Below are 288,358 nucleotides of genomic sequence, written 5' to 3'. Positions count from 1 at the left end.
TCATATGTGATCCTCAAGAAACAGATGGAGAGTAATTATGTGGTTCTTGTCCTGCTGACTCTTTTAAAGCAAATAAATGTTACTCTTTATTTTCTAAGTTTTGATTCTTAAACAATGATCACTTAGAATGAGTAAGGTGCACCTGCAGAAAGGTATGATTATCATCAATATAAAATGATGTTGAGAGATTAAACCCATTTGGCTCTGTTCCACAAATCTTGGTGGAAATAGTTAGACCACGGCCTAGTGTATAGTGAAGTATCTGAGATATCCAAAAGTTTTTGTATAAAGTTGAATTCTTTAGATGATTCAGTCTCCCATGTGTTTAGGGAAGTTTTGTTGAGTTCTCTATATTTATGAGATGCTGGGAGTATAAAGAGAAGGAAGATGTAGCAGAGATCCTATCATTCAGGAGGAACACATAAAAGAGGTGGCTCTCATTACCCCTCAGGTATTTTGCCACGGATGGCACAGCTTCAGCCAAGCTTCTAAGAACAAAGGCACGATAGGTGACTATGGCACAGAAGTTACGGTGAGTCTCTTCCGGAGGGTTAACAAAGTTAATAGAAATTCATGACTTTTGCCCTTTGACATTTAACCTCTTGGTCCTCTTACTCTTTAGTCATATTTTGGCCTTCTCTCCCCTTCTCCTACGCAGACTTCTTTCTTATTCTAATAGTTTATTACACTGGGCATAAATCTTTCTTCCCCCTCATCTCTCTCTCACACTGTTTTAGTGGATTTGAATCTTAGTCCCCCAAATAAGGTGAATAGGGAACATCACATTGTTTAATTAATTTAAGCAAGATACCTAACTGGAGTTTTATCTTCCTGTGTTGTTTGGAGATGCAGACTCAGTCGTTTTGTGAGCAACCGCTCCCTTTCCTGAGGCTTTCCTGAGAATCCCGTGGTTTATGTGGTTGACTAAAATGGAAAAGGACTCCTTTGTGCTCAGCCTATCACAGTTGCTGCAGATAATTCTCATTACCTAACCCCAAATGAGTACATGAAAGGCAGCAACCTTTCTGTCATGCTTGGGACTCCAAGAGTGTCATTGGTTCCAAAATCTCAGAGCCAAGTGTTCAGTTTTCTAGGGTCTGCCAAGCATTTTTTTTTTTTTTTTTAAGATCTTGTCACTTCCTTCAGGCACTGCAAGCGAGTGGGTTGAACAAGACTGAGAATCCCTACTAATCCCATGAACTTTTAATCTCATATTTTAATCTATGAGTTAGACCATAAGGAGTAGTCGTCTTCAGAAAGGTGAACTATGCTCCTCTTAGGGCAAGGGAGCCCAAAGGCCCTGGATAACTTCTTAGATCTAGGGAGGGGATAGGAAATTATAAAAAAACAACATGTAAGACAATATTTCATAATGATTTTGTTTCTCTCTAAGAACGTACCCCTCTGCTTCTTCTGGTTTCTTTTTCTTTCTTTTAACACAAGAATTGAATGCTTGCTAGGGGCCAGCCTCACAGAAATGCTGAGAGGTCAATATTATTAATCCCATGTGAGAGTTGAAGAAACTGAAGGGGAGAAAAGATAAATGCAATACCAGAGCTACAGTTTGTGCTGCTTGCCAGTTTCAAGGGGAGTGTTGTGTAAATGGAGGGAAATGTCCACTGAGGGACTAGAACTCCTGCAGTGTCACCCAAGGGTCTACAAAGTGGGCGATCTTTACAAAGTTGCTCAGCCTCTTAGATCCCTTGTTTCTTACCCAGAAATTGAGCTACTTGATACTTGGATATTAAATGAAATGATGGACAATCAACCAGATGGCAACACAGTGCAGATATAAGATACTTAGAGCATTCTACGACATTATGGGTCCAAAAGGTCCACATCCAAGGTGATCAGTGGTTGTGGTGATTAGTTAGCCCGTGAGATGTTGAGATATCCAGGAAATCAGTAAAGGAGAATCTTTATATAGAATGGGAATCTGATGCTAAGTGGGGAAGAGACTAGGTTGACACAGAAGGAAGTAATAGGCTCCCTTGGAAGATCAAAATTGAGGGTAATTCTTAGCAAAGTGAGCAGAGCATTAAAAATCATATTCAGGGGCTCCTGGGTGGCTCAGTCGGTTAAACATCCGACTTTAGCTCAGGTCATGATCTCACGGTTTGTGAGTTCAAGCCCCATGTCGGGCTCTGTGCTGACAGCGCGGAGCCTGGAGCCTGCTTTGGATTCTGCGTTGCCCTCTCTCTCTACCCCTCTCCTGCTTGTGTTCTGTCTCTTTCTCAAAAATAAATGAACATTAAAAATTTTTTAAAAAAATATTTAGTGATCCCCAGCTACTAAAGACGCAAGAGACAGTCTCTAAGCATGGCTGAATGTCAATTAATAAATAAACAGAGACCAAGTGAAGAGGCATCTATGAAGAACCTATGTTCATTAAATTCAAATTTGGACATCTAAGCATCTTGACAGAGCAAGTTATAGACTACAAATGAGAATAGAATGGAAGTGTATGCTATGGCTAAAGACAAAACAAAACACAAACAAAAACTTAAGGCCCAAAATTAAGGAAATAACTTGAAAACCTATAACATTTTCTTTTTTTTTTAATTTTGTATCATTTCTTGTGCTCGCTTCGGCAGCACATATATTAAATTTTTTATCATTTCTAGCATGCTCCAGGCACAGTGCCAGTACACTTGAAGGTAAGTGTTAGATGGTCATTAATGTGCCTCTAGTTCTTTTGCATTCAGTCCAATTGAGAAATTATAGACAGAAGTCAAAAACAGACTAAACTATTAGTTTAGTTAGAGGTTTTATTGTTTTTTTAGTAGTAATAAGAATTGTTCATTTTCATTGAGCATTTACTAAGTGCTTTACAGGAATTAATTAAATTAATCTGCTATTAATGCTTTGAGGTATGCTCTTCTTTTTTTATTTAAAAAGATTTTTTTAATGTTACTTTTTGAGAGAGAGAGAGAGACAAAGTGCAAGTGGAGGAAGGACAGAGAGAGAGGGAGACACAGAATCGAAAGTAGGCTCCAGGCTCTGAGCTGTCAGCACAGAGCCCGACTCAGGGCTCAAACTCACAGACTGAGAGATCATGACCTGAGCAGGAGTCAGACGCTTAACCGACTGAACCACCCAGGGGTCCCAAGGTATGCTCTTTTAATATCCTCATTTCATGGATGAGGAAACAGAGAGAGAGAGAAAGAGAGAGAGATGAACAGAGAAAGGTAATGAAACCTAATGGAAGAGAGACATGTAGTAAGTGGCAGGCCAGTATTTGAAACTAAGTCCAGCGTCAGAATGTGGCAACCAGTTCACTCTGCAGCTAGACTGGAAAATTTAACTTAGCCCGGAACCCAGAGAGGACTCCTAATATAACAGCCCCAGTGTGGATCTCTAGATCCAAACTTGATAAGCTTGAGCTTACAGAACATTATATGGGGAATTTTTGCCTGCCACAAACTCTGTCAAGCACAGAGAGACCAAAAGGCCAAAAACCAGAGAAACTACTAGATTTTCCCCCAACTCTTCGATATGTGCCATTTTATTATTATTATTTTAGACAGAGAGAGAGAGCACATGTGGGAGATGGGCAGAGGGAGAGAGAGAAATCTTAAGCAGGCTCCACGCTCAGCATGGAGCCCAAAGCAGGGCTCGATCCCACAGATCATGACTTGAACCGAAATTAAGAGTCGGATGGTCAACCAACTGAGCCGCCCGGGGGCTCCTGATGAGTGCCATTTGGAAACAAGATTTTTAAAAATAGGTTTTGTCCCTACACACTGTCTTTGCCTTTTTTCTAGTGGGATGCAGATAACTCCAAGCTAGGAGACGGCAGAACCACAGATGAAATGATTTCAGTCTCTGAATGATGGGTGGAGAAAAGCCATTCACCAACCAGGAAATACATGACTTGGACTGTACCCGAGAGACAAATCTTTACTATAACTGAGCCATAATACGTATTCAGGGCTCTTTGTTGTTGTGTTTAGTCTTATTCGAACTTAAATAGAGGTGTAGAGAGAGAAAAGTCATATGCATACCCCAAGCTTTAACACATTATCTTGGCCCCGTAGAGAAACATAGAGTAATACATGTGACACTCTCTTCATTTTACCAGTTGTATAAATTGCTACTCATCCTGTGGGGACAGCCAGTGAGGAGGGTGAAAAGAAAAAGAGCAGAAAAGCTTTAATTCAATGTCTCTAAAGTTTCTATTTTGAGGTAGAAAAGTGAGGAGAATATGAAAATTGTTTTCCCCATTCTGCAGGTATTATTGTCCTTGTTTGAGAGATGAGAAAATCGGGGTGCAAAGAGGTTAAGTAATTTGTCTACATTTGCTTCTATTTATACTTTTATTTGTAAGACATAATTTGATTACATGACAGCTAAACAAAAGGTCTGAAAAGTAAAATGTGTCAAATGTGAACATAATTATAGAGATGTGAACATACATTCATTTACTTAAGACCAAAATTAGGGGAGAACCTTTTGAAACAAAATGCCTTTGACAATAAAAGGATAAACCCCCAAAACAATAGATTTGCCAGTCATACTTCCCGATTCTAAACATGAATCCCTGTGAAGTGTTTAACTGTGAACTGCTTTTCTCACAAAAAGAACATCGAGAGAACACAATAAGAAACTAAGGCTTGACCTCTTGGTTTTGAAAAAAAAAAAAAAAAAAGTCACGTAACAGTGCAGTCCAGGTGTTTTACAAGTTTGGAATCCCTCCCTTAAGTGGGGTCTTCACTGCCAGGCAGTTATTAACTCAGATCATGTTGATACCCTAGAATTTCACATAATGCTTATTCCCAACCATTTGTATCTTCCTTAAGGTCTAGATGTCTCCAGAATCTCTACATAACAAGACCTTACGTTTAGCTCCACAGAGATTGAATGTTGGGATATAAAAATAAGTACTATGGGGGCTGGAAGTGGGTCTGTAAGAGGGACTCTCGCTGGATGTACCCTCTGAATGTCACAAAGGCTCTGAGACTGTCTCCTGTGGGGTTCTGAGAGACTGACTCGCCATTTCTGAAACGCACAGAGGTGAGATGACGGCAGAATGGCAAGTATTAAAGTACAAAATTCACATGACCTGCACATTCTCTCCTCGTGCCCACCTATACATGAGAATCTACAGTATTATCAGAAACAGCCATGAATTTATCGTGTGAAAGTGCAGGTGCAAAAATGGGGACACTTGACATCCCCAGGATGACCATTCTTCTTGTAGTCACATCACTTCTAATCTGATGGTTTCTTGAAGGCAAGACGTAGAGATGGGGGTTTGGAATAAATGCTGAACCTTCTCCAGCTTTCCTCCCTGGCACTTTACTTCTCACTCTATATCCTTTCTCCAGGCTGTCTCACCCACACACAGTGACATCACTGAGATGAAGCAGATGAGTCACAAATCTCTAGTTCCCGGTCTCAACCTCTTCTCTGAGTTCCAATCCATATAACTAACTTGCTACTTGACATTTCCACTTGAACATCTCAAAGGCATCTTAAAATAAGCCTATCTCCCAAACCAACTCATGAGCTCCCCTGTCCTACTGTTCTGTCCTAGTGAATGGCACAGCATTCATCTGGCTGGATAAAACAGAATCCCTAGAGTCAATCTTGATAGTGCCTTCTCCCTTACCACCCTCAAAACAAATACATTTCCAAATCCTATTGATTCTGGCTTCTAAAAAATATCTCACTACACTTCAACCCATCAGCATCAACAAATTGGGTTCAAATTACCCGCATCTCTCACTTGGCCAACTATAATAGCCTCCAACGGATCTCCATGTTTCCATTCTCCAGCTTATGCTACATATTGTAACTATGGTTTATTTAAAACATTTACCCCTACCCTTGGCCCTTACTAGCAGTGACCTCCCACTGCTATTAGGATAAATAAGTACAAATCTCTTTAATGCCTCTTCAGGTTCTGCATGGTCTCTGTGGCCCTCTCAATTTCATCTTCCTCCACATCCCTCTGCCCCCACAACTCCAACCACACTGGTGTTTCAGTCTCTCAGGATTGCTGCACATCCCCTACCCGTGGCAGTTTAGCATCTGATGTTCCTTCTGTCTAGCACTCTTTAATACCCGTCCCTTCATGGAGTTGGCTGCTGTGCATCTTTTCAATCCTGGTTCAAATGGCATGTCCTGAATGAACCCCACACTGGCCTCATTGACTCGGACAAATAGCCTTGGTCTATTTTATAGCCTCATTTGCCTCCAGCATAGCGTTTATCACTGCTGCTATTTTATATTTATAAGCTCTGTGATAGAAAGAATGGTGTCTGTTTTTACTTGTGATTTTGTACCCTGATGCTTTGCACAGTTTTGCATAAAATGGATAGTCAATAGTATTGGACAAAGAAGTGAATAAAAAATGAAGAGTGGAGTATATACTGGCGGCACCAGGGTGAGACTGTCTGATGCGTCTCTCACACAAACACTGGGCACGCATTAAAAACAGAACACTTGCAGTCAGATATCATTGCTCCTTGTCTCAGGAGGCCCTGACAGTATCTGCATGGGCCTGGAGCCACACTGTCTGGATTAGAACTCATACCATACCAATTGGTTGTGTGCCCAGGAAAGTTATTTAATTGTCTTAAGCCTCAGTCTTCTCATCCATGATATAGGAATAATTGGTACTTAAATAGATATGTATCGACTACACAGTACCCTGGCTGGATACACTAAGTTCTCAGTATGTGGTAGCTATTAAGGTGTTAAAATTATAGGTTTCTGTCTTTTTCTGTTCTTACGAGTCTGATCAATGGCTTCATAGCCTGCCCGTCTTTTGGAGTTATGTTAGTATTTAAAATCACTAACCCTAAGTCATTTCAAAGAAGGCTTGTGGGACCAAAACCAGGAGTGCTTGATGCTGTGACCAAATATCATAGATCTTTTAGGATGTGATAGCGCTCTGTTTTCCTGAGGGAATATAAGACTTAGCCACTCGTATCCATGATTGGTGATGTGGGAAAGTAAATAAATGTCTCCCAAGTTAAAAAAAAAAAAAAAAAGTAAATAAAGTCACTATCCTGTCTTCTGAGAGATGCAGGCTAGTATCTGGTATAATGTGAAAAGATAAAGAGACCCCTCCCTCCCCCGAAAAAGGCAAACCCATGTTTCTTACCTACAGGCGTACAGACCTGTGATCTATGTAACTTACAATCTGATCATCTTTACTACCTCTCCTCTGAAGGGACAGTCCTCCTGCAGAGGGCCATCCAGACTTTCCAAATCTTCTCCAACTGAATGACCTCAGTTCTTATCCATAGAAAACCATTTCTTTTTTTTTTTTATTATTTCTTTTTTTTTCTTCTTCTTCTTCTTCTTTTTTTTATGTTTTATTTATTTTTGAGAGAGAGAGACAGAGTGCTAGCAGGGAGAGGGACAGAGAGAGAGGGAGACACAGAATACAAAGCAGGCTCCAGGCTCTGAGCTGTCAACACAGAGCCCAATGTGGGGCTCAAACTCACAAACCATGAGATCATGACCCGAGTCGAAGTTTTATACTTAACCCACTGAACCACCCAGGCGCCCCCATCGAATACCATTTCTAAAATTCTCATAACCCCATTCACATCCTAGTTCAATCCCATCTCCTCTTGTGGATGATGTATTCAGAATTGAGTACAATGCATGAAATATGATCTAATGAAGTGTCTGGCTCACCATTTGGGTAGTAATAAATAACGTGTGAGTATGTTTATTGGTATACCTCCACAAATGCAGCCTACTTTAAACTGAGAATTTGTAATGGTGTAATGGGCTGAATAGTGTCCCCACCAAAATTCACGTCCTTCCCAGAACCTCAGAATGTGACCTTATTTGGAAATAGGGTCATTGCCTTATGAGAAGAGACAGACGTGGAGAGGAGAATGCCATGTGAAGACAGAGGCACAGAAGAAAGATGGCCATGTGACAATGGGAAAAGACATTGGAATTATGCAGCTGTAAGTCAAGGAATGCCAAGCATCACCAGCAACCACCAGACGCTAGGAGAGAGGTATGATATGGGGTCTCCCTCTGCACCCCCAAGAAGGAACCAATCTTGCCAACACCTTGAATTTGAACTGGCTTCTGGAACTGTGAGAAAATAAGTTTCTGTTGTTTTAAGCCTAAAAAAAAAGTCAGTATGCCCTGCAAATATCCCTCATTCCCTCTTTCCCACCACTCCATGTCTCTCTCACAAAGCAGGAGACTGCTTTTCGGGGACTTGGCATATCTATTCTTTAATCTACCCTGTGTTGGTCTCAAAATTCCCCAGAATTCAACTTCTTGGTACCACCTTGCCATAGCCCTCAGATCTAACCACGCTGACAAACATTGCTGGATCTGTATTGGATTCTCGCCACAGGTATTTGCATTAATACTGCACTTGTCTTGATGACAAATCCAAAGGCTTTTAAAAAAAATGAAACATTTAAAAAAAATGTTTAAAACAATGTTTATGCTCCTCTTGTATTATTCCAAAAACATGTATTTAAGGAAAACTGAAAGTATGGAGAGATTTGATAAGCTTCTACCTTTTCTTCCTTTAGGGTTATCATATTTAGATGGCAAATTTAAAATCTGGCACATTTTTTGCATGTGGCCAAGAGTACAAAACTCAGCTTACCGTGTTTTCTCCTCTGTGTGAATCACTATCTCCGTTGCTGTTGTTATGAGCTCTCTGCTTGCCAACTCTGATAGCCTCTGCCCTACTCTTTGCACAGGATGAGGCTTGTAAATATTGCAGTCCTCATTTTCATTTCAAATACAAGCCTATTTCTCTGAGGAAATGTTTCTACAACACACGCCAGTCTCACCAACCTGATGCTTTTCAGAGCGCTGCCCTTCAGACTGCGTGAGAACAGAGCTGAGGCTATGATTCTGAGTTAGATTTTCTACCATCACTAAGTCACATCTGGCTTGGTTAGGGGCAGCAATGACTTCCTGCAGGCTTGCTGTGTGCCAGGCGTGGGTCATGGTAATAGAATTCTCCTTTACTCAGTCAGGGCCTGGGATGAGTGGTCTGAACAGGACTAATTCTGAATAAAGCAATTCTGACTACATGCATATCTTGAAGAATCTTCTACATCTACAGTAATATTGCAGCCAGAAAGCTAACATACATTCATTAAATAAATATATGCATTATATTTTATAATATAATTTTATAATATATAAAATTGGATGCCAAAATCTAAAACCCACAACAAAAACCAGTGGCTTTGCCGTCTCAGTAAGGGACTGTCAGAAGGAAGAATTATTGCTATTAAAAAATTATGGGAAAAGCAGAGACATTAATTTTGCATGTCTTATATTACTGTGTTTATAATCTGTTATGTTTTAGATAAAGGTCTAGAAAAGATTCCTCATACTTTGTGTGCAGCTTATTTTTGGTATACTCCTCCAGGAGAAGATAATAAGGAAAAATCAAATAAATATGTTTGTGTGTAAGGAAAAAATAATTTGGTTGCCAAAGGGAAAAGTTATCAGGTTGAAAGCTACTCTCTAGAGAGAGTTTTTTTGTAAAATTTTTGCTTTTTTTCTCCTTTAAAACGTCTTTGATCTTCCATTTTGTCATGTGTGGAGAAACTCAATGTCATGAAAAGTATCAAAATATGTAATCATTAAATGCCATGAGTCCTGAAACAAAACATATGTAAAATATCAGGAATTCAAGTCCTTAAAAAATACCTAATGTATCCCAAATCAAAGCAGTCTGTTATATCATTAAAATTAAGACAAAAATAGCAAAACACTCTTTCTGTGTTCCTTTAGAGCAGGAGGATTTGATCTGCTATCTCTAGGGAGTCTATGGTTGGATGACAGACTTCAGGGGTTCCTTGGGGCTCGTGAATTTAATGACAACGTTTTAAATGTGGGCTTATTCATCTTCTTCCCAGACAAGGGTCCATTATTTGAACAGATTCTCGGGGGGTCTCAAAATTAAGACCCATTGCAAAGGAAGCAAAGTTTTTAAAATAAAAATTTAGGGGTGCCTGGGCGGCTCAGTTGGTTAAGGTTTTGACTTCGGCTCAGGTCATGATTTCACGGTTCCTGAGTTCAAGCCCTGCATTGGGCTCTCTGCTGTCAGCATGGAGCCTGCTTTGGATCCTCCTCTGTCCCCCCTTCTCTCCCTGCCCCTCTCCCACTCACACTTTCTCTCTCAAAAATAAAAATAAACATTTAAAAAATAATAAAAATATAAATCTGATCTTAATTACTAAATGATAGTTAAATACTGGAAATTTTAAATATTTATTTTCTTTAGAATATGAAAAAAATCCGGGGTTTTATTTTTTGGCTTGTTTTCTTTCAACAAGGAACAGAAGAAGAAAAACAAGAGTATTGCTTCTTAGAAAAGGGTAGTATAGCTACAATTTAGATAAAGGAATAAAAGGCAGAGAGTCAAAGAATCCTTAAACCTTCAGTAAATTTTCATAAAGCATATGACATATTTCTTTCAATCCCTCCTGGATTAATCACAGTGCCCACTTTTCCTAAATTCTAAACTTCTTGGGCACTTGGGTGACTCAGTCAGTTGAGCGTTGGACTTCAGCTGAAGTCATGATCTCACAATCTATGAGTTTGAGCCATGAGTTGGGCTCTGTACTGACAGCTAGGAGCTTGGAGCCTGTTTTGGGTTCTGTGTCTCCCTCTCTCTCTCTGCCCCTCCCCCACTCACGCCTCTGTCTCTCTGTCTCTTTCTCAAAAGTAAATAAACATTAAAAAAACCCAAAAACCATTGGGGCGCCTGGATGGCTCAGTTAGCTAAGCGTCCACTTTTGGCTCAGGTCATGATCTCACGGTTTGTGAGCTGGAGCCCCACATCGGGCTCTAAGCTGACAGCTCAGAGCCTGGAGCCTGCTTCAGATTCTATCTGTCTGTCTGTCTCTCTCTCTCTCCTTCAAAAATAAATAAACAGTAAAAAATTTTTAAAAAAGTAAAATAAAAATAAAAAACATTAAAAAAATTTCTAAACTTCTTGACAATTATCTTCTATCCTCTTTCTATTCTCTCTCTTCCTTACTGAGGATGTCCACCACTATCTGTCTTCTAATGGTCCTCATATTTCTTCCTCACAGATCTCTCTTCAGAGAGGCAAGAACTGTGCGCATCTCTACTTCACAATTCATCTGGTTTGGTGTCTAGTCTGAAAGTCATATTCTTCTGCAAGTGGATGTCCAGTTTCCCCCACACCATTTGTCAGAGACACTGTCCTTTCCCCACATGCATTCTTGCCTCACTTGTTGAAAATCAAGTATATATACGTGGGTTTATTTCTGGGCTCTGTATTCTGTTCCATTGATCCATATATCTGTTTTTATGCCAGTACCTTACTATTTTTGATTACTATAACCTATCTTGAGATCAGGAAGATTCATGCTTCCAGCTCTGTTCTTTCTCAGGACTGCTTTGGCTATTCATGGTGTTAGTTCCACGTGAATTTTAGGATTTTTATTTTCTGTACATCATAGTGCATATAGTTAACAATACTGTATTGGACAGTTAAAAATTTATTGAATGTCGACCTCATAATCGGTGTTCTTACCACAATTAAAAAATAAAATAAAATAAAATAAAATAAAATAAAATAAAATAAAATAAAATAAAATATCAAAGCAGTATGTCCTAAACTAAATATACACTACTCTTCCCTCTAAATCTGGATTTCTTCCAGTGGTTCCAGTCTCATTAAAGGCCTCATCCAATTGCACAAACTGAAATTTGGGGACCCACTCGACACTTCCCCATATCCTCATCTGTATTTTTTTTTTTTTTTTACAAATTCTCACCAATTTTAAACATTTTTCAAAATGGTAGCTCTTTCTCTATTTCTAGTCTCTCCATCCTGGTTCAGGCTACACTCATCACTTGCCTGAGTAAGAAATATTCCATCTTCCTAGCTCTATTTCTTGTTGCTTCTTTACAAACTGTCCTCTCTGTGGCAACCAGAGTTATTATTAAGAAACACAAGTCTTGTCATCACTCATCTGCTTAAAACCATGAAATAGCCCCTAATAGTTCTTAAGGTGATAAGCAAAATGTTTAACATGGATGCAAAATTCTGAGTAAGGTGGCCATTGACTTGTGCCCCATGTATTGTTTTATCATCCGCCTTGTTTTCCGTAATCCAGTTTCACTGGTTTCTAGATTTTGCAAAACTGTCAAGTTCTATGGCTGCTTGAGGTCTTTGTGCCTTCTGGGATTTATCTGAGATTTTTGTACAACCACACTACATGCTTTCCTTATCCCCACTTCCTCTCTGAGTTATCACTCCCTTCCTTCAAACCTCAGCATACACATCATCTTATGAGGAAGCTCCCCCACTCTCACCAGGTGAGTTAGCTCCCCTACTTCCTTGCTCAATGGTCCTTTCTATTTTTTTCTTTTATTACAGGTAAGACAGCTTGTAATTTTATATTTGTGTGATTATTTGAGAACTGTCCCCAACCACCTTCCCCTCCTTTGCTATAAGCTCCAATATTGTCTTTTTTTCACATCAGTGTCATTAAACCACTCTTTTGTTCCAAGTAAATGTTGAATAATGAATGAATGGTAGTTTTGATCTCTATAAGGAAAGTATACATTATGAGGTTAAGTCCTGAAACACATAAAGAGAGAGAGTGTGAAGGAAGACCACTGGTTACCTTCTTTCATTTCTTCTTGGCCATTTTCACATATCATCAAAGAGAACGTTTAGCTCCATCGAGCTGAAGATCTATTTGTTTTACCATTAAAATCAGATACAAATGTTCTTTTAGGATAATTTGTTTGGGGATATTGTGTCAGAGTTCCAGCAGAAAACAGGATTCATTTCAAATGAAGGAACTTATTGAAAATCTTCTTATAGAAATATGGGACCATGAAAGGAACATACAAGGGATGATGAGGATCCAGAGACCACTATCAGTGGGAAACTATCACTACCCTTACTACCAAAGGGGAAAAGGGAAGTAATAGTGATACCAAGGCTCAGTGAGAGCTGGAGTTTTTAGACCAGGGACCTCCCAGTGGAAGTTATGGTGAAGGAGAAATGTGGAATTGGCCCTATGTAAATATAGTTGACCCTTGAACAATTTGGGGTTAGGGCTGCTGAATCTCACATAGTCAAAAATCCATGTATAACTTTTGACTTCCCCCAAACTTAACTTCTAATACCCTGCTGTTGACTGAAACCTCACTGATAACATAAACAGCCAATTAACACAAAGTTTGTATGTTATATGTATTATGTACTATATTCTTATAATAAGCTAGAGAAAAAATATTGAGAAAAACATAAGGAAGAACAAATTTATTTATAGTACGGTATTTATCCAAAAAAAAAAAAAATCTGCATACAAGTGGACCCTTGCAATTCAAACCTATGTTGTTCAGCCATATAGTGTCAAAGTAGGGAGGGTGTAAAGGAGAAATACTCCATGCCCACTCCCTTTTTGCCCTTGTCTCCCATTGGTTGATCCCATTTAGAAGCCAGATGTAAGCAAGCCTGGGATTTGTCACAGGTGTCAGCCTCTTGTGCCAATAGTGAATGACAGACAAGAGTGGATCTGTGGCAGAGTGTGGACACAGGCACATATTTTCTATTTATGCCATGGAGGGGGGAGAAAGCATCTCCATTAGAGATGGGGACTTTTACTTTACTATGAAAACGGGATGTTTAAAAGTCTAAAAGTCTAGAGAAATCTTGTTGACAGCATCCGTGCACTAATCAAATATGGGTCACAAAGATGGGTTAGCTACACAGAAATGTTGTAATAAAAACTCAAATTAAAAAAAAAAGTGAAGTCTTCACCAAAAACACAAGCTTTATCTTAGCTGTAAGAAATACGAGAACAAATTTAATCAGCAATGAAGAGCTAAAAGATAGATAACAAAGACACAAAGATAGTCATGGAATCACTCCCAACTGGTACTCCCAACTTGTTATCTGTAAGCCTCAGTTTCTGTGGTAGACAGAATAATGGCCCCTCTAAACATGTCCAAGTCCCAGTCCTCAGAACCTATAGATACATTAGGTTGCATGGCCCAGGAGAACTGATTTTTCAAATGGAATTAAATTTGCTAATCAGTACACCTCAGAATAGAAGAGACTGTCCTGGATTATCAGCTTGGGTCCAATGCAATCACAAGCTTCCTTAGATATGGAAGAGGGAGGCAGAGGAGGTCAGAGTGACAGCTGTGTGAGAAGGACTTGAAAGCTGCTCTTACTGGCTTTGAAAATGGAGAAAAAGAGTGATAAGATGAGGAATGTGAGCAGCTTCTGGAAACTGGAAAAGGAAAGGAAACGGATTCTCTCCTAGAGCCCTTAGAAGGAAACATAGGCCTTAGACACCTCGGTTTAGCCCGGTGAAACCCAGGTCAGACTTAAGACCTACAGAATTGTAAGATCAGAAATTTCTGCTGTCATAAGCCACCAAGTAGGTGGCAATTTTTTTTTTTTTCAGTACCAACAGAAAACGAATATTGTCTTTTCATGGGTGAAATTTGGGCTAATAATACTGCTATTGAGATAAAATTTAAAATATGACTGAGCTCCACCCCCCTCCCCAATTTTTTTTTTAATTTTTTTTTAAATGTTTATTTATTTTTGAGACAGAGAGAGACAGAGCATGAACGGGGGAGGGTCAGAGAGAGGGAGACACAGAATCTGAAACAGGCTCCAGGCTCTGAGCTGTCAGCACAGAGCCCGACACGGGGCTCGAACTCACGGACCGCAAGATCATGACCTGAGCCGAAGTCGGCCGCTTAACCGACTGAGCCACCCAGGCGCCCCCCCCTCCCCAATTTTTAAGGGTAAGAATGGAGGCTGATGAAATGGTAGACTTCTTTGTAAAGACACTTCCCTCTTTTTTAAAAAGTATTTTGTTTTTAAGTAATCTCTATGTCCAATGTGGGGTTCAAACTCCCAACCCCGAGATCAAGAGTCACATGCTCCGAAGCCTGAGCCAGCCAGGGTCCCCCAAAACACTTCCTCATTTCTAGTGCAGAAGATTTCTCTAAAAGCCTAGCTGGCTGAATTACAGAGATGTCAGTTAAAACATTTCTTCCCTACTTGTAGGGCTCAACTGCTTTAAATCAATCAGTCAGCCATACATGACCCAATTTTTAAAATTAATTAACTATTGCTAGCAATGAGGATATATACTGCATATGTGTATAAAATTAATTATAAAATATAAAGTAATTCTCTAATGTGTTCTAATGAGTTAAGGTAGAGTAGCCTGTAGTAACAAATAGATTTTGAAATCTTGTGTTTTGGTCCAAGACTGCTACTTGAGTGGTCAGAGTAATTCTCCTCTGGGCTCAGTCCTTCTCTGGTCTGGTCTCCCTTCCCCAGTTCCTTGTCACTGTCTGCATTCAACCAGTGGAAGTTGAAAGAGTTTGGAGCAGTACATGGGGGGAAGGTTTGTGGGTAGGGTCCGGAAGATGCAGATATCCTTTGCCATGGCTTAGAACTCAATCACTTAACTACACTTTGCAGAAAGGATAGCCAGAAATGTTGTCTAGCTGCATGTGAGTCCACAAAGAGAGACCAGAAGTGGTGTATAGCCAGAGATCTTCACCTGATGCATCATGTAACAAAAGCTAAAAACCTGGCACTGTCTCTATGCAAAAATCACGTCTCATTGGTTCAACTCTGAGACTTCAACAATATTACTTTAGGTTTTAGTATTCAAGCTATGGTCTAACAATCAATTACCAATGGGAACTAGTTACTTTCCAGCTTCACTCTAAGACTTAACTCACAGTTGTTTGAGGATTAAAAGTAGTTACATGCATGTCACTGATCATAAAGCTTGGCACGTAGTAAGCATTCTGCTAAAGTTAGATCTAACGTATTATTAAACTTACTGCAACAGTTAAAATTATCATCATTTAATTTCTGATTGAAAAGGGAACTATTAGTAAATTGAAATGAAAAGAGATATTTAAAAAAGAACAAGTAATAATGACAAAAAGAAACTGCCCCAGTAACACCAGATTAGTAACAAGGCTAGAAATGAGAAGCCAATGCAGGCTGAACAGAAAGCTGTTCCTCCCAAGATTTTCTAAGTGGGTCTTATGGGAAAAGTCTCTTTTCCTCTCTGCTCATGGCACCTGAAGGATGTGACCCCAAAGTTGCTTTCATGTCCTTTCTCTAGGGGGAAAGCCTGAAATTAAAAGGCCAAAATCCAGAAAAAAGCAAAAAGAGAGACATGCTATTGGAGGGGCTTCATTTCTTCTCCCCAGTGACCCTGGAGCTACCCTGTTTGTTTTAATTATTTTTATTTTGGGGAATTCTTCAATATTCTTTCAATAAATCAACCTGTACACCTTAATTAGCTCAAGCTGAGTTTTGTTTCTTACAACTAAAATGTCCAAACAAATATAAGAGAGATGCCATTATTTTTTTTTGGAGATCTTGGTAAAAAGTTTAAGAGAAATACGAAAAAGCTTTGCTACACAAGAATGAAGAACTACTTTGCTGAAAGAGGGGAAGAATGGGAGATACATAACTGCATAAGCATATCAATAGAGAATTACTTAGAAAGGAACCAGAAAATGGGAAATTGCCTCTGGATAATTCTAAACTTCTGGGCTGCTTATCAGTGTTCAGATAGCTCTTGATTCCTCCTGCTAATGATGTGGAGGCATTTCAGAGAAACTTACTTTAGCCATTGGTTTCACTTTTCACTTTATAAGGATTCCTAATAAGCAACGTTCATTTTCCCCTCACCTCCCGGTAGATCTGTAAAAGCATTAATGAATTACTAAAGTGACAAAGGACACAACGCAGAAGAAAAATATAAAAAGAATGGATAATTCTCAATTTGGCAAATCCATTTCAGGTAACCAAGAAATGACTGATAGTGGACAGAGGGAATTATTTAGTCTGGAGAGGTATAGTCTGGAGACAAAAAAAAAAAAAAAAAAAAAAAGAAAGAAAAGAAAAGGAGAAGTTGAGGCTAACATTTTGGGCATAATCAGATATAAGGAGGAAAAAGTTTTCCTTGATCTTCTTAGGGTCCCTGACTGCATCTAAAAATGAAACTGACAAACACAGACTAACAAGAGAATGGCATATAAATTTACATAAGTTTTACATGACACAGGAACATTCATAAGAAATGAAGACTTGAAGAAGTGGGGCACCTGGGTGGCTCAGTCGGTTGAGCCTCCGACTTCAGCTCAGGTCATGCTCTTGCAGTTTGTGAGTTCAAGCCCCTTGCCCAGTCTCTGTGCTAACAAACAGCTCAGAGCCTGGAGGCTGCTTCAGATTCTGTATCTCTCTCTCTCTCTCTTCCCCTCCCCTGCTCACGCTCTGTCTCTCAAAAATAAATAAATGTTAAAAAAAAAAAAAAAGACCTGAAAAAGCAGTTAGACCCGAGTATTTTTGTGCTAGATTTAATGAAGAGTACAGAGTCATGAAGAAATATAGATTGAAGAGTAAGAGGTAGGTATAATAAACTGGGGAAACTTCACAGGGCCTGTTCAGATTCTTCTCGGAGTCCCTCTGTCTTCAGAGATAAAGATGTTTCTTTTCTCAGGAGATAGGGAGAACACCTCTCACATGAGGATTTTATGACCTATTTCACTCTGACCTTCCTGCTTCTTTTGTTTCTTCAAATACTTTCAGCTTAAAATTTTCAATATGCCAGGGTGCCATGTTTTGGGGTAGCATGTCCTGAACCCCACCTCAGGTAGTGGAACATGCAATTAAAGCAACAATGAAGAACTTTCTAGAACCTTCCAGAATTATGTCCATGGTCTGTATAAGTGAAAAGGGTACTTCATTTTTATTTTATTTTTTAAGTTTATCTATCTATTTTGAGAGAGAGAGAGAGAGAGAGAGAGAGAGAGAGAGAGCATGAGTTGCGGGGTGGGAGTGGGGGAGGGTGGAGAGGCAGACAGAGAGGGGGAGAGAATCCCAAGCAGGCTCGACGCTGTCAGCACAGAGCCCACCATAGGACTCAGTGTCACAAACCATGAGTGGAAATCAAGAATCAAATGCTGAACGGACTGAGCCACCCAGGTGCCCCTTTGGTACCTCATTTTAAAATGTTACTTAGTTATAAAGACTACCAACGTAATTTGTTGCCAACATAAGGTTTTTGAAGCCAACTTCAGAATAAAACTTCCCCTTCCATCACTGCTTACAAATATGTCATGATTGAGGAAGTTGCTGCCATAGGCTGGTCTTCTATTTGAAATGTAGGTCTGCATGCCAGATGACAGAATTACACAGCTGAGCACAGTTACCTGTACAAGTGTTCAGGGCTGGATTAAATGCCAGGTCAGAAAACTCACATCAAATCTGTTCACCTACCTTTTCTTCTATGAAGATATACAGTTGTGTAAACTACAGTGAATTCTCCACCATGCTGTTAAATATACCAGAAATATATTCTAATATTTACTTTAGGTTTGGGCTGTTTCAAGGAAAGGGAACAATCGTATGTATAGCAAGTTATTACATTCTGAAATAAACAGATTGTGTTATTAAATTCCAAATTAAAATGACTCTGGCTGAAACAGGACTTTAATATTTTTTTTTTTTTAACTGAGTGAGATTAGGAAAAAAATGTGGACGTGTTACATATTTTTGTCTTCTAAATTTCGGACACTTGTATTTACCTTTGACGCAGACCACCCATTTATTTTTTGGAGAAAAAAAAAAAAAACCACACACCACAATGGGCTTTTTAGTGATGAAACTGTAAAACTAGATCCCGCACATTACCCTAAAGAAAGACAGGGAAATTACTTGAATGCAGATGTTTCAGGTCTGAGAAGTCATTTGTTCTGTTTGGAAATGTAAATTGAGTACCTTTTAGCAGAATGTGGCCTCTGTGGATTTGGTTGTCTCTGGGAGAAATGTTAATTTTTAAAAACTTCCCAGTGTTATAGATTATTGCTCAGTCCCAAAGAGTTGCGGGTGTTCTCCTTCAGGCAACTGTTTACAGGAAATCTGTAACTGAGATCACAGGGAGTGCTAGAAACACCAGCGGGCACAGAGCTCACTCTGGAGGACACTCTGACAGAGAAATTTGATGCCTCATTTGTGGTTTATCCAAGATTGAATCACTTGACTGCAGGGACAGTGGACTATTTTGTCCTGCTGAGTCATAGGACCACACCCTTGAGGGTGGAGTGTCCTTAATAATTCCGTAATTAATGTTTCCAGTGTCCTTCACACAAAGGTTAGACTGGGGACAGGAAATGAGGCAAAGCTTAGTGTGAAATTATGTCTGAGAAAAGCATTTCTCTCTGGGGCCTATTGGCAGTTTGGTCCAGATTCCTGAAGTGTGGAAGGAAGTCTTTTGCTTCAAAGTTCAGAACAAAATGTTGGAGTCCAAAGAATCTTGATCTGCTACTTGGAACAAGTTGCTGAACAGTGTTGTTCAAAGTTCAGTCTGCATCAGAGCTGGTCCAAGAAGGGTATGTTATCAGTTAGTGATGAGAAAGTACAGAAATGTAGAATCAGAAACTTAGAGCAGATTGCTAGAGCAATTTTATGTCTATTCAATCTAATAATAATTGGCATTTGTATTTTTATAGCTTTTTTCATGTCATACTTTTAGTTAGTTATTTATATGATATTTTATAAAAGTTTGGGTCAGTAAAGGATTGTAAATAAAAATAAAATGGTCTTTTACCACAGACAGGTTAAGGGAACTTGCATTAAACTCTTTATTGAATTTTCTTATCTAGGAAATATCACACATTTATTGTAAACAGTAAATGAGATGATGTTTGAAATGTGCTTAGCTTCACACCTGGCCCCTAGTAGCCATTCGGTAGACAGGAGCCAATTTTAACATATATATAATTTGCCGCTATTTAAGTCAGGACTTAAAGAATGAGGAGGAACTTATCAAGTGAAGGAGTTTAAAGGTGAAGATTAGTGAGCAGGACCAGGAAATAGAAAGTAGGAATTTATGAAAGGCTAGGTCAACCTGGCTGAAAGTTCAATGTGCAGGTCAAAGCCCTCAAACTAAAATATATGTATGGCCACCGCATGTCCTGGGGTTTGATGAATAGTCTCGATCAATAGGCAGGCCTATTCTCCTTAAAAATTATTTTCAAGGTCCTCAAAATTCAAATATTTATGACTCTTATATTTGTCCTAATTGTAGTTCTAGAAATATGGCCGCTCAAAATATTGGTGTTGTTTGACAATCTCATATTGGTGAGATTCCAAATTATGGAACACAGACATTGGAGTTTATGTTTATAGGATGGTCAATGTATCCAAATGCAAAACTAGATTTGTTAAAAGATTATAAAGGAAATATTTTATGCATTTAAGAAGATTAAATTTTTATAAGCACTCTGGTACTTTTCACATAATCAATACTCTTAATTACAAACACTCCTAAATTATAGTCCCTGTATAACCTCTGCTTGGCAGAACTTTGTTATTCATTACATTAAGTGAGAATGTGCCCTTGAAAGTAATAAATCTATGTCTTTACAGATATCCCTTAATTACTTTTCATTAATTGAACCATTCAGAGTTATCGAGGTGAAAATGCAGATGTTCTCATGTTTTAGGAAGTGGCTCAATAACATTCTACTTCTCATTATTTATGTGTCACAACACACCTATGTTGTAGGAAATATGCTACAATTTGCAGCATTCATAATGCTGTCGAATGAGAAGCACAAACATTAATGAGTTAATAGCAGAAACTGCAATAAGACTTTGAGTCTTCATTCTTTGTTGTTTTCCTTTTTCCTGCTGAGACAGCTTGCCTAAAATTTTTGAAGGCAGGTTTTTGTTGTTATTTGCATTTCCCCCCTCCCCTTCTAATTCAGATTTTTAGCTCTTTGGAAACACATTCTCATTTTATTTTTAACTAAAAACAAATGAGTCTCTCATTCTTGTTAATGTGTTATGGTTTCCGGCTTTAATGTTAGAAAGTGATCTTCCTTAAGAAAAATTCTAACAGCAGCGCGAAGTATCTAATAGCAATTATTGGAAGTATGGTCTCCCTTCCGTGACTGTCACAGTTACGTCGTTTGATGTTGCGGAATTGGCATTGTTTTCCTGACAAAATGCATACTGCAGATGGTGGACGGCCAAATCTTGTTGAAATGGGCAATTGTAAGATAGACCGAGTCCTGAAAAGCCCTCAGCCAGTGAAGTGAACTGGTTATATTATTTTACTGGGGGGAAAAGAAAAAGATTGTGATTTGGATCCTGAATGACTTGAATGATAAATCAGAAGCTTCCTCTCATCCGCACACTCCATTTGATAGGGAGATTTTGCTGGACACAAAATTCCAAATTGTCTGCCGAATTAAAGGGTCTGAAAATTAAAGTGGTCAGTTAAATGCGACGTGATAGCTACTAACTGACCTGGTAGGCAAGTCAGGCTTTGATGATTATAGCAGTCATTTCCCTTTTTATTCAAAATGGAATTCAAACAGACATCATAAACAATCATTTTTGCGGGGAACCAGCCAGCTCCCTGTTGGCCCTTATATCCGCCGTTCCCCTGCCTGAAGCAAGTTCTTTTGTAGTTCGGCATGGTCAGCTCCTTCTGGATGTTCTAGTTTCTGCCCCAATGTCTCCTCCTCTCCACCTTATCCAAAACAGCATCCTCTATCCAATATTTCATGCCTTATTTTAGTCCAGTCCCACCACCACGTGATATTATCTCACTGATAAATTTGATTACTTGCTATTTTCTGTCTCCTCTGGATAGAACATGTATTTATGAGTAGGAACCACATTTGTATTTTCATTGACTCCAATCCCTGGCTCAGTAAGGACTCAATAAATTTGTGTGAATAAATGAAAGAAAATTTTTAAATGGGGTGTGTGTTATCTCTTTAAAACAAAAACTACCTCATGTGATTTTTAACCAGGCACAAGAGAAGCCATTGATTATTTTATAAAGCTTTTTCTTAGAACCATAGTTCTAAGGTCATGCCCTCTTTCTACTGGTTTTTGAAATGCAAAGAAATATGGATATTTCTTTATAGGAATTTGGTTTAAAAGGATTATTGTCAAAAGAAAAAAAAAAGAGCCTTCCTTAAACAGGCACACAGAAATAAACCCATTAACCATAATGCATAACCATAGAGCTGTTTTTCATCAGTTGTTTTCTTCCAGTTGGAAATGCAAGCATAGGGTAGCATCATTAATGTCAAACTATGGAAAGATTTGGGGACAACGCTATCATATCATAGCACTTTCTATATATTTCTTTTTCCAGCAGTCAATATTCGTTGTGAGTTAAATCCCATTAATCAATCTATTTAGCCTGTACTTAATCTTTATTGATCCTTTTTTCATATAAGAGAGGAAAATCAATTTTCTATTATGTTTGTTAAACAGGTAGAGTAAGATTGCAGTGGGCATGGCAAACAAAGCAATGGAGAATTATTTGCCAAGATGTTCAACTTAATATATTAAAGTGAAACTACAAATAAGATAATAAATCACAACTTGATCTCTGTTAGTACTTGTTTTATCCTGAACATCCCAAAACTTGTGGATTCGAATGTTAAAAATTTTAAAGTAATTTTTTAGAAAGGAGACAAACATCTTTAAAAATATTTATAATTTAGGGGAGCCTGTGTGGCTCAGTGGGTTAAGCATCTGATTTTGCATCAAGCCATGATCTCACAGTTCATAGGTTCGAGCCCCATGTCAGGCTCTGTGTTGACAGCTCAGAGCCTGGAGCCTGCTTCAGATTCCATGTCTCCCTCTCTCTCTGCCCCTTCCCTGCTCATGCTCTGTCTGTCTCTCTCTGTCTCTCAAAAAATAAATAAACATTAATTTTTTTTTAATTTACAATTTAAATTTCTAATTTTAATGTGTCTCCAGTGTACATGATCGGGAAAACAAAATGAGTGTAGGCACTAAAAGATTAAATTAGCCCTAGGAATCTGGCATGCAAACCAAGGTTAACAACTTCTGCCCTCCATTTAAATAAAGCACTTCCAAGGCAGCTATGTTTAAAGTTCTGTCATTCTTATGCTTTTGGCTTATTTAGAAGCTGAAACTTACATAATTTTAGTGTTCAAGGATTTATACTGTCCATTACTTCTAAATTCTGGAAAATGACATAATGCAGAAAAGGATCTGTTACATAGTCTTGCCATTCTATAACCAGACTTTCCTTTTTTTCTAACAGAGAAAAATTGCTCATCTACAAGAGGAAATTAGGCAGAGGACATTTGCATGTATTTATTTTATGCACCTGTTAAACATCCATTATGGGTAGATTACTATATAGTCACTTGAATACGAAGAGATGAAAACCAGATCACTGTGCTCAGAGCTTAAAGTCAAATGGGATGATGACATATCTATGAACCCTTTGATGACATACACAACAATAGAAAAAGGCCCTAAAGCCTTTCTCACAGGAGAGGAAACTTTATGAGAATGTGGTGTTTTTATAAGAAAGTGATCTATACGGGCATGTAAGTGTCTGCGAGGATTAAATAGAACAGGTCAAGAGTGTGCACTTGGGAGCCATTTTAAAGCAACAGTAAATTTTGTTTATAATGTTATCCTGCCTATTATTAAAACATGGGCAGCATTTAATACAATTACTTCTAAAATCTACTACTAACACAGGCTACGGCTATTATTGTCATTGTCCTCTGCCTATTAAATAAGATATACCGTGTCTTCTCAGTAACTTTACTCACAAGAGCTGGAGGTAAATGAAGGCCATTGAAAGTTGTACATAGTTCAGAAATTTAAGATCGAGCTTTGTCAGGGGAAGGTAGAAAACATAAACCTCTGGTGTCTTGCTCAGTGCTGGCCCTACCACAAAGCACGCCTAGGAGACAGACCTGATCATTTTTAACTCTGGTACCTCTTGCCAGAAAGCAAGCCAGTAGGAGAAAATAAGAAGGCTCTGTTGTCTTCAGTCAGCCCCCAAACAATACTATGGCTGGTGTTCTTTACTTGGCTGTAGTTGGAAATTCCTGGAGCACTGGTTAAAAATGTTGATGCCTGAGCTCCATCCCAAAGATTCTGAATTAATTTAATTGCTCTGAGGTAGAACCCCAGGATATTGATTGGCACCATCTTCCCCAGGTGATGCTAATATGCAGGTCAAGGGTTAATCCCAGTTCTAGGCATAGAAGCGAGACTGACCCTCCTAAGCAAAGAGGTGGGGTCAAGCTTTGTTCTTTTAAAAATACTTTCAAGCTATCATTTCATGACTTTCCCCTCTGAATTCTATCCTTGATATTTATTTTCATGTGATTTCCTATAAGTAAACGTGTTCAGGAAACTGGAGAAGAGGCAGAAGAGTATGAGTGTGCCATTCACACTGGACTTCGCAATCTAATGGGAAATCTACCTTTGACCAAGGTGCCCAACTTGGAACAAATCAGAACATAAGTTATTTAATGTTGGATAGTGATAAAGAATATAAAAATGTATTTCAGGGATTGCAAATTTTCATTTTTATGAAATAAATGAATAACCAGCAAGAAGTCTTGATGTACACATTTATTTTGGTCTGTCAGAGGAAAAGAATGTTTTTATTATCAGACAGCCTTGGTGTTAAGTGGCTTGGAGTCTGTGGGACTGTTCTAGATATTAGAAGTCTTCAGTAAAATCATAAATAAGAAACACATTGTAACACAGAGTCTGGACGTTCCAAGCACATGTGCCTATAATCTTGACCAAATCCTTGGAAAGGAAAAGCTGCAACTAGATTTTCAAGATGCCTAGAATTGGGGGTCTGGAAAGTATTAGTAGACACGGGAAGGAACAAGAGTTGTGATGTGTAGTAACAGCCGGAGCTCACTCCTGCCTATCCAGCCACCATAGGTCAGTTTCACCGCTGCATGTTGTGTTGTCTCTTTTGATTCTTTACTTGCAAAGGTGCATTAGCCAGGTGCACACATTCTAAATTTGAGGATCACCAGCAAGTCTTTATCTTTGCCTTACTGTAGTGCTGAAAATCCCCAGCAATATACACAGAAGGGATTGGATTAGAAGACATAGACTTGGATCCAAGATCTGCTACCAACCAACTGAAGAAACCTGAGCAAGTTAAATTCTGAGTGTCAGATTTCCTCAAATGTAAGATAAAGTTAATTGAAAAAAAAAAAAAGTATTGCCACACCTAACTCCCAAGTTTATTATAAGAAAGAACATAATTTATTTCAAAGACATTTAGTGTGGAACTTGCAAAGTACTATGAGAAGCGGGATATCAGCATTATTAATGTTTATATATTTTTGAGAGAGAGAATGCGAGCAGGGGAGGGGCAGAGAGAGAGACAGAATCTGAAGCAGATTCTGCTGACAGCGCAGAGACTGACATGGGGTTTGAGCCCACAAACTGTGAGAATATGACCTGAGCCAAAGTCAGATGCTTAACCAACTGAGCCACCCAGGCACCCTGAGGATATCAGCATTATTAAAACATCAGCTTTACAAACATCCCTTTGAAGAACTATCATGAAAATAGCAACTGTCACCAGTTATCTAATGCTGCATAACAACTTACTCCCAAACTGTAGTATTCTTATAAAATCTCAAGATCAGGAATTTGGAAAGGGCTCGCCCAGGCACCTCTTGCTTATGATTTCTCATGATTGCAATCAGACTTCTGCTGGAACTTCTTCAGTCATCCAAAAGCATGACTGGGGTTGGAGAATTTACTGTCAAAGTGACTCATTCCATGGCTGTCAAGTTGGTGCTGGCGGTTGGCCTCTGCCCCTCTCCATATGGGCTACAGGGTTGCTTGAGTGTCTTGACAGTTTGACAAGTTGGCATCCACCATAGCAAGCAATCCAAGAGACCACCATGAAGTTGCATAGCCATTTATGATCTAACCTTGGAATTCACGCACACACAATCACTTCCACTTTGAGCTCTGCATCAAAGGACTACACAAGAGTGTGAATCCTAGTAGGTGAGATTCACTGGGGATCATCAAGGACGCTCACTACCAACATTTAACTATTTATATTTTTCTACCAGCTAGATTATCAAGTGCTCTCAGATGGAGATTGATAGAGAATTGAGAAAGAAAACTGTGAAATCAGACCAAAGTAAGAGATACTTGTATGTGCTGTCACAGCAAGTAACCCCAGACAAGAACATAACTAAAGGAGAGAGCAAACCAAATTGTTTCTTGAAAAAGATGATGGAAGAATAGTAGAAATAATCAATAGCATATTGCACGATATTTTGAGACTAGCTTAGCTCACAAAAAGCTCAAAAATGGTCCATGTTTGGGGTGCCTGGCTGGCTCAGTCAGAGAGGCATACAACCCTTGATCTTGGGATTGTGAGTTCAAGCCCCACATTGGGTATAGAGATTACTTAAAAAAAACAAAACAAAACAAAAGTTGCTCATGTTCCAAAGGTCTTATAATCAAATTGAGCTTCTAACTGAAGATCAAATATTTGTAAACTAAACAATTAGCTACCATTTGAAGATAAGTTACGCAGTAAATTTTTTATTAAGTAGGCATTGCTGATAATTTGACAATTTGTTCCCAGATGCATTATTCACCATTCCTTTCTTTTGCTCTGTATTGCAGGTAACTGAATTCTGCCAACTGTATTTCTTGGACTCTCTTTTTAACTGTTTCTGGCTGTTTTCAACCAATGGGAGGCATTGGCTAGAGACTGGAGTATGGGGCAAAGGAGCCAGGGGATTTTTTTCCCTTTCCTCTCTAGGTAAAGTCTCCAACAATAACTGCATCTTCTCCATATGTCTAACATCCACCAGACAACTGTTTTCTCTGGACTCCTGGTTCCTCTAGGAGAGGCTCTCTCAAGGTGTGGTTCTCATGAGGAGACACTGGCTCTTGGGCTTGTTACCTTATCTTCTGCCGTGGGTTTCAGGTTATTGCTATTTTCTGTCTTCTCTATCTCCTGTAGATTTTTTAGCTCTCCCAATATGCACTATTAAACTATCTGATGTAGGCTCTGTTTTCCTGACTAATCTTGATTAATAATGGTAAAGATTCATTATAAATGGCCCCAAATTTTTGCTCAAACAATGTACAAAATGTCAATCTAATTAAAATTATGTAGAATAATTAGGTAATCTGGGATCTAAACTGGTATATAAACATAATGATATACCTACCAAAAAAAAAAAAGGGACACCCCTATTAAGTCTCAAAGATCATGCATACATGGGGTTTGTTGGATGTTTGGGAGGATAGGTAGGAGAGAAGAGTGATAGGCTGTATATAAACAAAGGTAACTTATTTAGAAAGTGTCTAAACAAGTGGCTATATGATCTTAGAGGAAGAATACACATTAGTCTCAGGAACCTGAATGGTGGACATAGAGTAGGGAATATTGAATGGCACCTTGATGGATGAGTAGATCTTGAAAATTTAAGTACAGGGATAACATTGTTCCAGAAATAAGGAGGAACAGATACAAAATTCTGCAGAAAAAAAAAGATGAGAAATTTACTATTTATAATGAAATGTCTAGTTTGCCTGGAATATTAGAACAAAACAGGAATAGTAGGCTGGGTCCAATTGAAGGGCTTAAGTGATGTTTTAAGAGTCTCAGTTCCGAGTTTTCATATACCCATGGCTTCAAACTAGTATATGAGTGACACTTCTCGCTTATTCGCCACAATATGGTAGCGGGGATTTTGTTTTGTAGCCTATCCAATCTGATGTACCTAATAACGTGCTTGGCATAGCAGGTGCTCAATAAATATTTGCTGAATGAATTAATAAGGCACAGTCTTCTTATCATAGTTCACAGGAACTGTAAAACCATTTACTCATTCATATAAGGAACAGGCCCACACTAAGTGAAGGGCCTTATTTAAATGTCTTCCCCAAACATTTCACAGAACAAAGCACAGCATTAAGAAACCATTCTAACTACATTATCAAGTTAACTGCCAACACCTCTCAAAATGTGAGCTTCGAAGCACACGAGTCTGCGAGACCTCGGAGATTATTTAGCACATTTTTTTTTTTTTTTTTTTTTTTTTTTTTTAGCACAAGCTGGGCTTGGGTTCAACAGGATTCAACACTTATTTATCCCTTAAAATATGTTCGTACTAAACTGTGGCCCTTAGCAGGGGTTAATGGATCTTCAAAATGGAACGTCTTTCCAAACTTGCACAGCTGCTATGAGTAAAAACACCAGACTCCCAGATGCCAGGCCTGTGTGACAGAGCTCTGGCACCAGCTGAGTTTGCTATTCATTATTCCATTGTCTCACAACGCCCCCGGAAAACAAAGCCCTATAGATGGAGGGTCGTTTTCCTGGCTTGTGAAAAGCAAGGCCCAAAGGGCAGTGCTTGGAAGAAATCCACCTGTGGGTAGGGACTCTTAATTGAAATCTCAAATACGTTTTAGCACTCTGGAATGCCACTTCTTGGAGTTATTGCCGTTCTTCCCCACTGGGCACATCTTTACTCTGACTCTTGTAAGGATGGGAAGCCATTCCATATATGCAGCAGCCTGGTAAGTGTGGCTCCAGTGAAACATTAACAAATCCTGCCTTTGGGAAAGCTGTTTCTGACCATGGATGCTTGCTCTGGGCCCATTCACGTCAATTAGTTTTGTCTTCTTTCATTTCGAACTTGGCCTCTTTTTAACAAGCATCTAAAATCCCCATAACCATGAATACAAAAAAAAAAAAAAAAAAAAAAAAGGTTTGTATTCTTTTTTTGCAGTGGAAATGTCTGTTTATCAAATGTTGTTTCAAAGCTGTATGTGTGTGTATTTTAGCAGAAAATTTCATCGTAAAGGGAATTTGATCCTTAGCACTTGACATTCTGGAAAGAGTGAAAGAGGGAAAAATTTTACATTGGTTATTGTGTCTGTGAAGGTAGGGAGAAAGAAAATTTGTATGGTGGTTCCTTACTAAACTATTGCTGGAGCTCTGGTATCATAGCCCCTGGAAAACAAAGTTTTTTTTTTTTTATATTAATAAGTAGATATCATAGATGGAAAATAGTAACACTCTATGAGTAGAATTGAGGAAATATTTTTATTTCTTACACTTATCTAAGACCAAAGGATTTTATTTGCCAACGGCAATGTTCAGTTTAGCAGTGAAGAAAGCACTCAGAAGATGTCACCCTGAGGATGTCCTGGTGGGATTGAAACTAGAGCACCTGGCTAAAATTCTGGAAATCCAGGAAATTATGGAAGGTATGATTATGGCCCTGAGGTTCCTCTACCCATCAGTTATCACCTATGATCCTAATTAAAACTTTAAACATCTGAGATTTGTCTGAGAAAAACTATTACATTACATCATTCCGATATCTGTTTCTGTTCAACTTATTTCCATTCTATGTGGATATAAGTAGAGTCTCAAAAATTATTGCCTGTTCAAAATAACAGACACTCCCAAGCACACTGGGTAGAATGTATGCATTTATCAACCTGAGTCCTCTCAAAGCATGGGCAAAATTCGATTTATAAATAGAAGAAAGAAGATGTACTTTGTCAAAATTTAAAATTTAAAAATCCATGGCAACACTGTATGATTATCTTATACCTTGGTAAATTGTTTCAGTATATGCAATTTTTCAAAGCACCTTTATTTATTCATTTCTACAGGGAAACTAACATGAGATAAAAATATTGGGAAGAACTTACAACCATATTGAAGTTTCCAGTTGTCTAACAATAAAAAATAAATACAGCTGAATTCTGATTTCAAATCTATTGCTAATTTTTACAATATATTCATCCCTTATCTCCCTTGTCCCATTACATTATCAATACTATATTTGTTTATTATTCTTGCTTTATGATGATTTCAATTTTTGGTAAACATTATGCTCGTTCATCCTTTTGGAAAAATTGAAGCAATATGGACAAGTCCAAAACAAAAGTTTAAAAACAATCTCACTATCGAGGTGCCTGGGTGGCTTAGTGGGTTAAGTGTCCAACTCTTTATCTCAGCTCAGGTGTTGATCTCAGGGTCATGAGTTCAATCACCGCATCAGACTCCAGGTTGGGTGTAGAGCCTACTTAAAAAGATCTCACTATCTAGTTGTTGGAGCCCCTGGCTGGCTCGGTCAGTGGAACATGCAACTCTGGATCTTGGGGTTGTAGTTCAAGCCCCATGTTGGGTTAGAGATTACTTAAAAACAAAATCTTGAGGCACCTGGGTGGCTCAGTCAGTCGAGTGTCTGACTCTTGATTTTGGTTCAGGTCATGATCTCACAGTTTGTGAGATCGAGCCCCACATCCAGCTCTGTGCTTACAGTGTAGAGCCTGCTTGGAATTCTCTCTCCCTCTCTTTCTGCCCTCCCCACTCACACTCACTCTCTCTGTCTCTCTCTCTCTCCCTCAAAATAAAGAAGTAAACTTTAAAAAATAAAGTTATAAAAAATAAAATAAAATCTTCAAAAAATAAAAAAATCAAAAATCCTACTAACATTAAAATAGACAATACTGAAACGGACATAAATCCTCTCATGCTTTGTATGTGACCAAGCAAGATAAACACATGAACTTGTTATTTCTAATTACAGGTGTCCAAGATTGGGGTGCCTGGAATCAGATGCTAAGATGGAGTTTGGGGAGCAACATATCTATGAGAGATCAACACAGGTGCAGGGAAGCAGCACCGGGCAGAGGGAGAACTCAGTCTATGATGCAGGCTGGCCAACCCAGCGGGGAATGGGGGTGCTAGGGCAAGTTGGGCCTGTGGAGGCTCTTACGTGGAACCTTTGTGTACCCACTTGGTCAGGGAAGGCAGACTGCTCCCAGCAGAGTGTGGAACTGGCAAGGTGTCTCCACGCAGCTTGTCCTTGAAGGAGCGGGTGGGCTTAGGCTGTCTGCTGATCTCACTCCCTTCAGCAGCCGGCGAAGGGCAGCAAGGCCTTTCTGGCAGGGGCATCAGGGCAGCACACCTCCGTGCCCCCTACAGCAGGGGGGGAATTTTTAGTCTTTATTTGATGAAATGTGGCCAAGAAACCAGTTCCTCTGGCACTGTTATCAAGTCCAGGAATTAAAACATTGCACAGAAGTAGCTTATATAACATCCAGCCAAGTAAATTTAGACTTGCTCTCACATCTTTTCTCTAGTTAAAATAATTGCCTTAATAACTTGATTGCCTTGTAGTTTTAGAAATGAATCCCTGTCGCCGTGGCATATGGAAGTTGTTTTTTTTTATTAATCATCTGCTAATTCCTTGCTTATGTTACATAAAAGCGTAGATCCAAACTTGGAAAGGACCCATATTTTCATCTTGTCTAAATCCTGCATTTTACATCTGAAAACACTGGCTTATAGAGATAAAGTCCCTCATCCAGGTTGACCCAGTGGTAGAACCAGAGCAACAATTTGTTCCTTAACTACTAATATAATTGCTGTTTTATAAAAGGTCAACTTTTTTTTAAAGGATAAATTTAAAAAAGGATAAATGATGAAAATACACCCCTAAATCTTAATCTCAAAACATGTACCCCCAAGTGTATGATATTTCAGAGTTTATCATGACAGTTTTCATTCTAAGTACTAGCATTTGAATAGGTGACTATCAAAGAAGTAAACTATCTTAGATGTGATCTTTTATGAAAGAGATGAGCTGTCAGGTTGCTCTAAGACATTTAGCAACATCTAAACCCTATAGAAACTCAACATTCTCACAAATGATATTTCATATACAGTTCAGGGTATCACTTTTGGAAAATTTTAGAAAATGGAATAAAATTGCATCTGTCTTTTGGTCTTTTAAATCAGAGTTCTGTAGCTAGCAAAATCTTGGGAAAGAAAAAACCCTGATAGCCTGGTCTTATTGCTTACATATCATGCTTTGTCATGGTTACAAAGTGGAGGGAAAAAACCCTGAAGACTATGTGTGGCAAACTAAAGGGTTGAGGCAATACTAATGTTTGACACCCATCACTGAGTATTAGCACAGACACAAGGTCACATTTGTCTGTCACCCCTTTTATGAGAATGCTGCCCCTTTCAAGTCCTTGAGCAACATAAAGAAACCAAGACCAGTGTATCTCAGAGACTCTTCGGAGGTTCTCTCAATGCCGTGATGTTTACAGGACTCAGCTCTGAGTTAGATATGTCTCCCACCCAGTTCAGATTATATATGAAAGTGTTTCAGAATCTCTCTGAGTATCTGTGCCCTTCCATTGCCATGACAACCAAGGATATTTTCAGAGAAGTCAGCCAGTCACTCAGCAAATGCTGAGGCATGGGATTCAGAAGATTCACTTTTTTCTCATGAATTTTTGGAATTTTGTGACGGCTGACATTAACCCTAAGCACTGACATCTTGTTATCAATGTATAGTCAAGATTTTGGTTCCATGTGTCAAAAATCCAACCTAAACCAGAATAAGGCAAAGAAAGGGGGATTTGTTGGCTCCTATAACTGAAAAGTTTAAGCAATGGTGACTTTAGGCATTGATAAATTCAAGTTCAAATACATCTTCATTAAACTACTCTCTTTCTCCACCTATCTCTAAGTTCTACTTTTCTCTGTGTTGGCCTCAATCTCATATAGACACTGAGTGACCCAAAAATAGTCACTGGCAGTTTTAGATTTACATAGACTTATAATTAACAATGCCAGAAAATAGAGTGATCCTTTCTCCAGATAATTCTAGTAAAAGTCTCAGGGAAATCTCTAAGTGACTTGGTCCGAGTCATGTGTCTCACATACCTGGAAATTGGGGTATAGTCAGTACCACTCAAACCAACTGGACTAAAAATGAAGGAAGAATGATTCCACAAGAAGACATTGGGCATTAATAAAATGTTCACTGAACAAGCATACAGTTTGGGTAATCTCCCATGAATAGCATAGCATCAAAACACATATGCAGATGTTGCATGACCAGAGGAAAGAAGAAACATTCTAATCCAAAAGAGAGCAGGCTGAATGACAGAAGGTTGAACATTCTATAACCCTGAAAAATCACAGAAACGCAATACTGTCTGGAGTGGCTGTGACTGCATGCAGCTTGTGAAGACACATGATTGTTCACTAGAATTGTACCACATTTTAATTTCTATTAGTCGGATCACTTTCTAGTTTAAGTTTAATTAACTGATTTAAAAGTTGCTGGGGCGTCTGGGTGGCTCAGTCGGTTAAGCGTCCGACTTCGGCTCAGGTCACGATCTCGCAGTACGTGAGTTCGAGCCCCGCATCGGGCTCTGTGCTGACAGCTCAGAGCCTGGAGCCTGCTTCCGATTCTGTGTCTCCCTCTCTCTCTGCCCCTACCCCGTTCATGCTCTGTCTCTCTCTGTCTCAAAAATAAATAAAACATTAAAAAAAAAATTTTTTTAAAGTTGCTTAAGCAGGGGTGCCCGGGTGGCTCAGTCAGTTAAGCGTCCAACTCTTGATTTTGGCTCGGGTCATGAACTCACGATTGGTGGGTTTGAGCCCTGTGTCGGGCTCTTTGCTGACAGTGCAGAGCCTGCTTGGGGTTCTTTCTCTGCCTCTCCCCTGCACATACTCTCTCTCTCTCTCTCTCTCTCTCTCTCAAAAACAAACAAACAAACAAACAAACAAACAAACAAACAAAACGTCCTGAGGCAGAAGCTTATCTTCTCTGATTCGCACAACTTGGGTCATATACCATCCTTGAACCAATCACTGGACCAGAGGGATATGGTACTTTGATCATTCAGACTTGAGTTATGGGCTCATCCTAGAAACCAGAAGCTGAAGTCAATTTTGTTCAGACCACACCTATCAGGGGTTGGGGATTATGCAAGGAAAAATTAGGATGCAATGTCAAAACGATAAAAAGAAGATATCCCCTATATAAGGATCCTCCTCACATTTTACAGCACACATGATATAGAATCCTGGAAGCCACAGAAGAGGATGAGATCAAGGTTTAGATAAAAAAAAAAAATTGTAAGACTTAAACAACTTCTCAGTCACACTAGAAATAAGGACAGGAACTTTTAAAAATCAAAAAGGGTGAAGCAACAACCTCTGGGTCACCAATGACAAAAAAAGCTTTCAGCACAATTTATACTTGGGATCTTTGATCCCTGTGGCTGCTCTGACTAAATCCATTTCCATCCTTGATTTTTAATGTCTTCTCACTTGGCTGCAAATCCAGCTACTGCAGCTCTGTTCTCGTTCCATGGCCTCAGGTTTGATGCCTCTCTTGGTCTCCCAAAGCCTAGCCTGGGTTTTGAGATTGATCCTTGTTTTTAGGTATCCTGTCATCCACACCTGTCCCTCCAGCTGTCCTCCTTTGATATCTCAGCCCTCACACCCAACAGTTATTCATTCCCAGTCCTCTCTAGCATCTGTGTCTTGCCTCCATCTGCCCATGGGTAGCAGGAATCATTCTTCCTCCAGGAATCTATATGTCAGTATCTCTTTAAAATCACAAAGATCTTGAAGTTTTAGGATTTTGGCAGGACTATCCTCAGGAACTTCTTTTTCCTGCATGTGAGGTGCAGAGACAGTACAATGATGCAGGGAAACGTTGAGGTGGGGAAGAGGCTGGGAACACTCATATGTACATCTTCCATCTTCACGGCCACATAGGAGAGAGAAACAGATGCTCGGAGAGATGGAGGACGGTCTGCAGAAACAGCTGTGGAGACGTGGTAGGTAATCCGTTAGATGACTGAAGACATTTCTCAGCTGCTGTGAGGTCCCAGCTGAGGACATACAGCATGAAAATATGTTGTAGGAGGAAATGCATTGTATTTTCCTTCTCTTGATTATTCGAAGATTTTTTAAAAAATATTGGTATGTTTGTGCGTAAATTTCATTAATACTTATATCAGTTGAATGGCATAATTACTTGCCTTCTAGGTTGGTAAAATCATCAATGAGTCGAGGATAAAATGAGTCTAAAAGACAGTTTGTGATCCTCAAACACCGTTAATAAAAAAGCTGTGTCAGAAAACGAGAAACCTGTAGGCCGGTTTTTGTTTTTAAGTTTTAGAGCCTGTAAACTTATAATCCTTTACCAATGATCCTTCAACCTTTGTGTTCCCGAAAAAAAAATCCTGACTTAGTAGATCAGTATTGGAGATTCTGAATGTATATTATTACAACATCCTATGATTCTAGAACTTGGTCGATATGAAGGCACAGGCATAGCATCTGTCAGTCTGTACAGTCTATGTAGTGGAACTGGCCCATTGAGTCATCTTTCTCACCAATTTTATCCTGATTCTGAAAGGTCAAATGTACTCTTATTTCCATTTCAGCGAAGTATGATATGTTTCACCAGTTTGCAGGAATGGGATATGGTTCCCAATAATTAGCAAAGCAGTTCAAATGGCAAACTGTATTTACAAAGGAATCAAAAGATGATAATGAGCAAAGCTAAAAGCCTTAGGCATCACATTTTAATGGTTGGATGACAGCAGACTCTGCTAACTGATTGCATTTTATAACCACAGTCTAATAAGGAAATTCATCTTGAAGGATTGCCCAAATTCCTACACATGAATTTTCCAGAAGTAATAAAGCAGTAGTAGAGATAATGGCACATTTTACATACTGGAGCTTATTATGATATACCTGACTCATAATAGGAAGCTGGGGACTCTGAGCTATAACTTACCAATGTAAAAAGGGGGAAAGCTACAACTGTGATGAAATATTTGTTATGAACTTAGAATAGTTGCTCAGATCATCTGTCCCATGTCTCTAGCTGAAAGAAATGTAACCTGGATCAGGGGAACCTTTGATATTTTAGTTTTTGGAGCATAGAACAATCTATGGAGAGCTGTGCACATTCCCTGCAGCCAGAAAGTCATAGAATTTATTTTAACTTTTTTTTTTTTTTAACATTTATTTATTTTTGAGAGACAGAGACAGAGAGAGCGTGAGCGGGAGAGGGGAAGAGAGAGAGGGAGACACAGAATCCGAAGCAGGCTCCAGGCTCCGAGCTGTCATCACAGAGACCAATGCAGGGCTCAAACTCACCAGCTGTGAGATCATGACCTGAGCTGAAGTCAGACGCTTAACCGACTAAGCCATCCAGGCGCCCCTTAAACTTTTTTTTTTTTTAATCATTTATTTATTTTAAGAAAGTCATGGAACTTAGATTTCAGGGAGGAGGAAGAGAAAAAAACATGACCTGGTTCCTTTAAAGGGATGGACAACATTCATTTCACTTCATTTCTGAGCATGTGCAGCTCTGCAGCGTTCCTCTTGGATACACCTAAAACACAAGCGAAGCTATACGGCAGAAATGAGTACAAGGATGATGGAGTGATGGAGACAAGTGACGGGATGGAGTTAGAGATGGGATGGAGTCAAGATGGAAATAATCAGTGTGTATGGAGACGCTGTTCTTCCCCTAATGTCCTAATTCAAACAATTAAACCCACTAGGAATTTCCTGTTATCACTCATTCATTCAATTACTTACTCTACAATCTTAAGTGAACTCATGCTATGTGCTGAGGTTTGTTAAGGTCCTGTCTCAGGAGGTACATCCTTCCCTTCACATTTTACAAATAAAAAAATAGAAATGCAGACAATCAGGGCACCTGGGTGGCCCAGTTGGTTAAGTGTCCAACTCTTGGTTTGGGCTCAGGTCATGATCTCATGGCTTCGTGGGTTTGAGCCCCGCCATCAGGCTGTGTGCTGGCAGTGCAGAGCCTGCTTGGGATTCTCTTTCTTTCCCTCTCTCTCTGCCCCTCCCCCACTTGTACTGTCTCTGTCTCTCTCAAAATAAATAAATAAACTTAAAAAAAAAAAAAAGAAATGCAGACAAGAGTACAAAATCCTATTCTTAACACCAGTAACGAGAGAGAGAGAGAATACAATCTTAGCATGAAATATATCTAACTTATCTTTTTAAAGCTTATGGGGTGTTGAAGACTTGAATAGTTTAGCTGAACAGTCTATGACCTATCAACTAAAAAGAATATTATTCAACCATTTAAAAAGGATGAAAAGCATAGATAACGTGAAAAATGCTTATATTATAATAGAAAATTTAAAAAACAAGATGTAACATAAATTACAATATATATTAAAAATACTAAATATAAAGGCAAAGAAATTAATCTAAATGTTAGCTTTGGCTGTGGTTAGATTGACAGGGCTATAAACATCCTCCTTTTCTATCTTCTTCTTCCTGTTTTTATATATTTCCAGATTTCCTTTTATGAAAATAAACATCATATAAAAGAAAAATATATATAATCTGCTAGATAATGTCTAAATTTGGCTAATATTTTAAGTGTACATCATTGCATGTTCCTTTTGAACTTTTGTTACTGATATTTATAAAGACAAGTTTTAGGGGCGCCTGGGTGGCTCGGTCGGTTAAGCGTCCGACTTCGGCTCAGGTCATGATCTCACGGTCGGTGAGTTTGAGCCCCGCGTCGGGCTCTGTGCTGACAGCTCAGAGCCTGGAGCATGTTTCCGATTCTGTGTCTCCCTCTCTCTGCCCCTCCCCTGTTCATGCTCTGTCTCTCTCTGTCTCAAAAATAAATAAACATTAAAAAAAAAAAAAAAAAAAGACAAGTTTTATATTATAGCTTTGGGTTTCCTTTAGCCTTTGAGCCCGAGTGTACAAAATGTATCTATCTTTTTATTGCTTGTACACTTGTATGTCAATGAATTGTCCTCTGATGATTATTACCTAATAGGAAAGAGAGCCACAGATCAGAAGAGGTTATGAGATTGTGGAACAGTAAACTTGGCTTTTTCTCTCTGATGCTACCCTATTTTATTTTGAAACTGTAATTTTTAATAAGACTACCAAAGAGCCCAACAAAAATACTTGCAGTGGTTCTGGGTTTCTAGAATTAGTCAGTATCCATTGTGTGTTAATGTGTGAGTTTCGTGACATGAATGAAATATGCAGAAAAAATGTTTCTAATAAATATTTGAGAAATTTGACATCATGATAGAAATTGAAGATAACTATATTTGACTCAAGGCCCCACTGATTCTCAGTCCTTCGTTCACTATTGTGTGCACTAGTTTTAACATATTCAATCAGTGAAAACTCATTTATATATTCGAGGTTGAGAATTTGTGGTCATTAAAACAATGACTTGAGCTACCTAACAATAAAAATATGTAAATGGCAGAGAGATATTTTTCCATAAATTTAATAGAATAAACATTCCAAATATTTGAGAAACAGTTATTTATGTATATTTTAGGGACTCTATTTTTATCACCATCCCACCACAACTGAGGCCTGGTAAAATATCTTTGAGGTAGGCTTAAATCAATTTACACTGCCCTAAGCTTAATAAGTCCAAACCAGCAGGGTTTTATCAACATAGCAAAATAAAAATTAGTCAGGATAAAGGTATTTATACTCTACTGTATATGCATAGATGGGTGGGAGTATGAATGTGACTATGTGTTTGAGAATGTATGTGTACCTTTCCTTGATGTAGGCACTGATGGCGCCAAGGGTGGTGTGAGAGAGCTTGGCTTCCCTTCCCCATTTCCATCAACCTCATTTCTATATTGTTTATATGCATGATAGATGCTTCCTAATCTTCTGAGAAATACTATGTAAATGCAGCTTCAAGATCCATCTCACATCTTTCTCTAACTAGATGGTCAACCCTAAGACTCCTAAGCATCATATAAATAAAAACTCTGGAACAGCCCTCCCAGGGAGATTAAGGGGCTCTGGTGACTCTTCTTGCAGAGAGCCCTTGCATCTATCACCTTCTCCTGGACACCAGGTCAAATTTAGTCTCCCACAGATCTAGTTTTGCGTGGGTAGGCGTCTCACTTCCAACCTGTAGCTGTGAAAAAAATGAAATTAAATCTTACTCAACCTCTGTCTTGCCAGAATGATAGGAAATGCAGTATGTCGCTATTAATTTTTTTTTTTGAGGGAGAGTAGGTCTTGTCATTCCTAGAGTCCCACAAAAATTAAAGAAACTTATATAGTGCCTCCAAAATGAAAAGGTCCACTTCAGTTCATAATGTTCTTCACTGAATGTCATTCATTCATTCATTCATTCTTTCATTCACCAAACACTGAGAACTTCCTAATGGGCATGCACTGTTCTAGGCACTAGAATCAATGAGCTACACATCACCATCCAGGCCCACTTGGACCTTTGATGGCAGGCAGCTCTGTGGCTCCAAAGCTAAGTGTGACCACTGGTGGGTTTGCTGATGCCGACTGGCCTGAGCTAAAGCTCCAGCTTCTCTAAGTCGGCTCCTAAACCCTTCCCCATAGGGGACTCACTTCTTCCAGACACTACTGCCACTCTCCCTCTAGCTGTCTCTGCCCATCTTTACTCTCTTCCGTCTCCCCACTCAATACAAAACACACTCTCCTCTTCTCCTTTCCTCCAATGTTTCCCTTCAGAGCATTAAAGCCCAGAAAGCAGGTTATCTGTAAGTAACTTTTGCTTTTTGTGCTCTAACACAAACCTCCTCTCTGGTGAGTGGACACAAAGGTCTGCTTGGAAGAAAGGGCATTGGGGAAAGTTTACAGAAGAATGAAACCTAAGTTTGTCTGACAATAAGAAACCTTGAGGGAAGTGAGGTGAGGTCCCGGAGAGCCTTTGCTTTCCTCAAGCCCGTTCACCTTTGGCTTCCCAGGGATTTTTTTTTTTTTACAAGCTCAGTCTAACCTGTTATGAAATTGAATTTAGGTTGATTTTTTAATACGCCAAAGGACTTAAGGTCAGATCTCATGAACTTTATCTTGGCTCTAACATTTGAGTGATTCTGGGTCCTATGTCTATAATCTTATCCAAAATAAAAATAGATAAAACAGAAATATTCTAGGCTTTCAAGAGTCTATTTTTCCTATTTAATCATCCCTATATCCTTTAATCTTTGCTAATTCTCTCTAGCCTGGACACATTTAGTACAATTATCTGGGGATCAAAGCAATTGAATGTAAAAAAATAACATTTATAGTTACTCCCACCAAAAAAAACCCCAAAAAACCCAAAAACAAACAAACAAAAAAAAAACATGTCTACTTCATTTATATCTCAGGTAGGAAAACAACATTCAGTCACTGAGCTAAAGCAAAATCAAACAAATCACAGGGAATTTTAGGAATGTGTGATACTCAAGGCATTCCGTGACAGTTTAGCTCTTGTAGAATCAAAAGCTAAACTTTGGGGTTTTGAAGTCAGCACTTATTTGAGAGTCTAGACATCAATGAGCTGATATGAGAAGGAATATAATTTGGTTTTAGAATGAAATATAAATCTTACTGTGAATAAATGAGGGGTACAAACTCTGTAATTTGCCCAATTTTCTAAATCATCTTCACAGCTAATCTTATGGAACATAGCATTTAACTTTGACTTTGGACAGCTTTGGCATTTCTGTACTTGAGGGTGGCTATGAATCACTTGAATCTTAAACCATATATACTCTTTTTTCTTTTTTTTTTTTTAATTTTTTTTTTAACGTTTATTTATTTTTGAGACAGAGAGAGACAGAGGATGAACGGGGGAGGGTCAGAGAGAGAGGGACACACAGAATCTGAAACAGGCTCCAGGCTCTGAGCTGTCAGCACAGAGCCTGACGCGGGGCTCGAACTCACGGACCGCGAGATCATGACCTGAGCCGAAGTAGGACGCTTAACCGACTGAGCCACCCAGGCGCCCCTACTCTTTTTTCTATTTCTCTTTTTTCCTGTTTCTGGCTCAGAAACAACAACAACAACAACAACAACAACAACAACAACAACTCAGAGATGGGGTAGAGATCCCTTTCTGGTAAACAATATATTCTTTCCCCTTATCCAGTCCCGGCCATCCTTACCCCAAACACTTCTTTGTCTTGTTACCTGTATGTGCCCCACACAGTCCCCTTTCCTACAATCCTTGGTAGGAATCCAGTTTTTATTTCAAGTCTTAGACATTGCAAGGGTAATATATGAAAACAAAACAAAAATGCCTTTAATGCATGCTGGTGAAGAGCTTTGGTAAGTTTAAAGATTTATTACTCTCAAAGACAAATGTTTAAGAGGTCTCTTTTAAAATGGAGTTTCTATGGAAATCTTATATTTGCTTTGGAATTATTTGTATATTAATCATTTGCATATAGCTGGATGTGTGCATAAGAAGAAAATCCACAACTCCATCTCTGCCATGGTGACAGTAGGAAAAGGTGGGGTCGAATCAATGATTTGGTCTTCTATAAATATAGGAGTAGGCGAGATCAGTAGTGGTAATCTAACTACCAGGGAAGTATTTTCAAGAGTCAATTTTTGCTGGAATCTGTCCTACAGAGTGTATAAGTTTTAGTAATATTACTTCAAGTGTATTACATTTCTAAACAATTTAACTAATATTTTACTGTACCTTTTTATGTGCCAGGACTTTTTCTAATCCTTTGTAGAAAGGAAGGAAGAGGGAAGAAGGGGATGACAGGAGAGAAAGAGAGGAATAAATGTGATTAAATGTATACAGCACAATGGATTTTTCTAAGTATTTTCATAAGGCACCAATGCATAGATCTCTATAATTGAGAGTTAGATTTACGATATTACTTATATTTTTATAAACTTATTTTGAATCTGAGAGCCTAAAATTTCAAACAAGAACCTGAAATATTAATTTACATGCATAAGCACATTAATCAGCCTCAATGTCAAAATGACCTAGAGTGAATAGATACTATGAAGCTGAAATGGATCAGACTTTTCTTTTCAAATCATTCTTAATAATTAAAAAATCCACCTCTCAAAATAAACAAGAAACCCAATTCCTTACAAAAATTTAAATGCATGCCATAAGTTTTTTACATCTAACACATAAAGAAGAAAGGTTTTCTCTTCTTATTAAAAACAAATAAAGCTATGAATGGAGTTCTTTCTATACACCCGAGATTATGCTAAGGTCTGTAGCATAATCTTCTCTTCATTGTTACATCCTGAGATACAGTTTTCTTCACTTTACCAAGAGGAATCTAGGTCTCTAAGGTCTTGTGGATATGATGTGTAGTTCAGGATTCCAGCCTTGGATTACCCAACTCCAAAGTTCACACTCTCACTTCTTATAGTTCAGGTATCTTATAGCTTTGATATGAATATAGATTGAAACCAGAAATGAAAGAATAATGTTTGAAGGAGAAAGCATCTAGAGCCTATGTCAATAAGATTAAATTTGCCACAGATCAAATTCAAGCAAAGGGAGCATTTAGGAGCTGGTCAGCTCACTAAGACCACACGAAACCACCGAAAGCAAATACATGGTGAAGTGATGGCAGTGAGGGAAAGTAACTTGAGGTGATGGGACCTTTATATCTGACTGCTAAGCCAGTAAATAACATAAGAAAATTAAAATTAATTAATTTCAAAAACATCTATTGAGTGTATCCTATATGCCAGGAAGAGACACAAAGCCAGGGTTACAAAGACAAGTCTTACAGGGAAAAGCAGACAGTATGTCAGTTAGGACTCCTTGAGTTCAAGTGATGGAATACCTGATCCAAACTGGTTAAAGCAAAAAGAGGTGACACTGAGACCTTAACTGAGGTTATTGAGATGTTCCAGTGGCTATGTGGTTTCAGGCATGGCTTGACTGGGGCCCAAATAACGTCACTACATGTCCCCCTACGCTCAGCCCTCAGCAATTTTGGGCTTATGTTTACCTTTACTTTGTCCTACAGGTGAGAGTTTGAGAGAAATCAAATAACCTCATAGAAGGACAAAAGTCCTAGAATTGAATATTATTGACTCTGATTGCCTTGCTTGAGCATATTCATCCATGAAGCAATCACTGTGGCTAAGGGAATGAGAGGCACCCATTGGCTTAGCCTAAAGTAGGTGCTCTGGTTCTAGAGCTTACAGGTGGTGGAATTAGTACAGGAGGGAAGGCAGTGAAGACTAGACAAACCAAAACTCTTATCTTAAAGTCATAAGAAGAAGGAATGGACTTTAGGTAACTGAGTAAATGTTTGCCACCTGTACGCAAACAATTATTTCAATACAATGAGCCAAGGGGTGAAATCAGAGAGTAGGAAGTTTCTAACGTGGTGAAATGTGACATTTATGCTGAGTCTTGAGGATAAATGGAAATTGGTCAGGCAAATGGAGGAAAAAGAAAAAGTTACAGCAGTGGAAAAAATAGGATAGTTTTGGGGAATGGTAAGGAGTATTAGCCTGTAGAACTGGATGCTGACACTGTGAGAGACAGAGGGAAGGCGGGGGTGGGGGTACTGTCATAGGAAAGATCATGAATTCAGATTTCATTTACTGAGTGGTTCACTGAAGTTTCAAACAGTGCCCTAAGACGAGTTGGGAAACTTTTTCAGTAGAGGGCCAGTTGGTAAATATATGAGGTTTTGAAGGCCATATGGTCTCTACTAATTACTCTGCCTCTGTAGTGTGAAAACAGCCATAGACAATACATAAATGAATGGGCATGGCTGTATTCCAATCAAACTCTATTTACGAACACTGAAATTTGAATTTCATATAATTCTTACATCTCAAAAAATGTTATTCCTAATTTTTTTCAACCATTGAAAAAGTGTAAAAACTATTTTTAGCTTAAGGATGGTAAAAAAAAATTTTTTTTCTAATTAAAAAGAAGAGGTAGGCCAGGTTTGGCCTGTGCACCTGGTCATAGTATGCCGACTCCTGTTCCAAATTGATCAGTTTTATATTTTTGGATTGCCTAAAGCAAAGACAAAAGGGACAATAGAATAAATAGAGTTTAGGGCAAGAAGAGATCTTAGGAGATCATAGCACTGATCCAGGTTGAAGTTGGCTCATTATAGATGAGAAACTGAGTCTTGATTAAGAAAGACAAATTGTGAACCAGCTGACGAGGTTGCCTCTGTTCCAGGGTTAGGCCCATCAAATAATCAACTGGGAGTTATTAGAAAGAGAGCAGGATAGAGGTTGGTCGTTCAGGTGGCAGAGAAGGGAATAATATAATCTTCAGAGGTAGACTGCATTTCCCAAGACTTGACAGATGTGTCAGGGACCTGGGTCAGTTTTGTGGGGAAGTACAGGAGGTGCTGGGACCCCAGGGTGAGGACAGGTTGTGGATAGTTCCATAGACGCTTGGGGTCAGTGGATGAGGTTAATGGTACCCAAGGAAAGAATGCCATCAAGGGAGGGGATGGCTTTCAACTGCTTTTCAGTGGGTTGGAAAAGAATCTCAGTGGTGATCATTGTGGACTAAAATACGAAAACTCTTCCCTCTTCTGGATTTTACAAGCCCTCATGTTCTTTAATGATTCCAAGAGAAGAAGACATTGTCTTATGGAAACAGACTGAGTTGGACTTTCCATTATCCAGGTGGCTAGATCCTGAGCCAGATTAAATTTCAGGAATGTGATAGTTTCTGAACTCTCTCACATGGTGGGAAAATTCACACCAATGACCGATAGGAAATTTGAATTTTTACTACAGGTATTTTAGCTGAGAGTTTGCACTGAATTTCTGTTTACTGATTCTAGTTAGTCGGGATATACTATGGAACAAGCGGATTTCATCCTAATCAAGTCAAAAATTCCAATTATGTAATAGCAAAGAAGCATTTCTGCCATCCTGAAAATTTAGTCACTCTGTATACGGTGAGAAAGTGAAGATTTCTTGACAAAAACATGACCCGCCCTGGAGAAAAAAAACTCCAAGCATGGGTCCTTCACCCTATGAATCAAAACAAACCCATCCACGTGAAGTATTAGTCTGTAACTGAAGCATTTATATATAAAGCACAGCATAGTGCTACAATGAATGCAGAGTTTCTTTGTAAGACGATTTATCAAGTAGAAAGGAATTTATAGACATCATATAAGAGAACACTTGCCGTAGTACATTTGGAACTTTTATTCAATTTGTAGTATTCATTATATTAAAGTTAAATTCAATAGGCTTTATATGAATAAATTCTTTCTGAGATTTTTTTTTTCCAAAGGGCCTATTCAATGAAGTATTGCTAATGGCCACTTAATCATCCAACTAAGGCACAGATATAGTACTGTGGAAAGTAAAATGGTTTGCTCAAGGCCACTCCACTCATGTAAGCACTGGAAAGCAAATGGAAGTCTTAAGATTCCTAACTTAGCTCTCGTTTCTACCATTATTATTGTCCCTGTTTTTTCTTCTACAATTTATACTAATGCATGCACCTTTATCATTTTGAGTAATTTCTGATGAAGGGGAGAAACAAAATCATTCTGCTTAATATATTTATTTCCCCTGTCCTTGGAATGTTTCCATTCTTTCATTCTTCTATTTGAAAATAGTTAACGAGTACCTCTTCAGTAACAGACATTGGACTAGATGCTTGGGAAACAAAGGCAAATAATAAGTAAGCCCAAATCTTACTCTGAAACCGTGGTGTTCACAGTACAGCCAACCATAGGCTTTGGCTTCAACCTGTTGGCTTCAGCCCAGAAGTTGTTAGAAGTGCAAAACCAGACCCCCAATATCAGCCAACAACTTGTGTTTTAACAACTCCAATTGATCCTGTTCTACTCAAAGGTACGAGAACCACTGGTCTAAGGAAAGTAAGACAAGCAAATAGATTCACAAAACATTTCAATAAAATAACAGTTATGTATAAATTTCCATTGGAGCAGAGAGAAGGAAGCTTCCAATCTCTTCTACATTTGCGTAGAAAATACATGCCCTATCTAAAATGAGTGGATGTCCTTGGCAGCCTCCCTTGCATAAAACATTTCACTGTTCCCTATTGTTTTCAGGATAAACTCCAAGAATCCTGGCACGCCATTTAAGGGGTTCCAGGATTTGGTTCACCTTCTTTCCAGTTTCATCTCTTGCCACTCCATCATCATACAACTTGTAGCACAAACACATGCATACTATTTTCACCTCCCCTGTGCCCAGAATGCCTCTCTCATGCCTCCCCCCAACCCTGGACAGCATTACGACTCCCTCAGTAGAAATTCCCTAAGAGAAGTCTCCTTTCTTACAGCTTTCACGACTCTAGCTGTGTATTACTCTACCACTTGGTTTATCACACTGTATTGTTTCTCAGTTTTTCTGTCCATCTCTGTCACCTATTAGCTCCTGCAAACAAGAATGTTCAGTATTCATTTTTGTGTTCTTAATGCTGACGCATTTTGTGTTCTTAATGCCTGGCACCAAATGGAAGGACAAAAAGTGTTTAATTAATGCATTTTAAGGAAGGAATATATTTCTTTCATAACAGGTTTCTGTATTATATGGTTATCCTTTCCAATAGGTTTATTCTCACTCTTCAACTCCTGAATTATTAGGGCAGTACATGGATTGGAAAGTTCCTACGGCTTCAAACGTTTTGAATTATAAAGGTTGTTGGAAAATTAATGGAGAATATTTAAAATAAGAATGTTAAATATTCTCATTGGTATAAATGGCAAGAGTGCTTGTAGTTTTCTTTGGAAATTTTTTCTGTGGATATCTGATAAAATGCTTCCCTCTCATTTGTCAGAACACAATGGCCAGACTAGAGGATCATCCTTATCTGAAAGGACATTGTTAATTCATTTCCTCCCCATCTTGTCATGTTATACCAATTTTAGGGTTCTTTGCAAATCAACACTTTGTCTCTGTCATCTTTACTTAATATTTATCCAAAGATTTAATGGGTACCATTATGTGTTAGTTCTAGAGGTAAAAATTGAAGAGCTACAATATAAATACCATGTATTGGGAAGCATGTGACAGGCATTGGGAATACTATATACATACTATGGATGTTAATGCTACCCATAATCCACAAGGCAGGGACCGTAATATCCTTGTTAATAGAGAGATTAAATAATTTGCTTAAGGTCATATGCCTAGTAAGTTACAGAGCCCCAGACATGAGCTCAGGTTGCTCTGATTGTCTTATGTTCTAATAACTGTATATTGTTCTTATGGACCTCCTTCTTGGTTTCATGCTGTTAGTTAGACATATTTAATTCCATTTTCATAGATGCCTCTGTCATCATGTACAAAATTTTGGAATGCCTAGCAATTAGATTTCACTTTAGCATATATACCTTTATTTTTGTTTATTATATGAAATTTATTGTCAAATTAGTTTCCATACAACACCCAGTGCTCATCCCAAAAGATGCCATCTTCAATGTCCATCACCTACCCTCCCCTCCCTCCCACCCCCCATCAACCCTCAGTTTGTTCTCAGTTTTTAAGAGTCTCTTATGCTTTGGCTCTCTCTCCCACTCTAACCTTTTTTTTTCTTTTTTCTCTTTCCTTCCCCTCCCCCATGGGTTTCTGTTAAGTTTCTCAGGATCCACATAAGAGTGAAAACATATGGTACCTGTCTTTCTCTGTATGGCTTATTTCACTTAGCATCACACTCTCCAGTTCCATCCACGTTGCTACAAAGGGCCATATTTCATTCTTTCTCATTGCCATGTAGTACTCCATTGTGTATATAAACCACAATTTCTTTATCCATTCATCAGTTGATTGACATTTAGGCTTTTTCCACAATTTGGCTATTGTTGAGAGTGCTGCTATAAACATTGGGGTACAAGTGCCCCTAGCATATATACCTTTAGAGGTAGACATCATTCATTCCTAAGTCCCTTGTACGAAGAATCTGTTACTCTCCTCTGTCATGCATTAACAGTGACCTTAAAAAATTATTTAGATGATTAGACACTATAAATGGCTTCAACTCAATTTTCATGCCATTAATTCATTCCACAAATATTGATTAAAGCATGAACAGGATATGTCTATGTCCTGGAGCTATGAAGGGAAGGAGATAGTGTTTCTCAGAGAGAGATTGTATCCAAAGACAGATAAACAGGTAATTACTACAGAGAGTGTCTTGGGAACAATAGCACAGAGAGCTATAAATACAATAATGGAAGGACACATGCTCTACAATTGGGACTGGAGGAAGAGTTGCAAATGTATTCCTAGAAAAATAATCCAGTTGATACCTTCCACTGAAAGACAAGTGGAAATCGTGCTAAAGGAAGAGATTATTTCTGTATAGATCTGCAGGCCAAAATTCACATTCATAGTGCCTGTGAGAAGAGGCAAGGTAGAAGGGTGTGCTGGAGCTCTTTTGTTTTATGAGTTTAGAAAAATGGGAACTCGTTGAAGGGATTTAACCAGAAGAATGGCATATTGAGTTTTATAAAAGTTTCTTTGGTTTCTGTATGGAAAAGAGAAGAGATAAAATAAATGCAGGGAGCAAATAAATCCATTAAGTGGTTGTGGCCATCATCCAAGGGCCTATGATGGTGACCTAGTGTAGGGGCATTGGTGTTTAAAGAAGTGGGTGGACTGAAAAGATATTTACGAGTTAGAATTGACAGCACCTGATGGGGGGTTGTCAGTGGGGGAGGAACTGGAGAGTGGGATTGGAGATAACATCCAGGTTTGTGACTTGGGACAGCTTTTACTAGGCTATGAACTCAGAGGAAGATGATGAGTCCTGCTTTTGAAAGGTTGAGTCTGTGAAGTCAGTAAAACATCTTACTGTGGATTTGGACCATGCTGTTCACAAAGACATTTACAGAAGCCTTAAAGGACATAAGTATTAGGAAATGTCTATAGTGTGTCAAATGCTTTCTTAAAGCCAAAGTATTATCAGAAATTACCTCTTTTTGAGCTTAGGTTAAGCCTGAAGTCCAACATTTCCTTATAACCCTTAAAAATTTTAAATGTATACTTTGATATGATGCTTAGTATCCACTTAAGCCTAGTTTTGATGGGCATGATTCCAGCAATTAAAATTATATAATCAAAAATAGATATTCCCCACATGTCTCAACAAATTAGCCATCCCACAGGCACCACTGAACAGATATTTTCTTAATGTTCAAATTTTAACTTTCATTGGAAATCCGATTACTGAAATTAATCCTAGAATAGCCTAAATTTGAGAAGCTTTTTTAGTATTTTCATTGATTGAAATGTGTTTGTGAAGAGCCTCCACCAGCTCCTGTGGTGAATCAGCAAACCCTAGCACCCAGAGTCAGCCATTGTTAGTGTTGATCAAGGTTTCTATGGCCATACAAAAGCCCTCCTAGAGAAGGCATCAGCATGCATCATATCAAATATTGAAACATGAACAATCTCAAATAATCTCTGTCATAAATACAATTGGTCTGATGAAAGTGACTTGATTCAAATCCCTGAACAAAGACTATGCATATTCTTTGCAAGTCTCAAATATAATTTCATTCCCCCAACAGTAAAAAATAACACTTGCGAGACTTTTATGTTCATCAGGCATAGTCATTCAGATGAAAGCAACCAAAAGTGAAAAGCACAGCACCTAGCAAGTGCTGTTGAATTTAAAATCTTTCTGGGTTTGATCAGAATCTTTCAAAGTCCTTTTTCAGGGCTTTATCAACCTGATACTAAAAAATGCAGCAAAGAAAGTAACATAATCAGAGAGGGTATTATAAGGTCTGTTAACAAAGTAGCTCAGACACGTCAGTTGAAGAGAAACAGCTGTGGATGCTGAAACCCTTAATAAATTAACCCTCCTGTTGCTATTTACAAGAACTCTCTGTCATCATGACTGTTGTGTCTGTCATTTGCACCTGGTATGAGAGTCTTTTGGAGCAACCACATATCATTTATACACAGTCAAGAGCCATTACATTGTGGAAACGTTATTTCTAAATGCTGACTCCTTTGAATTTTAACAAAGAAAATGCTTGGATGCCTATTGGAATAAATAACGCATTACACTGGAATTTATTAACTAGAAGATACGCATGATCTTATTTTTTAAAAAAAATTTTAGTTCCTGTGTTTTCTGACTGGTGATGCTTAATTAATCCTAGTTATTGTCATATCTAACTGTGATTTAGGATGTCACTCAAATGTATGCCTCTGCTCTGAATGAATACTGTCACTCCTATACATATAATTATAAAAATGCATATATATATATATGTATATATATATAGTATGCATATAAAGTTTTCTTTTCTTTTTTTACTTTTCTCCATGATGTCTTAGTTTACTCAAAAAAAGTAAGATTCTTCTGTTCTTTTTTCAGAGACTCCCCTTTAGCAAAGCAGTTACCTGGTCAAAAAGTTACAACACCCTTTGGACAACAGGGAACCTTTCAACTCAACTGCAGATATTTATAAGGAATCGACCCTGATAGAACATACACTTTTGCACCTGATTATCCAAATTTCTGAAGCAAGAAGAAGATGATGAAAGAGGATTCTGGGAGAAAAAGATGATGAGAGCTAGGGAGGCAGGGAAATCCCTAACATATGCCAACAGTACCTTCCGTGTTCATGGTTCACTTAGATATGTTTTTTTCGGCTGGACTCCTAAAGACATTTATTGCTTTCCAATTATCCTCCAACTCCGCCCCTGTTTGGCAGCCTTAAAGCTACCCCCACAAAGGCCTCTTCACTTCCCATTACATTCCTCTAGTCTACAAATAAAAAACATGGCTCATCATGAGGCTTCTGACTTCTGAATCAGGTTTCTGCTCTTGGCAACAAGCCTCTAGGGACCTTCTGCCTCTGGAAACTTAATCTCATAAAGATCTGATGCTACATCCTTGAAACATAAATTTCTCTTTAATTTGAAATCCTGCTGGATAACACTATCTGCTCAGGAGAGCAGCATGCATGTATGTTGTAGATAAGTCCACTTTAATCAGTAAAAGTGGCCAAGATATTCATGCCAAGGAAACCAAATAAATGGTTTTCAGTGACCTGATTTACATTCTCATTGAGTTTCTATTTCTCATTGGTGAGTGTCTGTGGTTACTGGGGAATATATGATTGGTTCCCAGAAGACCCTGAGCTCTACCCGGCTCCTAACTTTGAATCTAACACACCCTAAGCTCAACCAAGCATTAAGGGAGAAAGAGCATCACAAAAGGAGAATTCACCTCCCAGCATTCCCCACAACTTGTGAACACATACTAATTAACACAGTGCAAAAAATTTATCTTAGCATGTGCTTAGAGTGAGCATCTCGAATGCATCTGTCCCAGGTAAATGAGGATGACCAGTCACCCTGTTTGTGTCTTCTCTTCTCAGGTGCTCTGTCTTTTCTCTCTTCCCTCCCTAACAGCTTTTATGTATTAGAAATCCACCACAGCCGAGTTTTTCCATAGCCACTAGACTTTTTACACAGCAAACACCTGTCACCTTTGTCTCCGAATGAGCATGGCTCCCCTGGGCAGTGATCTGTTCCTTTCTTCTTTTCCTAGAGGACCAAATAGCCCAGCCCAGCCTGGACTGCCTCGCTCCTCCTTGAGGCACAAATGGCACAAAATACCAACCCCAAAGCAGAAATAAGTGAAGACAGGCATAAAGCTTACTTTTGGTAACATGGCAACCACTGCCAGCTGCTTTTGAAGCTGCTTGTCAGTGTGAACATTATTTTGCATAAAGTTATGTGTTAACTGGACTAGAGACTTCTAGCTCCCTGTAAGTCTTACTTCCTCACAGATTATTTTCCTCCTTAGAAACCTTTATGACCCAAAAGAGATTTGGAGATATCACACAAATGATAGGAAATATCCACCAACACTCTTCCAGATGGTTGACAGTGTCTCTGCATCCTCAGCCTAAATTCCTCTGGGTTATTTCTTATTCCTTTGACCACTAAATGGTAGAGCACAAAAGTGTACTCTGTATTCTTTTCCTCCAATTGAAGATAATAGCTCACTCTCCATATCCTTCAATCAGGTATATGCATCACAGTGATGACTGAAAATTACTGGGGGAAATTGGTGATTCCCCCACCCATTCTCACCCCCAACAAAGAAAAAAATAACTGGTCTTAACAAGTTACAATCCACCCTTAATTTCCTTGTACAGTTTTATTTCTAACTACTCTCCAATCGATTTTACACTTTTACCAGGTAATCTCTCTGATCTAGAAAGAAATACCCATCATCATTTCCTAATTCTCAGTCTATCTACCCTGTTGCTACTGTTGGACAACTAACTCTCTTCTCTTTGCTGATAGCCACACGGCAGCTCGGGAAATTACTCCTATGACTACTGTCAGTGCTACTATGACCGCTGTAACTCCTCTCACTACTACTCCCACTACTAAGGCTATGACTACAACAACAACTACTTCTACTCTTACCTCAACATCATTAGTAAGTGACTTAGATGAGCCTGACTCTGTAATGAGCACTTGGCAATAACTGTCTTATTTGAGTCTTCACCATAACTCAGCGAGGGACTATTACTTCTGTTTTGTGGGTGAGAAAATTGAGACATGAGATACGGAACTGTGTCCAAAGTCACAAAGACAATTGGTAGGAATTGATTTGATCCCAGGTCTTTTTGGCTTTAAAACTCACATGCTTAGATGGATCTAGAGAGTATAATGCTCAGTGAAGTCAGTCAGTCAGAGAAGGACAAATACCATATGATTTCACTCATATGTGGAATTCACGAAACAAAACAAATGAGCAAAGAAAAGAAACAAACCAAAAAAAACCAGACTCTTAACTATGAGGACAAACAGAGGTTGCCAGAAGGGAGGTGGGGGGGGGGGAGGGTGAAATAGGTGAAGGGGATTAAGCTTACACTTATCATGATGAGCATTGAGTAATGTATAGAATTCTTAAATCACTCTATTATCCACCTGAAAATATTATAACACTGTATGTCAACTACACTGGAATTAAAACAAAAAATAGAAGCCACCTTAATTTTTAGACATTTGGTTGAATAATTTTAATAAAATTTAATTGGGGGAAAAAAACAAACAAAACCTCACGTGCTTAAAAACTCCCAAGTGTTGCTCTGCCTCGGGAGATCTTTCTTGATAATTTCAGTCTACATTGATTCTCTATCCTCAATGGCTTTTATTTTCTATATCATTCATATAAGCAGTAATAATATGTTGTTTAAATATTATTTTACCCAGTGCCACGCATATATATTTTCTCTCGTTGAAATGTTTGTTTTCCTACTTTTGGGCCAATGATAAGCACATAATTGAAGCTTAGTAAATACCTCTTGAATTACTTTAATTATGAAACCTCTATGGCTGCCTTAACAAAGCAACCAAATTATTTCTAACATTGTCTTTGAATTCAAAAGACATAAGACGTGGTTTCCAATAAATGAAAAGACAGCGACCTACTATAATTAATATATAATATTTTATGGGCTTAATGAAATACTTATAATTGATATAATTATGGAGTAAAATCTCAGTATTTTACAAATAATATAAATTTGAAGGCACATGACAATAAAACATTAAGGATACATGACCCCCCCCTATAATCATCTCCCTGTTGGTCAACTCCTTTGGGATTATCTGTTTCCTTTTTTTTAAGTTCTCTAGAAATTATTCAATACAACCCTCTTTGAATTTGCAAGTCTGATATTGGAGCATGAGGTCCCCACCATTGCCTCTGCAACCCCACTCCTTATTACTGCAGGATGAGCTAACTGACCATTTCCCTAGCGCACTTGTCTCCTACAAAAACGGGCCCCCAGGTTATCTCAGATAAACTGGGCCATTGTCCTTAGCAAATGACTGCAGGTCTTCTCCTTTCTATTGCTACCCTTCAGTGGGACTCTGTTTGATGCTCGTTAGAGTGCTTCTTTGTGTAAGGCATTTTACAACTTAACTTCTGCCAGTCTAGAAAGGGAGACTGAGACCCGGAACTAAATTAGAATAAGGGCATGAGATGAGGGAAGTAGTGGTTTTTCACTTATTGGTCATTATGGAAACAGAACAAAGGCATCACGTGTTTTTTTTTTATTTTTTTATGATACTTGAAAAAAAATACACTAGTTTCAAAATACAAAAACACAACTGCAAAACCCAAATCAGTACATCTTTATTTGATACTTAGAGAACACACTTTTATGTTACTACTGTTTAGGGATAAGTTCATGTGTTTTGCCCTGGGTTTAACTCCTGATTCTATTATGTACTAGTTTCGTGACCCTAGACAACTCATTTCATCACTTTTCCCTGTAGGGGGAATATGGGTCATCATAACACTTTTAAGATCATTGTGACAATTAAATAGGCATAAAGTCTTCTGAGTGTGCCTGTCAATATGTAGGTGCCCCAGAAAGGTAGCTATTATTAAATCATGCCAGTTTTTCAGGATGTGGCTGTGTTTCAATGCTGGATATATCGTAGGGTGGGACCACCAAACAGAAGCCTGCCCACGGCCTTGAGAGTCTCGGATGGTCTGTGATGGTTGTAGAGGTAACTTCCACAGGGAGATGGGGATGTGGTTTCTGCTTAGGCAGGTCAGGGGAGGACTGGAAGAGAAGGAGGAATTTTTTGATACTTGTGTGATTCCGTGTTTCCAGGTCAGAAAAATAAAAAATAAGGAAAGGGTGCTGGATGAACTATTGCTTTTCTCTGTTTTTCAGCGAGATAAATATGCCTTCCTACCATGCTTTTAGAACAGTGCCTGACTTTTCTTTTTGGCTTTTTTCCCAGGCTTTTTTTTGAGAGTGTCCCCCTCCCACTCAGGCCTTTGCCATAGTGTTTCGTCTCCTTGGGTTCCTTCTGAGAACAGAGGTTAGTAGCAATAATTTCTTCTTCTTCTCTCTTTTTTTTTCTTACAAAAATAAGTTAGTCTTTAAACTTTACAATTTGCTCACACACACAAAAATTCTTGTTCTTCCTTAAACAATTCAGTAAAATTGAATTGGAAAACTTCCTACACAAGGGCAAACAAGTTTATCATGTAGCTAGAGGTAGCTATGGTTATCGTTAGAATTCAATTTATTTTCTTTCTATGGCGTGAAAAGCACAAGGTCATACAATGACATTAATTCTTAAGTGATTCTTAACACATAAAAGCATTTTCAGTAAAGTATCTTGCATTCATTGCCTCTTGTTAATGGCAGTGTGAAAGCTTGACAGCTAGAAATGAGCTGTATAAACTAGGATTTTGGTTGTCTAAAAATATTAAGAATTTTGGAGATGTCATTTCTGTGCTCAGGCTCTTTGCTCATTCTAAAGACCGAAAACTTCCCTTACGTGCTTCACTGGCATGAGTGAGTGGCATTATTTTTAGAACCTGAAAATAATTATATAGTGTGTTAAGCCCAGAATCCTGCATATGGAAACAACCCCATGCAATGGGAGTCTCAGCTTTGTTAAAGGCTTAGTTGATATTGCAATTTGAGGATGGAGAAAGGAAAAAGATGCTTTCCTTTGTAATGAATCCAATTGGGACTTCTTTTTCTTCTTCTTCTTCTTCTTCTTTTTTTTTTTTTTTGGAGGGAAAAAGTCATACTAATACCTGTTTAAAGTCCCTATGTAAGATATAATAAAGTTTTGGAAATATAGGTTTTAGAGTCAATATTAATTTCAATTCATTGTTTTATCTCTTATTAAACTTTAAAATATCTTCCGGTGTAAGTTCCTGCGTTTGTAAAATTGATAGTATACAGTTTAATTGTAAAGGTTAAAGGAGAAACTCGTGAAACACTTAATATTATTCTTGAAGCATATTAGACCAGGAAATGATTGTGACTTTCCTCCCCTCTTTCTGAGTTTATTTCCTTAATTCAGAAATTTTGACTATTCATTGATTATCAAATGTTTGTATCTTATTTTAAAATTGGTGATAGAGAAAGGGATAGGAAGAACGTGAGAGCCTAAATAGCACATGATGTCTTTCCACACATCACCCTCATTCTTGAGGTCACGAAGAAGACAAGGCCATGCTCACGACTGCCCCTTACCACTCTGAGGCTTTGGCCCTAAACCACAGCACAGTTCCAAGGGGTGACCTAAACTGAGCCGTGTGGGTGACTCTTTTTCATAGCCCAGGGGTATAGGTAGTGCCTCCTTTGCTTCTTTTCTAACACTTATGTGAATCTTGTCTTCCTTTTGGCCTTGATCACATGGTAGAGGAAGTCCTGAATAAGGATAATATTCTGCTAGAAGGGAATGCTTCTTCCCCACTCCTAAAGAATGCGTCTGGCAGAACCCTTCTGCCTCTCTCCACCATTTAACTCCCTCTTCCCCAAGGGGGTTGGGGACAAAGGATTGACCTTGCACAGCTCCGTCAGCTACTTCCTTTTTCGGAGCCAGTTGCCTACTGGAAGCACATACCCCCTTCGTTCCTCCACGTTGACTGTTTTGTACGAGCAGGGCCCAGTGGAAGTTCAGTGCTGGCCTAGCCTCGCCTGTGATTAATTAAGTCTGTCCAAATCTGAGGTTCAACATAAGAAAGAATATTGCTGCCATGCGCCTAAGCCATATTTTCCAATATCACCTTTATATTAATAAGGTGGTATTCTCTCCGCCCCCCGCCCCGGCCATTTGCCACTTTATCTTCCTTTGGGTTCAGAAATCTGATGGTGGATTGGCTGCTTCTTGCGGTAGCGTCATGTCCTTCTGGTCTACCTTTCACTGTACCCGTGACATAACAGCCCGTTTTCCGTACGTGCACCCTGATAGCAGTTCGTCTCAGCTAGATTTATCTCTCACTCCCTGCCCAGTTGCTGCTCAGACTCCATAGCTCTGGATGCCTACGGAAACTTCCCTGGCACTCAAGTTTGAGCAGCCTGCATGTATTCCTGGCACTCATGTACGTACACCCTGGAAGTGCAAGGGAATTGTCACTCCTTGACCAGTGTGGGGACAGGAGCTTCTCTCCAGTGCACAGTTTCGGGGTGTGCACTCCCTGGATCTACAAAAGGTCACATTGACATCAACTCCCATTTGCTTAGTCGTAGACGTCTCAAAAATGGACTGCAGTAGCAGCTTTTTTTTCTGTCATGGTTTCAGTTCCCATCCTTTACCACCATCCCCTGGAATCACTTCCTAGAAATGAATTATCTACCTGCAAGCCCACATTTCAGTCTCTTCTGTTAGGAAGCCACCGAGACTGAGAGAAGCTGGAAAGCAGAGAAGGAACTATTCACGCCTTTCCTCCACCACAACGTTTCTGATAACCAAGGAGCTTGAGAAACAGAATTTAGTCGAATTTGAGGATCAAAATAATACCAAAAATGAGAATCTTGGTGAGGATTTTTCTCCCACCTTGACCGATCACTGAACTTTGGTCGTTTTATCCATTACCAAAGGCATTTTTGATAGTGGCCAAGCCTTAAGGGAGCACTCTCAAGTTTTGGGCTACTTTGGATTAAATATGCAGGTACAGATTTTCCTAAGCTGGTGTGGCCTGAGAGTTTCGATGAAGAACTTTTGAAGAACTTTTGGATAACAGAGGCCAAAGAAATATTTTCTACTTAACCATGTCATTAAAAAATTAGGTAAGCTAGAGCTTTAAACAGTAACTAAATTTTCTCTGAACTACAAGAATTCTATTGTGTAAGCTTCCAGCTTCAAGGCATTTGTGCCAGACTTGGGTAGAGAGAAAAAATGTGCTGTCCTAGATTCTGTGCCATTTTCTCCTGCTTTCAACTGTATTTAGGACCCAGGAAGGAAATTACAAAGGATAGAGGCAGATTTATCCTGAAGCTAATTAAGTATTTGCTTTAGGGCCCTCCATTTGCATGGGTCCTTACAATATGCTCACATGGTTATGTTATCAGGGAATGTGAGAATTAAGATATTTTCTTCTTTTTTTTTAATGTTTATTTTTGAGAGAGAGAGACAGAGTGTGAGTGGGGGGAGGGGCAGGGAGAGAGGGAGACACAGAATCTGAAGAAGGCTCCAGGCTCTGAGCTGTCAGCCCAGAGCCCGACACAGGGCTCAAGCCCACGAATCGTGAGATCAACCTGAACTGAAGTCAGATGCTGTACCAACTGAGCCACCCAGGTGCCCCAAGAATGAAGATATTTTCACTACAGTTGCTTAAAGAAATGTTTCTTTTAACAAATGGCTCCAGGCTGTTTTGGAATCTGGCTTAAGGTAACTGATTTGGAGATACATTGGAGTTCTGGTAGAAAATACTGTAACAAGATCCATCTTTGTGGCCCACAACTCCATAGCTGTATGATGAATAGTAAATATATCTATGTGTGTGAAGTAAAAAATTTGATGGGCCCTGACTATTAATAATAGTAAAAGATCGGTCAACCTAAAGAAAAGGCTGAATTACCTTCCTATATTCCTATATTCTCTATAAAAAAATCCTTGTGTGAAGAGGTGATCAAAGAGAATGCGTAGAAAAATGCAAGAGAAAATTATTACCAAGGTGTTTTAAACAATTAATATAATATATCATTATCTCTTTGAATTTGGTGATGTTTATAGATCTTAAAGTTTGTAATTTACTGTTTTTCTTCCTTATTCTATGTAGCTACCTATTTTCCTTATCTAGTTTTGTATTCAAAATTTTGTGTTCTTTTTCTTAAAGGGTGGCCCAGAAAATTATATTAAGCGTTAAACCTGTAAAACCCGATTCCAGCCTCAGTTTGGTGGGCCGATTCTTAGCATTCAAGCCATTTGTTTGCAGACTCAAGAGTCTCTCCAGTTATGCGGAGACACAAGTCTTAGATTTTGGAGATGCAAAGTGTTAATTTACATGGGGAGGGGTACTCTGTGTCCTTAACTCTATGAATGAATAAAAGGGAACAGCAGCTTCTCTCAGAAAGAGGTCATCTTCTTGTGTTGAAGTACAGAACTGAATAAAATGACTGATGCAACAAAGCGTCGTGGGCCTGGAAATTTCTCGTTCTAGGAATTCATTTCATTCAGGAAATCGAGAAACCAGAGTAGTTTGAAATACATCCTTCAGTCTTAGTGTCAGAAGAGGAGCAGCAGGATAAGAACAAAGAATTAAGCTAGAGGGAGAATTCCTCTTTCCTTAGGAGGAAGCTGAACTTTCAGTGGGAGACTAGAGAGACAGGAATGGAGAAATGAGTTCACATAGGCTAGGATAGAGGAAGATAAAAGGATAAAGGAGATAAATCTGCTTCTAACTGTTCTTGAAATGTGTTTTAGAATAGGGCTGATATTTTACTCACTGTTTGAGCCCAGTGTGCTGGGCTCTTAAAGAATCTAGCAGAGGGGCACCTGGGTGGCTCAGTTGGTTAAACATCTGACTCTTGTTCTCTGCCCAGGTCATGATCTCATGGTTTGTGGGTTCAAGCCCTACACTGGGCTCTGTGATGACAGCACAGAGCCTGCTTGGGATTCTCCCTCCCTCTTTCTTCTGCCAGGACCCTGTTCTCACTCTCTCTCCCAAAATACATGAATAAACTTAAAAAAAAAAAAAAGAATCTGGTAGAGAAAGAGAGACAAGGTCTCACAAAGCTTCCTGGAATAAACTTCCCTAGAGGGATAGAGATCCAGGAAAAGACAATACAGAAGGAAACTTTGTCAGAGCTACAAGTAACATCCATAGTAAGATTTATGTGGAAATTACCCCTTAAAGAACGTGACAGCTATTAAAAGTGGTTAAAGTAAATTGGACTGGTCTGCAAAAGGAAGACCAGAGGAGCATCATAAAATATTCAAAGCATTACAGAGGATCAAAGTGAAATGGGGCTCTTACCAGGGAAGCAACAGCTATTGCCTGTGTCCTGGGGGTCCCTGATTAAGAAATTTATGTAATTGAGATTCCACGAGAAGGTGCAACAAAGTTATTCAAGGAGAGCTGAGCTGGCGAATAATAGATCAAGTTCAGACCTTGGACAGATGTTGGTCTGATGGGAGAATTCCTCCTGAGTAAGAATATCCAATTCATAGACATGGAGGTAGCCAAGATTTATTTGAAAAATAGTTGCTCTGGCAAGTCCAGAGCTCACTCATTTCCTATTTCTTATTATGAAAAATTGTTAGACAAATAAATGTCTGTCCAAAAAGCAAAGTAAAAGTGAAAGAAAACAAGACCTTGAGATTCTATAAATGGTACTAATTTTACATTGGTTAGAGAAGGAAAGGATCCATTTAAGAAGCAGATTTAACTTTATGAAAAGAATTGAGACATGGTTGAGGCAGAAAGAGATATAATAACAAGAGAAATGCTGTTCGTGTCCAGCACATTAAAAATGTGAGAAATTTCCATGTCTTAAGAGCACATAGCCTGGGTATTAGTCTAGCCTAGACCCCCGGAGGTACATACTAAAGAAGCCTCAAAAGAAGCTTCAGTGTTTGAATGTATTGAGGATGACTTTTCTGCTGAGACAAATGTGGAAATAAAGGAGAAATTTTCCCAAGAGGCAGGTTTCTTTGACTTAAGCTATTCCACAGCAAAAGGCATTGTCAAAGGCTTCTGTGGCAAGATGGAAAATACTGGAACATAATATATAGTGGAGTCTATGTCAGTAGGTATAGCTTATACTCATTTCAGTATTGGAGGGCCAGACACACCAGAATCAATAAGCAAATGGAAATTAAGGAGTACTAAACATGCAGAAAAGATACCTCGATTTAATACCTGATAACTAGGGCTGCCTACCACAAAAAATTTCTAAACTTTGTAAAAGGCAGTGATGTCAAAAATGTCACTGTCTGAGAGAGAAAACCATGTGTATAGGTGGATCTTTCCTGCCAGTTATGGTATATTTGTAGTGCCAAAATTAATTTCTTGATGAGAAATTTCTTCCATCTATGGGTAAGGACCTTAGGTGTAGACCCTGGACAGCTGCCCATAGGCTGGCTAACAGCCCTGTGAGGCTGAAAGTCACAAGGTGTTCTCTCTCATAAGACATTGTGTTTCTGCTATGGTCTTTGAAAATACTGAAGACTGGATTTGGGGAACTGCATCGAGACTAAGTATTGGCTTATTTTATAAATTTGGGGGATCAAGAAGTATTGGATCATTTGGTGTCCTATTGACTTTTTTGGACTCTTTCTTCTGAGGCCCTGAAGGAACTTTTTCATTTCTATTCAGAGAATACATCAGCCTTGACTGCTAAACAATCACAATGAAACCTTACTGGCTGAGATTGAGTAGAAAAGGAAGACGGGAAGGATGACTCTCATCTTTAATTCATTTGAATTTTACTTCATAGGGACAAAACATCTCATTTTAAATTTTAACTCCTTTGGACTTTAACTTATGGCTTTTGTACTTTATAATTTCTTTGAAAATTTAGCCCACAAGGGCAAAACGATTTGATTTCTGAATTTATGTCTTTAGACTAAAACTTTCAGTGGGATTAAATTTTGAAACTTAATTTTACCCCAGGAAATTCCTAATAGGAGAGGTTTATATAGAAATTCTGGTCATCTCTATGTTGTTAGCAATTTTATGTTATGCTGTCTCTTTATCTCATTGTAGAACCTTGGTTAGTTGATTAGAAAACATATTTTGACAAAATTTGGGACAGACTATTGAGTAGACAATGGCATTAGAGTTATTGTATACTGTGCTGACAAATTTCAGAACATCAAAGGGCCAAGTATACTCTGACCATTCAAGAATTTACAATAAAACAATTAAAGTCACCTCCTAAATTGAAGGGACTCCAAAGTTTAGATAAGTTTCTTAATGTGAATTTCAGATGTTATAAACCTGAATCCTCTAAATCTGTAGGGTAATCAAGACGAAATGATATTAACATTAAACCATAGCCTGAAACTATAGCAACCAAAACAACTTGAAATGATTGATATTATGTAAGAAGTAGTACAAACAAATGAATTAATGAGTATATTGGAATAAAAAAACAACTTGATCTTGGTTTTTGTTAGTGACATAAATGGTAATGTAGATGGTCCCCAAGTTTGTATTATTCCAATTAGAAGTATTCCATAATACATTAAGAACTACTCTCATGTTTTGTTAAAACTCATGATTCTAATAAAGAAAACCTAGGGCACCTGGGTGGCTCAGTCAGTTAAGCGTCTGACTTCAGCTCAGGTCATAATCTCACAGCTCGTGGGTTCGAGCCCCATGTCAGACTCTGTGCTGACAGCTCAGAGCCTGGAGCCTGCTTCAGATTCTATGTCTCCCTCTCTCTCTGCACTCCCACCCCCTGCTCACACTCCATCTCTCTCTCTCTCTCAAAAATAAATAAACATTAAAAAAAAGAAAGAAAGAAAAGGAAAACCTGTGGTTATCAATGAGGACAACATGGAAAAGAACTCAGTTTCACATAGTAACACACTTGGAGAATTGGAAAACAAATTACAGCCAAGAATTTTTATAGGAGTGTCAATAAGCAAATAAAAAAATCTTTAAAAAGTGCCATAAGAAATTTTAACACTATCTGATAGCTGGAAAAATCAAGCATTTTCAGATACATATTATTTAATAGAACTTAAAGAAAAGAATAATATCAATATGTACATAAGATTGTACACTGGATATATTGTTCTTCTGGGTCAAAACATTTATCTACAGTAATGAGACAATACTTTTCAGGTATCTTAAATATCAAGGCAATAAATTTTCAAAATTTTAAGTTATTAACAAAGCACCAAGTGTTTCACATTAAAAAGTTTTAATAATTTACTTAAAATCTGAAGTTTATGATTTAAAATATAGGTTAGTACTTTTGTTTATCCAGAACTAGAAAGAACAATGGCCAAAATAACATCTAATTTTATTGCTTGAGAAAAATAGTTTCAGTGAGATAAATTATGAAAACCCAATTGAACTTTGCACAGAAGATGTTAGAGGAATGCTATGGGAGAAAGTTGAGAGTCCCAAAGAAAATTTAAGAAAATTTCCCAGATATTTTAATGCACCAAATCAGTCACTGTACTCATTTATCACTGGATGATGTGAATCACTTTAAATATTTTCTCAATAACTTTGATTTACTCCCATATAGCCAAATAAACTTTGAAGAGAGTCAACATATCAGAACATGTTGGAGTATGGAGCGCCTGGGTGGCTCAGCCAGTCGTTTAAGCGTCCGACTTCAGCTCAGGCAACCATCTCATGGTTCGTGAGTTCAAGCCCCACATCAGGCTCTTTGCTGACAGCTCAGAGCATGGAGCCTGCTTCGGATGCTGTGTCTCCCTCTCTCTCCGACCCTCCTCCACTCGCACTCTGTCTCTCTCCCTTTCTCTCAAAAATAAACACTAAAAGAATTAAAAAAAACAAAAAACAGGACTTGTTGGAGTAAAAGAATAAAAATTGGAAAACTATTTGGACTTTAATAGTGTGTATGATGCCCCAATTGCAAAAACCTGATTACTACATTTAATAAAAATTGTGAAATGGGGGTACTTAAGTATTTGTAAAATGAACTATTTATAGAGATTTAGCTTTAATAAGTGAGAGTCTAGCAGAGAGTCAGTATGGTCTTGAGCTGTATAAGAAAACAACACATCTCAGTTACAAAAACTGACAGCAATAAACAAATAATGAGAATGGTTGAAACATAAAATTAAGGGAAACTATGAAAGTAAAAAAAAAAACCACATTATAGTCACGTCAAAAAACTGTATCATTTGAAATAAAACAAAGTTTTATCTCAGTAAAAATTAGTAACCTGTTTGGTATATGAAAATCATTGTTGTTTTGATAACAAGAAAAAAAAAGATTTCTAATTTATCGAATCCTGAAAAGTGTCTAAAAATCTTATAAAACTTTGTTCACTGAAGTAGGAAAAAATCGATGAAATTAAGCCTATTAAATAAATACTTCAAGAAATTATCTAGTGACTTAGTCAATAATAGAAATATTGAATATATAAAAGTTTCAGAAGAATTTAGGTAATGAAGGGGATATATTTTAACATTGGTTTATATATAAATTTGTATTACTGTACAGATTGCTTAAAATTTTTCACTGTATTAAAAAGCTTAATATTTTTAAATGTTTAATTGGTATTATTTAAACAAAGGTATAATCTGAGAGAGTAGTACCATGAACTACATAATAGACATTAAGAGATATTCTCTACTTATTAAGTTACATATCACCAGCAGCTAAAACTTTAAGTGGGAAGTCAAAAACGTTGATGCGGTTCAAGGTCATGACTTTGATATGAGTGTTACTTAGCTGTTTACAACTTTGTCAAACAAAAGATTATATCAACAATTTATAAAAATCAACAAATGACTTAATTGTTAGAATTATTTGATCAATATTTGCATTGCAAGTTATCATGATTGTGTACTTTATAACATATTCTGTATTTAGATAATAAGGAACTAGATTTTAAATATTGAATCTGTATTTTACTTTGTATTAGCATAGAGAGTATTAAATATTTTGTAATTTTTTAGTTTATTTATTTGGGAGAGACAGAGACAGCATGAGTAGGGGAGGGAAAGAGAGAGGAAGAGAGACAGAATCCCAAGCAAGCTTCGTGCTGCCAGTGCAGAGCCCAACGTGGGGCTTGAATTCCCAAAACTGTGAGATCTTGACCTGAGCTGAAAGCAAGAGTCAGACTCAACTGACTGAGCCAACCAAGCCCATGAAAGTATTAAATATTTTGAATATGACCCCTGAACGAAGGGGATATTTTTGCTATCTGCCAATTCTTCATTTCTTAATAGGTTCATAATTTGGGTGGACAAGAAGAAGACTCACATCTTTGCACATTCCAGCTATCAGGAAGAAAAAGGGCAAGAGGATATGCCCCAAGGCCTAGCGTCTTCAAGGTCTGGGCAACCCACCTCAGGACTTTTTAGGAGGGAGTAAGCTCTGGTCCCATTCCTCTTTTGTCAGGCACGTGGGCGAGACTCAGTCAGAGTGAACTGAAGGAAGAGGTCCGAAGTGGGAGCAGAGAGAGGGCACTTGGCCTTAACCGCAGCAGGTAGAACCTCACACACAATCTGTAGGAGGAGACAGTCCCACAAAAGAAAGTGCTGAGCGACAAGACCCTGGGCTCGGTTCCGTGATCTAATAAAACATCCTTGAAGCTGGCTATATTCGGTTTCTACTGTTGCTATAACGAATTGCCACCAAGTTAGAGAGGCTTAAAATTTCACCCATTTATTAGCTCACAGTTCTGTAGGTCAGAAGTCAGAGTAGACCTACCTGGGTTCTCTGCTTAGGGTCTCACAGGTCAAAATCAAGGTGTGGGCCAGGACGGACTCTTATGTGGAGGCTCTGGAGAAGAATATGCTCCCAGTCTCATTCAGATCATTGGCAGAATTCAGGTCCTTGCATTAATAGGACTGAGGTCCCCATCTCTTTCCTGGATGTTAGCCAGAGATCACGCTCCTGTCTTTCTATATGGCCCCCTTCATCTTTAAAGCCAGAAACAGCACACCAAATCCTTGTGCTTCAAATGTCTCTGACCTCCCATAGCACCACCAACTAGAATAAAGTCTTTATGCAAAAAAACAAAAAAAAACAACAACAAAAAAAACCCTCTTTGATTAAATTAGGCCCACCTAGACAATCTCTCTATAGTCAACTGAGTAGTAGCCTTAAATGCATCTGTATAAACTCTTGTGCCATGTAATCTAACATAATTACAGTCATGGTATGTCATCATATTCACAATCCTGGAAATTAGGATGGGATATCATAGGGTACCATCATTGAATTCTGCCTACTACATGGGCCAATCCTTGCTAACATTACTTTTCTTTTTACAGTACAAGAGGGGAATGTGGCAGGAATCTTGATAGCATTGGTCATTGATAGCATTGGTATAACATATAACAACCTGTGCCCAAATGTGGGGTGGGGGCGGTGGGGAAGGCATGATTTCTTCATAAGATCAGTTCTGTGTGTGATGTTCATCCTAGCTTCTGAATCTGGTTCTCAGTCTTCCTGGAGACTGTGTGAAGAACTCAATATCCTCTAAAAAATTTATTTTCTGATCAAATTATTCAGTGTTTGTGATGCTTTCAATTTAAAATCTACACTAAACTAATGGATTAATCATATTTTCTTCTTTTCAGCTTCCAAAGCTTTGTTCACATAGTTTTTTTTTCTGGCTAGAACACTCTCTTTATCATATCTGTCTACTGGAGATGCCATTTATTTGCCCATAGGTCTTCTCGCATTTTCTCAGAAAGTGTGCTTACCCCTTTATGTTGGACCCAGAATTTTTTTTCTTTTTCCTTTTTAAAAAATATTTACTTTTTTAAAATGCTTATTTTTTATTTTTGAGAGAGAGCATGAGTGGGGGATGGGTCAAGAGAGAGGGGGACAGAGGATCCAAAGTGGGCTCTGTACTTACAGCAGCAAGCTCGATGCAGGGCTCAAACTCACAAACCCCGAGATCATGACCTGAGCCAAAATCGGATGTTCAACCAACTGAGTCACCAAAGTGCCCCTTTTCTCTTTCTTTTTTTAAATGTTATTTGGAACTTATCACAATTGACCTTGATTTTTAGTTATATATTGTATCATCCCTGGAATCTACTCTAGAGCTTGAATAGTCTTTAAGGATAGGGTAGTGAATTGAATGGTGGCCCCCATTCCCTGCAAAAGATAAGTCCATGTTGGGGCACCTGGGTGGCTCAGCTGGTTAAATGTCTGTCTGACTCTTAATTTTGGCTCAGGTCATGATCTCACTGTCAAGGGATGGAGCCCCTAATTGTCAACTCAGCATGGAGCATGGAGCCTGCTTGGGATTCAATCTCTTTCTTCTCTCTGCCTCTCCCCGGCTCATGATCTCGATCTCTCTCTCTCTCTCTCTCTCTCTCTCTCTCTCTCTCTCTCTCTCAAAATACATAAATAAACTTAAAAGAAAAAAGAAAAGAAAAAAGGTAAGTCCATGTTGTAATCCCTGACCCATGAATGTCACCTCATTTAGAGAAAGAGACTTCTAACATAATTAAGTTAAGGATCTCAGATGAGATCATTTTCAGAATTGGGTTTGTCCTACCTAGATCCAATAACAAGTGTTCCTGCAAGGGAAAAGCAAAGGGAGATTTGAAATAGAGATGTACCAAAACACAAAGAAGGCCACGTGAAGATTGAGCCGGAGACTGGAGTTACGTATCCCAAGCCAAGGAATGCCTGGAGCCACTAGAAGCTGGTCTAAGAGGCAAAGAAGGATCCTACCGTAGAGCCTTTATGAAAGTAGAGCTCAGCATACATTTTGATTTCAGGCTTTTAGCCTCCAGAATTGTGAGAGGGTAATTTTCCGTTATTTTAAACAACTCAGTTTGTAGTCTTTTGTTATGGCAGCCCTGGGAAGCCAATACAGATATCATCATAGAATCCCCAACGGCAAGCTTTCTGTAACTGGCTGTGGTCAATTAATTGTAAATACCACTGCACTTGGACTAGCCAATGGCAGTCTTTCTAGACATGTGGTTTTCATTACCACATCTGAGTTACCTGGGTTCTGTGATGAACAACTGTGGTTTTGTCTTCCTATCATCAAGTCTTCTTTCTTCTAGTAATAGCCCCTACTTTTATTTTGGGGATCTACTTTTCCCCTTTAATGGAACTGCCAATCAATGTATCTTGGCTTCCTCTGGCCAACTGGAGGACATAAGACCAAAACTCAGTCTATCAAATGCTCTTGTCTTGGAGTCTGAATCTTCAGAAAATTGAGGCAGAGACTGAATAAGAGTGTAATTCTCTCTTTTCTTTTCTTTTCTTTCTTTCCTTCCTTCCATCTTTCTTTTTCTTTCTTTCTTTCTTTCTTTCTTTCTTTCTTTCTTTCTTTCTTTCTTTCTTTCTTTCTTTCTTCCTCTCTTGAAAAGAGAAACTGTTTACCAATTACTGTTACTGAGATCAACTGAGCTTCCTAATGCCTCTTTGCAAAGCCTGGTCCTTCAATTTATGGTTGAATGCTATGAACTATCTCAAATCTAAGACCATTTTTGTGCCTGGATGTGTAGAGTTGGTTCTTTTCATTGCAAGATTACTACCTAAGAAAGCTACTTGTTGATACGAACATTCCCAAGACTCAACCTAGGCCAGAATCAGAATCTGAATCATTTGAGGATGAATTTCTTCTTTTTTCCTTTATTTCTTTCTTTTAAAAAATGACTAATATTTGTTGTATCTATTATCAAACTGCACTTATCTTGGACTCAGACAAAAATACTTATAATGGACAATGCTGAATTTCACTTTGGACCTATTCCAGTCTTTAAGTGCCAATGGAAATATCAAAATTATATGGCAAAAACTGTTGCCCCAACATGTATTTATGGATCATATATATTTATATTAAAAGAATATAGGACCTAGTTTATCCCAAAGACAAATTAAGTACTTATTACCCATGTACTCTGGTGATTCTCAGACTCTACTTTTTTTTGTAAGTAGACCTCAGGCTAGAAAATGGGACAAGGAATACTTAGCCTCTAAATCTTAAATCCTATGATCCCTGCTCCTAATCCTAAACTGAACCAGAAATTTCTAGTGGGAAGAATTTATAGAAACTATTTAAAAAAATCTTAGGTGTGAAAAAGGTAACTTTTAATGTTTGTCTATATACAACATAATGGAACTTTGTTCATAAGGCCCGGGCCTGCTAAAGGTACGTAATAAAATGTTTCCAATTCAGGAGAACTCACACTTTGTTTCTAATCCCCTTCTCTTTCTCCTGACCTCTGTAGAGACACTATGAGTGCCTGAGCCATGCCAGTATTGGCACGTTGGAACCTCTAATCCAACTACCATGTTCTGTTGTCCCTGGCCTTTGCTGGGGGGTAATTCACTAAGTCTGGGAATAGGCAGCTGGTCTTTGTTGCTTTCACTGCCAGAGGCCCCAGTGCTGCAATAACCTCTGATTGTTATGAATGTAAATCCCACATCCTTCCCCCCCCCCCCCCCGCCCCATTAGGCTTCTTGCAGTCCATGGGCCTCAGCATGTCCTCTCCTGGGGGGGTCCAAGACCCACGCACTGGTACACCCTTCTCAGTCATTCTGCTTTATTGCTTAGGGACCATGTTGGAAACTTGCAGGGATACCTTGTAAAAATGTGTAGCCTTTTATATTGTGGGAGACTCTCAAGTATGGTTGGGCTTCTATCACAGTCATTGTGCTGCTATATACTACCCCCAATTCCAGCAATGTGGAACCTTTGAGCATCTTTCAGGGTAGCACATTCTAAGTTCTAGCCATTTCCTTACTGATTTTCCCTTATTACCCATTAGTCTCATTTTTCTATCTTTTTGAGATAGGAAATTGTTCTTACATTGTCACATATCCTCCTCATCCTCTGATTTACCCATGAACACTGTGCTCTGAGAACTGCAAGGATCTTAGTCTTTAGAGATCATCAAAATCTTTTATTACTCAAAAAAGCCTAGCTTCTATAAGAGAAACACTTGCTTTCAAGACTATAGCTTATACGACAGACTTTTTAAAAAGCCTAATTTGAAACTTGAAGATGAACAATGCCTTCTTCCCAGTTATATTCTCACTGGCCCAGAAGGCATTCATAAGCCAAGCTCTTGTAGCTGCCTGGATGGTGGAAGGATAATTGGTATAAGCAATCATGAGGGGAAAAAACCTGAAGTTAGCTTGTATCAGTGTTAACCATAGTACTTTACACAAGGAATCAGTAAAAAGGAAGTACTATTAAGGATTTTTATATATTATACTTTTTCTACTATCTTGAAAATTGTAGTGAGAACCAACCCCTAGTAAAACACCTATCCATGTGACAAATGGCCAAAATCCAACATGAGTCAGCTTATGTGTAACAGAGAGAGAGAGAGAGGGAGAGAGAGGGAGAGAGAGAGACAGAGAGAGAGAGAGGCTTACTTTAAAAGCACTGAGTAGGGGCGCCTGGGTGGCTCAGTCGGTTAAGCGTCCGACTTCGGCTCAGGTCATGATCTCATGGTCCGTGGGTTCGAGCCCCGCGTCGGGCTCTGTGCTGACAGCTCAGAGCCTGGAGCCTGTTTCAGATTCTGTGTCTCCCTCTCTCTGACCCTCCCCTGTTCATGCTCTATCTCTCCTGTCTCAAAAATAAATAAATGTTAAAAAAAAATTTTAAAGCTCTGAGTTATCTCAAGTAATTCAAGGACAAGAAAGGGATTGCTGGTTTAAGAGACAACTGAAACAAGGCATGTTTAAACCATCAGGCCCACTCAGAACCAGCCTTTCCAGCTAACCAGGGTCAATTATTAAATTCAGGAGTTTTGAAAGCTCATTGTAAAACATAGCCATTATTAAAAATTGAAAAAAAAATACAGTTAAGTAAACTTAATCAGATCTCATCATTTCCTAATTTTTTTTGCTGTTATTGGTTTTAATATTACCTATTTGATATTTTATTATCATCTGTGCTCTTGAAATTATACACATTAATTGTATCTCTGTGTTGGAAATACTATATAATGGTGTGCTACTAGGAATCTCTTTCAAACTTACATTCAGTGACATCCCATTAGTAGTTTGAAATCAGCTATAATAGGAGAATTTACACCACAGTCATTGGCAAATGCTACAATTAGGCCTTTAAAATTTTTATTTATTATCATTATTTATATATATTTATTATTATATATTATATATATATTATATATTATATATATTATATATAATATATATTATATATACATTATTTATATATATCATTATTTATATATATATTATTTATATCTATATATAAATATATATAGATATATCTATATATATATATAGATATATATAGATATATCTTTCTTGTTTTAGAGAAAGAGATAGTGTGAGCGAGGGAGAGGGGCAGAGGGAGAAAGAGAGAGAATCTTAAGCAGGCTCCATGCTCAGTGTGGAGCCCCAAACAGGGCTTGATCTCACGACCCTGGGATCATGACCTGAGCCAAGATCAAGAGTTGGACACTTGACTGACTGAGCTACCCAGGCACCCCAATCAGGCCTTTAAAAAAAATTTTTTTTAATGGGGTACTAGTTGTTAAACATCTCCTAGCATACCAATGTTTGGGACTCTATTTCTCATGTCTTTTTTTCTCATCATTTTGTGCCTCTGCTTCATTATTCCTTTCTCCTTATTGGCCAGCTATCTCTGTGCTTTCATACGTGTGGCAAGAAACATGGATCCAGAGGTCTTAAGATTCACTATTTATAAGCAAAACACCCAAAGATAGTACTATTGCAATAGCTCCTTTGGGGACCAAGGAGATGGACTGAGATCAGAAGAAATTCTCTAAATAGGGATGTGAGGGAGATAATCTCAAAATCATCCACTGTATTATCACAGTCACATCCCCTATTCGGAGCTCTCCTTTGAAAGAGTCTCTCATATAGTTGCTCAGGGTATCTCCAGGAAGTCCATTTCTTGGTGTCCTAATTGTCTTCTCTTCAATCTAGCTTCTTGCCACTGTCCTCAATGCAAGTTAAAGAGTCCTTTTGCCAGTCTCAACTGGCCTTTTGCCAGTCTCAACAGTCCTCTGAAAGTGGGATTTTGACACAAGTTTAAGTAAGGAAGGAGTCTTTCAATCTTCCCATAGGGGACAATAAGACAGAAAGATTCCTTTTGAAAGCAAGTTAAACTCTCATTGACCTCAAGAAGTTCAGAGCACCTATTTTCCCAAACTCTCATAACTCTAGTTAATTTGTTGAAAAATGTATTCTATGAAATATGAAGGGTTCTTTTTCAAAATTATTTCAAAGACTATGAAGTCTCCTGAGCTTTCTTCCCAGCCAAGATGATTAAAAAATGCTTACTGGACACAATGATGCAACTAAAGTCCCTCTACAGAAGAGATATATTATTCCAATTACATGACAAACTTGCATATAATCTTTGTTTGACAAGGAGTCTGCAGGACTCCTTGTTGGACTCTGTCATATGAGGATGAAATTCCAGAGGTTCCATTCTTCTTCTTTCCAAATTTTAAAAATCAGCTGACTCTCTTAGAAGTTCATTTGTGACTAATGACACTATATATATTGTTCTTCTTTCATACCAAAACAATTTTTTGTTCTTTTTTTTTTTTACTTCTCTGTAAGTGAAGTACCTGCTAACCAATTTAAAAAATGTTCAGGAGTGCCTCAGTTAAATATCTGACTCTTGATTTCGGCTCAGGTCGTGGTCTCATGGTTCATGAAGTCCAGCCCGGGTCTGCATTCTCTCTCCCTCTCTCTCTGCCCCTCCCTACCTCTCTCTCTCAAAATAAATAAACTTTTTTTTTTTTTTTTTAAAGTTCATGTTAAAATGCTAAATGTTAGGGGCGCCTGGGTGGCTCAGTCGGTTGAGCATCCGACTTCAGCTCAGGTCACGATCTTGCGGTCCGTGAGTTCGAGCCCCACGTCAGGATGATGGCCCAGAGCCTGGAGCCTGCTTCCGATTCTGTGTCTCCCTCTCTCTCTGCCCCTCCCCTGTTCATGCTGTGTCTCTCTCTGTCTCAAAAATAAATAAATGTTAAAAAAAAAAATTTTAAATGCTAAATGTTATTTGAATTTTTTATTGCACCAATTCTATATAAACTAGATTTTCAGATCAAAGAAGCCATGAACAAATTGAGAATAAAGCAATTTTTTATGCTTTATGCTTTATGATTCAATGCCAAAAATATATATTTTAATTTCCCAAACTAAAACTCTTACCATTCTAATTAACATGGCCCTGAATCATGTCTAATATCTACTTTACTGCTATCAGATATTTAGATAACTAGGTCAGAGCTCTTCCTACCACTCCCTTCCAAATACCTCTTCATGGTTAATTTATCCTCAGGTGCCTGGGTGGCTCAGTCAGTTAAGCGTCTGACTTCAGCTCAGGTCATAATCTCATGGTTCATGGGTTCGAGCCCCACATCAGGCTCTGTGCTGACAGCTCAGAGCCTGCAGCCTGCTCCAGAGTCTGTGTCTCCCTCTCTTTAGGCCCCTCCCCTGCTCATGCTCTGTCTCTTTCTCTCTCTCTCTCTCTCTCAAAAATAAATAAACATTAAAAAAAAAAAAAGAATGGAATCCTAGCTTTTGAGGGAACGGTGATCAAATCCAGGAAGGAGACTCTAATGTGCATCTCTGAATCAATAGCTCTTACTGCAGTGCTAGACCTACAGTAGATGGCTAATAAATCTTGATTGAATAAGTAAATTAATGAAGGTCAGATACCCTTCTTGAGATCACTTTGGACTTTAATGATAATGTATTTGTAATCTTTAAGAATAATAATTATACAGTGTCCATGTAGTTCAGACTAATGGTTTTTCTCACAGGAAGAAACAAACAAATATGGAATAGCTGAATGAGGTGAGTCATGTCATAATGCTGTTAATGAGTGTTTCTTTAAATGCTTTCTATAAAACTGGTACTTAGAACTAGATGCTCAATTAAATTAATGTTGTTGTTGTTTTCAAAAACCTTTTCCTTTTGCAATAATATGGCCTGAATGGGGCTATGTACTTCCTATAGCATCACATTAGAAGAAGGGGCATCAGGTCTGGTTGATCCACTTTGAGTGATAGGAAGATTAATCAGTGGGTTCAAAGAATATCAGTCTAATCAATTTATCACAAAGCTCCCCACCAACATTTACCTAATGGTTTTAGCAACTACTGATGATCTTTGACTGGATTGCTATGTCACTAGGATTGCAAAATGTTGACTTTCTTAGTTTTCCTACATCTTTGAATGATCTATTCTACTATAAAGAATTTTTCCATATTAGCTATTTGTTACCTTGAATATAGATTGTATAGAAAAGGCAAGATACGTGATCAATGTATTTCCTTTATTTACTGGTTTTCAAAACAATAGAATGGTGCCCTAACAAACAAATGTGGTTGCTTTTGGTTTTTTTTAGTATTATGAAAAATTCAGGGATTTTAAAGTATTTGATCTGTTTTATACAGTGTAGTCAGTATCTTTGCTGCTAATTTTTCCATTTTACTCCAGTGAGAACTTCTCAAGTTGACTCCTGAGATCTTTTTTTTTAAGTTTATTAATTTATTCTGAGAGAGAGAGAGAGAGAGAGAGAGAGCGAGCGAGCATGTGAGTAGGGAAGAGGCAGAGAGAGAAGACAGAGAATCCCAAGCAGACTCTGTGATATCAGTGGGCTCATGACTTCAGCCAAAATACTCGGATGTTTAACCAAATGAGCCAGCCAGGCACCCTGGCTCCTGAGACTCTAGCAGTCTTGGACAGCTTCTGTGCTTTTAGTCCAACAAGATATTGCGGGTGCCAAGAAGAACCTGACCATGTGCCTGACTGAATGGCTTTACTGGACTTGAAGAGGGTTCAGAACTTGCCCAGAAAGAGAGATAACACAATCTAGAGATGCTGTGATGTGGGGTAAATTTTAACAAGAGGCCTGGGACAGGTCTGGAACAGGAAGAGGCTAGCCGAATAATTCTTTTCTTTCCTGGTTATGGACTGTTTCTGGGACATAGTAGGTCATATGGCCAAGAAACCAGTTGCTGAAGTTAAAAATTTTTGCCCAGCTCAGTGATGTACCACTTTAATTTTCCACTCCTCCTTCCTTACTTTGCTTCCTCTGTCTTTCATTTTTGCTTTCATGGAATTGAACTTCCTAATAAAATATTGGTACCTTACCTTTATTGCTATGGGTTTATTCCCATTGTCATTCTACATTTCTGTAATTTTTCATCAGTGATGTAAAATTAGAGGGCTCCAGAGGGACAATAGACAAATTCTGTACTGAGTTTGTCATTCTAAGCAGCATGACTGATGTCACAATTTTAGAAACCGTGAGTACCACGCTGGGCAAGTATATGCATTTGGGGCCAAAGCAAGAGTAATTTTCATTCATGCATTTATTCAACAGCGTTTATTTGTGACAGATGCTAAATGCATGGATTCAGAAATAAAGGATATATTCTCATTTTCAAAGAGATTATTTCCAATGGCAATCCATATATTTTCTGAACAAATACTCGTAATTTCTCAGTCATGGCATGCCTTTCCTGCACTTTAATTTTTGTCAAAACTCTTCCCAGAGCCTCTGTTCTGTCCTTATTTCTAGGAGCTGCATAACCCGGAGGCTGGCCTTTGAAGCTAGTAGAAGAGCCACAATCTCCTTTTCTTTAGCTGTTTTTTTTTTTTTTTAACTTCTCTCTCTGCCATGGCTGAGAAATGGCTGTTCATAACAAAGGCTGAAAACGATGCCAAAGGGAAAGTTACATTTTCCTCTTGATCTTTTTTCTCAATTTACTAAGCTATTGCATCCATTTTCTTATGTGTTTCTCACGACTCAGGAGGCAAGCAGAGCGGGTGTTGTTTCTTCATTGTGCAGAAGAGGAAAGTGAGGCCCGGCGAGAAGGACTGTTGGACTGTCGGGCTCAGGGCTCCTAAATGCAAAATCATGTCAAGAATCCCAGTGTCCTCTCCCTGACCATTGATTTCCCCCCAGTGACATTTTAATAGAATTGCAAGGCCCAGGTAAGAGATTGAAAAACCGTGGAGTCATCTTATTGTGCCTGCTGTTCTTAGTGCTACCTGTGGGGTCAGCTGTGCCCTATATTCAGGGATCAATTTCAGAATTTCCAGAACCGAAGGGAGAATGAAAGAACCAGGCTCAGAAGTAAGAATGAGGTGGCTCCAGGGAGCACATAGTTCAGTCTTCTTGCAGATCATGTTCTGACAGCTTTCTCTCCCAATCTATTAGTCCTTGCTCTTGGGTGCTACTTTCTCTGCTTCCGGCTGCCCAGCTTGCCTGTTAGGTCTCTGGCATGTGTTGTGGGCTCTCTTCCATTCATTTGGATGCCCACTGGCTGCTATCTCACTCCTGCCTGACACAGTATAGATACCTAATAAAAATGCATTATATCGGTACGTGGATGAATAGGTGTATACCCCTAATCTGAAATTCCGCTTCAGTCTTGTTTGTAAAACTTCGGTTCTGTCATTTCCTTTCTTCTTTTAACTGTTTCTTTAATTTCTGATCTCATGTTCTGACATGTTTGTATTCTTAGAAGCAGAGCTGGCATTAAAGTTTTTTGGATGTAAGCAAAAGAAATGGGCTCTGTTGTGTTAAGCAAAACGATAAAAAAAATGTATATTAAATATATGTAAAAATATATAAAATATATATAAAATATAATATATAAAATATATAAAATATATAATATATATAAAATATAAAATATATAATTTATATTATATTATATTATATTATATTATATTATATTATATTATATTATATATTATATATATAATAACAAAATGAATAAGTGTGTGTAACATGAGATAATTCAAAAATGGAAGGAAAAGTGAAATAACAACAACACGAAAAACCAGGCTCACGAGGAGCAAGAGTGAGGAGGCTCCGGGGATTCACGCAGCTGAATGTAATTGACAGACTTGCCTGCTTGCCTGCTGTGATGATTCAGCTCCATCCGTTTTTCCTGTCCTAGAATTAGTGGATTCAGGATTCAAAGCCCCAGAGAGAGGAGCTCTCATTTGTCTAGCTTTTGGTCATACACTCAGGCCTTAGCTGGGAGACAACTTGAGCACCAATCCCCCCCGCAAGACTGCAGACAACTGGCAGGAGTGAATTTCCCCAAAAGGATTTTGAACACTACGACCAAAATAAGGGGAAATGGACTGTCATCATCCAATTTGCAGAATATTTTGGCAGGGGCAATGAACTGGAATTAGAACACCTGGATTCAAATTTCAGTGTTTCTGTTCCTTAGCTGTGTGGCCTCAAAATGCGGTTTCATCTTTCTGGAGTTCAGTTTGCTCATCTACAAAATCAAAAGCTTGGGTAGATGACAACCAATGCTTCTCTTGTTTGTTGGCCCTTAAACTGTGGTTTTCAATTTCAGTGGGTTCTCTCCAGGTAAGTAAATCCATGCCAACAAGTGTGTACCTTAATGGTTTCATGGATCTGATTCATCCCCCTGCTTCTATACAGTGTCGTTAATGGGCGAGCAGACCTCCTGCCATCCACCTCTGCAATTTTCTTCCTTCTCATCTCTGCCCACCTTTCTGTGCTGACTCCAATACACGTCCTGAATCCTGGCCTTCCTCCTTTGTGCAGTCCATTCTCCTCTGATACATGATATTCTGTCCCTTTAATACTGTTCACAAAGTGCTTTCTTCATTTCTTTTTCACTAATAAACGATAAGGAAGCTATCTGCTTCTTTCTTCATTTCTTTTACTAAGGAACTTAACTGTCAAACTGACAGCAACATTTTGAACCTTATTTTTCCCACCCAGATTAATTAAATTCTTAAAATTTTTTAAGATGTTTGTAACGTTTATGTATTTATTTTTAAGAGAGAGAGAGAACTAACAGAGGAGGGGAAGTGAGGGAGGTGGACAGAGGATCCGAAACAGTCTCTGAGCTGACAGCAGAGAGCCTGATGTGGGGCTCAAACTCATGAACCATGAAATCATGACCTGAGCTGAAGTCGGAAGCTTAACTGACTGAGCCACCCAGGCGCCCCTTAACTTTTTTTAATGTTTATTTATTTATTTTTGATAGAGACAGAGTGAGTTGGGGAGGGGCAGAGAGAGAGAGAGAGGGAGACAGAGAATCCCAAGCAGTCTCCACGCTGTCAGGGTAGAGCCCTCACAAAGGGCTCGAACTCGCAAACTGTGAGATCTTGACCTGAGCCGGTACCAAGAATCGGACGCTCAACCACCTGAACCACCCAGAAGCCCCTTAGATTTTTTTTAACAGTTCTATTTTATTTTATCCAGAATAGATATCGAGTTGGTCCTGAATAAAAAGTTGGGACAACCTTTATTCTCACCTTTTTTATACTCCACTAATACCAATACCAACAATCATTTATTTTTTAAAATTCTTTCAACACTTCTGTGGACGGTAGCTGGATTGATTCTACGTATTGCCACTGAGCAAAATACACTCTTATTCTTTCATCTTCATACAATATTCATTTTTTATTGGCCACCGAGTTACACTCTGTTACAGAGGCAAAGACATACAAGATAGAATCCCGACCCTGAAGGATCTTCTATCTTAAGACTTTTGAGGGGAGATGAAACACAACAGATTCCTAAAATGCCATAAACAGTAGCACACAGTGTGACCAATATAAAGAAGAGACCAATATAAAGGCTTTGTGGGGCAAGGGAGTGTTGGAACCAGGATCCAGGTAAAGAGACAACCATCTTGCACTCTTGCTCCACAGCAAACTCTTCCTCAAACAGGAACAGTGGCTAACACGTTGACTGCTTCCTGACTCCTTTCTGCCCAACCCTCCAGTGACTCCTCATTTGGCTGGGAATAAAGCCCCCACCTCTTCCTGTGGCTAACGAGGCCCTACATGATCTGGTCTTTTCTCCTGCCATTCGTAAACTCATCTATCATTTTCCAGCCATGCCAAGAAAGTCTTTCTAAGTCTTGGGTACAGGAAAACACATATGCTGTAAAACACTCATGCTTGCTGTTTTTTGCCTGGGACTCTGCGTCCCCAGATCTTGTCATTTAGATCTCACCCCCAGCATCACAGATTCAGCGAGGCTCCCTGAAACTCAGTCCAAATGAATGCAGCCACACATTTCTATTGCATCACGCCACCTTGCTTCTTTCAAACTACCTGAACTTTTCTTGCTTATTTACTTGTTTACTTTGTAAATTTCTGCTTCCTCTGGCTAGAATTTTATTAGTAACGTTTATTGAATGATGGGCTTTAGTGTGGGAAAGTAATAGTCACTAATATTTGACTTTATTATTAAACAATTTATTAATCTCATGATTTTATTAAAACCACTTTTTAAAATTCCTCTAAATATCACAGACATGAATAAAACAAATTTTTTTTGAGTTTAGCAAAGTAAATTTCCCCCAATTTTTAAATATTGTTTACCAAAAAAATCCTTCTAAATTCTTTATATTCTAGGTTACTTTCAATGCTTTAAACCCCTTTAGGGGTGCCTGGCTGACTCAGTTGGTAGAGCATGTGACTCTTGATCCCAGGGCTGTGAGTTCAAGCCCCACATTGGGTGTAGAGATAACTCAAAAATAATGTCTTAAGGGGCGTCTGGGTGGCTCAGTCGGTTGAGCGCCGACTTCGGCTCAGGTCACGATCTCGCAGTCCGTGAGTTTGAGCCCCGCATCGGGCCCCTGTGCTGACAGCTCAGAGCCCGGAGCCTGTTTCAGATTCTGTGTCTCCCTCTCTCTGACCCTCCCCCATTCATGCTCTGTCTCTCTCTGTCTCAAAAATAAATAAACGTTAAAAAAAAAAATTAAAAAAAAATAATAATGTCTTAAAAAATAAAAATTAAAAAAAAATACACACCTTTGAAAATGGGCAACACTCTATTACAATGATTACAAATCCTATATTATTTTTATCCTTATTTTTATTATTTCTTGTCTTATCTTCCTAGGTTTCCATTAAACCCCTTTCATGGCATTTCAGTAATACTGCCAGATCTTTAACGAAATAGAATCATTTCAGGCTAGCCAGGTTTTGGATATGGGTTATAAAAAGTTTAATTCTTGGTTGAGACATGGCTCTAGTTAAGTAGTGTAAGGTAATTTCTAGGCTGCTTAATCAATAGTAAATTCCTTTTTATAGTAAAATTTGAATTATTACAACTTGAGACTTCTAATTTTTTTCTTTATAAAAGTTTTAATTTTTGGAGACTTGCTAGCTTTCCAAGAAGTAAGAAATTCTTTCAACGTTTATCCTATCCATTGCCCTGTCATGTTGATGTATTCGTGTATTTGTTAGTACTATTAAAATCTTATATATTTCTTATTAGCATTTTATTATAATTAGTTGGACCATCAAGAATTGTCAGCTCCTAGGAGATGAGGGACTGTGTCTGCATGGTCCGCTTTATTCTTTTGTACATTTGGTTAATTTATCATTTTAGAACACCCTGTTGAATCCTCCTTTTACTTGATTATTGTGTGTGACCACTGAAGCTGATTAGCTGTGGACACCCTTTGAATCTGATTAATTATATTGCCGATCAGGTCTTCCTTTTCTTGCTATTGACTCTGCTTTTGCTGGGATAACTTGGCTTTCTTATGTATTCTGTGTTGATCAGAGTATATATCTCAATTTTATAGACATATTTAATTCTTTTGTATATTAACAATTCTTCATATTTATATATTAACAATTCCTATATATTTAATTCAATAAAATAGTAAACATATTCTACTATATTTGTTTTTCTTGTGGATTTTAATACTCTGGTAATTAAAAAAAAATTCCTTGTATATTATTAGGAATTTAACTTAAATACTTTCTTAGATGAAGTCTGTTCAGTGTCTTATAATTATCATAATGGTTATCACTAATCTTATTTTAATAATCAAACTGCATAAATTTGATGAAGAAGGACCCCTTATTTGTCTCCCTTTTTGGTTCTTTCTTATGTATATAAATAATTTGTCTCTCTTTATTTCAGCACTTTTGCTGACATTTTTGAAAGTATGCTTGTGTCTAGCAACACTCTTTGGAGTTCAATTTCCTCATCTATAAAATCAGTAGCAACAAATAAAACTAGGCCCATACAAATTTTTTTCTGCCTTAAAATTTGGAATCATCTATCTTTAAAGGAGTGTTCATCCTCAGGCACGCACCTATGTGCATGTAGATTATAAACCCAAATACGGATGTTAGAAGATTGTAATGAGATTTGGGTCACTTACAATAGTTACAAAGTTGGAATGAATTTACACTGTTTTTGTTTTTTTTTTTTCTGCTCAAGATGTCACAGAGCTGTACTGACACACACACAGACACACACACATATAATGTGAATATATACAACTGTATATGATAAATTATATACATAAGAAAGAACAAACATACATAAAAGCATAAAACCAAGATTTTCAAACATTTTTAATGTCTGCAAATCTTCTCATATAATCAGGTACCAGAACTAGGATAGCAAAAGCTAACCACATGGGCAACCTCTTCCATTAAAATCTAAAACTGGATTAACTTTAAGCCCTAAAACAGAGCAGGTGAAGACCAACCATCTCCACCACCAAGAGAACCACATGGTGTCAGCAACAATGTGAAAGAGAACACAGGAAAGACAAAGAAGGCTCTGATAGCCCCGGAGCTGAAAAATACCCAAATTACCAGCCAGTACTCACTGGTAAACTCATCAGAAAAATTTGAGGCCAGCAGCTAAAACTGGGAAGGAAATGGACAGACCTCAGTTCACAGTGTGAGCTGTGGGCCCATGGTGTGCATGATGGTGCTGGAAAGATCTGGGCTTCAGAAACACTTGCCAGTAATCAGGTACAATTCCCTTCCAGTATCAAATCCTGCAACAAGTAAAAAAGTACCAGGAGTAGAACTCCAATAGGAAGAAAGGAAAGAAAAGGTTCAGAGAAGATACTGAGGAGAAAGAACCAGAGTTAGCAGATTTCAAGAAAATATCAATTTTTCTTTTTGAATACATTTTGAAAATTACAGAAGGAGATCTTGAGCCATGAAGCTAGGGAAACTTTCCTGATTTCTCCCTTTCTAGCACAGAAAATGTGTAACATATGACAATCATAACAGAAAAGGATTTTTATAATAAGAAAGAAAAAATGGAGCAAAATAATATCCTTAAAGATAATGGTGGCCAGTATGATATACATACAAAAACAGATGAAAACTGTGACCATGTTTTAAAAAATTGAGATAAAATTATTCAAGCAAACATTCATAACTATGAAACAGCAGAAGTCTTGACTCTAAAAAATTCTAAAAATTGGAGAAGAGAGAAATGAATATGAAAATTTGGAATATGAGCCCATAGAATGTAAAATATTATTAATAAAATAAAAAGTCATTTTAGAATTGGAGAATAAACTGGAAAGAACACAAAAGGGAATCAATAAAGATAATGAATGCCTTAGGATAAATAGAAAGGAAAAAGTAAAAAAATCAAAAAGAAATAAAATGTTAAAAAAGTATTTGAGAGACAGTGAGAGTTACAGGCAAAGAAGATGCAAAAAATAGATAAAAGTAGATGCTAAAGACAGAAACTAAAGCCATGGATGAGAATGCATGCTGGAAAATAGAAACCAAGAGAATTTTCCTGAAACAAAAGATCGCTTGAAACTACATGTTGAAAGAGCAACTGTATTCCCACTTATGAAACCGCTAATTCTAGTCTATTTCTTGTAATACTTTGCCAAATGCAGTCAATAGAAACTAGCACTTGTGACTAACATTTTGTCTTTCAACTTCTTGCCCTGAAGGCTTCAATTCTAATAGGTACATTCGCTGCCTTTTCATTTTGTTTCTGGTGACAATTTTACTGTATGTTTTGCTACTACACGATATGGATCCTTGTTCTTACAGCTTTCTCACAGACCAGTTTTCTCTCTGATCACAACCCTACCCCTAACCTAAAGCCAATATTCTTTACTGTAGCATCCAATTCTGGTACTAATTTCACATTAGCCAGGGCAGACTAGGTTATGCCCTGATTACGAACAATATTATAACCTTCGTGGTTTTAAACAATAAGGCTTTTTTTTTTTTTTTCATGCTGTGTCTATTAGAGGGGGCCTGGAGGCTCTGATTCATGCTTTTCTTCTTCTAGGACCCAGACTGCCATCTGGATCACTGCCAGTAGCCATGACAAAGGGAAAGAGAGTTACTGAGGACCTTGGATCAACAATTAACTGTTAGAATTCAAAAGTGACTCATGTCTTATTGGTAACTCATTACAAGAACTAGTAATGTGGCCCTGTCTAAACACAAAGGGGCCAGGAAATGTATTCTTATCCTGCAACCGGAGGAGGATGAAACAGAAGTATTTATGAAACAGCACTAATGACTTTCAGCACAAATGGGAACAGATGCAATTTACACTTTTCTCTCATCATCTAATAGTATTTTTTTTTTAGTATGTCTATGTGTATGTATGTATGTATTTATGTACTCTCTACATCCAACGTGGGGCTTGAACTCACGCCCCCTAGTTCAAGAGTCTCATGCTCTTCTGACTGAGCCAGCTCTTCTGACTGAGCTCTTCTGACTGAGCCAACCTGTGTTGGAATTCTTCCTGTCAACACATGTTTGCATCATTTTTCACAGAGACATAATAATCCATTGTACAACTGTAATCATAATTTACTTAGTCTTTTTGCCACTGGTGAATCTTTAGAATATTTTGCTATAGATATTGCTATATTGACTATCTTTGTACATAAATCTCTTTGCATAACTGGAAGTAGATCATTAGGATGTGAGAAAGAAAAGGGCAGCCCCTGACATCACTCACAGAATAAAATTTGTCAGCACAAGACCACTTCATAATTTTGTCCAAGCACAGACAAAACAAGGTCACTATACAAACATGCAAAATAGCAAACATCCCTTCTTCCATTTAATAAGAGTGACTGCTGGTTTTGGTTTGTTTGTTTGTTTTTTGTAAACTATAGCTTTGGCCCCATTCTAGTCTGACCTCTCACTAGATAAGACTGATTGAGACACTCAATCATATATTGTCCTGAATTTGTGACAGCACCCAATCCAGACCTAAGTCCCACTTCCTTGGACTCTCCCCCAGATCATCCAATCAAAGCCCAAATCCCATAATAAGGTGTTAGAAATGAGACCCTCTTACTGAGGCACCTCATGGTTCTCTGTGGTCTGTGTTCTGTCTTGATGTGATGAGTAATCCAACAAATTCAACCATAGTTGCATTCCTGGTACTCTTTGACTGAGGGACATTGACAGATACAGTCCTTGGAGTCAAATGGCATAGCCAAGGGGTAGTATGTTTTCATTCTGAGTGATACCTTCCAATTGTCCTTCAAAAAGATTGCACCAATTTATATTCCCATCAAAGATGCAAGAAAAGGTCTGTTTCTTCACAGCTTTGCCATATTGTATAACACTGACTTTTTTGAGCCGTGGTAATCTAGTATGTGAAAAATAATGTCTGCTTCTTTTGATTTACATTTAACTACAACTAAAGTTGTGCATTTTTTCATTTTTAAGCCATTTTTTCCTATTAATAACTTTTGCTCAGTTTCTTATTGGGTTTATCTTTCCTTTTGATTTGTAAGAGCTCTTTATATATATATTTTTAAGTTTTTAAAATTTATTTTGAGAAAGAGACAGAGCGAGTGGGGGAGGGGCAGAGAGAAAGGGAGAGAGAGAGAATTCCAACCAGGCTCTGCACTGCCAGCATAGAGTCAGATGCAGGTCTTGAACTCACAAACCACGAGATCATGACCTGAGCTAAAACCAAGAGTCAGACGCTTAACTGACTGAACAACCCAGGAGCCCTTGTAACAGCTCTTTAAACATTTATGATGTTATTTCTTTGTGCATCACAAAGATGAGTTGCAAATAGGTTACCAATTTGTTATTTGGCTTATTTTTATTAAAATTATGGTATTGTAGACAAGTTGCATTTTAAGGTTTCAGGTAGTCAAATTTATCTAACTTCTCCTTTATGGCTTCTGGGTTTTGTATGTTAACTAGAAAGAACTTGCTAACTTTAAAATTACAAAAATAAAAATCCTTCCATGTTTTCTTCTAGTACTTTCACAGTGGATATTTTTTGTCCTTGTATTTTAGGTCCCTGCATCAATTGTCTTTGATCTCCACACCTTCTATATTGAAAATTTCACATTTATTAGCGTGTTCTTTTCTTACTTTTTTTCCCCCCTACTAATTCGGTGTTTTATTTTCAGTTTCTTTAATAGTTTCCCCCAATCTGATGGATAACTATTGCTTGTGACTCTGAGTCCATTTCTCTTTCTCTACAGCAGTAATCCCTAAAGAAAATACTTGAAACAACCCTTTGTCATTCTTAGCTATGTGTTATTGGATAGGGCTGTTCTAGGGGAGCCCCTGAAACTCTAAATGGCTTAAGTTATATGGTGATTCCATCTCCTTGTCATAGTGGTCCAAGGTAGGAACCACACCTCATAGGAAGTAGTTTCATACAAAGAAACCCTTCCCCCACACCCCCCCACCCCCCCACCCCCCTGTTTGGAAAGAGACATTTACTTTATCTTCTGTAGGAGCTAAAGAACTTCTTTTTCTCTTAGTCATATGGTGTGGAGGTATGACATCTTGAACATGGCAGCTACTTTTCAATTCTAATAAATAAGCCTGAATGTACTGAGGGTCACCATGGAGAACTTGAGGATAAAGCAGAAAACTTGGAAGGCCAAGGGAAGAAATGGAGAGAAATGATGTTGACAGCATTGAATTGTTAGATCCAGCCCTGCCTGAAGCAACTTTTACATCTGGATTTTTCACTCAAAATATCCCCCCCCCCCCCCCACACACACACTTTAAAAAGTCAATTGGAGTCAATTCTACTCAAATAAAAAAGTTTATAAAATAAAAATAAAGAGCCAGTTGGAGTTGAATTTTCTGTCACTTGCAACCAAAGTTCTTACACTTTTTTTTGTTTGTTTGTTGCTTGCTGTTTCTAACAATTCTGTCTTCTAATTTCATTTCACCCTAAGCCAAATGTTGCACCTGGTGGGCTATGTATGACACAGCACTGACTTACAGAATGTATCCGTCCCTTTAATTTGAATTAGTTGCCAACATTTAAAAAGTGAAAAGAATTTCCTGAAAATAAATATGCAGGCTTTGTTAGCCTTGGGCCTACAATTCCAATTAGCTAGAGGTAAAGAACAACCGTGATACTGAGATGAATCACACTAGCTCCACCTTTCATAGCGTCCATACCTCTGGTGCCTTCCACCCAGCACATGGCCCTTGTTTATTTACCTGTCCAGTCTTGACTTTTGAGCTCACTCTCTTGATCTACAGTGTGGTTGATAATAGGGATGAAAATAAGGGGGCATCCAGGCTTGTTTTCCATGTAGAATAAGAAAACGACAATCCCTATAGGACATCTTCACTACTTTGGCTAATCTCTAGTTGTTTTTCCTCAAAGTACTCAGTGAATTGCCATCCTTACAGTGAGCACTTAATAAAAAAATAATTGAAAAATTAAGAATTACTTTTCCAAAACTGATGAAATGGAAAGGCAGTTAAAATAAGAAGGCTTAACGTTATTTTCTTCTGCTTAATTTGATATATTATATATGCATAAAAACCCATCTCATAATTGAATGCTACTTCAATGAATGTGCTAATGGTGGTGTAAAGCTTTTTAAATTTAAAAAGATCTAAAAATATCAATCCATTCTTCTCTCTAACACATTCTACTTCGTATAAATCCAGTCTGACTGAGTCTAAATGACACTCAGTGGCACACTTTAGTTCTTCGTAAAAGGCTGTACCAACAAGCAAACATAATTGCAAGATGTTATCAGTCCTTCCAAGCAAGAGAATGAAATCAGTCCTAGGTAGGTGACATGTCTGGGAGGATTATTTGCCCTAAGTCAAAGGGGATGGATATTTTCTAAGAGAACCTGGATTCTGCCCTGGTAAACAACCAGACACCTGGACTCCTGGTGGATTATAACCAGCAGTTTTAAGGAGAAGCATTATACAGATAAGAGGTTTCTTTCTTTTGTTTTTAAATAAAAATCTATCACACTTAAAACTTTGTTTTTTTTCCTTCCCCTCATGGTCTTCTGTTAAGTTTCTCAGGATCCACATAAGAGTGAAAACATATGGTCTTTCTCTGTATGGCTTATTTCACTTAGCATAACATTCTCCAGTTCCATCCACGTTGCTACAAAGGGCCATATTTCATTCTTTCTCATTGCCACATAGTACTCCATTGTGTATATAAACCACAATTTCTTTATCCATTCATCAGTTGATGGACATTTAGGCGCTTTCCATAATTTGGCTATTGTTGAAAGTGCTGCTATAAACATTGGGGTACAAGTGCCCCTATGCATCAGCACTCCTGTATCCCTTGGGTATATAAAAAGTTAGAGAGGGAGAGAGCCAAACCGTAAAAGACTCTTAAAAACTGAGAATAAACTGAGGGTTGATGGGGGGTTGGAGGGAGGGCAGGATGGGTGATGGGCACTGAGGAGGGCACCTGTTGGAATGAGCACTGGGTGTTGTATGGAAACCAATTTGACAATAAATTTCATATTAAAAAAATAATGATCAAAATAATAAAAAAAACCTTTGTTTTGGTATGATATAGGCATTCAGATAACATGTATATCTAGGAAGTATTTTTAATACGTACACTCTAACATTAAATGTGAAAATGAAATGTAATAAATATCTTATATTTGATAAATATCATTCATTTTCTTAGAAGAAAGCTATGTGATTATTTCTTTGCATTAAGATTCAAGTTAAAGCCCTATAAATTCTGTTTAGCATTCAAAATCCCATCCTGAATTTCACTGATGAGTTTGAATATGGAGTTGGGAATGATAAAGAGGAAAAGTGAAATCAAAGGCTATTGAATCACACTAAGAGCTGCCAACATGGACTACTTACTATGTGCCAGGCATGGTATTAAAAACCCCAAGTGCATTTCTCATGGAACCTTTACAACACTTCTTTACTATTCTCATTTTACTTGCCCAAAGACTCTAGAGAGTTTCAAACCGTTTTTCTGTTGTAGGGGCAGGTGGTCACTGTCATAGAGATCCTAGCCCAGAGATTAACAGGGAAATACTTATGACAAGAGTGTAAGTAGGAGATATATTTATGCACTAGATTATTATTGGCATGTTACTTTCTGTAACATTTCTCTTTGGCTACCCATTTAGTCCAGTCTCTCAAAGACCTAGATAACTACCAGAATAGAGGGTCATGACCTACTGTTATTATTATATTATAAACTTAGTGTTAGAGAGTGACCTTGTTAGAGTGTTAATAGAGTCCCTGAAGGAGGCCAGAGGTATATATTTATAGGGTTTTGAGATCTGGGCCCCAGTGGTTTAATCCTCGTTTTTCAAGGCAAGGATCTGTTTGGAATTGGGAAAGTTCATGATATAAATAGTTAAAGATTAGTGGTCCCAGGGAAGTGAGAATCTTGAAGTGATTCTTGATGAATAAATAGTTATGTCATCTGCAAGCAGCTTGCCCAGATGAGCAATCTAATGTTTTGAGAAAGGCACTGGTCAAATGGTTTATTTTTCCAAATGAATTTTCTGGAAGTAAGTTGAAGAGTAGCAGAACGTGTCACTCTAAAATGTGCCTCTTTGGCATAAGAATTGAGGTGGATTATTTTTAAGAAGCTGCAGATATAGGAGAAGGTCTGAAAACAGAGTAGAAGTCACCCTTTTGTAAGAAAAATCGACATTAATAAAGGAAATTTATATGGGGGTGTGTGTGCTGTACCAGAAGAGAGTTATTACCAGAGATAACTTTTTTACTGAGAAGCTTATCTGCATGGCAGGACAACTTTTGTTTACCAAACATTTGCTCTTCTTACCCTCCTGCTTGAGAATTGCTTTCCCTCTTTTGGGTGGTATATAAAGTTCAGTTATCTGGCTACCTTTTGAATCACATGTTTTTGTGGGGCTCCCATAATGTATATAGGTAATTGTTTGTTTTTTAAGTTTATTTATTTATTTTTAGAGAGAGAGAGAGCAGGGGAGGGACAGAGAAAGAAAACCCCAAGTAGGCTCTGTTTTGGCAGTGTGGAGCCCGATGGGGGGCTTGAACTCACAAACTGTGAGATCATGACCTGAGCCGAAATCAAGAGTCAGATGCTTGACCAACTGAGCCACCTGGGCGCCCTGTATGTAGGTAATTGTTTTATTTTGTTCTGCTCCTGTTAATCTGTCTCCTATTGCAGAGGGTTCTCAGTCAAAAATTTGGAGGGTGGAGAGAAAATTAACTTTCTTCCCCTATAAAGGCTGGTCTATAGCCTTAACTTCCTGGAAAAAACAAACAGGAAAGTCATACTGATGTAGGCAACCTTAGTTCTGTTGAAATAACTCTCTAGGCCCAAGGAGTCATTCTTGCCTGGAGTGCCATGTCAGCAAAATAAAATTCAGATAATGTTCGTGTCCCTGGGAACGTTCCGCTTGACCAGAAGCACAATATATCCAGTCAGCCAATACCCAAATGCCAAGCCAACTCTGCTTTGCACTTATTTCCTCATTCTTTATTTATTCTCTATTTTTCTCTTCCTTGGTTTTTATTTTTTTCCCCTATAAAAGCTCACCACTTTCTCCCCTGCCATTGAGTCTTCCAAATGGAGGCTGTCCACTTCATGAAGTGTTAAAGTTTGTTTGTATCATCTAAATTGTCTTCTTTAATCATTTTTTTCATAGTTCTTAGTCTTGGTAATGGAGTAATGTGATGACATGCAGTCTTATTTTTCAGGGATAGATAGAGGTATTTGGAGAGAAATATCGGAGCTACTGAACAAGTGAGGACTTTGAAGTTACCCAGTCCGAGGTGTCATCCTTGGAAAATCACTACATTTCCTCATTTTTGAGAAATGAGAACAACCATGTCAATATGACTTCACTATTTATTTCAGGTAATTTTCGTCCAGTAAGATAACAATGTATACTAATGTACAGTTTTACTTATTGCTTTCATAAATTCTTACAAACTAGTTTTTCTGGGCAAAAAGATTGCTCATTCTGGCCAACAGTTTTTCTATCAGAACAATGTGGTACTTATCTGGGTAAACAATTTTCTTATCAGAAAGTTTACCATCAAGGTTCCTTTAAAACTTTCACCTTGATGGGTCCTCCAATTTTTAACTATGATGTCACTAACTCTGTCCAATCTCAGTAAGTTTCCTACCAGGAAAGACCAGGATAAACCACTTACTCTCAGACTCCAAACCTTATTAATATCTTTCCCTAAACCCCTTCTCCACCCTTTTAAAGTAGTACTAAGACTATGTCAAAGCAGTATTCTATCTTACTATAGTAAGTCTACTAAACTTTGCTTTGTGTGATTAACATGGTTTTTTCTTGAGTCCATAATTGTCATCTTAAAATAATAAGTATCGGTGAGGATGTGGAGGAAAGGAAACCTTGTGCACTGTTGTGGCAATAGAAATTTGTGCACCTACTATAGAAAAGACTATGGGGAGTCCTCAAAAAATTAAAAATACAACTAGTATACAATCAAGCAATTCTACTTCTGGGTATTTATCTGAAGAAAACAAAACACTGACTCTAAGGGATTTATGCATCCCCATGTTCACTGCAGCATTATTTACATGGCCAAAATAGAGAAGCAACCTAGTGTCCATTGATAGATGAATGGATAAAGAAGATGTAGTATATTATCTACAATGGAATGTTACTTGGTCATAAAAAACAAAATCTTGCCATTTTGCAACAACATGGATAGACTTAGAGGGTATTATGCTAAGTGAAATAAGTCAGAGACAGAAAGACAAATACCATATGATTTTACTTATATATGGACTCTAAAAAACAAATGAAAAAACAAAACAGAATAGACTCATAGATATAGGAGACCAGCTGTTGGTTACCAGAGAGTGGAGGGTTTAGAGGGCAGGCAAAATAGGTAAAAAGAATTAAGTACTAACTTCACCATTATAATTAAAAAGTCATAGGAATGTAATGTACAGCATAGGGAATATTGTCAACAATATTATAATAACTTTGTATGGTGACAGATGGTTAACTAGACTTCTTGTGGGGACCATTTTTTAATGTATAAAAATATTGGATCACTATTATACACCCTTAAAACTAACTGGATATTGTATATCAATTAGATTTCAAAAAAAATAATTGTCATCTTAAAAAAGAGAATGACAATAAATGTCTTCCAGTTTGGTTAGAAAGATTTTATTTATATGTATATGTATATGTATATGTATATGTATATGTATATGTATATGTATATGTATGTGTCTATATATATATATATATATATATATATATATATATATATATAACACCAGAAAAGATATCTTTTCCCAAATACAAAGGCTATGTTTCTGAAAATCTCTTTGGCAGAATTAAAGGATTTAAGAATATAAGATGTTGGGGCGCCTGGGTGGCGCAGTCGGTTGGGCGTCCGACTTCAGCCAGGTCACGATCTCGCGGTCTGTGAGTTCGAGCCCCGCGTCAGGCTCTGGGCTGATGGCTCGGAGCCTGGAGCCTGTTTCCGATTCTGTGTCTCCCTCTCTCTCTGCCCCTCCCCCGTTCATGCTCTCTCTCTGTCCCAAAAATAAATAAAAAACGTTGAAAAAAAATTTAAAAAAAAAAAAAAAGAATATAAGATGTTAATTTTAAAAAGGGGAGGGGCTTGGGAGATTACACACGAACATATGAAGATCCCTAAAAATGCTTTTTTTACGTTTGCCAAAATATAGTAACAATGATAGCATTTATAATACATCCTCAAAATTAAGAGAATAATACTTGTATTTGCACATTCTAAATACAGTTAATTTCTAATTACCATTCCCAGCTGCCTAGAAGAAAAAAACAGAATTTTTTCTCAGTTTCAAGGATACTAAAACTGGTTTACTTGGTTGGATATAATATGCTGCTTGGACTCAGCCAAACTCAAAGCTAAGGACACAGTCCTCCAGACTGCCAATTCAGCTCAAGACTTCAGACACCAATTGCAAGTTTGGGGGGTTTCCAAAGCTACCATCAGTTTTGATAAGTCACTAGAATGACTCACAGAATTCAGGAAAGGGCTATATTTAACGATTATACTTTTACTATAGCCAAAGGATACAAATCAAAACCAGCCAAAGGAAGAGATGCATAGAGTAGAATCTGGGATTGGGAAGGCTCCCCATGTGAAGCTTCTGTGTCCTCAGGGATGCATTACCCTTCTGGTAGCAATATGTGGCAATATGTGCATCAAGTATTTCCAGCAAAGGAAGCTCAGTTGCCAGAGATTTTATTGAGATTTCACTATGTAGGCATCATTGACTGAATCACTGTCCCTGTGGTTGAACTTAATGTCCACCCCCTCACCCCTGGAGGTCAGACTGATAACACATGGTGCAGAGCCTCAATTTTCTCATCATATGGTTGGTCTTTTTGATGTGGCCAGTCTCCATCCTGAGTCACCTTGCTACCATAAACTATCTAGGGGTCCACCATAAGTCACCTCATTACCATAAAATATCAGCTGTGGTCTGAGGGAGCCGCCATGCATAGCAAAGGTGTTCCTGTAAGTTGGGAAATTCCAAGGGTTTAGAGGCTACGTGACAGGAGCAGGGACAAAGGCCAGACCTTTTTTTGGGTGATATTTATTCTTCACTATTTGTATGCATAATACTAATATTTATAAATCCGTGAACATCTATAATGTGGCAAGCACTTTATATATTATCTCCAATTTTCACTAGGATGGGTATAATGCATTGAAATCACATTTTAATGGTTAAGAAACTAAGTGCGTTACCCAAGATTAGTACCCAAGATCGAGTACATATCTGGCCTGCAATTAGAACCCTGATCTAACTTCAAAGATCACACACCCTTTCTGTCTCTAGCTTCTTTTTGCTGTCAACAAATATGAATGACTACTATGTTGTTCTACCTTTGGTCTCACATACTCCAGCACCTCTTATGCCTGCTCATCCATCTGAAGATTCAATATCTTTCTGCTTTTTTTTTTTAAAGTAAAAATACCTAAGTTTTATTCCTTACGTAAGAACTTAAAGTGACAGCAATACACTCTACATTTTTTTCAGGTAAGGTAAAATATACAAAAATTAAAATTTAAGAGATAATATCTTAGTGTCCTCTGATTACAAGGAACAGAAAACACTTCTGGATAACTTGCAAATACATTTCTTGGAAGCATATGAAATAATACATAGAATTAAAGGAGAAGCCAAAAAACCAAATATTAAAATTCCATGGCAGAGGAGCTGATGGACAAATTTAAGTTCTGTCCCTAACTCTTGATAGCCATAACCAGTCTTCATGGAAAGGAAGAGGGATAATTCCCCGAAGAAAAATCAAAGTACTGCGATTGTAAGAAGGAGGAATGTAGGCTTAAGAGAAGAAAGAGAAAGAGGCAGAGATTTCCACGCCAAGGCGGGATTAGTGATAGGGGAAGTGCATACATAGGAATAAGTATAAGAAGGACATAGGTCAAAATATCCATGGAAAGTTTTTAAAAAAAAAAAAAAGCCCTCACTTTTATGTACACAGAACAAATTGAAGGGAAGACTTGACAATATTACGTTAGTGGTCACGGGAAAACTTAGATAAATGAAGTCCTGAGTCACTAAATACACCAAATTTACTTGACCTGGCTTATCTGATTTTTCCACTGTGCTTTGGATAGAAAATAGTGTCAGCAGAAATAGTGACCAAAAAAGAGATTGCAACACACTTCTCATAATAAGGATACAATCTACACAAAAGCACAGTGTTGCTGTGGAGAATGCAGGTTTGAGACGTGGCTCCCACACCCTCTAATTCCCATCTTCAACAGGCCTGTTTTTCCCTTGTGGATTTATTATCGGGATCATCCCAATTTCCATCCTTCTCTACATCTACCCTGCTTGAGTTTTGATTCTCTAGTTCCTTCCATGAGGTCTTGAAGCTTTCTAGCCTTGCACCCTGGGCTAGTTTTGTGACTTGATTTAACCATAATTTTATGTGGCCTAAGCCACAGAATTCCAGTTCTGAGCCTGGGATTCAGGTGGCCTTGTCCACTGCTGCTTGCTTTCTTGATCTCCTGTTAGCACAGTGAGAACAAGTTCCTTTAGCCTGCTAATGAGAGGAGAGAAAAACTTAGAGCTGAACAGAATTGTCCCTGCTGAGGCCATCCTAGAACAGCCAGCCATTAGCCACTCCTCAGCTGACTGCCGAAGCATCCACGAGTCCAGTTCAGGTTAGCAGAGCCCAGCTGAGACCTGCACTACATCAGCCAACCTACGTACTCATAAGTAAAAATAAATGTTTACTGAGATGTGTTCCTCTGAAGTGTTGTGTTTGTTTTTTGTCCAGCATTATTATGGCCAAGGGTAACTGATTTGCTTTCTGCCATATAACTTCCACTGAGAGGCAGGAATCAGAGACTTGCTCTGGTTCTTCCGTATTTCCTCTTGCCAATATCAACAAATAAATAAGGAATGAGATTGAATTATACTATTTGACCATCATGTTTTCATGAAGCATTAAGAGGAATACCAGTGAACCAGAGCAACACATTTTAGGAGACCAACTTTCTTGTGCAAACATACAACCACAGCCTGAATTTACTTGATAACCATTAACTTTCCTCTCTACTTTGTGGCTTCCTAGACCCAGACACAATGTCCACTTAAAATAAAAATACTCGCTAGTAGGTATCTTAAAAACATATAGCTGTGAGCAAATTTTTAAAAGAGGCTTTCATTAAAAACGATTTGCTCTTATGCTAACTATAAAAATGCTCCTATCCAACCCAGACAAGCCAAAAGCATCTCTTTAAGCTAGGAAAATTACTTTTCCTGAAATTAAAAAAAAAAAAAATCTCAAAAACAAACAGTATATGGCTTGAAATCAGAGCTGAAAATGAAAACTTCACGTTTTCCAGGTGGTATTTATTAATATATATTGCATGCTGATGGGGCAAGTAACTAAGTAACATGCCCATAGACTTCTGTATCACTGTCATATATCTTGGACTCAGCTCTTTTTTTAGGTTCCTTCTGGAGCAGAAGTTGCTTAGCACCTCTATCTATGGCAGAATCAAATGGCACCCTTGCATATAATTTTTACTGTTTTTAATTGCCCTGACTAAAATCTCAGAGATTTTGAGTTTCTTCCTTTCTTGTCTCTCCCTACCTCCATTTTTTCTTAAATGAGTCAGATAATTTTAAAAGGGAAGGTATAACCACCCCTAAGGAAGTGATAAGAGTGTGCAGCTTTCAAGTGTCTGCTACCCGAATGCTCTGTGGGTTGCTACTTTTCTTATTACTCTACATTATGGCAACTTTTTATAATAGGTTAATACATAATCATTTGAAACCAGATTATATTCTTGATAGGCTATAATGAAAGGAGTCAATTTCCTGAATACAAATAGATGACATTTTTCTCTTTGAATGCTATGATAGCAAGCTTTTTAATTATGGACTTTTCATTGTAGTTTAGCACCCTTATCAAATAATTATTTTCCACCCATTTCATAGAAGAGCCTTCCCAAAGGGCTGAATTTGTTAATCAATTTTCATACAAAGATATTTTGTTTTGTTCACTTACATGTTTCAAAGAAGGGACAGGATTGCAAAATATACCCCAAAGCAGTGGTGAAAACGACAGGGTACTTCAGGTGGGGAGTGAGGGAAAAATCCTGGTTGCTGAAATAGAACACAGAGACATTTTAAAGAGATAGCAGTGGGAACTTCTACAAGCAAACTGATAATTTGTTTATTAAGGTGTAAATATGCCTCAAAAATATTTGAATGGGGATTTGGGAGGGTGATGATAATTAAAAGGTGATATGCAGATTTTTGTATAGAAAACGAGCTCTCTTGAGTAAGGAGGTCTTGCCTTGAAATGGTTGATATCCAAAGGTTTGGAATTTGCAATGATAAAGAATATTTTCAAAGGAGACCTAAAAGAGGAAAAGGACAAAGAGAAGATTATATCTTGGTTCAGTCAAAAAATCAGAGTCTTGGGGCAGATGGAGAGCTGAACCTAAACTTAAAGATTGAAAAGAGACCAAAAAAAAAAAAAAAAAAAAAAAAAAAAAGACTGTCCCCAGGGCCTGGCCTGGGGGAGAATGACCAAACATGTTCATGTGTGTGGCTGCGTTACAGAGGAAGAGAAGTCAGTTGAGGGTTTACCTTGGTCTTATCTGGATAGGATCAGGCTCCTATAGAAATCCAAAGATGGGCTAATACATCATTACCCAGAGCAGGCATCAGACATTAAATAGGCTATCCAAAATCCCCTCACTTGCAGGGTGAAGGGGAGCAGATACATAGTATATAAAATGATTTAATTATGTGTCAAGAGACATGGAATTAACCAGCTTCATGGCCTTGTATAACCGTTTAGGTACAGTTTCTTCTCTTATAAAATGGAAAGGTTGTACAGACTCATTCCTTAGATTTCAGCTGTCATATTCCAGGAATCTGACACTCTTGCAAAATCCACGTTGCATTTCATCTGTAGACCAGTGTTTCTTTATTGGGGAGGTGTATTTGACAATATCTGGAGACACGTCTCGTTGTCATGACTTGGGAAATGCTACAGGGCATATAGTAGGTACAGGCCAGAGATGTTGCTAAATATTCTACATGAACATGGCAGCTCCTCCTCCCTCCAGCATAGAATCACCTGGGCCAAAATGTCAGTAGTCCCAAGGTTGAGAAACTCAGCTCTAGGCCAAAATTCCTTTACATCCAATTCTTATCAACTGAGCAGTTCTTCTACAGCTCATCTAAGAATAAAATATTAGTGTAAGCATTCCATTGGAGAGAAGAGGCATAAACCATGAGAAACTATGAGAAATTTCTGAAGAAAGCTTACACTCAAAAATATGCACTGAGTTAAGAATGTCATGACCATTTTTATCATAGATAGCAATGGAAAAAGAGTTGAGTCCTTAATTCTTTAACCAAGTCCTATTCAGCAATGGGAACAGATTTTGGTAGTCAGGAGTGATGGACTTCAGTGTGTTTCGTTTACTTCTGTCATTAACTAGTTGTAATTGAAGCAGGTCAATCAGTCACTGAAGTTGGTAGTCATTAGAATAGAGTTAATATCTGTTTCACCTTCTATCAGTGTTGCTACAAAAATCAAAGGAAGAGAGATCTGAAAGTGATTTGAGAAGTTAAGAGAGCTATAACTATATAAAAAGTGATTTATGCTTATGTTTGACATTATTTAAAGCATTTTCTAAGCTAAGTCTTGCTATATATGAAATTGAGCTCAATAAAATTTGAATTCCAATTTAGGAAGGCATACTATTAGCTATTATGCAAACTATAGAAAACAAAACAAGTGTGTGTTCACTAAGAGTTGACAGTCTAGTTTAGGAAATGTATCAGTTATCTATTATCATAATAAACAATTATAAAAACCTAAGTGTCATATAGCATTAAGCATTTATTGCTCAAGTGTCTAGGATCAGTTGGGGTTTAGCCAGGTGGTTCTGTCTTGGCTTAGCTCACTCATATATCTGGAAGTTGGCTAGCTGTCAACTTATTTAGGATGCTTGACTAGGGCAACTGGCTCTGCTCCATGTGTCTTTCATTTTTGTGTAGACTAGCCTTGAGCATGTTCTCATGTTGATAGAGGACAAGCTTCTGCTTACATTTTGTCTACTATTATCCCATTACTCAAAGCTCCTCATAGCTGAGCTCGTTGTCAAAGGGTGGGCACAACATTTCATCCACAGTGAGTGAACACTGCAAAGTTACATGGTAAAGGATGTGGATCCAAGGAGTGGTCAATATTTGGGCCAATGATGCGATCTACTTCAGGAAACAAACATGGTCACTGGAGAAGTCACATCTATACCTGATGGAGTATTATGCATCCCTCAGATTTTCTGGATTTCGAGTTGGATGAAGTTACCGAATATAACTCTGAGTTGACTTACTTGAAGAGGTAAGGAATTCGTTTCACGTATAAGAAGAGGAGTATTCACAAATATTTTTAGTCCTCTGGGGCATGGTAGAACAGACAGCTGTGTATCAAAGTTTGTTCTTCCCTTTCCCCCTAAATCCATATGGGAACATATGGCTCATTCTCTCCAGTGGAATGTGATCAGAAGTACTTGTGTCATTTCTAGGATAAGCTTGTTAAGAAGTAGGTGCGCATTCCCTGTTTTTCCTTTTCCCATCCCCTGACTGGAGGCAAAGTACTTCAAGGCCCTAGGAGGTGATGGAGCCACAAGATGGATAGAAGCTGAGTTCCTGAGTCTCCATATAGAGGAAAGTCACTATCAACCATCAATAACAGCATGGGACCAGTACATGAGTTTGAAATAATGGTTATTTAAGCCACTAAAATTTTTAGACTTATTTGTCACATCAGTTAGCATTTTCCTATGCTTATTTTTTGAAATAATGGTTATTTAAGCCACTAAAATTTTTAGACTTATTTGTCACATCAGTTAGCATTTTCCTAATATGGCATGAATTTAATATAACTCTATTATCAATTTAAAATTTAAAAAATAAGAAATAAAATTGGTCTTTCCTAGGAGTTTAGTACAGCTTCTCACCCACACCTGAGAATTTAAATCTCTACCACATTGTCGCCAAGTATCTAATCCATATGAATATTTCCAGTGATGGTAAGCTTACTTCTGAAGCAACCATTTCTCTTTAGGAAAATTGTATTTATAGGAAAAGTTTCCCTACTTTGAGTTGCATATCCTTATATGTCTACAGATTTGTCCATTCTAGAATTACAAAGTTTCAGCTTATTTCCTCTTCTAATAGGCATATCTTTTATTATTTCAGTGTAATCATGCTTTAAAGAAAATAAACTTTAACCTATCTTTGGGAAACCCAGCAGCAGTAATTACATTTCAAAGCTTCAGTGTTCTTTATAAACTGTAAGGTCTACTAGTTACACTAACAGTATGACAGGTTAACTTTTATTGTGTAGTTGAGAAAACTAAGACATAAAAAAAATCTAATATACAGAATGAAAGTCACAGAACAAGTCGGGGCAAAACAAACATCTGAGCTTTTTAAGGGTTTCCAACATAGTGGTAGAAAGAGACCACAAAGCCATTTCACAAATATACAGATTTTACTATGTTGGGATTTGATAACTTTTTGAGGTTTTTGTGTCAACATTTTGACATAAAGAAGGATTTGTATTAACTCAGTCAACTAGAAAAATTTTTATGTAATTTCTAAGAAATTCTGTTTTTTGAAGTTCCAGAACACCAACATCTTGTATCCATTATTTTTATTTATACTTTTTTTCTCTTACTTGAATATTGGTTCAATTATGCAAAGCTTCCAAGAGGAAAGCTTCATATTGAAAACTTCTGACCCCTTTGTGCATTTTTACTAACCAAATATTCAATATTTTCCTTCCCCTAAAATGCTAGAATGTGGTACATGGCGACCTCTACTGGTTATCAGATAATGTAGCCAAAGTCACTGACAAATTCTGCAAGCAGTAGCCATACTTTACGATGCATAAGGAAAAATTGCTAGCATGAATGAAAAAGCAAATGTTTAATAAAAAGATCTCTGCTGGTTTTAATACAGTTCCAAGTTCTGTATTCAATAATTTATTTAGTTTAAGAAATGTGTGTTGGGTTTTTACTACTCCCCATCTGTGTTTTATTTATCTTCTGAGAATCAGAGCCCAGTTGCTAGAGAGGGTCAGTAAAACACACATTGCAGATTAAAAAGAAAAAAAAAAGCTTGATATATTTTTATTTATATACTTATACTTGATATTATATTTTACTTAGTAAAAAAGGAACACAATCTTAGAAAACAAATTCCAACACTCCCAAAATGATACCAGTAAAAAAGAGTGAGTCTCTCTATCAGTACCTTGCCTAGTCCTGCTTTCCAGGATCTGGATTAATCTACCATGGAAAAATTTATTTTTAGTGTGTGGATTACTTGGTTTGGAATTTTAGGCTAAGTGTGGGTAGATGGAATTTAAGCATGCATTGACTTTTAGAGTAACAGGGTAAGGAGGGAAAAAAGGACACTCTTTCCATGCCCTTGAAGAATTTAATACTCAAGATTGCCCACTGGTCTTGCTGGAGGGAGAACTTAACCAGCTCTTTTTTCTAAAAGTGTCAGAGTGCTAATTATATTAATTTCCAAAATATAAGGAAAGGAAAAAAATGTGCTTGAATATAGGTATCCCTCGTGTACGTTTTCAAAATTTAGTACAAGGTCAGGTTTGATTTTTAGACTCATCTGTACTTTCAGTGGAAAGCTACTTCACCCACCAGAATTAATAAAATTATTTTATCATAGTTGGCCAAATCTCATTTAAAAATATCACAGCATCAAAAATCACTGAACAGTAAATAAGCATTCTTAATTCTCCTTTTGCAAACTATTTATTACTAAGATATTCAACACAAGACAATGCCAAAAAAAAAAACCAAGCAATCTTGGAAGTTTCTTGGAATTCATGGTTTGATTTAACCGGTGATGAAGAATAAGTATTAAAGAGCTGTCTTGTTCAGGATGAAAAAAAAGGGAAAGAAGCAAGAATGTTCTGTTCTAGAATGAAGAGTGTTCCGAGCATGCAGGTTAGAAGCTTTCTAATGTTTCAAGATACGGTAATAGTTTTGATAGTAACTATTCAAAGATGAGTAAAATCCTAGCTATATCAGGTCCTTGAAAATGGGGCTAAAAAAATAAATTGGATTCCAAAGAATTTATTGAATAGGTACAGAATAAAATATCATTCTTCAACAAATGTAAACATTCACCAGAAGATTTAGTCATTTGTCCTAAATTATAAGAGTTTGCTTCAGGGGCGCCTGTGTGGCTCTGTCGGTTAAGCGTCCAACTTCGGCTCAGGTCATGATCTCACACTCCGTGAGTTCAAGCCCCGCGTCGGGCTATGTGCTGACAGCTCAGAGCCTGGAGCCTGCTTCAGATTATGTGTCTCCCTCTCTCTCTGCCCCTCCCCTGCTCATGCTCTGTCTCTCTCTGTCTCAAAAATTAATAAAAACATGAAAAAAAATTTAAAAAAAGAGTTTGCTTCCTAGTTAGATGTTGGACGTTTTTGAATAAGATTTTAATGACTAAGGGTAGAGAAGTAACTCATGTTAATGAAGTGAATCAGGCTAGTGGTTTTCAACTGCGGGTCTGCAGACCAGCTCTGGTTTGCCACAATATTTTCACTGGTCCACAATGAAATTAGAGCACTAAGATAAATCAAGATGAGTTTTCAGGAAACTAAGTGTATTAAATTTAAAGAGCTGTGCTTTAAACGGTCTGTATCTGTACTGCCTATTATTTTTTATGAAAATAAAATAATAAAATACAATTAAAATGAATAATAATAAAATAAAAACTGATCTTATCTGGCAAAAGAAAACAATTCACAATGCTATGGTTCCTTCCTCCCCATACTTCTGGAATGTTATTTTTAAGATACCAAAGACTGTAGTTATTGACCTGCCCATCCTCCACTTTACATTTTTTAAAAAAGTCATCGAACCCTACATCCCAGGGATGGAACTTCTGAACTGTCTCCTCAGGTCAGAGTTGGTACAGTACTTACAAAATTCCGTATTTAGCAGTAACATTGCCAAAATAACCTGTGACATCATAATTCCAAAATAGTTATGGAACTTTTGTATTCGTGGATTTTTTTTTTTTTTTGTCTTCTGGTTTTCGAAAAACACTTGTGAAATCCACATGTATATCAGTGGGATTTATCTTTCAGAATTGGGAAGATATGTTTTGCCAGTCATAAATGAACGGTAATCCCCGTAGACTCAAGTTTAATTCAAAAACACTCTCGCCAGAGCTGCTAAATTTGGCAATCCACATTCTCTCCTCCATATGCTATCCTTAGGGGATTCTACATACATTGTCCATAATGGTTTCTACTTAGGATGTCTGGAAAAGTAGATATTATGGTCACAGAAGGGCCATTAAAAGGAATTTGAAAACAGATCCATTAAGTTGAAGTATTCAATTGTAAGAGTCTTCAGGTTGGATGGACTATGCTAATTGATATTCAAGGAATAACTCCACGCACCCGGCTCCTTAACTGCAGCCTCTAACTACTCACGCTTGTGTAGCTTACCAACCTGGTTTGGTATTATCCCTGGAGAGAGGAATATTAGCAGAGTGTGGTGTGCATAAAAAGTACAGCGGATAAATAATGAATTGTCCCTAAATGTGAACCTCATTTCCATTCCATTCTGTTGTTCGGTGCCTTCACTGTTTCAAATAGCCATCTTTTTTTCATTAATTACATCAGCTCTGCTTTTGTTATGTCTTGTTGGAAAAGAGAAAAGAAAGTTTCCATTCTTTCTCTTGTAGACTATGGAATGTAGCAGCTGTTGTGTTTTGCAGAAACATCCAGTCATATCTTCGCATCTCTGGTCAGTTTTTGAATGGATTTAAAAACACTTTTCTGTATTGTTAAGCTTGCTTTCCCTGAATTTGTGATTTTGTGCCTCTTTTCTCTCTGCTCATCTTTTGTGGCTTTTCTCTCTTTTCCTCCACCTGGCTCTCATTTTCAAGCCTTCTAATAGTTCTCAAGAGCAACAAAAGTATCCCAAAGGTTTCCCAGCTTGGCCCTGTCTCAGCAATACAACACTATTTTTGATTTTTTTTTTTTTCTAATTTGAAGTTTCTTTTCCTTCTGTTTAACTGATTATCAGGACACAGTCTCTCTTCTGCATGCATACTAGCTGCCCTGTCAAACAACATCTCTGCAGTCCTTGTCATGTGACATGTAGCTAAGGAAGAATTTGCAGTGTTACTTACTGCAGCTGTCTTCATTGACTGGGAATAACTTAGAATGATTCCCTGAATCAGGACGCTACTGTGTGAGTTTGAAAATTCTTACCCACCCATCGTCTCATTTGATCCCACATGGATCCTGCAAAGCAAACAGGATAGATGTTACTCTCCCATGTGATAGACAAGGAGAAATACGGTCATAAGGAGTTACAGACCTGGACCAGCAAATTCTAGCAAATGTAAAATAGGAACAAGAAGGTTGGTCTTCTGTCTTTAGTGTTTTCTCTGGTGGTTTCCCTGGGTTTCTCTTTCTTCATCTGTAAAATGGAAAAAATACTAACTTTGTGTTGTGTTGAGGAAAAACCCAAAAGAATCTAGGTAAAACACTGGCTCTTAGTAAATGCTCAACAAATGTTTATTTTTTTCATCTGTTGTATAACAAATAAATTAGCTGACTAACATGCACATGTCGCTGTTATCTTTCTGCCCACATCAGGATATGGTATACAAAGAAGAGCTTTTTTCTTTTTTTGAGATTTTATTTCAAGTAATCTCTACACCCAAGATGGGTTTGAACTCAAAACCCTGAGGTCAAGAGTCAATGATACCCCAGTAAGAGAGCTATGCTCATTCGTTAGCACAACTGCTGTACCCAGAATCCATTGTAGAGGGTGTCTGAGTCACATATAGTCCCCACTAACTGGTTCAAATGCATTAAGACAAGAGTTTTATAACTTATTTTTGTATTTATATAAAATAATTTATATATTTATTTTGAGATTTTATATTATTTATGTCAGCACGATCCACCGACTGAGCCAGGCAGACACCCCCAGAGAAGAGTTTTTGTGTAGCCAATGACTAAAATACAGTCATGGGAAATGTATGTTTCATTCCAGCTATTCAGCAATAACAACCCTCTACCCCCGTTCCAACCAGGAAAATTACACATGTAGGTTGATTCTTCTATACAACAAAGCCAACTAATCTGAATAGTGTGGTGTACATGTGAATAACAGATCCTGGATTCACATACTATCTCACATACCAGAATCACAGATCCTGGATTACAAGCTGTATGATTATGGTTTGGACAAATTATTTACTCTCTCGGTGCCTTAGTTTTCCTATCTATAGAAGGTGGATGTTGACACCTATCCAATAGGTTTGTCGAGGGGACTAAATGAGTATAAGAGGAATGTTTAATCGGAATTTTTTACCCAGGCATGAAGATATGATAGATTTCAAATATAATAGATGTTCAAAATGCAAATTTACAGAGAAAATCTACTCAAGTCCATTGAAATTATGAGTCCTTTACCTGGGTGTGGCGGGGCGGGGTGGGGGGGCTTCATTCAGAACACAGATGTAAAAGGATGAGATGAGTTGAGATTTGGGAAGGATTTGTCAGGAGACTTTTTTTTTAGGTGAGAGCTGCACTCTTACCTCCCAGGTGGGGAGGGGTATAGTGGTGCTGCCTCCCAGTGGTAGGTCAGGTGAGAGGGGTTTCAGTGGGACCAGTCAGAGAGCTTGATAGGTGCTCCTGGACCCCATGGACTGGGACTTACCTCATGCCTGAGGAAGTGAAAACATCTGATGGCAAAAGAGTAAACAGGGGCCCCTGGGAAGTAATTGCACCTGCCTTGTGCTACAGCAAGAGGAAGGTGTAATGACCCCAAAACGAAATGTGCAAACTATGGCTGTGAAGTCAAACTGTAGCGTTTTTAAAGGGATCTCCCTAAGTACATGGTCTGCCAAGGAAAGGGGATGGTAGGCATGGTGACTAGAGCAACCAGAACAGAGACTATGGGAGGACATGGGAGTCCGGCCAAAGCTGAGGCCCGGCCCTTGACAAGGGAGCTACACCTGGAGGGTTCCAGGACAGAGTCCCCAGAGATCAAAAGATTCCTGTATGGGAACAGGTCAGTGTCAACTCCAACCCCAACAACCTCCTGAGGACATACAACCATCTTACAAAAGTGCCTGCTGGGGAGGATTTTTCCTGTGAGTCTTCTCGCACTGCCAGTAGCCAACCAAAGGCCCAGGTCCTTGAGGACAGGATGGCAGGAGTGTTTTCACTTTAAATCAAGTTCAACTTTTGATTGTAATCCAATAATGGATGTTTCAATTATACATTAGATCGGGTTTGTGATTTGAAGTGATTGCAGGACTGTTACCTAAATATAATTTGTGAAGTCACAGGCTGGCCCAGGATGTCATCCAAACAGGGAAAGGAATAGCCCCACTGAACAGGATTAAAAGGAAGGAGCGAGACAAAAATAAGATTATTTTGTAATTATACCCATGGCCTCTAAGATCAGTTAGGTAACAAATTTTAAATATATTATGTTCTCCAAACTACTAGTATTCTTTTTCCTTGACTCTGCAGAACTATTTTTTTATCTGAAAAAGAAAATTTTCAATGCAAAAGAATATTAAGAAAATTTAAAATGTTTGAAATCTCTCACCCAATAGGATAATAAGCTATCGAGTTTCTGCTTGATTACTTCCAGGAGTAGGGAACTCACTAGCTCATTAAGCTGCCTATTGAAAACCTACAGATGTTAGTTCATTCTTATCCCAAAACAAAATGCATATTCATATAATGTCCAACCATGTGTTCGTGTTTTATCTGCTACAAGAATACAGATCATGTTTAATGGAAATTCTGTGGTTTTAAGTTTTCTTCTCTCTTCTACATAGCATTAGAAGACAGTTATGTCTTCCTTTATTCTCTATTTTTAGCCTAAATATTACTGCTTCCTCCAACTAGTCGTCATATAACATAGCATACTTATTACTTTGATCTCCCTCCTCTGCAGGTTTTCTGGTTTGCTGATGTCCCTCCTCCTGAACTGAGCATGAGGCCCAGATGTAACCGAAGAGCAGAGTTAATTTAGCAGCATACATGCGTATTAGGTTCATGGTCAACCCAAACCCCTCAAGTTATTTTCATAGGCAATTCCTCCACAAGTCAGGTCTTCCTTACTCTGTATGTATACAGCTGGTTATTAAAAAGTGAATGAGGGGCACCTTGGTGGCTCAGTTGGTTAAGTGTCTAACTTCAGTTGAGGGCACGATCTTGCAGTTTGCGAGTTCGAGCCTCACATCGGGCTCTCTGCTGTCAGCACAGAGCCTGCTTTGGATCTCTTGTTCCCCACCCCACGCCCCCTCCTTCCCTGCTCGTGCTCTCTCTTTCTCTCAAAAATAAATAAACATTAAAAAAAAAAAAAAAAGATAGTTATCCTTGCCTTTGGGCACCTGGGTGGCTCAGGTCATCATCTCATAATTTGTGGGTTTGAGCCCCACATCGGGCTTGTGCTGACAGCTCACAGCCTGGAGCCTGCTTCAGAGTCTGTGTCTCCTTCTCTCTCTGCTCCTTACCTGCTCACACTCTGTCTCTGAAAAATGAATACTAAAAAAAATTTTTTAAAGTGAGAGAAAAAAATTGTACCTTTGTTACACTTCATTTTTTTAGTTTTACCACAGTGCTTCAGGTTTTCACAAACATTTGGGATCTCTCTTCTGATCCAGATGGATTTTTTAGAAATTGTTTTTTCTCTATCTCAGCTTTTGATATTTGGCATTTTGTAAGCATTCTTTCAAATCTCCACTTAAGCCACTGATAAAGATCTGAAGAGGATAATTATTTTTCAACCAACATCCTTGCGGGGGCACCTGGGTGGCTCAGTTGGTTAAGCGTCTGACTTCAACTCAGGTCATGATCTCACAGTTTGTGGGATCAAGCCCCACATCGGGCTCTGTGCTGACAGCTCAGAGCCTGGAGCCTGCTTTGGATTCTGTGTCTCCCTCTCTCTCTGTCCCTCCCGTGCTCGTGCTCTGTATCTCTCTGTCTCTCAAAAAATAAACATTTTAAAAAAATTTTTTTAAATGAACATCCTTGGGTATGTAGATCCTTGTGCTGAGTTTTACCAAGGCATATACTCCAACTTACTGGAATTGCCGGGTGATAGAATATAAGCATCTTCATTTTTACTAGGTATTGATAAATTGCACATTCTTCAGAGAAGTTAAATACAATTTGGTTACAGTTAGTTTCCTTATATGAGGGAGTTGCTGCTTGGGAAATCACGGTTTACACTGAGTATGTGTGATACTGGCCACAGAACGCATGTGACAAGGACACTCAGAGCCTAGGGCTGAGCGAGCCAACTGCAAGGTCCAGATTCTCATGGTGACAGCAGTGGTGTCATCACACTGGCTTGTAGTATGTTTTGGACTCTCGTCTGACCTTGTTTCTGCACACATTCTAAGCCTAGTTTTCTTGTGCTTCTATGAGCTAAACTTTATTCTTTCTACAAACTCCATTTCTGCTTAACTACAAGGCCAGAATTATTTTCTGTTGCATACAGCTAAGAGAATATCATAACCATTTTCCCATTGCTACTTAAATGCTCATTTCCATTTCTTCCCCCAACCGTTTCAGAGCAAGATTTCACACTTCTGTTAATATGCATATTCATAGAAGATTAGGCTCTCCTGAAGACTGAACAACCTCTGCCCGAAATGAGATTCGCTTCGTTCCTTTTTCTTTGAATGTCCATGCTGCTTCCTCACCTAGGAAATTCATCAGTTCTGAAGAACGTGTTTTCTCAGACTTTCCATGCTATTTTTTCTCTTCCCTCTTACTCTGCTCTTTTATTTGGATTTTGTTTCCATATTTATTTCTCACACAGGCAAAACAAAAGGAAAATAAATCCCAGAAATAAATATGATATCAATGGCAGTCCCAATGTTAGCAAATTTTGGAATGATTGATACTTGGAGACAGATGCATGTAAATGAAAAATACACCAGTTTTTTTTTTTTTTTTTCCCTGTTGGAAGTGAACATTATCAGCACCATGCATACATGGTAAGTCAAAAAATAAAATAGGAAGAATTCATGTCATGCTTGTCCTGCTGGCCTTAAGCTCCTTTCTGGTTCCTTTACTTTGCTTTGCATATTTATACTCCAATCCATTAATGTTTCTCATGGGACAGTTTTCTTTTACTTACTAGTTCTTAAAGAAAGGAATGTCGTTTCGGTACACAGCTGCATTTTAGTAGGAGCATTTTTCCCAGACATTAAACAATGGTTAAATTAGGAGTCTCTCTAAAATTCTGGTCACTAGTTCCAGTGTGTGTGTTGGAGGTCCACACCACCAACAAGCAATTCTCCAACACCAGCTGGGCATCTTACAATTCGACCCATTTCTGACCCTTTCCATCTGGGATGGTGTCAGTTTCCATAGGTATGGGCTCAGGCCCACATGACTACCCCACCCCAGTTAGATGCCAGTTGCAAGCCTAGTTTGTCACCTGTGCTTCTGATCCACTAGCTGTAAGTTAGAGGTTCCAGTCACCCCCTCCTTAGGTTGGATTAAAGCTAAAGCTCGCTCATAGAACTCAGAGAAATAGTTTATGTCCTAGATTACCAGTTTATTATATATACAACTGAGGAACAGCAAGATGAAAGAGTTGCATAGGGCGAGGAACAGGGAAAGGGCACAGAATTTCCATGCCCAATCTGGGTGCCACTCCCCCCAAATCTCTACGTATTCACCAGCCTGGAAGGCCTCCATACCTACTCCTTCCGGGTTTTTATGGAGGCTTCCTTATATAGTCATGATTGATTAAAATACTGGCTATTGATAATTGATTTAACCTGTAGCTCTTTTCCCCTCCCAAGAGGTCAGGGGGTGTGCCTGAAAGTTCCAACCTTCTAACCACTTGGTTGGTTACACTGGCAACCAGCCCTCACCCTTTGGTGCTTTCCATAAATTGCATCATTAACATAAAGTCAGGTGAGGTTGAAAGAGGTTTGTTAGGAACATGAAGACACCGTTATCACTCTTATCACTTAAGAAATTCCAAGGGTTTTAGGAGCTCTGTGCCAGAAACAGTGATGAAGACCAAATATATATATTAATCACAATATCACACTCTTATTGGCTTCCAATAACTTAAACCTGAAAAAACTGTATCTCATTAAGCTACCAAATTAAAAAGGTAAGTATCTCTGAGTAGAGCCCCTGGTCTTTGCAACACTGAAAGTCTTCTGAGAAAAGTATCTAAACAGAATCTCTAACTGTAAGCCTCTGGCATCTGTAGTTTTTACAAGATCCCAAGTCATTTCAGTGCAGTTTGCTGTGACAATTAGCAGCCCAGTAGAAGGTTGGTAACACCGCAGTGGACTTACTAGTATTGCCAGCCTGGGATCCCCTCTCTCTTCTGGTGCAGCCATCTTGATTTTCTTCCAGGGAACCACCCTGCTCCACTCCCAGCCAATAGCTCAAAAGGGGCTGCCCCCAGGCTGTCTGCTCCAGGGGGAAATAAGTAACCTGGACCTAGCCAATCCATCCTGATTGGTTCAGGGATCTGGCCCAAGCTAGCTAGTGAGGCTCAGTTGTTCCCTTTTGTCAGAACTGTGGGGGAAGAGAAGCCTTCCTCCCCTTGGGATTTATGCACTAGCATCACTAGGATGAGCTAGTGACTGAGAATCACGTCAGACTGTGGGGGGCGGGGACACTTAGCAGACGGTGACCTGAGAATGTGGTCAGTTCAGAGGAAAACAAAAACAAGAATGGGTAAAAAGGAGAGCAGGGGAGGAGGAGAGGGATTGAGAACCTAATATTGTTATTTGAGCCCCTGAATCCATCTGTGCCGAATTAGATTAACCTCAGGATTTTCAGAGCCATCATGTAAATAGTGTGCTCGGGCTGCCATAACAAACACTATACACTGGGTGGCTTAAACAACAGGAGTTTATTTCTCATGCTTATGGAGACAGGAAGTCCAAGATCAAGGTTCCAGTGAGGCCAGTTTCACTCTGAGGTCTCTTCTCTTGGCTTACAGGTAGCTGTCATCCTTCTCACAGAACCTCCTTTTTGTGTGTCCCCAGGGAAGAGAAGGACAGGGGTGAGGGGGGCAGTCAGGATGTTATTATAAGACACTAATCCTATTGTATCAGGACCCACCTTTATGAGCTTATTTAACCTTAATTACCTCCTTATAGGTCCTGTCTCCAAATACAGTCCCGTTGGGGGTTAGGGTTTAGCATATGAACAACGCAGTCCATAGCATGATACAAGAAATTCTCTCCTCCTCTTTTCCCAAAAGCAACGAGCTGGATTTTCAGTCACTTAATATGACAGAGTTCCAAACGTTATAGTCACTGCTGTTGACTTCACCCAACCCACTCTATTTCTGTCCTTATGTGTCAGTCTGACTTCCAAAACAGTCCATTGCAGGGGGCGACAAAGCCTTTAGGACAGAAAAGGCCATGTAGTGGGATGGGTCAAAACAGGCCTCTGGAGTCTGACTGCACGGGTTTCAAGTCCAGCTCTGTCATTTGAGTAACCTTCCTCTGAATGGACTCACCTATAAACTGTATGGTCAAAAGTCCCCCCCTCTGGAGTTATTATGAAGATTCGATACATTAATATTCATAACATATTTAAACAGTGACTGGCAACTATGCTACAACAATGTTTGTGACATACACACATAGACCTGCATTAATTCTCTGTGCATTTACCAGTGTGTGACTGCATGTTACCCAGCTTCTCAGAGCTTCCTTTTCCTAAATGAGTAAAAAGACGAGCCGCTGTCTTCGGGTGATAGCACATACACACTTACTAGCGCAGGTCCTGACATGTAGACACTCAACGCTGTGTGCACAAATGGATAAATTGCAATTAGAGAATGAAGTTTCCCTTTTTGTCTTGAAATTTTCACTTTGAACTTGAGTGTATTTAATTTTGAACTTCTTCATAGAGCTATTAGATTCATCTATTTTCCTCTCTTTACTTAAGAAAGCATCAGTTACCTAACGCTCGAATGTAATTACATGGAAATGACAGTTGTGCCACAATGAAACGGAATAATTTAGATGAACATTTGGTAACGTGCTCTCCATAATTCTTAAGAAATCTGTTGTTGAGAAAACACTATTGCAAAGCGGAAGTCTAAGGGGAGCTGTGTAATTAGCAACTATTTCGATGGATTACTTTTCTAAAAAACTTTCTGTAATGGAGAAAACCATTAGGCTATTGAAATTATTCTCTGTGTATTAAAAATAAGGACCAGAAAAGCAGAATAGCCTGCCTCTTTCCGACTTGTTGAGTAAAGCGGGGGCTCACTCAATGTCAGGGTTCTACCTGACTTTCAATGAGGCTTATATAACGGAGTTCCACTTCAAAGATTCTCTTGAACTGCTGACTTGAGTTAGGAAGAAACGATGATAATTGTGTGATTTTGCAGGCAGATTCACATTATAAATTAAATTTTCTCCACTTGGCTGGAGTTGGTGAGTCTCAGAAAGCAGACCTCCTTTTCTTATCAGGGAAATGGATTCTTGTCCCAAACAGACTATGAAGGTTATTAGAGATTTTGTTTCTAATTTACACTTTAAACTTTTTCCATTTTAAAACCATTCCTATAAAAAGTCAAACAATAAAGATGTATTTAAAGAAAAAGTTAAATAGTCTTTCATCCTCCACTTTCATCCTTCCTCCAGGGAAGTACAGGCATAATATTTAAAGTAAGCATGCACCAGAATTCATTCACCAGGCCATTTGTTTTCAGATATTTATTTATTTATTATTTAATTTATTTATTTAGAGACTGAGTGGGGGAGGAGCAGAGAGAGAGGGAGAGAGAGAAGCCCAAGTAGGCTCTGTGCTGTCAGTGCAGAACGTGACATAGGGCTCCATTTCACCAACCACGAGATCATGACCTGAGCTGAAATCAAGAGTCAAACACTCAACTGAGTGAGCCACCCAGGTGCATCCAGATTTTATTTCATTTTAATTTTGTTACCACAAAGAATGTATCAAAAAATATGCACATGTTCTTCTGACAAAACACAAAATGAGATTTCTCAAATGGGCAGTTATTTTAGGGTAATTTTAAGGTGCTACCACAACCTTACAACATAGTAAAAGAAAATAATGACCTTTGTTGGCAGGAGAATTTGAAAATAAGGATAAAATAATATAAAGAATAAATTAAAAAAATTTAAGCCACAAGGGATCCCATTCAGTTTTGCAGTGTGGTACTTGTAATACTCAACCTTCATAAATCATTTCTAAATCTTTGAAGAGGGCCATGAAGTCCCTCCATATTCATGTGAAGGCCTTGGCTAGTTTGTCAAAGTGTGGTTCCTCGAACATGTTCACAGCAAAGATTCCATTGCCCACCACCCAGAGATTTTTATTTAGTGGGTTTGGAGTTGGGCTCAGGTAGCTTTACTGCTCAACAAAAAAATCCCCCAGTGGAATTCCCAGGTGAAAGCACTGGGGTTTGTAAGCTTTGGACTAGACCAAGGGTCAACCAAGTTTAGCAGTCCACCTGTTTTTTATGGCCTGTGAGCTAAGAATGGTTTTCACATTTTTAAATGGTTGAAAAAAAAATCAAAAGAAGTATAATATTTCATGATATGTAAAAATTATATACAATTCAAATTTGAGTGTCCACCAAAAGTCTTATTGGAATGTAGCCACGCCCATTCATTCCATATCATCTATAGCTGCTTTTGTGCTGCAACAGCCGGGTCGAGTAGCTGCCACGGAAGCCATATGGCCACAAAGCCAAAGTATTTGCAATCTGTCCCCTTCCAGAAAAAGTTTGCCAACTCCTGGACTAGATGATCTCTAAGGTCCCTGTCATTTCTGAATGTATTCAGAATGTATTTTATTCACCGTTGTTATTTACCTCCTTTAATATGCAACACCCTGGAGCTGGTGCTGACACATGGAGGCACAAAGTGTGGGGGAGGGCCAAACACCGTGATGAGTTTCTTTTTATCGGTCACTTAGAAATTAGGAGGTTATGTGACCAACGTAAAATATATTCTACATGAGCACAGTCAGAAAATGAGTAACAACTACAATAGCTAACACTCCGGTGGCACGTTCTATATATCAAGACCTGTTTTCAGTGTTTCCCACGCGTTGACTCATGGAAGCCTTACAACAACTCTCTGTGCAGGACCTATATTTACCCTCCTTTTACAGTTGAGGAAACTGAGGCATAGTTAAGTGCTTGCCTCAGGACACATAATTATAAACAGCGGAGTGGGGATATGAACTGATGCAGTCCAGCTGCAGAGACTGGGCTTAAAAACACTAAGCCATTTCTGCAAGAGATAAAGGTAAAAAATAGTATGTTTGGACTCCAATCTTAATTACAACTTCAAAATCAGGGGAATGCCCACTACCTTCAGATGAATATTATGGCACCTTTCTACCAGGGTCATGAGGTCAAATATCCTCAGGGCCAATTAAAAACATCAATGCAAGGAGAATACTGGCTTCTCAAACACAGTTCCTTTTTCTACCTTGAATAACACTGCGGAAACAGAGCCATCTTCTCATAGGAACATTGTGTAAACTGTGATGGTAACTGGTAGCCACAGGGCAAGAAAACCATCATGTGTGGTGGGGACTGTGTTCAGCCAGAGAGGGAATGCCCCACTGAAATTAAAAACAAATAAACAAACACACTGTCTGGGCCAAACAAAATAAAACTTCAAGCCATAAATGTGTGACCCTTACTTAAGTCATTTTCTCTTTAGGCTAAATCGTCTTAATTCCAAACGTTTCCACCTTTAACGAGAATCATGGCTGCCCCCTTGAACTGGTGTCAGCTTTAGTCATCTGTGGCTGATGTGAGTTACAAGTTTAACTTTCAGAAATTGAAGTCCTACCTGACAGTTACACTATGCTCAAGCCTAATGCCCTCCTCATGTATAAGAAATATCTGCTTTCTATTATAGTAGGCAATCTCTACCCAGACTGGCCCTGCTGATAAGTGTTTTTCCTTAATGGAAAAGCATATTTTCATAGTTTTTCCAGGAATATCTTTGTGTCTTTAATGGAACCATAATCCATTCCCTTATTTAATCTTCAATCACACAATGCTTATTTCACTCAATATAATGGCTTATGCACATTCACTAATGGCCCCTAGATAAAAACCTCTTTTTTTTTTTTTAATTTGAAAGTGCTTCAGAGTACACAACAAGAACAAAACAGAAAAATGCTAGTTGTTTAGTTGAAGTGAAAAGAATAATGATCAGAGTACTGAAACTTGAGTGATAAATCACTGTAATAAAATAATTAAACAATTTGTCATTCTGGCAATCTGAAATAGTATTTAAAGTGTTCAGACATTTTCCTAAAAATCTACCTAAAGACCTTTCAGATCCTATAGGAAATAATTTTTTATAAAACGATATTTTAAAATATTTTCCATGAAAATCTATTCAGAAAATAGTGCCTTAAATGGTACTTCAGAATCAATCAAAATTTTTTGCTCAAATTTGACTTTTATGTGTTCTGGTTGGAGTTCATGGACTCTGTACAAAGTAAGCATTATTTTGAAGATTTTCAGTTAGTTTAATATATAGTGTCATAAATAAAGGACAAGTTGTCTTCAGAGGCCTGCCTAGGAGTTTGGAGTGTGAAAAACATGGCACTTTTGCACTCGAAAACAATTTTCAGATGAAAATTCAGTAGTTGTATATAAGCACAAACAGGACATTGAATTCTTAAATGTGGAACTTTACAAAACATCGGTTGAAACAAAATCACAAAACACTAAATAGAAGGCGGTATCCTGGACTCAGTCCTAAAACAGAAAACATACATTAGTGGAAAACTGTTGAAATATGAATAAAGCCTGGAGTTAATAGTAATGTACCAATGTTGGCTTCTTAGTTTGGACAAATGCACCATGGGAATGTGACATGTTACCATTAGAGGGAACTGGGTGATAAGTATATGGGAACTCTATTTTTGCAACTTTTTTTGTAAATGGAAAATTATTCCAAAATAAAAAGGTCATTTAAAAAATCACAAAACAATAGGTGAGAGTATTGACCTGTTCCCCTAAAGCACCCAACAGAATAGGGGAGGGTGACAAACTTCACATGCAATTAAGTGCCACTTGTCTACGTATGTGGGTGGTGTGTGCATGTGAGGTGGACATGTGGGGGGGTGCGTGGAAACAGGTAGCACACTCCAATCTTTTCCTCAGTGAACAGTCCTGCTGCTCAAAGCTTCAAAGGACACAAGTGAGGGCAGAAAGATTCCTAAATATTTTATTCATAAAATAAATATCTTAATAAAATGTATGAATATGTAATAAGAAATATATTTAAACTTTAGGAATTTGTCACTGAATTAAAACAGATAGGTCATCACTACTGGACAACGTTCAACTTTGCTTTTTGTCTGCTTTTAATTTTTTAAAAACAGTTTTGTGTCTTTTTGTGGTATCTTCAAATATATACCAGTGAAAATGATTATACTTTGTTTCCAAATTCTGTAAAGCACGACTTTATACTCATTTCTGTCCCTTCACCAGAGTGACAACATTGTGATAGGCTTCTCTTTTGCTGTATAGAACAGAAGCATTAATGAGGTAGATTAAACATGGCAGCATGTAAAAATAAATTTAATAGGTCTGCTTTCAGGCAAGATGTAGTAGGTCATGGCAAGCCAACACATTGACTGCAAAACCACAAAAAGGCAAATAAACTACAAAACACATATTTTTAATGATATCAGAAAGTAAGGAAATAGCATAAACAAAAATTCCAGAGAAAGGAGAACCACTTTCCGAAATACGCTGGCAATGGTTGGCCATCATTTAGGTTAAGGTTTGAGAACTGTTCTCGAATGAAGCAGAGAGCTCCCGCTGGGAAAAAGAGATCCCAGAAAATGTTTTAGCTTTCTTCTGGGCTAGAGTAATCAAAAGGAAACGTGATGGGTCTCAGTGATAGATGGTTACGGTGGAACATTAGAAATGCAAGTACAGAGTCTGGACTTGGGCCAAATGACATTTTGATATGGTTGAGATCTCAAGAATCAGGACACACTGATCCAACTGATACAGGTTCTATACAGAAACAAAGCCAGATGTAGATTCAAGGCAGCTAATTACTCCCACCTCACCACCTCCTATGACCCCAGCAGCCAACCCTGTCCCCCTTCCACCTCTGTACAAGCACCAACTCCTGTGCCAAACGTTCCAGCAAATGGAAACCATCAGAGGAGTACCCCCAGGTTCAGTGGTGATGGTACTGTGTGAGTAAAGAGCGCGGGGCTCCTTCCCAGAGACAGAAGGGATCTCAGATGGAAGAGGCACAGGATGAGCTCATCTATGGATTGGCCACTGGGTGGTCAGAAGAAGTCCCATGCTCCATGAGGAAAATGTCTGCTAGTTGTCAATATGATTCCATCCCAGATGACATTAAGAACTGATTCCTGTGTGGGACCTTCGATCTTCTGGATTAAGAAGGTATGACAGTTTTTTTTCTCTTTCAGTAAAGATGAATTCAGGATATTTGCCTTGAGGGAGCCAGAATCTTTAATTTATATACAGGGTTGCATTAAAGAATAACAGTAGCAGCTCCCTGCTGAAAATTATGCAGAGGTAATGGGAGAGCCGAGCTGCACGTAGACATTCAAAAGTGGAATCTTGTCTTGATGGATTCAGTCACTGTTTCTCTTTTCCTTTTTTTAATTTGTCTTTAAACTCCACTATTTTCCGCTTCATTCCAACATGGATTGTTCTAAGAAGGCATGAAGGGAATGTCAAATTTTACTTTCTTGGTGTGCTTCATTTGTCACCGTAAAAGAGCAACTCAAACCCGATCAGCAGAAAGATTTGCTCCTGGGCCCGTTAATTATAGTGAAATTGTAGAATTAATACTGAATGTTATGACCTCAGAAAATATTCCATTCTCTTTATTTCACCCTCATCTCAATGTGTAATTGGCCATATTTTAAAAGTTCTAGGTTTATTCATCGAAACAAAGCAGATATATGTCACATGATGTGATCTCTAAACCACTTCGGCTTGGTCTATTTGTCAGTCAAGGCATGTGGTGTCTAGAATGGCTTCTGGTCTCTCAGGTCTCTCACATGTTCAGTGGTGAAGTATTTAGATTTATATCATGTTCTTGACACTACAATAAAAGAGGCCACATTTGGATGAACTGCAAAGTGCAATACAGGGCTCAGAAAACCAAAATGATCTTCAGGAACATTGCCATTATATAGGAAGAGAGTATAGTATATATTTTTATTTTGTTGTGGTTTCATGATTTGCATGCTGAGTTCTCATAAATGAAAAAAAAATGGTACGTTCTAAAAAAGCTGTTGAAGTGGCCTAGTTTTATGTGCATCGCATTGTATTGTTTAGTGAAGGGTTCAATTTGAATTTTGGTATAAGCAATTAATAGGATATTGGGGCCATTTTAGGAGTTAACTTGTGGACAGTTTTTCCAGTTACAAGGAAGCATTTCACTTATACATTTTTATTCTTATAAAAGATTCTAGTAAAGGAAAATAAAACACCAAACATCAATGAGTGTTATTTTAGCAAATATAATTTTTAGATGTGCTATTACTTCACATATATAAAACAGATGGTATATAGGAATGTAATATATTTAAACATAAATCCACTTAGAAGTATTACCTAGATTTATCAATTTTTATAGCATCTTTCTCACATGGGTCACCTAGAAAGTCTACAATAAACAGTAGATGCCATATATTACAAAATAATATTAGTTGCAGATAATGTATAATTTTTAGAATTAGTCAATCTTTCACATGGCTTTAGGTTCTTCTGTTACTTCCTTTTATAACACCCTGTTTATCTCTATCATTTTATTTGTTATATTATAATAATTGATTAATTGTGCAATTTTTGTTATAGTGCCTTTCCTATTATGTTCTGAAGCTGGAACTAGGTTTTCTTCACTATGCTTTGCTTAATATTTAGCTTTGCTTAAAACATGGATGTGCTCGATAAAGATGTGGTTAATGAATCAAGGACTGAAAGATATACAGCCTGTTGCCTGCTTTGTGTAGCCATCAAGTTAAGAATGCTTGTTTTTTCCTTCTATCTTTAAATGTACCTATTTTTCAAATGTTTTTTAAGTACCTAAATAGCAACCTCAGTTTTGCTTGTTGGCCCATAAATCCTAAAATATTTACTATTTGGGCCTTTAAGAAAAAAGTTCCCTGACTTTGATTTGGATCAGCTCTGTCCAGTAGAATAGTAGTGATGGAAATATCGCATATCTGTGATCTCCTGCAGGATAGCCACAGACCGCATATGGCTACTGACCACATGAAATTTGTCTAGTGTGACCAAGAAACTGAAAATTTTAGTTTTATTTCATTTTAACTAATTTAAATAATGCCATGTGGCTAGTGGTTCCTGTATTAGCAGCAGATCTAGTTATATGAAAGAACAGACCTCCTGTAAATAGAATAAATACTTACTTGGAGATCAAGCATATCTTTGGAAAAAATGAAAAATATTTGAAGTTAGTTTGGTCTTTCTGGCAAAATAACTGAATAAAAATATAAAGTAAATTATCGCCATTCATTAAAACAACTATTATTATGACGATATGTTGAAAAGGCCCAAAGGTAAAAATTAACTCATTTAATTTGACGGTTACATACAAACTCATTTAAAATAAGTGGTGGTTCTACATTCTATGAACTGTGAATGAAAATACATTACTTTGGATAAGGCAGATAATGTTAATGTTCTATCAACAAGTGAATGAAGGACATTGCTTTTATGAAGATTTTGAAGCTTCTCCTTGCTTTTTTTTGAAAGGCACATCACTTACAAAGAAATTCTTGAAATACATAGAATCCTATTAAAGCAAAATGTTCTATAGCACAGCAGGAAAACATTAGAGCACATAAACAAGCAAAAACACGATATAATCTAACAGAATCCTCAAACAGTATTAAAATGGGTATTAAAGTGGTCTGAGAGGTAAAGATTCAATTTGTAAAGTAAGTTTAAACACCCACATTCACATGTGATTTCAAGTCTTTAAGTTGAGAAGCACTTATAAGGAAATCTGAAATATGTGCTATTTAGCATTAAAATTGTTTGCTACTATCATAACATTTAAAGTAAGTTTAAAAATTTCAAAATTAGAATATATTTCCTTTTCTTGCTTATACTCTTTTGTACATGTCTATGTATGAAACAATATCTCCCTGAGTAAAACTACTTTGGCTGCCCTCTTTTATTTCAAGTGATTTTATCATTAGGGAAAAATTTGAAATCATGGTGGACAAATAATCCCTTAATGCTTTTCCTGCCTAGCAAGTAATTTGTCAAAGCAATTCAGTTTCCAAATAGCGTACAAACTCAATAAGATAGTGAGCCAATGCATCTGTTCCTGTCTGTAGATATGCACAAATGCCTTTCATTTGGGGGGAAAATCCTAAAACTGAATTCTCTGAAAGGACAATTTAGCTCTAGTCACAAAATATCATTTATAATTTCTCTCTGATAAAACTTTAGAATTTTTTTAAAGTCAAGTTTTATTGACATACAGTTTACATGCAGCAATATCCACTCTTTATAAGTATACTGTTTAATGAATTTGACAAACAAAAAATTGTGTATTCACTACCCAAATTAACATGTGGGATATTTTCAGCACCCCAGAAAGTTCCCTTATACCTCTTTGTCGACAATCCCTTTCTTTTACCCACAGCCCATTGGCAAGAAGTGATCAATCTATTTTCTGTTTCTATAGTTTTGACTTTTCTAGAATATCATGTAAATGGAACCATACAGAATGCAGTCTATCGTGTCTGGCATATTTCACTTAGTCACTCAGTGTAATGCTTTTGAAGTTCATCCATGTTGTTGCATGCATGTGTAATTCACTGCTTGTTGTTAAATATCCCATTGTATGAATATATCATAATATTTTTATCCATTCTGCTGGTGATAGACATTCAGCTACATGAATGAAGCAACTATTAACATTTGCTGTGTGGGCATATGTTTTCATTTCTCTTGGGTAAATACCTATGAGTGGAATTGTTGGGTCATATGGGAAGTGTATGTTTAACTTTATAAAAAACTACCAAACTGTTCTCCAAAATAACTGTATCATTTGCCTTTGTATGAACAATTTTTAGAGCTCTAGTTGTTGTACGTGGTCTCTAACAGTATTATCAACCCTTTTAATTTAATCATTTGAATGTTTGTATAGTGGTATCTCCTTGTGCTTTTAATTAATATTTTCTTGATGATTAATGATGTTGAGTGTTTTTACATACGGACATTGCCATTTGCACATCTTCCTTGGTGAAATAGGTGTTCAAATCTTTTGCCTTTCCATCTACTAAGCTTTTTGTGTAATTATTTATGTATTCTGCATACAAGCTCTTTATCAGGTAGGAGCTTTGCAAATTTTGCTTGTTTGTTTTACCAATCTGTGTCCTATCTTTTCATTTCCTAACAGTGTCTTTTGAAGAGCAGACATTTTAAATTTGATGAAGTCCAATTTGTAAAATTTTCACTATGGTTCCAGTTTTTCATACCTAAGAAATCTTTCCTTAACAAAAGATCACAAATATTTTTTCCTATGTTTTCTTCTTGTGTTTTTTTTTACATTCAGGTCAAAGATCCATTTCAAGTAACTTCTTATATGTGATATGTGGTGAGGGTTAAGCTTTTTGGATATCCAATGGTTTGCAATGCTTGTTGAAAAAATATTTAAACCCATTGAATTGCTTTGGCCCCTTTGTCAAAAGTCAACTGACTGAACAGGTGTGGGTCGATTTCTGAACTCACTAGGTCTGCGTCATTCATCTATATAAGTATCTTTAAACAAATACCACCCTGCTGTTATTACTGTAGTTTTATAGTAAGCCTTATAAACTGTTACATTTTATGTAAAGTGAATATTCATATCCTTCATAAGCGTAAGCACCTCTGAAACAGCTGTGTACTATATAGTGTAGGTAGAGGCCTGCACTGATTTGAGATGAAAGAATTGCTATTCTTGGTTGTTACTTTAGGTGTTCTGTTTTCCTGTGTTCCACAGACAGGGGGTTTACTGAACTCACGGAATCCACGAATTCAGGGCATCCATGATCTTGCCTCTTGGAGAAAATGTATTTCTTTATTTTCACTCATCACTAACTGAAATTCAGTGTTCCCACAATTGTGGACAACAAACCTCAGGGGTACTGCAGTATCTGCACCTCTTGCCAATAGAAGGTACATATATTTTCATGTCACATTGCTGTTATGGCCGATATCTTCAAATATTGTTTGATGAGGGAGCATAAGGAAAGTTGACAGTCTGCAAACCGCCCCCTCCCCCCCCACCCAGGTGGGCTATGTGTGATATTCCTCCGGCACTCCTGGCTGCCTAAGAACAAAGGAAAGGGGAAAAACAAATGGCTAACTGATAGAAATCGTAGTCCTGCAAGACCTAAGTCTCCCCTCCATAGTGATGTGGGAAACAAAGCCAGAAGGAAATGGCAGATAGAACTAAATGTCCTTATAACCTGCAGTCCACTGACATATACTTGAGGCTGGCAGAGTAAAATATTTCTCCAGGAACTCCCTACTGTCCTTAGTGCTAATGTTTTGCTAGAGGGAAAAACAACCCTAGCTTCACAGTAGGTAGGCCTCCAATATCCTGTGAGTCTTTAGCATATGAAAATCTCACTGGAAACTTCACCTCCGGACTTCACCTCCCCCAGCTCCATAGTATATAACCAGTGTCTCTTCATGGTCCTGGGCCATGCCCATAGGTCCGTCCCTGTGCTTCAATAAAATCACCTTTTTGCACCAAATACTTCTTTAAGAATTCTTTCTTGGCCTTCGGCTGGCCCCACAAACCCCACTATCACCCCAAAAACCTCATCATTGTTGACATCTATTGTTACTTAAAAATTATAGTTTTTAGAACTTCCACTTGACCTTGTTATTCTATGAGTTAATAAACACATATTACTAAATTATAATTTTAACAAGTTCTTTCGGTAATGATCTCAATATAATTGGTTTCCTTTGTCATATTATGTATTTTACTACGTCTTTAAAAGAGAATGCTTGAGAAGGGGCCCAAAGACATTTCCAGATTGGCAAAGGGCTCCATGGCACAGAAATGGTGTAGATTTGCCTTCTGTATTCCTATTTCACAGACCTATTACTTGGGTTGTCTCCCATTTAAAGTGTCTTTATTGCTTCAGTTTAGAATATTGCTGTATTACCAGTCCTGCCTTATTTCATCTTATATTATATAAAAGTATAATATAACATAATTTAATATACTATTTCACCTTATTAAGAAAGGTTCAATAAACTTTATTAAACATGTGAGATTAGACAATGCTCCAGGTCAGAATCTGGAGATTCAAAGGTTTATCACATGGTTCCTCCCTTTGAGGAACTTAGGTTGTACTAGGCAGATAATAAAGCAGGCATTGCAATTTACAATCTGTGTGCTCCAATGAGCATACATGGGAGCGACCTAGATGATGTTCTTACCCTTCACTTGGGTGGCGGTGGAGGTGTGGGCAGAATATCAGCAAATGTTTCCCACAGGAATTGACACACACATTATTCTCTGAGGAAACCTGGAGAATAAGAAAGCAGGAACTAGAATGTGAAGAGACTATTTCACACAGGAAATGTGAGCAAGCATCCAGCTCAACTCTGCCTGGAGCCCTGGGACAGAACAGCCAAGGGAAGAATTATGCATTGCCTACCCTTTTCTCCCTTAGGATGTGTCAAGGAAGACAATCATTTTCACAATGTAGAAGCCAAAGCAGCTTCCCACTCTTGATTGGAATATTCAGCTTGTGTGTCTATTCGACAGGCAAAAGTTCTTTCTCTCAGGTCCTTTTCCCCCCAGAAGCTGTCAAGTGCTGAGCCCTTGGCCAATGGAGCCCTTTTTGCAAGGACCCCTCCCTATTTCCTGTGCCTTCTACAGTGTGTCCTCCCCAGGCTGTCTTAGTGTGCCTCCCAAGTTTTAGCCAGTTTCCTTCAGTCCTAGACAGGTAGGTGGCACTGAGACAGAATGGGCAAAGGGTAGAGACACCTGAGACTAGACTCATAGCCCAGGGGACCCCAGTCTAGAGCAGCCAGGTCCTCTCCCATCCTGGATTGAATGAGTCATTTATTACATCTTAAACAGAGATTGTTACTAAGAGACATTCCTATTTAAACTGTCCTCAAGCATTTCCTCAAGCTGGGCAGCAGCAGGGGCTGCTTAGCTAATTAGGGACTAATTGACTCTTTAGCACAGTTCTCAGCTGTGACAGCGTGTTTCCTGCCTCTTTCTGCCAGGGTACTGGGACCATTCCCTGTGATGGGCTCCATTTTCACCTTATCAGGTCTAAATGGAGCAATTTCCAGCCTCATATCCTTGATATTCTCAAGGATAGGAATGTAGACGTAAAATCTTTATATGTATATATTTTTAAATGTTTATTTATTTTTGAGAGACAGCGTGAGCAGAGGAGGGGCAGGGAAAGAGGGAGGCACAGAATCCTAGGCTCTGAGCTGCAGGCACAGAGCCTGACTTGGGGCTAGAACTCACAAACTGCAAGATCATGACCTGAGCTGAAGTTGGTGCTTAATTAACTGACTGAGCCACCCAGACGTCTCCCAAATCTTTCTATTTTTGAGGGCTTCTGTTTAATCTGGGAAAATGCTGCATTTTTCTTAGTTATCATTATGGGAACCTTTGAGAGGTTTCTGCTTCCAATTACTTGAGGTGACATTACACTTTCTGAAGAAGAGGATGGTGCACTTTCTTGCTCAGTGTAGGAGAGGTTTTTGTTTTTTCCTTGTTTGGTAGGCATTTTTAATTATGACCATAAAATTTCGTGACTTCACTTACCTGGCATTAGTCTTTTCTGTCAGAGGATAGGATCAGTGTATTCATTTCCTCCCTTTCCTCCACAGCATCTTCTGAACGTGTTCACTGCTAGGCATAGGACAAACAGTAAAAATGATATATTTTCTGCCCCTCCAGATTAAGTAGAGGAATACAAACATTTTAAAAGTAAGTGTCATAAAGTCATATACATCTGGTCAGAGTATAGTTGGGACATAATAAAAAAAGATAGTGATTTATATGTGGAGGCAGGATCATAAATATTGAAGGATGACTTAGGAAAGTGTTGACTGGAAGAGAAAGGGATGTTAGCCTTCCTGGAAGAGGGATCGGTGAGAGAAGAGTCCAGACAGAGGCAACACTTGAGATGTTGTTGGAGTCACAAAAAGTCCGGATACCTTGAAACTGTGGTTGGATGGAGTTCGGCAGAATATTATATTGATGAAGTAACCAGGAAAAGCATCATGGAAGATTTTGATGCCATGCTAAAGAGTTTGGATTTTCCTTTAATACAATGGGAAGGCCACAGAAGAGTTACAGGCAGGGGTAGGAGTTTAACACCAAGAAAACCAGGAGGGCAGTTATGAGGCCCTGAACTTAGTAGCAGCAGGACTGGAGTGGAGAAGCAGTGAAGAGAAGTAGAAGAGGATGCATGAAAATGACTTAATGTCCAAATGGATTGGAAGGAGAGAGAAGTCTAGGGTGATTTTGGTTTTCAGCTGCAAGTTTCCTTCACTGAAAAGCAGTATCAGAGGAAAAGTGGGTTTGACAGGAAAGTTTTAATTTTAGATGTGTTGATTTTGAGGTGGGGAACGGCAATGTCCATTAGGCAGTTGGGTAAACGTGGCCAAAAGCTCGGGAGAGAGATTCAGGAGAGAGAGCTAGCCTAGAAATTAAGATCTGAGTGAGCATCATCAGATACAGGCAGTTTTGGAAGCCATGACCATGTTTCTTTGAAAGTGTGTAGATTGAAAAAGGTCCAAGGTCAGAGTCCTCAAAGGGAAAACAACAACAACAACAACAAAACCCTAATACTTAAAGAACAAATAGAGAATAGTCTTCAAAGAATGGGGGAGAGAATAAATAGTGGAAGGAGAAAACTCTAGAGAAGCTGTTGTTTTCCAGGAAGGAAGGTCTTGGAGGTCAGAAGTTCCCTCCACCTGCCTGAATCTTACAGCTCATTACTCTCTGTATTGGCTTTATCTCTTCTCTCTCAGGATCTTTTCCTCTGCTCATTCGTAGTTTCTAACTCTTATAATTTTGGCCTCACGTGGTCAAACATTGCCTCCAGAATCTCTTTATACATCATGACCTATTAGCTCCTATGCCAAAATGACAAAGTGTTTTTTCACATTCCTGAGAAAAAGAGAATCTGATAGGTCTGACTCTTCTTTTTGAGCCAGGTCACATCAGGGACCTAAGCTGCCTAAACCAGGTGTGTACCCCCACTCCTATCACTTGTGGTCTTTGATATAAAATACGGCTGCCCAGTCTCACCCCTTTGGCTAAAGATATGGGGTGATGAGTAAAAAAAAATGTCAGGTTGAATGACATCTGTAGTTTAAGAAAGTTTAAATAAAGGTGGTAGTTTTCCACAATGGCAGATACCATAGCATGGTCAAGAAAGAATCCTTTGATGGGGTACCTTGGTGGCTTAGTCAGTTGGGCAACTGACTTTGGCTCAGGTCACGATCTCACAGTTCGTGGGTTTGAGCCCTGTGTTTGGCTCTGTGCTGACAGCTTGGTCAGAACTTAGAGCCTGCTTCAGATTCTGTGTCTCCTTCTCTCTCTGCCCCTCCCGCTTGTGCTCTGTCTGTCTCTGTCTCTCAAAGATAAATAAATGTCAAAAAAAAAAAAGAGTCCTTTGGATCTGATGATATGGATGCCAGCTAGGCACTGGCCAGTTGCTGGGATGGTGGAGAGGCCTCTGGCTGCTGTGAGTTGGTAATAAATGAAGGCATAAAGTGGAGACATGGAGTTGTGGCTTCCCATCAACGAGGATCTTAACCTCAAACTTTGTAATATAAAGGCAAGGAAGGGGAGGTTGATGATATTGATACAAGACACAGAGTCTAGTGGTAGTTGTCCTTGTTTTCCTCTTCTCAAACATATATTTTATTGTTTTAGGTATTTGCCCTTGTTCTGGAGTAGAACAGTGGGTCTGGACTTATGGGCACAGAGAAAAGAACTACCCTTAGAAAAAGAAAGGATCTCTTTATTTTTTATTATTTTTATTTTAGAAAATATCTCTATTTTTTTAAATTTTTTAATCTTTATTTATTTTAGAGACAGAGCACAAGCAGGGGAGAGGCAGACAGAGGAGGAGACACAGAATCCAAAGAAAGCTCCAGGCTCTGAGCTGTCAGCATGGAGCCGGACATGGGGCTCGAACCCATGAAGATCATGAGAACTCACGAGATCATGACCTGAGCTGAAGTCGGTTGTTTAACCAAATGAGCCACCCAGGCGCCCCTAGAACAGATCTCTTTAAATTTTTTTTTAATGTTTATTCATTTTTGAGAGACAGAGAGAGACAGAGAGTGAGCAGGGGAGGGGCAGAGAGAAAGAGTGGAAGACACAGCTTCCAGGCTCTGAGCTGTCAGCACAGAGCCTGATGTGAGGCTTGAGCTCACAAGCTGTGAGATCATGACCTGAGCCAAAGTCAGATACCCAACTGACTGAACCACCCAGGCACCCCTAGAAAGGATCTCTTTAAATGAGACTGTGGGAAGAAGGGCAGGAGAAGCATTGTGGGTGATTTGTAGGAAATGTAAAAGGTTGGCAAAGGGCATTGAAGTCTACTCTGCAAAGTCTCTCTCTCTTCACTCCTGCTCATCTCATGTCCTCCCAATGAGGTAATTGATAATCTAATGTTCCTGCAGATACTGAGATCTCCCTAAGGGATCCCACAGAAAATCAAAGGTAGGGTAACTGTCCTAGTCCTTTTAAGACTGAGTAGGCTCTGCTGTTGAGTGCAGCTCACCAGGGAAAGCCAGGCTACTGGCAGACCTGCTTCACAGCACAGCTTGTTCTGGAATGATCCGTGATGCTGTTTACTGGGGTTTCTGCCAGCTCTGCCAGCAGGCTGGGGCAGTCCACCCAGTCCACCCAGTCACTTAGCCGTGACTATGGTGACAGGGTCACTTAAAAGATATCTTAGAAATCATCAACTCTAACTCATAACATAAATAAGGGAACAGACCTGGAGAGGTGAAGTGACTTGCACAGGGTCATATACCCTGTGCCAAAACCAAGAACAGAACAGGCTTTCTAATTCAAGGCCCAATGTTACTTACTTATTTAAAAAAATTTTTTTTGAGTCTTATCATTCTCCTACTGTTTTTTTTTTTTTTTTTAACATCCTGCCTATATCCATTATATTCTCATAACCAGGGTCTTGCCTTTGAGTTAGAATGACAAGCCAGTATCCAAATCTGTCAGATTCCTGTCTGCATTGGGCTATCCTGGCATAAGACCTCTACTGGGCAATCAGAACATAGGATCTAAAGCAAACCTTATTTATCCAACACAACCTTTATACACTTCTTAACTAAATGAATAAACCCTTGTAGTGGCTAAAAGTTTATAGTCATGAGATTCCTCCCTGTCCCTGGAGAAAGGGAGCAGGGATATAATGAAACAGTACTGATCTTGGGGGTCAGGAAACCTGGGTCACCTTGGGGAAATCATTTACATGTCTTTGAATTCCACTGTAGAGTGGGAATGTTTTATTTACAATGATACAGGCATGCTAATATACTGTGGAAACTTAGAGGAAGGAAAAATTAAGCCTGCTAAGGTCACTTGGGGGAAGAGCTCCAAAGAAAGTGACATTTGAGATGGGTCGTGAAATGTGAGTACAGCTCACTTGACATGAGGTAATTAGCATACACAGAAAGTCACCATCAGAGGCCTCTTTTGGCCTTTGTTTGAATTGCCAAAAACTTGGAACTGCATGCCTTCACCTTGTCACCTGGACAAGACATATGTACCTCCAATCAGCTAGTCCCATCATGCTCTTACATCTATACTGCTGTGTTCTTTCTCCTTCCCACTCATTCTCCCACCATTGCTGTCATTTTCTATTGAGGCCTTCTGGAAATCCTTCTTTAGAGAAAACCAACTACCCTATGCCATCATCTTTTTCACCATATACCACCTTCCCCTAAGCTTATTAACATTTATCTATTGTCAATTGATGTTATTTTCCTAGATAAATTCTCTGAATAAATTTTTCCCCACCAGTACTCTTCTCTCTCTAGATATTCTTCCTCAGTAACCACTGGAATGCTCAACTTAGACAACCATGTATGGATCTTGAGCTCTAACTTTCCTATGGGTTCTAGATTGCATATTGGCTATATGTACCCTTTGGGTGTTGCACAGACATAGCATATCCAGAATTGAATAATAATCATCTTAATTCTCAGGCAACCCTAGACTTTCTTCCCTAGTAAATGGCTGTACTACTCAGCTAGCCACCCAAACTAGAAATCTGGGGGGAGGTAAAGGGTGAGTATTCTAGACTTCATTCTCTCCCTCACCTAAAATACACAATGAGTAACCAAGTCATGATAATTTTACCTCATTGAATTATTATTATTTTCTATTCCATTTCTACTTTTGCCTTAATTCAGGCATTATTGGTTTTCATTTAGGTTTCTGAAATGGGCTCCTAACTGCTGTCCCAGCCTTTAGCCTGGTTCTACTTCAATCCATCCTCTAGTCTATAACCAGAGTGATTTTTCTAAAATAGAAATATTATCACATCACTCTCTTCTTAAACTCTCTCAACGAATCCTTATGCCGTGAGAGGAAATGTACCTCTTTAGCCTGGCATTCAAGGTCTTCTATATCTAGGATCCTGTCACCCTCTTTGGTCTTATCTCCATACTCAACATTCACATTGATCTACTTTCAGGCCCCTATGGAACCATGCTGTCTCATGTTTTTGAAATAATTATTGCTAATCCTTATTGAAAGGTTACTATTTATAAAGATCTCTATTAATTGATCTATTCCTTCTCACAACCCCAAGTGGTCAGTTACTGTTTTTCCCCCAGTTGACAGATGGAAAAAAATGACGCACAAATCAGTTAAGCACCCTAACCAAGGTCACAGCTAGTGAGGGACACAACTAGAATTTGAACTCAGTCTCTCTCTAGAATCCATTCTTTTAACTACTATATATAGCACTACCACACTGCCCCTACTTCGGGAAGACCTTTCTTTTTTCACTTTGCTTACCTCACACTTACTCCTCATTCATTCAATCTGGCTTCTCCTCCCATCAAAATGCTGAAAAATCTCTCACAAAAAATATCAATGAACTCCAAAGGGAATTTTTCCATTCTCTTTTTACTTGATCTCTCAAAATTCAGCCACTGGTCACTCCATAGGCTCTGAAATATCTTCTGTGGTTCATGTGATGATATATTCTTCATCTGATTTATCTCTGAATATGCTTTCTTAGCCTCCTTTGTTGCTCATTCTTTATAGAATCTTCATACTGGAGTCATTAAAACTCAGTCCTAGCTTCCCCATATTTTTCTCCCTGTGCTTTTTGCACTGAGTAGTCTCATCCATGCCCTAGCTTTAATTTCCATCTATATGTTGATGACTTCTTATATTCATGCTTCTCTTTGTTCTCTACAGACCCTTACAGACCAATGCTTCTTTAACACTGCCTGAACTTCTCAAATTACTCTGTACTCAATATATTCAAAATGGAATTGTCAGTTTTCTCCCAAATATTACTCTTCAGTGTACCTTAGCACCACCTTTCATCTAGTCAGATGGTCTAGACAACTGTTACAGCCCATCAACAAAAGAGCATAGGAAAAAAACCTGTAGTCCAAGTTAGATTTATTTCACTTACTGCAGCCGAGGGAATGCACTCCAAAGGAATTGCAGGTTGACTCTGTTTTTAGGAGCTTCTTATAGGATTTAGGCCTGTATTGTATGGTTATAGACAGGATTGAAAACCATGGGGTCCAGTTTTGAATTGGAGGTTGTAAAAAAGCTAGGGAAATTCAATTACTGGTTTTGCTTTTTTTTTTTTTTTTTTTTTAAATTGGGGGCAGGATCATTAAAGTGGGCTGAGGGTGGTCACTGATGAAGAAGTAGCTGTTAGTTACGTATGAGAAGAGAGGTGTTTGAGAAGGGCCTTGTCTCTTGTTCTAGACATGCCACTGAGTGAATATTGTCCATAATTGTCATTTATTTTATATTTTAGCATCTCCGAGTTTTAGCTAGATAATTTTGGGTAAAGTGAATTGAACTCTCAGCTTTAATTTTCCAGTATAAAACATAAAGGAATTATCTATTATTATTTCAGATAGAAAATTCAAAATTACCTTACATATAATTTTAGTTGCACACCTATTTTCCTTCACTTTAATACTGAAAATTTTCTAAGAAAAAACCCCATATATTATGCTAGCCATTTACAAAAAGAGTTCCATCTGATTGGCAGACTATGATACCTACCCACTGAGAGGCAGAGCAACCAAAAGATTATCAATTGCTTGAGGTCTACAGGGTTATGCATCCACCAATATCTTACTCTACTCAAGAGGAAATGAAAAAATGGAAGACCAACACAGAAGACCCTCAAGTGATCAAACGGTAAGACAGTAGCTGCAGTGATTAAGAGGTTAGAGTCACAAGCCAGAATGCCTGGATTTGAATCCTGACTTCACCATACCATGGATTTCTTCCTGCCTTCTCCTACATGGAGCAAGTGGCTTGACCTCTGTTTCTGAATTTCGTCTTTAGTAAAGCAGCAGAAATAACATAGTCCCTTCCTCTTAGGATTATTGTGAGGACTGAATAAGTTAATAAAGTGCTTAGAACAGCACCTAGTGTGACACAGGCACTCAATAAATATTTACTTGGCATTATTATTATAACCCATCATGTCGTTTTGGAGTTTAAAAAACCTTTTAAAAATTGAGTAGTTGCCAAGGACACTCTGTATGAATGGTATGTATGTGTGTAAGAGAAATATAATGTTGGAGTCACCTCCAAAATTTTTTAAACAGATCTGGCCACTCAAGAAGACTCCTTCACAGAGAGCTGCTCAGATGCCAGCACATTTGAGAATAGTGAGTCTGGAATTATGTTAACATATTGGAACCTTCCATGGAGACTGGGATGGTGAAAGAGCAATTTGAATAGTAGACTTTCAAAACTGTCAAAGAAATTGATGATGTATTCCTGCTTGCCAGGAAGGGGCTTATGCAACACCTTTGGACTGAATATGAGGCCAATAAAAATGGAACTTCTGGGGAGATTCAATGAAATCTATAACTGAAGTGGCCCCATTCTTCTCTTCCTGTCAAGCTGGCCATTTTGACATCTATTAACTAATACATGTAAGTGGGGTAAATATTTTTTTGATTATGACATCTGTTTAAGTTGGCCTTCTGTGTCTAGTCATACTTTCAGTTAAACTATATGCTGTTAGCATTTACTAGATTAGAATTGTTTTTTGGGGGCATAGAAAAAGTTTGCAACAAAGATTAAATTATAGGTTATTTTTTATAATCATATGGAGTATATAAAAAAGTTCTTTGCATTTATTTTTACATTTTGTGACTGGCCATTTGGGCATTTTTGGAGTGTATGTTTGAATTAAGTTTATTGGCACATTTATATAGAAGACTTGTTATCTCAATTGATTTCTGTCAAGTCATTAGTAGATTGCCTACATTTCCTTGTAGTTTATGTAAAAATATATAGGCTGAGACTATTCAAGAAGTTAGAAACAACCTAAAGGTCTAACAATAAAATAATGGGTAAACAGAATATATCTCATTAGGATGGACTTTTCTGAAGTCATTAAAATGCTCATTTGAAGGCAGTGTAGAGTTATGGGAAAATGTTTCCTATATAATATTAAGTAAAAGAGGCAAAATACAGAAGGCTATGTTGACTGTTAAGGCAAATACAAACAATGCATGCATTTGGACCAACCGAAAATAACTACTTGCTAGTGGGAATATAAGTAATTTAAATGTATTTCTTCACTTTTTTTTTTTAACCAAAAAAGAAAATGTAAAGAGCTTTACATGGCATGACCAAATTATTCAAGGGCCAAATTCCCCACTCATTTTTCATGGATTTGTAAAAATGACAGCTTGTATGTTAAGGAGATTTGAACTTCAGCCCAAGAACCTGACTTGTTTGCCTCGATAGATTTACTGTATCTTGACTTTCTTCATAAATTCTGTGCAAATTCCAACGCCAGGTGGTTTGCTATCTTTATTAATATGAAAAGATCTCATGGGTGAAAAGATACCATAATCAGAGATAAACAGGAGAAGCACAGCATATGGTGTAGAAAGTCCACCAAAAGATATGAAGGCCTTTTGAAAAGTTGTTCATAATTGCTATATATATTTTTTAGAAGTTAGAGTTTTCTGGGAGATATCTAGATAATACAGAACATTTTCACATTGTTAAAATTTACTTCCACATTAAATCTTTTACATTATAATTAAAAAATATTGCCATAGTCAATTGTGAGAAATGGTTGGAAAAAAAACCCACCATTCAAACCCAAAATTTATTAACAAGTCCTCTTGGAGTAATGCCTGTTAAATAAAGAATGTCAGCTGAAGGTAGAGGGGGTTTGTGAGATTCTGGTTTCCCTTGCATTTATTCTTTGGCAGTGACTGAAGAAGGGGGGATCTAACCTTCTTAGATACAGACTTCTTGAGCATAAGCCAAGATGTTGGTCCATTTAGGGCAAAGCTGTTGCATACTCTTAGGATTTGCATGCTCCCCAACCTGGGAATGGAATGCAGCAGACACTAACAAAGCCTGGCAGGGTCTTCCATATTCTTGGGCATAAAACCATCCCAGAAGAACCATTTTAAGACTGACTTCTCAAACGTGAAACACTTGGGAATCTCCTTAAAATACCCATTCTAATTGAGTAGGTTTGGGATAGGGACTGAGCTCCTGCATTTTAAAAAGCTGCCAGGTGATGTTGATGCTGTTGGTCCATGGATTGTATTTTTGAGTAGTAAGCTCTAAACTCAGTTTACTTGAGAAAAATAAGTGATGCGGGACATTTCCTGCTTAATCTTTGCTTCCCATATATTATCTGTAACTGGAAACTAATCCTTGGACAAGGAAATATGCCATTGGAGTGGACTCCAATTTTTATCACTCCAGTGTCCAGAAACAGAAGTATTGGTAACTAAGAAATACATCATGTACCTCTTATGTTGAAGTCTTATGCATTGTTCTGTGCTCACCAGCTTTTGGAATGTTATGCCTTAACATTATGATGTGTAGACATCTGTATGGTTGACTACTTTTGAAATTTTGCTTTGGAATTTTCAAAGTTGTTTATAAAAGATTTCTTTATAAAACCCCTTCTCTGGGTGACTCAGTCAGTTGAGCGTCCAACTCTTGATTTAGGCTAAGGTCATGATCTCATGGTTTGTAAGTTTGAGCTCTGCATCTGGCTCTGCACTGATAGTGCGGAGCCTGCTTGTGATTCTTTCTCTCATCTCTGTCTATCCTTCCTCTGTTGCTCTGTCTCCAAAATAAAAAAAAGAAACATTAGACTGAGGAATTAAGATGGCGGAGAAGTACGGGGACTGGGATTTCCCTCGTCCCTCAAACACAGCTGTATTGAGATCAGAATACTGGGTGTTCCAAACCCAGGAAATCCATTTGTGGAGTGACAGAAAAAATCTCCACAGGCAGATGGAGACAGCTTGGTGGGACAGAGGTACATGTATGCAAACTGGGAGAGGTAAAATATCGTGGGCACAGAGGGGAGGGATCCCCTTCTGTAGAGAGACAAAAGGGAGAGAAAGAAAAGCTGTAGATTGTGGTATTTTGTTAAGATCAGAGAAAAACCTCTCTGGACCATGGACTGGGGAATGAGAAATATGGAGAGTGCCAGTCTCTACTTTGTAAACAGCCTTAGCAGTGGAAGATCGGAGTCTTGTCTTTTCTTTTTTCTTTTCTCTCTTTTTTTCTTTCCTTTCCTTTCTTTCATTTTTTTAAATGCTTATTTATTTTGGAGAGAGAAAGAGAGAGACAGAGAAAGAACTAGTGGGGGAGGAGAAAAGAGAGAAGGGGACAGAGGATCTGAAGCAGGCTCTGCACTGACAGCCCAATGTAGGGTTTGAACTCACAAAATGTGAGATCACGACTTGAGCCGAAGTCAGACACTTAACCAACTGAGCCACCCAGGTGCCCACTAAAGATCAGAGTTTTCAAAAAAGTGTGATTTTCCCCAAACTGGGGGTGGTGGTAGGCACACACCTGGTGGGGAGGGGAGCCAGCCCTGGGGCTCATGGTGATCTCAGGGGCGCACTGGAAGAGAACAGTCCCCTTCCTTGAGTACTGTGGGTAAAGGGTATATTGCTTCCCAAGGATAAAAGACCCTACAGGTGCCAGCCATATCAGCAGGGTAGAGTGGTGCTACCCCAGAACTGGGTCCATGTGGTTCAGGATCCTTTAAGACGTCAGGTTTTGAATTCTAGCTCAGTGCCTAGGAGGCGTGGGAGACTGTGGAGCAAGGCAAGCTGACTGCTTGTGCTACTCTGTAAAGGCTGCCTGAACAGCATAGTCTGAGACACTTGGTCCAGGGAGAAGAGACTGAGATGTCCCCATATATCTCCCCATCACCAACATGGTGGAGAGTCCGCAAACAAGATAGCAGCCCCCAGTGGAGGTGGGACCTACTTACACCAAACCCTGCCCCTCCATGCCTGGCAACTGCTTATCTACTAGAGCAGGACTGACACTATAAGAACCAGAGGGCCTCTCCTCCAGACCAGCACAGCCACGGGTCCCAGACAACAACAGACAACTGTCCTGTGGTTTTGTATATTAGTCTGTTGCTCTTTTTTTTCTTCTTCTCTCTTCTCTTTTCTTTCCTTCTCTTTTCTTTTTCTTTCTACCCTCTTCTTTTTTTTCCTTTGGAAAAAAAGTTTCTGATTTGATTTTTGGTCAATTCTTATTATGTATATATGTATTAATATATACATTTATATATATATTAATTTCCTTTTGTTCTCTGTTTAATCAGGCATTTTTACTCTATTCTTTTTATACCTTTTCTATATTTTCTTCTTTGTTTTCCTTTCTCTCTCTCTGGATTAAGCCTTATAGTTTCTTTGATTCTTTGCTTGGTCTTTTTTTCACCCCTTTCATTTTCCTCTTTCTTTGGGATCAGGTCCCCTGCCCTTTCCTTTCTTCTGGGGTTACTTCAATGAACAAATGAAAGTACACCTGGTGGAATAATTCACCACCACAAGTAAGGAGGAGCTTTGTATAAGACTGACCAGTGGATAGAGCAGCCAAATACGCATGAACAGGGTGCACACAACACACTCCAAAATCCCTTCCTGAAGTGCCAGGCCCTAGAGAGTGTATGACCCCTTTTTAATATAGTAGTTTTTGCAGGTGCAGGACACATAACAAGCTATTAAAACACATCAAAGACAGGAACCTAGCCAAAATGATGAAATAGAAGAATTCTCCTCAAAAGAAATTCCAGGAAGAAATGACAGCCAGAGAATTGCTCAAAACAGATATAAACAATATATCTGAACAAGAATTTAGAATAACAGTCATAAGACTAATAGCTGGGATTGAAAAAAGCATAGAAGATGCAGAGAATATATTGCTGTAGAGATCAAAGACCTAGCAAACAGTCATGATGAATTAGGAAATGCTATAAATGAGATGCAAAATAAACTAGATGCAGTGACAGCGAGGATGAAAGAAGCAGAGGAGAGACTAGGTGAAATACATGATAAAATTATGGAAAATGATGAAGCTGAAACAAAGAGGGCAAGGAAATTACTAGACCACAAGGGTCTAAGTGATTCAATGAAATGAAATAATATTGGTTATCACAGGAGTTCCAGAAAAAAGAAGAAGAGAGAGAAAGCTGCAGAAGGTTTATTTGAACAAATTAGAGCTGAGAACTTCCCTAATCTGGGGAAGGAAACAGGAATCCAAGTCCAAGAGGCACAGAGAACTCCCTTCAAAATCAACACAAACAGGTCAACACCATGATATATCAAAGTGGCAAAATACAAAGATAAAGAGAGAATTCTGAAAGCAGCTAGGGACAAATGGGCCTTAACCTACAAGAGTAGACTCAGAAGGGTGGTGGGGGATCTGTCCACTGAAACTTGGCAGGACAGAAGGGAGAGACAGGAAATATTCAATGTGCTGAATAGGAAAAATATGCAGCCAAGAATCCTTTATCCAGCAAGGCTGCCATTAAGAATAGAAGGAGAGATAAAGGCTTTCCCAAACAAAAACTAAAGGAGTTCATGACCACTAAACCAGCCCTGCAGGAGATTCTAAGGGGGCTCTGTGAGTAGAGGGCAGCAAAGACTACAAAGGACCAGAGTCACCACCATAGGCACAAAACCTACAGATAACACAATGACACTAAATCCATATCTTTCAATAATCACTCTGAATATAAATGGATTAAATGCCCCAATCAATAGACATAGGGTATCAGAATGGATAAAAAACCCAAGATCCATCTATATGCTATTTACAAGAGATTCATTTTAGACCTGAGAACCCTTTCAGATTGAAAGTGAGGGAATGGAGAACCATCTATCATGCTTCTGGAAACCAAAAGAAAGCTGGAATACCATACTTATATCAGACAAACTAGATTTTAAACTAAAGGTTTTAACAAGAGATGGAGAAGGGCATTATATCATAATTATGGGGTCTATCCATCAAGAAGAGCGAAAAATTATAAATGTTTATGACTCCAACGTGAAACACCCAAATATATAAATCAATTAATCACAAACAAATAAATGTATAGATAATAATACTGTGATTTTAGGGGGCTTTAATACTCCACTTACAACTATGGACAGATCATCTAGGTAGAAAATCAATAAAGAAACGTCTCTGAATGACACATTGGACCAGATGGACTTAACAGATATATTCAGAACTTTTCATCCAAAAGCAGCAGAATACATATTCTTCTTGCATGCACGTGGAACATTCTCGAAAATAGATCACATACTGGGTCACAAAAAAGTCCTCAACAAATGTAAAAGGAATGAGATCATACCATGCATATTTTCAGATCACAACTCTATGAAACTTGAAATCAATCAGAAGAAAAAAACTGGAAAGCCCACAAATGCATGGAGGTTAAAGAACATCCTACTAAAGAATGAATGGGTCAACTAGGAAATATAAGAAGAAATTAAAAAAATTTATGGAAGCAAATGAAAATTAAAACATGACAGTCCAAACCCTATGGGATGCAGCAGGGGTAGTCCTAAGAGGAAAATACATTGTAATTCAGGCCTATCTCAAGAAGCAAGAAAGGTCCCAGAACATAACCTCATATCTAAAGGAAGAAGAAAGGCAGCAGCAAAGAAAGCCCAAAGTCAGCAGAAGAGAAAAAAATAAAGATTAGAGCAGAAATAAACAATATAGAATCCAAACAAACAAAACAAACAGCATAACAGATCAATGAATCTAAGAGCTGTTTTTTTGAAAGAATAAACAAAATTAACAACCCCCTACCCAGACTTCTCAAAATAGAAACAGAAGGAAAGCTTACAGACTCATTCTATGAAGCCAGCATTACCTTGATTCCCAAACCAGACAAAGACCCCACTAAAATGGAGAATTACAGGCCAATATCCCTGATGAACACAGATGCAAAAATTCTCAACAAGATACTAGCAAATCGAATTTAACAGTATGTTAAAAGAATTATTCACCATGTCAAGTGGGATTCATTCCTGGGCTGTAGGGCTGGTTCAATGTTTGCAAATCAATCAACATGATACATCACATTAAGGGAAGAAAGGATAAGAAGCATATGATCCTGTCAATAGATGCATAAAAAGCACTTGACAAAATACAGCACCCTTTCTTAATAAAAACTCTCAAGAAAGTTGGGATAGAAGGAACATACCTTAACATCATAAAAGCCATACATGAAAGGCCCACAGCTAATATCATACTCAATGGGGAAAAACTGAGAGCTTTCCCTCTGAGATCAGGAACATGACAGGAATGTTCACTCTCACCACTGTTGTTTAACATAGTATTGGAAGTCCTAGCCTCAGCAATCAGACAACAAAACAAAATGAAAGACATCCAAATTGGCAAAGAGGTCAAACTTTCACTCTTTGCAGATGACATGATATTCTACATGGAAAAACCCAAAAGATTCCACCAAAAAACTGCTAGAACTGATCCATGAATTCAGCAAAGTTGCAAGATACAAAATCAATGTACAGAAATTGGTTGCATTTCTATACACCACTAATGAAGCAACAGAAAGACATATCAAGGAATCTATCCCATTAACAATTGCACCAAGAACCATAAAATACCTAGGAATAAACCCAACCAAAGAGGTAAGAGATCTGTATGCTGAAAACTAGAGAATCTTATGAAAGAAATTGAAGACACAAAAAAATGGAAAAACACTCCATGCTCTTAGGTTGGAAAAACAAATACTATTAAAATGTTGATAGCATTTTACAAGCATTCTACACATTTAATGCAATCCCAATCAAAATAGCACCAGCACTCTTCACAGAGCTAGAACAAACAATCCTAAAAATTTGTATGGAACCAGAAAAGACCCCGAATAGCCAAAGTAATGTTGAAAAAGAAAACCAAAGCTGGAGGCATCACAATCCTGGACTGTAGCCTGTATCACAAAGCTGTGATCATCAAGACAGTATTGTATTGGCACAAAAACAGACACAAAGACCAATGGAATAGAATAGAGAAGCCATAAATGGACCCACAAATGTATGGCCAATTAATCTTCAACAAAGCAGGAAAGAGTATCCAATGGAAAAAAGACAGTCTGTAGCAAATGGTGCTGAGAGAACTGGACAGCAACATGCAGAAGAATGAAAAGAGACAACTTTCTTACGCTATACACAAAAATAAATTCAAAATGAATGAAAGACTGAAATGTGAGACAGGAAATGATCAAAATCCCACAGGAGAAAACAGGCAGCAACCTCTCTGACCTTGGCCTCAGAAACTTCTTACTTGACATGTCTCCAAAGGCAAGGGAAACAAAAGCAAAAATGAACTATTGGGACCTCATCAAGATAAAAATCTTCTGCACAGCAAAGGAAACAATCAACAAAACTAAAAGATGGAATGGGAGAAGATATTGGCAAATGACATATTGGATAAAGGGTTCGTATCAAAAACCTACAGAGAAGTTACCAAACTCAACACCCCAAAAACAAATGATACAGTGAAGAAATGGACAGAAGACATGAATAGATACTTTTCCAAAGAAGACATCCAGATAGCCAACAGAAACATGAAAAGATGCTCAACATCACTCATCATCAGGGAAATACATATCAAAACTACATTGAGATACCCCCTCATATCAGTCAGAGTGGCAAAAATGAACAACTCAGGCAACAACAGATGTTGGTGAGGATTTGGAGAAAGGGAATCCCTGTTGCAATGCAAACTGGTGCAGCCACTCTGGAAAACAGTGTAGAGGTTCCTCAGAAAATTAAAAATAGAATTACCCTACAACCCAGCAATAGCACTGCTAGGAATTTACCCAAGGATACAGCAGTGCTAATTCGAAGGGGCACAGGCACCCCAATATTAATGGCAGCACTATCAATTATAGCCAAATTATGGAAAGAGCCCAAATGTCCATTGACTGATGAACAGATAAAGAAGATGTCGTATATATACACAATGGAATACTACTCAGTGATGAAAATGAATGAAATCTTGCCATTTGCAAAAATGTGGATGGACTGGAGGGTATTATACTAAGTGAAATAAGTCAGTCAGATAAAGACATATATCATATATATATGATCATATATCATATGATTCACTCATATGTGGAATTTGAGAAACTTAACAGAAGATCATAGGGGAAGGGAAGGAAAAATAACATACAAACAGGGAGGCAAACTGTAAGAGACTCTTAAATACAGAGAACAAACTGAGGGTTGATGGGGGTGGGAAAATGGGTGATGGGCATTGAGGAGGGCACTTGTTGGGAGGAGCACTGGGTGTTGTATGTAGTGATGAATCATAGAAATCTACTCCTGAAGGCAAGACTACACTGTATGTTAACTAACTTGACAAAAAAAAAAAAAAAAGACATATTAAAACAAACAAAAAACAACCAAACAAAAACCCCTTCTCTGATTCTCTTTGTGACCCTTTTATATATGATATGTAAAATGCCAAACTATTTGGTATTTAGTAATCAGCAACTGTCTTTAGGTTTTAGTAATTAAGATTTATTTTAAAATTAAACTTAAAGTTAATGTCTTGGTCAAGAAGCTTCTTGGTTTTCATTGATCTTCCTAATTTATAGTCAACCACTATTATTAGTGTTCAATTCTTTCAAAAGTGTCCTCAGGACACAACTTCTAACACAAAGTTCTGATTATACTTATGAGACAGTAAAAACTAAGTAGGACATACAGTACCCAAAGTAGTAAAAATGAATACATTATTTAGAATGTCAATGGGATTCTTATTATTGAATTTTTTTTTAAACCTGTGAACAGTGAGCTGAAAGATCTCTTTAATGTGTTTCCTATGAGAACACATTTCTATGGAAAACACACCAACATGTTTTTTTTTTCTTTCTTTTTTCTTTTTCTTTTTTGCTTTATTTGTGTAGTTTTGAATATAGTACTATACCTTAATTACTTGGCCCACTAAAATTTGGAGACCACAGAGGTAGATGAAAGAAAAGAACAAAAGGGTAGTCTTTAAGCAGATATTGAGCATTCAAACCATTATGCTTTTAGGATAATATTAAATTCCTACAGTGAATGAGGAATGGGTGAATTATTAAGGATTACTGCTTGCTCCTTGGGTATATACTACTGTCACTATTACTAAGGATCTATATCCCTAATGCATGCTATTTTTTTTGTTGTTTGTTGTTTTGAAGATTGAAGTAAGTGTGAAAGCACCCAACAGTTAGTTCACAGATGTTCAATAAAGTTCAGTTGGATTTTCTAAGTCTTACTTGATGAGAAACACATATCCTCTGCTCTTTGAAAAGTTATAGATATTTGTTTGGTCTTCTATTTCCTGTCTTTCAAAGATGGCGCTTCTGATTTGGCCAACAAAGAGATATACTATCCTTCTTATGCATTTGCATCTTGGGGAGAGGTTAGAATCTAAAAATCAGTACATAAATGTGTATATGATGTAACTCCACTGGGCTACTATGACCTATGACCCTCAGAGGCTCTGTAACATTTTTATTTACCTAACTAAACACAACTCTGAGACTTAGTTTTACTTTTCATAATAAAAGAATGGTAAGAAGATCTAGGTTGAATTTACTATGGTTTCATTAATCTTAAAGGTAGGAACTATGCTATTTATGGCAGCAATTTTAATGAAATCCTTTCTTCTCTAAACATCTGCAACCAATTTATTAGAATGAAAACACATTACCAATAATCTCATTAACAAACATTGATACTACAACTGTACTAAAGATCTAAAATGTGAAGCATATTTCAAAGAATTTCAAATCTATTTATTTTAAAGATAAACAACAGTATTTTCTATTAATGAGAGAAAAGTTAACCAAAAATAATTTACCTTTCAATAGCTTTCAGTTTTATCCTCTAGATGTTGACCCTCAAAACTTTTAAATATTATTCTTCAGTACAGTACAACCTGTGCTTTAGGGATGGTTTCTGGAACCTAGCATAAGCAGGTAATGTGAATGCAATTTTGGACCCTTTAAAGGTACTGTTTGTACATACATAGAAAGATATTCATTATTCTATACATTAAAAGTAAACACTTCTTTGCCTTCATTTTTATTCTTAGTTCTGTCCTTTTGAGTTAGCTTAAGTAGAAATAGAGTATTTAATTTTTTCTTTGTGATTTGAAGTCTGTTCCTCCTGTCTTTATTCGCAGAGGTTTACCTGCAGCTATACTGTCTACTAAGATCAGAAATATTCTGGGGGCGCCTGGGTGGCTCAGTTGGTTAAGCGGCCGACTTCGGCTCAGGTCATGATCTCACGGTCCGTGGGTTCGAGCCCCGCGTCGGGCTCTGTGCTGACAGCTCAGAGCCTGGAGCCTGTTTCAGATTCTGTGTCTCCCTCTCTCTGACCCTCCCCCGTTCATGCTCTGTCTCTCTCTGTCTCAAAAATAAATAAATGTTAAAAAAAAAAATTAAAAAAAAAAAAAAAAAGAAATATTCTGAAGTCACCAGAACACCAGAGATGTCTGTTGTTATAATCAAATGGTATCTGGAATTGTTTTATCTTTCCCTTGAAACACATTATTTGAGTGTGCTTTGCTTGTTGGAAAACCATCCTTGAGACTTTTTCTTAAAGGAGTTGTAGCAGTTATTAGAAGACTGGATTCTTTCCTGAGAGTTGAGCTAAGTGGAGCATTAGTTCAACATGATTAGCTGATGCACATCAAATCCCATGCTGACCAAATGGTGAATTTGGTGCATACTTTCTCCATTTTTCTCAAATTCAACGTGTTCAATCATAACTGTCTGAGAACAAGTTAAAGGCTTTTCCTCCCCTGAGATTTAAATACATGCTACTTTGTTCTGTGCTGAAATGTGTTAACTCTCTTATTCTGGATTGTGCATTGGAAAACTCTAATAAAAACAGTATAATTTTTTTTTAAAGGACTTCCATTGACAGAACATCTGCAAACTTAATGAGGCGATCCATTGAGATAAATACATCAACTAATAAATCCCCATACATGCAGCCAGTAGCATCCCTGGCCAAGTACAAACCTGGGGAGGTTTGGAGACTTCCAGTTCCTTCTGGTCACAGGTTACCAGAGCACATCTTTCACATGGCAGATTATTTCTTAAACAGTTCTCTTTCCTGAAAATAAGCCATTCTACTGACCATACTTAAAACAAACTAAAGGAACCTATAATTAAAGAGAGTGGAACAGAAGTAAACAGACTAAGACAAAGTTAGTTCATAGTAAAGGATTGTGTGCTTCTGTAGATACTTTCTTTTCTTTCTTCCCCAAAGTCATTATCTAAATCTTAACTCTTCCATATGCCTCTCATATGTGTTTCAATGCATAGATTATAAACTCCTAAAAATTAGGAACTGCCATAGTCTAGTTCTACAAATCTTCTTGCCCAACGTATAGTTTCTATGATAGTCTTAGTCACACTGTTGCAAACTAACAGTGGTTGACTAAATTCTATGCCACATCCAAAAAATACTTTTATCGATATGTAGGAAATTTATAAAAGATTAATTGCAGATTCAATTTAATAGTTGTATGATTATTAATATTTTATTTTCCTTCTTGAGGCTGTTTTGGCATATTGTGTTTCTTTGAGAAATTTTTCCATTTCATACAAATGTTCAATTTTGTTGTCAGGAATTTATTGGCAAATTTACAGGCATGTTCCCTTTTATATACCTGATATTGATTATTTGAACGTTTTATTTTTTAAATGATTAGACTTACCAGAGATGTGTAAATTTTATTAATTATTGAAGAACCAACTTTTGGAGGTGTTAATCATCTCTCCGTGTTTTTCTTCCAGAAACTACTAATCTTTTGATTTTTAGTCTCTTCCTTTTCTAATATGTGTTGAAAGCTAATGTTTTCTTATATCATGGTTTAGCTCATCCCGTAAGTTTTGATGCAAAGTGTTATCATTATAGTTCAATTATTTTCATTATTACTCAAATACTCTCTAATTTCCATTGTGAGTTCTTCTTTGACTCAGAAGTTATTTAGAGGTATAATTCTTAGTTTAAAGAATATGGGGATTTTCTACTTATATTTAAAACAATTTTTAAATTTTTACTTACATATATATATTTAAGTATACAATAAATTTTATAAGTATATAATAAAATTATATAATACATATATAATACATAATGAATATATATATATATATATATATATATATATATATATATATGCCCCATGCCCAGCGTGGAGCCCAACATGGGGCTTAAACTCACAACCCTGAGATCAAGACCTAAGCTGCGATCAAGAGTCAGATGCTGAACTGAGCCACCCAGGCACCCCTAAAACAATTTTTTTAAGCTTAAATGCATTGTGGTCAGAAACTACATATAATATAGTTTCAATTTTTTTGAAATTTATTAAAATTTACCTCAAAGCCCAGCATATGGTCAGCTTTTGTAAAATTTTCATATGTACTTGAAAAATTATATAGTAGTTAGGAACAGTTTATAATAAACTGTTTATCCATTAGCTCAATTTTACTTCTTTCATTGTTCAAATCTTGTATCTTTTTGGTTTTGTTTGCTTTTTCCATAAGATAGAGGGAAACATGAAAATATTCCCAGCATGATTGTAGACTTGTTTCTCCCTGTAGTTAATTTTTGCCTTATATATTTTGTAATTATGGTATTAACTAAATACAAACTTACATTTTCCTGGCAAATTGAAATTCTTTTCATTATAAAGGTTACCCTTTATCTTCCAGAATATTTTTGCCTGAGATTAACTAAAAATCTACTTTGATATTGATAAATATCCTTCCTTTTGATGAGTAATTGCAAATATGCCTTTTCCTTCCTATTACTTTTGAATTTTTTATACCCCTGTTTTAGATGTTTTTTCTAACCAGCAACTTATTGGGCTCTATTTTTTCAATTAGTCATCTTTGTTTTACAATTGAAGCATTTAATGTACATTTAATGGAAGTACTGACATATCTAGGTTTGAGTCTACTATCCTATACTATTTGCTTTACATATGTTTATGTACCAGGAATTAATTGCTTTACGTTGAGAACTACAACCATGTGCATTAATATGACAGAGCTATGGGGTCTAAGAACTGAGACCACCTGTGTCAACATGATTTATTTGTTTGGTAAAGGAAATCTTTGCCCAGGAAAGATAAGGCTGTAAACCAATAAATAACTTCATTGTTTCAGGAAATTCTCATATATTAATTTATCTCAGACAATCTGCTCACCTTGGCAAAGAGCTCACTTATCAAGCAACAGTTTACTTATCAGAACTTGCTTCAAGACCCTTGCCTTGCTATTAGATACCAATCATAAAACTTGTCATGAACTTTTCCAAATTGCAGTCTGGTCTCCACCTGAAAAGAGCCACCTTCAAAATGCTGTAAATATCCTCTCCTGACTTTACCTTCAGAGACCCTCAAGGCAGAATGCCCTATTACTACAGTTTTAATAAATTCAGTTTTGCTTTATTAACAGAGTGCCTGGAGACATTTTGTGGGAGTTCAATAACATATTTAATCTTTTAATGCTCATAACAACCTTAGAAGTAAATTTTATTCTTATATTCTTTTTACAGATGAGAAACCTGAGGCATACTGAATACTAAAGTGACCTACACAAGGACAGACAATAATTTAACTCATATGAATCTAAACTATGGTACTAATATTACTGAGCCTATCTTCCCTTGAAGTCTTATCAATCTGAAGGTACCATAAAGGATCTCATGTCCTGACCCTCTCAGCCCTATACAATAATTACAGTACTAATTATGGTAATTAGTAATTTCGTTGTCTTTCTTACTAGACTGTGAGCTCTTTGAGAAAAGGGACATATCTTGTTTGTCTCCATGCTGCCAGTGCCTAGCCTAACGTCTGACACATGACAAGCATTCAATAAATGTTTCTAAAATGAAAATTAAATGAAACCCACTTTACAAATGAGGCTCTGAGATATTAAGAGTCTTGCTTTAGCTCACTCAGAATGTAACTGTCAGGATTGATGCTCCTGCCAATACATCACCTTCTTTAGCTCAACTGTAAATGAGTTCTCAAAGAGCAGTTTTTATGAGAGGAGAGTCTACAAACATTGCAATGGGGATTCATGTGTATAAAGCTGTAGTCCTGCCAAAATATTATATTTCTTTGTTCTCTTGCTGAAATATTATCATCTCAGTGGGTCATACAAGTTATCTCATGTTGATTAGCTTGAATCACACAAATGTCTCTATTAAAAATGGAAAGCATTAACTGATAAATATAATTTCTGACAATATTTTAAGGCATAGGGAAGTTACTACAAAGTTTCCTTGGTATTGAAACAGTTGGAGTTCACTTTACTAAACAGAGCTTTACACACATGAAGTTTTTTTTTCTTTATTATAATGAGAAAATAATGTTATATAAATATTTAGGCATCAGGGCAAAAGTTCAAAATCTTACATATCTGGGAATGGTGGGTGGGGTGGCAAATGTGAACGTGTGCATGCTCATAAGTGTACAGATGAAACAAGACTGGTAAAATGTTGATAATTATTGAAGTTTGTGATGAGTACATGCGATTCGTTAGACTCTACTCTTCATTTCTGAACATATTTGAAATGTTCCATAATAAAAAGCTTAAAAAGTGGCTATTTTCCCCAGTATTGTACTAGCTATACAAAGTACCTGATCATCCACATATATAATGGCTGCAAACTTCCTATCACAAAACAGAGCAAAAACTTATTCTTTCCATCTGCGGATAGACTCTAAAGTTTAAGAGAGTAGTTACTTCTTCTGATGGGAGAATTTTATAGTCTTTTGCTGAGCATCAAGGAAGCTTTTTGCCAACTGTCGTATCTTCTGTGTATATTAGAAATCTCAAGATTTCTGCAAATGAAAAGAACCTGTACCACACTGGGCATAGCGCTGGCCTTCTTTCATTCGCTCTTGCTTTTCTCAGACTGGCTTTCTACAGAGCACAAGGTAATTATCCATTTTAGTAAGATAAGTAGCTTCAAGATGCCTTAAAGTGAATCTCACAAGATGCATATTTCTTTAAGGACACAGAATATCTTCTCATGTAACTTAGATGAAAACACATATTAAGCACTTTTTGTATCTGCCTGGTTCCTGGGTGTTTCTTTCCTTTTTGGATTTTTCCCTCCAGATGACATGGAAAACCCTTCCAAAATCTGGAGGAAAATGAAAGTGATCTTCTGTGCTAATTTTATTATATATACACCTATAACTTTCCTCTGTCCAAAAAGTTTTTAAATCAATAAAAGTCAAAATGTGGTATGTAGCAAGTATTAAGGGTCTCAAACAATAGGGAACAAGGGTCAGATTACAATGTCCTATTGATATAGTAACTCAGGAATGTAGGTCAATACTTTTTAAATATTTTCATGAGTTCTTATTTTATTAATGTATGCTTTGACAATGGAAAAATAGATTATGGTGCTCTGTTGTTAGCTATTATTTTATTGTTTATTTAAAATAGAGCAATGTTTTTTCAAATATTTACATAACACAACATAAATGTTTAGAAGAGCAAAATTAGTGATAGTTTCCACAAACAGATACATCTAATACCTTGCTTCAACTGAAATCATTGCTGCTTCTTCAGAGCAATAATAGCATAACATCTGGGAGATTTCACAGGATCAAACAACTTCACAAGTGCAGACCATGCAATATTTTCCTGCAAATTGATAAGTGATTTAAATACATAGCAATTTGTTGAAGATAAGAATGAAAGATGAGTCAGACTATATATTGTAATATAAAAACAACATAAAAGACAAACTATATAAAAGAAAATTATTCTTTGCTGAATGAAATTAACGTTTACAATTTCACCTACAGGAATTTATGTTGAGGAAGTAAAAGATTTACATAAGATAGTGAACTACATGGTTATTCTTTGCTGAAATTGTGAAAGAGTGGAAGTGATAAAAAACAATTGGGCATTACTTAAAGAAATTATTATATGATGAAACATTATTCACCTTCTGTAGTATATTCAATAAGTTGAGAAAATTCTGAATAAAATAAATGAAACAGATTAAATTCAAAACTGCACTTGTAATTTGATTCCTTTATCTTATCTTATCATCATCTTATCTTATCTTATGTTAGAGAGCAGGGAGGGGTAAAAGGAGAGGGAGAGAGAATCTTGAGGGCTCTGTCTCTGGACTGTGAGACCATGACCTGAGCCAAGATCATGACCTGAGCTGAAATCAAGAGTCAGACAGCTTAACTGACTGAGTCACCCAGGTGCCCCAGATTCCAATTTTAATTAAAGTAGAAATAATGCGCTCATATATATGTGTGCAACATATACATATTAGAAAGAGGCACTAGAATACAAAACAAAAATTAAGTTAATGCTGAAAGATGGGACTGTTATTTTTAATTTTCTTGTTTAATATTCTTCATTTAAAACTTTCTAACATATAAGTGTTATTTTAGAATAAAATATTATTTAATATTATTTAACATTGCTATTTAAAAATATTTTATTAACAATTTAATATTTTATGCTTTATATCATTTCATTGCCAATCTATTAATCTTTGTGCATATTACTTATTTTATTTAATTTATTTTTTTACCATTTACTTATTTTATTTAGGTCACTGGAAATTGCTTTGAAAAGGGAAATAATGAGTACCTAGTAAAACAGGCCCAATTCTGTCACCAGTGAAATTGGAAACCAAAGATTTCCAGTGATTTTGAGTTACTTGGTAGCTTAAGAAAGTACACAATTATCCAAATATTTAAAAATTGTCTTTTTTCCATAAAAATATAAATTAGAACAAAAGCAAGCATTTATTAAAATCCATTTGTTCCAAATAGCCTGTTGAAAAGAAGAAAGTAAAATTACCCACTATGATAGAACAAAATTGTTAAAATAAAGGGCTTATGGTGGAAACATGAGGCTGAATCCATGTATGGGTTTAATTTAAATAGTTCACATAACTATTTTGATCATAGCTCAGTGTAAAATCTGCAAAAAAAATTTTCCTTAAAGACAAGCAAAAAACTAGTTGTTTTGGTGCATTCAACATAGATTAAAAAAAACCAAGACTGTGAAGAAGCAAAAGCAATTTTCACTGATCAGAAAGAAATTTTTATACTGCAGATTACATATGTCCAAAATCCAAAAGTGATTTAAAAGGTAAATTTTCATTAAATGAAATATATATATATATAATATCTTTTATGTCTGGCCTTTATTAAATTTAGCTACACAATACGTCATATATGATAGTTGTGTTCACTGCCTACCATACAGTAATTACCATACAATTAAAATAACATAAACTTTATTATAATAGGTTTGCTGAAAACATCTGTTGTACATATGTTTATGTTTAAAAAGAGATGGAATGAATATTTAAACTTGGAAAATATAATAAGAAAAATTATCTGACTAGCTGTATGCAAAAGAAACTTATCCTAGGTAATAGTGGATCTGTTTACTATATTAAATAAAGATATTAGTTATATATTTTAAAATATAATTTACCTGCTCTTTCAGATAGCAAAGTCGATCCAGAAGAATCAGTGTCTCTATACAAGGAGCCAGAACAACTTTCAACTAAAAGAAAGGATAAGATAGGATGGTAGAACCTTAAAAAACAAAACAAAACAAACAAACAAACAAACAAACACAAACTAGCTTAACACTTATGTTCAAGAAAATGCATCTACAGAAATTTATATAGGGCCAAATAAATCTCCAATACCAATTGTATATATTCAGAAAACGAATACTGCAGAGATCAAAAGTTTTTCTTTAATAATAACAGGAATCCAAAGGCAGTGGTACATATGATAGAGAGTTTTCAGAGGTACTAAGAATGAAATTCATTAAAAGGCATGCTGGGGAAATAACTGCATTGAGACAAGTATGTGTTCAAAGAACTCTGAAATTTCTTCTGTGCATTTATGATACATTTTAAGAGAAATCTACCATGTGTTCTCTTTATTACATTACTGACACCTAATATAGTTCTGAAATAGGAAATGGTCCAAAACGGTTTTTCTACAGTAAGAGAAAAACAACATAGATTGGTTGGTCCCACAATAAAATTTAATTGAACCCCATTCAAGTCTGGCAACATATCCAATTTAATATGTTCATTTCTGAGATTTACCATATTAAAAGCTTCCAGCTCATTCATTCTAGGCTTGTACTTCTCGTAGTAGTCCATTATAACTTTTTCTGGCAGCTTCAAGATAAAACAACAAGAAATGTAACAACAGTTTAAAAAAAGTTTTTCCTTATCAAACATTAAAGTAAAACCAACATTAACAATTTAAAACAAATTTGGGTGTGTGAAGAACTCTGATATGAATGAAGCAAGTCAATAAACTAAGTTCTTTCATTAAAATCTTCTACACCTATTCAGCATACTGTAAATAAAAACAGCAGTAACATCCTATTAATATTGTTTAATTTCAACAAGTTGATGAAATATTTACTTTGTTTCTATGTTTAGGGTACATAGTAGGAGCTCAATAAACATTTTTTTTGAGTAAAATTAAAAATTTCAAATGATATATCTAAAACTATATATCCTAGAGAATAATTCAAAGGCCACAAAAACCCAGTAAGGACATATGTTCATATTTAGGGTAATTTCCTCTAACATGCACATAACAAATCCATCAACAAGCATTACTTTCTGGTTTTCCTCAAAAAATAGGATACCTATAATACAATGAACCCTTGTGGTTAGCAGGCCACTTTTTATAACATATATGCTTCTGTTCACACCAGTTGAACTTTGTTTACTGAGTCAATTGTATTTGTTTCTAAACTTGTTATGCCAGTTATAGTATTGTAATGATATAAGTAAATATTACATAACTAATGAAATATTAATGCAAAAGGAAAAGTTGTTTCTATAAATTGGATGCCTTTGTGAAAGGATTGATGAAGGAAAGTCACTAGAAGAAATTGCTGTCAAATTACATGTGGTCAAAACAAACGTAAGTCTGGATAAAAAGAGTAAAATATCTGAAAGGATTTGTATTTAGATTTTCTCTGAAAATGTCTCCCTGAATTTATTATTTTTTCAAAGTCCCTATTCTTTTTCTTACTGAACTAAATTTCTTTTGAATTTAAAAAGTATAAAAAGGTTAATGGTGAAAAGCAAGGTTTTGTTTCAGTTTCTAGTGCAGCTTTCCAGAAAAGATTTTCCCCTTGGTACAAAACCCAAGCAGATTATACCTCCTTCCCCAACCCTTTTATTTTCAAAAAAATTTTTGTTATTTTTTATTTTTTCATTCTCAGGTTAGTTAACATACAGTGTAGTCTTGGCTTTCAGGAGTAGAACAGTGATTCATCTCTTTCATATGGCACCCAGGGCTCATCCCAAAAAGGGCCCTCCTTAATGCCTGTCACCCATTTAACTTACCCCCTCACTGCAACTCTCAGTTTATTCTCTGTATTCAAGAGCCTCTTATGGTTTGTCTCCTTCTCTGTTTTTATCTTATTTTTACTTCCCCACCACTTTTAAAAATCTTGCCCATCTTTGAATCAAATGAGTACTCCTAAACCAAACTTCTGCAGTAGTGTATATTGGACTGGATCCAGGCCTGCGATTCAAGCCAGGAAAACTCATCTCACAAAATTGTGTGTGTGTTTGAATTACAGCCTTTAGTTAGTCTTCTCTCCAGCCATCTGAGATCAGCAGTTACGGGACAAGTCAGAACTCATCATCTTTTTCTGATCCTGCCTCACCAGCATACTGCTTCCTATAAATATAGTTTTTCAGTGTGATTCCTTGGGTTCTCCAGTATTCTCTGTTTCTCTCTTATGCCAAATTGGGAAGCACAACCCTGGTCATCAATTGCATTTGTCCCAAACTAGGAACTGTTGATTTTGCTCCTCAGAATATTCCAGTCTAGAGAACTGTGTTGTTGGTTTTGTCAGTGATCTGTAACCCTGGGAATTTTCTTTGGTATCTTTCTCCATCCCTCTTTACCTTCATTGTGCTTCATAAAACACATGATTTGAGATTTAGCATGCTTTCTGATTTTGTCAAAGAAGTTGTGTTTTGGTTTTTATTTGTTGCTTTTGTGTGATTCTGAAGAGAAAAGGTGAGAACATCATCTTAACTCTCCTATTTTTTAAAAATGGAAATTGGTTGTTTAAGGGAAACAAAGCTGGACACTGTAGACTGCCTTAGAGGTATGCTTGATGTAAAAAAATTAAGACAGAACTCCAAAGAGTGACCCTATACAAAGCTGTGTGCAAAGACCAAAACAACAAATGGCCTTGTGCTTACACCAAAAGTCTGGTAAGTAAAAGTATATTAATATGTTTTTAAGTGAAAAATTCATTGTTTTAAGTTTTCATCAGTTTTTTCAGTGATACACTCAACTGCCAGTTTCATTACATTAGATCGCAGAGATTATTTGGAAAATTTAAAAAGATATTATCTCATTAATCCTAACATCAATCTGTAACATACATATTTTCATATCTTTTTTTTTTTTTTTTGGTGTAAAAAGGTGATTTTATTAAAGCACAGGGCAGGACCTGTGGGCAGAAAGAGCTGCCTTCATGATCTCATTTTGTAGATGACATTATTGAGTGTTAAAGTCAGGGAGAGCCTATGTAGGGCCAACGTCCTAGAGATGGAGGAAGGCATCAGAATTGAGTCACTGCCGGGTGCAGATCATACTTCGGCAAGGACATACATAAAAACTTACAAGTTGAAGTGCACATTGAATGGCAGTTGAGAGTACTGATCATGAATTTTATTGCTCCCTGTTGCCCATTCCCTAGACTCCAGAAAAGGAGATTAATATGAGTTAAGCTGTGCAAGAGGGCCCTAGCTCAGAGAGCTAAGTTTTGAGTTTAGGGAGATACCCAGTCTGAAAGAGAAACTGGAGTGAGAGGCTGTAAACAAGCGGTTATGTTCATGTTCAGGTGCTTTAGATTATTTTCCCCACTTTTTAAATAATTTTTGACAGTAATTTTAACTCCAGGATAGCCTTTGTGTTGGACAATACCTGCAAAGGTTTCAAGAGTCAAAGTTGTGGATACAAGTATCTCTTCTTTAATGCTTCAGTAAGATTCATAAGTCCTTGAATTTCTTCTGTCTTTATTTCAAACCTCAATTCTTCAGTCTCCTTTAGAAGTACATTTATTTTGTCTCTTGGCAGGCATGAATTTTCTCTTTATTCTTCCTTACTTGTCTGATTTGGAAAAATGCTAAATGAACATTTTTCTTGTGCTCAATGTCTGCTAATAAGTTATATAAATAGGACCAAAAGAAGTACACAGTCTAGAGTTAGACAGTCTGGATTGGAGTTCTTTCTCCTCAGTTATGTAGATTTGGCCTTAAGAAATGTACTTATCCACTTAACCTGTGTCTCAATTTCCTTATCTATAAAATGAGTATAACAGTATTCATTTCACAAGGTCATTCTTAGTATTCAGTAAGGTGATATAAACAATGCTTTTGGCAGTGTCCGGCACAAAGCAATGGTTCAATAAACATTATCTTTTCTCATATTGTTTTTTTAAATAAACTTATATTTTAAAAGTTTTAGATTTACAGAAAATTTGAAGATAGTATAGAGAGTTCCCATATACCCTATACCAAATTTCCTCTATTATTGACACCTTACAATGGGGTTATTTGTTAATGAACCCAATACTGATAGACTGTTGTTAGCTGAAGTCCATTATTTTATTGAGAATTCCTTAGTTTTTGCGGCATCTGCCTGACTCAGTCAGAAGAACATGTGACTCTTGATCTCAGGGTCATGAGCTTGAGGACCACATTGGGTGCAGAGATTACTTAAATAAATAAAAACTTAAAAAAAAATAATTTCTTAGTTTTCACCTAATGTCTTTTCAGTTCCACCATCCTATCCAGGATATCACATTGGATTTAGTCCTATTGGTTGTGATAGTTTCTCAGACTTGTCTTGTTTTTGATGACCTTGAGAGTTTTGAGGAGTAATGGCTAGACATTTTGTATAATGTTCTTTCACTTGGATTTGCAGATGTTCTTCCTCATAATTAGACTAAGGCTATGGGTTTTTGAGAGGAAGACCACAGAAATAGAGTACCATGTTCCTGACATGTCAAGGATACCGATCAACATAATTTAACATCATTGATATAGAACTTGATTACCCAGATAAGACAGTGTTTGTCAGGTTTTTCCACTCTAAAGTTCCTCTTTTTTCCACTTTTCATACTGCACACTTTGGAAGAAAGTCACTATGTACAGCCTACATTTAAGGAGTGGGGACTTATATTTCATCTCCTTGATGGTGGAGTATCTAAATAGATTACTTGGAATTCCCTTCCATGGGACATTTGTCTCTTCTCTTTATTTATTAAAGGTTTTTTTTTGTTTGTTTTTTAATATAAAGGGGCCCAGGTAAGCAAACATGGACTATACCGCAATTTCATAGAAAGTGGGCTGGATGACTGGATGAGAGATACATGGTTGTTTAGAGATCCTCCCACATTGTACATGATCAAACCTGGGTTAGCAATTAACTTAGTTCTCACCAGGAGATGGTGAGACTGAGGCTGCTGACATATCCATGGCTAGGCCATAACTGGTTCAAGAACTAAGGTAGGTGGATGTGAAGGTGAAGCCCATTAGGCGATCTGCTCAGGGAGCTGGGAAGACAAAGCCAGTGGCAATGAGACTGAATTGGTTCTAACAGTCTTAGATTAACAAAGAAAGTTATTCATGCTATTATTCAAAGGATTAGTGTCACTATGAATCTTTTGTAGTATAATGCAAAGATGACTCAGTATGATTCTTACTTTTAGAAATGATGTGATTATGTACATAACATATTCATAAGCCCTGAAATTTATGGACAATAAGATAGAAGTTTTCTTTTCTTTTTTTTTTAACGTTTATTTATTTTTGAGACAGAAAGAGACAGAGCATGAACAGGGGAGGGGCAGAGAGAGAGGGAGACACAGAATCCAAAACAGGCTCCAGGCTCTGAGCTGTCAGCACAGAGCCCGACGCGGGGCTCGAACTCACGGACTATGAGATCATGACCTGAGCCGAAGTCGGACGATTAACCGACCAAGCCACCCAGGACCCCCAAGATAGAAGTTTTCTTAAAAATAAAGCAAAATGTAATGTATAAAGTTATTTCCATATTCTCTAATGTATACCTGTCCAATAACTAGTTAACGGAAATAAAATTTGAACTTTCTACTATATGAAAGCAGAATCTACATACAAAATATTAACTTCAGCTCATAGTTATTCTAAAAATGATCACTGATACATCATATAATTATTACATATTCTTTCATTTGAATTAAATACGTCATTTACAGATTTTGTACACATCAATAATTCTAATAATTTAAAATAATGTAACATTAAAGCATGTTTTCTCCTATATTAAAAGCATATTAGGGGCGCCTGGATGTCTCGGTCAGTTAAGTGTCCAACTTTTGATATTGGCTCAGGTCATGATCTTGCAGTTTGTGAATTCGAGCTTTGCGTCGGGCTCTGGTCTTACAGGATGGAGCCTGCTTGGAATTCTCTCTCCCTCTCTCTACCCCTACCCCACTCATGCTTTCTCTCTCTCTCAAGATAAATACACTTTAAACTTTCTTTTTAAAAAAGCAGTATTAAAAACTAAGATAATTATCTCTTTTTCTTAAATAAATAAATAAATAAAGTAATATATTTTCCTGTCCTTTAAATGATCATATCCTGTCTTCTACTACTTCCTAGAGCTCTTTGTTGTCTGGGAGACATTTCTGTACCTAAAGCTTCTCTGTGGTTAGCTGGGAGAATAAAGATAGTTTTTATAGGCAATGTGACTGTTCTCATGTAGAATTAGACTTACATTATGTAAGAATGTTCTATTGCATAATGGAAATATCCCTTTATTTTCTGCACATTTGGCTTGGTCTTTGCATATAATATTGACATATTGTTTTTGATCTTAATTTAAAGGAAGTATAACTGTTAAATCTTGTTTTTTATCTACCCCCAAGTGTAATTGCTACAAATAAGTACAATCATTAGTTGTAGGGAACTTTATTATTAATAAGAGTATCCTCATTTTCAAGGATAATTTGAGGTGGTTTACACTATGAAGCATAAAAACATATCAATAGTAGGGCCATTAAAGAAAGGATAAACTCTTAAGGGTATACAATTCAAAGGAGAAAAACATGATACCAAATAACCTAATTAAGGACAGTTGCTGGAATCAAGCATAAATGTAAACTGGAGCCTCCTGATAGCTAAAGCAAAAAATAAGTTGAGTGTTCTTTGGAGGAGACTGTCATATCATGAAAACCTATAAAAATTATTATATAGATTGTTTTATAACAAGACCTACATAAATGAAAAGGCTTCTAAATACTGTCTTTATTGAATGTTCAAAAATATCCTCATTGAATCAAATATATTAAGACTGAATGCCCCTAAAACCTAAGCCCCATGGGTTTCTGCCCAATCACTGCTTGGGGAAAGAGTCACGGGCTGCAACTTATGTATAAATCTTCCTGCAAGTACAGTTTCCCCTCTTCTACCTCAATCACCTTATTGGATTTAGGGTGTTTGTTTATAAAAATTCTTTTTTTAAAATTTAATGTTTATTTATTTTTGAGAGAGAGAGAGAGAGGAGACCGTGAGCAGGAGAAGGGCAGAGAGAGAGGGAGACCCAGAATCTGAAGCAGGCTCCAGGCTCTGAGCTGTCAGCACTGAGCCCAACATGGGGCTCAAACTCACAAACTATGAGATCATGACCTGAGCTGAAGTCGGATGCTTAACTGACTGAGCCACCCAGGCACCCCTGTTCATAAAAATTCTATCCAAACAGCTATGAAAGAGATCAAATGAGTCAACTAGATCTTCTTTATCTTGGTCACGGGGAGGGTAATGCAGAGAGGGGAAGTAATGAAAGCTAAGTCATGAATAAACTTATCAATAAGCAAAAATCTCAGAGGAAAAATTATCTAGAACAAAGAGTGAAATTGTTGTTAGTTCAGGAGCTCATCATAATCGTAAAGGATTAAAAAATATATTGCTCAGAAAATAACAGTAACTCAGTCACTACGGCAGTTTTGAATCTTGCTCTCATTAACAAATACATTCTGATGAGACTAGGCTGTACTTCTGGTTTTGGTTTTTGTCAAGCCAAGAGATCCCAATCTTTCTTTTAAGTATATGTATTTCTGGAATAGAGTCCCACAAATTGAGAAAACCTGAGTACATCTTTACTTCTTGCAATCAAATGACCACTTATGTTCCTTCTTAAAACTATAATAAAAGCAAACTACTTAATCATAATTCTGATAATGCATCCCTATAGAGATGAACTACTGTAGGCATAGGGATGTAAACAGGGGAATATAGTTCTTTAATGATTTATGACAACATGTATGGATCTAGAGTGTATTACACTAAGTGAAATAAGTCAGACTGAAAAAGAAAAATACCATGTGATTTTACCCATATGTGGAATCTAAAAAAACAATTGGATAAACACACAAAACACAGAATCAGACCTATAAAATATAGAGAACTGATGGTTGCCAGAGGGGATGGGGGGATGGGCAAAACAGGTAAAGAGAAGTGGGAGATACAGGCTTCCAGTTACGGCATGAAGTCCCTGGAATAGGGGCGCCTGGGTAGCTCAGTTGGTTAAGTGTCCAACTCTTGATCTTGGCTCAGGTCATGGTCTCATGGTTTGTGAGTCTGAGTTCCACATCAGGCTCTGCACTAATAGTGCTGAGCCTGCTTGGATTCTCTCCCTCTCTCTCTGCCCTCCCCTGCTCGTGAGCTCTCTCTCTCTCTCAAAAAAAAAAAAAATAATAATAATGATAAACTTAAAACAATAGAAATAAATTAAAAAAAGAAGTCACTGGAATAAAAGGCACAGTATAAGGAACGTAGTCAATGATGACAAGTGGCAGCTACACCTGTAGTGAACATAGCACAATGTATAAAGAAGTTGAATCACTATGTTGTACATTTGAGAGTGAGATCACATTGTGTGTCAATGATACTCAAATAAAAAATAACACAACAAGAGATGGGGCTGGGGAATCTAGAATTTGCATGGATAGTGTGTGCAATAAAAGTAAGGAGTGGTTTCCTGTCTCATATTTAGGTCTTTCAAAACCTTCTAAATCCTACAGGAGAAAACAAGCAGCAATCTCTTTGATCTCAGTCACAGCAACTTCTTACTTGACATGTCTCTGAAGGCAAGGGAAACAAAAGCAAAAATGCACTTTTGGGACCTCATCAAGATAAAAAGCTTCTGCACAGCCAAGGAAACAATCAACAAAACTAAAAGGCAACCGACAGAATGGGAGAAGATATTTGAAAATGATATATCAGATAAAGGGTTAGTATCCAAAATCTATAAAGAAAGAACTTTATACCCAAACTCAATACCCAAAAAACCAGACAATCCAGTGAAGAAATGGGCAGAAGACATGAAAAGACACTTTTTCCGGAGAAGATACCCAGATGGCCAACACACACATGAAAAGATGCTCAATATCCCTCATCATTAGGGAAATACAAATCAAAACCACAATGAGATACCACCTCACACCAGTCAGAATGGCTAAAATTAATAACTCAGGAAACAACAGATGTTGGCGATGATGTGGAGAAAGGGGAACCCTATTGCACTGTTGGCGGGAATGCAAACTGGTGAAGCCACTCTGGAAAACAGTGTGGAGGTTCCTCAAAAAATTAAAAATAGAACTACCATACGATGCAGCAATAGCACTACTAGGAATTTATCCAAAGGATACAAAAATGCGGATTCAAAGGGGCACATGTACCTCAATGTTTATAACAGCACTATCAACAATAGCTAAGTTATGGCAAGAGTCTAAATGTCCATCAACTGATGAATGGATAAAGAAGTTGTGGTATATATATATATATATATATATATATATATATATATATATATAAAATGTAACAGTACTCAGTGATGAAAAAGAATGAAATCTTGACATTTGCAAAAACATGGATGGAACTGGAGGGTATTATGCTATGCGAAATAAGTGAGTCAGAGAAAGATATCACATGATTTCACTCATATGTGGAATTTGAGAAACAACAGATGATCATAGGGGAAGGGAAGGAAAAATACGATAAAAACAGAGAGGGAGACAAACCATAAAAGACTTTTAAATACAGAAAACTGAGGACTGATGGGGGTGGAGGGTGGGGTAAGTAGGTGACAGGCATTAAGGAGGGCACTTGTTGGGATGAACAGTGGGTGTTATATGTAAGCGATGAAATCACTCACTGGGTTCTACTCCTAAAGCCAAGACAACACTGTATCTTAACTATCTTGAGAATAAAAATAATAATAAAATACAATAAAATGGAATAAAATGAAATAAAATAAAATAACAAAATAAAATAAAATAAAATAAAATAAAATAAAATAAAATAAAATAAAAAGGAGGGAGTGGGTTTAGTAGACAGTCATTTGCTGTTACTGAGGCAAGACCAAGAAATCATGGGACATTCATGAGATACCACAGGTAATTCAAGTGCAGCTGTTGGGGGATTCAAAGTCACATTCTGAAGTGATGAGGCTTAACTCAGATAAAATTAGAAGGCATAATAGGTAAGGGTTGGGGTTTTATCATTAAGAATTAGAACATTCTTAGAACCCAAAAAACATAATAGACAAGTAGCATGATCTCTCGCTCATGAGCAGGAAAAAAAACCCCAAAACATTAAACACTGAACAAAGGGGAAAACTAGAAATCTGAAGCCTGAAGATGAAGCTGTGTTGGAAGATAGTGATGACATCAGGGCACTAGGGGCAAAGGCAAGGATTTGAGTAGTGTTCTGGACAAATCCTTCCTTTTGGTTTTATTTGCTGCCATTAGACTTCTGAGGTCCCATAACATGTCAGGATTCACATTTGGAAAAAGCTCATGCACTTTCTGATTTCTAAACAGGACTCTTTAAAGCTCCCCAAACTCATTAGTGCTTACCTGATTGCATGAAAGGAACCACCCATGTGCCTATAAGCAGGGCCAAAATTTTCCTAAGGAGGCAGTATTTGAGCTGCTCAAGCACTTGAACAAAGTACACAGTTAAAGCCCTAGAATCCTGTCACATACAACATCAATGTATACTGCTAGATATAATACACAGACAAATGACATTCTTGCAAGGAAATGAATTCTTCAGGACTCTTAGGTCCTGGTATGAGAGATAAGCACTACTGAGCTTCTAGAAAGAGGAATAATTTACAACATAGTTCCCAGAAAAGTGATCTTCAAATCACTATCCTATGATTTTTCTTTTTCTCCCAAAGTGCACTGAAATTTTGGAATAACCTTCCAATTAATTTTGTTCTGAGCTTTTCCCTTCTTTCCTTCCTTCCTTATTATTATTATTATTATTATTATTATTATTATTATTATTATTTTAAAAAGCCACAGTTTACTAAATAAAATGAGCATCCATGAACTGGAAGAACTTGGCATATAAAATGATTATACAACAAACTTTACTCTGTGGTAATTTTGACTAGTGACAATTCTATATAAACAAATAGTAAAGAGATGGTCTGCCATGACACTTAAGAAAAGTATTATTAAAATGGGATCCTTCACACCTATTTTCCAATAGGAAAAAAATCAAGTTCATTAAGGTATGAATTCTAACGTAGAGCACTTTTCTACAAAGAAGCATTAGAAAAGATGATCTGAAGATAAACTATACTGATATTTTACGTGCTTACTGTACTGTTTTCCTAAAATGTAGAATTATAATTATAAAATGTGAACAATGATTAATATTGTATGCAAGGCAAGAGGATGGATTGATTGGTAAGTGAGGAATCTGCCCAAATGTGGCTTTTGACAGCTGGCGGCTGGCAGCTTTGGCAGGCGAGTCACAGTCAGCAGGGGTCAAGGTTAGTGGCAGCACAAAATACACTTGTATGAGACTGATAGGCAGGCCTAGGCTGGGCCACAGCATCTCTGAGGACAGCATCTGGTAAAGGCCTCTAAAAAGACCTGAAACAATTTCTGTCCTTTCCCAGAAGAAGTTTATCTTCTCTAACTGGCTCCTACCCTTCTCAGTATTAATACAGGCTATATTTTTAATTCTCCAAAACCTTTTGTTGTATTTACTTTGTGTAAGGTTCATTTCCTTTGGGTTTGGTGGATTTGGGTTTCCAATTTTTTTTTTAATTAAAGCTGCAGAAAGTGCAACGAACATCTATATACCTATTACTTAAATTCACTAATCATTACTATTTTGCCATATTCGTTTTAACCATCCATTTATTATTATTATTATTATTATTATTGCTGATCCATTTGAAACTAAATTACAGATGTCATGACCCTTCACCCCTAAATGCTTCAGCAAGTAGATCCTAGGAATAAGACATGCTCTTACATAACTAGAATAATCAAATTCATTAATTCAACATTGATCCAATATTGTTGTCTATTACATATTCTATATTAAAATTTTACCATTTGTCCTAATAATCCTTTTATGGACTCTCCTACCACTCCACCTTTTTAAGAATCCCATCTGGGATAGGACATTGTATCTCTACTCCCATTTAATCTGGAACAGTTCCTCAAGTCTTGTCTTTTGTGAAATTGATATATATAGTTTTTAATTGGAGAATAATTGACATACAATATGGTATTAGTTTCAGGTGTACAACATACTAATTTAACATTTATACACATTAAAAATGGTTACCACAGTAAGTCCACTTACCATCTGTCACCATACAAAGCTGTTATAGTAATACTGACTACATTCCCTATGCTATATGTTACATCCTTGAGTCTTATTTATTTTATAACTAGAAAATTGCACCTCTTAATTTCCTTCAACTAGTTTGTGCATCCCCTGCTCCCTTTCCCTCTGGCAACTGCCAATTTGTTTTCTGTATCTCTGAATCTGTTTCTGTTTTTGTTTTCTTTGTTTTTTAGATTCCACATATAAGTGAAATCATAAGGTATTTATCTTTCTCTGACTTATTTTACTTAACATAATACTCTCTAGATCATTCATGTTGTAAATGGCAAGATTTCATTCTCTTTTATGGCTGAATGATACACACACACACACACACACACACACACACACACACACACCATATCTTCTGTATCCATTCATCTCTTTATGGACATTTAGGTTATTTTTACATCTTCGCTACTATAAATAATGCCAAGAGGAACAGCGGTGTGTACATCTTTTTGAATTCATGTTTTTGTTTTTTTCTTTTTCCAGATAAATACCTAGCAGTGGAATTGCTGGATTGTATGGTAGTTCTATTTTTAATTTTTTGAGGAAACTCCATATTGTTTTCCAGAGTGTCTGCACCAGTTTACATTCCTAACAACAGTGCATGAGGCTTCCCTTTTCTACACCTCCTCACCAATACTTTTTATTTCTTGTGTTTTTGATATTACTTATTTTGACAGGTATGAGGTGATATTTCCTTGTGGTTTTAATTTGTATTTCCCTGATGGTTAGTGACATCGAGCATCATTTTATGTGACTATTGGCCATCAGTATGTTTTCTTTGAAAAAAATCTGTTCAGGCCCTCTGCCCATTTTTTAATCAGTTTTTTTTTTGATATTGAGCTGTATGAGTTCTTTATATATTTTGGATGTTAACTCCTTACCAGATATATCATTTGTGAGTATCTTTTCCCATTCAGTAGGGTGCCTTTTCCTTGATGGTTCATGGTTTCCTTTACTATCTGATACGGACATATTTTGAAAAGTCTAGTTGTCTGAGTGTTTTCTCATGAGTAGATTCAAGTTATTCATTTTTGGCAAGAATATTACATAAGTGATGCTGTATCCTTTCCAATGCATCGCCTGATGAGTTGGACAATGTCAGTTTGTTCATTATTGGTGATGCTAACTTTGAAGGTTTATCTACTTTTTGAAATGAATAAAAAATCTGTGGGAGGTAATGTGAGTCTGTGTAAATATCCTGTTCCCCCATAAACATTTTACCCAATGGCTTTAATGCCTTGATGATTCTCCTGTGAATCAATTATTACCATGGTGGTTGCAAAAAGCAGCCAGGATTTACTTATGGGCATAATGCACATGTCAAAGCAGTTCAATATCACTTAGAGACATATTACAACATGGAAGAGCTCATGAGCTCCCTACATTTGTTGTTGGCTTTCCTATGGAACAATTCCTGTCCTCTCACCTGTATTTAAACCACCTGGTGATTATTCTTACCTTGGATTAATCCCTGATTTAACACCCCAAAATAAGTTTACCTGGCCTCTCCACATGTGCTCACTCCTATAGCCTCATCTCTCACTTCTGCCTCTCCTGCTTGCTTTGTGCTCCAGCACTGCTGAGTTCAGAATCAGGTTTCTCACATCTGTGTATTTTTGAAGAAGCATACCCACCCCTGCATACCTACAATTAATTCATTGCTCCCTACCTTCACACCTTGTCTGCTTGATGAACTCCTCTGCATCCTTTAAGACCAAGCTAAGGTACCACATGTTGTTCGTGAAATCTACACAGGCAGAGTGAGTCACTCCTTTCTCTATGCCTCCACACTAGTTTATACAGTGTCTATTGTTGTAGGTTCATGCTATATTGTAATTGTTTTCTTTTTTTTTAATGTTTATTTATTTTTGAAAGAGTGTAAGCGGGGGAAGGGCAGAGAGAGGGGGACAGAGGATCCCAAGAGGTCTCTGAGCTGACAGCAGTGAGCCCAATGTGGGGCTTGAACTCACAAACCATGAGATCATGACCTGAGTTGAAGTTGGAGGCTGAACTGACAGAGCCACCCAATTGCCCCATAATTATTTTCTTTTTAAAAGGGTTATATTTTAATTATCTTTGTAGCCCCAGAGTTTACACTGTTTTTGACACATTGGAGATTTTTCAAAATAAATGGTTTTTGATGAATAACTAAATGACTTTGGTCTCAAAAGTTTTCCTTTTGCTGACCCATTGTGGAAACATATGTAAGAATATTTTTCTAAATTATCCTTTATTGCCCTTTGCCATCTTAGAGGGGCACCTGGGTGACTCAGCTGGTTAAATGTCAGACTCTTGATTTAGGTTTAGGTCATGATCTCACAGTTCATGGGTTCAAGCTCCACGATGGGCTCTGTGCTGACAGCTCAGGGCCTGGAGCCTGCTTCAGATTCTCTCTCTCTCTCTCTCTCTCTCTCTCTCTGAGCCTCCCCCACTCACAGTCTGTATCTCTCTCTCTCAAAAATAAACATTAAAAAAAATTAAAAAAAAAAAGAAGGGTAGCCTCAAGGCTAAAATGCCAAAGAAGGAGAAGCCCCACTACAGCCAAAACCCTGCCCTGGTCAGAGGAATTGGCAGATATTCTTGATCGGCTGTGTATTCCGGAAAGGCCATGTATAAGAGGAAGTATTCAGCAGCTAAATCCAAGGTTGAGAAGAAAAAGGATAAGACTCTTCCTACTGTCAGAAAACTAGTTGGTGGTGACAAGAATGGTAGTACCCAAGTAGTTAAGTGTTGTAAAATGCCTAGGTATTATCCTACAGAAGATGTGCCTTGAAAGCTGTTGAGCCATGGCAAAAAAATCTTTCAGGTAGCTAGTGAGAAAACTGCGAGGTAGCATCACTCCTGGAACCATTTTAATCATCCTCACTGGGTACCACACAGGCAAGAGGGTAGTTTTCGTTAAGCAAATGAGCAGTGGTTTGCCACTTGTGACTTGACCTCTGGCCCTCCATCGAGTTCCTCTGCATAGAACACACCTGACATCTGTCATCGCCACCTCCACCAAAACTGATATCAGCAGTATGAAAACCCAAAACATCTCACTGATGTTTACTTCTAGTTTACTTCTAGAAGAAGAAGCTGTGTAAACTCAGACACCAGGAAGGTGAGATCTTCAACAAAGAGAAGGAGAAATATGAGATTACACAGCAGTGCAAGGTTGATCAGAAAGCTGTGGACTTGCAAAGTCTGCCAGAAATCAAAGCTGTTCCTCAGCTTCAGGGCTATCTCCACTCTGTGTTTTCTCCCAGGAATGGAGTTTGTCCTTACACACTGCTGTTCTAAATTTCTCAAAAAGAACTTAATAATTTATCCATTAAAAAATACACAAATTACCCTTTATTTACTTCCATTAAGGTTCTAGCTTAGTAGTTTTCAACTCTGCCCATTCAACACTACACCATCCCCATCAAATCATCAGTTTTTATTGTCTTTTTTTCCACTTTTCAGTATCTGAAGTTAACTTCATTTATTTTTGTACTCATTATATAACACACAAACTCTAGAACATTATAAGCTCCTTTTATTTCTCTCTTCTCATAAACAAATACTCCAGTTTATTCCTTGTCTAGCAAATGATACCAGTACTGATGCTTTTGAAATCCAAAAGATACAGTGTGTGTGTGCAATTGTGCATTTGTGTGCATGCAATATAAGCTGGGGGAGAGAGACAGGAAGGCAGAAAAGTAATGTCAATTGACAAAAGAAGGCAAAATGCTATGGACCATGAAGAAATCAAGAAAACTTAAAGACAATTTTGAGGGGTGTCTGGGTGGCTCAGTCGGTTAAGTGTCGACTTCAGCTTAGATCATGGTCTTGCGATTCATGAGTATGAGTCCTGTGTTAGACTCTGTACTGATAGCTCGGAGCCTGGAGCCTGCTTTGGATTCTGTGTCTCCTCTCTCTCTGTCCCTCCCCACCCCTTCTTTCTTTTCTTTCTTTCTTTCTTTCTTTCTTTCTTTCTTTCTTTCTTTCTCTCTCAAAAATAAACATTAAAAAAAAAGACAATTTTGAAATTTTCTGAAATTTGGTGAGACGCCCAAGTTTGGTACAGAAGATAAAGTTTGAGAATACCTAATCTTTTTAAGATTTAGGTAAAGCTAATCATTAGGATGTTAATATTTTAGACGTTTTAAAGTCCTATTAAAATACTTCTTTTATAAAGAAGTAATTGAACGCTACAAGAAATTTACTGTAATGTTTCATTCTAAGAAATTCATTAATTATAAACAGTAGACTTACTGTAGCTGATGTTCTGCCACAATTTACGGTTTTGAGTAGTTACAGAGTTAGGCTTAACTTTACTATGGAATCTAAACACTCTGCTTAAATAGACCTATATTTTATACTGGGCTGAAGTTATATCACCTATAAGTGATTAGAGTGAAACAAAATGAAAGATCAAGGCGGGGGGACTGTTTTGAATAAAACGTGTTCAAAATATAAGAACAGAATCATTGCTTCTTCCCTACTTTCCTTCACGTTTCTCGGTGTAACATCTAAAATGCATTAAAAAAATATATGGGGTTTATAATAGAAATGTTAGATGACTGCAAATTGAATCACTAAGACGACAAATGCTCGGACACAGTGGACCTCAATGGGGGTGGTGAGAAGTGAGGATTTTGCACCGCCCCCCCCACGCCCCCCCCCCCCCGGTAATTTTTGGCAATGAATGTCTAGAGACTCTTTATACCATTAGGGTTCTACCACTGACATTTAATGAGTAGAGGTCAGGGATGCTGCTAGACATCCTTCAAGGCACAGGACAGCCCCCCACAACAAAGACTTACCCGAATGTCAGTAGTGCTGCCAAATCCTGCTCTAAGAAAATGCCAATGCGGTCTCTCACAACTGACTATCGGAATTATGGGCTAAGCTTTTAAGCTGTGTATGAGCCACCTACATATCCAGCATATGCAGCTTTGGTCTTCTTTGAAATGATAATTTGTCTGGGAATGTTTTCTGTTTACTTCCATACATTTAACATGATTTCTTATAACTAAAAATGTATCCAGAGCATGTTAAAAAATATTTTCTACACACTTTACTTGCTTACATAGTTTTGAATATGAAGAGATTTGCTTTAAAAGTTTAGAAAAACATCAATGCATTCACACTTCCAATTATATATATATAAGTTTATCAATAAATTATTAGATATTATGGTATATTTAATATCTTAAACTTTTTTTTTTTACTTTCTTTTAAATTTTGAGAGAGAGAGAGACAGCAGGGGAGAGGGGGAGACGAAGAGAGAGAGTCGTAAGCAGACTCCACACCCAGTGCGGAGCCAACATAGGGCTCAATCCCACAACTGTGAGATCATGACCTGAGTCGAGATCAAGAGTCGGACACTTAACCTACTGAGCCATCCTGGCCCCCCTTAATTTTTTAAACTTAAATTGTTTTGATGCTTTTCAGTGCTTAGACTCTCATGTGAAAATTCATTTCATTTTTAAAATGAAACCATACACAAATCTCTTTTCATTGTGCTTACTGTCAAAACTTTAATTTGAGCATCGATACTTGATTATGTGGGAGAAAAATAATAGGAATTTGTATTGGGTCAAAAACCTAATTTTGGTTTATCCTTTCCAACTAGTCTGATCTGACAGATACAACTTTCTCATTCCTCTTGCTTAAAATTAAAATCAACCTCCCACCCACAAAACATGTACTCATCTATTTGCTTCCTTTCACCAGTGTATCCTTTTAAATACCTTACTGTTTTGCTCTATACCTTCTTCCATCTAAGTCCTCCAGCTTGGGTTTCTTGTTCCTTTTCATCTTCCAACCCATTTTATCTGATATATTTGTTCTTAATGAGCTTAAATAGTTTTAGGAGAAAATCAGTGGGACACTATTATTGCCTTTATTAACTAATACAAGGAATAATTTAAGACTGATTTTACATGGTGATACTTATCTACATTAGTCTTTGTTTCTTTTGTTTTTACTTTCATTTCTCAGTATAGTGGCGGTTAACACTTGAGGTTTTGACGTTAGCTGAATCTGTGTTCAAGTTCCACCTCCACTAATTGCTTTGACTCTGGCAAAATGACTTCTCTTTTTTGACACCTCTCTTTCTAGATCTTTACATTCGTAATAATTATAGTATCTACCATAAGTGTTTTTATGAAGAGTAAATGAGATAATGTTGTGATGTTCTTAGCATAATAACTACCACATAACAAGTGCTTAGTAACTATTAGCTATTATTAATGTTCCTTTCTGTAATATAATAAGGAACATATCAAGGAACATTTACTACGGTTATTATTAAAGACAAACCTGGGAAGAGAAAGCTATCAACAAGGATAAGTAACATTCTTTCTGGATTTTTGCTACTTAGTTTTGGCAAAGGGTAATATATTTTTAGTTTATTTTTTTATTTTTATTTTTTAATATATTTTTAGTTTAAGTAAAAACTTAGCTCTTCATCTGTGAAAATAACGCTTTGGTTTGTGTGCTTGACATTACTGCAAGACATAAAATTGAGACATGGAACAAAGATACACTAAATAAGACTAACTGGAAGGAAAACCTGTCTGATTTATTAAAAACACTTTTTAAAATCTTTATTTATTTTTGAGAGAGAGAGACACAGAGCATTAGTGGGGCAATGGCAGAGAGAGAGGGAGACACAGAATCTGAAGCAGGTTCTGTGCTGACAGCTCAGAGCCTGACGTGGGGCTCGAACTCACAGACCGTGAGATCATGACCTGAGCCGAAGTCAGACGCTCAACCCACTGAGCCACCCAGGTGCCCCAAAAACATTAAAAAAAAACACTCAGAAATAAAGGGCACCTGGGTGGCTCAGTTAGTTAAGCGTCGGACTCTTCATTTTGACTCAGGTCATGATCTCATGGTTCGTGAATTTGAGCCCCATGGTTGGCAGTGCTGACAGTGCGGAGCCTGCTTGGGATTCCCTCTCTCTCTCTCTCTCTCTCTCTCTCTCTCTCTCCCTCTGCCCCTCCCCCCGCTCAAGAATGAATTACAAATAAATAAATAAATACCCAGAAATAAAATGACTGGGACAAAAATTATCTATTGTCATTCATTTATGTAAGACTAGAAGGACCTTTGTTTGGTGACTAAATAAAATATTGACAAGAGTCATTATCAATTGTGTTATTACTAGTAGAACATATACAAAGATCAGAATAAAAAATATACATAAAACTCAATATTATTAATTATAATATTAATATAAAAGTATACTAACATATATAACATTTATAACATATAATAAAACTATATATAAAAACTAAATGAACTAAAACTTCTGTTTGCATTTACTATGTAAAAACATTGTGCTCAGTATTTTATGTATATTACCTCCTTTGATCTTAAATCATGAGTTAGAAGTGCTTTTGAACAGTTATTTTATAGAGGAGGGGTTTGATTATTAACAGTCTAATGGCTTTAAATAATAAAGTAACTGGGGAGTAAATGAACAACTGGTAGAATAAATAACAATACTTTTTAGCTTTGATACAATATAATCATATCTGTACCACCTTTTCAAGAAATCCATTTCATTCCTTTAAACAGCTATTTTATTCTTTATTTCCATTTATAATCAATTCAAAATACCAGAGTGATCCAAGTTCAACTTAATATTTTACTCAATAACGCATTTGAATTGAGAGTTTATTTTTTTTCTCAGTGTTAGAATATTTATTAGTACTAGCCAACCAGCTTACCACTTTATGTTTGACATCAAACTCTCAATTATTAGTTTGGGCGGCCTATGATGTTATACTTTCCAGGATTCTCCCATTCAAAGGCTTTTAGAATTTAAGATTTTTAATTTTAACTAATTATACAATCTTTAAATAAATGCAGTTTTTTGTCTCATTACTCTTACCTTACTAATAATTCCCTGTTCTGTTATCTTGTTTTTAACTCTGTTTTTGATTTGAGAATTAATACATATTACCTGAATAAACCTAAAGGGGGAATCTCTCAACAGATGTACAACAGCAAAGCACCCACATTGACTGCAAAGGTGAACTGGAATAAAGGAAATGGTGGTATGGTTTCAATGTAATGTAGATGTTTTCCACAAATGGGAGGAAAGTAGAAGGCAAATTATTTTGTATCATCTCAATTCATTATTCCATAGAAGTTCTTCTGTTTTGTGTGTGTTTTTTTTTTTCAACGTTTTTTATTTTTTATTTATTTTTGGGACAGAGAGAGACAGAGCATGAACGGGGGAGGGGCAGAGAGAGAGGGAGACACAGAATCGGAAACAGGCTCCAGGCTCCGAGCCATCAGCCCAGAGCCTGATGCGGGGCTGGAACTCACGGACCACAAGATCGTGACCTGGCTGAAGTCGGACGCTTAACCGACTGCGCCACCCAGGCGCCCCTGTTTGTTTGTTTGTTTGTTTGTTTTTAATAAAAACAGCAATCATATACTGACCTTGGACTCATCTAACCCAAGCTTCTTTAGAGACTTTCTGGCATAGTCCAGAAAGGAAGAGGATTTGGAATAAATTTTACCAACATGCCGATCACTGCAAAACAAAAGTAAATCACTTTTTAGTTTTTCCAGTTTAAATTATAGATGACTGCAAATTAAATCATGAAATATTTTTAAATACCTTCTGTGTGTACATGGCACAAGCTTCAGATTTGATAAAAGTGTGTTAATATTTTTATAAACATTTTTAGGTTCCATATTATAAAGTGTTTAAGATCTGCTTCTGAGAATTCCTTCAACACACAGTAGTGGGAAACAGTATTAGGAAGACAATATATGAGAAATAACTTATCAACAGTATTAAAAAGCTTAATTTTTAAAGGAAACTATAGGTCTTTCAAAAGTTTCCATTATGCTATAAAACACACTTAATTTTATTGGCAACATTACAGTTCATATTTCATTGCAACACCTGCTAATGGTGGCGATAATTCAACAGCTATGCAAAGAGAACTCCTTCAATGCCAGCCATTAAAACACCATATGCTGAGTTGGGTCTGACTTGATCTCATTTATGCCCTGCAGATTTTCACTACAGTTTAAACAAAATATCATGAGATGGTTTTGAATTTAAATAATGAAATGTGAGACTATCACATCACATAATTTGGGTTGCAACTGAGGTAAAATATAAAAATCTAGGGAATAAAAAATTCACCACTTCCAAGTTATCAAAATCAATGAATAAAAGCTCATTTACTCTTGGTAATATAAATATTAATCCCTCTGATTAATCAGACATGAAGTTCTTTTGAACTTTGAATTCTTCCTTTGAAATATATCTCAAATATATTCTTGCAGCTCCATTTCTAGATGGCCACCTCAATTCCACTTATTAGTACTTCATGTCCTTTAAGATTGAAGTCTGTCTCCTTCCTTGCTGCCTATATTTTCACGATAGTTTCTTAGAGGAACATTTTTATGTATTACTTCCCCACCCCCAAAATTTCAATATACCTGCCATTTCTTGGGGTAAATTTGAAACTCCTTAATTAAGCAATCAGGGTTTACTATTTTCTGGCTACACCCACATTTTCCCATTATAATCCAGAATTCAGTTTTCTCTACTCATTGTTTCAGACTATTCTCCATATTTATGTCTTGGTGCATTTGCTCATTCACTCACTTCCTAATGGATTATAAGGTTTTCCACTCTCATCTTCTGCTTAGTTAAGCTACAGCCATCTTATATGACTAAGCTCAAATTATGTATTCTTTTTGGTAACATCACTAATATCATGTTTTCTAGTTTTGACTTTCCACAGCCCGTATCCTTTTTCCACTCGTGTTATTTCATCACTGCTTTGAAATAATAGTTGTTTGAATAGGTATAGGTTCCAGAAAACAAAACTTGTATGTTTTATGAGTTTTTGTGTAATTATCAGATCCAAAACATAGTTATGTATCTTACGTATAACAGATATAATAGATATGTACATCTTACATATTACAGGTGGTGAAAATAAAAGCAGGAAGAGCAATTAGGAAGTTATTACAATAATCTAGAGGAGAAGTTTAGACCAGAGTAGTGACCCTGAGGATGGTGAAAAGTGGTAGAATTTTAGACATATTTTGATGGTAGAGACTACACAGTTGTTGAAGGACTGTATCTACTCCGTGTGAGAGTGATGTTGAATATCTTTGCATGTGTCTATTGGCCATCTGGATGTCTTCTTTGGGAAAGTGTCTATTCATGTCTGCCCATTTCTTAACCGGGTTATTTGATTTTTGGGTGTTGAGCTTGATAAGTTCTTTATAGATTTTGGGTATTAACCCTTTGTCAGATATGTCATTTGCAAATATCTTCTCCCATTATGTAGGTTGCCTTTTAGTTTTGCTGATTGCTTCCTTTGCTGTGCAGAAGCTTTTTATTTTGATGAGGTCCCAACAGTTCATGTTTGCTTTTGTTTCCCTTGCCTTCAGCGACATGTCTAGTAAGAAACTGCTACGGGTGAGGTCAAAGAGGTTGCTGCCTGTATACTCCTCTAGGATTTTGGTAGTTTCCTGTCTCACATTTAGGTCTTTCATCCATGTTGAATTTATTTTTGTCTAAGGTGTAAGAAAGTGGTCCAGTGTCATTTTTCTGTGTGTCACCATCCAGTTTTCCCAACACCTCTTGTTGAAGGGACTGTGTTTTTTCATTGGAATTCTTCATGCTTTGTGAAGATTAGCTGACCATATAGTTGTGGGTGACCATGTAATTTAGAAACATGGGGTCATTAGTGCCCCTGCCAGGGTGATTTGATGGACTGATGGAAGTAAAATCTGACTGGAATTCAAGAATAAAAGGGAAAGAAGTTTCAAAGGACTTTTTCAGTAAAGAACAGATAAAAGATAGTTGAATGGGAATATGGAGTCCCCAAAGGATTTTCAGAATCTGTGTTCTTAACCACATGTGCTCTTATGACACATCATTTCATTTAATAAAAATGAAAACTGGCCATCATGGAACTCACTAGGGGGTAGAGGAGCAGACACAAACAAGTAATTGTACTGTCAGGTTCAATCAGAGCAGTAAGTCACAGATTAAGTCCTATGGCAGAAGAGAAGAGGGTGAGAAAGAGAAAAGTATCAGAGAGGTTGTCTAACCTGGGTTTTAAAGAATGCCTAGATTCCACCTGCCAGAGGTTGTGGAAGGAAGGGGTGGCAGAAATGAGGAGAATATTCCACGTAGATAGAGGAGCTCCAAGGAAGCATACAAGGCATAAAATTAATTGCATGGGAAATGATGAATAAGCCAGTGTACCAGGACATTCTGCATGGACAGCTTCTTGGAGTACAGAGGAGGGAAAATGGGGTGATGGATTAGGCTGCAAAGGATCTTAGTGACAGATCAGAAATGGCCTTGAATGCCATAATAAGGATATTTTAGTTTTTGAGTACAAAGAAAAGGAATTATCAAACATTTTGAAGTTAGAAAAGTGACATGACTGTTTCTGAAAGACAAATTATGGAACTTCAAGAACAAATTAAAAGGGGGCCCTCTGTCAGAATAAAGCATGGTCAGCATGCTAAAAAGGAATTAGTATTCTTTCTTTTAATAAAAGTGAATGCAGTAGATCTAATTAAAATTCTACTCAAGTGAATCCAACACCACCCACATGCTTTTCCAAAAATACAATTGTAAGAACATGGTTTACATGTAGCACTCCCCAAAGAAACAAAATTAGTGTAGGAAATTTTAGGAACATGTGAAGTAGATGTATACCAAATAAGTGAAAACAAGCACATGCAGGACAGAAAGTGACAAAATCCAGTTTCTCTATCACTACAAAATACTTCTAAAATTAATTATTTTGTGCCTTTTTTATGCTAATACATACTGAAATACTTGAGATCCACATTTTGCTGAAAATGGAGACTGGTTAAGGGAACTCTGAAAATCTTCAAACTACTCTTAAATTTAAAAGATACAGACTTCCTAACTTCAATTTGGCCACACATAATGGATTAAGTAATTAGTTTTAATTTTGTGAGCCAGTTTTCATGATCTGGTTTATAACTTTTTTATTTGATTACAGCAAAACAAAAATAAAAATTAAACTAGGTAATACAACAATTATAGGTATCAAAAATTACAATATTTATTATATAGCTGATACCATATTGATCATGAAATAATAACTGAGTAAAGTGTATATATTTTCCTGCTCTCTTTCCAAGTGTTTGAAGAGATTTTTACATCATGAAACTCCTTTGGTATTTTATTCCTCTTAGAAAGTTTCCAGATAAGGACTTATTATAAAATGAAGAGTTTTCTATAAATTATTGAATTTGAAGACAAATGTTAAATGCTCAATCACAATTAAAATTAACAGAGTAAAAATGCTATATTTAAGTCCATGAAACAGTTCAGTTCTAACTTTAGGCTATGAACAATTAAACTTTTAAAATAATGTTTCAGATATTCTAAGAGTATATCACTTGAAAACTACTTTAGCTAACAAGGAAAACAAATTAAGCAAAATTAGAAAGATGTAATTAGGTAATCTTATTTTCTGCCTTTAGTGTTCACACTTTTAAAAAAAACTTGAGGTATAATTGATATATAACATTATATTAGCTTCAGGTATACAACATAATAATGTGATTTTTGTATACACTGTGAAATGATCACATGCCCAGTTAACATGCACCATACATAGTTACAAAAACAGTTTGTTTGTTTTTTTTTCCTGGTGATGAGAACTTTTAAGATTTACTCTCTTAGCAACTTTCAAGTATGCAATACAATATTATTAACTATAGCCACCATGCTGTATATAGTCAAATGCCCCCCCATAGGAAACTAAAATACTGAATCTTGCTTGTATTTACCATTCTTACATTTTTCTTGTTTGCCATATATTTATACTCCTAAACAGTTATACAGTTGTGCTTGTTCAAATTGTATAAATGGAACCATCTTCAAGTTTTTCCTGTGACTTTTATATGAACAAAATTTGTCTACACTGATGCATGCAGTTGTTATTCATGTATTTTTACTTTGGCATAGTATTATTCTACTACAATTTATCCATTTTTTTATTAATGAACTAAAGTTCCTAGATTTTGGCTCTTATAAACATTGCTGCTATGGATTATTCTTGTATAAGTCTCTGGGAATACATGTGGAAGAGCTTCTAGGATATACACATAGGCATGGAACTGCTGAGACAAAGTATTCTCAAGTTTTGTAGGTAAAACTAACTAGGCAACTAGGCATTTTCAACCTTATTAGGCAACGCTAACTTGTTTTCCAAAGGAATAAACTAATTTTTTTTTCTCTCACCAGCAATGGATGGTTCTAGTTGCTCTGCATTTTTGCGATCATTTGTTATTAGCAATCTTCTAAATTTCTGCCTATTTAATGGTTCGAATTGGAAAAACCTCAATCCTCCTTCTGTGTTTCTTCTTTCCTCTCACACTTCTGACGACTAGCATACTCACAACACTTCTGACACCAGACGTGTGGCGTTTCCCCACACCCAGCAATTCTGTGACACCAGCTGGGTATTCTACACATCAGCTCAACTCTGGTACCGTCTACCTAGAGACAGCACTGATCCCACAAGGTAAGGGGATTGCCTTCCCACCTCAGATGCCAACTGCAAGGACTAGTTCCCCAGGTTACACACAGTCTGTCCAACCTGACAAAAAACTGACCTTCCCCTCCCCTTTACATTTAGTTATTTGGTAGAACAGTTCACAGAACTCAAGGAAACACATTTCCCAGTTTATTAAAGGATAAGATAAAGAATACAGATGGACAGCCAGATGAAGAGGTGCATAGGACAAGATCTGGGAGGGTTCCAAGCATAAGAACTTCTGTTCCGGTGGAGATGGAGTGTGTCGCTTTCCTGGTAGGTGGGCATTGTGTTTACCAACCTAAAAGCTCTCCACGTGCCATACTACTGGGATTCTTGTGGAGGTTTCATCACATAGGCATGGTCAATTATTACTTCAATTTCCAGCCCCCTTTTCCTTTCTGAAGAAGGGGCGGAGGCCTCAAACTTCTAATCATGGTTTGTTCTTTCTGGTGACCAGCCCCAAGCCAGGAGCCATCCAGGAGCTTACCCAGAATTACTTCATTAGATCAAAAGATGCTCTAAGAGCCCGTATCACTTAAGAATTTATAAGGGTTTGAGGAGTTCTGTGCCAGGAACAGGGATGAAGACCAAATGTATATTTCTTGCTACAAATCACAATATCACATGGTTATAAAGATAATATCCTATTGTGGTTTCATTTTACATGATCTTGGTTACTAATTAATATTGAGCACCTTACCCAATGTTCATTAGCCAGCTGAGTGTCATGTTTGTGAACTGAGTAATCAAGTCTTTTCACTATTTTTCTTTATCATAGGTGAATTTTTCCACAAATTTGTAGGAATTCTTTACGTATTTTCGCTACTAGTCTTTTTTCAGTTATAGGGCTTCCAATTAGTTTCTAACAGTGGACACTTTCACTCTTCTGAAAACAGTTCTTAATATTAACGTAATTGAATTTTCAATCTTTTATTGTAAGATTTCCAGGTTCATATTTAGTTTGAGACACGCCCTCCCTCAATGTCAGAAAGATATTCTTCAATACTATTTTCTGAAAGTATTATAGTACTGACTTTCATAGTTAAGGTTTTAATCCACTCTGAATTGATTTTTGTGTTTGTTGTAAAGCAGGGGTTCAGATTTTTATTTTTTTTTGTGTAGTAGTCAGAAGAATGGTTCACCAAAGATGTCCATATTCTAATTCCCAAAACCTATACATACATTATGTTACATGGAAAAAAGAAATTAAGGTTGCAGATATAATTAAATGTTCTAATCTGCTGACTTTAAAATAAGGAGAGAATCCTGGATTATCCAGAGGGCTCAAGGTAATTTCAAGGATCCTTTTAAGAGGAAGAGGAAGGCAGAAAGGAAGTCAAAATTACAGAAAGATTTAAAGATGCTATGCTGCTGGCTTTGAAGACTGAGGAAGGAGTCATGAGCCAAAGGATGCAGGTTCCCTTCAGAAGCTGTCAAAGATAAAGAAATGGATTATCACTTGGAGTCCCCAGAAAAAACGCAGCCCTGAAAATACCTGACTGTAGCCCAGTGAAACCCATTTTGGACCTCTGACCTCCAGGGGACCAGATAATAAATTTATGTGGTGTTAAGCCATGAAGTTTGTAGGGATATGTTACAGCATCAAAGGAAACTAATACTTACAACTGTGTAAGTAACTACTGTCCTAGCACTATCTAATGACTACCCCCTCTTCTCTCTGATGATCAAAACAATATAACAAAGTATGACTGCTGGATCATATGGTAAGAGTATGTTTAGTTTTGTTAGAAACTACCAAACTGTCTTCCAAATTGGCTGTCTCATTTTGCATTCCCACCAGCAATGAAATGCAAGTTCTTATTGCTCCACATCCTTGCTAACATTTGGTGTTGTCAATGTTCTAGATTTTGATTTTCTAACAGGTGTGTAGTGATAGCTTGCTGTTTAATTGCATTTCTCTGATGACATATGATGTAGAGGATTTTTTCACGTTATTTGCCATTTCTATTACTTTTTATTTCCTCCTGTATCTTCAAACTTAATCTGGGATCATTTTGCTTCTGGCTTAATTCTTCAGTGCTATCTGCTGGTAGCATATTTGCTCCATTTTTTTTTTTTTTGTCTGAAAAAGTCTTTATTTCACCTTCATTTTTGAATACTGTACATTGTAGCCTATTTTCTTTCAGTACTTTGAAGATATCATTAACCTCTAGCTTCTATTTATGCTAAGAATTTACCTGTCAGTTTCATTTTGGCTCCTTTGGAGATATCTCCAAAGATATTTCTTATCTCCCTCCTCTTTCCCACCTCTGGCTGCTTATGTTTTCTTTGCCTTTGTTTTCATCAATTTTACTATGGTGTACCTAGAATTTATTTTCTTTTTTGCTTCTCCATGGAGTTTGTGTATATCTTAAGTTTCTTGGACTTATGTCTTTTTTCCAATATTGGAAAATTCTTAATATTGCTACTCCCCTATTTTCTCTCTCCTTTTTTCTCAAACTGCAACTAATATGTTTGTGAAACCTACTCACTGTATTCTCTATGGCTCTTAGTCCATCTTTTGTATTCTCCATCTTTGTTTCCTTGTGCTTCACTGTGGATATTTTCTTCTGATCTGTCTTCCAGTTCACTAATTATTTCCTCAGCTGTATCTACAATGCTATTAATACCACCCACTGATTTCTTAATTTCAGTTATTTTATTTTTTCAGTTACAGAATTTTCACTTAGGTTATTTTTTGTATGCTTTGGTGCTCTGACAAAATATTTTTATTTATATGTACATATTAAGTATAGATTATTTTTATTTTAAGATAATTGTAGGTTCACATGCAGTTGTCGGAAAGAATTCAGAAAGATTGTTATTCCCTTTGTCTAGTTTCCTGAAATGTCTCATAATGGGATCTTGCAAAATGATAGTACAGTATCACAACCAAGATACTGACATTGATGCAATGAAGTTACATAAGGATCACTCATGTTGCTGTTTTATAGCTACACCCAATTCCCTGCCATCTCATTCTTTCTCCCCCAGAAACTACTAATCTGTTCCCAATTTCTATGATTTTATCACTTTAAGAATGTTATATAAATGGAATCACACAGTATATAACCTTTTGAGACTGGTTTTCTTCTATTCAGTATAATTTTCTGTAGTTTTCATCCAGGTTGTTATATCAATAGCTCATTCCTTTTTATTGCTGGGTAGTATTCCATGACATGGATTAGCAGTTTGTTTACCTGTTGAAGGACATCTGGGTTGTTTTCATTTTGGGATGTTATGAATAAAGCTGCCATAAACATTCATTTACAAGTTTTGTGTGAAGATAAACTAGCCTCTGTTGATACTTTGTTAGTGCTAGAACTTCCAGCTTCCCACATCTTCTCCACCGATACTGTGGTAGGGGTGGCCTTGTAACTGCTGGGCAATGGTGAAAATCCTGACTCTACTAGGCCTTCTCTGATGCCATACTGGTGGGGAGAGAGTGTAAAACCATTTTACTGCTAGGTGGGCAGGAAGTCCAAATTCCCACATGGTCTCTGACACTGTGGCTGTAGTGGTGGGGTGCTTGTTACCTCCTGGTGGGAAGGAAATCCTAGTTTCCTACTTGGCCTCTCTGACACCATTCCACAAGGAGTGTTCAGGAACCTTATTACAGCTTGGCAAGGATGAAAGTCTGGGCTCTCCAATGGGTCTTTGCTGAGAGTGGGATCACAATTTTTTATGTGGTTTCTGGCTGTAGTATGGGAGGTTTGTCTGAAGGTTTTCCTATGCCTTCCTCTTTCCTGGTCCAGGTATGTATTTTTTTTTGTATGTGCCTACTGGCATTTCTGGATTGCAGTTTACTTCAGCTCCAATACAAGGTTTTTAAGGCAAAAAGATAACCCAGAGAACTTCCACCATGTTGCTCCTTGGGTCCTGAGATCTTGAGCTAGTTTGTCTTCTTCTTTCTAAGATTCTTTCTGAGTCTTCTTATAGTTTATAGATAGTTCTAGATTTTTAATTGTAATTACCAAGAAAAATATAAAAAAAGTACAACCGCTCCATTTTCCCAAAGTAGAAGCTTCTCAAGTTGTTATTTTAAGCTTTTCTCTAAATTCCAATGAGTCCATTTCTGTTGCATGCGGTTGATTTACCTTGGTTTTTGGTCATGTTGTCCTATTTCATCATATGGCTGGTTATTTGGGGTTGCTTGCCAGATACTATATACAGCAAACTTTAGTGATAGTTTGAGCCTGCATATATATTATTTTTGTCCAGAGAGGATTTGCCAATAGTAGGCAGCTAGAAAAATACTCTGAAATACTTTAATCACAGTTTCAGATAATTCTAAGTGGGGCTTTAGGCCATTTTAGGACTGTTTCATTTATGGTTTACCCTCACTCATAGAGTGGATCTAACTCAAGGTAAGAGTGGTGTGCCTGGCCTATGGAGTCCTCCTCCTAGGGCAGGCCATGAACTTTAACTCTTGTCTCACTAGAACTGTTACTTTATTGAAAGCTGTGCTCACCCTCTCTGTCTACTTTGTTAACTGTCAGACAGCTGCCTATTCTATACAGATGCTTCTGGTGAAATGCATCCCCTAGAAGACACAGGGCTTATGTCTCTTGATTCCCATCTTCTCTTAGGTATTTGCCCTGTAGTAGTTCTTGCTCTTGTTCTTCTTCTCCTTCTTTGTTTTTATTTTTATTTTTTGCATCAACAAGAATACTTTAACCTTTAAATTTGACATCAACAAAAGATGCCTGTGTCTTTTCCAAGTCTCTTAGGATAGGATTCACTTCAAGTATGAATAATTTCATGAGACATAGTGACATTCAAGTCCCCACATAAACACATAACTTATCTTTTTTTTTTCTAGTTTTACTGCAAATAATTGGCATACAAGTTTAAGGTGTATAGCATGATGGCTTGATTTACATATATTATGATATAATTATCACAATAGGTTTAGCTAACATGACCACATTTTTTCATATAGATACATTTAAAAAAAGGAAAAATATCCCCTTAAGATGAGAACTCTTAGGATTTACTCTCAACAACTTCTATATATTGCATAGCAGTGTTATAGTCATTGTGTTGTACATTACATCCTTAGAGTACCTATTTATCTTATAGCTAAAACTTTGTACCTTTTCTCACTTTCCTCCAATTCCCCATCTCCCTACCCTCTGCCCCTGGTGATCACAGGTCTCATCTCTTTCTATGAGTTTGGTGTTTCTTATTTTGGTGTTGTTTTTGAGATTTCACATATAAGTGAGATCATACAGTATTTGTCATTCTCTATCTGACTTATTTCACTTAGCATAATGCCTTCAAGGTCCGCCTATGTTGTTGCAAATGATAGGATTTCCTCATTTTTTAATGGCTGAATAACGTTCCATTATCCCTTCATCCAAAGAAGGACATGTTTCTATATCTTGGCTAATGCTACGAACGATGGGGCTACAGATATCTTTTTGATTTAATATATTCATTTCCTTCAGATATATTACCAAAAGTGAAATTACTGGATCATCTGGTAGTTCTAGTTTTGATTTTTTGAGGATCCTTTACTCAGTTTTCCACAGTAGTTGTACCAATTTATAATTCCACCAACAATGCACAAGGGTTCCCTTTTCTCCATATCCATGACAAATGTTATCTCTTAGTCTTTTTGATGATGGCCATTCTAACAGGTGTGAAGCAATCTCAATGTGGTTTTAATTTGCATTTCCCTAATGACTAGTGACGTGTATTCATACATGTACTTGTTGGTTGGCCTTTTGTCTATTCAGGCCCTTTGACCATTTTTAAATTTTTTTGTTGTTATCAAGTTGTAGGAGTTCTTTATATATTTTGGACAGTGACCTCTTATCAGATACATGGTTTGCAAATATATTTTCCCATTCTGTAAGTTGTCTGTTTTTTTTCTTCTGTGTAGATGATTTCTTTTGCTGTATGGAAGCTTTTAAGTTTGATGTAATCCCATTTGCATATTTTTATTTTGTTGTTTGTACTTTAGGTGTCATATCCAAAAAGTCATTACCAAGACCCATATCAAGGAGCTTTATTCTTATGTTTTATTCCAGGACTTTCATGGCTTCAGATTTTACATGAAAATCTTTAACCCATCTTGAGTTAATTTTTGTGAGTGATATAAGATATGGATCCAGTTTCCTTCTTTTACATGTGAATATCCAATTATCCCAGCGCCATTTATTAAAGAGACTATCTTTTCTCCATTGGGTATTCTTGGCTCCTTTGCCAAATATTGGTCAACTGTATATGCTTCAGTTTATTTCTGGGCTTTCAATTCTGTTACATTGGTCTCTGTGTTTATGCCAGTACCATCCCGTTTTGGTGACTACAGCTTGATATCAGGAAGTGTGATCCCTCCTGCTTTGTTCTTCACAGGAATTCTTTGGCTACTCTGACTCTTTTGTGGTCCATATAAATCTTAGGAGTGTTTTTTCTACTTTAAAAAAAAAAAAAGCTACTGTGATCTTGATAGGGATTGCACTGAATCTAGATGGCTTTTGGTAGTATTTACATTTTAACACTATTAATTCTTCTAATCTATGAACATAGGGTATCTTTCCATTTATTTGTACCTTCCTTGACTAGAATTAGTGGGAAGTTGACTTTGGTTTTTGGATAGACTGAATTTGATATATCTGTAAGGTACTTAAGTGAAAGAGGTTAAGAGTGGATACCTGATTCAAGATATTAGTTGTGAGGGGGGTGCCTGGGTGGCTCAGTTGGTTGAGTGTCCAAATTCAGCTCAGGTCATGATCTCACAGTTTGTGAGTTCAAGCCCTGCGTGGGGCTCTGTGCTGACAGCTCAGAGCCTGGAGCCTGCTTTGGATTCTGTGTCTCTCTCTCTCTGCCCCTCCCATGCTCATACTCTGTCTCTCAATAATAAATAAATGTTAAAAATTTTTTTTAAAATAAAAAAAAGATATTAGTTGTGAAGGTAATTCCTAAGAGAAAGAGGATATATTAAGAGACAGGAGCTGAGTATAAAAATATTAGCGAATGAAGATATATGTAGGAGGTGAGTTAAGAGGAAAAACCCTTTAAGTAAATAGGTGACAGACAATGCCAAGTAGGGAGGAAAAAAAGCCTCAGAATGCAACTTAAGGGAAGATAAGGAGGAAGAGAGTCTGGAGAAAAAAACCCAGTTATCAACATTGTCAAATGTGGCTGAATGGCCAATCAGGCTTTGGAATGAAAGCGTTTATAATAAATACCATCTATCTTCTGAGTAGTAAAAGAAGCAGGAATGTGGAGGGCTGGACAGTGTAATTTTTAAGAGAGAAGAAAGATTCATTAAAAAATGGAGACAATTTTAAGTTGTCATTGGGAGAGCTAAAAAAATTTATAAAGAGATTTGAGGTCTCAAAAGAAGCAGGCAATCAATATCTGAGTGGACATAAACTTGCAAAATTTTGTGATTTTTTTCAACAAAATCAGTATCTTGTGATGAACTCAAGAGAGGGAGCTAGTTTTCAGGAAAGCATGAGAAATTAATTTGTAGACAATTTTAAAGATTGGTAAACATATGGAAAATAAAATGGAGACTGCAATAAGATTTGGGAGTTAGTTACACAGAAATGATAGTTTAAGCCAATGGTATAGTAGATATTTATATGTCATAATTTCTATCAGTAAAAAAAAATAGGTTATTTTATTTCTTACAGAGAAATAATAACTAATCTAAAAATAGTTTCTATCTCTGTTAAGTGTGGATTCATTTTTGAGAACTTTAAAACTGTCCTATTTTAATCTGAAGAATAATCCTATTACAACCAAATGGCTATCAGAATCCTAAAATTGTAATTAGCAAGAGGATATTCATGAAATTTGCCAGACTTGCAAATGTATGCTTGAGTACAGCAGTTACTGAACCAATATTATGGAAAAATTCTCCCATTCCTGCCTCTCTGTATAAGCAATGCATTATTTGGAAAAAACAACAGCAAACAAAACATGTGCAGGGCTATTATTTACCAGTAGTACATGGGCCACAATTATTTATGATCAATTTCTGTTCTCATTAGTTAAGTGTTTAGGCTGTACTGGTTGTGAAACATTTTAAATGTAACCCTTGCTATATGATAACATTATATTCACTGAATTACTTATATATAACATTTCATTACTTCTAAAATTTTAAATTATAACTGACACAGACTATTTTATCATTACACAATGCTTCAGGACAAAAAGGAAACATTAGAGCCCCCACTTTAATAATGATTAATCTAAGATACAGTTGCTGCATACTTCTTTGTTACTACTGACATTATGCTCAAATTCAAAGCTTCTTTTAAAAAAACAGTGATGTTGAATAAATTCACCTAGGCTAAAAATCACTTCACTTATAAGACAACAGAGTTATCCTTATTAAAATAAAATCCTCCTACCATTTGGTGATGCCATAACATTCTTTAATAATATCCTGAAGGACAGCTCGATAGAAGAGTGATTCAGTAGGCAGCTGAAAAAAATGTAGATAAATATAAGCACAAGAAACAAATAAAAAACATATATCGAATCAATACTAGAGAGTCAGGAACATAAGTGAATGTTAGAAATCTGACTTTATTGCAAAACATAGAGGAAACTTTTATAATTTTTCCATTCTAAGTTAAATTGTTACCCTGAGGCTAATACTAAGGAAGCAATTCTGCATGAAAATAGAAGAAACTATAAAAGAAATGGTAGTGAATGGTGGAAGAAACAGCACAATCAAACAAAAATGAGCTAATGTCCCAAATGCAGTGCGTTCAGTTAAAAATGTAGAAATAAACTTTCATGACCAGCAAGATCAGCTCTGGAGCCGAAAAGAGAGCAGTAAGGTAGAATACATGCAAAAGAGAAGTGAACACGGATTTGTCCTAATGGTGGTGGAACAGAGATCGTATCACCTAGGATTCACACCCAGAAAGAGAAGATACTATTGTAAGTAAGGACATGCTAAAAGTATGTCTGAGGTCTAAAAGATCATAGCGTTGGCTACTGTAGAATTGAAAAGGGCATGTCTTTTTGTCCCTCAGGAAGGATATAGGATTAGGTATCCATGAAGGTTTTCCAAAGCAAAGAAGATATGGATGAAGAGAAGGGCCTCAGGGAAGCATGATAGTTTTGAGAAAGTATAAAAGAAAACACTTCACTGAAACAAGGGAAGGGGCACTTAAACTAAGAAACTACAAAAGTCACCCAAACTCTATCCACATCCCCACAGAACTCTTAATGACAGTGTAAATAAATCCAATACAAAATAATATCAGCAACAGTCCTGCTTCCATGCAAAGTTTCTAACGAAAAAAAAAAGGGGGGGGGGGGGAAGAAAAATGAGCCAGAGTGGAGGGAGGCCAACAATATTGAATGGTCCTGAGAAGGCTAATAAGGTGAAAACCCCAAACTGTGCAATGACTGGTAGTTTTAAAGACAGAGTTCAGTACACTGTACAAATTCCCTGAGTCAAACTTCTTTCCCTTTTCCTTCAGAGCACAACATTGTTATTTTCGTCTGTTTTCAACTAGAATATGTTTGGATTCAGACGAGGTCTAGCATAAAATACAATTTTGCCTGTGTGCTCAGATAGAAAACTTACTCTACTGCTCCTCTCTCATCTGACCTCAAGTTCCTACACTGTGGGCCCCAGGCGCTGAGGCTACAAAAAAACACAAGTTGGGAGCTGAGGGTGAACCATTGTTTCTTGCATCTTCACCTAATGGCACTGACTTCTTAAATCACTGGAGAATGTCTGACTTGCAGGATTTTGACAGAGCACTTGGAAAGGGCACGTGTTATATCCTTCCAAGATGGTGGGGATAGTGGGGAGGGTGATTCTAGTCGGAAATGGTGTTAGGAATACCAAAATCCCCAGTTCAGCTCCTCAAATAATGCACTGAAAGCAGACATACTTGAATACTACGAAATTTGTAACCTTCAAAAGGTATACTTCTTAAATAAAATCTCTTTCTAAATGCAACACCTTGACGTAAGACAAACTCTGATTTGTAAACTTTCTTTCTAGAAGACTGCTCCAAAACATATCATTCAAAATTTTCCATCTCTGCACATATTTTTCATTTGGCATTTTTTTCATCTTGAGTAATTCTTTTTGTAGTACCAAAAATCTCTATCATCCGTCCCTTCCTTCTCCCCATATCCCTTCAGTTTTCTCACAAAAATGCTGAAATCCTCTTTCATATATTGACACCTATTGTTCTATTGACATTTAAGGCATTTTTAGAAATATATTATTACATGAAGTAAAATATTAGTATTATAAATGGTTTATAAAGTTCTTAACTTTTTATTTACTTAGCTATACAATAAACAGGAACTTTAATTTTACATGAATTTTACATGAAACTTCCAAAAATAGTTGAGCTGGTATTTGAACTGAAGAAGCCTAGCTCTGATGTCCACATATAAAGCCATGATGCTATATGGCCTCTTGGACACTTGGGCAGGGATGGTGTCGTTAGTTTTTATTCAATACTTCAGTCAGGAAAAAAAATCTTAAAAATAAAGTTTCCATACCTATGCCTTTGAGAAAAATTATATAAACGGTATCAAGGTAATTATATAAAAGAATGCATATTTATATTGTTATTAAAAACTGGTTAAAGATGACAAAAAAACCCCAAGAAATGCATTTAAACAAGAGATCATACAGAAATGCAATGCACAGAGAAATAAAAACAGGATAGAATAAATCATCATTCCTTAGTTATCCTGAATAAATAAGAGCCTTACAGCTGTTCACTAAGAGAAAGGGAAGAGAGTTATGAAGTGCCTTCAAACGTGCATTCCTGGGATAACTGGGTCTATCCATCCTGGTAAATACAGATGGAGGCATGTGGGAAGGGAGTCAACATCTCCCCAGCACCCTGTGTCTGACAATTCCAAGAATAAACTGGATGTGGCTCAGAGTTTACTTTCTCTCCTTCACAAATGATAAATCAACCTAACACTTTAATGCATCTTAAATCGGAGGGAGCAAAAAGCACACGCTTAAAGTATATATCTTAGGCATGCATTTTACAGGTCTAGTGGAGACGGCACTAAGCTGGAAGTCAGTACTCTGCAATTAATTAAGGGAGGTAGAATGCACTATTAAACTTCTGCTGTGTATCATGTTCTCATGTAAGTTTGGGATAATACTCAACTTATAAGATTGACTGTAAACATGAATAAGCACTGGGGAAACTGAAAAACACCATAAAAATGCACAGGGACATTATGATGAAGGCTCTTTTCTCTTCCAGATCCTAGGGAACCACTAGACTCATAAGCAGTACAACTGCAAACCAGCAGTTTGAGACGAAAGCCCACATACCTCAACAATATGCCCTAATGCCTTTAAAAAAATCAGCTTTTATCAATTTTTAGATAGGAACAACAAATATATTTAAGAAAAAAAGTTCTTAGCATTGAGCCTGGGCCAGAGTAAATACTCAGTATATATTTGCTGCTATTATCATTTTAAATTATAATTATTTAAAAAAATTCAAATTGACATATTAATGTTCCTTGAAAAGAAGCAAAAAGAGATTTCTAACATTTAGGTACAACAAGAAAAATCCTGTGAAAAGCTTAAAAAGAACAGCTAAAAAAACTTTTAGAAATTCCTAATATGTTTCATCAATCATAAAATAGAGAATAAGGCAATTTTATGGACATTTTGGGGGATATATTTAACTTCTGTTTATATGTGCAAGTCCATTTGGCTATTTCAACTAATGACCAATCAAGTTAATAAGGAAAAAAACAAACAAACAAAAAAAAACAACAAAAAAACAATGCAGGTCTGTGTTTTGGACTGTAGTTAAAAAATAAATTGAATGCTATACTGTGTTTATCTTTGCTCCAACTAAGCCCATAAGAGCCTGATAGTCAGCAATAGCAGTCTTTGGAAATATTCATAGACTGTTTAGTGTATTATGAAGAAATGACACATTAGTACAAGAATATAATGTGGACATTTTCTTAAAAGTTCAATTTCCTTTTTCTGGAAGTTCACTTCTCTTTTAAAGAGAAACTTCTAGAAAATGTACAAATTTGAATATGAAGAGGTGACAAGAAGACTCAGGTTTTAAGTTCATCAGCAGGTCAAGTAAGAAGAGTACTTTAAGAAAACTATCCTGTCCATCTGCTGTATTAGAGTAAACACTTGTACTTACCCCTTGGCCAACCGCAACCCGTTCCAATGCCTTTAGAGAAAAAATAAGGAGAAAAAAGTAAGACAAAGACTGCTGGTATATTTAGTCTTATCTTATAAGACTTATAAACACACTGTATAAAGGCTTATAAAAGTGACATTTAAAAAGATTAATTAAGTGATAATGTGTAAGTTTACACATTTACAAGTGTTAATATCATTGAGGAATGTTAACCAGTATAGTTGTATACTCTAGGGTTGATTTATAATAGATGTGTGTCATGTACACAAACACATACACACCCAATTGTATATACTCCTTGAATTTTAGAAAGAATAAGAAAACGAAAGAAATAAAAGAACATGGTCTTGGCTCACTTTTAGCTGTTTAGCAGAAACAATCAAATCCAAATCTATTATTATATGTGTGTATATAATAAACATGTTTATATACTACTTCTAAGTGTATTCTCTTCTAATTTTTTATAAACATATAGTTGCCTTTTATTGTACAAGGTTTTATTGAACAGATTATAGGTGAAAATTTAGTTTAGAATAGTATGTATAGTTTTGGTTGGCCTGGTCTACAAATTCAAATCAAAGTCACATATGATCAAGTGCCCAAAAGAGAAAGAATACATATTTTTACAATTTCTATATAGCTGGTTTTACATTTATATTTATTTAAGATCCAGATGATTTTACAAAGTATTTCCTCATATTTCCAGTAAATATGCATAACCAAACATATATAAAAGATACTTCTGAAAGATTTATCATAATTTCAGTATGGAATAAAGGCTTCTAAAACTTCCATTTTTAAGAGACAAACATTTCTACATTTATAAAGTTTTATAACTGAATTACATTAATATTTCAATATTTACCTTTATTTTTTAAATTTTAATTAGAAAATATTTCAAAATAGAGTAGTAAAATATAATAGATCTACATATACTTCCTATTCAATTTTAGAATACCCATGTTTGCTTCAGGTTGCTATTCTTCATAAATAATAACTCACATACTTTTAAAACTGAAAGATAATTTACAGATTATCCTGTGTAAGTACAATTTTTGCAGAGGCACAAGTTCACTGGCAAGGTAAAATAAGTTGCCATAGTTGTATAGCTAGTTAGCAAGTGAGCAGGAAGTAAAAACTTGTTCTTTGAACCTTAACTTCACCTGCCCTCATACCATTAAGATTTAGTGGGAAAATGAGTTCACTGTATAAGAAGTTGCTTCGCAGAAATTATTTGAAGAAAAAAATTATAATTCTCCAAAGACTTGGACGATACCTTCACCTAACATCTAGAGCCAGAGTTTTAGGAATACAGGAGCAAATTATTACATAATTTTCATGTTAAATTAAATAGCAACAGGCCCAGAATAAGTTTATTATTGAAGAAAACATTGATTTTCTTTTACAGTACTGTCTGTGCTCATTTCAGATTAGATTTTTGTTTTACAGCTTTGGCTAACAGGCTGAACTGAATAAAGAAACATGGGTTTTTAATAATAAATTGTTTGGTGTTGATAAAAGTGTCTACTTTTAGATAAGAATAACTAGTTAAAAGTAGTCAATACCAAGACTACTTTTAGTATGTGTTGCTGATGACGGACTTTAGAAATACAAATGATAAATTTTGGTTACGTAATAAAAGATAACCAGGTAGGTGATAAGAAGTTTCTTGCAAACATTAGTATTTTTCTTGGCCAATAAATAAAGATAATGAAGAAAATATATACCAAGTGTTAATCGAAAATATTTTGCAGTTTTATCAAGCTTAAAGTATGCTGACATGATTGTGCTAATCTAATTAAAATTTATCTCTGGTTAGTACCCTTAACAATTTTTCAAAGCATCACCAGAAAGTTCTCCTTTCTCGATCTCTTTTTTTTTTTAACCCCTGTAACTTTGATTATTTGTGGAAAAGGTCAGTTATGGAGTAAAATACAATTAACAAAAAATACATCAAAAAAATGTTCCTTAGCATCCAAAAAAGAAGCCAAGGTAGTCAGGGACTGCAATGGAGCCAAGGAGAGGGGCATTCCATAGGAAGCTCACATTGGGCAGAGAAAGTTATTAAGTGCAGTGTGGTCTATACATTAAATATTCTAAAATTTATTTTTCAAAACCTCTTCTTTATGTTTCTTTGAATGTTTATTTTTATAGCAAACATTTTTTGTTTTGTGGGTACCATATATTCTTTTATCTCTGTAAGGGATATTAATAGTTATTTTATATTATTTTATTTTGTATAGTCTCCATTTCCTCCAAGTTGCTTTTCTTCAGTTTTTCTGATCTCTGTTCTTTCATGTTAGATTTTCCTTATACATCTAGTGATCCTTGGCTGTCTGTTGATAATTAAAATGGGGGTATTGTAAATGTGATTAGAAGTACTGTGCTTATGAGTGAGGACTGTTACTTGTGGGCTTTATCATAAAGGTGACATGTGTCCTGCTTTATTGTAAAATCCCTGATGCCAGCATCATTAGGTCTTTTTTCTTAGGTTAGTCAGATTCCCTAATTTCTTGCCTGAAGGGTATAATCCTGGCTGCTGCATTGTGAGAACTAAGTCATTTCAAGAATTACTTGTCACTATAACATGACCCTGAATAAACATTACTAGCAGATATAGTGAAAGAACAAGATAATTTCCAAGAAAAGCATTTTAAGAGGACTTTAAAAATTATTATTTGAGCATAAATAGATTTCTATGATAATACTAGGATCTGTGACCTAGAACACTGGTGTGCTATTTTTTATATTGCTGTATAAACTGGCAGAGAAATAATGGTCATAGAATAATTAATTTATCTTGGGGTTGGACATCAAACACATTATTTAATCAACTATATTTGAAATTTCTAATGACAAAAAATAACTTAGATGTTTTAACGTGCACCTATTCTTTATAAACTAACATAACACCATGAACAGAGAATACCACAGGTTAAAGTGTTCTAGGTGGAAGGACACAAGCCAAATAAGGCACATTAAAGGCTTTATTTAATTAGATAGTTACTTCCAGGTACCTTATTAATATCTTTCCCATTCTATAAAAAATTAGGAGGGACGCCTGGGTGGCTCAGTTGGTTAAGCGTCTGACTTCAGCTCAGGTCATGGTCTCGCAGTTTGTGGGTTGGAGCCCCGCATTGGGCTCTGTGCTGACAGCTCAGAGCCTGGAGCCTGCTTTGGATTCTGTCTCCCCCTCTCTCTCTGCCCCTCCCCCACTAATACTCTGTCTCACTCTCTCTCAAGAATAAACATTAAAAAAAAAAATTAGTAGACCAAATGATCTACTATAAACACATACAAACATACCACAGAACTGTGAATAAAGCACTGAACTAATTCGGTGTTTAACACTTGGTAGCTGGTACATTTTATATGGTAATTAAAGTAATTATATATAAAAAATTATATGTAAAAAAGTATAACTATAAATTGTTACCACACTGCATGTAAAGTAGATAATGCTGGAAGGGCAAGTGATTTTTTAATCAAAATTTGCAATGCACAAAAGCATTAATAATGATGCTCTGCAAAACTTGGCATTTAATTCATGATATCAGCCAACAACAATAAATTCTGTAACATCTGGATAAAGTTCTTAGTCCAGAAAAAAATATAATCATACCAAACATGCTGACATTCTGGCATTACGACCACAGCACCATCTCTCTTCCTTTAAATAATGGCACATTGGAAATCCCCACTTGTCTTGGGTGCTTTCTGCAGATGGAGGAAAAATATGGATTATTTAAATACGATTCTTCCTCTTTCATTTAAAGTAAACAATCTATTGAGAAAGAAAAGCAGTTATTGAGAGAGTCAAACAGTAGTTAAACATGGAGGTAGTAATGTTTAACAGTTCATTCCAATCTGTTAATTGAAAGCATATTAATGTTATGAAAGTGGTATTTTCAACAACAGCTGTTTTGTGTTTAAGCTCTAGGTCTGATACTAACCAATTTGCCAAAATTATTTTTTCTAAGATTTAGCAAGAGCAATTTAAAATGGAAGTACTCTTTATGTTCAGTGTAACTATAGGAAATAAGTAATGAGATTCTTGCCATTTATTGCTGACCTGACTTTCTAAAAAAAAATAATTTATTAAATGAAATTTGGCAATTTATTATAGAACAATATTAATTCATCCCTAACAATGATGAAGCATCAATTATTTTTTCAGCCACTATATTCACTTTCCAGAAAAAGAACAGCTGTATAAGCTCTTCTTTCTTCCTTGTATTAACAGGCTGCAATATTTTCAATTGTGATTCAATTTGGCTCAATTGCATATATGGTTTAAGTAACAACAACAAAAATCAACATTCACGGTTTAATCACACATATCTTTTGCCCAACTCACTTACAGAGTTCTGTACATGATTTGCTGATGTCCAAACCCTTAATGCAAAACTATTAATTACATAGGGGTTTTGAAAAGGAAAACAAATGAGTTTCTTTTTTAAATTGAAGCCTGGAAAATAAGAGCTTAAATTTTATCAAGACTATGACAATTAAAAGAAAAATAAGAAAAATATAAATTTTCTATTAGGTTAAAAAGTAAAAATAGAATTAAAACTTTGAAAACATAAAAAACTCTTTAAAAGAAAATACTGTTGAAGTAGATTCAACTAAATACATTTCTCTGCTATAAAGGATCAGATGACTTTTGATTAAAATAGAGAAAGTTTAAATTTCATGAAGATCAGAAGCCTGTGAAAGTGGTTTCCTTCTGTTCATAAATTAAGATTTATGATAGGCCTTACTGATAATCAGATGGAAGATATGGACCTTCCTCTGGGAATATAAATAATAATAATGTTAGTGTTTATACAGCACTTAATATTGTGAGGCACTATTGCTTTAACTGCTTTAAATGTATTAACTAGTTTTAGTCCCTACAGCAATTCTATGAGGTAGGTACAGTACTATACGCATGGTTTAGCTAGGGAAACTAAGCACACACAGGTTAAGTAAACTGCCTAAGTTGCAAAATATAGCACATGGTGAGGTAGGATTTAAACCTAGGCAATCGGGACTCCAGAGGACACGCTCTTAACCACCAAGCTATATAAACAACTTCAATTACAAATGCATAGGACTTGTGGAGCCCTTGAAGCCTATCCAGGTCCTGGGGATCCTTGGACTACTTCCTCTATTTCCTAGATGACCTGAAATAGCAAGTTGAGTTTTATTTAAGGTTTTACAATTTTACTGAGATGTGATTACTGCTAAATGAAAGAATAACTGTAAAGTTTTTTTTTTTTTCTTATAACCAAAAAGAGAAATATCTAGAGCTTACTGTAAAGGGTAAGGGGCTAGAGAGATGGGTTTGTGCTATTTTATTAAGAATAGTTAGGAAACATGCTAACCAATAAAATAGTTGGGTCTTCCCTGTCGCCCCCCTCCATCCCACATCCATTCTCTTCCTGTAGACAGGAATAGAGATTAAATGCATGATGTGATTAGTCCTGGCAGTCTTTAGAAAGACAGTGGTGAAGCTGTGAGTGTGTGGTAGGGAAGAGAGGGGTGGGAATTATTCAGAAGAATGCAGAGTTTTGGGATTCCCAATTGATTTTTAATAATAAAGGGAAGATGAAGGCAGGGATACATAGGATTCCTGGTATCCCTCTCTATTTTAGATGACACAAACATGGAAGCCAGCAGAAAAGACTTCTGAACACATGGGGCTGTCATTAGAAAACTGGAGGCTAATAAAAGATGGTCTTTACTTCACACATGTTCACTAATTTGTGCTGATGAAGGTGATGAGAGTAGAGAAAGGTTATGGTGTTCCTTAGGGCTCATAAACCTATTCTTTACTCCCACAATAAAGGCCTATATAGAAGGGTAATTTTTGTGTATAAGAGAGCTTCCTCTCCAACCCTACATTAACTGTAGTGGGAGAAGGACAGTCTTACTCAATGTATATGGCTCCCTGAATCCCTAGCCAAAACACCTAAGATCCTAGGGCAGTTTATAGGAACTGCCAGCCTTGGCTCAGGGCTATGTGAAATGCCATTAAAGCCTCTCTCCTTTGGACACCTGGTGGTTGTGGAATCTCCTTGAAGTTTTCTGAATCTACATCACAGTTTCCTCTGTGACTGAGGTCATGGTGGCCTCACAGTTCTGCTCATTTTTTAACAAAGAGCAAACAACTGATACAGAGACAAGACACCCTCAAAGTCAAAGAAAGCCTTTCATGTGCAGGTTCAATATTATCTTTGGACCCTATTTCACCAGCTTCATTCTGACTGCAGTGAAGAATGAAGCTCCCTTCTATGTTCTGAATCTAAGTCACAGAGTTCACTGTTTCTATTGTTATATATTTATCTCCTATTTAACTGTGTTCATAAATTCAGATCTAGTCAAAGTGAGCTTTAACCACCTTTATCAGTTATTTCCCCGGGGATCACTTTTATGCTATCTTTAAATGATAGTTTTAGAATAAATTCTCCTTTTTTTTTTTTTCATCTATCCCATTTCTTCTCTGTTGGCTTTAGAAATCCATCCATCTCATAAAAGTAGAGATTCTACTAATTTTTCCTTCTTATGTTAATAATATTACTATCTACTTAACTAAACAAGTTTGAACTTTAGAACCATCTTCTATTATTCTTTCCTTTAATCCCCCAGTTCTTTTAGTTATATCCTTAATTATATCCTTAAACATATCCTCTTATTTTTTTTTAATTTTTTTAATCTTTATTATTTATTTTTGAGAGAGAGAGAGAGAGAGAGAGAGAGAGAATGAGCAGGGGAGGGGGCAGAGAGAGAGGGAGACATAAAATCCGAAGCAGGCTCCAGGCTCTGTGCTACCAGCTCAGAGCCCCATGCGGGGCTCGAACCCACAAACCGTGAGATCATGACCTGAGCCGAAGTCGGACACTTAACCGACTGAGCCACCCAGGCGCCCCAAACATATCCTCTTAATTATACCTTCTTTTCATTTTCAGTCTTCATTAGCTTTTGACTAGGTAAATGTAATACCTACTAATTCTTTTTCTTTTTCCTTTAGTCTTGTCCATCCTTTACATTAAGAGTAACATTATCTTTCTAAAATAGACACATCTAACCATGTTACTCCAACAGCTCTTGCTTCCCTCACCACTAGCATCTATGAGATAAAACCCAGTACTTTTCTTACTGTGAATTTCAGGAGGTTCTGATGCTCCCTCTTTATAACATTCTCTTCCTCTGGTTCCATGATACCTTGCTCTCTTATTTGAGGCCTGATGCTCATCATATCCCCTGACAGTTTGTTATTTTCTATTAAATTAGACATAAGGATTAATGCATAAGAATTAATCCTACCTCACCCTTTATACTTTTTTGAGGAAAGATTTTGCAAACTCAAGTGCTTTCAGTTGGTAAATAAGTGTGTGAAGCAGCTAGATACAATAAAATAGGTAATCATCAATTTTCATGGTAACCAAGTATCACATTTGCCCAGTCTTACTGCTATTTAAAGAACAATTGGAGCGTAACACAACTGTCAAAATTGCCAAAAATGGGCCTGTGGGCACTATCAGAGCCAGTGTGCAACCCCTGTTCTATCTGTGTGCTTTCCCTACGCAGCCTTACCTATACCTCAATTTACACTGACAATTCCTGGATTAATTTCCTAGGTCAGCTATAACAAATTACCATACACTTGGTAGCTTAAAACAACAAAAAGGTATTCTCTCACTGTTCTGGAGGCTAGAAGTCTGAAATCAAGGTATGGGCTGGGTCATGCTCCCTCTGAGGCTGTAGGGAAGAGCCTTTCCTTGCCCTTTCTTAGGATCTAGTGGTTGCTGACAATCCTTGGCATTTCAGGGCTTGTGGCTGTACCACTCCAGTTTCTGCCTCTGTCGTCCCTCTGGGTCTCTGTGTATCCTCTCCTCTTCTTATGAGGACACTAACTATTGGATTTAGGGTCCACCTTATTCCAGCATGACCTCATGTTAACTAGTTACATCTATAAATACCCTATACCTAAATGAGGCCACATTCTGAGGTTCTGAGTTGACACGACTTTTTGGGACACACTATTCAACCTACTCCAATTCCTAAATTATATCTTCAACCTCTTCTCTAAGATCTAATTCTGATCACCAATAGCCTAACCACCAACTCCAAATGGATATTTCATTGGCACCTGATAATCAACATGTCCAAAATCTAAATAACTGAATGACACAAAACCAGATGTCCTAAAGTTTCCTATTTCGGTGACTGGCATCAACATCTACTCATTTACATGAGTCAAAAAGCTCAGGAATCTTTTCACTTTCCCATATATAGCATGTTTTAGAAATTCCAGCTTATTTTTCTCCTCAATGTTCCTCAAATCCATTAATATTTTCTATTTCCACCATCCCAAACTACCTGCACTGCTATGAAAGCCTCTTGATTGGTTACCAACACCCACTCTTGCTCCTTATTTCAGTTTTAATACTGCAAAGTGATATTTTAAAATATAAACTTCATCAGTTCCCTTCCCCGCTTAATAGATCCTTCTTTTCCTTTCAAGATTAAAAGCCAAGAAACAGACACTTAACAATAGAGAACAAACTGATGGTCACCAGAGGGGAGATGGGTGGGAGGATAGGTGAAATAGGTGACAGGGATTAAGGAGAGCACTTGTTTTGATGAGCATCAGGTGATGTATGGAAGTGTTGAATCATTATATTGCACACCTGAAACTAATATTACATTGTACGTTAACTAACGGGGATTTTTAACTAGAAACTTAAAAAAACACAAAAAACAAAAAAACATTAAGACTCTGTTCCTTAACTATATCTGCTTGTGCCTACCTCTCCAGCTTCATTTCATACCTTGTTCTCTGTCTCAGCCTTTTGTTCCACTTTCCGTTCTCTAAACTGGTAAAATACCTATCTCAAAGCTTTGGAATTTTCTATGGTAAGCCATAAATTTCCACACTATATCCCATGATTCTCCTACACCTATATCTTGTAAATAGCCCCTTTGTAAGTAAACTCATTTCAAATTATTCCAATGATGCAAACCCTCCATCTACTTACTGTTAACTTCCTGACCGACACCCATTTCACTTAGAATAAGACTTGTAATATCCTATGCAGCTCTACGTGATCGATACTCTCCACCCAGAGCTATTGCCTCCCTGAGCTCCTCTCCTACTGGTCTTCCTCATGTCCACTCTGGCTTCTTACTATTCGTCAAATATGTCAGTTTATTCCACTTGTGTGGAATGATTTTCCCCCAGCTACTCACTTGGTGACTCACTTACCTTTTTCATGTCTTTGCTAAAATCTCACCTTTTAATGAAGTTTCTCCTGAACCTGTATTTAATTTACTTACTTAGATTGTTTATTATTTATTCTCCTCCTTCTATTCTCATCCAATGTATTCTTTTTTTTTCATTTGAGAGAGAGAGAGAGAGAGAGAGAGAGAGAGAGAGAGAGCGCATGAGTGAGGGAGGGGGCAGAGGGAGACAGAATCTTAAGCAGTCTCCATTCTGACACAGGGCTTGATCTCATGACCTTGGGATCACAACCTGAGCTGAAATCAAGAGCTGGATGCTCAAATGATTGAGCCACCCAGCCACCCCCGTATCCAATGTATTCTTGATCTGAACTTTTATAACTATTTCCTAAATAGTCTCCCTGTCCCTGATCTAGCTCCATGTCAATCTATCCTCTCTACATCCCCAAATCACTACCTTTCAGAAATGTAGATGAGTATATGCAACTCCTTTGCATTAAACCACTACACAAGAGATATTTTTATGGAACAAAATGTATTTTGTTTCCCACTGAATAATATTCTGACACCTCAGAACAGCATTCCTGGCTCTCAATATCTGGTCCTAATTTGCTTTTGACCATATTTTCAGTTTCTAATACCATCACCTTCAACTCACTCTCAGATACACATCTACATGGACTTATTTCACTCAGAAAAAGCCACAGTTTCTGCCTCTATGTTTCTTCTCCAAAAGTTCTCAAAATGTCCTTTCCTATCTCAGTCATTTTTCTAAATGAAGACCAAACATTGCCTCTTTTAAAAATCTTTCTCTTATCCCTTAGTTATGAAAAATTATTCTCTCTTCTAGTCTTAACAGTATTTGGTTTATACATCCATCATTTATCACTTCTTTCATCCATTTTTTAAAATAATTCACAGTCATAGTTGATTAAGGTCTATGGGCCAGGAATATATCACTCTCAGATATGCATGAAAGTTCTTTGTAATTGCTTCTTAATTCCTCACTAGATCACCAGCTTCCCTAAGGGAAAAGAGAGTGTCTCACTTATCTGACATCATCTAGTGTCTCCTACAGAACTTTGTTGAATTGAGTAAAAACAATTAGATAGATGAACCAGTATTATATACATGCCCTCATTATATTTTGGAAAAAGAGATATTCTTTTTAAGTTTCTTTAAACCTAAATGAAATTTGAGTGGAATGATTTTATCTGGGAAAAAGAAACAGGTGTTATGCTTTTAAATATATAAATTTTTGTCACCAAAGTTAATAATCTTAATTTACATTACACCTCCCTAAATAGAGGGTTTTAGAATCTTATTTAAAATCACAATAACCATTACTGAAATACATAAAAGGTTGGGGGGTAGGATAGAAAAAAACATACGGGCCTTTCCCAAGAGACTATGGTACTCAACAAGAATCACTCGCAGGGTGGCAGAATGATCGTCAACAACACTGAGAGCATCCTAATGTTTTAATACTGTGTGGAACTTACGTTCAAAGACATGAAGAAGGTGCCTGTGGTCTTCAAAGAGACCAAGAAGTCCTTCATGGTGCTGTTTTATCTGATGAAGGACTGTGAGATCAAGCAGCCTGTGTTTGGTGCAAACTACATCAAGAGGACAGTGAAGGCTGGAGCAGGAGGTGGCTGGGAAGGCTCTGAGACATACAAGTTGACCTTTATGGTAGGGAGTGCCATCATGTTTGGACAACAGGTACTGCAAGTGGCATCTCAAGCCTCCCAAGGTGAAGCCCCCAAAATAGAGTCTATGGGTATTCCTTACATGCTCAGTGGGACCTAGGTCTTTCCCCTGTCAATGGAATGTATCCACTGCCCCCACTTGAGGTTCCAGGACCTCCCATGATGGATGGGGTCATGGGTTATGTGCCCCATCCTAGGCCCATGGAACCTCCAGTCAGCAGCCCTGAAGTCCCCTCCACTCCTGGAGCTGAAGGTAAAGCTGCAGAAGCGGCTGCCAGAGACTATTACAATCTGGGTAACCCACATGATGTCTACACTCCCACGAACCAGCTTCGGCCACCTTCCTACTACCCGTCTCCCCATGGAAGAAGAACCAGCATACCCTCCCTGCTCCTGCCTCCCACCCCTGCTCACTCTTCCCTACCCTTCCTTCCCCTTGGGACTGAGAGGTGATGGAAGGGCCTTGTTCTTCCTCCACGTCTGATTATAAACCACTTCCTAGGGACTGGTGTTGAGGGAAAGGGGGCCCCTTGACTCGGGAGCCATGCCTCCCAGCTTCTCAGGCTAGCCCAGAGCCCACGGCGCTGCTTGGATGCACTTCCCTCTCACCATCCCTGGTGCTCTCCTCAGGAGCATGGGTGACCATCTCGTTCCTGTCTTGCTCTGGTAGCTTCTACTCACAGAGGGACTTTCTGGCCACCTTGTCTACTCAGTACAGCTCCCTCATTTGAGAATCTACGTTATATTCAGCCTTGTGAGCTCCCTCAGATCAACCTCGTATGTCTTCCTGAGGGCCTCTGCCAGGCCCCCTTCACGTTCCCTCCACTCTGGTCTGTGCCTAACCGTGAAAGGCCACCTTTTCAGTGGACTGTCAGCCCTCATTCCTATCCCAGCCTGCCTCCAGCCCGTCACACTCACCTTCCCCTCCCTGACCTGTCCTTGGTCATTTGTTGCCACTGCATTGTGACTTTTGGAACTTTAACACGAGCTTCCAGGCGGTGGGTGCCATCAATGCCAGGCCGCAGCAACAGGGAGGGAGCCCACTGCTTCCCTCCTAGTGCTTTTGGCATTTGTTTCTCTTTGCCTTCTTGCTTTTCCCTCTAGAAGGAACTTCCCAGACTGGAACTGGAGAATGAATGTTCATCCCACTATGACATCTGAGGACTGCTGGATGGGCTGGAACAAAGGCTCCTGACCCCTGGGGCCTGGCCTGAGCCTGTGTGCTGACCATGGCCTCTTACCAGCCCCTCACCCTGACCTCTTCCCTTTAAGTTTCATGCCTAATTGGTGATATACCCCCTAGAGGCACTAAAATTTGCTCTCATTTGCTTCTGGACTGGCCGTGAAGTGAGGAGATGGTTATTTAAAGAGAATTGCGTTTACTTGACAAAACAACCAGTTAATATACTAATGTGAAATAAGCCTTGTTTGCACCTGGATGTATTTACTGAAAATGCGAAGTAGTAAAATGAAGTGACTGGGTGGGGGGGGGGGGGGGGGGGGGGAGAATACATAAGGTAAGTGATTTTTGAAAAATTGTGGTTTGATCACCATATACCTCACCCTCCTCTCTCTTGTGTAGTTTCTTTTACTGTTCATAACCTGACATTACATTTCTACTTATTTGTTTTCCAATTGCCTGATGCCTTATTAGAATATAAGCTTGATAAGGGTGGGGGCTTTGTTTTGTTCAATCTTGTATCCCTAGTACTTAGGATAGTGACTAGCATGTGATAGACACCCAATAAGTATTTCTTATATGAATGAAAAAAAATTACAAAATCCTGGAGTAAACCAAACTAAAACTGGGCAAGATTAACATGACTACCTGAAACAACAACATATAAATGAAGATACAATTTACACACCAGAGAGGAGAAATTGACATCCTAAAGACAACAATTCTCTCCATAATGATCTTTAAATTCAATGCACGACAATTAAAATCCCAACAGATTTTTTCATGGATCCTAACAATCTAATTTAAAACCCATTCAATACATGAATCATCTAAATCAGCTTTTACTTTGAATTTGGTCAGCAAAGTTTATTATGCCCATATATTATAAAGAAAATGAACTAATTTTAAAATCATTTTTTCTAAGCACAAAACATTTTGCAACTTTCCATATAAATTTGCATTATAAACTACGCATACTTTAATCCTAAATGAAAGACTTAAGTAAATTTTTCTACTTAAGCCTTATTAAATGTTTGATGTGATCAGCATTTTGATTCTCCTTGAGCAAGCTGTTTGGATAAATAAAATATTTCTTCTCCAAACATTGAAGTGGCTCCAAATTGCTAATATTTCATATGTACTTTTAATATTAACTATCTCCTTCCTATGTTTTTTTTGCATCCATACTACAAATATGACAAAGAGCTCTAGTAAAATATGAAACAAAGATGCCTATTGTTTGACTTTCCTAGTTGGTATTGTTCACGGAGTGTGCACTGCCATGCCATCTGTAATTGACAACTCCAGACAATGGATGGACTGCTGTCATCAATCCTTGCTTAACTAAAATCTCTTCTTTTGTGAAACTCATTCAGTAATCCTGTACTTGGTCTCTAAAACGAGTAAAATTGTATTTGTATGTCTTTTCGTTGAGAGAGCAATTAAGTAAAATTGTCACTTTTAAAAATACATAAAGTCAAACCCTTTTGAAAGAGAAAATGCATGAGGTTAGCTAAGAAAACTCTGAAAAAAATGAGAACTTTGGGGGACTTCCTCTACCAGATTTCAAAGGTTCCAATAAACTATATTAATTAAGGAAGAATAGTATTATCAGACGAATCAACCGATGAAGGGAGTAGAAGAGAACTCATAAATACATTATACGATAAAGGTGTCATTTTATATCAGTGTGGCAAAGCATGGATTATTCAATAAATAGCATTTAGAAAACTATAAGATTACAGACATTTCTTGAATCATACATACAAAATAAACCCAGATAGATTATGGAACTAGGTAAAACAAAAACTATAACTATAAAAGAGGAGAAAATTATAAAACAAATGTTAACCAATACAGGAGAAGCTAAGGAGAATATGATATGTCCATTCCATGGAATACTTTGTAGTGTGTAAAACAAATGTATGAAAAGGGCTCCAAGATATGTTGCTAAGTAAAAGGGCAAAACTATATTGTTCTTCTTCTTCTTTTTTTTAATCACACCTTCTTGCTCATCTTTCTTATCTTCCCAACCTCCTCTGGAATGTGCTCGGGTTCAGTCTCTGTACTTCTTCATCATTTCTATTCCCTAAGTGATCTCATTCAGACTATCTATATGTTAATAACTTGCAAATTTTTTACATTTGACCCATATTTGTCCTCAGGAATCCAGAATTATCTATCCAATTCATAACGCAACTTCTGCACTTGAATTTCTAAGAGGCATGTCAAACTCAACCTATCCCAAACAACTTCCCTCTCAATTTTACTCTTTCTGCAGTCATATCCAGTTCACTAAATGACAACTCCACCTTTCCACTGTTTCAGTTCAAATACTTTTGAGGTATGCCCTTTTTTTCCATTCTTTTCCACACCTCCACTGTCAATAATTATGCTGACAATACTTTAAAACTATATCCAAAATTTAATAATTTCTTCCTAATCTTCCCCTCTAACCTAAACCACCATTATCTCTCACCTAGTTTATTGCTCACCTGAATTATAGCTTCCTAAATGATCTCTGTGCTTTGGCCTTTAACTATGTTTCAGTCGTATTGGTCCTTTTGGTGTTCCTTGAAGTAGCAAGCAAGCTCCTGCCTTGGGCTTTTTACCTGCTGTTCCCTCTGCCTGGAACACTCATCCTCCAAGATAACCGCATGGTTTCCTCCATCATCTTTCAACTGTCTACATACATGTTATCTTAAAAAAGCCTTCCCTGGCTACTCTATATAAAATACCATCCCTCCTCATCCCACTCTTACTCACTTTGCTTTAATTTTCTTAATAGCACTTATCACCATCTGATATACAATATATATATATTAAATGACATGCAAGCAGGAGCCTTTTTTCCCCTTCAATCTCTGTAGCTTCCAGAAAAGTACATGGCACACTATAGACACACAATAAATATTTGTTGAGAGAATGGATAGATGAATGGATGAATGATTACATTCAAATGATTCCTTTCCTCAAAAAAACCCAAGATATTTGTACATATGTATATGTATCTGCCCATATACAAATACAGAAGCATGAGAAGGGATTATCATTGTGGGTAGTGACACAGAACAAAGACTTTCACTTTTTACTACATATTTGTATACTTTTAGAATTTTTTTTATAATGATAATATATTTATGTACTACTGATGCTAAAAGGTAAATATATAAAAAATGTTGCTTAATATTTTGAATGCATTCAGTTCAATTATTAAGCTTATTTTTTGTGTGACATGCATCTATATCATTTTTATAATGTTTATAATAAAGATAAAATATAGGTTGATAGGTATTTTAATGTTTTTCACAAAATATTGTTACTTTAACATAGGTCAACTACACATCATTTACCAGCCCTTTTATCTGTTTTTAAATTTAGTTTCTGTTCCATGTCATTCTCTTCAAGGACGGACTAAGACTTCTTAGGCTTCCTTAAAAGTATTCTTCAAGGGAATCTGAAGACTTGCCATGTGAGACTGATACACTCTCAAGTAAAGATAATGTTTGGATTTTAGTTGTAAAAATTTAGGAACTTATTTCTAACAGAGTTTTATAGGTTGAAATTAGCATAGAGGCTATAGGACAATTCTATGAAAATTTCTTGATTTTCATTTCAACTTTTAAATGAGGTTAAGTGAATATGGTATTCAAAATATTACCTAAAGATAAAAGACATATTAAAATTATATTAAACTGCCCAGATTTCCTTTTTTTTTTTTTTGTAGATGTTCTTTCTCTATTTTTTTAAATCAAATTTGTTGTTAAATTGGTTTCCGTACAACACCCAGCGCTCATCCCAACAGGTGCCCTCCTCAATGACCATCACCCTCTTTCCCTTCCTCCCCACCCCCCATCAACCCTCAGTTTGTTCTCAGTATTCAAGAGTCTCTTATGGTTTGCCTCCTTCCCTCTCTGTAGCTTTCCCCCACCCCACCCCCTCCCCCCTGGTCTTCTGTTGAGTTGCTCAGAATCCACATATGAGTGAAAACATATGGTATCTGTCTTTCTCTGCCTGACTTATTTCACTTAGCATAACACTCTCCAGTTCCATCCACGTTGCTACAAAAGGCCATATTTCATTCTTTCTCATTACCAAGTAGTATTCCATTGTATATATAAACCACATGTTCTTTATCCATTCATCAGTTGATGGACATTTAGGCTCTTTCCATAATTTGGCTATTGTTGAAAGTGCTGCTATAAACATTGGGGTACAAGTGCCCCTATGCATCAGCACTCCTGTATTCCCTGGGTAAATTCCTAGCAGTGCTATTGCTGGGTCATAGGGTAGATCTATTTTTAATTTTTTGAGGAACCTCCACACTGTTTTCCAGAGTGGCTGCACCAGTTTGCATTCCCGACCAACAGTGCAAGAGGGTTCCCGTTTCTCCACATCCTCTCCAGCATCTATAGTCTCCCGGTTTGTTCATTTTAGCCACTCTGACCGGCAAGAGGTGGTATCTCAGTGTGGTTTTGATTTGTATTTCCCTGATGAGGAGTGACGTTGAGCAGATCTTTTCATGTGCCTGTTGGCCATCTGAATGTCTTCTTTAGAAAAGTGTCTATTCATGTCCTCTGCCCAGTTCTTCACCAGATTATTTGTTTTTTGGGTGTGGAGTTTGGTGAGTTCTTTACAGATTTTGGATACTAGCCCTTTATCCAATACGTCAGTTGCAAATATATTTTCCCATTCCATCGGTTGCCTTTTAGTTTTGTTGATTGTTTCCTTTGCAGTGCAGAAGCTTTTTATATTGATGAGGTCACAATAGTTCATTTTTGCTTTTAATTCCCTTGCCTTTGGAGATGTGTCAAGTAAAAAATTGCTGTGGCTGAGGTCAGAGAGGTTTTTTTCTGCTTTCTCCTCTAGCGTTTTGATAGTTTCCTGTCTTACATTCAGGTCCTTCATCCATTTTGGGTTTAACTTTGTGAATGGTGTATTCTGCATGTTGCTGTCCAGTTCTCCCAGCACCATTTGTTAAAGAGACCATCTTTTTTCCATCAGATATTCTTTCCTGCTTTGTCAAAGATTAGTTGGCCATACATTTGTGGGTCCAATTCTGGAGTCTCTATTCTATGTGTCTGTTTTTGTGACACTACCATGCTGTCTTGATGATTACAGCTTTGTAGTAGAGGTTAAAGTCTGGGATTGTGATGCCTCCCGGTTTGGTTTTCTTCTTCAATATTACTTTGGCTACCATACAAATTTTAGGATTGCTTTTCTAGCTTCAAGAAGAATGCTGGTGCAATTTTGATTGGGATTGCATTGAATGTGTAGATAGCCTTGGGTAGCATTGACATTTTAACAATATTTATTCTTCCAATTCATGAGCACGGAATATTTTTCCATTTCTTTGTATCTTCTTCAATTTCCTTCATAAGCTTTCTATAGTTTTCAGCATAAAGATCTTTTACATCTTTGGTTAGGTTTATTCCTAGGTATTTTATAATTCTTGGTGCAACTGTGAATGGGATCAGTTTCTTCATTTGTCTTTCTGTTGCTTCATTATTAGTGTATAAGAATGCAACTGATTTCTGTACATTAATTTTGTATCCTGCGACTTTGCTGAATTCATGTATCAGTTCTAGCAGACTTTTGGTGGAGTATATCGGGTTTTCCATGTATAGTATCATGTCATCTGCAAAAAGTGAAAGCTTGACTTCATCTTTGCCAATTTTGATGCCTTTGATTTCCTTTTGTTGTCTGATTGCTGATGCTAGCACTTCCAACATTATGTTAAACAACAGCAGTGAGAGTGGACATCCCTGTCATGCTCCTGATCTCAGGGGGAAAGCTGTCAGTTTTGAGGGTGATATTAGCTGTGGGCTTTTCATAAGTGGCTTTTATGATGTTTAAGTATGTTTCTTCTATACCAACTTACTCGAGGGTTTTTATTAAGAAAGGATGCTGAATTTTGTCGAATGCTTTTTCTGCATCAATTGACAGGATCATATGGTGCTTATCTTTTCTTTTATTAATGTGATGTACCATGTTGATTGATTTGTGAATACTGAACCAGCCCTGCAGCCCAGGAATGAATCCCACTTGATCATGGTGAATAATTCTTTTTATATGCTGTTGAATTCAATTTGCTAGTACTTGTTGAGAATTTTTGCATCCATATTCATCAGGGATATTGGCCTGTAGTTCTTTTTTTGCTGGGTCTCTGTCTGGTTTGTGAATCAAAGTAATGCTCGCTTCCCAGAATGAGTCTGGAAGTTTTCCTTCCCTTTCTATTTTTTGGAACAGCTTGAGAAGGATAGGTATTATCTCTGCTTTAAATGTCTGGTAGAATTCCCCTGGGAAGCCATCTGGTCCAGGACTCTTACTTGTTGGGAGATTTTTGATAACTGATTCACTTTCTTCACTGGTTATGGGTCTGTTCAAATTTTCTATTTCTTTCTGCTTGAGTTCTGGAAGGTGTGTGGGTGTTTAGGAATTTGTCCATTTCTTCCAGGTTGTCCAGTTTGTTGGCATATGATTTTTCATAGTATTCCCTGATAATTGCTTGTATTTCTGAGGGATTAGTTGTAATAATTCCATTTTCATTCATGATTTTATCTATTTGGGTGATCTCCCCTTTCTTTTTGAGAAGCCTGGCTAGTGGTTTATCAATTTTGTTTATTTTTTCAAAAAACCCACTCTTGGTTTCATTGATCTGTTCTACTGTTTTTTTGATTCTATATTGTTTATTTCTGCTGTTATCTTTATTATTTCTCTTCTTCTGCTGGGTTGGGGTGTCTTTGCTGTTCTGCTTCTAGTTCCTTTAGGTGTGCTGTTAGATTTTGTATTTGGGATTTTTCTTGTTTCTTGAGACAGGCCTGAATTGCAATGTATTTTCCTCTCAGGACTGCCTTTGCTGCATCCCAAAGCATTTGGATTGTTGTATTTTCATTTTCATTTGTTTCCATATATTTTCCCAAATATATTTCCATATATTTCTTCTCTAATTGCCTGGTTGACCCATTCTTTCTTTAGTAGGGTGTTCTTTAACCTCCATGCTTTTGGAGGTTTCCCAGACTTTCCTGTGGTTGATTTCAAGTTTCATAGCATTGTGGTCTGAAAGTGTGCATGGTATGATTGCAATTCTTTTATACTTATGAAGGGCTGTTTTGTGACCCAGTATGCGATTTATTTTGAAGAATGTTCCATGTGCACTTGAGAAGAAAGTATATTCTGTCGCTTTGGGATGCAGAGTTCTAAATATATCTGTCAAGTCCATCTGATCCAACATATCACTCAGGACCCTTGTTTCTTTATTTATTCTGTCTAGATAATCTATTCATTACTGTAAGTGGAGTATTAAAGTCTCCTGCAATTATCACATTCTTATCAATAAGGTTGCTTATGTTTGTGAGGAATTGTTTTATATATTTGGGGCTCCTGTATTCGGTGCATAGACATTTATAATTGTTAGCTCTTCCTGATTGATAGACCCTGTGATTATCATATAATGCCCTTCTTCATCTATTGTTACAACCTTTAATTTCAAGTCTAGTTTGTCAGATATAAGTATGGCTACTCCAGCTTCTTTTGACTTCTAGTAGTATGATAGATGGTTCTCCATCCCCTCACTTTCAATCTGAAGGTGTTCTCAGGTCTAAAATGAGTCTCTTATAGACAGCAGATAGAGGGGTCTTTTTTTTTTTTTCTTAATCCATTCTGATACCCTATGTCTTTTTGTTGGAGCATTTAGTCCATTTACATTCAGTGTTATTATTGAAAGATATGAGTTTAGAGTCATTGTGATATCTGTAGGTTTCATGCTTGTAGTGGTATCTCTGGTACTTTGTGGTCCTTGCAACATTTCACTCACAGAATCTCCTTTAGGATCTTTTGTAGGGCTTGTTTAGTGGTGATGAATTCCTTCAGTTTTTGTTTGTTTGGGAAAACCTTCTATTCTGAATGACAGACTTGCTGGGTAAAGGATTCTTGGCTGCATATTTTTTCTGTTCCTCACATTGAAGATTTCCTGCCATTCCTTTCTGGCCTGCCAAGTTCAGTAGATAGGTCTGCTACTACCCTTATGTGTCTACCTTTGTATGTTAAGGCCCGCTTATCCCTAGCTGCTTTCAGAATTCTCTCTTTATCCTTATATTTTGCCACTTTTGCTATGATATGTTGTGCAGGAGATTGATTCAAGTTATGCCTGAAGGGAGTTCTCTGTGCCTCTTGGATTTCAATGCCTGTTTCCTTCCCCAGATCAGGGAAGTTCAAGTATACCTTCAGTCCTTCTCTCTCTCTTCTTCTTCTGGAATTCCTATGATACAGATATTGTTCCATCTGATTGCAACACTTATCTCTTTAATTCTTCCCTCACACTCCTGGATTTTTTAATCTTTTTCTCAGCTTCCTCTTTTTCCATAATTTTATCTTCTAATTCACATATTCTCTCTTCTGCCTCTTCACTCTGTGCTGTAGCCGCCTCCATTTTATTTTCCACCTCATTTATAGCATTTTTAATTCATCATGACTATTTTTTAGTCCCTTGATCTCTGTAGCAATAGATTCTCTGCTGTCCTCTATGCTTTTTTGAAGCCCAGCGATTAATTTTATGACTATTCTTCTAAATTCTTGTTCTGTTATATTGCTTAAATTGGTTTGCATCAAGTCGTTAGCTGTTGCTACTCCTGGAATTTCTTTTGAGAAGAAATCTTCTGTTTCATCAATTTGGCTAGTTTTCTGTCCCTAATGCATTTTAAAAGCTTGTTGTATGCTCTGCACCTGCGAGCACTGCTTTATTAAAGGAGGGTCATACACTGTCCAGGGCCTGGCCCTTCAGGAAGTGTTTTTTCCGGGACTGTTACTTGCTCTCTGTTGTGACTTTGGTTATTTTATTACCCTACTCGTAGTAATATTTTGGATCCTCCACCAGATGTACTTTGATTTGTTCCTTGGAGTAGCCCTGTAAAGGAAAACAAAGGGGAGACAAAAACACGCAAACACACAAACAAACAAAAACAAAAACCTAAAGACTAAAAACAAAAAACCCAAAAACACTGACTACAAGTAAAGAAGAGGGTGGAGGCGGTGCTGATGGAAGAGCACATACAAAGAGAGAAATGACAGGAGTGGGGGGGGGAGAGGAAGAAATAAACATTGATTAGGCAGGTAGACTAAAAGGCTTAATCCAGAGAGAGAGAAAGGAAAATAAAGGAGGTGGGGAAAATGAAACAAAGATAAAGCTACCCAGACAGAGAAACTATATGGCTTGATTATTTCAGAGAGAGAGAGAGAGGAGTGTAAAGAAGGAGGTGTAGAAAATGTATCAAGATAATGGATTAAATATGTCTGTTTAGACAGACCAATGACCGGAGTAACCAGCCTAGGGGAGGGAAGAGATAAGGAGGAGAAATGGGGGGTGGGAAGGAGAATATATCTATGTATCCAGAATTGACCTAGTGTTAATCCAGGCAATGCTGCAGCACTTGTAGGTAGTAGCTGTCCACAGGGTCTGTGCCGCTCTGTGGATACACAGTTACCCAGTGCAAGGGGGTGTGGTTTGGCGTAATCTGAACCCACTTCCACTACAGGCCCCAGGAGTGATCCCTGAGGCCCTGTCTTGGGGGGGGGGGGAGGGGGGGAGGGGGGGAGATGGTGATCCCCCAGTCTCTTCTCCACGGAGCCAGACCAGTGGACTCAGTTTGAGTTGTCCTCCTTGTGCCGTGGGCGCAAACAGGATAGTCCTTCTCGCTCCGCCAACTCCCCTGACCCTGCACTTGGCTAGCATTCAAAGTCCCACTCCCTGTGTGCTATGGCCCTGGGGAAGTGCCTGTCATTGCTGCCATACGTGGTCCCGGCTGGCTTTGTCTGTGCCACAGCACTTCAGGGAGGACCACCTTCTCCTACTGCGACTGAGCCGCTGCCCTTGCTGTGAGCCCCCAGGTGGCGGACGCAGGCAGCCTTTGTTTTTTCCCACAGCACTCCAGGGAAACGGCAGCGTTTTCCTCCTGCAGTCTGCGCCTTCCGCCCAGCCACTATGTCCCTAAGCCCAGGGGTGGTGGAAGCAGGCCGGTTCTGTATTAGCATGCAGCCTTCCATGATGGGAACCACTTCCTCCAGCTGCGGACTGAGACTCTGACCTACTACCGCACCCAGGCCTGGCTCCCCTCCTCCCCAGGTGCGCGAACAGGGAGCTGGCCCCAGTCCCAAGAAAGTTAGAGATCGGATTCCTCTCAGTCTCAGTCCGAGGTCTTTCTCCTGTCCAGATATGGTCCCGCACTTCCTTAGCCACTCTTTCTCTTCCCTTTGTCTTTCCGCAGGAGGGGGTGCCTCCCCTCCTTGCCCATGCAGCCCTTTTTTTAATCTCCCCCAGATCACTAAACTGCCCAGATTTCTGAAGCATTTATATATTACCAGTTGTTGAGTATATTAAAACTAAAAGAATATATAAATATATTTAATATATTAATATATTTTTATAAATTATATATTTATATATTATAAAATACATATTTATACATATTATATATTATAAAATATATATTACATATATATATTTATATATTATAAAATATATATTAATATAAATATAAATAAATGACTATGTAAATCAGACCTATACTCATCAACAATAGCAAATATAGTAAGTTGAAGAATAAAGTCAAAACAGTACAACTAGAAAAGAAATAGCTAGATAATTTGAAAGTAGGTAAACTGGGGTGCCTGGATGGCTCAGCTGTTTAAGCGTCTGACTCTTCATTTTGGTTTAGGTCACAATCTCATGGTTTGTGGGATCAAGCCCTGCATCAGGCTCCCTGCTGGCAGCACCGGGCCTGCTTGGGATTCTCTCTCTCCCTCTCTTTCTGCTCCCTCCCCATTTGCACTCTCTCTCTCTAAAAATAAATACGTAAAAAAAAAAGGTAGGTAAATCTTAAAAATTGCTCTATTCTCTTGAAATGATTAGAATACGTAGGAGTATAAAAATTTGGTAACTTAAAAAGACAGAATTTATGTGTGGCTATCAGAAATGATTCAAGTTGTAAAGGAGATACTAGAGAAAGATCCTAGAATCCAAGACATTTAAAGAAAATCATAGCACAAGCATATGTTCATGTTAATTAATTCATATATTCCATAAATACGTATTGAGCCCCTACTGGTCTTCTTCTGCCTTCACTAGAACATACCTTCAGTTTAAGTCAATAAGATATATATTCCACGTATGGGCTTTTTCTACACAGGCTATTCCAAAGCACAGTTAGTTAGTCAATGACAAAAGAGTCATTTATTATTTCTCATTTCTCTCTAGACCATGCCAAGTGTAGCCCGATTTATAACATCCTTCTTTCTGCATGCATCTCATCTCTACTTCTAGTTCCATTATATAAGCAACGTACTCATATTTCATTTATCCTTTCGTTAAGAGTGCAGCTAGGAATGTAATCTCAAGGGGATATGTAAATTATAGTGTACATACAACAGAAAATAAACAGCTAGTTTAAAATGTATATATTACTTTGATAGTCATATCTGTGGTAAGATGTTGTTTCTTAATGACTCCTACTACATAACTGTCCTGGTATTTTTGTGTATGACAATAAGAATGACCGAGTCTAGGTGCTGAGAGAAAATGCTCCATTGGTCTGGCAAAACTGTGATAGTAGCTCCCCAATACCGCTTCTTACCGTGACTGACAAGTTTCCTCTGCTGTTCTTGTTGGACTCTTTCCCAGTCTTTTATCAATTTTGAAAAAGGAGTTTACACTGAGATACATATGGAACATCTGAAACATTAAGTCAATGAGACAGTCTTTACACTAACATTATGAATCATGTTGTGACTTCATTCCAATGAGAATTTCGCTCATTGTGCCAGACCAATGATGAAACAAATTTAGACAACTTGCTTATAATTTATTTACCAAGGGAAAAAGAAATGTGAGAATACTTATTTATAGCAAAATATTTTTCCAGATCATGTGCTGTATGGTATACAAATCCAAATTTGTATATAAAACTAGCAAAATGTAAACTAGTTTTTTTAAAGCCTGTTTTATATTAGTTTGATAGTCAACTTTCTGATAACAATTTCTATTAGTTTTGATTTCATGTTACTTAATATTTGAAACATAAACTATTTCTCTTTACTCTTTCAAATAGAATATTAATTTTCTATTTTAGATTTAATCACATTCTTGACTTCTTTTATTTACCATGAGCACAAGAACTTTTTTTTATGCTGAATAAATATAATCTCCATGAGCTTCAGAAACAACTTTATGAGTCATGAGAAATAATGATGTGCAAACTAAAGAAAGAAAGGGGCAAAATGTATGAAAACTCCATATTTAACTACTTCTAGACAACAAGAAGATGCTCTACAGCAAAAGAAAAATCAGAGCCAATACTCTAGAAAACGTATAACTGACTGAAGATTAGATACAGCTGTCTATGTGAGGTAATTGTGTAAAGACTGCCAACTACATCTAGAAATCTCTATAGTTTTCCCATATTAATTGGCAAGAATTGTTCTGAGACATAAACCCATCTGAAATAGTGAGAAGTAATGTGATATTGTAACAAAAGCTTATAAACAGCTGAATCTACAAGGCTGACAATAGAGTCTCCTTATCTTTTGTGAGATTACAAGAGCAATACCTTATTCCAGCTGAGATAGCTTCTGATGGTTTCTTACTGAATAACTGAATAAGCTAATAAGCTGTTAATATTGATAATTAAGTACATGAAAACATAAATATGCACTTACTGTAAATTATTATTAGGTAACTTTATTTCTTAGAAACCAAACTTGGGGCAAGACAGCACTTACGGCCATTATTACACTGATTTTCAAAAACTCCATATTATCATTCAAGTGAAGAATTGAAGCAGGAAAGCAGAGTAACTGTTCATGCAAATCCGGCATAATTTAGAAAAAAAGGATACTGAAACTAAAACTAAATGTCATGATAAATATAGGTGAGGTTCCGTTGAAAACAAAAGGCATATTTTAGAAAGTTACATTCAAGTCACAGAATCATTATCAGGGCCAGGAGAGACCTCCAAAATCAGGCTCACTGATTTATCCAAGGCTATATTACTGCAGAGACAGAAATAAAACTCTAAGCAGTCAAAGCATGTCCTCTTCTAGGTGGTGTTCTTAGACTCCTCTGGGCATTTATTTTATTTTTTATTTTTTATTTTTTTAGAAATACAGGCATAAAGAGAGAGACAATGAGAGAGAAGAATTCTTTTAAATGTTTGTTTATTTTTTGAGAGAGGGAGAGCTAGTGCAGGGGAAGGGCAGAGAGAGAGAGAGAGAGAGAGAGAGAGAGAGGGAGAGAGAGAAAGGATCAAAAGCACAAACCATAAGACCATGACTTGAGCCAAAGTCAGACGCTTAACTGACTAAGCCACCCAGGCGCCCCTCCCCTGAACATTTAAATGTCACCATCTCTATGCTTCCAATGTAACTTATAACTCTAACATAGCAGCTATCACACTGTATTACAGCTGTCTTTTGTTATCTGTCTTCCCATTGAGTTATACATTTCTTTAAAGCCTTTTATCTAGAAATCCCTGGTATCTAGCAGAGTGGGCAGTTAGTGGATACACAGTTCCTGGAGTATCTTCTAGATCTTAACATACTCTATGTTGAATAAATGTTTACTGATATTCTCAATGCCCAAAGTTGTTACTGAATCAGCTCTTCTGTTTTCATAATTTCAGAGTCTTTATTTTAATTGCACATTGGTTTTGAATTCAAAGGAGTTGCTAAAAAAAATTCTATGCCCCAATATCCAAATTCTGGATCAAATATTAATGATTTATAGAAAGACTAAAGAAAATTCCTTGAAAAGAATATGAAATATAATCAGTCATTTGTAACTTATTTTTTTTAAGCTTTCTTTTCTTCAAGGAATTGTCTGAAATGTAACTATAGTTTTTAAATAATAATTTGTTTTTATTTTTATAGGTTTTAGGCTAAAACTCTTAGAAAACAATTTAACTGATGAATACGTGATGTAGTAGGCATCATGATATGTAAATAAAGCAAAGTATTTTCTCTTCAATTTTGAGTTTATGAATAGAAAAAATCCCTGTGATAATCAGGTATGAAATTACAGTCCTTATGTGAAAAATTGGACTGAAAAAGAAACAAACTTGGGGAGATACAAATACTCTTTTATATCTGTCAAAATAAAGCAACTCATTCTTCTAACAAATACAAATTTAATATCTGCTATATATCAGACATTGTTTGGGACACTTAACAAATTAGGTGATTTGCAGTTCAAATGAGCAAATTGACTTACTTGTAACAAACATAAATTCATATTTATTTTACACTATGTGTTATAGCCAGTGGTGTCATGAAGCCGGCTCCTAATGGCTCCAGAGAAAGCTGACTGTGTCATTTCTTCCCAGTTAACATTCAGTACATCAGGATGGTAGCTTCAAATTGGCCAAGTGTATTTATACCATGGAAATCAGGAAACACTAATATCAGGGGCTTTCATTCAGGGGCAAAGCCAACCATTAAAAATTTACCACCATACTACTGGCTGTAACCCATTAAGAGGGTCATAAAATCAAGTTAGTCAATTATGACCAATATTTTATAAAATTTAATATAAAGGAATAAAATAAAAACATTAGCATGCATTAACTGTTGTAAGATCCAGTATCTTTCAAACAACAAACATTAATTAACCAAAAAGAAAAAAAATAAGCACTTTTCTTGTGAAATTTCTGTACCAGTTTATCTATTAGTCTATTCATATAATACAGGGTAGTGATGTAAAATATATTTCTTAATGTGGAACTGAGTTTTAAAAAGGTGAAACCAGTATTATAATCAAGAGAACAAATATAATCTTCTTCCACAAACATGTTTTACAACCTTTGTGGTCATCATATGCTTTGTGGTTAGAGATTACATGCTTCAGAGAGAAATAAAAACTTCATAGTTAATGGGTAGGCATTTAGAAGGTTTTTTCTTTCTTTTCAAGGAAAACCAAAGAGGGAATTATAATTTATGAACACAAAGGAATCTGAGTTTTTGTAGGTTTAAAATTAAATAAGACCTCTGTCTCATCAGGATAGTGTGCTTTCATCATTTTGCTCTAGTGGCCTCTGGAATGTAAACCTTCTCTTTCTGTTTCTTATCTTTGCTAAGAAGGGCAAAGCCAGTCCAGTACCTTGAGAATTCCCAAACTACTTATGTCAACATAATTATTTCTTCTCAAGATGTCTCATCAAATACCTTCGTTTTTTCTTTAGTTTTAACCAGTATGGAATCAGATTTTTCTTAATTTTATTTCATGTTATTCTTTTATTGAGCACTTGCTACATATATTATGATGAATGTTAGGCATTAAAAGAAAAATTTCAGAGATAACCTTTTTGTTTTAAAGTTGCTCAAAGAAATAAATACTTACCTATCTTGAAAAGATTAAATCCAAACCATTATTTAATTATGATTAAATAATGGGGTAGGTGCCAAAGCGAAAGAGCACATGAAGAGATCATTGCCCTTCTCCTTTTACAGAGTTAGCGGTCTCATTTTACTCAACCCTCAAAATCAGTACACAACAGAGATAAGGCAGGAAAGAAAACAGGCAGAAAGAAGAAGGGGTGAGGGAAGAGAAGAAAAAAAATATTTTGCAGATGTAGTTAGTGAGTTATTCAACCATCATTCTTAACACCTGTCTACTTTGCCTGCCTCACCACAGAGCCTGAGAAAGTCAAATAGTCACTTTCCAGACTCCCCTGCAGCTGAAAGTTACCTTGTGAAACATATCTGCGCAAGAAGACATGAAAAAATTCTGAGAAATTTCCGGAAAAACATTTTTTTTTACCCTCCTTGACAAAATGGGAGAATACTTGAGGAGAAAGTCTCTAACTCATGCCCACTTCTCGTGAAGACATGATGCTTGCAACGGCAGCCCTGAGAGGGAAGTAGAGATGTGAACCCAGTGCCCTGATGTCATGGAGTCTGTGAACCAACCCCAGAACTGCTACTCCTTTTGTTTATGGGAGGAAATTAATGACTTTGTTGTTTATGCCACTGTTAGGTGAACTTGCCATTATTTACAGCCCAAAATATTTACAACTCAGGTTCTGGCCTAGATTCTGGGTATGGTTAACCACTGTCGTCTTTCTTTCCAAGATGTGGTTCTTGAGAAGTCACATGCTTCCTACATTATAGGTAGAACTTATCTTGAAACTCTCTCAATCTCCTTTCTCTCAAGGCCCATGGGGACCAAACAAATAGAAAATGAATAGAAAAATAGAAAAAGCTAATTATGTGCTATGTGCTATAAAACCAAAAGCTAAGCAGGATGTGGCTATTACAATCATGCCAACTTAATAAAATATTAATCCTAGTAAATAAAATATCTGATACTTACATAAAAAGAGAGTTTATAGAATGTGAGAGATACATTTATCTTATAGTGAGTACCTGTATTTATTGAAACTTAACACAAAATAGAGACATTTAAGGACAGTGCTGCTCCTAAAAACAAAAGGTGAGTATGTCCACATGTACTGGGCCACTCAGAGACCCCTCATCCTTACCATATTCCAGAGAAGCAAAATAGCACCGGGTCACTTTATTTGACTGTGAACAAGCTATAGGGTACAGAACTGAAGAGAGGGAAGCAGAAATTGGGAAACTGTCTTAACCTTGTGTGAGAGAGGATAGACTTACCAATCTCCAAACTATCTCAATCTCTGCCAAAGTCAATGTCCCTGCCCAGTTCCTAAACTTAAACTAACCAAGCTTTTCCATATTTAAGTATTGCTATTCTTAAAAAGAGGTGAGGACCAGTATTAGCCTTCAGTTCTATGCTTGGACTCTCCTCTATATTTAGGAAGAACCAGAATTTGTATATACCCTGAGCTTCCCCTATTTGCCTCATTTTATTCATACAGGATCTATATGTAAGCTTTTGTCTCAGGTTCTGGTTTCCATTCTAGTCCTCCAATAAGGACCAGAAATTACTCCAAAATTCTAACACATTAGGTTTTAGCCTCAATGCTTTTAAATTTAACAGAATCTTCCCAGAAGGCCAAATCCTATCTCTCTATCCCAATTTCTGACTGATGCTTTAAGAGCGTGACTCTAGAGCCAGACTGAGCTAAAATTTTAACTCCTTTACTTATTAAGTGTATGATCTTTGGCAGGTTACCTAACCTCTCTGTCATTCAGTATACTCAGCTGAAAATGGACATGATAATAACAGTATTACCTTTTAGGGGTGTTACAAAGAATAATGAAAATGGAAATGACAAGATTATTACCTCACAGGAGTGTTAGGAGGCATAAAGGAGTCAATAAAAGTTAAGTACCTAGAAGAGTGCTTCACATACAGTAATTAAAAGATTAGCATTCATTCACCACCATGGGTAGTTTTACACCTGGTCAGAAACTACCACTACGTGTCCTCAACTTTCCAACAAGATCCTCTGAAAATAGATGCCAACTCATGTGTGACTGGAGTTTGCCTTTTGAATACCAGTGTAAGCAACTGGCTACCTTCTTTGGGGTGGGTACTTCTGGGTTAGTTCCCCTAGTCTTGGTTCCACAATTTCTGGTTTATTTTCCTTTCCCCACTGTTAGGGTCCCAGTAAATCTCATGGTTGAGAACTCTAGGTCTGACAAATTCTGCTTTTGGTCACATTACTGTTCTGCTCAAAAGTTTTCATTACCAAAATCCCAATACTCTTTAACATTTCAATATTTCATATCAATCAGATTACCACCTAGCTAGGGAATTCATTCATTTCCAATGAGTGATCTGCAGCACCTTAACTTAACCCACCTTGTTCACATGCTTGGAATGCTCCGCTCTCATTTTTGCCTATCTAAATCTTATGCTACAAAGCTCAACTCAAAAGTTACTACCTTCATAAAGTTTTCCCTGATCACCTAACAGGAAATGATCTTTACATTCTAGCTGGAATGGTTCTTTTAACACTTATTATATTCTTTTTTCTTAGCTCTAAGAAATCAATTATAAATTGTATACCTTCATAATTAATTCATAAATCACATACGTTATTGTCTGTTGTTGCTACTATTGTTGGCTTGTGTACATTTATAGTACATAATACAGTTACAGTCCAAAGGTACAAGTTTCACACAAAGGAGAAGCACTCATAGCAAGACCTGAGATTAGCCTGTACTAACCAGATAGGGTATCACAAAGGATATCAGAACATAGGTCCATAAATAAAACAGAAGTCTATTTCTCTCTTGTCCTAGTTCAGAGGAAGGCAGGCAGTATACAATGTGTTATCCAGGGACCCAGATGATAGGCTCTCTGCCATCCTCAAGATTAGGCTATCAGCTTTGATATCAAGGTTACTGTTATTACTTGGCTAATAGGAAGGGTGAAAAGAAATGGGGTGCAAGTAGCTTCCTTTCAAATAAGTTGCACACATTACTTTGACTCACATTCTGCTGGCTTGAACTCTGTCACATGGGAGATACTCTAAACTGGGTGGCTGGGTGCCATTTGCTCTACTAAAACCAAGAAGAGTTACAATTATTAAAAAGAAGATGACAACAATGGATGTGATTACATTCTGTTTCATATACATACTATTACATTCCCCACTCTCCTTTATACTCTCCTCTTTCCTGTGCCTTATTCATGTGTTAACATTACACACAGGCACCTGTGCGTGCGCGCGCGCGTGCACACACACACACACACACACACACACACACACACAGTGGCAGGGAATGCTAACTGCCCATCTAATACCCATTTTCTCCTTTGCCATTCACAGAGTCTTGATTTCATTTGGAGGTGCAATGTGCTAGAAGGTTATATTCCTAGCCTTTTAGAGGTAGTGTATGAGGAAAGGAAGTTCTATAAAGGATATTGCCACAGTTGGGAGAAACTCTTTCATCTTCATATTTGAACTGTAATGGCTGGAGCAGTAGCAACAATTACATAACCATAATTGAAAGGTAAAAAACTTTAGAGCGTTTGACCTCCACCTCCTTGAACCATATGAAACAATGTCAGCTACTACCTTACAGATTTTCAAGAAAGTAAGAGAAAAACAAATCCTATGGCATTATGCTACAATAGTTCCATTTCCATGTATTTAGATATCTATTTATAACACTTGCCCAAAGTATTGTCACTCATATAAAAAGCAATCTCAAAATATTAAATGTGTCCAAAACTTTGCCCTGAAACTTGGTCTATCCTTAGTGTTTTCTATCACGTAAGTCGTGCCATCATCTACACAGTGGCTGAAAACACACACCTGGCAATAATCCTTGACAATTCCTGCTCCTTTATCTCCCACTCTAAATAAACATAAATGTTTCTTTTTTTTTTAATTCTTTTTTCAATGTTTATTTGTGTTTGAGAGACAGAGAGAGACAGTGTGAGCGGGTGAGGGGCAGAGAGAGAGGGAGACACAGAATCCGAAGCAGGCTCCAGGCTCCGAGCTGTCAGCACAGAGCCTGACTTGGGGCTCAAACTCATGAACCGTGGGACCATGACCTGAGCGAAGTCAGATGCTTAACCAACTGAGCCACCCAGGCGCCCCAAACATAAATGTTTCCAAAGTTTTCCTAATTTACGCTATTCCTACTACTGCTGCCCTAACTTTAGTCTTCAGCTTTGTGGTCTCAACTTAGGAGACTGTGTCCTATGAGACTCCCTTCTGTGTGTGCCTAGGTGTAGGTTTCATTTTTTGTAGCCTACACCTTTTAGGGCTATGAAACCAAAGCTCCAGTTTGCCCCGGTACACAAAATTCCCTTAGCGCCTTCAGTGCTACCATTATCTTTGTGGAACCCTACATTCTCTTATATCTTGACTGGATAAATACTATGTATCTTTCCAGTATTTCAATACTTTTAAGAAATGAAATTTAACTATATTCAGCATTTTTGGTTGAATAGGGGTGGGGCCATTCAGGTTATATCCAGCCAGACATATTTTGTGATTTAGTTTGTTTATTAAGTTTTGATCTTATATTTGGTAGATTTTATCTATAGAAATTCCAAGGGCCTGAATTTGGGAAGTATTCCCTCACAAGGATTTGATTTTGCTTCTGTAGAGAGCCAACTGAAAACTGTTTTGTCTCATTCAGGTCATGGCTTAGTATGGACTTTCCAGGTTCAGCTCTCCCACCACGCAGGAGGCCCAACATCAGTCTCTAGATCCCACTGTGACAAGCAATTTCCTCAGGACAACACTGTCTGCTACCTTATGACTCCAGTTCCCTGCTCTGGTTTCAACTCCTCTTCCTCTTCTCTCCTTTTAACTGTTAGGTTTTGATTTTTCTTGATCCATAGAGATTTTCCTTATTTTTTGTTGACTCAGCAATGCTTAAAAAAATACATGTTCTAATTTTGTCAGGATCTAGCTGAACCTGTAGGAGGATTCCTCGGAAAATTCACACCCCCCACACTGCTAGAAGTCAAATACATGCTATTTTGAAAAAAGAAACCATGCTTTATTCCTCTACATTTGTCAAACTTCCAGTATTAAAAGACCACAGTAGACAAAAAATATTTGTATAATAAAATACATATCATAGGAGGCAGAAAATAATGTCAAGTCTTTACTGAAAAGACAGCAATTCTATGTATTCTTGCAATGATGGGATTACGTCACTCCTATCACTTTGACTAAGAAATTAGCCATACCTTTCTGTATGATACAATGCCTGTTTAATGCTGATATTAACCACCTAATACTATCATAGGAGTATACCATACACTAGATACCTGATAAATCTCTAAATATAAGATAAACTTATTTCCAAACAGTATGCTACAATTTTCAAATGATATGCTCAAGATCTTTGTTTTTTTCAACTTCCAGATGCCTTTCCCCATGAAGTACTTCTAAATGTAAAGCAATTACATCAAAAGTTAATCCTCAGAGACAGTGCAGATGACTATATAGGTATCTAGCTCCCTTAAAATTCCTACTGGTGACATAAATAGGGAAACTGTAATATGAGAGGTATTATGTGACTTTGAAAATTTTCCATTTGATACAGAAATGGCACAACCAGATTGAAAGATGCCACTAAAAGACTTTCTGCAGTCCTCCTGTGGTTGAAAACAAAACAAAAGTAAACGGAGGGGGATCTATGGGAGAATCACCTTAATACCCTGTAACACATTAATGCCGGGGGAGGGGGGGACGTGAAGGCACTGACGGTAGGAGAAGACCTCCTGGCACTGGGCTCAGAGGCGGGCTGGGGAAAGACCCGAGCACACATCTGTGCCCTAACAAGAGGCGCTCCTAGGAGGCACTTCCTATGGAGGCCAGGTTAGAAGTGCTATAAAACCACCTGAGGTGACTCTCCAAGGTCCTAGATCTTTCTCCACTCCTCCTGTACTCCTAAGCCTCTGCAAGGGTCACAAACATTTGGAGGAAAAGTGCCTCAGACTGGGCCCAAAGGACACAGAGCACTAACACCAATTCTTTTTCTTTTTTCACTAACACCAATTTCTGACAGAATACATGACAGACAGATATAAATACTTCTGTGAAGTTCAACAAACACATACAAATGACCAAGTCCAGAGGCAAAGAAAAAAAAAGTGATTTCCTTCTTTGTGCTCAGTTTTAAGGAAAACATAAAAACTTCCTAGGAAACCCCCTAGGAGATATGTTCCTCATGCTTCATTGGTAATATCCATTCCTAAATAAATAAAATTACCATAATTAATTGAGACTGAAAGTCCTCTATTTCTCTGGCGCCTGGCTGGCTGACTCAGAAAAGCACGTGACTTTTTATCTCAGGGTCATTAGTTCGAGCCCCATGTTGGGTATAGAAATTATTAAAAAAAAAAAAAAAAAGAAAGAAAGCCATCTATTTCTGAGGCGATAGAAGGGTACAATCTTCTTAAAGACTGATGCCTGAACAAAATTATAATTCAGTTAGCAAGGAAAAAGAAACATGTGGATCTAGATAGGTAACCAGTAGTGTTTCCTCTAGCACTTTTCTACCTTTACAGAAAAAACAACCGGAAGAATGTCTCCTCCGACTTCTGGGGGAAAAAATGATGTAAGTCTTTCAAGTTAATTATGACAGTAATAATCAATATGAAGACAAAATGCTGACACAATTCAAGCTTGGGAAAATATATACATTCTGTAAAGCACTGCAATAAAACTGTTTCTGGTATTTCTTGTTCTCCTAGGAACCACTGGCTCATAATGTATAAATATTTAAAAGCAGTCTTTAAAACATATGGTATAACTTCAGTATTCATAATGACTCAGAGAGCTCTGAGGTATTTTTGAAAACTGACATTCATGGCAGGCCACCTCCACGATCTACCACAGTACACTGGGTAAACATATCATGTACAACACATATTGTTTGCACAGTACGTATCATCATGAAAAGTTGCAGTGCACATACCAGACTTTCTGACTATACTACGTTGGACTATTAATAACTCAAATTTACATCCCAAAGGGCAACACTGCCCCAATTCAAACTGAAAACCAGCTGTGTAAACAAAGTGAGGGCGAGGGGCAGGTGTGTAAGATATGAAGGGAGAGACACATGACACACTTGACCATTCAGAGATATAACTCCATGGAACCCGAGTGCTAGATCTATGACAGAGAATATGCCAACTCTGTGGATGCAAACCTCATGTCCTGTAAGTTAGATTTAATGTACTGATCGAACTGTACAGTGGTGGATTCCCATTTTAGTAAGGAATACAAGAATGATATAGCATATATTGTATATACAAAATAAGACTATATCCATATTCTATCTATCCAAATAGTTACTGCTATATAGTCCATAATAAACTGTTTGCTGTTGTCTGCCTTCACATACACACACACACAGGCACACACACACACACACCTGCTCATCAACCAAGTTAAGCTATCAGAATTTTAGTAGTATTCATAATTATCTTGCATGTTCCTTTGCTTGTCCTATATTTTTCCCCTTGATTTTGTCTCGTTTCTAGCCCTTAAGTTTATTATGCATTTATTACATGGTATCCTGCCCTCTATATTTGGTTTCCCCAGGTTTTAGTCTAAGCTCTGTACTTCAAGGACCTTTTATGGGTTAATTATTCTAGCACTCTTCACCCTGGACTTTGATATGCCCTCCTGGGCCCTTTTGGGGTCAGCCTTTGGTTTGGATCTGCAAATCTGCATGTGAACAGAGTTTCTGTGTATGGGAGAGGTCAAAATAACTGTAAATAATCTTTCGTTTTAAAGTTTATTTATTTCTTTTAAGAGAGAGAGAGCGCAAGAGAGAGAGCATGCACACACACACGCGCGTGTCCCAGGCAGGCTCCACACTGAGAGAATGTTATAGCAGAATAACATTTGGGGTCTGAACCCACGAACTGTGAGATCATGACTTGAGCCAAAGTCAGGTGCTTAACCAACTGAGCCATCCAGGCGCCCCTAAATAATCTTGAATAGATTTCCACAAATCATCTTTTAGAATTCTGTATGTCTCTTAACAGAACCATAATAAATATCTTGTTTTTCAAACATGCTGTTCATCAGAATTACCTGTAGAGCTTCTTAAAAACATTTACATTCAAGTGCCATTCCTGGAGATTATAATTCAGCAAGTCAGAAGCAGGTCCCTGGCATCTATATACTGAAAGCATCATACTTGATCCAGCTGGGCAGCCAGAATTAACAAACACTATTATAAAACTTGCAGGAGACCGTTCATCTTTTCTTTCTTTCACTACAGCCAAGATAGGGCAAGAAAATGGAGACAAGGGTGTGGGAAAGAGAGAAGGAATAAGTTACCTTTGCCATCTGGCTTTTGAGATGAGAAAATGTGTCAGTCCAAAGCTCGGCAAAACTGCAACATAAATACGATTGGGTTGCCTTTGTTACTCCTCTGACTTATTTTTCTACATTTTTCTCCTATCTTTTGGCTTTCCACCGCTTTCCTTGACCTCCAAAACATTTGAAGGTACTCATGTTGTAATACATCTCCACCTGCTTCCTTCATATCACTCAGTCCTGTTGTTTTCTGCTTATCCTTCGCTTTCCTGACAAGTAAAACTCCCAACTTTGTTTGTTTCAGGTATGCATAAGAAATGCAAGCAGCACTAAAATACTATCAGCTTTTCCCGCTTAAGCCTAGTATTCTTTGCCTGATAATCTCAGCTAAAATAGTTTTGATAGGAAGGCCTTTCCCAGAACTGACTCTGCCTATAGGAGGGAAAATAAGTCTGTAGCTGCTGGACACAGCTGTAACAAACCTTCCCAACATTTTTTTCTTGTCTAAATCCTGGGGCCAAAAATGTCATATCAACTCAGTGAACAATGGCAACTTCCACTCTAGAGAAGGAAAGGACCCAAGAGCAATGCTTGAGATCTGTTAACTGAGAGACTTCCATTTCCAGAGTGTGAAATTTGTAGGTGTTTAATTTAATCTTCGCAGAAGATCCAAAGATTATTTTATGAATGGCTAAGTATTAAATAAATAAACTAAGAGAACCAGGGAGAGATTCTGGGGAAACGATTTGTGGGTAAACTGAAATGAGAAAACAGAGGTCTCATTCAGTCTAAAAACTACTTTTCTATCCACTGAAATGATCATTAGGATTACCATTATCACTGCCTCTGAGAAAGACACAAGGAAAAACAGGATGGGAGAAAAGACAAAGAGAAACAGTAGCTATGAAAGGCAAAGAGAATGAAACGATTTTGAACACTTACCACCCCATGCCTTTGTTTACTGCCTGCAATACCTTTTCCACTTCTTTGTCTGATTAACTCCTGCTGACCTTTTAAGACACAGTGGGTATTGCCACCCTGGGAACTCAACAGCAGCTCCCATCCCTCCCTCATAGACTGGGCTACATGTTATTCTGCTATAAGACACAGGTGTAATATTCTGTCTTATAGTACTTACTACATTCCTTTGAAACTAATGTTTGAGGATCAGAAAATAGAAACACTGGTGCCATATTTTGTGTTCTCCAAACTTTACACTGACCCGACCAACTGTTCATTAAATTTTGGTTTGCTGAAAGAAAAGTACCACTATTTTAAGAAAATATAACTATTTAAGACTGAATAAATAAAAAAAATAGCATATGAAATACCTTGGAATCATTAAAAAGAATAAGGCAACATCCTATGTGCTGATATAGAAAGATCATCATAATACGTAAAGTGAAAAAAATAAGGTAATAAACTGTTTATCTTTTGGTTCCCTAAAACCTAAGAATATAGAGTGTGCACATATATGTATACATTTTCTTTCCTGGAAAAACACACAAGAAACCAAAAATATGGGTGGGGAAACTTTTATTTTCATTTTAAAAATCTTTCTATATTATTGGAACTTCGTATTCTAAATTCTAAATGATTTTTTACAAACTAAGTTACTAACGGACTATCTTGTTCCTAGGATTAAGGGCTATTTTTTTTTTTAAATCCCTTGAGGGTGAAGATGATATCTCTTACATTTTAATATCATCACTGCTTAGCACAGTATGGAACATAGGGGGCATTTGATGAATGTTGAACTACACTGAACTCTGCCTGTCATCTATTTGAGTCTTTTACTTCTTTCCCAAAGTACTTTTATGAGCCCCTCCCTCATCTCTCTTCATTGTACATGAAGTGCCAAGTACCATGCCTTGAAGACAGTAGCTGGCCAAGAAACGTTTATTCAATCATATTATCTCCTACCAGTATGAAATACAGCCACAACTAAACTACAAATTTTGATTCAATTGTGGGTTAGTAAATAAACATCCTAAAGCAACAGAACCAGCTAAGGCGATCACTCCAGAGGGAGAATCAGGTGTGGAAAAATGGGTGTGACAGAGAATACAAAACAAAGCTGAAAAAGAGGATCTCGATGGTGGTGGGAAGTACTGAGATCAGGTCTGAGACCTGATTATACACAGCAATGGCTGCAAAGGTCCAGCAGGACCACAGACGGCAGTCCTAAGATGGCACTGCCTCAAGAGGAGAGAGGGGTCCTTAGGAAGGGGAAGGCATCTCTGAGGGCATGATGACCATAAAATGAAAGAAGCAAGAAGGCAGCTGAAATGAAAGACTTTTTTTTTTTTTTCATTTATTTTTGAGAGACAGAGTGAGACAAAGTGGGAGTGGGGAAAGGGCAGAGAGAGAAGAAGGCACAGGATCGGAAGCAGGCAGCAGCTCTGAGCTGTCAGCACAGAGCCTGACGCGGGGCTTGAACTCACAAGCTGTGAGATCATGACCTGAGCTGAAGTCAGACGCTCAACCGACTGAGCCACCCAGGTGCCCCTGAAATGAAAGATCTTATGCTGCAGGACAGCATCTCTGAATTAAAGGACACATCGAGCATCCACACCTTCCTGCAAAAGGACCTGATTATTAAAGAAACTCCATTTCACTGTACCCTCAGAAGAGGAAGCTCTTGAACTAAGAATCAAACCTCCCCCCTACATAGAACCTTACACTATTGCTGATGCAGGAAAACATTACTCATTTAATATTTAAAAAGCTGTTAAGACTCTGATTGTATTAAAGGTAACATTCTTCATTTCTTTTAGGGAAGATGAATAAAAAGACTGTAAAATAATGTAAATATATGGGTATATAGTTTGGTATAAACACTTTTCTAGTTTTAGGTTCACTTCCCTCCCAATTTTTATGTTGAAAATTTTTGTACTCAGAGAAAAGTTGGAAATAATGGCATAACAAATATATATATATGCTCCATCTAAACCAAACTGTTGTTAACTTTTTGCCAATTTGCTTTCTCTCACTCTGTATGTGTCTACGTATTTACAACCTTACTTGTGTGCACCTTTCCCAAAAGAGAGTTTTGAAAACACATAAAAGAATTCAAATTCTATTAACTTTTATTTCATAAAAATCTTTGTCAGTTTTAAGGATGACCTCTATGTCACCCAGTCAAATTTCAGTAGAATTATACAATCATAATTTTTTTACCTCTTGAACATGACTAAATGAAAAAAATCAAAACTTCATATTCACCTGGGTTTTAAAACTGAGAAAAGCATAAATCCCATCCATATGCACACATATTCTTGACCTAAAAATTCTTAGCAAGTGGGTGCTAGATGTTGATAAAGACTTCATTATACTAATAGAAAAGAGAGCTGCTAATGTTAATAGACTGAATAACCACCTAATCTGAACCAGAGGTTTTGAAACCATACCTTATGGAGAGATATAACGTATCAAGTGGATGAAACAGAGGAATTTCAGGAGGTGCTCTGGAAAGGCCAGGGGATGCAAGTCCTCCCACAATACTCTACCTTGCTCCTCAGGTACCTTCTCAGTCCAGACAGCAGTCTGAATATTGTTTTGATGCAATATTGTTATTGCACAGTTATGTTATGTTAACATAACATGTTAAGTTATGTTATTATGTTAACTTAACATGTTAAGTTAACATGTTAAGTTATGTTATTGCACAATAATACTGCACAGTTATGCAGACTTTTATTTTATTTTTGTTTACCTTTAATCATTTTTATTTTATTTATTTATTTATTTTTTATATTAAATATATTGTCAAATTGGTTTCCATACAACACCCAGTGCTCATCCCAAAAGGTGCCCTCCTCAATACTCATCACCCCCTTTCCCCTGCCTCCCACCCCCCATCAACCCTCAGTTTGTTCTCAGTACTTAAGAGTCTCTTATGGTTTGCCTCCCTCCCTCTCTGTAACTCTTTCCCCCCCCTTTCCCTCCCTCCTGATCTTCTGTTAAGTTTCTCAGGATCCATATATGAGTGAAAAGATATGGTATCTGTCTTTCTCTGCCTGACTCATTTCACTTAGCATAATACCCTCCAGGTTCCATCCACGTTGCTGGAAAAGGCCACATTTCATTCTTTCTCAGTGCCAAGTAGTATTTCATTGTATATATAAACCACATCTTCTTTCTCCATTCATCAGTTGATGGACATTTAGGCTCTTTCCATAATTTGACTATTGTTGAAAGTGCTGCTATAAACATTGGGGTACATGTGCCCCTGTACATCAGCACTCCTGTATCCCTTGGGTAAATTTCTAGCAGTGCTACTGCTGGGTCATAGGGTAGTTCTATTTTTAATTTTTGGAGGAACTTCCACACTGTTTCCCAGAGCAGCAGTTATGCAGATTTTTAAAACCAGAGTATGTTGACTTTTCAAAATACAGTAAAGAACTTTCTTCAAAAAATTATCAATATTCTTTACAAAACAGAGGCTTTGGAAATGAAAGCAAACTTTGCCACTGTACATTCACCTCAAAATAACTCAGCTTTACTATTTAAGGACATCTATATATTACAAGTATTTTTAAACAGAAGTTCTCTAAAATTTACCGCATAAAATTTTTAAATATTTACAGTTTTTAGCACTCATTAAGACCATTTTATGAACAAAAAAACCCCCTATAATATTACATAAGGTGTTGGACATCAAATTTCTTTTGCGGTAACATTAAAATTGCAAGGAAATCAGATATGCTCAAATGTTAATTCAAATGTTACTGTCAACAATAATAAAAAGGAGAGATACAAAGTAGCCGTTATGCTCAAATAAAGAGAACTATGAGACATGGAAAACTTTGTACCTTCGTGCAGGTTTTCAAATTCTTCAGATAAGAGGTGATAGCAACAACCCACACTGCAAACTCCCTTGATTTCAGGCTGGGAAGTAAATATTCGCAGGGTATTTGGAGCAAGATCACCGCAAGTATGGAGGCCTACCATCAAACAATCCTTTAACAATGAGAAGAAAAAATACATTTTGGCATTAAGAGGAGGGCTAAAAAAACATTTCAGGTGAAGATTTTAAATGTTCGTTAGACTATATGGAGCTTTTAAAAATGATCAAATTCTACCTAGAAAGTATTCTATGTTTTTTTTTTTTCATTATGAATAATTATTTCCTTTATAGGCAAAGTGTGTAAGATCTTTCATCACAACTAACATACTTTTGAGTTGACTTTCTAGTGGTTTTGATTACTTATCTGTTTGAATTTTCTCTGATCTCTTTTACAACTACTGTTTGCTTAACTATTAGCCAAATTAAAGCCTGGCCAGTCAAATGTACCATCCATTACTAGGACAAACTTGTGATTTGAGACACATTTATACCTTTTAGTCAGTTTTTTTATTCACTTCTGTACAAACTGCCTATCAAAACTTTCAAAACGTTGTCATTAAGAATAAGTGTGTTAAGTTGGCAATTCTACTCCAACACCAAAAAAGTATATTCATTGCATAAAATGTGGCAATATTAAACTCAATAGAAAATTTTTGTTTTAAATTAATGTTATAACATGAATTTTATGTAACAGTTCTCCTATGAAATGCTTCTTTTAATTGCCCAAAGCCTAATTTAAATGTACACACATACAGAATGGGAACAAACACATATATTCACAGAGCTTAATCATTATACCAAGTTTGTTCTAACTTCCTCATCTGTAAAATGAGTATAATAATAGTCCCTACCTCAGTGGATAAAACTTAAATAAGTTAATACTGGTAAAATGACATAGTACAATCTCTAGCACACAATAAAATTCAGTAAATGCTTTCTATTCTTATCATCATCATGATATATGTGTAAGAGAGGTATAAATCTCTCTCTTTAAAAACATTTTTTTTAATATTTATTCATTTTTGAGAGAGAGAGATACAGCGTGAGTGAAACAGAGAGAGAGGGAGACACAGAATCTGAAGCAGACTCTGGGCTCTGAGCTGTCAGCACAGAGCCCTACGTGGGGCTCAAACTCACAAACGGTGAGATCATGACATTAGCCGAAGTCTGACACTTAACTGACTGAGCCACCCAGGCGCCCCTAAATCTCTCTCTTTAAACTTAGCTTAGTTCTGCCTAAAGATAATACAAGAACATTTAACTTCATTCTTTACTATAGTCATCATATGATATTAGTTAATAATATTATCAAGTGGCAGACAAAAATATGCAATCACTATTTTATCCTAATGATAAAATATTTAAATATTATATATGTTGTTATAAAGAGGAGAGGGGAGGTATTAATTAATTTGGGTTATTATGTTAATTCACTGTAGGACTCAAGGAATATTCTCCCAGTACATCTTATATTAGACAGATTCTTGTAATAGTTTGCATATAGCTTTGATCATACACTTTCAACAAGATTTTGAAAAATATAAACATATGATAATAGGCACTAAAATTTATGTATTTTGAAGTTAGTTAAAGTAATTGGGATTGTTTATCCCTAAGAGAAAGTTAAGGTATAACTTAATTACTGATTTCATATGTAGGTAAAACAATTAATGAGAACTAACCAGTTTCCCTTATCTAGTGAAATACAAATGTTCAGAAAAAAAAATTCCTCTTTCTAAAAGGACAAAACACTGGTTGACTACCAAACAAGGATTAAATAAAAATACTAGTCAGTTACCAAACAGGAATTGAAATTTACAAGGAACTCTACTATCTTTTGTTTATTCATTTCTTTAGGGAAGAATTTCTGAAAAATTTAGTAAGAATAGAGTATTACAACTTCAAAAGCTACGTTGTTTTTTTAAGATAATGAGGCCAAATGATTTCTAGAATCTCCTCTACTTAACATGCAATACTGCCTTTGATTAAGATATTTTGTCTCTCAATTACAAGATCTGAATTACTTATAGTTTAGAAAAAGTTCAATTCATTTAAAAAGTACTCAAGCTACTCTTGCTCAAGAAAATTGCATTATTTGGTTACCAAGGCTAATGTTAAACATAATATTGCCCTAGCTACCCTTTTACTGCAAATTTAAATTAAAATGTTAAGAGTTTTCTTGGACTGGAATTTTGAAAATCCCTACATTGAATAATAAAACTTATCTTGCTAGCTTTTGTGCTAGTACTTCTGTTTGATTTAGAAGGCTTGAAATGAGTGGAGGGCACTCTATTCTGGAAAACTGTTAATTGTCTGATTGTCAGATTTTATACTCTTGGCAGATTTTACAGCTATAGGAATCATGAAAAACTGCATATAATTTTATTTTCTTGGTCCTTTAGATTAATGTAATCAAATAAGATATGTAGGTTAAGTAAGCTACTATTAAAATTTAACTCTATGTCTTGAGTATTTTTGTAAATTAAATTAAGGAATTCAAAAGTGAAATCACCTCCAGGTCTTTAATAATATCATGCAGTTCTGAATCAGCAGTGATAAAAGATGTTAAAGGTGAGTATATATTTGATTCATTTGACTTTGATATCATTTTTCTTCTCTCTTTATTTGCTTCAGACATATTTCTCTTAGATGTTTGCAATGAAGTAGGTTCTACAGCATTAATAGGCAAAAGGTCTATAAGAGAAAAGGCATTTTCAAAACACAAATTTTCTTCTCGATGTGAATACACATGTAGGTTTTCCATTTGTGTTCTAATGTTAGAAATTACAGAATCCGAAAAATCTGGCAAAAAATCCGAGGTAGACATCTTTCCTTGATTTGCAGGACTGTTGTTACATATTCCCTCAATATCTACTTTATATTTAATTTCATCTTGTACTTTCCTTTCTTTTGCCATTTTTAATGCCAGTCCATTGCCATCTAATTTTGACCGAGTATGATAGACTTTCCAATGTTTCTTCAATTTCCTGTTTCTCTCCTTAGCTCCATGAGTATTGGTATTTGAGGAATCAATTCCATAAACTTTTAAGCCATACTTCAAGGACAAAAAAGAGCTTAGGTAGCCTTTTCCAGAACCCAGGTCAATTACCTAAAGTAAGAAAAAAGAATGAATGAAAGGATTTTAGTCAGATAAGAATAGAAAACATTCTCAGTATCTTTTTAAAAAACAAATAAAGAAATGGTTGTATAATTTATACAACCTGTTATGTTTATTTTTTATTTTAATTCTTTGATTCCTATTAAAAACCAACCACTTTCATCAATTTTATTCAACATTTTAAAAGAGGTTCTAGGTTGTATAATACGTCAAGGAAAAGATGTAAAAGACCTAATGGGAAATAAAACTGTCACTCTTCATAGAGGACATGATTGTCTACAGAAGGTCTACAGGAATATACAAAAAGCTAATAAAACTAGAAAGTGAATTTAGCAATGCATCTGGATACAGGATCATTAGAAATTAATAATGAACCATCAAAACATATATAATAGCAAAGAACAATTAGATAATAAAATTTAAAACAAATTGAATTAAAATAGCATAAAAATAGAATATCTAGGAATAAATTTAACAAAGGTTCTGAAATAGCTATTCACTGAAAACTATAAAAGCAGAGAAAAAAATTGAAAGATCTAAATAAAGATATATCATTCATGAAATGAATGTTCATGAAATGGCAGACTCAAAATGAAGATGTCAATTCCCCCAAAATGACTTACATATTCAACAAAAATCCTAATCAAAATCCCAGCAGATTTCTTAAAAAAAAAAAAAATCACAAGTTGATATTATAGTTTATATGAAAAGGCAGAGTACCTAGTATAACCAAAACAATTTTGAAAAAAAAAAAAAATAAGGTTGGAAGATTACCCTGATTCAGGAAATAATATAACACTATAATAATCAAAAACAGAAATAGACTCACACTTACATAATCAACTAATTTTTGACAAAATGACTAAGGTAATTCAATAGAGAAGATAATGTTTTCAACAAATGGTGCTGGTATAATGGATGTATGTCTGGGGTAAAAATGCCTGTCACACAGCAAACACAAAAATTAATTAAAAGTGGATCACAAATCAGGAGCACCTGGGTGGCTTAGTGGGTTAAGCATCCAACTTTAGCTCAGGTCATGATCTCATGGTCTGTGGGACCAAGCCCCTTGTTGGGCCTGCTGACAGCTTGGAGCCTGGAGCCAGCTTCGGATTCTGTGTCTCTCTCTGCCCCTCCCCAGCTCACGCTCTGTCTCTCTCAAAAATAAATAAACATTAAAAAAAAAAAGTGGATCACAAATGTAAATGTGATAGTAAAAACTATTAAATTCTGGAAAAAAACATGAGAAAATCTTTGTGACACTTGGCAAAGTTTTCTTATGTAGGACATAAAAGTAGGAACTACAAAAGAACTAATTGAAAAATGGACTTTATGAAAATAAAAATTTTGCTATTAAAAATATGGTTAAAAATATTTGCAAATATATATCTGACAAATTGTTTGTATCCAGAATATATAAAATATATAATAAATATAAATAAATATAATATAAATGTATAAAAATTAAAATATATAATAAATACAAATAAATATAAATATAAAATAAAAAATATATATTACAACTCAATAATAAGACAAGCAAACAACTTACAATTGGGTAAATATTTGAATGCACACTTCATTAAGGAAGACATACAAATGGCCAATAGGAAAAGATGCCTACTATCACTAGTCATCAGGGAAATGCAAACTAAAATCATAACGAGACGCACATAAATGTCAAGTGGTACAGGCACTCTAGAAAACACTGGCAGCTTATAAAGTTCAAACTTACACTTAGCTTACAACCTACAAATCCCATTCCAGGCTATTTGCCCAAGACAAATGAAAACATGTCCACACAAAATCTTGTATGTGAATATTCATAGCAGCTAAAAAAAATGGTAACATCTAAAATATCCATCAACTTGTAAATGGCAAAACAAATTGTAGTATATTCATACTATAGCATAAAGGAAAAACCAAGAGTAAATACAACATTGATGACTCTTAAAAGCTGTGAACTAAAGGAAACAAGTCAAAAACAAGTTCTCATTCTATTTGATTCCATCTACACGATGTTCTAGAAAATTCAAAACTACAAGCAGAGCAGGGGTGCCCAGCTTGCTCAGTTGGTAGAGCAGGTGACTCTTGATCTTGGGGCCATGAGTTTGGGCCCCACTTTGGGGGTGGAATTTACTTAAAAAAAGAAAAACAAAACAAAACAAACAAACAAAAACAACTACAAGCAGTTCAATAGTTACCTGAGAATGGAGAAAGAAATATTTTGTGAAAGGGAATGAGGAAACTTTTTATGGTGACAAATATTTTTTTATTATGATGGTGGTTACACAACTGCAGACACTTACTAAATTAATCAAAATGTACACCTAGAATTGGTTAATATGTAAATTATACCTAAATAATGCTAAAAATAAGAGAAATATTATCAAGATTATTATTGTACTGCCATGTCATTTCGTAAGAAATAAATGGACAATTATAGGAATACTCTCTTAAGAAATATCTACTCTTATTATGTCTATCCTAAAATCAGTTAAAACCTGGTATAAGTCACTCAAGAAAACACTCTTATACTTGAAGTAATGCCAATAATTAAGTCCTCAAAAAATTTAGGATCTTGCAATTCAAATGAATACTCCAATGAGTTACTCATACGTAACACTCCAATAAATAATTCCCATAAATAAGCTTATACCCCTTTTGATGTTCATCTCTGGGCTAGATATTATGGGAAATACATAAGCATTATACATCTTGATCTTAAGGAATTACAACCTAACTAAAGATACAGTACATATCATAAATATAAGGGCTATGCAGTAGAAACTCTATTAGTTTCCCCATATCTGAATCTCCAGTGAAAGCGAAGCTCTCCATTCCTTTCCTTCCATGAAGCACACTGATGCTGATGACAAGCTTAAAGTTAGCAAACAGCGAGTTGTTGCTAGCATCAGCACTTTTGTTCCTACCAATGTAGATGTTTTCTTAACAAGAGATAATTGAGTTTGCTCCTTAATCTGTTTATGGCCAATTCCACTTGTGAATCAAGATATTTGTAATTCCTCTGGTTGTAAGATGGCTCTAGAAAGTCTGAGAATCATGTGTTCACAACAGAACATCTAAAAACCTTTTCAGTAATGGGCAAATTTTCCTAGAAAATCTGTCAGCTGACTCACACTTCTATTTTATTAATCCAAGTAGACTTTTATCTCCCTCCAAATTGGTCTTTTAGTAGCAATATGTAGTGTCAGCAATACAATGAAAACCTCCGTGGAATTAAGTAACATGCCGTGCAACTTTTTGCCTTCAAACTACGTGATCTGAATAGCAAAATCTCCACCATCCTGATCTTCTATCCCTTACCCACAATAGTCATTTCCTTCCTGGGTCAACTTACGGGTTTGAAAATAAAGGATTCTCCAGTCCAATGCCTGGTGGGAGGTATCTTCCTAGTCTCCTAATTCTGTTTAGTATGGTACTATACTTCATATAGAAGAGTTATACTTTGTTGTCTGACCTAGAGATCTAACTACCATTCTAGGCTACGAACCTAAAATTTATAAATCCAGTATGAAATTCTTCCATGAACTTCATACTCATATATCTAACAGTCTACCAAACATTTCCACTTGAATACCTAATAAGAATTTCAAATTTAATGTGTTCAGAATGAAGTTCTTGATATTCTCTGTAAAACCTGCCTTTCCCATAATATTCTCCATCATAGTTAATGATATCTCCGTACATATTTCCAGGTGGAGATTAGGACTCCTTTCTTTCTCTTATACTCTCCATATGAAATGTGAGCAAATCTATAATCTCAGCAACTGCACCCTGAGCCTGGCTTACTGCAACAACCTCCTCATAGTCTCCCTGCTCCCATCTTTCCCTCAAGTCTATCTGATCATACCTCTCCTCTTAGCAAAATCTCTCATTGACTTTAATCTTATCTCTTACTAATCTCCTTTGTTACTGGGATTTTTGCCTTAACTCAAAGCTCTTCTCATGCTCAGATAGGAGCCAATTTCTGAAAGAACTAGCCTGAATGTCTATAAAGACTATGGTTAAAAAGTGCAAAGACAGTGCTCCTCAACACAGCAACCAGAGTGATTCAGTGTGTCCAATCATTTCCCATCTCATTCAGGATAAAAGCCCAAAATATCACAATGGCCTCTGAGACTCTACAACTTCATGACCTGCCTTCTACCACTCCAACCTCAGCTCCTACTGCTTTGCCCCTGCTCTCTCCACTGGAGTTTATCTGGCTTACTGGCTGTTTTAAGAAGACACTAGGCATAGTCTTACTGTAGGATCATTGAGCATGTTATTGCTTCTCCCTGAAAAGCTTTTTCGTCCAGGTATTCTAATGGATAACACTTTTACCTAGCAAGAGAGGTCTTAATTCAAATGAGTTTATAATGCGTTACTTGTTCCTCCCTTCCTAATCAAAAACTTTAATTCCCATCTCTGAATCAGCTACTTCCTTTATTTTTATTTATTTTTTTCTCTTTAAAGTGTATCGACATATACAAAAAATATACTTATGATCATTTTTTTATCTATCTCTCCTCATTAGAATATAAATGCCATAAAGGCAAAGATTTTTTTTTGTTTTTTCACTACTGCATCCTCAGTATCTATAACAGTGCCTGACACATGGTAGGAACTAATGAAATATCTGTGAAATGAATGCATGCACACAGGTATGAATGAATGAACATATTCTGGAAACAAAAGTTAAGAAGCCTTGGTAATGTTAGTGAGAAGCAAAGGTTTCTGGCATGTAGGCAGCAATATAGTTGAATCAAAAATGAATTCCGTTTGTCCTCTTCTCTGGTGTCTGTGGTCACTAGTAAAGTTAAGAATTTCAGAATCTGGGTTTCTATCTATCCCCATGAAATCTGTACCTATTAAATCAGCATTTTAAAAGTAAAAGCTGTACATATATAATAGAGATCTTAAACTTCATTATTGTGAGAATCAAATACTGCTATAAAGTGATATCAAGAGAAAGCCTTTGTAAGTCTGTATTTTAGGTTATTTCATTCACTAAGAATAAGCCTCACTGCTATAATAAAGTCTCCTTAAAGCAGGCCTAACATGATACATTAAAGTATTTCAAAATTTTTTCTCTGCACTTTAGAAATAAAATACTGTGCTGGAGGTGGAGTTAAGGTGGTGGAGCAGTATGGAGACCCTGAACTTGTCTCATCCCTGAAACGCAGGTAGATCAGCACCAAACTATTTTGAATACCTGGGAAATTGATCTGAGGATGAACACAACAATCTGTATAACTTAAGCCACAGAACTCACAAGGTATATGGAACAGAGAGGTGAACTGGGGGAGAGAAAAGCTGTGGAGGGTATGGAGCCATTTTCACAGAAAGAGGACACAAACAGAAAGAGAAAGGGGGAGAGTGGAGGGCATCTGGAGATTGCAGGAAAAACATTCCCTTGAAAGTAGCTGGAGAGAAAGAGAAAGAGTGAAAACACTTGCAGGGGACTAAACAAGAAATTTGTTCCCCAAAACCACAGAGGGGAAGAAAGGAGAGGGTTTCAATACCACTATGATTCTATAAACAGTGGAGCACACAGTCTAAAGGTTTGGAGATCACTGTCTGGTGGCACTCTGGTGAGGAAGTAGGGTGAATCCTCAGAAGCAGGCAATGCAGGCTGAGGGGTTCATGTGCCACATGGGGAGAAGTGGTTCCCCTCCTTGGAGAGCATTTGGTAGAGGTCATACAGCCTCCCCACAGCCAAAGGTCCCAGCAGACCCCCGGAGAGCGGTGTTTGCTGGCATTGGGACAAAGATGCCAGGGCCCGCCGTGAGACCTGGGGCCGCCTGTGTGTTGTGATTTGCCATAATCTCTGAATGACCACACAAACATTTTCTGGGGCAAGCCTGCACCCAGCCATTGCTCAGTAAGACCCTCCCACAGAGAGTCAGTGCAGATCCAAGTCACCAGGGTCTATGAAGTGCGGGGTTTTGAAACACAAACCCACCTGAGACAAAACTCTGGAGCTGGAAAGAGGTGCCAGACAGCTTGGACATGGACAAGGTAGAGACAGGGAGTGGATGGAGGCCTGAGACAAAGGAGGGGTGCTTGATTGTAGGTCAGTGGGAGTGTGAAGTTCCTGTGTCAGAGACTAGGGAGCTGGGTAAAACCATTTTCACCTGCCGTGTGCACGTGCACACACAATGATCCACCCCAGTAAGCTAAACAGTGCCACCTACTGGAGAACGGAGTCATTATACCAAGCCCCATCCAATTGTGCCCTCCAAGCACGTCCCCCAAAAGATGGCGGGGGGGGGGGGGTCACTCCATGTGCTGCTTAGTGGATGGACTATAGAGAGCTTCATAGTTTCAGTTCTAGGGGAAACTGGCTGTAACTTCATTCAGGTTTCATTCTCTTTGATGGTTCATTTATTTGTTCATTTTCTTTCGTTCTGTTTTTGCTTAAATTGTTTTCTTTCTTCTCTCTTTTCTTTCTCTTTCTTGGATACAGAAAGAGAAAAAATTATTTTTTACTTTATTTTTTATTTAAAAATTTTCGTATTCTAATTCATTTTATTTTTATTCTATTTTATTCTATTTTTTAATTTTTAAAATTTTTCTTACCTTTTTCCCCCCTTTTCCTTTTTTTCTATCAAGTTTCTTTCAACAAGCAGAATGAAACACACCTAGGATCTAGCTTCTTTTGTTTGATCTTTGATTTGTTTTTTATTTTTAATATTTAATATTTTATTTTATTATTATATTCTCTTCCTCCAAAATGACAAAATGAAGGAATTCACTCCAAAAGAAAGAATAGGAAATGACAGCCAGAGACTTAATCAACACAGATATAAATAATATGTCTGAACTAGAATTTAGAGCCATGATAGTAAGAATACTAGCTGGGGGTGAGAAAAAGCATAGAAGACACTAGAGAATCCATATCTGTGGAAGTAAAAGAAATAACACCTAGTCAGACTGAAATTAAAAATGCTATAACCGTGATGCAATCTCAAATGGATGCCACAATGCCAAAGATGTGCAAAGCAGAGCAGCAAATCAGCAATACTGAAGATAAAATTATGGAGAATAATGAAGCAGGAAAAAAAGGGAAACAAAGGCAAAGAGAATATGATACAGACTTAGAGAACTCACTGATTTATCAAGAAGGAATAACATCCAAATCATAGGAGACCCAGAAGATGAAGAGAAAGAAAAGGGACATAAGGTTTATGTGAACAAATTATAAAGGAAAACCTTCCTAATCTAGGGAAGGACACAGACATCAAAATCCAAGAAGCACAGGGAACTCCCATCAGATTCCACAAAAACCGACCATCACCAAGACATATCATAGTCAAATTCACAAAATACACAGACAAGGAAAAAATTATGAAAGGAGCAAGACAAAAAAGTCCTTAATCTATGAGGGAAGACAGACCAGGTTCACAGCAGACCTATTTACAGAAGCTTGGTGAGCCAGAAAGGAGTGGCAGAATATATTCAACATCCTGAACTGGAAAAATTTGCAGCCAAGAATTCATTATCCAGCAAGGCTGTCATTCAAAATAGAATGAGAGATAAAGATTTTCCCAAACAAAAGCTAAAGGAGTTCGTGACCATTAGTTCAACACTGTAAGAAATTTTAAGGGGGATTCTTTGAGTGGAGAAAAGGCAAAAACAAACAAACAAAAAGAACAAAAGCAACAAAGACCAGAAAGGACCAGAGAACATCACCAAAAACAACAACTCTACAGGTAACACAATGGCACTAAATGCGTATCTTTCCGTACTCACTCTAAGTGTCAATGGACTACACACTTCAATCAAAAGCCATAGAGTAATCAGAATGGATAAGAAAACAATATCCATCCATATGCTGCTAACAAGAGACTCATTTTAGACCTAAAGACACCTGCAGATTGAAAATATAGGTATGGAGAACCATCTATCATGTTACTCGTTGTCAAAGGAAATCTGGAGGAGCCATACTTATATCAGAAAAACTAGATTTTAAAATAAAGACCATAACAAGAGGTGAAGCAGGTAATATATCGTAATTATTTATATATATATATATATATATATATATATATATATATATATATCTTAATTAAGGGGCTTATCCACTAAGAAAATGTTACAATTGTAAACATTTATGCCCCCAATATGGCAACACTGAAATATATAAATCAATTAATCACAAAGAAACTCATTGATAATAATACCATAATCATCGGGGACTTCAATCCCACTTACAGCAATGGAGAGATCAGCAAAGCAGAAAATCAATAAGGAAACAATGGTTTTGAATGACATACTGGACTGGATGGACTTAAAAGATATATTCAGAACATTTCATCCTAAAGCAGCAGAACACATTCTTCTTGAGTGCACATGGCACATTCTCCAGAACAGATCACATACTGGGTTACAAAATTAGCCCTCAACAAGTACAAACAAGTACACACATGCAGTGTGTATTTTCAGACCACAATGCTATAAAACTTGAAATCAACCACAAGAAAAAACTTGGAAAAACCATGAATACTTAGAGATTAAAGAAGATCCTACTAAAGAATGAATGGGCTAAATCAAGAAATTAAAGAGAAAGTTAAAAAGTACATGGCAGCCAATGAAAATAAAAACACGATAGTCCAAAACCTCTGAGTTGTGGCAAAGGTGGTCCTAAAAGCGAAGTATATAGCAATCCAGGCCTTCCTAAAGAAGGAAGAGAGGTCACAAATACACAACCTAACCTTATACCTAAAAGAGATGGAAAGAACAGCAAATAAGCCCAAAACCAGCGAAGACGGGAAATAATAAAGATTAGAACAAAAATCAATAATACAGAAATCAAAAAACAAAACAAAAAATAATAGAACACATCAATGAAACTAGGAACTGGTTCTTTCAAATAATTAACAAAATTGATAAATCCCTAACCAGACTGATCAAAAAGAAAAAGGAAAGGACCCAAATAAATAAAATCACAAAAGAGAAGAGATCACAACCAACACCACGGAAATATAAACAATAAGAGAATATTATGAGCAATTATATGCCGATAAATTGGGCAATTTTAACCAGTAAAGCAATTGAATCAGTAATCAAAAATTTCCCAACAAACAAGAGTCCAGGGAGAGATGGCGTTCTGGGGGAATTCTACGAAATATTTTAGGAAGAGTTAACACGTATTTCTTTAAAGTTGTTCCAAAAAACAGAAATGGAAGGAACACTTCTAAACTCATTCTACAAAGCCAGCATTACCTTGATTCCAAAACCAGACACTAAAAAGGAGAACCCACTAAAAAGGAGAACTACAGACAAATTTTCCTGATGAACACGAATGCAAAAATTCTCAACTAGCCAATCGGATCCAACAATACATTAAAAGAATTATTCACCATGATCAAGTGGGATTTATTCCTGGGATGCAGGGCTGGTTCAATATCAACAAATCAATGTTATACATCATATTAATAAAACAAAGGATAAAAACCACATGATCCTCTCAATAGATGCAGAGAAAGCATTTGACAAAATACAGCATCCTTTCTTGATAAAAACCCTCAAAAAAGTAGGGATAGAAGAAACATACCTCAACATCATGAAGACCATATATGAAAGACCCACTGCTAATATCATCCACAATAGGGAAAACTGAGATCTATCCCTATAAGGTCACGAACATGACAGGGATGTCTACTCTCACCACTGTTATTCAACATAGTGTTGGAAGTCCTAGCTGCAGCAATCAGACAACAAAAAGAAATAAAAAGCATCCATATCAGCAAGGTAGATGTCCAACTTTCATTCTTCACAGACAACATGATACTCTATGTGGAAAATCCAAAAGACTACACCCAAAAACTGCTAGAACTGATACATGAATTCATCAATGTTGCAGGTTATAAAATCAATGTACAGATATCAGTTGCATTTCTATACACCAATAATGAAGCAACAGAAAGATATCCAGAAATTGATCCCATTTACAATTGCACCAAAAACCATAAAATACCTAGGATAAACCTAACCAAAGAGGTGAAAAATCTATACACTGAAAACTATAGAGAGCTGATGAAAGAAATTGAAAAAGACACAAAAAATGGAAAAACATTCCATGTTCATGAATTGGAAGAACTATTGTTAAAATGTCAATACTACTCAAAGCGATCTACATATTCAATGCAATCCCTATCAAAATAACACCAGAATTCTTCACAGAGCTAGAACAAACAATTCTAAAATTTGTATGGAACCAGAAAAGACCCTGAATACCCAAAGTAATGTTGATGAGGAAAACCAAAGCTGGAGGCATTACAATTCTGTAATGCTTACAATTCTGTAAGCTGTATTACAAAGCTGTAATCATCAAGACAGTATGGTACTGGCACAACAACAGTCACAAGGGTCAATGGACCAGAACAGAGAACCCAGAAATGGACCCACAAACGTATGGCCAACTAATCTTTGACAAAGCAAGAAAGAATATTCAATGGAAAAAAGTCTCTACACCAAATGGTGCTGGGAAAACTGGACAGTGACATGTAGAATAAACCTGGACCACTTTCTTACACCATACACAAAAATAAGCTAAAAATGGATGAAAGACTTAAACATAAGACAGGAAGCCATCAAAATCCTAGAGGAGGAAACAGGCAACAACCTCATTGACCTTGGACGCAACAAGTCTGGAGGCAAGGGAAACAAAAGCAAAAATGAACTTTTGGGACTTCATCAAGATAAAAAGCTTCTGCACAGTGAAGGAAACAATCTATAAAACTAAAAGGCAACTGATGGAATGGCAGAAGATATTTGCAAATGACATATCTGATAAAGGGTTAGTATCCAATAACTATGAACAACTTATCAAACTCACCACTCAAAAAACAAATAACCCAGTGAGGAAATGGGCAAAAGACATGAATAGACACTTTTCTAAAGAAGACATCCAGATGGCTATCAGACATTAAAAAATGCTCAAAATCACTCATCGTTGGGGAAATACAAATAAAAACAACAATGAGATACCACCTTACACCTGTCAGAATGGATAACATGAACAACTCGCAACAACAGATGTTGGCGAGGATGCAGAGAAAGAGGAGCCCTTTTGCACTGCTGGTGGGAATGCAAACTGGTGCAGCCACTCTGGAAAACAGTCTGGAAGTTCTTCAAAAAATTAAAAATTGAACTACCCTATGACCCAGCAATTGCACTCCTATGAATTTATCCAAAGGATACAAAAATGCTGATTCAAAGGGGCACATATACCCCAATGTTCATAGCACTACTATCGACAATAGCCAAAATATGGAAAGAGCTCAAATGTCCATCGACTAATGAATGGACAAAAAAGATGGGATATGTGTGTACATACACACACACACACACACACACACACACACACAATGGAATATTACTTGGCGATCAAAAAAAAATGAAATCTTGCCATTTGCAACAACGTGGCTGGAACTAGAATGTATTATGCTAAGTGAAATAAGGTAGAGAAAGACAAATATCATATGATTTCACTCATGTGGAATTTAAGAAACAAAACAGATGAACATAGGGGAAGGGATGCAAAAACAAGACATAAAGAGAGGGAGACAAACTATAAGAGACTCTTAAATACAGAGAACAAACTGAGGGTTGCTGGAGGGGTGTTGGGTCAGGAGATGGGCTAAATGGGTGATGGGCATTAAGGAGGACACTTGTTGGGATGAGCACTAGGTGTTATATGCAAGTGATGACATCACTAAATTCTATTCCTGAAATCATTATTATACTATATGTTAACTAAATTGGATTTAAATAAATAAATAAATATAAACAAAAATATAAATAAAAAATAAATTTTAAAAGATTAACTTGACAAAACAATAATGTGCTGTATGAATTTGAAGTTATTTATTATGTAATATTTCATATAAATAAAAGAATAAATGTAGTCTAAGAATGAAGTTATGAAGCACAACAATAAATAGCACTTATCTTAGTTGGGTTATCACAGGGAAGATTCTACAACAAAGATTTAAGTATAACTGAACTATCTGGGAGGGAAAGAAACACTGGTAGGGAAGTAGATAAGAGAAAAGGAGAAAGAAAGGCAGCTCAGTAAAAGGTATTCTATTAAAAAAGATACCACTTTAGGGGCACCTGGGTGGCTCAGTTGGTTAAGTCTCCGACTTTGGCTCAGGTCATGATCTCACACTCCGTGAGTTCAAGCCCCGCACCGAGCTCTGTGCTGACATCTCAGAGCCTGGAGCCTGCTTCAGATTCTGTGTTTCCCTCTCTCTCTGCCCCTCCCCACCTCATGCTCTGTCTCTCTCTGTCTCTCAAAAATTAAATATTAAAAAAAAAAGATACCACTTTAGCACAAGCTGGATTTAATCACAATGGGAAACTGAGAGCTAGTGTAGACATAGTTCACAATCATCTTACCTGAAATGTTAAGGAGTTAATGTATCTGCACATCAACTTGTATCAATCATTAATTCAAGGCTACTCACGGGGAGGAATTAATTCCCAGAACTTGTATACAGGTAGTGCTTGCTTTAGCAGTCAGAGAAAACCGATAGGGAAAAATGCAGATACTGCCAGGTAGAAGGCAAGCTGGAACACTAATGAAATGCCTGAGAAAATTTAGGTTAGACCTCCAACAGTGTCTGCTATAACAATGAACCAACCAGCCACCCTATGAATGAGAATGAGTATTTCCACTGTGCAGGACTATGTCTTCCTTCCATATCTCTCTTGTTGCTTCCTCGACCAGCAGTAACAACTATTCTCAAATTATTGTTCATGATTCCCCTGCTTCTTTAATAGCTTTTTTGTATGTATTTTTTCCATTAAGAATATACCATTATTTTGCTGAAGAGCTTTAAAAAAGTGGTACTAAAAAATATGTAGTCTTCTGTAAATTTTTTAGTTTTCCATTCAATTCTATGTTTCTTATGTTTAGCCATATGAGATGTATTGCAGTAGTTTAAATTTTACCGTGTAATTGCCCCTTTTAGTCCAGCTGAGTATCACTGCCTGTTACTGATCTTGACAGGTACTGGTAGGTAGGATACACTAGAAAAAAGCTGAAAATTAACTGCCTTAGCTCTTGCCTCTGACCCCTACCCTAGAGATCTAGGTTGCCACAAGTGGCTCTGGATGCCTAGCCCAAGCTTTCATTGTTTTCTAGTCGCCCTCAAACTCTCCACAAGTCTGGAAGAATCCATGGAAAATATTCTAATACCCAAAAAAACTGAAGGAGGGAAAATTCTCTACTACTCCCAGAGATTGTTCTTGTAGAGATAAGAAAACTAATTTACTATTTTTTATGAGCCAGGGATAAGAAAAATAACTTACTATTTTTATAGGTTAATATAGGCAATCTTTGATTTTAATTTAACATCTGTTTTTACACATTACCATGTTTCCCAAAAGCTACTTTCACAACAGGAATGCATTGTGATTCTCCAATTTCTAACACATAGTTTCTTTGAGTTACTATAATGAGGCAGGTACCCCAGACCACAGCTTGGTAATCCACCTCCTCAGAACACCCAGTGGCAAACAATTTTGCCAAATGTCATTATCATAATGCTGCCTCAAGTTGGAAACATTATAAGACAATTTTTTTTTAATGTTTATTTCTTTTTGAGAGGGAGAGAGAGAACAAGCACGACGAGCAGGGTAGGGGCAGAGAGAGAGAGGGAGACAGAATCTGAAGCAGGCTCCAGGCTCTGAGATGTCAGCACGGGGCTTGAAACTCACAAACTGTAAGACCATGACCTAAGCTGAAGTTGGATGCTTAACCGACTGAGCCACCCAGGCGTCCCAACAAAGATAATTTAAAAGACTGAAATTTGTGGTAAAACATGAATAGTCATATCTTATTTTTAGTATAAATTTGTTATATTCACACTATATTGGGAAATGAGAGCACATATTTAAAACGTCTGACATATGTAACTTCAGCTATTATTTAATGACATTTAAATGCTAGACAGTGATAGTAGACAAAAAGATATGAATGATACAAAAAAAGGCAATTACCTTAACACCTGAAAATACAGACAAATTCTCTTACCTGCTTTATTCCACAGTAATCAGCAATACTGCTGATTAGCTCTGACATAACCTGAACTTCATGAGACTTTTTCAAATTCATAAACTCATCTGGTTTCACATTTTCACCTGAACAAAAGTAAAACAAAATTAAAATACTGCTATCAAAGGAACAAAATGTAATGAAAAATCATCAGTTAATGTTCATGTTTTCTGCAATTACATGTGACAATAACATATTCTATTGTGTCTGCATGATAAATCTCTATTAGTTTAGCTGCTATGAATCAAAATTTGAATTAAGAATATAAATAAGAAGATGACCCATAGAACATTATTAAAAATGTTCCTTGACAGAAAACACAATTAACTACAAAGGAAAGGACTGATAACTGAACTACAATGTAGGAAACAATGGGGAGATCTGTAACTAAGTTATTCTGTATAATTCATAAGAAAGATTGACACAAGCCAATCTATCAGTGCTCATGATAGAAAGTCTAACAATAAATTAAGAACACGTTGGAAAGATATACATATATGAACAATCTACTGCTTCTAGTACTAAAAAAATGCATACATACACATACACAAACACACCTACCAGTTCTCTGTTTTTGATTTCCTCGAAGGGCTGTAAGCAACTGTTCAAAAGGAGTACATATTCCCAAGTTTTGTACAGAATAATATCTCACAGCCAAAGCAAAGGCTTCCACACTCACCAGCTTCTGGGAAGTTTCACAAAATATTTGGGGAAAATTGGCAATACCTAAAAAAAATGAGGGTAAAAAGAAAAATGTTAGCAATAACTAGTTAATAGCTAACTTGGGTGAGATTTAAAAAATGAATGAAAAACACTGGATTTTTACAATGAATTACAATATTTCCATTTTGGTGTGAATTTTGAAAATATCTCTAATGACTCCATTATATTTATTATTTCGATTATTAGCTATTTGTAGCACCTGGTTTTCTCTTCATGCTCACAATTATATATTTAAACTCTAAATTAAAATGAGTCTTTTTTTTTTTTTTGGTCCCAAAAGCCAAAAAAAAAAAGATAAAAGTTTAAAATATTGCTAAATTGCGGGTGCCTGGGTTGCTCAGTCAGTTAAGCATCCAACTTCAGCTCAGGTCATGATCACATGGTTCTTGAGTTTAAGCCCCACGTCAGGCTCTGTGCTGACAGCTCAGAGCCTAGAGCCTGCTTTGGTCTGTGTCTCCCTTGCTCTCTGCCCCTTCCCCACTCGTGCTCTGTCTTTGTCTCTCAAAAACAAATAAATGTTAAAAATTTTTGAAAAAAATATTGCTAAACTGTAGTCATTACATAATTTATGAACAGTCTGGCTGACCTGCGACTGTGAATTTAAAGGCAATCAGCCTGCATGCACTGCACGGTTATTCCCCGTGCACACTGCATGTAGAATGATGGCAATGTCCCCAATGGTATAAATGTTACTGTAAAAGAGCCCTGCATCATTTGCACCATGTAGAAATTTTGTGTGCATGTGTGTTCAGCGCACTATCAAGATGAGTTCAAAAACTACTCACGTTATATTCAGGTGAAAACAGTTCATTTTCTTCCCCTGGTCAGTTTTAAACCAGGCATTCTATAAGTTTATTATAGGAACTACCGATGATTTCCAAATGCTCACTCATTAAGAAGAGTATGGTCAACTGTCGTACTGTTTGCAAACATCGGGTACCTCTCTCTGTGTGAGGATCATGCATCCTTTTGAGCTCTAGTGTGGCCACATCTCACCAAAGTGAACTACGCCATTTTCAGACAGAAGTTTTAAGAGAATCAGAAAATTCACTATGCTTTCTATTCCCAGAACTGTAATCACTGAAACATGTGTCAAGATGGAACCTGAGTCCTTGAATGAGGATGACACAGACATCACCACTGTCAAACTATGCTACAACATATAGAAAAGTAAACTTCATTCTTTTTAGTGACTGAGTTTTTAGGTTTATTACTGCAGCATAAGCTCGCCCATTCTAATGGGTACACGTATGTACACTGACAGATTTGCTTTTTATTTGTTCAATTTCATTTGTCTAGGGCCATTTTCAGTACATTTAATGTATTTAGGAAGCTTACAAAAAGGGCATTCCAATTTGTCTTTAGTGGTTCAAATAAACTCTTCAGATAGATTGGTCTAATTAAGTTCATTCATTGAAAATTACTTTAAATAATTTTAAAAAACCCCACACATCCAGTGTTTAAATGAAGTATTTAAAATGTTCACCTTACGAAATCACTTCTCAGCCTTTTGGCTAAGACCAAGTGTAGTAAAATGTTCACCTTACAAAAGAATGGTACAATCCAGGAAACAACTTTGGTTCTCCCAGAGAAACCAAACTATATGCTACGAAGTCTATTCTAGCATAGCTGACCCTCCATAGTTACTTGTAAAATTATAAAAGCTTATTTAAACACAAAGAATAATGATGCTCCTGACAAAATTTAAAAGAAGAAAATTGATGGAGGCTCTCAGAATTCTAAATAAAAACTACATGTTTAGATAGTATCTTTTTGAAGTTAATTAATATCTATTAAGATGTTGGTGATAATGTTTACCATGTTAATTAATAAGAATATAGTTGGCAGAGACCTGTAACTTCCATTTCTGAATCAACAAGATAGAAATATAAGCTATAAAATTACTATAGTGGATTTATTTAAGCTATATTTCACGTATTATAAAGTTCTTTGGATATTTTACAAACTGAATTTACTAACACAGCCAAAAGAAATAAAATCCACATCAAAATATTTAGGCATGATACAGAGGGGAAAACTCAGTCAACTATTAAGTGAGACTCTCAGGTTTAAGGGCAGTCTCAACATCCCCAAGTTCCAGGGCAGCAATTTCTTAGAGTGTGATAGAATAAGAGTATTAAATCTCAAAGTGCAGAGGGACTATTATACTAGTCAGTTATTGGACAATGTTGCCAACAGAAAGAAATGTTGATGTTTCTGTTGGAAAAGTAAAGGTTCAAATCAACTTAACTATTCTACTGAAAATACTTGAAAAAAAAAATCCCAATCCAACCTGATCTAAATGTTGTTAATTTGCTTTTAATTATAGGCCTCAAAGTAATTTCAGAAATTTGGAAATCAAAATTACAAAACTATTATCTTTAGCAATGATTGCTTTAAACAAAAAAGATAGTGATCTGATTTAATCCATTAGTTTATGTTATTTAGGGTTACACCAGTTTATTCAGATAGTCTAGAATCTGTGAAAAATCTTTCTGAATTACAGAAATATTTCTAAAGATTCGGAGAGAGAGAGAGAGAGAGAGAGAGAGAGACAGACGTGTCATGTTCTTACCTTTGCTTCCATCTCTGAAACAGTATGTAAGAAAAGTTATGTGGCAATGGTAATAGTGTATGTGGTCCTCACAGTGCTTCTCTAAATACTTGTAGGAGCTTGGGTTTGGCAACTGGCAAAACAGAAACTACAGTGCTACTCAACTGATATTTACTTAATTATTAATTAGTTCAATTTTCTTACACAGAAAACTTTGTTTTTAAATTTGTTGCCCAATGTGCCATACTATGTGGCTTGATTATTTTGTAAATGTCTCCCCCTACTGGAAGCACCTGTTCTGCTCGATTGCATGCTTTAACTCTTATTTTTGTACACCTAGATCACTATTCCACAGAAATTTCTTATAATGTAGATTAATTGGGCATGAGAGAGCAAGGGGAGCAAAGAGATGGGGAAAAGCTATTTTCTGTAAATATGAGATCAGGGTATCTCTAAGAATCTTTAAAAAAAAACAGCAGAGATCAATACACAAGGAAAGATAGAAAAGTCATATATACATGTTGGATTATAAAAATCTCAAGGTAGAGAAATGAATAATAACACTTCAAAACTAGAAATAGAAATATTCAATCAATATATTTACCTTGTACATATTTACATTTAATAAATAAAAATAAAGTTTCAAAAATAAATGTCTGTTATTTTACCTCAATGTTATTTAGCACTTTAGGGAAGACAGAATACTGTTAGGATTCACAATAAATCAACATTATAACTAACATTTATTGCTCATATGCTATGTGTCAGGCACCGTGTTCAACAGTTTACATTTAATGGAATAGTCTAATGAGGTGATTACATAGTGGCCTCATCCCCATTTACAGAGTAAGAAACTGCAACCTAGAGAGCCAGGTTCACACACACACCAAATGGCAAGGCACGTGAACCTTGCTCACAAATCTCACTTTGATTAGCATGCCACAGCAGTCAATTCAGTGGGCAACAAATGAAAACAGGGAAGACAGCAGTTAAAACCGCTCGGCAAATCTGACGGTCCGAATCAGGTCTAGCCAGAACTCCCTCTGGCAGAGGGGCATACCATGCATGGTAATATCTGAAGATGGCTCATATTCACTTTGCTATGTTCTTAATTCTTTCACTTTACTTCCCTCAACACCTCCCTCTACTGGAAATTATTTTAAGGTTTCGAAAAATTTAAAAAGTAACTTTGACACATAGAACAACTGATAAGTCTCTGAAAAGGAAATAATGAGGTTTTATAATGAGATCTTGTTGTAGTATCTATTTCTAAAAACAAAGCAACCCGACTCCTTCATGCCATGCTAAGCCAGCACTCAGCTGTAAAGCAACACCTTGGAAAGCAACAACACCTTGTACACGGAAGGCACTCAGTAAAGAGGGGATGAATGGATGGATGAATGAATGAATGAATGAATGAATGAAAGAAAGCAACACTTTAGTACACTCACTATTGCAGTATCACCAGCTATACTAGGAGAAACAAATTCTAAGATTCTGTGGTGGCAGTGATCACGGAGGCCAGTGGGAGGACTTCAGTAGCACTGCTGAGCCTGTTAGAATAAAATCTCATCTGAGCCCTAATGACTATAATCATAAGGTGAGACAAGAGCAATTTAGAACATTTAGAATGTGATACAAGATAGAATATAATTATGTGCTAAATTTTGAGGTTTAACTGTGTTATAGGAGTTAGGACAAAGGTCACTATTGCTATTACACAGCCTAGACCTGTCCCATGGTCCAGAATGTCAAGAAAAAAATCAACAGTGCCCTCTTAATAATCATCTTCAAAGGACATGGAAATGTCTTATATTCATTTGTACATGAATATCCTACAGATGCCTCCAATTCAAAAGGCTCAAAACTGAACTGAACATTCTCATGCTCTTTAAATAATGTCTTGTTTAATGTCCTTGCTCACTCAGTGCTGAAGTTTTTCCATCATCTTAAATGCTCCCTGTGCCCTTGATCCACATATCTAGCCACTCATCAATATTAACATAAAAATGTCTTTCATTGTGGAATGAATCTCCCCATCCCATCCCCCATCATCACCACAAGGGTTCAAACTCTATTAGTTCCCACCAGTGCTACTGCAATAGCTTCACAGGTGATTTTTTTCTGATCAATAAAACTGCCATAAGCATAATAAGTGCTCAAAAGTGTTGCCTGAGTTCAATTGAACATGTTTCCTAAAATAGAAATTTACTTACATTCAATGCAAATTTAATTACATATTGTAAGGCTATAACTTCCACAACAGACTTAGGCTTTAATCTTTTATACTTGTTTAGTAGACTTCAAACCAAAGTTAAAGTCTGTCTTGCTGAACTGTGAAAATTATAGATCGGATGTTTTAAATTTTATGAATGTTTGAGTATCTCCATAATCCTGTCATTTATATAAGGAAGAAAATAAAATACATAATGTTTTTTTTTTAATTACTTTATATCATCCAATTATGTCTAGGAAACTTTTTGCATATGCTACTTCAGGGCAATTTCTGGTTGCATATGAATTGAAACAGTATGTCATTCAACATGTAAACCACACTCTCAGAAAGAATAAGGTAAAATTAACAAAGAATTGACATTCATGTCCTCACTGGGCCAATATTAACATCATACTGAATGTTTAAAGTACATGTAACCATTTCAAAAGTATTTTCACATTTAACTAGTTATTTGTAACAATAAAATTAAATATAAAAATGGGAAAAACTAACCACATATTTTAACTGTAAGAGACCATTTTCATAGTTTAATTTGAAGGCAAATAAAAATATTATACAAAAATATAGCAATTTAGAAACTGATGTGGTAAATTAAAAAACAACAACAACAAAAAACAAAACGACAGCAAAAAACCCTGATAAAAAGATCAACAATTCCAAGGTGTTTTCTATGTGTGAGGTAATAACTAAACCTCAATAAAGCTAATTTGAGATTCAGTTATGGGACATGTGTCTTAGCATTTACAAAGCATATGGACAACAAATGATCAATGAGGATTCCAGGGGCACAGAAATCCCCAGTGACAATTCTGAGACGCCACATAGGATGTGCTTACTCAGGTCTCTGCACTTGTTTTCAACTCTGTCCGAGACCATCTTCTCCAGGTATTTTCATGGGCTCACTCTCACTCCCTTTAGGTCTGTGCTCAAATGTCACAATTTCAGTGAAAATTTCTCTGATAACTCTGTTTAAAACTGCAACCACGGGGCACCTGGGTGGCTCAGTCAGTTAAGGGTCCGACTTCAGCTCAGGTCATGATCTTGCGGTTGGTGAGTTCCAGTCCCGTGTCGGGCTCTGTGCTGACAGCTCAGAGCCTGGAGCTGCTTCAGATTCTGTGTCTCCCTCTCTCTCTCTGCCCCTTCCCTGCTCTCTCTCTCTCTCTCTCTCTCTCTCTCAAAAATAAACATTAAAAAAAAATTTTAAAAAAACTGCAACCACATTCAACCCTTACCCTCTCTGATCTTTTTTTTTTTTTTTTTTTATAGCACTTAACACCATCTGATGTTTATAGCAAGTAAGATCCAAGAGGACACAGGTTTTTATTCATTACTGATTCCTCAGAACTTAGAATAATGCTTGGTACTTAAGTAAGTATTCAATGAATAAATGAATGAGCAAGAACTAGGTTTAAATTCTGTTTATCAGACTGTCTATCCCTGTGCGGCCATGAGTGATTTATTTATCTGCTCTAAGATTTGATTTATCCATAAAATGGGAGGAAAATACATATTTTATAATGTCATTAAAGAATACACACATACATATATGCATACAAATACATGTGAATATGTACACAAGAATTTGATGTATTTACACACATATGTGCATACATGCATACACACACACATATATACATATCACTTAATACAGAGCCCAGAACACAGTAAGCACCCCCCAAACCATGAATCTAAACTAAGTAACTAAGTATACTTAGGGTTTTGTCAGAATAGAAGTTTGAAAACACACAAATGTTTTTAGGTCCAGAATACCATATAGGATACTATGAAAGAAACCAAAAGAAAGATCAATACACATACCCAGTTCCTAAATGTGGAGCCTGCTGGGAGAAAAGAGGTTTGGGTCTGGAACTTAGGTGCAAGACCTCCATCATTAGAATGAAGGCACAACTAGGGACAAGTGAGCTGCAACTTGAGACACAACAGAGGAGTCCAAGAGCCAACCCTGGGTTCCGCATTCTAGGCAGGATGACAACAAGAATTACTCAGTGTTGGGACCCCAGTGGTTAGCACTGGCTACCACTATTGTAGCATCAGCTTTAAAGTATAGGAGAGAATTCTAATACTAACGATATTTCTCACTGAATTTAATGTGAAATTTGACAGGTAGGTTACAAGCTTGACTATGCCTTAAAGACCCGATGTAGAGTTTCAAGTTTATTAAGTTTTAATTTTCTATTACTGAAAGTCTCTATTTTCAGAAAGTAACCAAAGCCAAGAGATAGATTACTAGAAATCCAACCACTTAAAACTCCATTTAAAATCAGAAGTATTTAAAAGTAAATTAAATAAATATTTGTAAAGATTTTCTAAAGAATAAATTTTAAATTTAATAAATCAAATATGATTTTATTACCAAAATACAAAATTAATTCCGAATTGCAAAACTTTAAAAATTGGTGTTATAATTGTACAGGATACTTTAAAAATTGACCAGTAAGTGCTTTGAAATCAAACTCTGGTCACTTGTTCCTACCACAGATGTCTCATTTCCTATTCGACTGTCACTTCTTAATATCACTTTAGTCTCTACCGCCCACAGTGCCTCAACAATGTTAGTATCTTAGTAACTAACAATACCATTGACCTCTTACTGAGAAGACCAATATTTCTTTTCTACACATTGACTTGGACCTAGATTTCCACGCTTTCAAAAATAAAGAAGGCTTTCCAGTTTATTATTTGAGGCAGGACACACAAAAAGCTTTTGTCCCAAGTACACTGTAATTATAAGCATAATTAATAACTAATAGCACATCTTAAAAGGGTAAAATTAAGTCACACCTCTCTCTTCAAATTATACTTTTTTTCCATTATGCATTTCATTAACTTCAGCTTAATTTCATCTGCCATTGTTAGCTAAACCCCATTACTTACACTTCAACATTAATACAAAATAAATGTGTCTATTCTACTCTTAACTCAGTTATTATCATTTGCCAAGTAGAAGCAATACACAAAAGGAATCTGCATTAAGCATACACTTTCATTTATCTAGTTCCTACCATATCTCAGGCAGATCTTATTCTTTACTTAACTTTTGTGTTTATAATTAACCAAATCAAATCAATTATTCTTTAGGGATCATTCTTCAAGGTGGCTGCAAACAGAGCATAAACAAATAAAATGTCCACCTAAATTTTAAATTCACCATTTTGTTTTCAATAACAAAGAGGGAAGAATTGAGCCTCAGTAACTGTCATTGGTGCTGCCTAGAGACACTAGAGCTATCTAGAGCTGATTAGAGATCATCTAGAGCTGAATCTGAAATGGAGCATCCCCTAAAAAGAGGAAGGACTATTTCCAACACTTGATATTATCTACAATTGCTAAATTATGGAAACAGCCCAAGTGTCCATCGACTGATGAATGGATTAAAAAAAGATGTAGTGTATACGTACAATGGAATATGAGCCCTAAAAAAGAATATCTTGCCATTTAAAGCAATATGAATAGGGCTAGAAATATTAGGCTAAGCGAAATAAGTCAGTCAGAAAAGACAAATACCATATGATTTCACTCATACGTGGAAATTAAGAAACAAATGAACAAAGGGGGAAAAAAGAGAGAGAGAGGCAAACCAAGAACAGACTTTTTTTTCTTTCTGTTTTTTTAAAGAAATAGACTGTTAACTATAGAGAACAAACTGATGGTTACCAGAGGGGAGGTGGGAGGGAATGGGGGAAATAGGTGATGGGGGTTAAGGAGTGCACTTGTGACAAGCACTGGATGATGTCCAATGTAAGTGTTGAATCACCATATTGCATACCTGAAATTAATATTATACTGCATGCTAATAAACTGGAATTTATATAAAAACTTCTTTAAAAAGGACAAAAATAACTTTTTCTAAAAAGGAATAAAGACAGACTGTGCAATGAAGACTAGTTAAATTAATGTTGGAAAATATATAAATCGCTAATAATAAGGAACAAAAAGTTACCAGAAAAAGTGAAGAATGAGCCCAAGTGTTGGTCTAAATGAAAAAGAATTCAAAGAAGTTTGTAATACTATTAACACTTTCAACCAGTGGTTCTTACCCTGAGATCTAAGAGCTAAAGAAGCCTGTGAATCACCTAAAGCTGTACATAGCTTTGCGTCTAATTATGAGCATAGATACCCTATTTTTTTGAGGAAGGGGTTCTATAGCATTCATTTAATTCAATATTTTAATGGGACTTGCGACCCAAAAGATTAAGAATCACTCATTTTACTATTTTTTTAACCTTTATATTCCCAAATGTAAATATTATAACATGTAATTCAACCAAGTATTTTTCGTCTGCTTCTAGAGATCATTTTAAATGTTCAAAACATGAAAACTAAGTAGTGACTACCAAAATAACCTAGGACTATTCTTTTTTTCCCCCCATTAGGAGAGAGCTATTAATTCTTAACATGAAATTTATATTTTTAAAGTTAATCTAACTTTGAAAAATAACCCTTTCCTTTCCAGTACTTTTATTATTTAACAGATCCTCAGTGTTGATGGTCTAAGTTACTAGGCTGGCTTTTTTCGATAATTCCCATCTAAACAAAACAAGTAAATAATTTAAGGTACCAAAACATATAGATTAGTCTATTCCATTTGGCAAAATATATGTTAACAATAATAAATGGTTTTAAATAAATTTGCACAATCTAAATTTAAATCTCTAATAAAAAAGGCAAGATTGTTACTTGTTTGCAGAATCCCAGAGACATCTCAAGTGATACAACAACCTGATCCAGGAGAAGAATGAACCACATATTTTATAAGCTATATTACAAAACTGTAGTCATCAAGACAGTATGGCACTGGCACACACAAAAAAGTGACACACATATCAATGGAACAGAATAGAAAACCCAGAAATGGACCCACAACTATATGGTCAACCAATCTTTGACAAAGCAAGAAAGACTATCCAGTGGAAATAAGAGTTTTTCAACAAATGGTGTTGGGAAAACTGGATGGTGATATGCAGAAGAATGAAACTGGACCACTTTCTTACACCATACCAAAATAAATAAGTCAATGAAAGACCTAAATGGAGACAGGAAGCCATCAAAATCCTTGAGGAATGCACAGGCAGAAACCTCTTTGGTCTTGGCTATAGCAACTTCTTACTAGACAATGTCATCAAAGGCAAGAGAAATAAAAGCAAACATGAACTATTGGGACCTCATCAAGATAAAAAGCTTCTTCACAGCAAAGGAAACAATCAACAAAACCAAAAGGCAGCCTATAGAATGGGAGAAGATATTTGCAAACAACATATTTGATAAAGGGTTAGTATCCAAAATCTATATAGAACTTAATAAGCTCAACACTCAAAACACAAATAACCCAGTGAAGACATGAATAGACACTTTTCCAAAGAAGACACCCAGATGGCTAACAGACACATGAAGAAATGCTCAACATCCCTCATCATCAGGGAAACACAAACCAAAACCATGAAGAGATACCACGTCATACCTGTCAGAATGGCTAAACTTAACACAGGAAACAACAGATTTGTAGAGGGTGTAGAGAAAGAAGAGCCCTCTTACACTGCTGGTGGGAATGCAAACTATACAGCCACTCTGGAGAATAGTATGGAGCTTCCTCAAGAAACCAAAAATTGAACTACCTTATGATCCAGCTATTGCACGACTATGTATTTACCCAAAGGATCCAAAAATACTGATTCAAAGGGGGTACATGCTCCCCAATGGTTATAGCAGCATTATCAACAATTGCCAAATTATGGAGGGAGCCCAAATGTCCATCAATTGATGAATGGATAAAGAAATGTGGTGTGTGTGTGTGTGTATTTCTCTCTCTATATATATATGTATGTGTGTGTGTGTGTATACACACACACACACACACACACACACACACACACACACACAATGGAATATTACTCAGCCCTAAAAAAGAATGAAACTTGCCATTTGTAATATATTTGTAAAGACATGGATAGAGCTGTGAAATAAGTCAACCAGAGAAAGACAAATATCTATGATTTCACTTATATGTGTAATTTAAGAAACAAAACAGATGAACATATGGGAAGGGGGGCAGAAGAGAAGAGAGAGAAACAAACCACAAGGGACTCTTAATGATACAGAAGAAACTATGAGGTGACAGAGAGAGATGGGTGGGAGGTGGGCTAAATGAGTGATGGGTGCTAAGGAGTGCACTTGTTGGGATGAACACTGGGTGTTGGATGTAAATGATGAATCACTGAATTCTACTCTTGAATCCAATATTGCACTATATGTTAACTAAAATTTAAATTTAAGAAAGGGGAATTTTTTTTAATTAAAACTTGAAATAGAAAAAGTAAAATAAAATATAAAGTTGATAGATAAAAAATTAAATAAATAAATAAATAAATAAATAAATAAATAAATAAATAAAAAAAAAGTAAACTTAAGTCAAATACACATACTAAGTGAAAGGTGGGAGAAGGAAGATTGAAAAGAACAAACGGGCGCCTGGGTGGCTCAGTCGGTTAAGCGCTGACTTCGGGTCAGATCACGATCTCACAGTTCATGAGTTCAAGCCCCGCATCGGGCTCTGTGCTGACAGCTCAGAGCCTGGAGCCTGCTTCAGATTCTGTCTCTCTCTCTGACCCTCCCCCACTCATGCTCCGTCTCTCAAAAATCAATAAACATTAAAAAAATTTTTTTTTAAAGAAAAAGAACAAACGAGGCGTCTGGGTGGTGCAGTCGTTTGGACGTCCACCTTCAGCTCAGGTCATGATCTCACGGTTCGTGAGTTCAAGCCCCACGTCAGGCTCTGTGCTGACAGCTCAGAGCCTAGAGCTGGCTTCGGATTCTGTGTCTCCCTCTCTTTGTGCCCCTCCTCCACTCACACTCTGTTCTCTCTTTCAAAAATAAAGATTAAAAAAAATAAAAAGAAAAGAACAGAAGTAGAAATATTTTATACAAGTTTAAGTTTGCCAGATTAAAAATGACCCTCCTCCTAAAAAACAATAATTATTTCCAGATAATTTAATAATGGAATTATACTTCCAAATCTGTCTTTGGTGGAAAATACTATAAAGTATTAAGCAGTATTAAAGGTTTATAAAAGCAAGTGTTGTAGACAAAAGGACAGATTCACTATGTTTAGATAATGGCTTCATACTCAACAGATGCAAAGAGCAGTCAATTAAGAATAATAATCTTTGAGAAATAATTGTTGACAAAGAGCCAGCTGTAATGAAATTCTGAATACTCTAAAAATAGTCAGTTTTAAAATAAAAAAAATAGTTGTCATGATACATTACCTCACTAAGATGGCATAAACATTCTTAAGAAACACACAGAGAAGAATAAAACAATAAATGAGGAACAGCTTAACATGCCAGGAGGGAAAACTAGAATTTTATTGTGGAGAATGATAAAAACTTGTGGAAGCAATACAACAACTGAAACACACACAGCTGGACATTTTAAATTTCAAATACAAAGAATGATGAAAAACTTACTTGGGAAATGAAATCAACCAGTTTTGGATAAAAGCACTGTCACATAGCTGGAAATTAAATAATAAAAATAGATAGATAGATAGATAGATAGATAGATAGATACACAGACAGACAGATAGATAGATATAGAAAGGAGCACCTGGGTGGCTCAGTTGGTTAAGCCTCTGACTCTTGATTTTGTTCCACTCAGGTCATGATTTCATGGTTTGTGAGATTGAGCCCCGTATTGGGCTCTGTGCTGATAGCATGGAGCCTGCTTGGGATTTTCTCTCTCCCTCTCTCTCTCTCTGCCCCTCCCAGACTTGTGCATGTGTGTGCTCACATGCATGTGTGCATGCTCTCTCTCTCTCAAAATAAACTTTAGATAGATTGATAAATGGTAAATTAAGCATTTTCTTGGGCAATGCTTAGAACATAGGACTTTCACAGATCACACAGTCTAGAAAGTATAATTTTCAGACTAAATGAGAAGAAACTAGAGTAAAATTCTGCTTAGAAAGGAAAACTCCATTCATCTTTCCATTTTGTTTTATACTATTTTGTAGTATAAAATATCATAATTTATCTTTCTTATTGGAATGTGAATTTTTAAAGGCAAAGATTATGCCCAGTTCACTTTTGTATTCAAGCACAACACCTAGTACCATGTTATACTAATAAAATCTTAAATAATATTTGTAAAAAGTAGAATACAGACACCCAGAAGTTGTAAAGTGTAGAGACTACTGACCTTTCTTATCTTAATTCCAATAATGACTACAGCAAATTCTGAATACTGAACTTGTAGAGGGGAGAGACAAGATGCTCAAGGATTGCTTAGTCCTTTCTCTCACTTTTCAACTATCAGTTGGTTAAATTCATTCCAATCACATTTGGTCCTTATAGCCTAGAGAAGTGATAATTCGTACTACCCAAATAAAACATGTAAACTGATTCTAAAAATATGAAGCAGTAGATAAATGGTTGAGGAGCAATGAATGTGAAATCTTAAAATCTCCATTTGGGTGACCTCAAATACAATATATCTAAAACTAAATGCATTATTTCCCCCAAAGAATTCTTTGAATTATCTTTGATTCCTCCATTTCCCTAAACTCATATAAATATCAGTCACCAAGAACTACCAATTTTCTCTGCACAAATTCTTTTAAAAATCATCACTTCCTTTGCATTTCCATTGCTATCATCTTGTCCCAGGCCAACCCTCAACTCTAGACTATCACAAAGGTGATTGTTGCCCCATGGAAGAATGATTCCAAACAGTTTAGCAGACTAGTCTCCAGAAACTGGCTGCGATATTTTTTTCAGACTTTACTCTTAGCTATTTAAAAATTTTATGAATGCTCTGCTCTCTGTTCCTGTCTATGTGTTTTATAGTTTTCCATATTTACCCTTTTGCTTACACTGCTCTACCTACTGGAATGTTCCTATACTCTATCCTTAGCTATATTAAATTTAACACATAGACAATGAGGACCAACTCTGTGGTGCTAACCATATGCTAGAGACCAGAACTCATATACTAGTAAGGTCGAAAGAAGCAAGTCATTCTAACACAACATGCTAAGTGCTCTAATAAAGGTAGAAATAAAATATACAAATAATTAGTTTTGTTATTAATGTAGTATAATTTGATCTGGGCTTTGAAAAAAAGATGAGAAATAAATGTATTGTTACTAAATATTTGAGGTGGGGCAGAGGATTGCACAAACAAAATGAGGGAGGGGAAAAATACATGGCACACTAAGGGAACAAGGCAGCAGAAGTACAAGGTATACGAGCAGAGATAGAACCCCAAGAGAAGTACTGGTAATACTATACCACTCCTTTCTACCCCTTCCCTTCAACTTTGGTTGAAAACATACCTTGAAACTGAGAACTAAAAAAAATAAAATTAAAAAAAAAACAAAAAACTGAGAACTGACATCAAATTATTTCAGCCATCTTCATAATTAAAGTTGATGTGGAGTCAGATCATGTAGGGAGTTCAATCATTTATTAACTTGGATGACCCAATAATGACTGGTCATATGTTTTTCTATCTCAAGATTCAGGTTGACTCACGCCCTCAACATGATCAGGGATTTAACAGCAGGGACTAATAAGGTCTGTAGATAAAACTTTTAAATCATTACATTCCCTAGGATTTGAGAACTAGGAGCCACCCTAGATCACTTTTAGTCAAGTGATCCATAACTATTTTTGGTTGTTCGGAAACAAACTCCTAAATTCACTTTCAGGGGGTACAAGAAAACTGACTGAAGGACACAAACCAAGAGTCATAATCTCTAGTACTTTGGGGGGAGCTGGAGAAATTATTTCAGATGGAGATGCTTGCTAGGGGATGAAGATAACACTTGAAGATATAAAGGGAGCTTTCTGCCACACAGAGATGTGGAACAAAATAGCCAGATCTGATTTTTTTTTTTCAAGAGAAACTACAATCCCAGATTTATGGTGTTTGTGTGAATGTGTATATGTTAAATCTGTCAATTTTGAAATGTTGGCTGGAAAAAAACAAACAAACACTTACTGGTCATGTAAGACATTTGTATAAGCCACATGAGATTGGGGGGCAGCTATTTTCCACCTCAGCCACTGAGGAACACCTCAGGTGTTACTTCTTATATGAGGAAACTAGGGCCTACGGTTAAATGTCTGTTCAAGACACACAGCTAATCAGACTTAGAGATGGATTATCCAGGTCTTCGGACTCTGAGTCCAGTCTGCCTCTATCTGAGGGGAGTAGAATATAGGGAAGATTAATAATATTTATTAAATGCCTACTCACGTGGTAGGTTTTAACATATATCTTAATTACTTTTACACAGCCCCTATAGGCAGGAACTATGATTCCCATTTTTCATATGGGAAAACTAAGGCTCAAAAGCTGAACCAAGTTGCACAAAATGATACAGCGCAGCAGTAAAGTATCAGAGCCAGGATTCAAAACTAAATGTGATGACCACAAAACCTATACTCTTTCCATGCTACCTCCTATTTGCTTACATTAACAATGAGGTTCCAACAGAAGAGGAGACAGGCGATAAGGCCAGAAGTTGAAGGACTTTATTTTGCAGGAAATATAGACCTACTGATGACTTTTGAACAGATGAAGGACAGGACCAGAAGTATGATTCTGGAAGATAATTGGAAAGCAGTATGAATGGAAAGGCAACTGAAATATAGAGTCTGAAGGCAAGAATAACAGCTCAAAGTTATTGCTAAAATTCTGCTGCAAGACTTAAAAAGGAGGAAATTAAACTATTTGCTACGGGAATGGGAAGCAGCAGATGCAAGAGAAATTGAGGGAGAAGAGATGACAGATTATGAGCCTGAGTAACAGGAAGAATGTTAATGCCATTTATAGAGAAGCCCTTTAACCACTGAGGTGATGAAGTTATAAAACAAAAATAAAGGCAGACCCTAGCAGTTATGAAGGCATGTAGGCAAGCAGGGTTTGGGTCTTGTGTGTGTGTGTGTGTGTGTGTGTGTGTGTGTGTGTGTGTGTCTGTATGTGTGTGTGGGGGGGAGCGGTTTGTAAACCAGGCAAAGAATCTAAATCATGATAAACCAAAAAGATAGGTTACTATTAACTGCAAGCTTCCAGTGAAAGGTTAATGATTTGACAAAATTTATATAAACAACATAAGATGAATATCTAAACATATAGAAGGCACTCAAATTTATTCTGACCAGCTAAACATAAGCATAATTTAAATGGAACGAGGGGAGGGGCGCCTGGGTGGCTCAGTCAGTTGAGCGTCCGACTTCGGCTCAGGTCATGATCTCGCGGTCCGTGAGTTCGAGCCCCGCATCGGGCTCTGTGCTGACAGCTCAGAGCCTGGAACCTGCTTCAGATTCTGTGTCTCCCTCTCTCTCTGACCCTCCCCCATTCATGCTCTGTCTCTCTCTGTCTCAAAAATAAATAAACATTAAAAAAAATTTAAAAAAATAAATAAATAAATGGAACGAGGGGAAAAAAAGCGAGAAATGTAATAATGAGAGATATCTTCATGAACTTTGTTGCGCTGAACATGTTAATTATGGAAAGATATGGGGGATGGGGGCTCAAAACTTGGGGAGGATGTATTAAAAACTAGAATATAAATTCAGTTCTAAATGGTCTCATCTAAAAGGAACAATCTGAAAGCACCTTCTATATATCAAATAAGCAAAGTACGATGACAAATCACCCTGGGTTCCCAGATTTGCTTGCTTTGTTGCTCTCCCTTACTTATAATTGCAGTAGCAACCCAGGGACAGGGCTGACACTTGCCACTATCTTGTGGTGTCATATTATTTCCACACTTGAGGTCTCCTAAAAAGATCCAGAAAAACTGAAAAAGGGAAAACAGAGTTCAGGGAAATACATAAGGAAAGTGAATGAATAAAAGTTGAATACAACAGAGTAAAACAGATGATACTAATTATTTCTGTTTTCTCATTTTCTATTTCAAACACATTTTCTGGCTTCATATGTTTTAAATTAAATGTGAACACAACGTCAATACACCACAATAACCACCATCACCACCACCAACAAAAACTACTTAGGATGGCCAAGAAGAAATGTAATCTATTAAGATGCAATAAAAATAATTTAAGAGAAAGCTCAACAAAATAAAAACCTATCATAGCCATACACGTTCTGCGTTGTTCAATTAAAATGATAGTAAATTAATTACACAGATGCTCGCCAAAAGGAACCAATTCTCAGCATCCAATCCTAGTAAGGATCGTTTCAGTGACAATAATAAGAAACAGGAGAAGCAGCATATGGCCTCAAGAACCTGGAAGCAGAGAGTCAAGAGAGGCCCTGGAGGTTCAGGCAGGGTCTTAGAACAGCCCTGGGCTTTGGCAGTCACCAAGGACAGCTTGGATTTCCTGTGAGCTGAATAGGTTTTCCCCAACAGATTCTAAACAAAGTTACAAGAAATGAAAATATGCATTAATACACATTGATAAATATATTTATAAATATATTTAAGTATATTTAAATAAATATATTTATATATCTATATATAGGTAATCTATATTATATAATATAACCCATATCATTCATTTGCTAGGACACAGTCTCTTAATTTTAAAATTACAATTAGAACAAATAAAGACACACATTCTTAAAGAAAATTTTAATTAAGCTTGATAACTGGTTGAGCTGTCTCTGTAATCTAGATCTATTTCTACTTCGTAACATATTTTGACTACTCTAACTCAGAATATCATTTCCTTCTTGTGTTTTTGGAAGAATTTTCTAGACTTTGTGAAAACCAATAAATTTTCAAAGACCAAGAGATGGTACATTTGCAAATGTTACAGATTTATACATTCAGTCATTACTTCCCAATGACACAGCCTCGTTCCCTTGAAAGGGGCATAACAAAATCTTATCTCTTGAGATGAGACATAGGAAACCCCTTTGTCCTGAGTCAGCAAAGCATTAAAAAGCTAGTGCTTTTTCCTGCAGATGGTTAACCTCACCTATATATGTAATGACTTTTAGAAATTTTAATCTGATGTGATGCCTGTCTTGATTTTACCTTCAAATTCTCAGGGTATCTTATTGTAATTTGCAATGTATTGAATGAAGTACAACATTTTCACATAGTATATACACAGAGATCATACCAGAGACAATAGATGTCTGGTTCATTACCACATTTCAAGGGGTACCTTCAGTAACACTCATTATAGATCTATGCTTCACTTCATTCAGTCTTTAAACATCAATTACTTCACTCATCTGTATCCCAGAAACTGTTCAAGTTGCTGAGTAGAACAGTGAAGAAAGCAAACACTGTTCTTGGTTTATACCTAGCTAATAATGTAGCTGCAACTACAGACAAGCCAATGGACAATGACAATAGTGTGACATTTGTTAATATGGCAGAGAATACAGGTTGTTATAGGGGACATTCACATTTCTAGAAGTTCCTGACAGTTTACTTCTTTTAAGGAAAGACTTAATTATACAATCACCACTATACAGTATCATCACCACTATCACCATCATCATTTATTAGCCACGATTTATTGTACCCATGCTGAATTTCCAGTTCTACATTGGGTGCTATAGTATATCATCTTTAATCTTTACTACAGCTCTGCAAAACAGGTAAAATTTTACTTCCGAAAAAGAAAAAAAAAAAGCTGTCACAGACAGATGTCAGCTCATAAGTGCCTGGCACTGACATACAAGTCACAGTCTTCTCTACTGAATGTGACAAGTGTCCCAGTACACCAATGTCAGACAAGATCTGTGGCCATGACAACTCCATAGTCATGTCTGAGCACAGACAAAATCAAGGGCATGGTGCAAATGCAAAAGTGGTGAGAAATGAGGCCTTATGCCAACAGGCAGCAACAACTAGCCGCCAGTGTGAGGGAAACAACATGGAGGCAAATCCACCAGCCTCAATCAAGCCTTCAGCAGCTACGGCCCAGACAACATCTTGACTATAACCTCATGCGACCCCAAATCGGATCCACTCAGTCAATCTCCTAGAATTCCTGGCCCACAGAAACTGTGTGAGATGGTGTAGTTTTAAGTCACTTGTTTTGCAGCAACATATGACATTAATATAATTGTGTCAATATGTGTGTACTTCTCCAGTTAAAAATTTATGAGGTAGGTCATATAATTAAATATTCATTAATGCTATATTTTCCTTTAATTCTTAGAGATTATTCTTAGAGTATATCTTCTTCTAGTTCTTTGAATAATCTTTTAACAGTCACTTAAATCCAACACCTGAGTTCAACAAGGATCAGCTCCTATTAAGTCATTCTTTTCCCCTTTGGTTACACTTTTAATTCTTTGAACATAGCTACTTAAATCCAACATCAGTGCTCACTTGGAATCAGTTTCCTAAGTATGAATCACACTTTCCCGTTTCTTTGCACATCTAGTGAGTTTGGGTTAAAAAGCAGAATCGCAGGGAATTTGTTGTAGTGAATCTATTTTGTTTTTCTAAAGGTTTTGTTATGGTTGAAATTAACTCCTCTGGACTCCCAACTATGAAATCTATCTCCCTTTAGCGTGAAGCAGCTGATGTCTCTGCTCAATTGCTGATTTGCTACCCTGCCCCCTGAGGGTATCCCTGAACCTGTGCAGTGTAGCAGTCAGACAAAGATTTGGGTAGATTTCACAGACTGTGGGGTTCACCCTATGTTTCCAGGGCTCCCCAGCCTAAATTCCCACTTGCTAGCCCTGAGTTCTGCCTTTAGAATTCATGAATTCAAGCAGGCTCCTGATCTTTGCCACCCAAATTGTGTGCACTCTGGGGAACACACTCTTTCAAAGGGGCAGTAAATTTGCAAATCTTGTCAGAAGCTCTCTTTCAAAGGCTTACCATGCCCTAGTTTTGCCAGCAATTTTGCTGGATTCTGCATGTGACCTCTGCATGTGACCCAGGGATTGTGGCAGAGCTTGGAGCTTAGATCTCAGCCGTTTCTGTCCTGCTTCTACAATATATTCCTTAAATTTCCATCTGCTCTGATCTCTGAACTTTGTCATCACCACCTTGATGTGGTAAGGATGCAGCTTTCCACTGCCAGATCTAGGGGGGCTTGGAGCACAAAAGAAAGGAAGAAAGCCACGAACTCCCAGTTCTTATCCATCAGTAGAAACCTCTATAATAAAGTCTTCTCAACTACCTTTCGTCATCTTCCCAAACCTTCCAGTAGTTGTTTTTTAATGATCTGGTCACTGTTTATCATTGTTGTTTGCTAGAGAAACTATCTGATCTCTTCAAGTTGCCATTACCTGAAGTTATTTTATTAGCTTCCTATCATGTCTTCCTGCTTCCATTCTCCCCTTCTAACAGTCTCTTCTCCACACAGAAGCCAGAGTCATAAATCACATATCACATAAATCATAAATCACATATTACACCCCACACAAAATCTTTTTTATTTTTAAAGAGAGAGTGTGTGAACAGGGGAGGGGCAGGAGGAGAGAGAGAAAGAATCTTAAGCAGGTTCCATGCGCAGTGCAGAGCCTTGTGCAGGCTCAATCTCATGTCCCCGGGATGATGGCCCTAGCAGTATGGCCTACAAAGTCCTATATAAAGTTATCCCAGGCCACCTCTCAAATCTTATCATTCACTAGTCCCACCTGGACCATTCTTCTGTGCTTTCAACACACCTAGCATATTCCAGCTTGGTACCTGCTCTTTACTTGGCCTAAAACACTCTTCCTCCACTTAGCTGTACGACTGGCTTTCTCCAAGTTTCTGTTCAAATTTTGTCTTGCTAGAGAAGACTTCCCTAATCACCCAATCTAAAATAGCATTTCTCTCCACCACACCATCCATCTTCTTCACTTTCCCTTCCATGCTTTGCTTTTCTCTATTGTGTTTACTGCCACTTGATCTCACTTATTGACGTTTATATATATATACACCATATATACGCTTGGTTTACTATGGATCTACCCTCTCTTAAACATAAGCTCCATGTGGCAGGAATTTTGTTGCATTCAGTATCATAACTGTAGGGTCTAGAATAAAACCTGGTAGGTAGGAAGTGCTCAATAAACATTAGTCAAATAAATGACTGGGTTAAGTGCTGCTATTTCCTAGGCATTATTGTATCAACTCATGTTACTTTCATAGTACTCCATCAAATAGGCACTATACTTATCCTTATTACAGATAAGGCACATAAGTACAAAGCATTGAAGTCCAAGTTAACAAAACTAGTAAGAAGTGGAGCCAGGACTTGAACTCTGGCAGTCCTGTCTGCAAAGCACATTGCATTAGTCTACTCTGGCTGTCATAACAAAATATCACAGACTGAGTGAGTGGCTAAAACAACAGAAATTACTTCTCACAGTTCTGGAAGCTGGAGGACGGAGGTGATGGCAGAGTTGGTTCCTGGGGAAACTTCTATCCTTGGCTTGCAGATGGCTGCATTCTGTGTCCTCATATAGATTTTCTCTGTGTGCCCTCTTGATGTCTCTTCCTCTTCCTGTTGGATTAGGGCTCCACCCTTACTGACCTCATTTAATCTCATCTCCTTAAAGGCCCTATCTTCAAATACAGTCACAATGGAGGGTTAGGATTCTAACATATGAATTTGGAGGACAGGGTCCCGATTCAACCCATAACACTTGTAATTTATATCCATAAAATATAGTTATTTTCAGCATCTTTCCTTTTTATTTTAGAGAATTAAATGTTTCTTCTCTAATTGTTTTTAGGCAGACAGAGAAGAAACTTTCAGGACTCTGACCAGACCATAACATCACCTAGTAAGAGAAATCTACTAAAATAGCTACCCTGAGGATCTTCAGAAACAACTTGGTCTCATAAAACACCAAAATGATTGGGCCAAACATCTGCTGGTGCACTTTTACACACTGTGCATTAACTCAAGTGAAGCTCTGGGAATTGTGTTTATTTATAACTCCTCATACAGAATCAGCAGAAAACCCCACTTTATGCGGGTCCCTGATGGAAATCCTTTCCAGTCTCCTTGGTGCTCCTTTAACACACCATGCATACTCCCACATCAGAGCTTATGCACTTCCTGTTCTCACTGTCTGGCATGTTTTACCTCCAGATAGCTTCATGACTCATTTTTCTCCTTTCTAGGTTTCTTTTCCAGAGATATCTACATGAATTCTTGCTGGAACAACCTATATAAATTGCAAACAAACTTTCCTCCTGCACTTCCTCTATTTATTCCTCCCTTCTCTACTTGATTTTTCTGTGGCATTAAAAATTGTCTCTCTTCCTTCTAGAATGCAAGCAAGATGAAGACGGGGTTGTTGTTTATTTGCTATTTCCCTAGCTCCTAGAAAAGCATGCCACACAGTAGACACTAAGTAAGTGTTTGCTGAGAGAGTGAACAAACTTCCCCAAGGTTACAGAGATAGTGGTAGAACTGGAATTTGAATCACATCTAATACAAAAGTCTAAAAATTTAACTGCTAAATTATACTGTACATAGACATGTGATGTAAGTTTTAATAAGATACAAATATAGTCAAAAGAGCAAAAACTATTCTTCTATGACACAAACAACAGACTTCATATAGAGACAGAGAAAATGCCTATAGTTTTTCTTTGCATGAACAAAAATTAATATCCCTTACAAGCATGAATTATAAAAATTCATTATTTTAATAGTAAAGGCAGCTGACCATTTGCACAAGTGAATATTATGTATAAAAGTATGCAGGGCCAGGTACTTTTCAAAAGTGAACAATCTGGTCTAGACTCCACTGTTGTTGGATAACTAAAAAATTGATTGTAAGGTTTTCCCAAAAGATAGTAGTATTTTACTCCTAGCCCAAGAGAACAAGTAAGTGGTGTCACTCATTCATTCATTTACCAAATATTTATTAACCACTTATAGTGACTGGGCACTGTACTAGGGATACAGCAGTGAACAAAACAATTCTTATATTCTTAAAAGGGAAAACAATAAAAACAAACCAGAACAAAGGAATGTAGTCGTGTCATAAAAATGTTGGCTTTGATAATAGCCTTTGTAATTCACTCTTAGATAATTCAGAATAAACTTTCATTACAGTGAAGACCTCAGATGATGCAAGTTTGAATCTCCATTGCTGTGACCCTGATAAACTATTTCAAGTTGCAATTTCACAAAGAAGCGAAAACAGAACCCATCTTGCAAGCCTGATATAAATGTTAAAAGAGAAAATATTTAAGAAAACACTTAGCACACGGTAGAGTAAATAATAAATATCAAATAACCCTATTATTATCATTAGGATATGCAAACAATCTAATTCTTTTATTGTGTGAAAACCCATATGAAAGTCTTGGGCTTCATATTTAATTGCTGGGGTTTTTTTTTTTTTTTTTTTCTTTTTTAGGAGCTACCATGAGTCATTCATTCATTCAACAAATGTACACTGAGAATTTAAGCCCTGTTACTAGGTGAGTACTGGGTATTAAGAGAGCAAACTGAAGAGATGTGTAACTTTTCTACAATGAACAGTACCTTTAAAGAAACCAGTATTTACCTATTACAGGAGGACCCTCTAGTGGTACTTTGTATTTCGGAGAATGCTCAGTGAATAAAGTAAGTGCAAAGTTGGGAAAGCCTAGTAGCAAAAGGGAAGAAATTCCAGAAGCCTGACGGTGTCCTGTCATCTCTGCTTCTAACATGTACTCACCTCAGTAGAATCTAAATTTCTCCAAGGCAAGAAACCCAAGAGCCTACAAAAATTCATGGCACACAGTAGATACTTTACAAACAATTTTCACGTGAACTGGTACATATTTCGGGTATATATTTCAGGTCTTCACTACTACCATCCTATTCCATGACACAGGCATCTCTTTCTTGTACTACAGAAATGGCATTCTAACTGGACTCTCACCTTTTGCTCCATTAGTCTGTTCTTCAAACAATTATTAAAACTATTTTTTTTCAAATATAACTTACATTAAGTCCCCATATTGACCAAATGACTCCAAAGTTTTCCCATCACACTTAAAATTTCAGAGGACTGGAGATCCTGCGTGATCCGGCCCCTGCTTACCTCCCTGACCACACCTGCCATTTCCCCATGCCTGGCTCTAGACACTCAAGCTTTTCTACAGAACCTCAACCACTCCTGCTCTTTTGTGCCTCTGGGCCTCTTTGGTTCCTGAAATCCTTTCCTGTGGCTCACTGCAGGCTGGCGCCTTCTCCTACTTCTTAGCACCTAAATTAGAGCAGTCTCCTCACACAATCGCTATCACATCTGTTTTCATTTATTTTTTCTTGGCCATTATTATCTTAAATTATCTTGATGTATTTCATAAAGGGTTGATTTATCTTCTGCCGTTTCCACTTGGAATCTAAAAGCATTGTTCGTCTTGTTTCCCACCATTCAAAAACTTTTTGTTGAATTACTCAAAGAACAACGCTCCTGCACGATTCCCTGTCTCTTTAAATTTGGAAAATACACAAGCACCCAAGGACGATAGAGATAACCCGGAAGAACGTACCAGGCCCACCCTGCCACGAACCCGACCCCGCTTCCGCTGCCCCGAAGCGAGTGCCTCCCGGCCCCGCCTCTGCCCGCCCCACCGCACACCTGTTTCCGCTCTTCTTCCGCTAGGGAGACTCTCTGTTGGGCCGGATTGTCTCTCGGCTCCCAGCCCGCCCCGCCCACTTGCCATTCACCTGATCCCATCTCGGCTTCCACCAGGAGGCGCGCCTCGGGGGACCGAGCCTCCGCCTCGGCCGCTGACCGCCTCAGCACCCCCAGCACGGTCTCCGGGGGCAAGTCGACCAGTTGCTTCCACACGGACTCAGTGTAGAAGTCCACCGTATGTGCACTGGAAATGGACAGGGCTTCTCTCAGGAACTGCAGCAGTCCCTGCAACTTGGCACGCAACGTGAACAGGTCCTGGGTCACTGGGAGCGGAAAAGACGCCGCCATGACGCTCACCCTCCCGGGCTGTAGGTGGCGCAAACGTAGCCGCAAGGCGAGGGCTCGGTCGCAAGTAACTCAGACCGTATGAATACGTCTCCGATCTGGACTCTAGTTGGGTGATTGATTGCTTTTGTCTCATGACGTACTTTCACAGCGTCCATTGTGATTTTTCCTGGCGACTTGGTTGGTGTGCCATGGCGCCGGTGAGGCCGGCGGCTCGGTGGCCGGCAGGGAATTTTGGGTCACGTAGCGACGGAGTTTCCCCGGTCGCATTCAGAAAAAAAAATGTGAAGCAGAGGACGTGGCGATCTAATCATCAGCAGGCCTTCGTGGGAAGCGTTCGAGAGGGTATGTAAGAAGGCAGCCTTTTACAAATCCTCAGGCCTGCGAAATCTTAGGATATGAGACTCGCCATAGCAGGGAAGAAGACTTTAGGATCCAGACCCGGACATCCTTGGGGCAGAGGGGGCCATTCCCGGACCTCCTTGGGGCAGAGGGAATATGGGAATATGGGAGCTATGGGCTTCCCATAGCTCAGGAATGGAAGATGAGGCGGTGTTGCTAACTAAATCTTTAAACGTGTTTCCCGACTTAACCCCATTCTTGATCAGAATTGTTTTTCTTACAATTTTTCTGTGAAACTGTAAGCAGAGCATCTATGGGTCCACTTCTGCATGTATTAAGGCAAAGGATATAGAGAAAGATGGGACCGAAATGTACTGCCCCAAATCCTTGCTGATTACAAATATCCCAAAGCTTTGGAAACCGTTTTCTTTTATTGATCTTAATGAACTTCGTTTTAGTTTGTTTTTATTTTGTCTTGCTGTCTGCACGTGTCCTCAAATCCCATGTGGAATGTATAAGCTGTAAGTTCAGTTTTCTCGTAATTGCTAGCTGTACAGAAAATCATGCACTGTCTTCTCTTTTTTGTACTGAATTTCTTTCGAAAATCAGTCATACTGTGCTTTTCTAAGGTAAAATAATTGATGTGAGTTTTTTCTGAAAGTATTGGAGACCTAGAGTAAGTGTTTTAGATGAATGAAGGAATTCATTTTGATTTTGGGTGCAGTCAGTTGGAGTTATGTAACATTAGTCATTTTCTCTTCTTTGAGATTATTGAGTGTGTATGACTAATATTAGCTTTGTCTTTTTGCGAAGGACCAGCATACTATTCATTACATTCTCTTAAACTTGTTTTATGAAATGACTTCTTAAAGCAAAACTAGTTTTGCTAGTAAAGTAATTCGAGTTTCTGAATGTGATGATGTAAAAAGTTTTCCATGTTAAATTAATAGCTACATTTTTCATGCAATTTATTTTCTGAGAAAGTTAATATATGACTGATATTCTTCAATAGGACAAGGCTTCGCATTCCAAAGAAAACTGAAGATTCAGCAAAATTACAAGAAATTGCTGTGGAAGGAAAAGAAGGCTCAAACCTCACAGGAATCCCAGTTCACAGATCGATACCCTGATCATCTAAAACATCTTTATTTAGCTGAAGAGGAAAGACTCAGGAAGCAACTTAGAAAAGTTGAACAGCCTTTATCACAAGAACAAGTTGATCAACCTTTGCTGAAAGAACAATGTAGCACTGCCCAAGCTTTGTCTGAAGAACATTGTAGTGCTGAGCAGCCTCAGGCAGCAGAGCAACATAGCATAAGAATAAAGTATGTATTATTTTCTTTTCAAGTCCTTTAGATAGAAGTAGTGTTTTATGAAAGAGTTTATAGGACAGTTTGTGGAATTTTGAATTTTTCTTATTTAAGGCATTTTAGAAATCACAGTGAATTATGTGAAAATATTTTCAGGGAAGCTTTCTTTTTAGCTAAAATGACTGAATTAGGCTAATTTATGTTAGTGGAAGAAGTAATGAAGTTGGAATTAAAAGATGTGGGTTTTGGATTTCAGCCTCAAATGCATTTAACTTTTTTGGACCATGGTAAACTCTTGTTAGTAGTACATGTTGAAAAAAACCAACAACTACTTTGAGAGATATTATAGTATAGTGGTTAACGTCAGACTCTGGAGCTGGACTTAACATACTGGTGCCTCTTCTTTGAGATAGAAATGATAATAAGAAGTATGTGATTCAGAGCTGCCATTTGTTCAACTCCAGAATGGATATTCACACAGACTCTGTGGTACTCCTGACCCATCTCATGGTGCTATGAAGACTGGTTTATTTCTGTAAGGTATTTAAAAAGGTGTGTGGTATATAGGAAGTACTACATAGGTGTTAGCTGCTGCTGTTACTACTATTCTAGATTTTTTCCCCCAGAGGACATAGACTTGGTTGCAATTAAACAAATAGATGGCATAGCTGTATAACACTTGGGTTTTAAAAGAGCTGACTTAACTTTCTCTGTGCATACCTCAAGTTAAAATGTGCTAAAACCTAAACTGGCACAGAATCCAGCTGTTACTTGGGACTCTTAACTTTTTAGTTCACTAAAATACCGTTCTTTAAAGTTGTTAGTATCTGGAGCGCTCACTGCCTCCCTTCGGGGTGCCTGGCTGGCTCAGTGGGTAGAGTGTGTGACTCTTGGTTTCAGGCTTGTCACGTCAAGCCCCACTTTGGGTGTAGAGATTGCTTAAAGTTGTTAGCTACTTGTGGTAAAAGTAACAGGAAATAAGACCCCAGGAAAAAGTACAATTGCAAATAGAAACAGAGATGCTAAAAATTCAATTTCGTCAGTAGGCATGTGCGTCATATTATTGAATAATGGATGTATAGTTCTGGCAAATCTAGAAATGCAGGTTTCTGTCATTCTTGGTAATAATTGAGGTAAGGAGGGTTAAACCACGAGACACAATATGAAGGTAAAAATCATATTGTTAAAGATTTCTTAACTTTGAGGTCAAAGCAGGAGAAAGTTACTGAAGAAGTTAAATAGAAGTGTCATAATTGGAGAAAGGGGAATACAGAAACAATGAAGTCAGCAGAGGACAGTTGTAGAAAGTAGAGATTGTTCATGTATCAAACACTGTAAAGTCCAAGAAAAACGGGACTTTAAGAACAAGTCTTTGGATTTATGGTTTAAGTAATCATTGGTGACTTTGGAGAGATTTTCAGTAGATAGTCTTTATTAACGTGGATGTAACTACCTAAAGAATGGAGACCAAGAAGGGAAACACTTGGGGAAAAACCTGGTGCAAGAAAGGAAAACATGAGCAGGAGAGAAGAATGTCACTAGAACTAAGGGAATGAAGTTTTCAAAAATAGTGAATGGCCAATTAAATGAGACTAAATAATGCCCATTGATTCAATCTTCATATTTGACTAGAAGGCCATTTTTGACGTGGATAGTTTCATTAAAGAGAACAAATGCCAAATTGCAAGGAGTTAAGGAGTGAATGTGATATGACATCTGTAGTCTATTTTCTGTTCTTTCTAGGTATTTGACAATGAAAGGACAAGGAATAAGACTGATAGTTAGAACAGTACATAGAGTCTGGTAATGAATAATTTATGCATTTGTTCAAGAAAGGAACTGTTGAAATATGTTTTATTGTAGTTGTGAATTGGTGTGAAAAATTGAGACTGGGAAAAGGAAGATTAATTACTGAATCAGATAGCTTGAGAAATGAATGTCATCTGAGCTTCAGTAGTTGAATTAGATTAGAGTGGGACATCAGAGGGAGAAGTACTTTAATATAGAACAGTTTTAAATGGGGACTAGGTTCAAGGTGTAGTCATTCATGATTGAATAGGTTAAGTAGAGACAAGTTGATCAAAGCAGTTTGGGATTAAAGTTCATGTACCACCCACAACTTCTGTAACATCCTTCAATTTAAGGTTTTCTTCCTACTGTCATTTCTGTCATTCTTGTGCTGCTTTCCTGTTTGTTAACATTTTAGAATCTTTCAAAGCGTTCTGTGTTGTCCCTGGTTGAAATATTTCTCAAAGAGTCTCTATAATTACTTATTTATAATTATTTTTTAATTGTATTTTGAAAGCTGTAACTATATTTTTAATATATTTTTTTTGACATTTTACTAATAAGATTGATGTCCTCTTCCAGCCTCTCTTCCTTGCTCTGTTCATTTGCATCAGTGACATTTTACTGTGCAAGTACTATATTTGACATAATTGTGTCATAATTTTGGTTGCACCATTTTTAATCCTTTGACTTACATATCTTTATCTTAAAAAGCTCCATTACTATTCCAAGGAAAAATAAAAAGAAAACATCAAATCAAAAAGCACAGGAAGAATATGAACAAGTACAAGCTGAGCGTACTGCTAAGAAACAAGTAAGATCTTTTAAAATATTTAAATTCTTTTTTTTTTTAATTCTAAATGTATACATAAAGCTGTGCTTCTTAGTACGTGTATATAGTATGTTTTCTGTAAATTGCTATTGAATAAATGAGTGGTCGGAGAAGAGCTGGAGAATTTTAACTAATTCCTCAGTCATTTCTATTATCCTCAAGAAGGCATGCATACTAGTAGGTCAAGAATAGGATCTTAAAGATACTGCTTATAGGTTAATGAGTATCTGGGACAACAGTTTTTAAGAGTATGGTCTAGGAACTTGCACTTTTAACAAGTGTCTCGAGATTTTTATGTATAATAAAATTTGAGATCTACTGACTTAAGAAAAATAGATTATCGTAATTTTACATTGAAACAGGTAAAAGAGGGAGGTGTTAGAATAAAATACTTCTTTCTAAAGAGTTGATCTTGCCTATTAAAAACTTACTAGATTAGTTTAGCAAAAAGTTACCACTCTTTATTGTCATTCAGAAGCCCAAAATTATAATAGTCTTTTTCAAATGAAAACAAGATGATGCAGAGCTTCAACAAAATTGTTCAATCTGTGGTTTCTATTTTTTGCATTGAAGCTATATTAATCCATCACTTTAAAAAGGATTGCACATTAATCAAAAACTACTTTAAAGATGGTATTGACATGAAATTTCTGTTATGTCTTAGCTTTAGAGTTTGTATAATTAAGAAATCTGGAAGTTTAACATGTACAATTCTCCTGATTATTTTTAAACTGATGGTAGACTAGGATGAAGGAGAAACATTTCTCCATGGAAGTATTGTACATTTGTTTCATAGTTTGTTACATTATGCCCTTTTCTAACCAGCAACAGTCAGTTATTAACTGCCACCTTTGGAAATGGTATAACAGGTAAAGTAAGGACCACTATACTATAAAACGTTTGGTATCTTTTTGAAATTTTCTTTATATATATGAATATTAAGGCTTTGTAGTCATGAAAATTGGTAGTTTCTTAGAATTTATGGATATCAGATGTCAGGAGAAAAAGCCAACACCAATCAATCCATGAGAATCAAAACTACATAAATTAAATAAGCACCCATAATAGATGCTAAAACTTCAATTTCTTTTGTTTGTTTGTTTGTTTTTGTTTTTTTACTTTGTTTAGAGAAACTCCATAGAGGTAAACTATCCTGTATATACCTGAATTCACAAATAAATTCCAGATCTTTTGTGCTTGTTAAAGTAAATGAAGTATTATACCATAGGAGGACATAAGTTTGAGTGCTAATCAGACTTTGCATTAACAAGATCTAGATAGGAGACTTGGTCTTACAGGGTATTTAGGATTTGGGACAAGTCACTTTCCATATCATGGAATGTCAGTTCTTCATCTGTAAGATGAAGATGAAGATAATAGCCTAGAATGACAGTTTTTTAAGAATAGAATATGCTATGATATGAAAGCACTTTGATAATTAAGTTACATACCAATACAGGCTGTTGTCATTTGGGTGCTATATGTGTTACTAGGGAAATTGAGAAACAGCACATGTATTGCTTTTTTTTTTTTTTTTTAAGAACTTTTGTTTAACTTTTGTAAGAATATTGTGCATTTCGAATAGTGCTTTTCAGGTTTACATAAAAATTTGAATTATTTTTCTTATACTCAAATGAATTTGAGTCTTTATCTTAGCAAATCAAAGGAGCATAACTCTTAATCACAATCATAATGCCTAGCAGTGTTTTGCCTACTATATAGTCAGTAAATGTTTCCTTAATTAAATCTGTCAGATGGCAAATTAAATAGAATACCAGATATTCTACAAGTGAAGATTTTTGTATTATATGCAGTAGGTAATCTCTAAAATCCCAGATCTAATTAAATGATGAAATCTTACATATATATGCCTTCTTTCCTCTGTGCTCTAATTTTAGTTGTAGCCAAATAACTAAAAAACTTTAATAACTTTGTGTTAGTCTGTGTTAGAGCATTATAGAGTAAAGGCAGAAGGTAACTACTTAAGCGACAGGTAACACCTCTTATTTTGCAAAATCTAAGACAAGCCTAAAGTGTTTGCATGGTAATAGCTATTTCAGCACAATGACTGAACTGTATCTACTGTTTGTTACTAATGCAAATTGCATGTTAATAATTGTAGGAATTTGAGAAGAGAAAACAAGAGAGAGAAGAAGCTCAAAGGCTCTATAAAAAGAAGAAAATGGAAGTATTCAAAATATTGAGCAAAAAGACTAAAAAAGGCCAACCAAACTTGAATTTACAAATGGAGTATCTTCTTAAAAAAATACAAGAAAAAAATTAAAGCAGCCATGTTTTTAATTAAAAGTTAAAATAGCTGCCCTCTATTGAGTTCTTTTGTATATATACTGTTCCTCCTAACAATTAACTAAATTTTTTAACATAAAATGGATTGCTGAGCTACGCTAAGTATAAAATGTCCAAATATTTTTTTTCTTGTGAAAGAAAATTTTCTGTATGCTATGCAATTTATTTGTTTCTTATTTATTTGCCTTCAAGGTGGCCCAAAGAATTGAAAGAACTTTCTATTTGAATGTGTTTAAGCATGTAATATTTTTGTACCGTATGAAATTCAGATGAAATTAAATGTTTTGAAAATAAATGAGCACAGCTTTTAATGAATTATTTCAATTAAATATTTTAGTAATGGACTATTACATTTAAAAAAATTTTTTTTAAACATTTCTATTCATTTTTGAGAGAACACTAGCAGAGGAGGGGCAGAGAGAGAAGGAGACACAGAATCTGAAGGAGGTTCCAGGCTCTGAGCTGTCAGCACAGAGCCAGACCCATGAACCATGAGATCATGACCTGAGCCAAAGTCAGAGGCTTAACTGACTGAGCCACCCAGGCACCCCTCCACTATTACGGTTTTAAATTCAGAAACATGAGAGCAGGTTACCCAGGTGCTGAAACTATCCTCTGCCCCCACTATATTATCCTGTGGTCTTTATTTATTTTTTATTAGTGCAACAGTGATTTCAGGAGTAGATTCCTTAATGCCTCTTACCCATTTAGCCCATCCCCCCCTCCCACAACTCCTCCAGCAACCCTCAGTTCTCCATATTTAACAGTCTCTTATATTTTGCCCCCCCTCCCTGTTTATATATTATTTTTGCTTCCCTTCCTTTGTGTTCATCTGTTCTGTGTCTTAAAGTCTTCATGTGAGTGAAGTCATATATTTGTCTTTCTCTGACTAATTTTGCTTAGCATGATACCCTCTACTTCCATGTATTTACAATTGGCAAGATTTCATTCTTTTTGATTGCCAAGTAATACTCCTATCCATTCATCCCCCAATGGACATTTGGGCTCTTTCCATACTTTAACTATTGTCGATAGTGCTGCTAAAACATTGGGGTGCATGTGCCCCTTGGAAATAGCATACCTGTATCCCTTGAATAAATACCAAGTAGTGCAATTGCTAGGTCATAGGGTAGTTCTATTTTTAAATTTTTGAGGAAACTCCATACTGTTTTCCAGAGTGGCTGCACTAGTTTGCATAGCCACCAACAGTGCAAAGGATCCTCTCTGTGCACATCCTTGCCAACATCTGTTGTTGCCTGAGTAGTTAATGTTAGCCATTCTGACAGGTATGAGGTGGTATCTCATTGTGGTTTTGATTGTATTTCCCTGATGATGAGTGATGTTGAGCATCTTTATATGTGTTGCTGGGCCATCTGGATGTCTTCTTTGGAGAAGTGTCTATTCATGTCTTTGTCCCATTTCTTCACTGGATTGTTTGTTTTTTGGGTGTTGACTTTGGTAAGTTCTTCACAGATTTTGGATGCTAACACTTCAGCTGATACATTGTCTGCAAACGATTCTGTTGGTTGCATTTGAGTTTTGCTGATTGTTTCCTTCACTGTGCAGAAGCTTTTTATTTTGATGAGGTCGCAGTAGTTCATTTTTGCTTTTGTTTCCCTTGCCTTTGGAGACGTGTTGAGTAAGAAGTTGCTGTGGCCAAATCAAAGAGGTTTTTGCCTGCTTTCTCCTCGAGGATTTTGATGGCTTTCTGTCTTACATTGAGGACTTTCATCCATTTTGAGTTTATTTTTGTGTATGGTGTAAGAAAGTGATCCAGGTTCATTCTTCTGCATGTCACTGTCCAGTTTTCCCAGCACCACTTGCTGAAGAGACTGTCTTTATTCCATTGGATATTCTTTCCTGCTTTGTCAAAGATTAGTTGGCCATACGTTTGTGGGTCCGTTTCTGGGTTCTCTATTCTGTTCCATTGATCTGAGTGCCTGTTTTGTGCCGGTGCCATACAGTCTTGATGATACAGCTTGAAGTCTGGGATTGTGATGCCTCCTGCTTTGGTTTTCTTTTTCAAGATTGCTTTGGCTATTCAGGGTCCTTTCTGGTTCCATACAAATTTTAAGATTATTTGTTCTAGCTCTGTGTAGAACAGTGTATAGATTTTTCACCTCTTTGGTTATATTTATTCCTAGGTATCTTATGGTTTTTGTTGCAATTGTAAATGGGATCGATTCATTGATTTCTTTTTTTATTGCTTCATTATTATTGTATAGGATTGGAACCGATTTCTGTTGATTTTATATCCTGCAACTTTGCTGAATTCATGGATCAGTTCTAGCAGTTTTTTGGTGGAATCTTTTGGGTTTTCCATATACAGTATCATATCATGTGGGAAGAGTGAACGATTCACTTCCTCCTGGCTGATTTGGTTGCCTTTTATTCCTTTGTGTTGTCTGATTGCTGAAGCTAAAACTTCCAATACTATGTTGAATAACAGTGGCAAGAGTGGACATCCGTGTCTTGTTCCTGACCTTAGGGGGAAAGCTCTCAGTTTTTCCCCATTGAGAATGATATTAGCATTGGGTCGTTCATATATGGCTTTTATGATCTCGAGGTATGCTCCTTCTATCCCTACTTTCTTGAGGGTTTTTATCAAGAAAGGATGCTGTCTTTTGTCAAATGCTTTCTCTGCATCTGCTGAGAGGATCATACGGTTCTTGTCCTTTCTTTTATTGATGTGATGTATCACATTGATTGTTTTGCAGATACTGAACGAGCCCTGCATCCCAGGTATAAATCCCACTTGGTCATGGCGAATAATTTTTTTTAATGTATTGTTGGATCCGGTTGGCTAATACCTTGCTGAGGATTTTTGCATGCATGTTCATCAGGGAAATTGGTCTATAGTTCTCCTTTTTAGTGAGGTCTCTGTCTGGTTTTGGAATCAAGGTAATGCTGGCTTCATGTAAAGAGTTTGGAAGTTTTCCTTCCATTTCTATTTTTTGGAAAAGCTTCAAGAAAATAGGTGTTAACTCTTCCTTAAATGTTTGGTAGAATTCCCCTGGAAAGCCATCTGGCCCTGGACTCATTTTTTGGCAGATTTTTTATTACTAATTCAATTTCTTTACTGGCTATGGGTATGTTCAAATTTTCTATTTCTTCCTGTTTCAGTTTTGGTAGTTTATATGTTTGTAAAAATTTGTCCATTTCTTCTAGATTGCCCATTTTATTGGCATATAATTACTCAAAATATTCTCTTATTAGTGAATGTATTTTGTATTGTTGGTTGTGATCTCTCCTCTTTCATTCCTTATTTATGTGGGCCCTTTCCTTTTTCTTTTTGATTAAACTGGCTAGGGTTTTATCAATTTTGTTAATTCTTTCAAAGAATCAGCTCCTGGTTTCATTCATCTGTTCTGGTTTTTTTAGTTTGTTTTGTTTTGTTTTGTTTTGTTTTTTTGATATCATTGATTTTTGCTCTGGTCTTTATTAATTCCTGTCTTCTGCTGATTTTGGGTTTTATTTGCTGTTCTTTTTCCAGCTCCTTAAGGTGTAAGGTTAGGTTATGTATCTGAGATCTTTCTTCCTTCTTTAGGAAGTCCTGGATTGCTATATTCTTTCCTCTTATGACCGCCTTTGCTCTATCCCAGAGGTTTTGGGCTGTGGTGTGATAATTTTCATTGGCTTCCATGTACTTTTTAATTTCCTCTTTAATTTCTTGATTAGCCCATTCATTCTTTAGTAGGATGTTCTTTAGTCTCCATGTATTTGTTATCTTTCCAAATTTTTTCCTGTGGTTGATTTTGAGTTTCATAGTGTTGTGGTCTGAAAATATGTACCGTATGATCTCGATCTTTTTGTACTTGTTGAGGACTGATTTGTGTCCCAGTGTGTGATCTATTCTGGAGAATGTTCCATGTGCACTTGAGAAGAATGTGTATTCTGCTTTAGGATGAAATGTTCTGAATATATCTGTTAAGTTGGTCCAGTGTGTCATTCAAAGCCATTGTTTCCTTGTTAAGTTTCTGTTTATATGATCTCTCCATTGCTGTAAGTGGGGTGTTGAAGTCCCCTACTCTTACGGTATTATAATCAATGAATTTCTTATGTTTGTGATTAATTGATTTATATATTTGTTTTCCTTCACGTTTGGAACATAGATGTTTACAATTGTTAGGTCTTCTTGATGGATAGACCCCTTAATTATGATCCAATACCCTTCTTCATCTCTTGTTACCGTCTTTATTTTAAAATCTAGATAATCTGATATAAGTGTGGCTACTCCGGCTTTCTTTTGGTGACCATTACCATGACAGATGGTTCTCCATCCCCTTATTTTCAAACTGAAGGTGTCTTTAGGTCCAAAGTGGGTCTCTTGTAAACAGTGTATAGATGGATCTTGTTTTCTTATCTATTCTGTTACCCTATGTCTTTTGATTGGAGCATTTATACCATTGATGTTTAGAGTGAGTATTGAAAGATTTGAGTTTATCGCCATTATGTTGCATGTAGAGTTGGAGTTCCTGGTCTCTGGTCCTTTTAGTCTTTGTTGCTTTGGTCTTTGTTTGTTTGTTTATCTTTTCTCCCCTCGGAGAGTCAGTCCCCCTTAAAATTTCTTTCAGGGCTTGTTAGGTGGTCACAAACTCCCTTAGTTTTTGTTTGGTGGGAAACTTTTAATCTCTCCTTCTGTTTTGAATGACAGTCTTTCTGGATAAAGAATTCTTGGCTGCATATTTTTCTGATTCAGCACATTGACTATATCCTGCCACTCCTTTCTGGCCTGCCACGTTTCTGTGGATAGGTCTGCTGTGAACCTGATCTGTCTTACCTTGTAGGTTAAGGTCTGTTTTTTCCTTGCTGCTTTCATTCTTCTTTCCTTGCCTGAGTATTTGGTGAATTTGAGTATGAACTGTCTTGTTGATGGTCTGTTTTTGTTGAATCTTATGGGAGTCCTCTGTGCTTTCCGGATTTTGATGTCCAGGTTAAGAAAGTTTCTGCTATGATTTGCTCATACAAATTTTCTACCCCTATTTCTCTCTCTTCCTTTTCTGGGACCCCTATGATTCTGATGTTACTCCTTTTTAATGAGTCACTGATTTCTCTAATACTTAAGTCATGCTCTTTTGCCTTGGTATCCCTCTTTTTTTTTCTGCTTCATTATTCTCCAGAAGTTTGTCCTCTGTATCGCTGATTCACTGCTCTGCCTCTTCCATTTCTGCCACTGTAGCATCCATTTGAGAATGCAGCTCAGTTATAGCATTTATTTCATCCTGAGTAGGGTTTACTTTAATCTCTGCAGAAAGGGATTCTAATCTATTTCGACTGCAGCTAGTATTCTTATTGTGATTCTAAATTCTGGTTCAGACATCTTGCTTGTATCTCCGTTGGTTAAGTTCCTGGTTGTCATTTCTTCCTGGTGTTTCTTCTGGGGTGAATTCCTTCGTTTTGTGATTTTGAAGGAAGAAAAGGAATTAATGAGGTAAAAAATTAAATTAAAATTAAAAAATTAAGACAACACACACACACACAGAAAAAATCAAATAAATAATGCTAGGTCCTAGGTGTGTTTTGGTCTGGGTGTTGATAGGGGCTTGATAGATTAGAGACAAAAGGGGAAAAAGAAAAAGAAAAAAGGAAACGTTTGAAAATTTGAAAAAATGAATGCAGTGCAAGAAAATGAAATGATGGAATAAAAATAGGATTTTAAAAACTTACAAAAAGGTTTTAAAAAGAAAAAAATGAAAAAATTGTTTTTAATAAAAAGTGAAAATAAACGTAAATTTTTTCTCTTCCTGTATTCAAGAAAAAAAAGATTAAAAAAAAAGAAAACTTAATAGATGGACCAGCAAACAGACTGAAATACGGTTGAAATTACCTTGTTTTCCCCTGGGAGTCAAACTATGAAGGACTTTATAGTCTAAAACTATGCAGGTGCGGAGATTTGTGGTGTTCCTGAAGAGTGAGGCTGACCCTGTTGGGCGGTGTTTAGTGTAACAGCTCTGTTCTCCACTAGATGGCGCTGCTTAGCTTGCTGGGGTGGATTTTTGTGGCACTTGTAGGTGTGTATGCGCATGCGCAGGAGGGGTGAAAAGGGCGTCACCCAGCTACCCTGTTGCCAATACTGGAATTCTGCTCTCCCCGATCAGCTATCGCACACCCGTCCTTTGTCTCTGGCTTCCCTCCACTCCCCGCTTTTACACTGTCGGTGACCAAGCCGTCAGGTTGCCAGGTGGCACCTCCCTCCTGAGTTTTATCTCAGATGTGGCTGTCTTTCACGACCCCTCACTTCTGAGGGACTGCCGCTTTGACCCATTCTGACCCTCTGTGGGAGGGTCTCACTGAGCAATGGCCTGGAGCCAGCTGCACCCAGGAACATTCACCTGACCGTGCTGCTGCCAATGCCCAGGGACTGTGGCTGGGTGCCAGCCGGCCCCAGAAAAAGTTCACGCGATCGTGTAGCAGCAGCGTCTCAGGGAATATGGAGAATCACAACACACATCTGGCACCAGGCTTCACCCTTAATGACCCTGTTCCAGCACCAGCGAATGTGGTTCTCTGGGGTCCGCAGGGGTCTTTACCTGTGGGGGGCCACACAGCGTCTACCAGATGTCCTCCCAGCAGGGGAACCGCCTCTCCGTGTGTGGCCTGAAGCCCCCCGGACTTCACTCTCTGCTCCTGAGGATTGGCCCTTCTCACCAGAGCACCGCCAGGTATTGAGCTGAGGAGTTTCAGACTCTGAGCTCCCCCTATTTATAGAGTCTTGATGGAATTTAAACCCTCTCCTTTCTCCCTTTTTTAGTTCAGTCCCTGCGGCTGTTTCCACTTTTCCACTTTCTCTCCAGCTGCTTTTTTTGGGGGGGGGGGGTGCTTTTCCTGTACTCTCCCCCTCGTCTCTGTCCTCTCTCCACAAGCAAAAACAGCTCCTTACCCTCCGCAGCTTCTCTCTCCCCCAGTTCACCTCTCCACGCCATGTATCTGCTGAGTTCTGTGGTTCAGATTGTGCAGATTGTTGTGTTAATCCTCAAATCAGTTTTCTAGGTGTGCAGGATGGTTTAGTGTTGATCTCTATCATGTTGTCTTTATAAAATTTGGTGTAAGAATTCAAACTGCTATTTACAGGTATTCTCTTAAGTGGAAGCACACAGGTTGTTAGTGTCAAATCTTTTGAAAGAGGATGGGAACTGAGCAGTGTCACAGCAAGAATAAAGTTTTCAGGTTTAGTGGGACCCTATTATGGAAGAATGTTGTCTCTGCGCATTACCAGTGCTGGGTCCACTGGTAACCTTTGTGAACTGAGGGAAAATGCTGGTACGTTGCTTCTCCTGTCTCCCTGCAATCACTACAAAATGAGAAGGCCTTGATTGAAAACAAAAGGAGTGTAATAATACTTGTAAAACCTTGTATAATAAAATTGTATAAATGGTAACACATGCAGCCTGGTACTGCATTAAGGTTTCAGGGAGCTGGTGCACTTTACTGATCACTTTGTATTTGAAAGTGCTGTAGGAGGGGCACCTGGGGGGCTCAGTCGGTAAGCGGCCTGGTTAAGCATCCGACTTCAGCTCAGGTCATGATCTGGTTTGTGAGTTCGAGCCCTGTGTCAGGCTCTGAGCTGTTAGCACAGAGCCTGGAGCCTGCTTCAAATTCTGTGCCTCCCTCTCTTTGCCCCTCTCCTGCTCACACTTTGTCTCTCCAAAATGAATAAACATTAAAAAAAAAAAATGCAGTAGGAGATGCTGAGGAAACAGAATTTACCAAAGAGGAAATCCTTATTACATAGAAAAACAGTGCTTAGAAATGTGCAGTACATTATATAGCCTTTAAAACATGTAATTCAAAAAGGCTGAATGTGGCTACCTTAGAAAAGAGAATACGTTGTGAAACAGTAAAATATTTCAATGAATTACTGTATAGTGATTTCACACATGTTTTTCTTTCACTTCTAAACACTTTGTCAGGATAAGAGCAGGGAGACACTTTATCAGGATAGGATAAGGGAAGAGATCTAGTCTTTTTGAAAGATGAGTAAAAAGGAGTTGAATGCATTTTAAAAACGCTTTTGAGCAGCTGCTGTATGTGTAGGGTCCATGTTAAGGTATTAATCTTAAAAAAGAACTTCCTCCAAGCAATTTACAGAGAAGTAAATGCCAAGTAACAACATCATAAGACAAAAGTAATCTGTGATGATGAGGTATCAAAAAAAAAAAAGGTTCAGATTTCATTCATTAAGGAACTTCTTCATGCACTAACAGAACTTCTTACAAGGCACTGGCAGGGGTCCTATTTCAAGGTTTGGATAACATTGATGGTTTCAGAAACATGTTTTAACAAACAACAAGTGATTTTGTTGTGGATGGTCCTCGGACCGCATTTTGCAAAGCATTGGACAAGGCCTCAGTTTTCTGAGAAACTTTTGAAGACAGTAGGGATAGTTTCATGGGTGAGGTGGCAGCTGGGAAAAACCTTTAAGGTTGAGAAGAGTTGAAGACATCATGAGGAAAAGACAAAGGGAAGAAAGCCTGGGATATATTTAAAAGTTTGTTTAAAAGTCTTAAAAATAGTTACATTTCTGTTATTATGGATGGGGACTATCACATCCTTTGTCGATGTCTTCCATGTGGAGGAGACACCCTCAGCCCAGCACTAATGGCCTCTTTGCTGTTCTAAAGTTTTCTGCCCAGCGAGGTAGTGACTTACCTAATAATTTTGGGGAGAACACCTTGCCTGCCTGCACAGTGCATATACTTTTGATTACTATTCTCATACTGAAACTGTAAAGAACAGGGAAGTATTGATGAAGAACAGGAGGAGGAAGGGATGGAGGCAGAGCAGGGAAAAGGCCTGTGTTTTGGGGAACGTAACATCTAAAACTTCAATTTGTGCTGCATGGGTCAGTATGTTAAGAAATAAAGCAGGAATGAAACTTGAGTGAACATGGTATACAAGTGGAGAAGCTTTGGGTGGTCAGAGCTCATGGTTTTCAAGCTCAGACTTTATTACATCCACAGGGAGTTTGGATCTTGGCAGTTTGTAGAGGTTTATACTGGGCATTAATTTGATATATACACACACACACACACACACACACACACACATATATATATATGTATGTATACTTGCAGTAGGCTTTTAATTGTTACCATTTTGGCAAGATAAGTTAAGCCTTAAGGCACCTGGGATTTTGATCTGAAGTTCAGGGTAGGCTTGTCTACACAACACTGGTTATTTCTACAGAGGCAGGGTGCAATACTGAGCCTCAAGCAGAAGTGCACAGGCATCAACAAAGAAGCAGGGTAGAAGGTGGGCGTGGTGGAAACACACAGGCTTCTGCAAAGGCAAGGAATGTGGGAGCGGGGCTCACTCAAAACCTGGCCTCCTGGATAGTGTCAGCTGATATCAGCCAAGATGAGGCTCAGTGAGCTACTGGCTCTGCTGGCATTAAAGGCATTGGCAAGTAGAGGCCGCATCAGGGTGCAATCTATTGCAGCTTGACCCTGAACTACATTGAAACTCATGAACACTAGGGACCTCAGCAGAAGCTGCAGAGACACTAGATAGCCACTGCATTTAGGATTTAATGATAGAAAAAATATAGCCGTGCGGAACATTAATGACTATATCAGTATTTGCTGCTCTTAAACTTCAAGGCAGAGGACCTTGTGTGCAGTACAGACTTCTACATCCCCATAGCTTATTTTACAACTGGAAGTTTGTACCTTTTGACTCCATTCACCCCCCACCACCTGCCACTTGATTTAATATCATCTATAGATGGATTTTGAAAATGACAAAGGCATCCACTTTTATTGTGCCTGTTGGAAACACAGACATGAAAGCGATCCATTACATGATATTTTATCTTCCCAAGTAGTAAAGGTAATAACCCTGACTGAAGCCTGTACTGTGGCAAAAGACAGAAGATAAAACAAGAGTAGATATGGTTTTGGAATTGTTTGTGACTTTGAAATGCTATGAAACCTGAAGGATTTATGACATCAAATATTTTGACTAGTGGTGAGAAAGTTACCTATGACTTAGTGGAAGCTATTCAAGACTCACAAAGAAACAGTGGTTGTGAATGTAGAAGTACATAGGCAGACCAAAGGCCAATGCCAATGCCCTCGTAGAGCTGCACACTAAATGAGCTTTTACCAACCCAGCCAAATGAGATGCCTCTAAGTTGATGTGTCTCCTCACCAAACATTCAGACAGATAATTTTCCCAATTTAAGCAGGCTAAGGTTGACTCACAGCATCTACATCAACCTTCTGAAACACAGAATTGGCCACCAGAGGGATGGAGGCCAGAAGTCCACTATCAAGGTGTTGCAAGGGCTATGCTCCCTGTGAAGGCACTAGGGAAAGATCTGTCCCAGCTCTCTTCTAGCTCTGGTAGTTCCTTGGCTTGAGGCAGCATAACACCAATCTTCACATGCTGTTCTGTCTGTGTGGCTATCTCTGTGTCCAAATTTCCCTTTTTTTATAAGGACACTGATTATATTATAGTAGGATTCACCCTAATTATCTCATTTTACCTTATTACCTCTGTAAAGACCCTATCTCCAACTAAGGCTGCATTCTGAGGTCCTGAGGATTAGAACTCCAATGTATCATTTTTAGGGGCACACAATTCAACCCATTACATACATTATCATGAAAATGCTTTACAACGTTATTGGGACACCATTTCTATTCCTTCTATGGGTTCGTGTGTCAATGTGAATTTCCACTCACATGATACCTTAAACTGAGGCTAAGTCAAAAATGTCTCTAGGGGCTCCTGGATGGCTCAGTCGATTAAGTGACCAGCTCTTGATTTGGGCTCAGGTCATGATCTTACAGAGCTGCATCGGGCTCTGTGCTGCCAGCATGGAGCCTGCTTGGGATTCTCTGTCTCCCTCTCTCTCTGCCCCTCCCACATGCATTTGCTCTCTCTCTCTCTCTCTCTCTCTCTCTCTCTCACTCAAAAATAAATAAAACTTTAAAGAAAAAAATTCTCTAGAAGCACACAATTTCAAAAAGCAGTCTGAACTAAAGATGATAATGGATGTGAAGCCCATGCCTGAGATTGACGAAATACGACATAGCACAATGATTTTTTTTAATCTTTCTCTTTTAGTAATTATTGTCCTGGTATTTGGTTATTTAACCCAAATATCATGAGATTGTTTTCTTTCAGCATAGTTGAGTTTATCATATTCAGTTCTTGGTATATTCAAAATACATGGTTACCGGGCACATGGGTGGCTCAATTGGTTGAGCGTCTGACTCTTGGTATCAGCTCAGGTTGTGATCTCACAGTTTTGTTAGTTCGAGCTCTGTGTTGGGCACTGTGCTGACAGTGAAGAACCTGCTTGGGATTCTCTGTCCCCCTCTCTCTCTGCCCCTCCTCACTTGTGCTCTCTCTCAAAATAAATAAACTTAAAAAAAATTCATGGCTAACAATTTGCCTGTTCATTTCCAATAGCTATAAATAAAAAATTGGTTGGGTCTATGAGAACTTCTGTTTACATACAGAAAGTCTCCATGCTACCATGGGATTATCCTTATAATTCCAGTTACTATGCATAGGCACCAGTAATTGCTGTGGTTCCAGATGGCCATATCCACATGAAGTTTGTGAAACCCTTCCTGTTATTCTCTGTAGAGGCCAGTTTACCTCGTCAAAATCCACACGGGTCCTGATCCCATGGGTCATGAGTGGGGACAGCCTTCCCTCAGGAATTTGACAAAAGACCTAACTAAAAATAAGTAATAGACCATAAAACATATGACCCACAAGGAATGAAATGGCCATAGACCACCCCTCATACAATAGAAATGAACCAATCAGGAATGGACAACCCAGCACCTTGAGTTATCAAACCAATACCAGTAGGACCTGAGAAGGAACAAGGGGGAAGGGAAGGGGGTGGGGGGTGACTAGAACCTTATAAAACAAAGACCCTTGCCTATTATCGCGGGCATTCACTTTCGAATGTCCCCTCTCTGTAAATAGCTTTCATACTATTCTTTTAATTTTATAGTTTAATAAACTTTTGCCTGCTGCTTAAAAAAAAATAAATAAAAACAATAGAGAATGGTTATCACAAACACTTTCAGTGTGTGTCACTTTTGGTAATGTTCGGGAGATGAAAAATAACGTAAAAATAACAGGAAAATAATATAAATATTTGTCATTACTGAAAATTTCTTAAGGCTTGATTTTTTAGTATCTCCTTCCTATATTGCATTTGTGGAACTAGAGCTTATTAGATGTTGCCTGTTAATTGATTAGGCGGAGTAATTTAGCCTACCTTATTATCAACTTTGCAGTACAGAGTCCACTAGAGATGGCAAAGCAACATTCCATTGGCTCAAAAAAGGTCATCACTGGTTGTTTCAAATTCTACTTGTGGTTGTGTTTATAGTAATGCAGTATAGTCACGTAGGGTTCAAAATATTATCTTAGTGGACCAGTTCTGTCACTGAACCTCTGATATACAGAGACATTCATATGACAATTCTATGCCAGAGTAAACAAATTATGGTCAAAGCTTGTCCTCTGAGGTGAAGGAATAACCACAAGAAGAGACTGATGAATTTTGGCCTCTTGGGCACACCTCATACAAAGCAGAGACACCCAAATGCCATAATTCTAAAGTAGCAAAATCACATACAAAGCAGTGGTGCTTGGATGGTATAATCCTAAAATGGGCATTATACAAACACTCCAACCATCTCAGTGCTTACTTAACCCAGATCTACTTATCTAATGGACATTACTCACAGACCTTGTTTTCCTAATATGGAACAGAGGGAGTTCACAGTCTTGTGATTATAGAAGACTAGTCCATTTCTCCCCCACCCCAAACTTTTTTTATGAGAACCTCCTGGGTTTGGTCTGCAATTATGTACATATAATTTTATTACTATATATTCTATATACTATGTATATAATATTTATACAACAGAAATAGAGAAACTAGTAGA

At 37.1% G+C, this 288,358-nt stretch overlaps 2 protein-coding genes and 2 pseudogenes across 10 annotated transcripts; 3 read left to right on the top strand and 1 right to left on the bottom strand.

Moving 5' to 3' along the window:
* Positions 1 to 114,094: 114,094 nt before the first annotated feature.
* METTL25 (methyltransferase like 25) lies at positions 114,095 to 268,951 on the bottom strand. 8 transcript variants are annotated; one of them, XR_006220085.1, is made up of 16 exons: positions 268,601 to 268,951; positions 244,012 to 244,176; positions 243,430 to 243,536; positions 228,774 to 229,370; positions 226,227 to 226,374; positions 189,201 to 189,295; positions 185,579 to 185,608; positions 181,805 to 181,878; positions 168,304 to 168,397; positions 148,237 to 148,311; positions 147,606 to 147,677; positions 145,667 to 145,775; positions 141,120 to 141,213; positions 122,330 to 122,416; positions 120,973 to 121,061; positions 114,095 to 115,198 (listed from the first exon to the last, which is right to left on the bottom strand). XR_006220085.1 is itself a non-coding variant. In XM_007085589.3 (13 exons), the coding sequence occupies exons 1-12, from the start codon at positions 268,857 to 268,859 to the stop codon at positions 145,683 to 145,685; spliced, it is 1,809 nt and encodes a 602-aa protein (XP_007085651.1). In that variant the 5' UTR covers positions 268,860 to 268,951; the 3' UTR covers positions 141,182 to 141,262; positions 145,667 to 145,682. The 8 variants fall into 8 exon arrangements, 2 of the variants coding, with proteins under 2 accessions (XP_007085651.1, XP_007085653.1); XR_006220083.1 differs by lacking the exon at positions 114,095 to 115,198 and having other exon boundaries at positions 120,774 to 121,061; XR_006220086.1 differs by lacking the exon at positions 114,095 to 115,198 and having other exon boundaries at positions 120,774 to 121,061; positions 122,330 to 122,413.
* On the top strand, positions 159,815 to 163,769 carry LOC102973029 (annotated as a pseudogene).
* Positions 196,214 to 196,965, top strand: LOC102972754 (annotated as a pseudogene).
* Positions 268,783 to 275,455, top strand: CCDC59 (coiled-coil domain containing 59). 2 transcript variants are annotated; one of them, XM_015539059.2, is made up of 4 exons: positions 268,783 to 269,201; positions 270,211 to 270,523; positions 270,922 to 271,060; positions 273,011 to 273,092. In XM_015539059.2, the coding sequence occupies exons 1-3, from the start codon at positions 268,991 to 268,993 to the stop codon at positions 271,025 to 271,027; spliced, it is 630 nt and encodes a 209-aa protein (XP_015394545.1). In that variant the 5' UTR covers positions 268,783 to 268,990; the 3' UTR covers positions 271,028 to 271,060; positions 273,011 to 273,092. The 2 variants fall into 2 exon arrangements, with proteins under 2 accessions (XP_015394545.1, XP_007085654.1); XM_007085592.3 differs by lacking the exon at positions 270,922 to 271,060 and adding an exon at positions 275,251 to 275,455 and having other exon boundaries at positions 268,823 to 269,201; positions 273,011 to 273,110.
* The last annotated feature ends 12,903 nt before the right edge of the window (positions 275,456 to 288,358 follow it).

This window comes from Panthera tigris, chromosome B4, assembly GCF_018350195.1.
Source record: "Panthera tigris isolate Pti1 chromosome B4, P.tigris_Pti1_mat1.1, whole genome shotgun sequence".
Taxonomy (NCBI): Eukaryota; Metazoa; Chordata; class Mammalia; order Carnivora; family Felidae; genus Panthera; species Panthera tigris.
The sequence above is the reverse complement of the archived record's forward strand: the minus strand, read 5'-3'. Positions and strand labels throughout refer to the sequence as shown.

Bases quoted from the DNA above. Each gene is read 5' to 3' on its own strand.
- METTL25 (XM_007085589.3), bottom strand. From the start codon at position 268,859: ATGGCGGCGTCTTTTCCGCTCCCAGTGACCCAGGACCTGTTCACGTTG. The intron at 181,879-185,578 runs GTAAGTACAAGT...CATTTTTTTCAG, and splicing joins GGGTTGCGGTTGGCCAAGGG to CTGCCTACTGAATCACTCTT. The intron at 147,678-148,236 runs GTAAATCTCAGA...CCTTTCTTTTAG, and splicing joins AGCTGGAAGCTTTTAATATG to TTGAAAGTTGTTCTGGCTCC.
- CCDC59 (XM_007085592.3), top strand. From the start codon at position 268,991: ATGACGTACTTTCACAGCGTCCATTGTGATTTTTCCTGGCGACTTGGT. The intron at 269,202-270,210 runs GTATGTAAGAAG...ATTCTTCAATAG, and splicing joins CGTGGGAAGCGTTCGAGAGG to GACAAGGCTTCGCATTCCAA. The intron at 270,524-273,010 runs GTATGTATTATT...TATCTTAAAAAG, and splicing joins CAACATAGCATAAGAATAAA to CTCCATTACTATTCCAAGGA.